The sequence below is a fragment of the Nyctereutes procyonoides genome, unplaced genomic scaffold, assembly GCF_905146905.1.
Source record: "Nyctereutes procyonoides isolate TBG_1078 unplaced genomic scaffold, NYPRO_anot_genome, whole genome shotgun sequence".
NCBI classification, from domain to species: domain Eukaryota; kingdom Metazoa; phylum Chordata; class Mammalia; order Carnivora; family Canidae; genus Nyctereutes; species Nyctereutes procyonoides.
In genome coordinates, this window is record NW_026575046.1 from 31,746,531 (window position 1) to 32,034,888 (window position 288,358).

Consider the following 288,358-nt stretch of genomic DNA (forward strand, 5'->3'; position numbering starts at 1 on the left):
GAATAAGCTCACGAGTTTTTCATCAAGTGTGCTGTAGTATTCCACCCCACTCTGTTTACCCCCAAAGCACAAGGAATATTATAGGGGAAAATTTCAAGTGGAGTCGGTTATTAGGCAAAAAGCATATTTCTCTAAATATTATCTTCCAGTCACTATGAGGGGACCTCATAGTTAGAATAGGTGACATTTTTTTCTTTTTCCAAAGTTTATTTCCTCCATGGGTGAGCTCATGCTATGTTAGCTGCTCATCTTCTGTTATTAAATATTATGTTTATTATGCTGATATTCATCTCACATATCATAGGTGATTGATTATACATACAAAATATGCATCACTAAAACCAAGCAACAAGTATTAGCTGATGACCTCCAACAGGACCACATATGCTCCCTGATAACTTATGTGTATAAGTAACCAATATAGAGTCTATTCTAGACTTGCTGACAATTGACTTTGGGGGAATAGACTATGCACATGAGACAATTGCAAACAGGCCAAAATGGTTCGTGATTAGATATTGTATTGTGTGACTCTGTCTACGAGATAGATCATACTAGAGAAGGATCAATGTGGTTTGAGTTACTAAAAAAATTTTGAGGAAACTGAATTTGTGTTGGCACTTGAATGATGATTAAGAATTGCAGAGGAGGAAATTTTTTTAAATGGCCATTTAATATCTGAAACTTCTCCCCTATTTTAGGAGTTCCCTACCATCTAAGATGGAATTGCCTCCTCTCTCCCCCATATAGAGACAGCAAGTGCCACATGATCTTCTCCAATCAGCTCTTTCAGTGTAGACATGACACATGACCTTGGTTTGCCAAATCAAATGTTCCTACCCCAAACTATTAATCAGAAGCTGGATGTTGAAGGAAGTAGGGGCTGTTTGCCAAGGAGTCAGGTGTAGAATATCTTCAGTGGAGCAGTCTGAGGCATAATTTTGAATATCATTCTTGGCTTCATAGCCTCAAAGCTTAGCTCACTGGCTCCCTGAATCTTGTTAACTACCATATACTCTTTCAATAAATTTTCTATTTAAACTGGAGGTAATTATTATTTTCTACTAACAATACTGAATGAAATAGGAATATTGCACACACAGAGGTACTAGAGATAAGACCAGAGAGAAAATCTGGCACATCATTAAGAGTTTCGAGAGGCAGTAATCTGGTTTTGGGGATGTTAGAAAAGGGATAATCTGTTCTCGGATATACCTTGTATGTCTACATGGTCTGATAAAATTAACCACTGAACTCCAGATCCTTAAAAAAACACAGGATACCTGTTTAGACAAAAGAAAGTTAAACCAATCACCCATTTTTCCTCTTCTCCCAAGCTGATCTTGATCCATCATAGTTTTGTGATATGATCATTCTTTCTAGTTGGATTGGATACCAAGGACATATCAATGACTTCTTCCATTTGGATCTTAATATCCCTTCTTTGGGTTCAATCAGGACAACTGTCTATAGACTCTCTGAGGTGTTAAGTCTGAAAATATTCCACATGGACCACCTGCAAAACAACCACTGGGAATCTTGTTTTAAAATATCAATGTCCAGCAGCCCAGGTGACTCAGTGGTTTAGCGCCGCCTTCAGCCCAGGGCGTGATCCTGGAGATCTGGAATTGAATCCTACATCAAGCTCCTTGCAGGGAGACTGCTTCTCCCTCTGCCTATATCTCTGCTTCATCTCTCATGAATAAATAAATAAAATCTTAAAAAAAAAAAAAAAACTAAAGCCCTGGCTATTCTCCTCAAGGTGGATTCAATAGATGACTCTGGAAAGCCCTGAGATCTGCATTTTTTAAAGATTTTATTTATTTATTCATGAGAGACACACAGAGAGAGGTAGAGACAGGCAAAGGGAGAAGCAGGCTCCCTGCAGGGAGTTTGATTCAGGATTCAATCCCAGGACCCCAAGACGACCCCCTGAGCTAAAGGCAGAGGCTCAACCACTGAGCCACCCAGGAGTCCCTGGGATCTACATCTCTATAAGCTTCCCAGGCTAGGCTTGAACACATGATAGTTAGGGAACCAGTGATCCAAGGGCTCAGACTTAGTTTCAGCACATCTTCCAAAGATAATATTTCATCTCCTGACAAGGTCTTGGTCATATATAGAGTATTTCTTCAAATCCTGTCCAGCAGAAACAGGTTCTATCACTCTCTCTGGTTTGTTGCTCTATTGACCATTCAATCCAAATTAGGATTACTTTATTCTTGTGATCTCTGCCTAGTAGCAGGACCTAACTATTGCTTTACCTTCTTCATTTTAATTATGTATGCCAAAATTTATGTTAAGAACATATCTCTTGGCAAAACTATGTGGACCATTATAAAATATTTCTAGCAACTATCAAAGCAGCCAGTTTATACCAGAAAGCATTTATCATGACTCTCAATGTTCATCCTTTCCCAATGAGGGAAGGACATAATCTTTAAAAAGTTTCCCATTCACATGGACAAAAGATATGGGAAAAATAAATCTGGGTAGATAGAAAAGAATCAGATGTATGGAAAATTTAAACTGAAGATCATGTGTACATACCCTGTGTAGTGAAACTTCTACTGCCCCCTTCTTTGCATATGCTTCTTAATCACAGTAGTGTGGACTCTTAAGAGCCTTGGGTTTACTTTCTCAAGTAGGGGCTTCTATGTATCCTTTAGATGCTATAACAACTTACCACAAACTAGATAATTTAAAACAAAAATATATTATTTCACAGTCTTAGAGACAGAGGTGTATTTGGCATTCTCAAATGGTGTCCCCATCATGCCAATCTCTGCCTTCCTAGTCACATTGCCTCCTCCACTTTTGATGGACAATAACCCTCTGCATCACTCTTTTATGAACACTTGTCATTGGATTTAGGGCCTACATGGATAATCCAGGACAAAATCCTCCTTTCAAATTCCTTAGCTTAATCACATCTTTTGGCATATAAAGTTCATATTCATTGTTATCATATAAAGTAATATTCATAGGCTTCAGAGGTTAGGATATGGACATATCTTTTTGGAAGCTAGCATTTAGCCTGCTACAGAGGTCTTAACATTAGAATGAGGAGGAGGCTATATTCCATTCAACACGAAATTAGCACTCTCCATGTTTTTCTGAGGAAAGGATTCAGTTTTGATTAGATTCCCCCAAATCCTCGATTAAAAAAAAAATGAGCATCTGCCTTTCACTGAGGGTGAGATCCCAGAGATCCTGGGATCGAGTCCTGCATTGGGCTACCGGCATGGAACCTGCTTCTCTCTCTGCTTGTGTTTCTCTGTGTGCCTCTTTCTCTGTGTCTCTCATGAATAAATTTTTTTTTAATTTTAAAAATAAAAAATAAGCTTTAGTAAAAGAAGTCAGATATAACTGGAGAATATCTAGTCCTACTTCCTTAATTGCCAAAAGATTTATGTAAATACTTCCTTACATTTCTCCCCAACTTCTTTCTCTATTCCCATGAGCTCCTGGGAGACTGAGACACCTTGTATGTGTGTATCATCAGCTCCCAAACTGATGAAAAGGGGAATCTGCCTGTTACTGTGTGGCTTAAGTCACTTCCTATCTCTGGGGCTCAGATACTCTCATCTTCAAAGAAGTCAAGCAGTCCCAAATGAAATGATTTTCTAAGTTTTTTCTAGATTTCTCCCAAGAACAGGAAGTCATTAAAAAATGATGCTGGCCCCTCAGTCTACCATGACTGTATCATGACTTTTACTGGATAAAACATCATGCCTTTGGATTTCCTGGAATCCCTCCATTCCCATCTACTTCCCACCCAGAGAGAAAAAAATAAATAAACTTGTTTTTTTCTTGGGGGAGGGAGTCCTAAGAAATGAAAATGGTATTTAACTCAATAAATAGCAGCTATAAAGCTCTTCTAACCTCTGGTAAGAGGGCTTCCTAGATGAGATGGTAAGAGCCAAAGAAAGAAGAGAGAATAGACCTATAGACAAAATGTGGAATGATGAGTATTCTTTAAATTCATAGCATCAGGCATGCATCTTCTTCTCCTGTCAAGGTACCCCTCTTCATTTCAGTGGCCCCCACCTCTACACTCACATTCTATTTCTATTTGTATTGAATTTCACAACTTATAACAAATTCACCTATTTCTGAAGATATGATTTCATCTATAAAGCATGCATATATGCTGTGTTTGTTCAAATCTAATATTTTCTGCAAAGTAACTTTAAAATTTTTACTCTAGTGTACAGCTTTATGTGCTCATTTCTTTCATTCTAATACCAATTAAATATAACTATTAAAGTTCAGAAAATGTCCATGAACCACCCTAACTCATTTACATACGTGTGGTATTTATTCCACCTTTAGGAAATATTGCCTTCATAATTCATTTATTTATTAGGCATGTTCCTGATATGTGCCATAATCCAAGGATTTCACATTCAAATGATATGGCTTCTTGAATATCTCTAAGGGATAAAAAGGTTTGACCCAGGACATCCGCCATCCAAGCAAAGAGGAGAGTAGCCTGTAAGGGTCACTTGAAGCACATCTGCAATTACATAAGTATGTGCAAATCTCCATTCTTGGGAAAACTGTTAAAAAGAAAAGGTTCTGGGAAACCAACTAGCAATGACTCATGAACTGCATGTCAGTTTGTTAGTTTTCACCCTATTTAATGATGCCCTACCTAGCAATCAGTTTTATAACTCAGTCATACTCTCTACTATGAACTGGGCAGCCTTGGAAAGCATAAATGCCTAGCCTAATCACATACTTGCAAAGAAAAAGGTTGTGCCAGGACATCTGGAATACATGTTTTGTTGAAGGAACTAGAGGTGAAAAATAGAGGGCATCTTTGTACTCTAGGATGGAGAATTCAAGCAGGAGACCACATGGATGAGAAGCCCTCAGATTCTTACAGATGACAAGATGAAAATAAAGTCCAAAGCTAGCAGAGGTGTCACAGGGCTATTCTATAACTAGCTATAATGTTACTGCCCTTGGACTCTTCTCTTCTGGACTCATATCTTTATATAACTTATAAATCTCAAATAAATGAGTCTTGATATGTCATGGTTATCATGAATGCAGGCTCTAGGGTCAAATACACCTGGGTTCAAATGCTGGCTTCATCACTTCCTAACTACACGATCTGGAACAAATAATTTTAAGTTCAAAGAATTTTGAAGTGTAGTTTCAAGTACAAAATGTATTTTGGGGAGAATTAAAACAATGCATGAACACATGGCCCAGATCTGCTATGCAAAAAGTGCTCAGGAAATGTAGCCAAGGTCATAGTACTCTATTAATCAGCCCAAGTCAGGAGTCAAACCTGAATAATAGAACCTGTGAGTGGCCTAGAACAGTAAGAAATAGATATGGAGTAGATACTTTCTAGACAAATCTTGACTTAGAGTTGTAAATTAAAGCAGACTCAAAAAACAAGTTTTCCAGAGACCGACTGCCAAACTTACCCAGGTACATCCATCAGTATCGCTACAGGAGCTTTCTTTTTTTTTTATTTTTTTTTTAATTTTTATTTATTTATGATAGTCACACAGAGAGAGAGAGGCAGAGACACAGGCAGAGGGAGAAGCAGGCCCCATGCACCAGGAGCCCGACGTGGGATTCGATCCTGGGTCTCCAGGATCGCGCCCTGGGCCAAAGGCAGGCGCCAAACCGCTGCGCCACCCAGGGATCCCCGCTACAGGAGCTTTCAATAATACAAGCCCCTGGGCCATATTGTAGAAGATAGGAGACCTTCCTTGTACAGTAGTTCTTTTTTTAAAATTTTTATTTATTTATGATAGTCACAGAGAGAGAGAGAGGCAGAGGGAGAAGCAGGCTCCATACACCGAGAGCCCGACGTGGGATTCGATCCCAGGTCTTCAGGATCGCGCCCTGGGCCAAAGGCAGGCGCCAAACCGCTGTGCCACCCAGGGATCCCTGTACAGTAGTTCTAATTGCAGTCACTGAGACCACTTTTATTTTTGACATTTAAGGAGTTAGGGATAAGCACAAAAGCTACTACAAAAATACTTTGTACCTACCACCTGGAGTTGAAGCAATTTTCATATTTGTTTCTAGGATTTGCATTTCTTTGAAAAGGAATTACAACCTCACCGTTAAAGTCCCCCTTGTCCTCCCATTTGCTCAACAGGTCATTCCTTCATTTTTTTTTTTTTTTATTATAGAGATTTGTTTATTTTGGAGAGAAAGAGAGTGAGAGAGAAAGAGAATGTGTGTGCTGGGGAGAGGTTGGAGGAGGAACATAGGGAGAGAATTTCAGCAGACTCCCCACTGAGTGCAGAGCCCCCCACACAGGGCTCAATTCCACCATCCTGAGGTCATGACCTGAGCAGAAACCAAGAGTTTCTTAGCCAACTAAGCCACCCGGTAACCCAACAACAGATCATTCTAATGAGCATTGAAAGTGGAAACCCCTGTTGAAGACAGGTCGTCTTCCCCAGTTACACCAGCTTTCCCAGTTACAGCCCCCTATACCCCAGCACAGAGCCATGACACAGACAAAATTAGCACTTTACCTTCAGTTATTAGCAACTTGGAAAAAGCTACATACTTACCCATCACAGGCTCTCCCTACTTGCTAATTCACCATAAGACTCCATACATTTCAACTCAGTTTTCTCTCCCTGCCTGCTGGGAAGAGGATTCCTAGCAATGGACTCATCAGAGAGGAGCGAGTCCACAGAGCACCACTCTCCTAAAAAGGTCTGAAACATTCAGATTTGCTCTTTAGTAGTTCACCTGCACATCTCCCTCACTCTAATGCAATTTCTCCCCAGAGAACCCCTGACAAAGATGTAAAATCAGAAAAACACATCAATGAATTGGACCAGTGACACCCCAGAAAGTCAGAATAGATCAAATCTCCTTTCTGTCAGTCTCTAGCCTTAATTACAGCACCACCATTGCTCATTATCCATTTTTCTTTGCAGGCTGTATAAGCAGAGAGACCACAGAACACTTAAATGCAGGGGTTACAGGGCTCTGAAAGATATACTCTTGGGACTCTGTGAAGTATGTTTTAAGTAATGGTGAGCATAAATTCAGCCTGTAGAGTTATTTGGATGAAAGGTACCATATAAATGCAGTTCATTATCATTATCATTAAGCAACTGTTCATGATGAACAAAGCTCTGTCTCTGCACCCTCTCCTTCCCATAGTAAAGAAAATGTCTGAATTGGTCCCTGTCCATTGACAGCAAAAAAAATGCAGCTTAGGTGGAAATTTTGACACTTGAGTTTTCAAGTTTAACATCATTGATAGGCAAAGTAGCTTACTCTCTTACAAATGCTTCGAAATTCTCAGGCCACATTCTGATCCAAGTCCTTGTTTCTCTTCATAAATGAGACATACTTCACATATAACAACCAGAAGTTACCTTGGTGTTGGCCCTGAGAGTAGATGCACGTTGTGGAGACCAAGGGAGATGGACAGACAGGCATTAGGGTCCATGAAGATGACTGGCTGGAAGAAGGCAAAAACAGCAGCAGGACTCATCAGTTGGTTCAGTCAAATAGAACGTCAGAACCGCTGATGGACAACACCTGGCTAACATGGAGTCGCTCATGCCATGTAATCAAGGAAACTCCTAACACCTGTAATAAGGGCACATGTTACATTCTGACTGCCATGTGCTGATCCAGCAGTTCTCAAAGAAGCTTTGGGGAGAGCGATGGTTCTCAAATTAGTATGCATTAAGATCACCTGAAGGAGTTATACAGTACGAATCTCTGGGTCTAGCATTACTGATTCAGTAAGTCTAGGTCTGGGACTAAGAAGCTGCTTTTCCTGTAAGACGGCAAATGATGCTAACAACTACTGGTCTAAGGGAGACATAGATGGAGGGTGAAAAGCTGGACCTGACAAGGAGAGAGCAGGACTGGACAGGGACCACTGCTGCCCTTGGTAATCTTCAGTGCTACACATCATCTCTCTGGGCCTCAGCTAAAACAAGTAAATTGGACCAGTGCTTCTCAAAGTATATTTTTTTCCATTTGCAACTCAATCACCTGGGATGCCAGTGAAACGCATATTCTTAAGCCTAAACTCAGCTATCAGAGTCCTGGGGCTGGTGCCTAGGCATCTGTAGCTTAACCCTCAACCCAGCTGATTCTTATCCTTGTTAAAGTTTGAGCAATGCTAAACTATATAACTTCTAGTGCTCCTAGTAGCTCAAAAATGCCATAAACTCTGATATTTAAAAAAGGCATTTTTCTGCTTCCAAGGAGACAATAATCATCATCTCCTTATGTAAATAAACCTTGGAGCTTAAAAATCCAGACAGATTATTTTAAAGAATAAACCAGATACTGGCTGTATATTAAAATTACCTGTATTGTGTATAAAACCACACACACAGATTCTAGTTCAAACCCATAGTTTTGGAATCAGAGGAGAAAGAGGTAAGATTTGAGAGGAAAAGCAATGGACTGACTCTCAATCACTCTTTCCTATTTTCTTATTATTTCTTAAAATTCTTATCACCTGTGTCAGTCCAGGGTCTCTGCAGAAAAGAACCAACCAGTGTGTGTGTGTACATAGAGAGGGATTTTAAGGGATTGGTTCAGACAGTTATGAAGGCTGACAAGACCAAAATGTGCAGGCAGCAAGCAGGAGACCCAGGGAAGAACAGACACAAGCTCAAGTTTAAAGGTGATCTTCTGGAAGAATCCCTTCTTACTCAGGGGAGATCAGTTCTGTTGAGGTCTTCAACTAATTGGATGTAGACAATTCGCACTATGAAGGGCAATCTGCTTGACTCAGAACTCATCCATTTCAATATTAATTTCTTCTAAAAATCACCCTCACAGAAACATCCAGAATAGTATTTGACCAAATATCTCAGCACTGAGGCCTAGCCAAGTTGACATAGAAAATTAACCATCATTTCATCCTCTAACCTGCTATATATTGTACTTCTTTGTCATATTTCTCATCTGCTTCACACGGATGGGATGGAAGCTAGTTCCTCTGGGGCAGTGCCTGTCTGTTTTTTTTCATTAATTTATCCCCAGAGTCAGGACCAATGCCTCATGCATCGTGAGCACAGAATAAATATGTATTGGATAAATCTTTATCATAATCATTATGATCCTCCTCACCTTCATCCAATGTCACATGGTTACTTTTGGAAAAAACAAAACTGAAACTCCAATCTATTACCCTCATATCCAATGCTCTTTCCATTTCTATAATGGAAAATCTATCTTCAAAATTATCTGTAAGCCCCAGGATTCTCCCAAGTAAAGTGAGTGCTTTTTATTCATTGAACAGAGTCTATGTTCTTTAAAATCCACAGATTACCCTTGGGCTGGGCTACAAGTGTCCTCTCTCTTTTTCCAGACAGGGCCTGAGGGCTTTTCTTTAGCATGGTAAAGGGCATCCCCATTCTCCTGTTACTAACAAAGCTACAGCTCAGCTGCCCAGGATGTAGATGATACTGCTAATTGGAAATTATTTACAGCTTTAATATTCCTTTTATATCTTGACTGTCTGAATTACAGGATTCCTATTGCCAAGATTCATAGTGACAGGCTGTGGCTCATTTGGTTTCTTTCCCTCCTCCTTTAGCCATCTCAGATTCATGTCCCTGAACTCAGCAGTTATTTATGAATAATTCCTGGGCATGGCTCTCAGTGGTAAAGAAAGAGTGCTTGATTCAGTGTGCTTTGGATATTCAGAACCTGTGTAAAAAGATGTTTTAATAAATGACTGCTTAATCCCGTCAAAGAGAAACTGAATGAAAACTGATACACTCTTTTGGAAATCAATTGGCAATAACGTATGTCAAGAAACTTAACAGCAATCTTATTCTTTGACCCAGTAATTTCACTTAAGAGAATCTATCCTAAATGTCAAGAAAATTTATGTTCAAAGATGTTCATCATGATATTTGCACTAATAGCAAACATTAGTAACGACTTAAATACCCAACATAGGGTTTCATTTAAATCACAGTCACTAAATGGAATAAAAGCAGTCGTTCTAAATATCGTTTGCAACATAGAAGTAAAACTCTTCATTATGTTTAGTGAAAATTCAGTACACAAGATTATTTTGTTAAATATGACCCAATATAAAACCAAAGAAAAAATAGTGTTAAGACTGAATAGGGGGAAAAAGACAATATTAACATTGTTTTTATTTGGTTAAAGAAATTATGAGTGATTTTAAGGCTTTAAATAGAATCCATATATACAACCTTTTGACTCCCATTCTAAGTAAGGACACAGCTCTAGCTATTAATTTTCAGGGGACATATTTTATTAATTTTTAAATCTCTTTTACACATAGCCAAGGTCAAGATGAACATGTTACCATTTGCCTCTTTTAGCTGCTGTGTACTTTTTCTTTTTCCTTGTTCATCATCTCACTATGTAGCACTTGTGTAGAGTGACAATGCAATGCATTGTTCAAGCCTTCATATTTCTAAGAGGGAAGCAGGTACTATTAGCAATAATGCAGAGACAACAGGACTGTCCTGGGTGAGCACAGTCACCGTCCATTGGGAATCTTCATTTTACCAGTTAAGGATTGAGATGGGGTCTCATTACTAAATATCTATCAGGTGTAGCTGCAAGGCCTCCTCTCTTGCCATTGGTTTGGCTGCTGGAACCCAAGTCTAAGGCTCCCAGTGTGCCCACGGGCAGCTGCTCTGCCAGGCTTAATTATTTGGCTTAAGAGTCTGGATTCCTGCCTTGATTTTGTTTTTGGATCCTGTGTAATTTCCTCGAGGTCTGCAAAGTCTGTGTATTTAAAGAAGTCTTCTTGTATTTTATCAGGATCATTGGTGTTTTGTAGTAGAGGTTCCCCTCATTCTCCCCACCAACCCAACTGTCTAGTCCACAGATTGCCAGAATTCTGCAAAGGTCAATTAATGGTTATTAAATCTCCTGGGGAATTTTTGGAATATATGTTTTCTAAGCTTATCTCCAGAGTCAGTAGGTGATGCATGGACATTGCACAGTCCATGGGCAGGAGTCATTGCTCAAGTCACAAAGCCTGGCACTTTGGCACAAAATACACAATAAGTGTTTATAGTATATGTAAGTATAAAAGAGTAAGTGAATAAATGAATAAACAATCATTTACAAAACCGCATGATGTTCTTTACAACAGTATCGTGCTTTTTTTCTAGCTCAAAAAGTATGTAGCTCTATTATTCAACCCCAAAATAGTGTAATTGCATTAGAATAGTTTACCCACTTATAGTCTTTATTAGAGAATAAGTACTTAAGTGTTTTTTAACTAGTACACTTTACTGAATGTGGATGCTGTAAGAAAGTCAATTTACAAAAGAGCTGATGGAGAGAAAAGATAAAACTGTTTTTGTCTAAACTCTGAATGAAACACACTGTTAGCAAACTAAGTAGATCACTCTCAGAAAATACTAGCTCAACTTTCTGAGAGACGTTTTATTGTGGGGGAAAACGGGAGAACTAAGTGGGTCTGGCAATGAATTCTTTCATAAATGCCACTGAGAGGTAGGGTTAAATCAAGACAAAAACTCAGGTCTCTCGGCTCCCTGAAACTCAGGTCTCTTGGCTCCCTGTAAGATATTGCTCCCACTGCTGAGTCACACCACTTTTCCTTAGCTAATAGTCTGCCCGCTTCTCAAGATCCTTCTCACTTGTATCTTTTCTCCTATTCCTCCCCAATCTGGCCTTTAAACAACAACAACAAAAAAATTTCTTTCCATACCCACAGTTCTCCTTGTTTCTTTCACTTTAATTCTTGATCTTTGTTACAAGATAATTCTATTTCGATCTTTACTGCCTTCAAATGAAACCAAAAGTCAAACTCTGTGCTTTTTATCTACAGTCTCATATAAACACATAAATTAATCTACTAGATGTTTTCAATTGTTCAAAAAAAATTTGCCTAACATTTACAGTGTGTCAGACACTATGGTAGTATCCTAAATATGATATGGTACAAGAAGGATCTTTTGTCTTAGGGAATTTACTGTCTACCTGGGAGGGGATGGAGCAGGAGGGAAGGGAATAGAGACAAGAAAGGAAACCAGGGAATCACAATGTAATTAACAAATGTATCCTTTGGGTCTGACAGAAACAAATGGTGTATGTATTTGAGGGTAGTGAAGAGGCTGTTTCCCAAAGAGTGGAGGACACTAACAGGGGATAGTGCAGTACCCTAGAGCTGGGAAGAGCCAGGAGCTCTTAGGATCAACCCCTAGGTCTGAAGGTGCAAGAAGAAAGAGGATACCTGTGTGGAGAAAACTGCCTGAGAGAAGCTACAGCTTTGGGTATAGAGACATAGACAACCCCCTGCAGCTCACCCTCTTCCTCGCTCTCCTCCCATCCCACTCTTCTCCTGCCAGGCAAAACCAAACTGAAAACTGCAGGGTAAGAAGCCCAAAGATCAGCTCTCTGGGGTACAAAGGAGGATGATAAAGGGTAAAAGTGGGTCTGAAGGAGAAAATTGAAAAGACCCAGCACACTAGTGCAGGGTTCTATTAGACCCCTTGCAATGGCTGTTAAACATAGAGTTGGAGGGCCAGAGGAGGAACTGCTCACTAGAGAAAGCAGTATCTCAGCTGGAATCTGAACACTGGGATCATTTACTCAGAAAGAGCATTATGAGATGTCCACACAGAGGAAATAGCCTATGGTGGAGGACCTCTATGCACGAAAGAGTGTGGGCTACGTAAGGAGCTAAAGGAAGGCCATCATGGGTAGAAGAGAGAAAACGAGCAAGAGAGTGGAAGGAGATGAGGTTGAAGAGGTAAGTCAGTGGGAAGCTGCTGGGAGTTTCACACAGCAAAACAATATGGCTGACTTTATATTAAGGGAAGACTGAAACTCAAATGGAAAAAGTCTGGAAATCACAGACCCAAAATAATCACATTGTGTTGTGGCTTGAGAAATATTCCATCCCCTCATGAGGACTCTTCTAACTTCTGTACTAATCCATTTTGTGTAGATAAGGTATTTAGTTCTAGGAGAACAGTGTACATAGTTAACTTCTGACTTCTTAAAGAGTACATCACTACCATTTGTGCACAGTCTGCATCCTCCCTGGGGCCTTGCAGCTCTCAAGGGCTAGGCTCCTGTAATTGGGTGTTTCCTTAATCTTAAAGTGGGCTTTAGGAAGGAGAGTACCATGAAGTCAAATAAAAGCCCAAAGGGTAAGGAATCCCTGCCCTAGTTTTTGAGTTTGCACTTTGTTCATGAAACAGCTCTGGAGTGTCTCTAATCAGATGAGAAAGTGACTGTTCCTTCATTCTCATGCAAAGTTAGATTTCTCTTGTTCAAAAGCAGTTCTTGTGTAGGAGTAGAATGAAAAACCCAAATTCTAAAAGTCCAACAGCAGGGATTGCCTACTCTAGCTGGAGAACTGAATTTTTCCATCTCTTCTGTCCCTATGCTAATTTGCCAAACTAAAATGCTCTTCTATAATCTTTTAATACACAGCCATCTAATAACAGCAGGACTCCCTTTCTGGACATCTGTCATAGAGTGGTGGTAAGATGTGAACCGAAGCAGGAGTTGGGAGACCTGGGTTCTAATGGATGATAAGATCTTCTCTGTAAGGAAACTTCTCCACTTACCCTGGAAAAATCACTTCATTTCTCTGTACCGTCCATGTATCATATCAACAGTTTATTTTTTCATTTACTTATTCAACAATATACATTGAACGAGGCCATGTGAAATCAGCAATGACCAAAACAGACACAAGTCTCTGTTGTTCTCATGAAGAGTGTATGTTAGTAAGGAGAGCAGGTGATGATCAAAGTAGATCAAAATAGAACAATAATATATAAAATGGTGATAAGTACCACACAGCAAGGAAGTGGTAGGTGAAGTGCAATTTTAAAGAGAAGAGACAGTGGATAGCCAGGGAGATGGAGGAGGAGATGATATTGGAATAAAGCCCTGAAGCAGACAAGAGGGTGAATTGTATGAATATGTAGATGAAGAGAGGTCTAAGCAAAGGCAACAGCTAGTGCAAAGGCCCTGAAACAGGAGTATGTCAGGCATGATTGGGAGACGGTCTGGAGACCAATGCAGCTGGAGCAGAGAGGAGGATATAAGAAACGACATCAAAGAGAGAACAGGGAACACAGCCTCATAGGCCATAGTAAGAATTGAGTTTAACACTAAGAGATAATATGTATTATTCTTAATAGCTAAGAGATAATATCTTTAAATAATTGACTTTTGTATTACTTTTGAGTTCTCCTGAAACGAAGAAGGTAGAAATGAACACTTACCATCTCCTACTCTGCCGTGGGAAGAAGGTAGGACTGATTGTCCCAGGTCTGGTCCCTCACTGTGTACCTAATCAGACCTGGTTAGTATGTCTCCCTCTGGTGTTCAAGCTGACAGTTCTCCCATCGTGTATTCCACACATGCTGCTGGACTCAAGAACTGCTCTGAGGATCCGGTTCTGCCAAAGGTTTGGTGGAAGAGAGAGGTTGGGAAGGGAGAAATGGCCTTAATCAGTATTAAATCTAGGATTTATTCTCCCAATCCATTTTTCTAGACTGCCCTGCTTTGGTAGATTATTGAGTTGCCATTGTGGATGTTCAAAATGTTCTTACTTTTATTAAACTGAACCTCTGACCCTTATGTGTATTCTACATTGGTCTAGAATTATGGGAAAGGATAAATTCCAATATTTGTTCCACCTTTAAATTCTCTGGTCTTCATTACAAAGGATTCACAGTTGACAAATGTTAGAGGAGAGGAATATTGTTTGTAGACTTGAAAAACCTAAAACGAATAGCACATATTAAAGTTCAGCCCTGAATGTGGTTTGGGGATGATATGAAAATAGTTTCAGTTATGAAATCAGGAAACCTGCATTCCAGTCTTAGTTCTGCAACTAATCCACTGTAAATCATTTGGATGGTAGCTGTACTTTATTTCTCTCACCTGTAAAAATGGAGAAAGTTCCTACTTTTTTTAGCCTTCTCACTCTATGAGGATTAATGAAGTAGTATTTTTGAAAATGATTTGGAAGAATAAAACAATTACACAGTGTTCACATATACATTATTACTTTTACTATTATTGCAATTATTAAGAATAACACCTTCCCTTTGTTCTTTGGTATATTGACTGTAGTTTGATTATCAAATCCTCAAAGCCAAAGCCCATCAAAACTCAAACCTCACCTCCCTGAGAGATTCTCCCTAAAGTTGTCACCAATGATGCTAACGAGAGGAATAGTAACCGCACAAAAGTCATGTAGAAGAGGTATACTGAATTTGAGTTTCAGTCCAGTTTGGGGAAGAGACTTATACACCATTAGGGAACGATGCAAGATGCTCTGCAGTCCAGCTGAATTGTGCACTATAAAAATAAATGTGCTGGGAGTTTCAAAGAGAGAAAACAATGTGGATAGGAATTTTGGGGGGCATGCTTCCTGCTCTTATTCCTTCTTGGGAAACAGAGGCAACCTTTCAAATGAAAATGCTTCCCCTTAGTCAACTCAGAGGGCCTCAGTGGGATGTTTCAGCAGCTGAAAGAAGATATGGTTTTAGAGGAGGTGAAGGAACCAATTGTCAATCCATCAACATGGCCATTTTATCAAGGAAACAAGGGTAAGAGAAGGGTCATTCGCCAAGGATGAATGACATCCATTTCAAATCCATGTTTCTTCAATATTGTTAAGTACTATTGGGTGAGATTTGTTCTTTTTCCTTTTATATCTATTGCCTTATTTTTTCTAATGTATTTTTCTTGATATACAAGCAACATATATTCACTGTTGAGAAATCAGAATAAAAACATACAAGCAAAAAGATGAAAATTAAATAACATATTATTCTGTCAACTAGAAATTCTTAGTGTTACCCCTAAATATACAGTTGACCATTGAATGCCACAGGTTTGAACTGCACAGTCCACTTATATGAGGACTTTGTTTGATAGTACAGTACTATAACTGTATTATCTTTCTTATTTTCTTAGCAGCATTTTCTTTTTTCTAGCTTATTTTGTTGTAAGAATACAGTATATAATACATATACAAAATTTGTATTAATCAGTGTTTATGTTATTAGTAAGTCTTCTGGTCAATAGTAGGCTATCAGCACTTAAGTTTTGGGGAAGTCACGAATTATACATGGATTTTCAACTGCCCTGGGGTTGACACCCCTAACCCCTGTGTTGTTCAAGAGTATGCTGTATGTGTTCCAGACTCTTCTGATACATATGTATCCAGCTGGCTCTATTTTATTTTTCAAAAATGTGTGTACTATTTCAAATCTATTTTCCACTTACATTAAGTATTAACTTCCTCTCAGTAGCTAAATGTATTTTTGTAATGCCATGTTTATAGTATATACATGACTTTGTGTACATTAACTAAAATGTACTTAACTGATACTCGATAAACACCTACATCTTTTCATTTTTTCATTGTAATTAGCTGTGTAATAAACATCCCTATAGCTAAATTATTAAACAATTTTGTTTAGTTCATTAGGATAAAATTGTAAAAGTAGAATCATAACAAGAATAAGTTACTTTATGTTCCTCAAATACAAGAGATAATGTATAATCTTTATTTTTTTAGATCAAATCAATCCAGGCCTGAACCCTTACTGGCTTCAATATTCATCAGTCTCCCTGTTGGTCTACCATTCTTTGAGTTATAAAATTTCCTAGGCTTCAAGTATTTCAGAAAAAAAGGTCAAGGCCTCTGTGGTTTTCAATGCCTTAATATTGCCATCATTCCTTTTGGTACTCACAGTTGCAATCAGTAGCTAGTTTCCCACCTGCTTTGGCATACTCACTTTGAGGTCTTCGTGGGTCCCACTCTAGCCTGTAGACAGGGAAGTATGTAGCTGATATTCAGAAATAAATTGACCCATAATGTGGTCAATGGCCTTTTAAAGTGCACTTGTGGCAAAAGGCATGGAATTCATGGTTCCTTTATTCCTCTAACCTGGTTGTGGTTGGGGATCCCTCATTCTGTGTTACCTACATTGACCCTGGAAGCTGCTCCACTCACTTGTGTGTTTCTAGTGTGTTTTCTTTGTATTACACATTTGCTGGTAGTTCTACAGTAAACTAAAGGAAGGCAACTTATTAACTGAGATTGAGCTGTCAGTCTCTCTAATCTTGAAGAACTGCCCAGCTGCCAAAGTCCAGGTGATGAGTGTCCAGCCCCCACAAATATCCATTCAAATATCATCCATTGGAGGTGATATAACCTCAAGGGTAGTACCGTGAAAGACCTCAGGTCTCTGCTCAGAAGCCCATAAAAATCTATCTCCTCTCAGAGTCTCACCAGGTACCACCAACCAATCCCTCTCCCCTAGGAATAGGACCACTCTATTTTGAAATAAAAAGTCTCCATTCCCTGTTTCCAGAGAGTAAAGCTTCAAAGGTCTCCTTGGGTCTTCAAAACCTCCATAATAAGTTATTTCCTTATGGTTGTCTTACTGGGATTAGACATTTTTTTCTCTACTCCAATCCTGTTGTCATTCCCACCCCTGATTTTAAATGATCTATAAAAAGTTGTTTAACTCCACACTTGGAATAAAAGAAGAAAAAAGAAAAACACCAATATCTCCAAAATTTCATCACCCATATATTTTAATAATTCAATGCATACTTATTCTCAGTTTTCTTTTCTATTTATGTACATCTTACCCATCTATAAAGATTCTGTTAAATTGACACCTCTTCAGAGGAACTTTGATCCCTGAATGATCCCTGTTACTACAAATATTTTCAATCTGGGGTGATTTCATTCCCCAAGGGACAGCCTGGTATGCCTGGAAATACTATTGATTGTCACAACTGGGAAAGAGGAACTACTGGTATCTAGTGAGTAGCAGCCAAAAATGTTGCTAAACATTCTATGATGTTCAGGTTGGCTCCCTTCAAAAAAGAATTGTCTGGCACAAAATGCCAGTGATGTCAAGGTTGAGAAACCCTGCTTTAAACTATTATCATGTATTTGATACTTTATTAATGCCTACAGTCCATATTTTGTTTTGTATGGTCCCTGGGGGAAGGGGCTGATCTGAGAAAGTTCTGTTATCATCCCCTACAGCTTCTGTCTCCACATCTTATATGTAGCTGGTTTTCAGTAATTGTCAATTGCCCAGCAAATCCCCCTGCAAAAATACCAGATAGTAAGAAAGATTTGGACTGGAACAAGTTGTGTCCTCCTGAAGCCCACCATTTAGGTTTCAAAATTTTGGCTAAACCATGTAACACTCTGAGAGCTTTCAAAAATACCTTTTAAAAAAGAGTTATTTATTTATTAGAGAGAGAGAGAAAGAGAGCAGGGAGAGGGTTAGAGGGGGAGAAAGAGAAAATCCTCAAGCAGGCTCCCCACTGAGCAAGGAGCCTGATACAAAGATTGATCCCAGGATCCTGAGATCAAACCTGAGCCAAAGCCAAGAGTCAACTGCTTACCTGACTGAGCCACCCAGGCACCCCTCAAAAAATATCCTAATCCAGGCCTCACTCGTAGGCCAATTGAATCAGAAACTTGTAATGGGCCTGGACATGAATATTTTAAAAAATCTTCCAGGTGGCTGTAATATGCCAGAGTTGAGAATCTCTCTTTGCACTGTCTTTCAGGGTCTGCCCCTCTGCCCTCACCTTCCATCTCTCAACCTACATTTAAACTCACTAATGCTAATGTTATTCACAAAGAGATATAAAAGAAAAAGAAAAGAGCTGTAAGCCTTACTCCTCTTAGATGAATTTGCTTTAAAAATAAGGATCAAACTCTTAAAGCTACTGCCTCAGGCTCTAATAGAGTATGGTTAAAGCTTCATCATTGAGTCCAGGAAGCACTGTGGTATTGGAAGCCATTTCTACCACTTTTCAAACTGCATCCTTCCTCCTGATTGATGCTGAAATTGGCTCTCTACTTAGGTGGCACCACATTGTACCTGTCAGTGCTCAGACCTGCTCAACAACGTATTTAACTACTCTGAGTTTTGAAGCTATAAAAGGCTGGATTCAAATCATAGAGTATTTTTCCTCTATTCCCTTGCAGAGCAGTTGTGAAAATTAAGTTACATCACATGAGTAAAGAAGAACACCCAGGTCTATGTCATGTCAATAATGTTAATTTCCCCTACTCTCTCCTACGCCCTTATCTTCTTATCTTTTGTCCCTTAGGTTTTTTTTTCATATTTCATCCATTTATCCAACCCATATTCACTGAGTACCTACTCTGAAACATGCACTATTCTAAGGGCAATGTCAAAGTTCCTGGTCTCACAGCTCTTGCATTTTAGTGGGATAAGGAACGGAAGGCTGACAGTACACATGAAGCAAAGGGTAAGATAATGTCAGGTAATGATTAATGCTATAAAGGAAACAAACCAAAATTAAGGACTAGAGGGTGACATGTTGTAGGGATGTGTGCTTTGGACAGTTGGTCAAGAGTGGCCTGAATGATGAGGCATCATTTGAATTGAGAACTGAATGAGAGTGAGCCTTGTATGTGAAGGTCTAGAGAGATGACATTGCAGACAGTGCCAACAGGAAGATCAAAGGTTCTGAGGGTGGAAACAAGCTTGGAATTTTCAAGGGAGAGAAAAGAAGTTCGAATGATTAGGATGCAGTAAATATGGGATGAGGCTAGAAATTGGGATCACAGAGGACCAGATGGTAAAAGATATTACTGGCCATATGCGAGTTTGTGTTTTATTTTACACATAAGGACGCCATTATAAGCAGGGATAACACTATCTCATTTACATTATAAGAGATCTCTTCAGCTGCACCTGGATAAAGAAGTATTAGGGTGCAGGAGTGGTTCCAGGATGTTCAGGAGACTGCTACAATACTCCTGGCAGGGGATAATGGAAGCTTGGATGTCCAGTTCACTTTCTGAAAGGAAATGAAGGCTCAATGCCTGAATAAAGACAGGAAATTATCTAGATCTGTGGGAAACAGACATCCAGATTCTGAAGTCACCAAATTTGTCAATAAGTCTTGTTGTATAGGAGGAGGGGCAGGTGGAGGTGGTGAGCATGCAAAGGGCGATCCCTGTTAGATAATGGCAGGGCAGGATAACTAAGCTGGGACATGAACATTTATTTAATCATAGACTCAGAGTTATAAGTCACTCGAGAAATTGTGCCCAGCCTTCCCACTGCATAATCAGGAAAACTGAGTCTCAGAGAGGAATTGACTTGCCTAAGGTTATAAGTCAGCTGGTGCTAGAACCCACTTCCCCCAACTACTACTTGAGGACTTTTTTTCTGCAAAGATCACCTTTTGACATTATAGTAACCTATTTCAATATAAAACCTATCATGAGCCAGAGGGAGATGGCACCCTGGATGTTCCCTCATTCACCCTACCCATAATCCTTGGATCAAGCTGCTTAGGCTTCTATTATTCAGGGGAGGGGGACCCCCTGTCTCCTCCAGGGTTGCTGCCTCTATGTTCAGGTGTTCTTTTAGAAAACATAATCCCTGCCTCGTCCAGATGTAGATTGCATCCTTTTCCACCCACCTGCTTTTCCTTTCCTGACTCACTGCTTCTGGCCTGCTGGGAGCTGAGCGGGGGCGAAGGTGCTGCCTTCACTGCGCCTCTGCTGGCTTCCTGCTTTCTGTAGCTTTCAAACAGACCCAGTTTCAGCCAGAGGAGTAAATCTTTCATCAGTGTGATGCTAACAGGCAGCCATGGGATGGGAAGGCACAGAGAAAGCAATCATGGAATGAGATGAAGTAGTCAAGATTACTGATGAAAATAATTCCTCTTCAATACCCACAGCTGTGCCTCCCTTGGACAAAGGAATTCTTGAGTGTCCTCTGAGATGAAGAGACTCCCTTTATGCATATAACATTTGGCAGTTTCCAGCACTTTTCCACATGATGTGTGACTTTCTGACATATATAGCTTTACCTCTATCCGTGAATAAATTACACTTTCTCTGTTTTGTGGCTTCTCTTTTCCTTGTACAAACTTCAACTGTGTTATTTATCACACTGTTTTGAAATTGTATTTGTCTTGCTTCCTGTCTGGAATGTATTTCTAGTGTGGATAGAAACTATGTCTTCTTCATCTTAATATTAACAGTCCTTAGCAGAATGCCCAACACATAACTATACTGGATAAATGTGTGTTGACTTCATTTTTTAAAGTTTTATTCATTTAAGTAATCTCTACACCCAGTGTGAGGCTTGAACTCATGACCTCAAGATCAAGAGTCACATGCTCCTCTTAACTGAGCCAGTCAGGCTCCGCTAAATATATGGTGACTGAATTCTAAGAGCTGAACTCAGGAATCCTCTAAATCTTGACACTCAAAGCATAATTCAGGGATCCAGCTTCAACATTATCCAGTAGCTTGTTGAGATACAGACTCTCAGCCCCTATCCCAGGTCTACTGATTCTAAATCTGCATCATAACAAAATCCCCAAGGCATTCGTATGCATATCAAAATTTGAGAAGTCCTCCATCAAAAACAGCTCCATCTTAAGAAAAGGAAAACTGAGGCCTAGTAAGAGGAAATGGTTATATCCCAGTTCATATGGTCTGTCAGTGTTAAATTTGCAAGCAAGACTTGGTTCTTAAAATCAGCATTTAATGCTATTGTCACTTCCCAGTCTCCAGAATCTGACTCATAGTGATTAGGAATTGGTACAGACTTAAAAATGAGAGCTCAAAGACCACAGAATAATTCTTCGTCATTTAAAAGCCTAGTATCTATTGTCTCCCATAAACAGTCCTACATTGTAAAATCTGAGGAGTCCCTGCTCACCCTTAGCTAAATCTTTTATCTCTATTTCATGCAGTGTTGGAAATTTCACAATTAGAAATCAAATATTTGGTCCTTAAAGGTAAATATTCTTTTTTTTTTAAAGGTAAATATTCTTGAGGGAGGCAATGATTGAAAGCCTTGTCATTTACTAGCTTAGTGGAGATTATCTGATCCCTAGCTAAGAAGCAACAGGTACTCTAAGAGCACATGCTTAGGTAGGAATGGATAGACCCTAGTGCCACCGGGTGACTTTGGACAATATCGTAGGCACTGGTCTGTTCAGTAAGTATTTTAAGTTCTTCTTGGAGTATGAGACTGATAGAGACAGTTCAGTGTGGTTATTTCAAAGGTTCGTTTTACCCCCAAGCCCTTGGTTTAACTGAACTTTTATCAGATTGCCCCAATACAACCTGCTTCTCATTTGGCTGAGATGGCTCTACTTTTTCCATAGCAAGTTAGCCTTAAGGTGATCTCAAAGTCCTAATGCTAGGTTGCCATCCCCATCTTTCAGGAGACCCACTATCAATCCCCAACAGCTTACTAGCAGATGAGGCCTAGAGAAAAAGCAGATCTCTAGACTCCCAACCCAGGACTATTTTCCTAAGTGACTTCTGAAGACCTAGATCTATTCTCAGAGAAATTTTCCTGCTGATTATCCACAGGACACAAAAACAAATCTAACTACAGAAAACAGCTGTTAGCAAATTCTTTCATCAGAGTCTTGATGATAGTTCTATTATGAATGATCATAATGTATTAGCTAGAATCAGATTCTGAGCCTTCCCAAGAACCGTCATCCTCCCCAAATATTGACTGAAACTGGGTTCCTGCTAAGAAATGCAAGTGAAATTTAAGCACATCATTGCTTCCTGGCAGGCAGTAAAGGCCGCAATAAATTAAGATGAGCTCAGTCCCAACAGATGACTTTAGACACCAATATAAATGTAAATAGGCTCCTCACGTCTAAATGTGCTAAATGTTATCTCTTTTGATGGACACTGGCTGGAGTTTGGTAGACACCCAGATGTAGCTTTAGATATGCACTCAGACAAAGGCAACAAAGTATTTGATGCTGGTGAGTTCCATCTGTGGTTTATTTATTCCATATTTAACACTGATTATGTGCAAAACACTGAGCAAGTATTGGGCAGTTACAATAAAAATAAATCAAAGGTCAACCCTGCCCTCAAAAAGCACCAATTCTCTTTAGAAATCAGGTAAAAACATATACAGATAACAAAGAGAGGGTGGTGAAAAGCTCTTTATAAATTTGACTATATTTGTTCTGATTTGGGCACAAGTATGTACATTTGGGCAAAGAAGAGCTCTGAGAAGTAAAGGGAGAGTACTCTGAGGTTCCTTTTATTATTTATTTATTTATTTATTTATTTATTTATTTATTTATTTATTTATGATAGTCACACAGAGAGAGAGGCAGAGACACAGGCAGAGGGAGAAGCAGGCTCCATGCACCAGAAGCCCGACGTGGGATTCGATCCCGGGTCTCCAGGATCGCACCCTGGGCCAAAGGCAAGCGCCAAACCGCTGCGCCACCCAGGGATCCCTACTCTGAGGTTCCTAATAACAATTTCATTTCAGGAGCAAATGCCAACAAAAATATAAGTTATTATTGTTTCTATGGCTCCACTCTAACTATAGGATCTCAAATATGAAATCTAGATACAAAATGTATCATGAGGGGCACCTGGGTGGCTCAACTGGTTAAATGTCAGACTCTTGATTTCAGCTCTTGACTCTTTTGTGCCAAAGTCTCAGCGAGAACTAGGGTATAATTTTGTCTAAAAAGAGAAAGATCTCAGAGTTATAGGATCAAGCTCCATGGCAAGCTCCCTGCTCAGTGGGGAGTCTGCTTGGGATGCTCTCTTTCCCTCTGCCTCTCCCTAATCAATCCTCTATCTATCTATCATCTATCTATCTATCTATCTATCTATCTATCTATCTATCTATCATCTATCTATCTTTAAAAATAAAATGTATCTCTTTGGAATGCAAACTGGTATAACCACTGTGGAAAACATATGGAAGTTCTTCAAACTATTTCTAATAGAACTGCCTTATAATCTAAAATTTCACTATTGGTTATTTACCCAAAGAATGTAAACACTAATTCCGAAAGATACATGCATTCCTGTGTTTATTGCAGTATTATTTACAATAGCTATGAAATGTAAGTAACCTAAGTGTCTATCAATAGATGGATGGATTTTATTTAGCCATTAAAAGAACGAAATCTTGCCATCTGCAACATGTATGGATATAGAAGGTATAATGCCAAATAACATAAGTCAGTCAGAGAAAGACAAATACCGTATCATTTCACTCATAGATAGGTAGACTTCAAGAAATAAAACAAATGAACAAAGAAAAAAGAGAGCAACCAAAAAAAGAAGGCTCCTAACTATGAAGAACAAACTGATAGTTACCAGAGGGGAGGTAGGTGGGGGATGGATTAAATAGGTGATGGGAATTAAGAATATATTCATTATAATGAGCCTTGAGTAATATATAGAATTACTGAGTCACTATTGTGCACCAGAAACTAATGTAATATTGTATGTTAACTATACTGGAATTAAAATTAAAATAAAATAAATTAAAATGAAATAAAATAAAGAGGAAATTAATTAATTAATTAGTTAGTTAAGTAATTAAAATAAAAGTATCCCTTTGGCTGTCAACACAATAAGATCAACCTATCTAAATCTTAAAGCATTCTAGGCTTTCCATTTCAAATTTCAGCCTCTTTTATTTTGGCTCTTTAATCCTGCTTTGTCATACAAGACCTGCCTTTTCCTAATGCAGGGCTTCTGCTCAGGCTGTGCTTCTTGCCTGGAATGCTCCTTACTTTAGTCTCTATATGCTCGAATTTTAACCAACCATTCTCCTAGACCGCACAGGCTGGCATCTCTAAAAGGCTTTCCAGTGATTCCAGAATATGCTAGCAACATGACCTTTGGCAATTTGTGTATCTTGTTTCCCAGTTTCCTCATATATAAAGACAGGTAATATGGCATCTACCTCATACTCTTGTGGTGATGATTAATTGAAATAAAATATGTAAAGTACTCAATGCATTACATGGTACATAATGAGTATTTAAAAGGGATAGCTTAAAGAGCAGCAACCATATTATTGTCATTATTTTTATTGTCGTTTTATTAGTACTGCTACTTTTCTGTTCTCCCATTGAATTTTATACTTCTAATATAGCCTTTGCATACCCAGTGGGCCTTGGATTATATCCACAATTTTTCAGTGAGTTGTGAGAGAGCCAGATGCCATGTCATATTCATTTCTTTCTTCAGCATTGCCCAATGCCAGGCATAGTATTACACTCAGCACAGACTTGATGAATGATTGTTAAATCTTACTGAACATGCATTTATATTTGTCATATAAGCTACAACTTATATTCAAGAAGAGGCTAATGGCAGTATTAGGCTGAAGGAGTAGATAATGTTTCACAGTCTAGATTGAGTCAGACAGAAGAAAATATATTTTCATCAATGCTGAAGAATTTAATTTGCAAGGTTAATCAAGAAAAATGCAACCATGTGGTGTGTGTGTATCTTTGTGTATTTCTTTCTTCTCCCTATTTGAGCTATCTGCTTTCTCTATAATTTTCATTTTGTGCCAAAGTCTCAGCGAGAACTAGGGTATAATTTTATCTAAAAAGAGAAAGAATGCTAATACCTAGGATGCAGAGAATCAAAGAATCCCATACTCTGCTACTGAGGAAATAATTTAGTGTCCCTTACAATCAGTGGTATATATTAGAAGTCTTAAATAAGCATAGTCTTTGACCCAGACATTCTGCCACTAGGAATTTATTCTGGGGAAATCATTAGAAATGTAAATAAGGAAGATTATACAATAATATCAACTAGGTTGGAAATAAACTAAGTCTTCAAAATTATGGGATGAGTTACATAAATTATGGCACATCCACATAGTAGAATATTGTACAGCCATTGTCATCCACATGATGTGGAAAAATAAAATGGAGAAATGTCTGACATGACTGAGAAATTATTAAAATGGGCAATAAAGCTTTGTGTTCCTTATATTGGTAGAGAGACAGATACATAGATAAGTAGATAGAAGCTCCCAGTAATCCACATAAATAATGGAGATGATATTAAAGTCTTAGAGTACAAGGACAAGAAATTAGGCCCTGAAGCTACCTTTACACAAATCTGCAAACAAAGATCTAGAAGAGACAGATAACATAATTATTGATTTTAAAATCATATGCATAAAGTGTGCAATTACATATGTTGATAAGTATAATGCATATCCATAGCTATAAAAGTACTTTTCAGTATATTTCTTTGTATGATACTGCATCGAGTGGGAAAAACATCGAGTGGGAAGTATTTGTTAATTCTGAAAGATGAGTTTAAGAGGGTGTGATCTAAAAATGTTGACTCTGTGGGATTTTGGTAGAGTACCCCCAGGACAAAAAGGAGTCTTCCTTAAGAGAAGCTAAAAAGGAGATTGAGAGATCAACTCTTACTCCCAGGAAATATCCCATACATATTAAGATACTATAGCTAGAGAAAGCAAACCATGTTTTTTTTTTTTTTTCAAACCATGGTTTTAATTAAGAATCCCAAGTCTGGTCATAGGAACAGATGCCCAGATTGCAAACTTTGTCTACCATTGAGTTGCTTTTCATAAAGACAACTCCCCAGGAAGGATGGGTGCAATTCCCTTCTTTGATGATGGTTGAAGATTTCCCAGACAATACTATGGAGATTAGTTGGCATCACTACAATAAATGAAGAGAGATCTCTTGAGTTCCAACTGTCCAACCCCTTGATCCCCTAAATGGAGGCAAAGGCAAAAGATGAAGTGATGGAGACCTAAAGATAAATTTTACCTGCTTTAGGATTTCCCTGTTGCTAACCCGAAGAAATATGGAAGATGTAGCTTGGTGGCAATATACTCCGTGCAGAGAAAAGTCATGCCTTGGTCCCACTGATAAAGGCCACATTCAGCTTATAATTCTCTGAAAAACTGCACTTTTTTTTTCTTCTGTTTTCTCAATGGCTGTGCACCAGAATGGGCTGCTTCATAGTTCACGTGCTTGGTAGATCAAGTAGGCCTTTGCCTTTCATCCATTGGAGGCAGGAGTTCATCCTTCATTGGGAGCTCAGTCTGGGTGACATTCGGTGAGCTCTCTTCACTCAAAAATCAGCCTACAAGAAACTTTGTATCAATGAGTACTTTTTTTTCTAAGTAGTCTCTCTGCACAAGATCTTTATGTGGGTTCCCCTCATTGCTGGGGCAGTGAAAACAGAGTTGCCCCAGCTTTCTTATTAAAGGAACATTGTGCACATAATTAAACTCAACAGATGAGAAATACAAGACCACAGCTAAGAGTGTTGGCCTGGTGCCCGGGCTTCTTAAGAAAGCTGCACTGAGAAGAGATTATTAGGGAAGACTAGGAGTCTCCTAGGAAGAGCCATTTGTAATAGAGACTTTTTTTTTTTTTTTTTTACTTTAGAGCAAATCCCAGTGATTATGATGGTTTCTGTCTTGGCTTCCTCCCCCAATATTCATGTTGATTAAATGGAAGATTCCCAATGAAAGTTAAAATTTTTATTCTTCCAGACATGCTCACAACAAGATGTTAAAATATATTATACTTCTTGAGAAATCACTATGAACGCCTAAGTGTTTAGATAGTGGATAGGACTTGGGTTTTTGGTAAAGCATATGCAGGTACAGATCCTACCTTCACCACTACTTTTCTTTGGAAAATTCCTTTATATATCAACCCATTCAACTATTAAGGTAGGATAATGGTATTTACTCTTCAGGATAATTGCGAAGATTAAGCACATTCAAGGTGGGTTATATTTACGGAAACATCATAGATTGTCACAGATTTTCCCTCACTTGCTCTGCTGCTCTCAGATATTACCATCTACTTTGAAAGACAAATTCTCAGTCACTTGGAAATTTTGACAAAAAGCAAGGACCATTAAGTAGTTACAAGGGAGTGCCACTGACTTCAAGTACCATATGATAGAATTCTTATACACTATCAACATCACAATTAGTTTAGCAGGTGCTGCTTCACCCTTATATCCCTTGAGCCTTAGCATTTCATGTGTACTAGCTTACCTTCCCAACATGACTCTGCATCTCTTTGGCTGTATCTTTTTGCTAGCCCCTGGAGCCCACTCTGATAACCTGCCTGGCAGGCCAGAAGTGCTGGGGATTAATGCCTCCAGGAGCACCTCAACCAAACTGTGAAGAGAATTGGTAGACCCTAGTGGCTCTCAGAGTTTAGTGGGCATCAAAATCACCTGGAGATGTCTTCATTAAGTGACAGATAGCTGAGACTAACCCCAGAGATTCTAATTCAGTAGGTCTGGAGTAAATTGAAAATTTGCATTTGTAATAAATTTCCAAGTGATGCTGATACTATTGGTCCTGGGACTAAGAACCACTGGGGTGCAGGTACCCTCTGTCCTTGTTCCTCAAGGAGGATAATTCTGAAGTACATGGTTCACACTGGCTACATTAGTCTGCTTGGGCTGCTATAACAAAATACCATAGACTGTGTGGTTTAAACAACAGAAGTGTATTTTCTCACACTTCTGGAACCTAGAAGTCTAAGATCAGGGTGTCAACAATGTTGGTACTTCATGAGGTCTCTGTCCTTGTCCTGGTGATAGCTGCTTTCTCACTATGTCCACACATGTCATTTGCTCTGTGCACATGCTTCCCAGGTATCTCTTTCTCTCCTTGTAAAGATCCCAGTCTATTGAATTAGAGACCTGCTCTTATGATCTCATTTAATTTTAATGCCCTTTTAAAGATCCTATCTCCAGGGGCACCTGGGTGGCTCCATCAGTTAAGTGTCTGCCTCCAGCTCAGGTCATGATCCCAAAGTCCTGGGATGGAACCCACTTGGGGCTGCAGGTGGGGAGCCTGCTTCTCCCTCACCCTCTCCCTCTCCCCCTCCCCTGACTCATGCTCACTCCCTCTCTCTCTCTCTGTCAAATAAATAAATAAGTCTTTTTAAAAATGGTATAAATAAATAAATAAACAAATAAATAAATAAATAAATAAATAAATAATAAAAATAAAGACTATCTCTAAATACAACCACATTGCACGTGAGGGCTTCCATATATGACACAAGTTAGTCCACAACACTGGCTTTCAGAACTCTCTAGGCAATTGAGTTCTAGCTATTGAGAGCACACTCTTTGCCTTCTTTTCTTTGTCCCAGCTACTCATTTTCCCACTGATGTTTCCCAGAATTATGTTCCAAATAAACTACTTGTGTTCCAGTCCTTATCTCAGGGCCTGATTCTGTGACAGACCAAATTCAGACAACGTACAGAATTAGAAGTCAAGACACAAATTGTAATTCCAGGTTTGTTGCTAACTCACTAATCTTAGAATGCTGAGTGACTGGATCTAAGTTTTAATTTCATCATATATTAAATATATCTTCCAATCTCAGCTTTGATAACTTTACTGGGTAATGTAAGGCTATGAATCATTTCTGACTCTTTGGCTGTAAGGGAAAAGTATCCTAGCTAGCTTAAGCAATAAAAGAGTCACTCACTAGTAGATTAACAGGTAACTTACATAATCGAAAACTGATAGAAACAAGAAGTTTCCATGTAAGCAGACACTACTTGAACCCCTGCCTGTGGAAGGATGCTCATGTACCAGGGGATCATAAGAAAGAAAATCCAAGATGATAAACCCCACAAGGGAACTTATGCAAAGGTATAAATAAACTATATATGTTCTAGATGTTGCCTGTTGAGTATATATACTGGTGAGGTAGGTACCATCTAATTCAATAAGTAGCCTCATCAACCAAGCTTGGAGGACTACCACTTTGAAGTGTGTACCACTAGTTTCATGGATTCCCATGTCAAGCAAGCTGCTGACATTCTCAATGGAGAAACCAGGGAAAATAGAAATACACCATGCAGATGATAGTTGCTGGATATTATTCAATACCATCTTGGTGTGTCTTTGTACCCACATTCTTCATTCTTTTTTTATCATATAATCAGTATGGAGAGTTTAATCATATTGTTTTTTTAAGCTTGACTATGCAAAAACACTTGTTTCCTAAAGAATAAGCTAAAGGGGGAGTGGGGGGCACTTGGGGATCTCAGACAGTTAACTGTCTGCCTTTGGCTTGGGTCATGATCACAGGTTCTAGGATCCAGCCTTGGGATCAAGCCCTGCCTTGGACTTTCCGCTTGGTAGGGAGCCTGCTTCTCTCTCTTCCTCTGATGCTTCCTGTTGCTCCCCTTGCTTGTGCACTCTCTCCCTGTCAAATAAATAAATAAAGTCTTTTTTTTAAGAATAAGCTAACAGTATTTTTTAGTGCTTACATGATTTCCATCTTTTAAAGTTTTTATTAAAATTCTAGTTACTTACCATACAGTGTAATATTAGTATCAGGTGTACAATATAGTGATTTAACACTTCTATACAAAATTCAGTGCTCATCACAAGTGCATTCCTTAATCCTCCTCATCTATTTAATTCACACACCCCCACCCACCCACCTCCATTCTGGTAACCATTAGTTTGTTCTCTATAGTTAAGTTTCTTGGTTTGCCAATCTCTCCTTTCTCTTTCCCTTTGCACATTTGTTTTGTTTCTTAAATTCCACATATGAGTGAAATTATATGGTATTTTTCTTTCTCTGATTGACTTATTTTGCTTAGCACAATACTCTAGCTCCACCCATGTCATTGCAAATAGTAAGATTTCATTCTTTTTTTTTTATGGTTGAGTAATATTCGAGTATATATATATATATATATATATATATATATAGAGAGAGAGAGAGAGAGAGCACTCTTGCCTTCTTTTCTTTGTCCCAGCTACATATATATATTTACCTCATCTCCTTATCCATTCATCAGTCAGTGGATACTTGGGCTGTTTCTATAATTTGGCTATTGCAGATAATGCTGCTATGCTATAAAGATCGGGGTGCATGTATCCCTTCAAATTAGTATTTTTTGTATTTTGGGGGAAATATCTAGTACTACAATGCTGGATCATAGGGTAATTCTATTTTTAACTTTTTGAGAAATCTCCATACTGTTTTCCAGAATGGCTGCACCAGCTTGAATTCCCACTAATAGTATAAGAGGGTTTCCCTTTCTCTACATCATCAACAACACTGTTTTTTCCTGTGTTGTTGATTTTAGACATTTTGAAATATGTGAGGTGATATGTTGTAGTTTTCATTTGCATTTCCCTGATGATATAGAATTACAACAGATTTCTGCACATTGATTGTATATCCTGCAACTTTGCTGAATCCATGTGTTTGTTCTAGGAATTTTTTGGTGGAGTCTTTCAAGTTTTCTATATAGAATATCATGCCATCCATAAATTGTGAGGGTTTGATTTTTTTCCTTTTCAATTTGGATGCTTTTTGTTTCTTTTTGCTGTCTGATTGCTATGGCTAGGGCATCCAGTTCTATGTTAAGTAAAAGTGGTGAGAGTGGTCATATTCTGACCATAGAGGAAATGCTCTCAGTTTTCCCCATACTAGGATGATATTAGCTGTGGGTTTTTCATATATGGCCTTTATTATGTTGATGTATGTTCCCTCTCAACCTTCTTTGTTTGGGGTTTGTATTAGGAATGGATTTCTATACACCAATAATGAAGCAGCAGAAAGGAAATCAAGGAGTTGATCCCATTTACAATTGCACCGAAAACACTAAGATACCTAGGAATGAACCTAATTGAAGAGGTAAAAGCTCTGCACTCTGAAAACTATAGAACACTTATAAAAGAAATTGAAGAGAACACAAAGAAATAGAAAGATATTCCATGCTCATGGATCGGAAGAACAAACGTTAAAATATCTATACTACCCAAAGCAATCTATGCATTCATGCAATCCCTATCAAAAATACCACCAGCATTTTTCACAAGGCTAGAACAAACAATCCTACAATTTGTACTGAAACACAAAAGACCACTAATAGCCAAAGCAATCCTGACAAAGAAAAGCAAAGCTTGTGGCATCACAATTCCTGATTTCAAGTTATACAACAAAGCTGTAGTCATCAAGACAGTATGATACTGGCACAAAAATATACACACAGATCAGTAGAACAGAAGAGAGAATCTATAAGTTGTCCCACAACTATATGGGCAACTAATCTTTGACAGAGCAGGAAAGGATATCCAAAGGAAAAAAAGATGGTCTTTTCAATAAATGGTGTTGGAAAAACTGGACAGCAACATGCAAAAGAATGAAGCTGGACCACTTTCTTACACCACACACAAAAGTAAATTCAAAACGGAAAAAGCTCCTGCACAGCAAAGGAAACAACCAACAACACTGAAAGGCATCCTAAAGAATGGGAGAAGATATTTGCAAATGATATATTAGATAAAAGGATAATATCCAAAATTCATAAAGAACTTATCAAACTCAACACCCCAAAAACAAATAATCCATTTGAGAAATGGGCAGAAGACATGAATAGACCCTTTTCCAAAGAAGATATCCAGATGGCTAACAGACACATGAAAAGACATTCAATATCACTCACGATCAGAGAAATACAAATCAAAAGCACAATGAGATACCACCTCACACATGTCAGAATGGCTAAAATTAACAACATAAGAAACATTAGGTGTTGTCAAGGATGTGGAGAAAGGGAAACTGTCTTGTGCTGTTGTTGGGATATATAAATATATCTATATATATGAATATTATTCAGCCACCAAAAAAATGAAATCTTTCCAATTGCAACAATATGGGTGGAGCTAGAGTATATTATGCTAAGTGAAATAAATCAGTCAGAGAAAGACAAATACCTTATGATTTCACTCATATGTGGAATTTAAGAAAGAAATCAGATGAACATATGGGAAGGGAAAAAATAAAAAATGGAGAGAGACAAACCAAAGGAGACACTTAACAATAGAGAACAAACTGAGGGTTGATGGAGGAACGTGGCAGCGGGGGGGGGATGAGCTAGATGGGTGATAGATATTAAAGGGCATTTGTGATGAGCCCTGGGTGTTGTATGTAAATGATAAATCACTGAATTCTACTCCAGAAACCAATATTGGACTGTATGTTCATTAACTAAAATTTAAATTAAAAAATATACTCTTGTACTAATATAGAAGATTGTTATTGTCCTCCTATTGTATATAATTATTGATTATAACAACTGAGAGTTTTGATAAAGAAACTCAGGAAGACTGAAAAAGGTTTTGAATTAGGGACTTGATTAAATTCCTTTGTAATGAGGCCTAACAAAGAATTGCTTTCACGTGTCATAATCCTATGAGGAGGCTATGTAGGGGTGCAGATAATATCTATTGTCTCTGATATCTTCTAGAGCGCTTGAATTGGTGACTATGATATTGAAGTTTGCTAGGAACAGGGTGTGCTACGTTCTATCTCTGGTTTAATCAGAATCGTTTTGTATGTCTTGGGCCTATCCTCTTCCTAAACCTCCACTTCCCCATTCCTAAAAAGTGGGTTGAATTATATCCTCACAGCTTGAGTACCATTTTTCACAACTGAAAACCAACTGAATAATAAGCAGTCCTATTGCAGAGTCAGGAAGTCAATATACCACATTGGGTTCCCATGGAGCTAAGGCCTGAGTAGCCCAGGGAACTTGAGAAGGAGAGAGAGAGAGAAAAGGAGAAGGGGAGGGAGAGGGAGAGGGAGAGGGAGAGGGAGAGGGAGAGGGAGAGGGAGAGGGAGAGGAGACAGAGAGAGAGAGAGAGAGAACAGCAGGTGGCCAGCACTGTTAAGAAACACAACAGAATCCCATGGATAATACTCTGGCTTTGAGAATTGAATTCTACCCCCACAGAGGATGCCCATCAATATTTCTGTCAAGTGGTAATTGCCCTAATGGAGGCTGTACCGTAGGTTAGCCTCAATCAATTTAGAATAAAATAGAAAATAGAATGGAAAGGGAAGCACAAGGGGAGGTAAAACTATATTTACCACCTTCTCAACTACAATGATCTCGACAGTGCCTTCCTTTGTCAGGAACCTACAGAAACAATTTTTCTCCATAAAAGTGTGTGTGGGTGAGGGGGTGGTAAATTATCAGATGTAAGCCTTTTTAGACACTCTATTGATGATTTGTCTGAGATTTGTGTTTCTTTTTTTTAAGCTTTTATTTATTTATTTGAAAGAGAGCAGAGTGAGCAACAGAGAAAGCACAGCATGGGGGTGGGGCAGAGGGAGAGGGAGAAGCAGGCTCTCCACTGAGCAGGGATCTGGTTGCAGGGCTCAATCCCAAAACCCTGGGATCAGGACCTGAACCGACAACAGCAGATGCTTAACTGACTGAGCCACCCAGGTGTCCTGAGATTTGTGTTTCTATGACAGTAAATCAGATAGAGGTAATAATGACAATGCCAGTGTGTGAAGACCTGAAGCCTGAAAGGACAGTGACAACATTTAAGAATTCCTTCTCAAGAGCTGTGGTTACAGCCTTGTAACACTCAGGCAGGGCAAATTATAGACCTCAAGATGAAACCCAAGTTTCTGGAAACATTTTCTCAGAACAAGCAGCTTCCAAGCAGCAGGAAACAGGACTCATGGTGATTGGGAGAGAGCAGGTTATTTCATCCATTTACCTGCAATAGGACAGGACCATTCAAAACCATCCCACAAATAGGACTTTCAAAAAATAAACTCCAGACTTCTATAATTGACTAAAATGGAAGAACAGGGACCAAATTTGCCCTCCTACATAAAACTACCACAGCGAGACAATAAATTAACACATTGAACCTTATGATTGTCCCATGTTTTTCTACTGAGGGAAGAGAACACTTTCTAATAACCTCACAAATCTACAGAACCAGAGGGAGCAAATGATTGTGGGAACTCCTCACACCTTCACGTTGTTTAAATACGTTTTCCAAGTGGAAAAATGTTCTCAACAGCAAAAGCCGGGGTAGAGCTTCTGTCCTTGCCTATAGCACATTGAATATTCCAAAGGAATCCACACGAATATCTTTCATCCCACATAGTCTCTTACAATGTGACCTCAACATTTCTTCTTCAAGAGATAGGTTATTCTCTGCCTTTGAATCTGGATGGACTTGTAAGTACCATGGAAATGGTGCTACGTAATTTCTGAGGCTAAGCTATCAAGAGTATTAGAAATTCTGCCTTGCTCACCCTCTTAGGACATGTCCCCTGGAGCAGTGAGACAACAGATATGAAATCAGGCCACCCTGGAACTGTCATTCTGGAGAGATCACATGGTGAGGCCACATAGTGGTAGAGGGAGCTCCATACATTCCAGTCCCCAGCTGCTTTCCCCTTTCCAGCCCAGGTACCAGATAGAAGAGTAAGTAAGCTGGGATGCCTGGGTGACTCGGCAGTTGAACGTCTGCCTTCGGCTCAGGGTGTGATCCTGTGATCCGAGATCAAGTCCCACGTCAGGCTCCCTGTGAGGGGCCTCTTTCTCTCTCTGCCTGTGTCTATGCCTCTGTGTCTCTCATGAATAAATAAATAAATCTTTTTTTTTTTTTTTTTTTTTTTAAGGAAAGAGTAGGCAAACTTTCTGATACTTTCACCTCCCAGATTTTAAGCTGCCTAGCTGATTCCAAGTGAGGCAGAGATGGGCAGTCTCCACTGAGCCCTGCCCACATTGCTGATTCATGAGAAAATGAATGCTATTTTAAGCTATTAAATTATGTGTTGTTTAGGTAGCTGAAACATTATCCCACCTGCCTTTTGTTTAGGAAGGTAGGTGTGGACAAGTTTAGCGATCCTTTGGGGATGAGGGTAATGGTGTCAGGATAATGGGGTGGCCATTATGGCAACTCCTCATCATTGAATCTATGAGATTAATCATGTTATAAGGTAAGAGCATTTCATCATAACTGCTTCTGAGATCTAGTTCAAAGCAGTGATTCCACTCTGGCCTATCAGGCAACAATTAAACAGAGGAGGAAGTAATCCTGGCAGGTAATGGGGGAATAAAGGAATCATTTGATCTGCTCATAGATGCAGTGGTACAGTTTCTAAAGATGTGTGCTATTTTTAAAAATCAATAAATCATTTTAAAGAAGGCAAAGATTAGGATTTCTGTATATACTTAGAGTATTGAGAGCCTGTGCCTTTTCTTCTTGTGGGATATTACCCAGAATGAATTCATTTGCTCTTGTAAGAGGTCATTTACAAAGCAACTCAAAACTTTTAAGCTAAACCTAAAAGTAGTAAAAAGATATGTTATCTGACATATAATTAATTTAAAAATTCTGAAAAATCAAAACTTCTTATATCCCCCAGCTCAGTTTTTCAAGGTAGTAACAAGCACCAATTTTCAGAGTTAATGTGAATAATCAGATGAATTTCTTAGAATTGGAAAACTCCCTAATAAGGAGATGTTATGTATTACCCCTATCAAATTTAGGGGCCAAATAAATTAATCTATGCCTCATGGAGATTAATTATAGGCCTTTTGTTGCAAATCCTAAAATTCACATACACTTAGGATAATCTAGAATGGAAATAACATGGGTTAGCATTTAGTAGACTCTCAACTAAAATTCTGAAATTTATACTCAGAAGAATCATGGATTTCTTAAATTGGAGATAAGCAATGGACCATGAGAACTTTTTACTATCTGAAAAGCTGTTATGTGAAAAAGAAAGCAGAGAATATCTGTGATGCTGTGAGTATGCTGCCAGGAGAAGGATGCTACAGGGAACTTTACTTTGGATTAATAATAATAATACAATAGCAATGATAATAATGAATTCTCTGATGATTGCATCTGTTCAACGAAGAAATGTGTTCCCTGTTGCTAGTGTCTTTAAGCAAAAACTAATCAATGGCATGTCAGAGTCAACCAGAAACTGAATGAAACTGCATTCCCCAATAGAACTTAAGTCCCATAAGGTCAAGGATTACAAGCCATCATTCTGTCTTGTCAAATGTCTTAACTGCAATGCCTGGCACAGTGCCAGGTCCCTATATCACTCAATAAATAACTTTGTACTGATGAATGAACATATGATGCAGAGCAGTTGTGTTAAGTAACCCATACTAAAGAGCAAATACCATTATTCTACTCTTCCCTTTGTAAATTGACTATTTGAGCAACTGATTCAACGTGCCTAGCCACATGCAAACAGCTGATGCGACACACACAAGCTGACAAAGCAGAAGTTATTCTTTGGATTCCAACTTGAGACATTTTTTGCATGTATTTTAAAGCACTAATCTAGCTGTCCAAAATGCCTTTGTTCCAATAGAATAATAATCAAATTTTAGTTCAACAGCTGTGTGCAATGCATATTTAAAAAGAACATTTTTTGAATTACTCCCATTTTCATTTTTCCATACTGCTCAGTTTTTCAGTGTTGATGACATTAAAACCATAGTTGAGGAGAGTAGACACAGAGTACAAAGTGAATACCCACTAATCTCCCAGGATATATTAAATAGATACAAGAGCTTTTTTCCATAGTGTTAAAAGGGACACTTTTTTTTTTTTATCATAACGATCCACATAGTAAATATTTAGGCTTTGTAGACCATGCAGTGTCTATTGAAACTTCTCCCTCTAACACAAAAGTAGCTACGGACAATGCTTAAATGATTAAGTATGGCTGCATAATAAGATTTTATTTACAAAAATAGGCAACAGACAGGATTTGGACTCTGGGCCATAGTTTGATGACCTCTTGTCTAGTCCATGTATTTTGCTTGTATGGTGCTTTATTTTCACAAAGGTCTGCAAGTCATATATTGTTTCATTTGAGCCTCAACTGGCAGTTTGAGAAATAAAGTGTTTTTAACACAATTTTGGAAATCAAAGTTTTAAGGTTCAGAAAGCTGAAATTACTTGAACAGGGTCATAGAGAAGATTATTTATAGGGTTAGAACTAGAACTCTAATCCCTGAACATCTGTTCTGCCAGCTAGTAAGTCACAATATCTTGTTTTCTTCATATCTACTCATAGACAAGTATTTAGTCACATATATAATGTGATTTAAAAGGACTGAAATATAGTTCCCACACTTGTATGACCTTGTGCTCAGATTTTCACCAATAGAAATTTATTTCTCTAAGGACACAGTCTACATTGAGAGAGAAAATTTCTTTTAGGTGATGTATTATTCAGGGCATTGTCAGAACAGGAGACAGAAACTCGACTGAAAATGGCTTAAACAGAAATAAAAAGGCTGGGGATTTATTGGCTAACACAACTGGGGAATGGAGGGAAATATTGGCATCAGACATGGCTGGATCCAGGGTATAGTCTCTTCCCACCTGCTTGTTCCACTGTTCTCCATGTTGGTGTGAGGTTCATGAAGATATTCACCATATAGTACTCCCAATATTTCCAAATTTAGACCCTTGTGGCTCTAAGCTAATGAAAAAAGAAGTGTCTTCCTCAGCAGTGTCAACCAGAGGCTTGGGGTTATCCCTTATTGGCCCAAGTTAGATTGTATGCCTATCCCTGGGAAATCAGTCAATCCAATGAATCTTGGTGAAAGGCATGGGCTGATTGGCGTATGTAGAGATGGGGTCAACCCCATTCCATGCATATGGACTGAGGGTTTGGGTAGTGTAGCTTCTGATATGAAAATCAGGTTTCCTGTTGCCAGAGGAAAAAGGAATGGATTCTGGTAGCAAAAAGTAGCAGGTGTTCACCATGAAGGGGCAAAACATAAAGTTTATATTAATCAGTACTATCTAATGTAAAATAATACCACAGAAATTCATCATTCAGTTGCTTTGCAGACCTTGAGGCAGGTTAATTTTAAGGAGAGAGTTGGCGAAACCAACCTTGCACTTAGGCATGGGCAAAAAAAAATGATGTCAGATTCACATGCCTCAATGGCTCCCTGCATAAAAATTTGTGTCATATTGGTTTTCAAGTTGAGCTTCTCTGGAATGCATTTTCATAATGCATTGGCCTCCCCAAGTTTATCCACACCCCAATTCTCTCTTGCCTTTCTATACTACAAAAGACAGAAAAGCTAAAATTATTGATTTCCTGCTGTCATTTGCATATACAGATGTGCTCACCCTGTTACACCAAGGTGAACAATGAGATTGAAAAAATGTTCCTGGAAAGGCCTTTTCTTTCTACATATAAATACAAAGACTTGCTAGAAATAGATGTTTTATTCCTTCTTCCTGTCTGGAAGATGGATATGAGGCCCAGGCATGCAGCAGCTATCTTGTAACCATGAGGCAACATACATGAGGATCATAGAACTACTATAGAAGCCCTGGATTGCCTACCTTCTGACTTCTTCTAGCATGAGATAATTAAATTCCTATTGTTAAAGACATTGAATTCAGATTTTGTTTTCAGCAGTACATTTCTTGAATGTACTGTCTGGTACTTTCCAAATGAATCTGATATTGCTTAGGAATGCTAAGAAGCTGGAACTGAAGTCACCCAAGCAGCGACCCAAGCAGCGTCTAGACATTAATAGATTACCTATAAACTTGAACATTTTGGCTTACTCCTTTGCAAGGCTATTGCCACCAAATTTTTACTATTTTCTTCTCAAATGTTTAGAGAGACCCTTGAAAACTCTTTTTTAAAAAAAGATTTTATTTATTTATTCATGAGACACAGAGAGAGAGAAAGAGAGAGAGAGAGGTGGAGACACAGGCAGAGGGAGAAGCAGGCTCCATGCAGGGAGCCCAATGTGGGACTCAATCCCAGGACTCCAGGATCACACCCTGGGCCAAAGTCAGATGTCCAACCACTGAGCCACCCAGGCATCCCACCCCTTAAAAACTCATACAGGCATATGGACCAAGACCTGAAAGGAGATAAACCAATTTTCTGTTCATATTTATACGGGGACATGGTATTTACTCAGCCATTGTCCTTGTCAAGTGATGCTGTAAAAATGAAAAACCCTTTCCAAAAGAAATCTGTTGATTTTTTTTTCTCCTGAGATTTTACCTAAATGATACTTGGGAAATGCTAGGAGTCATAGGAGATAAAAATTTTAATCTTATTAAGTTTCCCAAAATATGCAAGGGTTTAAGTCTAGAAAGAGAAAAAGATATAAAAGTTTCAAGACAACATAGGTAAGGATTTGCATCAAGAAAATTTTCTACAATTTCTTCAGTAGGTTTAGAGAACAACAGAAAAGATTTCTCTAAATCGAAAGTGAACAAAACAAAGTATATCCATAAAAGGAGTTTTTACTATAATCATAATCTACCCGTCATCAAGAAGCAAGAAAAACATCACAATGTGCTGTTTCTTCTTGGAGAAACCATTTCAACTCTTTTATGACAGTATAAATCCTCCTTCTCTTTGACCCAAACCAACACTTCTCATAAACTATTCTCTGTTAGAGATCTTGGTTAAAATGATCCAAAATAGGGATACCTGTGTGGCTCAGCAGTTGAGCGTCTGCCTTCAGCTCAGGGTGTGATCCTGCAGTCCCGTGATCGAGTCCCACATCCGGCTCCCTGCATGGAGCCTGCTTCTCCCTCTGCCTATGCCTCTGGCTCTCTCTATGTGTCTCTCATGAATAAATAAATAAAATCATTTTTAAAAATCCAAAATATACTTAATTATTCAAAATAAAAGACTAACAAAAACAAAAAGCTTTGTGTTGATCTTATCTTATTTCACCACTTCACACAACTCTGAAATATTCTCTGTTAATATGATTTGGGGTTTTGGGCTTGTGTTTTCTCTTTTTTTCCCCCCAGTATTGTTAAGTTATATTTTGCATACCTGTCTCAATTCCCTTCCAATACAAAGGAAAAAGCTGTATTCTCTTCAAGACCTTAGGTGCAATGATTTTCTCCCTAACCTCCATTTTCTCCTTTGTTAACAAAGGAACTTGTCTTTAAGTGGATTTCAAATGATTTTTTAGTTAAAAAGGCTTTATTCAAAAAATATTTCCAGGAAGTCCAATATTCAAAAGAAACAACACATAGCCAGCCTGACTGGATGTGATATGCCACATAGATCCCTCCCAAACTATATGAAGTGCCCCTAGAGACCCCCAGCGACCTCTAAGATTCTGTAAAGCACTGTTTAAAAAGCACTGATTTATGGCAGCTTGTATCCTTTCCAGTTTTGCTCACATGATTCCATTCTATTGTTCTGGCATTCTTACTCTTCTTAATTTTGACAAGATGCATAGTCCACAACCTAATTATACATCCCTCAGCTTGTGTTTATCTCTCCTTTTACTCAGGAAGAATTTTCAGATCAGGGATAATATCCTATTTATCTTCCATGTTTATTCAACAAAATTTTGACACCTATCTCTGTCCCTAGCATCATTTGAGGAATAAGCTAGGAATAAGTAAGGTGACAATACTTGGAACAGTGCTGTAAATCCACCATTTTGTGCTCATCTCATCTCACAGTCCCAAAGATCCAAGGCTCTCATCAAATTACTTAGCAAGATTTTGTTGACCTGTAAACTTCCATATGTGAATAATATATTCAAACATGCATTTTCCTCTAGTGGATTCCTGGAAACTTGCCCATAAATTTAAGAAGTGTTCACCTCAGAATAATGGCTGAGCATATATAAGCAGCCCTCCATGAATAAGAATTCAGATATAAGACATAATTTGGTCCTCACAGCAATGCTGGAGGACAGACCAGGAAGATACCATGTTCCACTGGCCAGGAAAGGGAGTCCTAGAGAGATTTACAGTGACTCCGATAAGATGGTGGAATTGAGCCTTGAAGTTGATTTTCTGGGACCTAGACTCCTTGCCTAGCTCTTTCTATTAAACCACACTTACATCTAGGGGGAAAATAAAAGTGTGTATCCCCTTACTCCTTCTGTCTAAATGGGTAGAAGGTCAGGTTGTTTGAGATAAAATCCTAATTAGAGAATATATAAAGATAATTTTATTAATGTTTGCACATTTTCTGGAGAAGTGGTACATTAGTGGATGGTATGTATAGTAGTTAAAGATATAGACTGGAAGCCAGACCACCTGGGGTCTGGTCATGGTTCTCCCATTGACGAGCTGCATGACCTTCACAAGTAGATTGGCCTCTCCCTGCCTTAGTTTCCACACTGGTAATTTGAGGATAATAATAGTACATATATCGGGGTTACTGTGGGAATCACGAGTTTATACATCTGAAATGTTTAGATAAGTGTTTAACCCACAGTAAATGCTAAATAAATCTTAATTAGTATCTCACTCTTCAATGACTACAGAAGCATACAGAGAAAACAAGAAAGCCCTCCTCCTCCACATCTCTAATGCACACCCCTACCCACAGGTAATCTTAGCCAACTCTGTTATTAAGTCCTTTCCATAGATTTTCATACATATACACTTATCTTTTACTTTTGAAACAGTTTCATATCATACATATCTTTCGTAATATGTTTTCCCCCTACATAATGATATGTTTAGGGATATATCTATATTAGCATGTAATGTTTTGATTTTATTCTCTTAAATGATTGCCTTATAACCCATAGTATGAATGAAGCATGACTTATTCAACCAATTACCTACTGATGAAAGTTTAGATTGTTTCCTCTTATATTACCAACAATGTGGTAATAAACTTAACTTGGATATTCAATACTCAAGATAGAGGCTGGAATGGACTGAATTGTGTTTCCTCCCTCCTAATTCATATGGTGAAGTCTTAAGTCCTAGTATCTCAGAATGCAATTGTATTTGGAGACAGGATATTTTAATTAGGCCTTTCCGGTTAGAGACCACAGAGGTAATTTTTATAGATGTAATTCAGTTAAAATGAGGTCATTAGGGTGGTCCCTAATCCAATATGAGTGGTATCCTTATAAGAGAAGACTAAGATGCAAACACACACAGGGGAAAGACCACATGAAAATACAGAGAGAAGACAGCCATTTACTGTGCAAAATAGAAGGAGAGAAGCCTCAGAAGAAAACAACGCTGTCGATCCCTTGGCCTGTGGCTTCTAGCCTCCAGAACTGTGAGAAAATAAATTCCTGCTGCTCAAGCCCCCAACACTATGTACATTGGCACGGAAGCCCTAGAAAACTTAATATTGATTTCTAGAAATGAAGTTCTGGAGTGAACATTCTGCCACCTTGCTTTTCTGATCATTTCATTAAATCTCACTCCTTTCAACAGTGTAAAAGACTGCTCATTCCTCTATATGTATACTCACCAACACTTCAAGGTATCATTATAAAATATTATTTGTAATACTATCAAACACTCTGAGACTTACTTCTAGCACTCAGGATGCAGTTTGTTGAAAACAAATGCTAAAGGGCCAATGACAAAGAATGAATATTATACACACATATACACATGAGTATATATATAATGATAATAAATATTTACTATATATATAAAAGCATTTATTATCATTATTTTTTAGTCGAGAATGTGTTATTAACCACACTCCCACCTCTTCATTTCCCAAAGAAACAATTGTCTCTGTGCAACTCTTTCATGTCCATTGCAGTATTATTCACAATAGCCAAGGTATGGAAACGACCTAAATATATGTCAATAGATGAATGGATAGAGAAAAACACACACACACACACACACACACACACACACACACACACGAGTATTATTCAGCCTTAGAAAAGAAGGAAATCCGGGATCCCTGGGTGGCGCAGCGGTTTAGCGCCTGCCTTTGGCCCAGGGCGTGATCCTGGAGACCCGGGATCGAATCCCACATCGGGCTCCCGGTGCATGGAGCCTGCTTCTCCCTCTGCCTGTGTCTCTGCCTCTCTCTCTCTCTCTCTCTCTCTCTCTCTCTCTGACTATCATAAATAAATAAATAAATAATTTAAAAAAAAAGAAAAGAAGGAAATCCTGCTGTTTACAATGTAGATGAACCTCAAGAACATCATGCTAAGAGAAATAAGACAGACACAGTAAGAAAAATCCTGCATGATACTCACTTATATATGGGATCTAAAATAATCAAAACCATAGAAACAGAGAGTAGAATGGTGGTTGCCAGGTGCTGGGAGGAAGAGTAAACGGGGAAATGTTGGCCAAAGATAGAAAGTTTCAATTACCCAAGATGAATAAGTTCAGGAGATCTAATATGCAGCATGGTGACTATAGTTAACAAGACTATATTGTACACTTGAAATTTGCTAAGGGAATGGATTTTAACTGTTCTTACCACAAAAGAAAGAAAGATGGGGCACCTGAATGGCTCAGTCAGTTAAGCATCAGTCTTCAGCAGGTCATGATCCCAGGATCCTGGGATTGAGCCCCACCTCATGCTCCCTGCTCAGTGGGGAGTCTGCTTTTCCCTCTCCCTCTGCCTGTGCTGTGCTCTGTCTCTCTCACATGTCTCTCTCTCTCTCTCAAATAAAAATCTTAAAGAAAGAAAGAAAGAAAGAGAAAGAAAGAAAGAAAGAAAGAAAGAAAGAAAGAAAGAAAGAAGAAAGGAAGAAAGAAAGAGAAAGAAGAAAGAGTTGCTATAAGAGGTGGTGAATGAGATGTATTCCTGAGGTTTCATCCTAAATCCTTCATTTTATTCTTGCTTTCACCTGAATTCCTATAGCAGTCTCCTAACTGTTCTCACCACCTCTGGTCTCTCTCAATTCCAATTCATCTAGCACATCACCATTAGTGATTTTAATACCTTTGTTATCATAAAAGTAAATGTCGGATAGGTTAAGATTAAATGATCACTAATTCAAATTAGTAGGCTCTGATATAGTCACATCTTCCTAAAACATAACCGCAGGCAGTCCCAACGTTCATCGTGTCTGTCTTTCTTTCTTTCTTTCTTTCTTTCTTTCTTTCTTTCTTTCTTTCTTTCCTTTCTTTCTTCTTTCTTCTTTCTCTTTCTTTCTTCTTTCTTTCTTTCTTCTTTCTCTTTCTTTCTTTCTTTCTTTCTTTCTTTCTTTCTTTCTTCTTTCTCTTTCTTTCTTTCTTCCTTCTTTCTTGCTTTCTTGCTTTTTTTCTTTTTTAAAGATTTTATTTATTTATTCATGAGAGACACAGAGAGAGTAAGAGGCAGAGACGCAGGCAGAGGGAGAAACAGGCTCCATGCAGGGAGCCCAACATGGGACTCCATCCTGGGTCTCCAAGATCACGCCCGGGGCTGAAGGCAACATTAAACCGTTGCTGAGTCACTAGGGCTGCCCCATCATGTGTTTCTTTTTTTTTCTTTTTTTTTTTTCCCATCATGTGTTTCTTAAGTGCGAGCTTCCAATTGGTGAGCCTGGGTCTTGATCCCTCAGCCTTCCGGTAGAACTGTTGCCTTGGGCCAATTAACTTCATCTAATTACCTCCGTGTGTGTATAAATATGTTAATATTTTATGTGTTACAACATGAAATAGGTTAAAAGCACTAGCTTGAGTCACTCCCACTTAGTATTTTATAAAGCAGCTTAATGTAAAATCTTACATTTGTTTTGTATGTCCAGAGTACTTTTAAGGAAATTTATGAGTAGGAAGAATAACTGGTTTGAAAATATCTGATAAGGTTATGTGTGTGCTTCTTTTTTAATTTTTGCAACATAAAGTTCAAAGGAAATGTGCTCCTGCTTCCAATGGCCAGCCATACTTCTTAACCAGCCAGCCCTGGGAATTCCTACTCCCAGTGATAGAATTCCCATGTTTGTTCAAGATTTGGCCATCCCATGGGCACAAATGAAGTGATACTCACCTTGATAAACTGATTTCCATTTTTTCGAAGTAGTTTATACCTGGTCCAAGAGGCCAGATATGGGACGGACAGCTCTTCAAGTTCTGTTACCTCCATATTTCTACAGACAGACATATACACAAACTTGAGCCTAGCCTAGAAGTTATGGACAAAACGTGAAGTTTTGATTGTTGTATAAGACTGAAAGGGATGCCTATATGATGTAAAATGGGTAGCTTAAAAGATTTGTATCACAGATCTCTCCTGCAAATGAATGGTAATGTTTAAATTTGTCATGGGTGGGAAGGACCAACAATAGTATATTTGGGTAGACTTTTTAAAAGGTAAATTTCCATTAATTAGAGTATGGCTTAGTGCACTGATGTCAAACAGGAGAGGTTTCTAGTGTCCTGACACACAGACTTGTCCTCAATCAAGTCCCAGTAAATATTTTTATGTCTGGGTTGGACACGGACATTAATTGCATTTGAATTGAATTTGTGTATTCTACAAAGCTGGAAGGAGCAATAAATATTTTGTATGATCATTTTAGAATTCTAAAAGTTCTCAATGTGTTGCAGTAATGGAAATAACTTTATTATTTTTGTAATGGAAAGAATTTTAAAGCTTGAAATTTATTAGGGATAAATATAGATTTCTAGGGATTGGCTAAATAATTACCTAGGTATCTTTCAAAACCTGAAATACTACTTTTTGAGTCCAAAAGAAGATGGGCCTCCTTATACACAATGGAACCAGGTTCCAGAAGATGCCATTCACGGGCACTACTATAGTGAGGATGCAATTCTCCCTATCCCAAACTATGTAGCACAGCAGTCCTTCGGTGTGCCCAGTTCATGTAAATCTCTGTCTTCACCGTTATCATCTAGTCCAGGTCACCATCATCTCTTTCCTGGAACACTGCAAAATCTCACAAAAGATCTCCTGTCTCCAACTGCCACCCCTTAAAATTTATCCTCCACACGTAAACCAGGATAAACTTTTACAATGTACAAATGTTATATCATTTTTCTTCTTAAATGTCCCCCAATGGTTTTTCAATATTAGAATATGCTTTCTTTTTAAATCCTGGTAATGGCCTTGAAGCCCTGCAAGATCATCACCTCTGTACCCACCTCAATCATTCCCCTCATTACCTCATGTTCACTTTGTTCCCACCACACTGGCTTTCTTTCTTTCCCAAAAAAAATATACTAAGCTGGGCTCTAACTCATGGTCTTTGACTTTTCTTGCCTCTCTGTCTAGAGCAACATTCTCTCAGATCTTTACACAATGGGTTCAAACATCATTTTGTCTTTTTTTTGTATTATTTATAGCAATTATACTGCTTTTATATTTACTTAATTTATCTTGCTATGTCTTTATTTTATCTTTCTTGTTAGAATTTAAACTCTAAAAAAAAAAAAAGAATTTAAACTCTATGAAAACTAGGAATTCGTACTGTGCTCCTGGATTCCCAATGTGAGATAGAATAACATCTGGTCTAGAGTGGGAATTCAACGTATACTTGTAGGAAGGAAGCAAAAAGAAGGGAGGGAAGGAGGGTTTGAAGAAGAAAGAAAAAAAAAGAAAGACGAAAGAAAGAAAGAAAGAAAGAAAGAAAGATGGAAAAGTAAAAATTACCTGTTAAAGCTCTCTTTAGCACTAGCTACATGCCTGATTATATATAAACAATAACTCTATGATATCAATTTTGTAATCATAAAGGTACACCCACTCTTCAAAAACAGAGAATAAAGGATTGAACTATTTTTCTTTTATAGAACAGAACATTAGTTGTCTTTTAACAAGGCATTTTCCAGATTAATTTGTCATTCAGAGCTAAAGTCCAATTAATCAAGTTCCTAATAATGAGACTTGAATTTTCATTCTAACAATAAAATTAAAAATTGTTATAGTTATGGAAAGAAAAAAATCAAACTATAGAGGGCTACCTTTTTGCTCCTCAATAAATAAATAAACAAGCAAATACATAATAAATACATTCCCTACATGCCACTTAGGGGATCTGGTGGGTCAGATATCAGTAAATTTCAGGTAAGCATATTACCAGTTTCTTTTTATTAAATGGTGCCAGGTTTACTCTTGAAGTGGAAATCTCATTCCAAAGAAAGGCTAGGGATTAGTAGCAGTAAAAAAAGAAAAAGAAAATGATACAGATTTGACATTCATAGAGAAAATGTGGGAAATACTTGTTCTCCCATTAAAAATGGTATTTTAGTGGCTTACTGCTCTGAGAAGAATGTTCTGTATCTTGTCTGTGTCTTCTCAGGTTGAGGGGATAGAAGTGATTTTTAGCTTCAGGTACAAACAATTGTATGACATCGTCTGTAATCTGCATGGCTGATATGCTCCTACTCAGCAAATAGTCCTTATTTTAATAAGCTATGGTGGCCATGCTAAGGAGGAAAAAAGAAAGCTTTGATCATTCAGAATATTATAGCCTATATTGTGTTTATATAAAGGGTTTTACCAACAATTATCCAAATCCTGTGTCCACTGGAATTTCTCACTTGTCTAGTATTTCTTTTCCTTGAATTAGAAACATCTGTGGTTACTTTCATTTCTACCCATGCCACACACATTTTGAAATTCAGGATTATGCAAGGGGTGCCCCCCCCCAAGTGTTGTGGATATGACACTGGCCCAGACAGAAATAATCTTCATTTACATGAAAAGTTCATCAGGGAAGAAGATATTAATAAAATAATCAGATGTGCAAGAAGCATTATAAAAGAAGAAATGTAAGGTCATGTGCCATAGCTTATATTAGGAAGTGATGTTCAAGCTAAAATGCAAAGGATGAAGAGGCATTATCCAAATGAAAGAAATGAAGATAGTGGGATAGGATGAGAAATAAGTTTCCAGCAAAGGAATAAATGCAACAAGGCCTAGGGGAAAAGAAGAGGGGCACTTCCAAGGAAATGAAAGAGTAGGAGACAGGAGAGAAAGATGTGAAGGGCCTGTGGCAGGCCCTCTAGCTCCAGCAATGGAAAGCCTTTGGAGAGCTCCATGACTTGCTCAGATTTACCTTTTGTGAGAATGGCCCTGTGGAGAACTTCCCAATGGGAAGTCACAGTTGAAAAAAGCAGGTTTACTCAGGGATTATCACCATACTCCAGGTAAAGGAAAATGGCAGCTTTGTGGAGTGCTGGAGGTGGGTCTGGAGAAGAGGGAGGAAAATGAGAGAGAGATTTAAGGAAACAATGAAAACAGATGATTTTGTGAGGGATGATGAGTCTGCTTTGGAGAAGTAGACAATGAATGATCATCAATGTAAGATGACAAAACTAGAAGTCACAGTTACCTTTTCAGTCCTCTAACAAGGACCCATTGCCTAAAAGAATCCATACTCAATATATCTATGCCAAGTTTTCTCAGCACTATTGCTGTTTGCCACTCGATAGTTCTTTGCTGTGGGGTATGCCCTGTGAACTATAGAATGATTAGCAGCATCCATGGCCTCTACCAACTAGAAGCTGGAAGCAGCCTCCTCACGTCAAGTTTCAATAACCAAAAAGGTCTTCAGATATTTCCAAATCTCCTTAGGGGCAACATGACCCCAGTTGAGGACCATTAACCTATGCTGACTCCCCTTACCTATTCAACCTTCTATCACTCTTTCCCCAACACATCTTTTGCTCCAAACTATCACATTTGTCTCCTATTTATTTCTTACACATGTCAAAAGTCAGTAAGGAGTTTTGTTTAATAATGTTTTTGGCATCTTACAGATCTGGATTATTCTAACCCCATAATTCACTAACCATAGGATCTTAAACAAGTTACTTAATCATTTTTGGTTCTTCACATGTAAAACAAAGATAATATTAGTTCCTCCTCAAGAGGTCATTCTTAAGATTATCACAGTCCATTGATACATACAAAGCAAAAAGCATTTTCAATTCTCAATTCATTTTAGTACTATGAAGATAAGTTTGTTCTGTATGTCATGTCTTCATCCATGGCCTGAAGTGATACCCCTCTTACTTGGGGTATATACAACCATCCAATTCAAATTTGACTTATCTTTCAAGACCCTCATTGCCATTTCCTCCTCATGGAAGACTTATACCAAATTTTAAGTATATACTGATTAGTGCCATTTTCAAACTACAGTGGAACTCATACTACATAATTTAAAGCTTTACTACATATTAGCTAGCATATTTTCCATTTGTTTTGTCTATGCAAGTTTTCAAACCTCCTAACAGCATACAAATTCCATGATATGGAGATGATATATTGTTGTGGCCAATGTTGAGTAGATGCCAATGATTGAAGTCACATGTGTGAAGAAAGTCAACTTCTAATTATAGCTAAGTAGCCACAGGAGCACCCTGTGCAGGAGCAGCTGGATGGATAGGATCAACTTATTCCTTCTGATCTTTTTCATGCACGTGGATGCCAATCTGCATGAAATATAAATGAATTCTCAGCAAGAGTGAGCTCGTCTAGGAGGCTGACATTTTCTCCTGTGTTTGACGAGAGTGAGAGTTCCAGGAATTCAGGGTGAATAAATGGCACTGCCATATACCTTCACAGGAGGTTCTGGCTGTGAGCTAGGATCTTACCTGGCTTTGAACTCAGCACGAACCTAATTCTCAGATCCACTATAGAAATCAGGAGCTTAAAATTAACCATTTATTCTTTGACCTTGACTTTACTAAGTCACATAATAGGCTTAAGGGAAATGGGAATCTTGACTATATAACCCATCCATGAGGCTGAGTTAGAAAATGTGGCTTCTATTTCTACCTATACCAAGAGGCTTGCAGTATCTGCTATTAGCCAAACTCACAGTAGGTGCTCGATAAATGTTTATTGAAATAGATTCCCCATCTCTACATCTGTGTGGCTTTGGATAAGACATTCTAGCTTTATAAAATGAAAAGTTAACTCATCATGATCAAGTTTCAAATTAAGTATCTAGCATTTCATAGAGGCATCCTAAGATCTACTCTGGGAATTGGAGATTGGTCAGGAGGTATTAAATAACCAGAACTCTGCACTTACCATTCCCAATTCAGTCAGAACATCAGCTTATTATTATTATTGCTGTTGCTGTTTTATACTTTTGTTCTCTGCTTAAGGTTTCATTTGGGTAAAGAAGTCAGCTTTTTTTTAAGATTTTATTTATTTATTCATGAGAGGCACACAGAGAGAAAGAAAGGCAGAGGGAGAAGCAGGCTCCATGCAGGGACCCCAACGTGGGACTGATCCCAGGTCTCCAGGATCACACCCCGGATTGAAGGCGGCGCTAAACCACTGAACCACCAGGGCTGCCCAAGAAGTTAGCTTCTTAAAATAAACAAAAATTTTCAAATCACTGACCTAGACAATCTTTAAGGTCCTTCTGACTGTGTTACATAACCTAGGATCTTCATTATGGATAAACAAGAGGAAATGAGGGGGAAAGACAAAATGGATTTGGGTTATAGTTAGGAAAGAGTCTAACTGTTAAGTATTAGGTCTTTCAATGTAATAAATAAATTAGATAATTCCTCTCCCTAAGTAAGTTAAAATTTGGCCAAAAGCTATCATTGTAAATAGACATTCTAGGGGGGCAAGATCAATTTCACTTAACCAACAAACAATACCACACTGAGCATAACCCTGTATTGGATGTTCTAGAGGAAATAGTTGTGACTCAAGAGGTGTTTTCTGTCCTCAGGATGGTCACAATCCAATATGAGAACTGAGGCATCTAAAATAATTAAAGAATAAAATTAGGAAATTATAAATGTCATACAAGATAGATGCAGAAATTACAGAGTAGTGTAAAGGTATAGCCAAGTAAGAAAAAGTAATTTTGATGAGAAATATCAGAAAATATTTCATTGAGAAAGAGCTTTTATAACACACAAGAAACCTGGAAACATGGATATAGAGGAATGATCATTCAGATTGAGAAAATACAATGAACTAATGACCTAAGGAGAGAAATGGATCTATGTAGAACACAGGAAGAAGGTGTTTTGTTGGAGAAGAACTCAGTCCACATTTCTGCTCTACATTAAATATTTCCAATTCTTTGGGCACCAGGTATAAGTGCCCTTCTCGGGCTCCTTAGAGGTAGCCCTGTCACTTTCCTCAACCACAGAGATTTGAGTAAAAAGCAGAGATTTGCTACATTTTATTTGTCCTACCTTGACACTAGTGGAGTGTGGAGTTGGTGCCTTCAGCCAGTCCTTAAAAAGCATAAACCATGGTTGCTTTAAGGCACTAAAATTTAGGAGTTGTTTGCTACCACAATGCATTAGACAAGAGTTCTAATACGGCCTCCAAGATTCCTGCCCCCTGGTATCTACTCCCTGTAATCACTCCCCTTGGGTAGTGACCCAGTTCTAACCAATGGAATATAACAAGAGTGATGAAGGATAAAATCACTCCTGTCATTACATTATATGATGTAAGACTCCATCTTTAACTCTTCTGGCTTTGAATAAGAAAATTTCCATGGTACGAGGCCACATGGCGAGGAACTGTGGGGCCCTTTAGGAGCTAAGAGTGACCTCTAGCTGACAGCCGCAGGAAAGACAGGAACTTCTTTGCCTGCAACTGCAAGGAACTGAATTCTTCCAATAACCATGTAAGCCTAGAAGATGCCCCAAAGCTCCAGAAAGGGTGGCGGTCCAGCCTGTACCTAGACTATTGCCTATTATACCCTGAGCAGAGGATCTAGTTAAAGCTAGGCCCAGATTCCTGACCTACAAAAACTGTGAGATAATAAATATACATCTCTTTCAGCTGTTCTGTTTGTGGTAATTTATTATTCAGCAATAGAAAACTAAGGCACACAGCATAAACTAGCCTCTCCTGATTCATACAAAAATGATGAGAATAAAGTCAAGGAAAATATTTGAGATCTCTCCTTCAGAAGGCCTTAAATGCTTAGCTATTGAATTTGATATTTCCTATGGACACTGAGAGCCTTCGAAAGTGTTTGAACAGAGGGACAGTGTGGTTAGAACAGTGCATTCAGAGCAGTGATTTGCACACATATGGATGGAAAGATGAAATCTGAACAAAGATGGCCATTTATAATTCTTTTAGATATCTAGGAATCGAGTAAATATAGAATATTAGGTTCTCTTATCGAATTAGTCACATGTAGAAAGTAACTTGTTCAAAAGAATAATGTTGGCATTCTTTCCTATATCAAATATGATGCTGTTTCTACCTGCAATTCTACTTTAGCGTGATTAAAATACCTCAAGTCAGTCCCTGGAGTTAAAATGACAAATGTACCCAGTTGCACGCCTCCATCTTGTCACCAGGGGACTGTTCCATTTGTTAATAGGCATTGCTTTTTGCCAGAATCTCATTTTCAGCCCAGAGTAAATTGCCTTTCATCTACACCAAAATTTGAAGCATGTACAAAAGTGGTTTATGTTTTATTTACCACTTGTTCTGGCAAGGAGATGGGTTTAGGAGAGCTTAGATTCACTTTCTCAAGGCATGTGGGCTGCAATATGAAACTGTACTGCAGTCTTTTATTTTCCATGCTATAATGCTCATGGGGACAAAGCTATTTGGTTTATGGGAATCCCAATACAACAAGTACCTCCAAATATGTATCCAAACCAGCACATGAGACTTTCTCTTTTGCTAGTGAAGTTCCCTTTCAAAGAAGTATAACCTGGCTGATCTTGAGTTTCCCAGACTTTAGCCATCACTCTTCCCTTTAAAACATTAAAGTGGACATATGTTGTTCTCCAGGGAACTGTTCATTCCTCCTCCTTCATATTTCTTCTAAAAAAAATACCCAAACCCCATTTCTAGTCTCTATGGTTTGGGTGAGACATTATCACTAACTTGAGAGTGATTCAGGTGTAAGCTGAAAAGTATCTTCTTCCTGATGCCTACTTAAACTGGGCTAAACAGAGGAAATTTCAGCCCCTTTGAAGAAACTACTGAAAAAGAAGCTCCTTCTCCTCACCCTACTTGAATATAAAAGGATGAACCCAGAACTGTTGCTACTATCTTGCCACTATACAGATCTGCAAACTGGTTACTAGAGAGAGGATGGCAGCTTACCAGGTCTTCATGACAGTATTTGAGCCTTCAATGCCAGCACAAGCCTAAAGTCAATGGTACCCCAATGTTCAGCTGTTCTTCCTTATCTGAGCCAATACGTGTTTTTTTTTTTTTTTAGTATAAACAAATGCTAGCTGTGTTTTCTTATACCTTCAACTAAGCCATTATCCCACAGACTTCCAGGAGTCTATTTTTCTACCAGAATCTTACTTCTTACAACCCAAATAATTTCTGCCAAAATCAGAGGAATACACACTGGGCATTTGGCCCCTCTGTCATTGAACTTTAGCTTTGCCCACAGTTGTTTCAGAATTGTGTGTATCAGCTCTTGGCCTCTCAGATACAGGTCCACTCCCATTTGCTTCTGCTGTCCCATAACCCCTTACTCCAAATGTGCACACATCACATCCAATAATTCTCCAAAGAGAACGATCTAGGCAATAAGCTATCATAGTAGTTGATAGTGTTATCTCCCAAGGTCTACTCCAGAATAGTCAACTCATAGACCACATAGAGACAGTATGCTAGGGTAAGACAGACCAAAGACTATTATTCTGTACTCTGCTTTGTTGATCAAAATCACAAGATTACTGCCAGATTAACTTGTGCTCTATCAGCAGAAACTGAAGATTTTTATTTAAAGCAACAATAAAAAAAAATCTTATTAATTGGTACTTCACCAACCAGAGAACCAAGCAATTATACACAAAAAGCTGGTAAGCTACAAGAATAATCTGCCTATAATCTATTATCTATCTATCTATCTATCATCTATCTATGTGTGTGTGTGTGTTAATAATGAGAAGAGATCCTGGAGGAAAGGCTATTAGCTGCTTACCCAAAAACCACTCCCATCCCATCCCTTCCTTTCTGACAGAAATCCTCTACATACACAAACACACACGCATGCATACATACATACACAGTTGAAGATGCCAGGTCCTTAAATTCTTAGCTTCCTCTATCAGAAGCAAATTTTATCTGGCTAATCTAGTCAATGAAGGCAGAGGATAACTGAGAGCTCTGATAAATGTTCTCTGTCTTCTCTTAAAGAGGATGACTGACACGAAACCACCCCTTTTCTGCAAATGGAACCCATTGTGAAACTATGAAGCTTGGAGCTGCAGTAGCCACCTGGCAGTCCTGGCATGACTGAGCTAAAGAGGAAAGCCACCACCCAATGGAAGCAGAGAGAAGAGGAAAGTTTGGTCCTAATGACATTGATGACTCAGCGGGATTAATATGGGACTACTCTAGTTCTGGACTTTTTATGTGAAATAGGAAACATCTCTCTTGTTTAAGCCACGTATAGTTAGTCTATTCTCGATGGCTTAAAAGTGCCTTGGCTGATGGAAATGAAAAAGACCAACCAGAGATATTGAGAGACCAATATGAAATAAAAAGAAAAAAAAAACGTGTTTAGAGGAAAAAAAAGTTAATCTACAAAATTAGACCAACTATGAAAGAGCATAAGTATACAGCAAATGAATTTAATGCAAAGTGCTATGAAGAAAGAAACTCAGGGTGTTCATATAGAAGACTAGGTTTGGAGTGAGATTACCTGGAATTAGGTCCTATACTTTGCAGTTATAGTAGAGTATTGTGCAAGGCATATAACCACTTTGTGATCCTGTATTTAACTTATAAAACAAAGAGAATAATACCAATATTTTCTCCCATTGTTTTGTTGGTGTTTTTGGTGATGGTCATGATGGTGGTGTATATATGGGTGGGACCAGATGAAGAATACAAGTGAGGCTTGAACGTGAGGCTTGAACTTACAACCTTGAGATCACCATCTGAGGTGAGATCAAGAGTCAGACAGTCAATGAACAGAGCCATCCAGGCACCTCCAAAATATTTTTAAACATGAATCTCAAACACATGTGAGAATTGATGAAGAGGCAGGGGCCATTGTCTTCATCATAGGCTCCTCATCACCATGTATTAGTGATTGTTGGTACTCCACCCAGGTCCCCTTACCTAGCATGTGCTTCTGTTCTCTAGCTGCTGAGAGGTTTTGGCTGGTAACAGCTCACAGTTGCCCCCTTCTCTGGGGCATTGCCTGTAGCTGAAGGACCTCACAGAAAAGTCATGCTCCTTTTACAGGTAACCTACCACCAGTAATTACCTGATAAAGGAGGTCCAAAGGGTGACCTTACTCTGTGGTATAATTCAGCCTCCAGAGCTCCCCATGAGAGGAAGCTGAAGCTAAACCCCAGATGAAAATTATATCCTTGCCTGACTTCTTCCCTATTCCTGCCCCACTTCCCTCACTCCTTTATAGGTTCCTGCTGGAAGGACAGCCTCTGTAAATTGCATGCACAAGAATACCCATTTCAGGCTCTGGTTTTAGAAAACTCTCCCTAAGACATCTCACAAATACATCCAGAGATGGCATTTAGAAATTAGGGAGGAAAGGGGTGGGGAACAAATATTTTCAAGTTACAGAGAGAAGTTGGAGAGTTCCTAAAATTGATAGAACCAAACAAATATGTATACCTGTATCATATAAAAGTTAGAAAAAGGAGCAATAGAAGAAATAAAAATATTAATATGATTATCAAACACTGGGCAGAAACAAGAGGGTAGGAGGAAAGAATAATGGAACAAATCTTCAATTCTTACATAATAGAAAAAAGAGATATTGCCTACTCTTGATGAATGAAGAAATGGTGGACATGCATATTACTTTGGTACCCTCAGAAAAAAGGAAAAATAGAAATAGTAAAGAGAGGTTTCCTCCAGAAAATGTGATAAGACATAGAAATAGGCAAGTGAGAGACTGTAACTTTCTGTCATTAACTCTCATATACAATTTGGTATTTTGCCTTGTGCATGTATCTGTGTGTCCAAACACACCCCACCCCCACATACACACACACATACACAAGTACCCATTTATTTCTGGAATTGACTGTAATATACCTCCTAATCAGTCTACATAATAATATTAGCTAAGAGTATAAAAGGTTTAGATCTTAAGTTAAAAGTTTTACACAGTGATTTCATCCTCAGACACACCCCATGAATTAGTTACTATTGTTATCTCCATATTAAAGGCTGGAAGACAGAGGCTCATAGAAATTAAATAACTTTCCTAAGGTCATGAAGCTAGCTTTTCAGGTTAGAAAAGATTCAAAACTGAAAATCCATACCCTTAACTTTTGGGTATCACTACCTCCTGGATCATTTACAATGTCCAAACCAGTCCTAGGGAAAGGCCTACCTTGAAACTACCACTAGTTGGACTCTGCCCAATAATTTTATCTACAATGGTAGTGTTCATTTCTTGAGATGTAATAATGAAAAAATAACAAGTTTTAAAATGGCTCATGCACATCCAAATGTCAGTATGCAAATACTTTTCTGTGTTTGAATTCATACAATAAGAATAACTATTCTAGTTGATGAATTGAGTACTTTGCTACTTTCTATTAGCCACTGAATTCCTAGCTTTTCAGAACTATTACACAGCTTTGGTTAGCTTGCATATAGACTATTGAGTGGTTTCATGCAAGCATCAAATAACGCTCTTAAAATTTTTTAATCATCTATTGATAATACTAGACATATATCTTATTAATTTTTCCAATTAGCTGCCTGTGTACATTTAAAAAAGAAAATTGTGTCCCTAATGAAATCTTACCTAAAAGATTCTTTTTTGTTTTGCTTTAGAAAGAATTACAAGTACCCCCCACTAAATCTTATCTTTCATTTTGTACATTCATTTTTATTTTTCTTTAGCTGAGATGTCATAAAAACCACCCAGCTCAACATTAGAAATTGAAAATGATGTTGGAGCGTGATAATGGCAAAGAATAAGAGGGGAATATCCTGGAATCATAGTCATTTCTTGCAAACAAACTAAAAAAAAAAAAGAAAGAAATAAAAGATAATTTACTGCTCTGTGAAGGCCCACAGCTGCCTTAGTTGATTTTTTTTTTTTTTTACTTTTCTCAGAAAAAAATGAAAAACTGAATGTCCTGAATGTCTGAATATCTTCCAGCCCCTCTCTGTGGAGAATCTGGACCTGGTCTGCTTCACCAGTTATGGAAGAATGACCCTAACTGTGAGTTTTCATGAGGTAAACAAGCACAATGCATTCTACATATGCAACCTCAAGACCAACCCACCCTAGTCAAGCATTCTGAGACCACTCAAAGGCTCCTGATGATCCGACTTTCTCTTCAAGCCTGACCTCATCTCCTACTTCTCTTCTTTTGCTCACTGGGCTCCAGCCATACACATTTTCTTTCTTTCCCTCAAATCCCAAACTGTCTTCTGCTTTTGCTGTTGCTTTCCTCCAGCTTGGAGAGCTCCTAAGTTCTTGGCATATTCTGGGTACATCTTAAATGTCAACTCCTCAGAGAGATTTCCCAGGACTCCTTTCTGAGGTATCCAGGTCGCTCTCAGACACATACTATCACATTCCTAGCTTTTATTTTCTTCCCAAACTTTCAAAAAATATTTTTAAAGTCTAGAGATTAGTTTTATTTATTTGGCCCAGATAATATATTCCTGGTCATGACATGGACTGTAGATGGGGAGTTAGAGACCCAGTTTCCAGTTAAATGTCTGAAGTGGGAGGGCTGTGTGTCTTGGAGCAAGGTGTCATTTATAAATTGGAGGGCTTGGATTATAAAATCCAAAACTACCTATCCCCACACAGTTAACTGTTTATTCTGATATGATTTTACTAGTCCCCTGTCTTCATCAGCACAGATACAGTATTCCAGGAAATTTTGCCTAGAAAGATAAAAGTTGCAAATAATTTACTTTTGCTTTCCAAGAAGTTTCTGAGAGATCCATCAACCCCTCAATAGGAAACACTGGGTAATTGTTTATTCCTCAAGACTTTCAATCCCTTGCCTCAAAATCTTGCCCTCTTGTGTTAACCAGTTCTAAACTATCATATCATGATCCTCATCCAATCCTAACAAGACCTCACCTATTCCCTTGAAGGACCGTCCTTAAACCAGATTTCAAGGTATCAACAAATACCTTGACTGCTCTTGGCCTCTGAGATGTAATCAAGACTGTCTAGGTTGGTGGTGCTTTCTCTTACCACAGTGGTTGACAATCTCGGTTTTGATTGATCAACAGGTTGTTCTGATGATATTTGGGAAAGTCTGAATTGGGCTGTATAGTTTACACTAAATCTTTCCTGCCCTCAAGGTTTCTATAAATTGAAGAGGTTGGACTCCATAATCATTCAGAGATCATTCAGCTTTGATATTTTTAAGACCCTTTTGGAAGATAATCCCTTTCCCTCTTGGTATTCTCTTTCCTAGCTAAGAGCTTCTTAAAGAAAAGGACAATTACCTCCTGTGGTTGTAAGAAAGCAGATTCAGGTCAGGTTCTTGGGGTGGCAGGGAGTTCAATGGCTGAGTTTTCAAAAGCTAGCTTTATACTTTGCTTCTGCTTGTCACCTCCAGGAGAGAGGAAGTAGCCATTGTTTGCTTTTGTCTAGCTACACAAAAAAAGGACCTGAGTGGGAGGGGAGAAAGAAGAGCTGCCTCCTTGGCCAAGAGCCACACTTGATGCCTGAATGGAGCTTCCTCCTGAGGATACCTCTTCTCATCCCCATGGGGGAGGCCCTTGGCTGCAGCCACAGCAGTGAGTAGCTAATTGTCTCCAGCACTCCCTTGGCTGCACAAACAGAATTACAAAGCCTTATGAAGGTGAGAACTGAATTGACCCCATGTCTCTTTGAACAATGCTAAGATGGATGATGAATGGGTGTTTGGGAAACATAACAAATATAATGATTTATATGCATGATGGGCTAATCCCAGAGGGACTTTTAGAATGGGCATATAGCATAGCTCTTTGATCTTTCAGAGTGTGAACTGAGTGAAAATGACTTGAAAAGCCATTCCCTGTGAGGTCCAGAAACAAGAGGGTTTGGGCTCTGAATAAAGATAATTTGCTTTTCAATCAAACCTCAGATTAGAAAGGTTGAAAGAAGGGCAAAGTAAGGACTCAAATGTAATTAAATCAATTGAGGAGGGGGGTGGATACAAAAAAATCACCTTTGAATTTGAAAATGCATGTTTTTTTATTATCATTACTACTATTATTGGTAGCTTGAATCAGGTAACTAAATATATTTTAAGTTGCATAAGAACTTGTATGACTATCTAATACAATCATTACCCAATCTAGTCTGGGAGTATAGGTACTTGATTCTTTGATGCTAATATAAGATAAGCCTGTCTCCATGTCCCAACCACTAACCCCATTCCTCTATTCTATTTTTTCCACATCTCTTAATATGTCTCCTTGGTATATTTCTAGATATGACAGTTGAGTGTTTTAACTATTCTCTCAGTTCCTGTCACAGGAGGAATCAAGTCAAGAGTTCCTTTCATCTGTAAAATGGGAGTACAAATAGCTGTACCCAGGAGCTTTCTAAAGATTCCGTTAAAGAATGGGTGTGGGAGAACCTGACATAATGCCTTACACAGAGTCACACTCATTGAAAGTTTCCTTTATCCCTCACTCCTCTCTTTCTTCTTTGCCTGAATGAAAGATAATCCAGGAATCTGCCACATGGAGGAAGGCTTGACAGAGTTCCCTTTGCCACGATTGTGGTAATCAGCCTTCCTATGGTCTCCTAAGGATCACACACCTTCACCTACTTACAAAGAGTATGTGGGCTTAGAAAGGGGGAAAAGCAGTGCATCAAAATCAAATTACCCTCTGTGATTACCTTTTCTCCCACTCTGAAAAAAATAGAGTTTTCATTTAGCCTGTTTTCAATCAGCCAGCATTTGAGCATTGTTGCAAATTAACACACTTAACAATAGGAAAGAAGTGCAGAGCCAAGGCTCTGAATAATCTCATTACATATCTCTCAACAATTAAGTGCATTAATTAAGCCCTGTATCAGAGGGGATGTTGGTGAAGCGATTCACATTCAGTCTCATCTTTCAGTGCTTCCTGTTCACACAAGGTTTGAAATAACTCTTCATTACACATCAAAAGGTTTGGGATAATTACCAACAACATGGTCCTGGATTGTTCTGCATGAATGACTTTCAACATCCCAGATGTTCTTTTACTTCTCTCTGCAACAAGAAGGACTTCAGTAGTTTGTAGTTTAGTTTCAGGGATCAGAAACACCTGGGCTCATGTCTTGGCTTACCCATTTATCAAATCTCTGACATCACCCTGCCTCAGGTACTTTGTCTGTCATAAGAAAGCAGTAGAAGTATCAACCCCATGAGATTGTCTTGAAAGTTAACTGATTTGATTAGGAGAAGGCACATAGCTCAGTGTCTAATATGTAGTAAGTGCTCAATAAACCCTCGCTTGCAGTAGAAATAGTGGTAGGAACAGTAGTAATAGAGGCCATGTGGTATATCAAGTCAATAGAGCAAGGACCTGGTCAACAGAAAACTTGGACTCTTATCCTGATTCCTATTAGTTTTGACCTCTTTGTCTCAACTCTCCTTTGTTGTGTAAAACTGTTATACAAAATTATCTAAGAATTAACTGTAATAATAGATGCAAATCACTTTGTAAACTATAGAAATATAAATGATTAATGTCATTACAAAGCCATCTGGGAAGATAATTGTTTTTTCCATGTCTGTCAAGATAGTTGCAAAAGCACCTAAAAAGTATAAACTGCTGTTTATCACGATAGTTGCTATAATTAAAGCTTTTTGATCAAGAAACTGAAACCAAATAAGCTGTTTATATAAAAATGAAGTTTGTGGAGAGAATAAACTAAAGCCCATCATAAGTATCCATTCATTTATTAAACATGTATTTATTGAACACTGTTCTAAAAACTATGCTGTATGTTGAATATATTAAAATGAGTTAAGTCCTTGACTAAGGTAGTTAACAGCATATTTGAGAAAAGGAAATGAAAAACAGAATGGGACACAGGCAAATATGTTGTAAACAAAAAAGTTCATGTGTATTCACAAATTCAGAAAAGAAACTGATGCTATATATGCCATGAATAGGGTATAATTACAGACAGGACATGAGAAATGGTGGGATACCATGGAAGGGAAAGCTTTTAAGCCAACACATGAAGGAAGAGCTCAAGGAAAGCTTTGCAGGTAGAGGGAATGCATCTTCCAAGTCTATAAGGCAGGAAAAAGCTTGACAAACCAGAAAAATGAGAGATAACCAGTATGCCAGGGGCTTGGTTCAGGGTGAATGGCTTAGGTCTGGGCAGGAGACAAAAATCCAGCTCATTTGTTCCTTCATCCATTCTTTTATCACATACTTACTTCTACTTTGTGTCAGGCACTGCTCTGAACCAGAAGATAAAGTCTTCCCAAGGAGACTGACCCCCCACCATTCAAATAAGAAATCAAACAATTTTTTAAAAAATGAAAACATAAAAACTTAGGATATATCAGACTATAACTAATGTTGAACTAAGATCATCTAATGAATATGTCTCAGTCCATTCAGGCTGCTAGAACAGAGTACCATAGATTAAGTGGCCTATACACAACAGACATTAATTCTTCACCATACTGGCAGCTAGGAGTCCAAGATCAACATGCCAGCAGATTCAGTGTCTGGTGAGAACCTGCTTTCTGATTCATAGACAGCTGTCTTCTCCATGTGTCCTCACAATGTGAAAGGGATGAGGGAGATCTCAAGGTCTCTTTTGGCCCTAATTGCCACCCAAAGGCCCCAGCTCCAAATACCAATATTGGGGATTAGACTTCAATATATAAATTTGGGGGTGGGTAAGGTAGACTCAAATATTCAATCCAAAACAGAAAATGTGAATAGAAAAGAGAACTTTTAGTGGAGTCCAAGGAACTCCACATTTTGAGATCAAGTGTAGGAAAAGAAGCCAACAAAGGAGACTAAGAAGTGTTCAGAGAAATAAGAAAATTAAAAAAAAGGAGGGGGGTCAAGGAATAAGTGAAGGGAGTTAGCAAAGTATGTATAACCACTCTGCCCAACTCCAGGGATGAGGGTCAGAAATGGATACTTTTGGCTGCATGGTTATGTCCACTGTTTATTTCTACAAGTTTCCTCTATATTCCTGTTTCTATTAGCAGATTGACTTCTTCTGGTGACTCCTGGATACCATATGCTCCTCCAGAACTTCAGTTTTCATGACCTTTGTGTATGTCTCCTGCAACCACCATTCAGCTCCCATTTTGTGTGAGATTTAGTTTCAGTGCTGCCATCATCTCCCACAGACCCAGCTTCTCACTATCGCAGCTCAGTTCTAGGAGACAGAATTGGTTGGTTTGTCTGAGATCAGGTATTGGCTTCTACTCAATCCATCTGTGACCAACCTAAGAGTAGTCTTATAGGGTACCTTGGTGCTACCTAGCTAACTCCCCTCCCTTTTACAGGCCTGGGGGTAGGAAGAGCAAATAATTTTAAAGAATAGAGTATGACCTGGGCAGGTACCCTAATATGGGCTACTCTAACAATGCACCCTGTTACACGATAGTCTCTCAAATTATTAGTGGATGCATCTATGATCATGATCATGATTGCCATTGCCAATCAAATCATACTGAAGCATAATGTTACATTCTTGGCACCATGTCATGGGATGACAGATGCAAGTCCCTACCCAAATAGTGAAGGCATTGCACATGAAGTAAAATAATGTAGGAGTAAGACAGCAGAGAAAAGTGGAGACTGTGGCAAAGTGGTCAGCCCCTAGTCACCTCCAGCTGATGATTATTATGCAGGAATGTGGGCCTGGTATTTGCCACATCTTGTGATATTTAAAAATGTTACAAGAAATTATAATGTGGGTAGCCCGGGTGGCTCAGTGGTTTAGTGCCACCTTCATCCAAGGGCCTGATCCTGGAGACCCAGGATCGAGTCCCATGTCAGGCTCCCTGCATGGAGCCTGCTTCTCCCTCTGCCTGTGTCTCTGTCTGTCCTGTCTGTCTGTCTCTCTCTCTCTCTGTCTCTCATGAATAAATAAATAAAATCTTTTAAAAAATTATAATGCAAAAAATGCTAATTTTAAACTACTGGTAAATAACAACAACCAAAAAGCAACTTGACCACTGCTGTAAAGGTCAGACAAAATAACCCTGCAGGTGGAATCCAGCCCATAAACTATCTGTTTGACCTGCTGCTCTCAATCCTTCACTAGGGGAGTTAAAGAAGCCCCAGAAAAATCCACTTATGAACCATTTCAAATGTTACTGTTATTACTTTATAAAAACTAAGACATTGTTCTGGGAACCATCCCAAGTATTCTAAATGTGAAATCTCATCTTATCATTACAAGAACCGTAAGACAGAGGTAGTTACCCTTTTTACACTAAGGGCAAAGAGGATTAGGAAGGTGAAGTGACTTGTCCAAGGTTGCTCATTTAGTTAAGCAAATTTGATTTATGATGAAGCAGGAATCTAAGCTACAGTTATCCCACTCCAAAGCCCATGCTTGTTACCAAATTACTTAGGTTTCATTAAGTAATTTATAATGCCTTCCCTATAGGACTACAGGAATTTCTTTTTTTTTTTTTTTTAAGGTCTTATTTGAGAGAGTGTGTGCACATGAGTGTGGGGAGGGGCAGAAAAGGAGGGAGAGGAAGAGGTAAAGAATCCCAAGCAGACTCCAATGCTGAGCAGGGAGCCCCAGGAAGGGCATGACCCTGAGATCATGACCTGAGCCAAAACCAAGAATTAGCTGCTTAACCAACTGAGCCACCCAGGTGCCCCTCCAGGATTTTCTTAATCATGATATTGAGGCTCACATGATTTTAAAGTTCTTTTCAGGTTCAGAGTCGTCATGTCAGTTACCTTTCATGGAATAAGCTGTTCTCACTTAACCAGCCTCATTTTTTAAGGATCCCCTAGAATCTTCCTCCTGGGGAAGTCTTCCCAAGTGATTTTGAGCATCCATGGTTTCAAAAAAGAAACATTGCAAATATGATAATCACCACAAAATCCCCAGTTTCTTCATTTGTCCTTTACAAATGGGGGGGGGGCGGATGTCTATGAAAGAAGGGGGTGGGGATTGTGGCATGAAATGGGAAGGAAGTGATTCATATACACGTGTATGTATGATTCAGACAGAAGCTGACAGATGCTTAGAAAATCCTTCAGAAAATGGGCAAAATCATAGAGTCCTAAGAACATTTGTTTAAAAATCTAAAGCCCTGCACATCAGAGACTCGAGAAAACACATCAGCAGGAAAGGTGTTGGGAAGGTTCAGAAGACTTGTCCTCGCTAGAGCTCATCCATTGGCCCTTGGTCCTGATTCTGGGATGCTGGCTCCAATTTTGCCTCTGTTGTAGCCCATCAGTAATTAAATCACTGTCCTGGCTCTCTGTTGCTAAAAAGGACTGGGTTTTAAAATAGAACTCCTGCTGGGAAGAGTCTTGTGGGTCTGAGCTTTTCATCTAGTTCTGATAAGCTTTCTGCCACCTACTGCTCCCTCCCCTCACAGTTTATTAAATGGGGAGTTCGTTCCTCAGAGCTCCTTGTATAGCTCATGGCATTGAGTCATCCAGGGAAGCTAAAATACATTCCTAGGATGTCTGGACCAGGAAGGAATGAGCTCAACCTTTTCACCAGACAGATGTGTAAACTGAGGCCTAGAAAAGGATATGACAGCCACATTTGTGGCTGTAACAAAAAGAACCTACAACACCCTCAATCAGTCCACAGTCTTCTCAATTTTTGTAACTCCTATAAATAAGGAGCAAAGATTCTTACTACAACAGGATCCTTCATGAATGCCCTGCTTTTCTCTAGGCCAACAATAATAATTACAGTAACCACAGAGTACTTACTATGTGTTTGGCTAAGAATGTTACAGTGATATTGTTCTCTCATTCAATCTTCTCAAAAAATGCTCACATTTCCATTTTGCAGATGACAAATCTGAAGCCCAGGGTGGCTCAGTAACACATTTAAAGACTGAGCCAAGATTTGAACCTAAGTCTCTAAGATGTTCAGGCTGTCCTCTTATCCATACACCATGTCAAGGCTGACAAGTAACATTTTCTTGTCTCTCTGCTTGTTCAGAGTGACAGAGAGCCTTCCTATAAAAGTGTGATTCCCCTTGACCAGCAGAATCATTATCTCTTGGGAGCTTGTTAGAAATACAAAAACTTATGGCCCTACATCAGACTCCTGAATCAGAATCTGCATTTTCATAGGATGGCCAAGGAAGGCACAGTTGACACAATGACATTTCAGAAGCTTTGGCCTAAGGGCTTTTACACTTAGAAATGCCTTTCAAAAGCAGTTGGTTCAATACCCTGATTTCCTAGAAAAGAAACTGGGGCTTAAAGAGTGACTCACTGAGCCCACCTTCTAGATCCTTGAATACTCAATTCCAAGCATTTTCTTTGGAAATAATACTGAATGGAGGATAAAGATGGGGTGTTTTCCCTGGATGCTCTCTCTCCACCCCACCACCTCCACCCCATCCCAGATAGGTAAGGGACACAGAGTGCTGTAGTTCCTCACATCTAAACCATCCTTTCAAAAGAGACCAACAGAACTGTATGTAGTTCAGGGTCATTGTCATATTCCATTTCTTATATTCTTATTAAATTCAGGCCGAGCTAAGATTAAAAAAAACTATATTCAGAGAGTTGATATTTTTCCTCTTGTTAAATTGAGCTGTGGGAGGTATCATATGCTGAACTAGTACATTTCAAAAGACAAAAACCCTAATGTTTTAAGGAGTGTTTTTCCCCATTAACATGTTGCTAAGCAACATTTTTACAATATCAGCAGCTCTATAACTACAAGCTGAATGAATGTCTGGAAATGGAGAAAGAATCAGAGGAGCAAAGAAAGAGAATTTATTGCCTCCTTTAGTGTACATATAACTCCTTTGTTGCTAGAGTTGCAGTGATCTCAAATATTTTAAAGCAGAGATAATGGAACATTTTCTTCCAGTTTAGTTAATAATAATCATGTGATATTCATGAGAGTTATGCCCTAATTTTAATAATATATTAATTTTTATATTAAGAAAACTTCCAATACATACAAAAAATAGAAAAGTATAATGAACTCCCATATACCCTTCAACCAGCTTTAACAATTTTCAACTCATGGCCAATCTTTGTTTTATTTATTTCTCCTCCTATTTCTCACTTATTTGAAGCAAATCCTAGACATCATATCATTTCATCTGTAAATATTTCAGTATTGACCTTGGAAAGGCAAGATCTCTCTCTTTTTTAAAGCAAAAGTCCAATATCACTATCACATCTCAATCAGAAGTGAATAATCATTCTTTAAAGTTAATTTAACAAATATCCAATGTTCCAATTTCCAATTATTTCACATTTTCTCTTTTTACCACTTCAGTGAGGATACCAATAAGATTCATATGTTGACTGTTGGTTAATGTGTGCCTTAAAATCATTTTAATCTTTAAGCTCTTTTCCATCTGTCTTTTTCCTTCCACTTAATAAAGAAACCAGATCACTTGCTCTGTAGAGACTCATGACGTCTGTATTTCACTGCTTCTATCTTTGAGTTTCTGGCAAATTGTTTGGATCTAAAGGCTTGATCAGACTGAGGGTTAATTTTTTTTTTGGGGGGGGCAAGACTAATTCACAAGTGATATTATGTTCTTGTATCAGGAGACATATAAGATCTGGTTGCCTTTTTGTAATGTTAGCAGACTTTTGTGATATATAACATAATCCATTAATTTTATTACAGATTGAAAATAATGCTCTTCACTTACTAGCTGTAACATTTCTATGTAGAAAAATTTGCCTTCACCATTCATTTGTGTGTGTACCAAGTGATGTGCTTCATACAGGAAAGGCAGGATAAATGCGTGATTCTTCCCTGCTATTAACCAGTTGCCAAAATGATGGATTGGTTTACTAGCACCTGCCAATGGTGACCAAATAGGATTTGTCATACTAACATCATAGATAAGACATTGGTCAGTCATTTGCAGTTACTTGTCAGTGTTTAAATAGTTACATGTGGCCAGTGAGACCTTCTTCAAGTTGGCCAGTCCTTTTTTATTTAGTGTTACCATGTGGGAAAAACTGGCAAACAAAACCTAAGTATGATGTTTTCTTTGTTATTCTTTTCAATTTTTTTTAAGATTTCATTTATTTGTTTGAGAAAGAGGGAAAAAGAGTGAGCAAGCGCCAGTACAAGCAGGGGGAGGGGCAGAGGCAGAGGTAGGTAGACTCCCTGCTGATCCAGTGGCTGCTGATGGCTGTTGCTGGGGGGATCCCAGGGCCCTGGGATCATGACCTGAGCTGAAGGCAGATGCACAGACTCAGTCACCCAGGCACCCCATGATGTTTTCTTTGCATGAGTTCTTTAACAATCCTTGATAGTTAATAAAGTTAAAAGAACAATGGTCTTTGTCTATTTTTTCTATGGATATCTGATGTTTTTAGACTTGCAGTCTTTATGGTGGTCAATTTTGATCAACTATATTCTTCTTTAAAATTACCCATTTCACTTAGGTTTTCAAACTTAATTGCCTAGAGTTGTGCAAAATAATCTGTGATGACTTTAAAGTTCCTCTGTTTTGAAGATTATTTCCTCTTGTCATTTCTAATTTTATATCTGTGTTCTCTTTTTGTCCTACTGAAGTTAGCTAGTAGTTTGTCTACATTTATTTATTTTTTCTTTTTAAAGAACCAGCTTTTGGAGTTACATATTTATTCTACTTATCCTCTGTTTTCTAGATGAATTTCTTTAATTTTCTTTTTGTTTTGCTTCGTTTTTCTTTTCTAGTTCTTGAGTCTTTAACTCATTTACTTTCTGAATTCAATTTTTAATGTTGTATGTATTTAATGCTGTCAAATTCCCTCTGGTTTTAGCTGTATACCAGAGGTTCTGATTTTGTGTGTTTTCAAGAAATTCTGTGATTCAAGATTTATTTAGTAATAGAGGCTTTTGTTTTCTTTTTAATTTCTAAGAAAAGGGCCTTTCTGATTTCAATTTTTTATAGCTTATTTTAGTGCATGGCAATTGGAGAATGCTCTTCATATTATTCCTATTCTTTGGAATTTATGAAGCTTTTCTTTGTGGCCTATAATATGATCAAGTTTTGTGAACATTACATGTGCTCTTCACAAGAAATATTTTCTTGTATGTGAGTTCACAGTTCAATGTCTATAAGATATATTTTATTATGTTTAAATCTTCTAAATACCTACTCACTTTTAGATCATATCATTGGTGTTAGATTGAGAAAAATTTGTTAAAAATCTCTTAGTGTGTTTGTTGTCAATTTCTCCTTGCATCTTTTTTTGGTTTCTGCTTGATGAAAATATTGCTGTTACTGTGTATAAATGTTAATAACTGACACACCTTCATTATGAATCCTAGCCTCTAGCATTATAAGTAAGGTTTCCTACTTTTTCTATGATGCCTTTTCTTTATATTTTGCCTTATCAGGATAACAATATCATGACCTCCTCTTCCTTTTATTTGCATTTGCTAGGTTCAAATTTTCCCCACCTGAATCTATTTTATATATATATATATATATATATATATATATATATATATTGTATATATATATATATATATATATTGTATATAGCAGCATTTCCCTCTGCTAAACAGTCAGAAAATGTTTTTTCCTTAATAGAGTTGAATTACTTGAGTTGGTAAGTCCATTAATTTTATTATGTTGGCAGATACAAGTATTTTATGTGCATATATTTTTAAAATGTTATTTATTTTGCTTTCTTTTATATATTTTTTGCTTTTATGAAAATGTACATTCTTGGGACACCTGGGCATTTCAGTGTTTAAGTGTCTGCTTTCAGCTCAGGGCATAATCCTGAGTCCAGGGATAGTGTCCTGCATCAGGCTCCCCACAGGGAACCTGCTTCTCCCTCTGCCTGCATCTCTGCCTCTCTCTGTCTCTCATGAAGAAATAAATAAAATATTAAAAAAAGAAAATGTACATTCTTGTTCTGTTGGTTATTTATATGCTTTCACTTTTATACCCTTATGTAATACCCTTAGATGTTTTTATTTCATTTTAGATATTTTCTGTTAATTCTCAACAATGAGCAATATTGAGTTAGATAGTTAACTTTCTCTCCCCTCACCCTCGTCTAGCATCTAAAGAGAAGTACTATTCTTTTACTTCTAAATATTAACAAGAAAACAGCAAGATTATTTTTCATATACTCACATTTCCTCCCCATTTTTTGTTATAATATATTTATAATTTCAAAGTATACAATACTGTCTTCATTATAGCCATCATTTATTATTCTAAAAAATACACAATTAAGGCCCACCATAAGTCTTTATATAATTGTCTTCTTAGGCATTTTGGTTATGTAAAATTTATTTTCCGGTACATTTCTCAGCAAAGTTCCATGGAACAATATTAACTGAGCTTATTGTGTTCATAACAGAATGTTTGTGGCTCCATATAACTGAAAGCCAGTTTGGCTGGTTATAAATTCTACACCTTAAATTTTCTGTCTTTGAGAATCAAAGTCTTTCTGTTGGAAAACCTAAAGCAAATTTGATTTTCTTTCCTTCATGGGTGGCCATGTACCCAAAGGATTGCCTTTCCATTTTGGTTTTGTGTGTGTGTTTGTAAAGTTCAGTAGGTCTAGACAAAAATATCTTATTAGTCAGTCTGTGTTGATTTCCCAAGTACACGAGTGTCTTTTTAATATGTAGTTCCAAGTTTTGCTTTTATTTCAAGAAACTGTTCTTTGTAGTTTTTAGTATTGGTTTGTTTCATTGTTTCAGAGATCTTATAGTTTATTCACGTTAGATACACTTTGCTGTGTTTCAAATCTCCCATTTCTCTCAAACTCCTTTTTTTCTTTACTTCTTTTCAAAATTTTCATAATTTTCTTCCTTTCAACTTTCACTTTCCATTAAGCTATGATGTTTATTTGCTCTTCTGTGCCTTCTGGTTTAGTCCTCATCTCTGAAGTAAATTTTCTCTACTTATAATTCTTTCCTATACTGTATCACTTCATTTTTTACTTTAAAGAGATTTTATTCTGATTTACATTGTTTTTATATTTACTGTATCACTTTATTTCTTTTAGCTCATTGAGTGTAGAATGTTTTTCTGCTCCATTTTTCCCTTTGTTCTTATAATTTTGTATAGGATTTGAACACTATTCTTTTCCCATTGCTCACTCCTATGATTAGTTTTCCTAAACTTCTAGGAAAGCAGACTGAATGAACCAGGATTACCTTACTAGCCCTATTGATATAGAGCTTCTTTTGCTGTTTTGTGTGTGTGTGTGTGTGTGTGTTGCTGTTTTTGAAGCACATGCACACACACACACACACACACACACACACACTCCAGTATAATCTTGTATTTCCCAAATCTTCTGTTGTCCTTCCCCAATTTTATCTGAACCTGTTGGACCCTGGCTCACGGGTGCCATCGTGGCCCGGTGGACGCCCCAGAGACCCAGACCCCAGACAGGCAGATGCAATTAGCAAGAGGGTTTATTGAACGTTTGCGCAAACGGGCTCTCCGCCTCTGAGGAGGAAAAGAGCCCCGATTAGCAATTACAGGGATCTTTTAAAAGGCAAAAGGAAAGAAACTGCCTAAAGACAAAAGAACCGCGGGAGTCGCATGGCATCCAGGTTGATTTTGGGGAGGGTCAACATGAACCTATTCAGGGACATTCCAATCAGGGTGTGTGTGGGGGGAAACGGTTTTCTTATTGTAAACAGAATGCTTTTAGTTGCTAAAATTTCAGGAAGAAGCCTGGATGGGCTGCCTCTGGGTTAGGGCTGGCCCTACTTACAAGGGGGGAGGTTTCTTCATTCCCTCCTCTTGTTTGGGCTGATTTTAACCTTAAAATCTTAGGGAACATTTATTTTTTCAGTTTGGAGGGCCCGACATTGCTGAGTTAATACCAGAGCTTGGGTAATAGACAATCTGTCTCGGATGAACTGGAGCAGCCAGTTGAGGACGCAGGGGCCGAAAGTTAGCAGCAGGAGCAGGATAACTAGAGGGCCCATAATGGTAGAGATTAGGGTGGTCAACCAGGGAGACTGATTAAACCAGCTTTCAAACCAGCCCTGCTGGGCCTCCCGGTCCCTTTGTCTTTTATTTAACCTTTCCCTGAGTTTGGCCATGGAGTCTCTGATGACTCCAGAATGGTCTGCATAGAAGCAGCATTCCTCTCCCAGGGCCGCACACAGTCCTCCCTCTTTCAGGAATAGTCAATCCAAGCCTCCCCTGTTTTGAAGTGCTACTTCTGAAAGTGAGGTGAGGGACTGTTCTAGCTTAGAAACGGACTGCGCTAGTATCCGTAGATCCTCATCTACAGCTGTTTGGAGTTCTATAGAACGTCGTGAGCCCTGGATCAGAGCAGCTGCGCCAGTACCCACCCCAGCAGCGACCCCTAGTCCCAACATAACGGCTAAGGTTAGGGAGACAGGTTCGCGCCGAAAACGGGTGGGATGTTTATCATACTGATTTTCTAGAGTTTCAGCAGGGTGATAGAACACCCTGGGTATGATCTGCACCATGACACAGAAGTCGTTTGAGCTATTTAGAACCTTAGCCGACACACAGGGGGTGAGGCCTTTGTTGCATGCCCACCAAGTTCCCGGCTGGGGCTCCAGGTAAGAATCAGTCCCCAAAATCGGGGTGGTAGTGTTGCAGAGTCTCTGGTAGCCCCGGGGGGTGTTCCTATGCAGGTTCCCTGTCCTGTAACTTCTGTAAGGGTGAATTGTGGTTGGGAGTCGGGTGTGCATCCCTGAGTGCTAGTGATGTTATTATAGGTCTCTGAAGTAGCAATTCCCTCATAATAAGGGGGGGGGGGGGAAGCAAGGCAGAGCCAGCAGGATTTAGTTACATCGGGGCTGGTTCGATTAAGGGCCAGGAATGCCCCTATGATAAGATTAATCAGTCTTATCACCGGTCTCGGGTGACGACCCAGGGGTTGGAGTGACCACGAAGTTAGTGGGTGCGGCACTCCCTGCGGCTAGGGCCGGGGCAGCTCTTTGTTCCCCGAGGACTGCGTTAGGCCCGATCGCCACGGGGTCTGGGGATTCTATTTTTAGTTTAATTCTGAATATAAAACCATCATCTGTTCTTTCTTTGTATAACCTGAGTCCCCACGTATATCCATTGGCCCAGTAAGTAGCCCTTTTTCCGGGCTCCGTGAAGGATATCCGTAGGGGATGACACCACCCTTGGCAGGGCCCATAATTAAGGGTTTTCCATTTGCTAAATGTCGGGTGAGTATAGTTAGCCTTGACAGTGATATAATCCCAGGAGGAGGAGGGCCTCCATTCTGTATCCCCAGTAGTTTCGCACCCCCAATTTTTACAATAGAAATATTCCCCTCCTCCACAGGTGGGATTTAGCCTGCGATCTCTGTGGTGCCCGGGACAGACATAAAAGGGAAGAGTGCTTAGCATGGCCCTTCTGTCAGGCGTGCCACATCCTCCCCATGGGTCTAATCCCAGTCGCCCTGGAGGGCTTTCTTGGTTAGGGGCTCTAGAGGTGTCGAAGTATCCCTCTAGGTCCCATGGGCTAGGGGCCCCTATGGTTAGCTTGCATAGGTCAGGATATAGGTTAGGCCACCAGGTTCCCACGGGGGCGGTCTTAGTTATAGACCAGACCTCGTCACCCCTAGACGTTAGTACCTGCCAGGTTAACCTTTTGAGGGCATGAGGGTCACCTTTGGCGGAGGTGAAGAACGCTAGGAGAGGTAGGAATATAACAACTGTCATTGAACAATTTTTCAAAGTCTTATCTTGAGCGGGTTTTGGGTGCGGTGGAGCTTCCATTGGAGTGGCTCGTCCGGTCCGTCCTGGCTGGCGTCAGCGGTGCTCGTTGATGGGGCGCGCTGGATGTGTGAGGCGTGGACCCAAGCAGCAATGCCGTCTACCTTTAAGGCGGTTGGGGTGGTCAGTAGGACAATATATGGGCCCTTCCAGCGGGGCTCAAGCGTCCTGGACTGATGTCTCCTGACGTAGACGGAGTTCCCGATCTGGAACGGGTGTGGGCCGGTTGTGTCTCCGGGGCGGTAGACAGCCGCAAGGGGTTTCCAGACCTGGTGCTGGATAATCTGGAGCGCCTTTAGCCTGTCCTGTAAACCGGGAGTGTTAGCAAGAGGGTCAAGAGCAGAATCTAGTAAGTCCGTTACTGGTGGGGGACCTCCATAGAGAATCTCGTAAGGAGTTAGCCCATGGTGCGCAGGAGTGTTCCGGACTCGGAACAGAACCATAGGGAGGAGTTGGACCCAGTCTCTAGTGCCAGTCTCCAATGTCAATTTAGTTAGGGTCTCTTTAATTGTTCTATTCATTCTTTCTACCTGACCTGAGCTCTGGGGTCTGTATGCACAATGTAATTTCCAATTTATCCCCAGTAATCTGGCCACCAACTGACTTACCTGGGAGACGAAGGCGGGGCCGTTGTCCGACCCTATTACCTTGGGCAGTCCAAACCGGGGGAAAATTTCTTCCAGGATTTTCTTGACAACCACCTGGGCGGTTTCTCGCTTGGTGGGGAAAGCTTCTGTCCAGCCATTTCGTAGAAAGCTACTGGTGGGGAAAGCTTCTGTCCAGTCATTTCGTAGAAAGCTACTCCCATCGGTGTACCAGGTTGCTTCAGCATCTGGCAAAGGCTGGTCCGTCAAGTCCCCTCTGGTGCCATGGACTTCAGCTAGGATCTTTTACACAATCCTGTTCTGTCCTAGCCGCCAGGAGCAAATCATCCACGTACTGCAGGAGGACGAGGTCCGGATGGCCAACTCGGAAATCTGCCAAATCCCGATGCAAGGCCTCATCGAACAAAGTGGGGGAGTTTTTGAATCCCTGCGGCAGCCTTGTCCAAGTGAGTTGTCCTGAGAATCCCGTCTCAGGATGTTTCCATTCAAAAGCAAAAATAGGCTGGCTTTGAGAGCTTAACCTTAGGCAAAAGAATGCATCTTTTAGATCTAACACCGTATACCAGACATGGCTTGGGGGTAAGGTGCTGAGCAAGTTGTAGGGATTTGGCACCGTGGGATGTATGTCCTCTGTCCTCCAGTTAACCTCTTGTAAATCTTGTACCGGCAGGTAATCTCCTGTGCCGGGTTTTTTTACGGGTAATAGAGGAGTATTCCAGGGCGACTGGCAAGGTATTAAAATGCCCAATTGTAATAGTCTCTGTATATGGGGCCGAATGCCTTCTTTGGCCTCTTTGCTCATTGAATATTGCCGGATTGATATGGGGGTGGCCGAGGGTTTTAAGTTTACAATTATGGGCGGCTGGTTTACAGCTAGTCCCATTCCGGCCGTTTCCACCCAGGCCTGAGGGTAGTTAGTGAGCCATTCAGAATCCAGGGGCTGCACGGACGGTGGAGAGTCCTCGTGCAGCCGGTGTTCATCCTCTAGGCGCAAGGTCAGTACCTGGAGGGGCTGCCCTCCCGCGCCAGTAATAGTGGCCCCTTTTTGCTGAAAATGTATCTGGGCCCCTACTTTTGAAAGAAGGTCTCTGCCTAGGAGAGGGTAAGGGCCGTCTGGGACCAGTAAGAAGGAATGCGTTACTTGCCCAGTGCTCAGGTGGACCTTCCGTTCGGTTGTCCATCGATATAACTTGCCTCCAGTTGCCCCCTGAACCCAAGACGTTTTAGAGCTCAAGGGTCCTTTTGCCTCAGTTAAAACTGAATGTTGAGCTCCCGTATCGACCAGGAAGGTCACCGGCTGTCCCCCCACTTTAAGGGTTACCCGAGGCTCGGGGGGGGGGGTTCCTGGCCCTGACATCCCTAATCTTCATCTTCTAGGGACAAAACAGGAATGGGCTTCTTTTTAGGTCCCTGCGTTTGGCCCTTCCTTGGGCAATCTTTAACCCAATGTCCTTTTTCCTTGCAGTAGGCACACTGGTCTCGTTCAACCCGTGGTCCTCTTTTGTCTCCCAGGTCCCTACTCTGTCCTGACTTACTCTGCCCTGAGCCCTGTACTACGGTGGCCAGTATCCTAGTCAGCTCTTTATTACGTCTTTTATCTCTCTTATCCTCCCGTTCCTCTTGCTCTTTACGGATCCTTTCCTCCCTTTCCTCTAGGGTTTCTCGCTTGTTAAAAACCTTCTCTGCCTCTTTCACTAAGTCCTGTAAGGTGTACCCCTGAAGTCCCTCCAACCGTTGTAACTTATTACGAATATCCGAGGCCGACTGTCCAATGAAGGACATAATTACATCTGGTTGGCGGGCTTCAGCCAAGGGGTCAAAGGGAGTCTACATGCGGTAGCCTTCTATTAACCTCTCCAGAAAACCTGCCGGCGTCTCCTCTTTTCCCTGCACTATAGCACGTGCCTTTGCCAAATTGGTGGGGCGACGCCCTGCCCCTTTGAGACCCGCTAGGAGTACCTGGCGATAGAGACGGAGCCGCTCCCTACCAGCAACAGTGTCGTAGTCCCAGGTCGGGCGAACCAAGGGGAAAACATCCTCAATCTCATTAGGCAGCCGGGTCGGCCTCCCATCCGCCCCCGGGACGCGCTGTCTCCCCTCCGTGGTGAGGAGAGTCTGCAGGAGCTGTTGGCGGTCATCCCGGGTCGGCTGGTGGGTCAACAGAATTGACTCAATTAATCCGGTTAGCGCCTGGGGGTCTCGGGAGAAGGAGGGGTTATGAGTTTTCCAGTTGTAAAGGTCCGAGGCAGAGAACGGCCAATATTGCATCTGGCCGCCTACTGACCGGAGGGGAAATGCCTGGGAGGTCCAGACTCTTCCGACTCTCCCCCGCGCTCTCGCCGAAAGCGGAGGCGACTGGCGAGCGGGGGTGAAGCGAGGGGTTGCCCCTCTGCCCCCGTAGAGTCGGGGGACGGAGCTGAGGGAGCGGAGGGAGAGGTAGGGGCCTCCGAGCGGGGCGTTGGGGGTTGGGCATAAGGGGGAGGGGAGGAGTCCAAGAGAAGGAGACTGTCCTGGTCCCCTGGGAGCACAGGCGGCTCCTTAGGTTTTGATTCAGGAAATTTTAGGGGGCAAAGGGTGGATGGAGAGGAGGGACGGGGAATTGGGGGAGTGTGGCAGGGAGGGAGTGAGGGTCTCGGGCCCGGTCCCCCTTGAGAAGGGATAAAGCATTTTATCCAGGGGGGGATTCTTAGCGAGATCCTCCCATACTATGATGTACGGCACCTGATCGAGGTGTCCATCGGGTCCTGGCTGGAAGACCAGGGCCTTCACCTGCAAGATAATATCAATATTAAAAGTTCCGTTCCTGGGCCACCCGACGTTGAAAGCGGCCACTCTGAGGAGCAGAAGGTGACCCATCTTCGTCTTCTGACTTCGACCGAGAGATTGTTTGCCCGGCCGGCGACTTCTTTCCAGTGATCTAGAGTGAGGCTTAAAGGGGTGGTTACAGTCTGCCCCATGGGTGTAGAGAAGGGGTGAGCGGTGAGGAGGAGGACAGGAAAGGAAGAAAAACACGGAACGAACAGACGCACACGAACGACAGGACTGGCGCGGCAGATTCAGACGGGAGCGGTCGCGAACCACGACCCTCCCCGAAGAGGAGGGAGTGCCAGGGCTCCGTTCCTCTTCCAGACCACTCCGGAGTCCGACTCCGGAGGGGGACCAGGGGTCTCGGGCACGTCTGCCTCCCCCGCTGGTCCAAATACAGAACACAGAGTACAGCGTCCTGCAGGCACAATACAGACCCGGCACAACACAGACCCGGCCAGTCAGACAAACGGACGAGACAGATAGGACATTTAGCGAGCTCGGTCTTACCTCCTACCGGTCTTAGGATTGAGTCTGGGGCGTCTCAGATCCCGGACGAGCCCCCAAATGTTGGACCCTGGCTCACGGGTGCCAACGTGGCCCGGTGGACGCCCCAGAGACCCAGACCCCAGACAGGCAGATGCAATCAGCAAGAGGGTTTATTGAACGTTTGCGCAAACGGGCTCTCCGCCTCCGAAGAGGAAAAGAGCCCCGATTAGCAATTACAGGGATCTTTTAAAAGGCAAAAGGAAAGAAACTGCCTAAAGACAAAAGAACCGCGGGAGTCGCATGGCATCCAGGTTGATTTTGGGGAGGGTCAACATGAACCTATTCAGGGACATTCCAGTCAGGGTGTTGGGGGGGAAATGGTTTTCTTATTGTAAACAGAATGCTTTTAGTTGCTAAAATTTCAGGAAGAAGACTGGATGGGCTGCCTCTGGATTAGGGCTGGCCCTACTTACAAGGGGGGAGGTTTCTTCAAACCTTCTTTTTCTCCCCATTAGACCTATTCTAATCCATTTGGATTCCACCCATAGTAATTTTCCTTAGTTCTGGAAGGGAGCTCCACTTAGGCAGTTTTGAGAATTCTTCAGGTTTATTGTGTTTTGGTCCCTTCTGACATTACCATCAATCCTTTGTGCTCACTCTTGAATTGCAATGTGCAAAGAATCCTTTGATGTCTTCTGTTCTTCTTAATCTACTATGCTTTCTAATGATTTCTTACTTGTGACTTTAGAATTCTACTGTTCTGTTTCATCCAACACTCCATTACTTCCCTCTGCTTCCTCCTGAACAGAGCCTAATACAGCACACACAGGATTTTCGTAGCTATTGGTGGTTTGTCCCCAGCCTTCCATACTTTGTGTTTATTGTAGGTATTATTGGTGAATGTTCAGTTTTGCTACCCTAGTTCTCTGTTCCTGTAGGACTGTTTGGAGATACACTTAAAAGTACACCATCATTATAATTTTCTTCAGGAAAAATTTAAATCATCTAGCAATACAATACTGATCCTTCTTTTCTATGTTGGAAAAGATAGGATATGGATCCTGATATGGACTCAAAAGGTTGTAAGAGTCTTAGGAATCATGTTATCCCTCCACATTTTATCTTTCTACAAATGCTTTTATACCTAATGACTTACCAGGCTTCTGGGAAACTCATTCTATTGGCAATAGTCTGTATTGGTAAAAACATACTTTTTAGGTTGAGATTAAATTTGGGTTATTATTCTACATTCTAGGATAACTCTAGGCATATTTTTCTGGCTGGTTCACTTGAAGGAAGCATATTAAGAATAACAAAACAACAATTAAGAGTGTGTATGTAAGACAAATGAAGGAATCTAATTCTCATGCGCATTAATTAGTGTTAAATTTTCCTGCAATATCTGTATTTTAACTGGTTAGATTCATCTTAAATATAAAATAATATGAGCTAAAAATTATTGAGTATTTACAATGTGTTATTCACTGTCCTAAGCATGTTGTGTTTTAACTAATTTGTTCCACACAATATTCTTTAAGACATTCCATTATTATTCCCATTTTACTCATGTGGAAACTGAAGTGCAGAGAATTTAAATAACATGCTCAAGATCACACAGGTTGTAAGTAGTAGAGCCAACTCAAGTAGTTTAAACTCAAGTAATCTTATTCCAAAACTCACTATATCAATTACTATGTAAATATTTTTTCTAGGGAGTATGTTTTTATAGGCTGGATCAGAATCTTCTGCTTATCCCAACAAATTAGTTATAAACAAACCATGCTTCTCAGACTTCCACATTTGATTATAATTATAAACACTACTCTATTAATTCCCATAAGTCAAGGATCAGAGGGAATGGTTTATGGGAATAAAATAGTATTGTCCCATGCAATGTTTCTAGAGGTTTCTAATCCTTCAGAAGTTCTTGTTAATTACTCTCTAACTCCTTTGTAAATAATCCCTTTTTGCTGCTATAACTGCTACTAACAGGTATCTTTTGAAAGCTTATCATTTTTCTGAAAACATAAGTTCTTTAAATCAATTATGCCATTCAATCTTTATAATAACACACTGAGGCAAGTGGTACTGTTACCCTAATTTTACCAAGATGAATTGCATGAATTCAGTTGAATTAATACAAATTTTAAAAACTGCCCCATATGGGGTGCTTGAGAGTGGTGCAATCAGGTGAGAAGTTGACTCTTGGTTTCCACTCAGGTCATGATCTCAAGGCTGTCAGATAGAGCCTGGCTTAGAACTCACATTGGGCTCCATAGTCAGTGTGGAATCTTCTTAGAGTTTCTTTCTCTCTCTCCTTTTGCCCTTCCCCTACCATGTGTGCTCTTGCTGTCTCTCAAATAAATAAATCTTTCAAAAAATATTGTCCCATATCATGCTCCTAATAAAGCACCTTAAACTGCAATCTGTTTGGTTCCAGAATCAGATCTCTTCACACTTACCTTAAACTGACCTATGTTATATTAGGTGGTGGTATGTTTGTGATGGCACGATATTATTAGCCTTAGTTTTATTTTATTTTTTTTAAAGATTTTATTTATTATTCATGAAAGACACAGAGAGAGGCAGAGACACAGGCAGAAGGAGAAGCAGGCTCCATGCAGGGAGCCCCACGCAGGACTCGATCCGGGGTCTCCAGGATCAGGCCCTGGGCTGAAGGCGGTGCTAAACCACTGAGCCACCCCCGCTGCCCTAGCCTTATTTTTAGATGAAAATACTGGCCCATACAACTGATGCCATTCACCCAAAGTCTCAGAGCACTGAGAGGAAGCAAATACATTCTGATTTTTAGAGGCTTACTATAACTTTGTCTTCCTTAGAATACAACAACAGCTCAGTAAATATGAATTTGAAGAAGATGAAAACATATTTTTAGGTTAATAAAAAATATCCTTCAAACATGATGTTAAAGAGATATATGCAATCCCATATTTCTTATGGTATTATTCACAATAGCCAAGATATGAAAACAATCTAAGTACACATCAATGGATAAATGGATGAAGATGATTTTATATATATTTACAGTGGGATATTATTCAGTCATTAGAAAGAAGGCCATTCTTCCATTCACAACAATATTGATGGATCTTGAGCAAATTATGGTAAGTGAGAGAAGTCAGTCAGAGAAAGACAGGTACTATATGATATCGCTTCTATGTGGAATCTAAAAAAAAGCCATACCCATAAAAACAGTAAATGGTGGTTACCAGGAACTGGGGGGTAGGGGTGTAGTACAGCTGTTATTTAAGTTATACACTTGCAACAAGTAATAAATATGTCCTAGATATAAAATGCACATATAGTCAACATGGACAACAAAATTATATTAAAATCATCAAACTTGCTATGAAACTAGAACCGTAATGATTCCAGCCATTAAAAGGAAAAATGATTATGTTACATGCAGAGGTGCTAATTATTACTACTGTGGCTATTACAATATATAAATGTATCAAATCAACATGTTACACATCTTAAATTTCTAGAATATTATATGTCAAATGTATTTCAATTAAAAAAACTAAGATAAAAAATAGCTTTCTTGATAATGGAATTTTACTACTTTTTGACCCTTCTCCCATCATATCCAACATCAGTTTATTTATTCAACTTAGCCAAAGGGCAGAGATTTTAAAGCAAAAGGTTTCAAAGTTAAATACTTATAAAGTCCAGAGGGGAACACAAATGAGTGCCAACAGGCTGAGTGAGGACTTCAACAAACACTCTAGAAAAGAGGAAACTACCATCTGCCTCCAGCCTAGAATATATATAAGTAAAATATATGTAAGTAGACTTTATGTATGAATTCAGTCTTGTCATATCTTGCGATTTTTTCATAAGAAACCAGAAATATGGATGTAATTATTAAATCCTCAGATTTTTAGATGATTGACAACTAATTCAAAAAAGTTAAATTCTATGCTGTCTAACAAAAAGCCCTGCAATCTCATGTCTTGCTGGTTTTGGCATAGTTCTTGAAGAAACATATCTGGATGTCTTTATAACCATCAAAAGAAAAAAAAAACAGGATGAGAATACAGTGGTATGACCAAAGGTTTTCATTCTTTTATTGTACCTCCTATGTACCAGGACTTGTGCTGGTTGATTAGGATATAATAGGAAATAAACCAGCAACATTCCTTACCTTGGTGAAGTTCAGAGGCTAGGGTGACAAGCAGACAACTAAACTGAGATTACAAAATAGTAAGGCAAGTCTTAGCAGGAGAAAATTCAGGATGCTGTGTAAGTTCCCTCAAGGGGCATAGAACTCAGATTTAGAAAGAATAATATCCTAGCTGAGACTTAGAAGAATAAATGGAATGATTAATATTAAGTACATTGTAGGCATGCTACTCATTTCATTTCCATCACATTCTGTGGGTAAATTTGATGATGATGATGGTGATGACAATGATGATGAGATGAGATGGGGATGCATCTTTTACAGATGACAAAACTTCAGTAGCTTGCTCAGGATTACACAGCTAGTAAGTGGCCAAGCCAGGATTCACATTAGATTCAAGTGGCTGGCTCCCAAAATCTAAGCACTTTCTTAATGATAATAGGGTTCCTATTTATTGAGCACTTATCATGTGCCAGTGACTATTTTAAGTGTTCTACATAGGATGATTCCTCATTTATTTCTCAGGACCATCTTATCAGATACTGTTATTATTTATATTTTCTGGATGAGGGCACTCTGGGTAAGGCTTAGAGATGGTCAACACTTTTCTTATATAGTGTCAGACAACTAGTAAACATAATACCTGGGGTTGGAAGCAAGGGAGGACTGCTCTTAACCACATGGCAAGCAGATGGAATGCAGGATGAGGGTGGTGAGTGTTCTAGGTAGGAGCCTCATATATGCAGACATGGAGGTAGGAGAGAGTATGACTCATTGGAGAGACTTTTTAAAATTTAGCATGGCTGGACCTCACAAGAGAAAGTTATGAAACAGATGGATATTCACCTTGGGTACAAAACTGAGAGCTTAGAGGGCTTGATATGCTTTTTTTCTTGGAGAGCTTCACCGTCAGATGGGAACAGCTGATGGGACACAAGTTTCAGCTTACTTCCATCTGCTGATGTGCCTAAGAAAATTATCTTTCTGTCCCTCATGGGCAGGGTTCTGTAGTACCAAAATGCTTGTAAATTAGAGTCTGGTTTCTAACAGTTCAGGTTAGCAAAGGCATCATTTCCTAACAAAGAGGCTCTTGATTTTTGGTTAATTCCATTTGTTTAGTGCTTCCTCTCTATCACCCCACCTCCTCCAGAGAACATTTAGTCTCCCAAATTGAAAGCACCATTGTAGAAGGCAGAGTTCTCAACCAGGAAATTTGAAACATAATGCTTCAGTTCCAATTGACAACACCAGGAGCTTGTCAGCATGTGGTCCATTTGGGGATTTTTTTTCTTCTTTATGCAGCATTTTAAAAATGTAAGAGAGAACAGCTCAATGGAGAGGGAGGTGGAAGAAAAAAGCTTATTCCTCCTTGCATAGTAAAGGTAAAACTCAAAAAGACTTGTTTAAAAAGGATAAAGCAGATCCCCCCCCCACTATGTGTGTTTTTTATTTTTCAAGAACTACATGTGATCTTTCCATAAAGATAAGAAAACAGACAGGTGGTTGTCAACCAGGGATCGGATACCCAGGAATCCAGTCCTGCCTTTGCTTTTGACCTGCTTGATAATATTTAAAAAGTCAGTTGACCTCTTACAGCCCCTGTTTTCTTATTTTGTTTTCCATGTGTCTGTGCCTTTGAGGGGAGCTGGATTTATTTCTGATGCATCATTGTTGCCCTCCACCCCCATGTGTAACGTTGCTGAGCCAAAGTATCTCTAAGGTCGACCTCAAATATTCAGTGACTCCACAACATCAGCAGAGAATAAACAGTCTATGGCTATTTGGGGAAAAAATTAGAACAAAAGGGAAAAAATTCTATAAAACATTGAATTTCTGACCATAGTGCACACTAAACATTCAATTAATTAACTTCTTATCTAGCTGCTTGGCATGGAGCCTTTATTTATAAACCAATTTCTCCTGAAGGTAGAGTGAATCGAAGGCTCAATGTTAATCAACCTGAGTATTCTTAGTTATAAATTCTCAACTGAGCTTCAAGGAAGGCAGTATGTCTTCCTAAGGAGTAGGGAGCCAAGTAAGGAAATAGTAGGTGACAGAGCTGGGTTGGGTCTGCATAAACCATGCTGATTGTCTATGATTAACCAACTTTCTGGTTGCTGCTTCTTTCCTGAAGATACATGAATGGTGTGTCTCATTATCCAATTTCTATGATACCATGAATGAAGTATCAACACTCAACTAAATGTGCCAGGCACTGTGCTAAGCCCTTTACTTTAACTCATTTAACCTGTATAATAACCTTATCAAGACAGTACTATTATTTTTCACATTTTATAGGCAAAGAAATAAAAACTTTGAGGAGCTTTCTCCAGCTGAATAATTACTGGCAATGCCATTTATTCTCTTATTTGATAAATGTTTATTGAATACCTTCTATAGGCTTGGACACCCTTTCTGGCACTTAGAATACATCAGTGAATAAGATTAACAATGATCCCTATTGTCGAAGAGGGAAATCTATAAACCATAAAGAGCAAAAACAAAACCAAAAGAGCAAAAACAACAAATAAGCAAATTGAATAGCATATTAGAAGGTGATAAATGCTATTTTTAAAAAACTAGACTTTACAGGGTCTAGCAATGCTGAAAGAAGCCAGAGTCTGGGTCAACTGCTGCCACTGTAGAATAACCCTAAAAGAACTCAGGGAAAATAAAACAAAAAACAGCAAAAGGTAGCTTCTTCAAACTTTCCTGTCATCTGAGTCTGAATCACTTTGAAAGTAAAGTATAAGGCCTTGGATGCAGATAGTTTATTTAGGAGATGATCCCAAGAAGCAGGTATGAGGAGTAGGGAAAAATGAGATGGGAAAGGAAAAAAAGCAAAAGCCAAAAATTGATCCATTATAAAGGTTGTTGATTTTAGGCAGTAGGGACTAGATTGTTCCTATGAGAAATGTCAAAAATTTATCCTAGAATTGATTATGTGAAGGCCAGGAGGCTGGAGTATTTAGTCAATTGCATTGGTTGAGGATTTTCTGCAGGAATGTCACCTGAATTTCTGTGCTGCCCCTTCATACAGGCTGAGTCCTCTGGCTTGGAAGAAAACACTGAAGGATAAAAGCTGAAAGGCAATGGCTAACCCTTAAGTTAGAGCACTGTCATCATGCAGGGAACTCACTGTTCACCATATTGTAGTTGAAATAAGATGGGAGTCAAAGGCATATGAAGCAAGGTTTCCACAGGACCTGCTATACCTACATTCCATTCCATCTCAAGACATTATTTGGGAAAATCTAAAGGGATCTGGGGGCAAGAGAATCTCAAAAATGCAGTTTTCAGTGTTACCATGACCATGACTAGCATCAGTGAGCAGAATTTCAGAGTAGATTTTGGGCTGAAAGCCATTAGGTAAATAACCAGCCCAAGATTCAAGTGGAGATGTTGAGTAGACCATTGGATATAAAAATCAGGAGACAGGTCTCAGATGGAGATACACATAAAATATAAATTGTGTGTTTTTTAAGACTTTATTTATTTGAGAGAGAGAGAGAATGTGTGCAAGAGAGCACAAGTAGTAGTAGAGAGAGAGCAGGCTGCCTGCTGAACAGGATCCTGATATGGGGGCTCCATCTCAAGACCCCGGGATCGTGATCTATGTTGAAGGCAGCTGCTTAACTGACCGAGCCACCGAGGCACCCCTAAAAAATGGCTTTTAAAGCCAAGATATGATGATAGCAGCATAGAAACAGGGAGAGATAGAATATGTACAATAAGCATCGCATCATTAAGTGGTTGGGAAGAATAGGAGGAACCAGGAAAGAATATCAAGGAATGATCAGGGGAGTGGAAGAAAAACTGAAAGGGTTGCATTCTGGAGTAGGTAAGAGGTTGGATTTAACCAGTCTGTGTTTTGCCAAGCCATGGAAAGAGAGATGAGAACCAAGGAACTGATTGTAATAACTGATACAGGACAAGAAAAGGAATGAGAGCATCAAGAGGGATAATGGGAATTTTGTAGGACCACAGAATGGAGGATCTAGTAGGGTTTAAAGATGATGAGTCAGTACTGGAGGTAGTGAGTTAGCAAGAGAAGGGGTTTTCAGAGAGAGGGCTGTATGGAATGAACAGGATGGAGGGTTTAAAGCAATTGATCATAAATTGAACTTAGGAAATCTTCCAGAAATCAGTTCATTTAATTTTAATTTGGTTTGCATTTTCCTAATACTTGCCTCCATTCTGGTCTATATCCACTCTGCACATTTAAACTCAATATAAGTCAGCAAAGCTACTAACACACCTATGTAAAGTAATGTTAAATGGGAAGATACAGGAGGGAAATCTCATTTATTTTGTTGTGCAACAAGATTGAGGGGATTTTATGCTGATTTTTTTTTTAACCTAAGTCCTTCTTATTACCTCTAATGACCTTAGAAAAGTACCAGGGGAATTCTGTGGTTCCCAGCTGATGTATGATTTTACAATGGGTTCAAAATGCTTCCTTTGAAAAGAAAGCCAGTTTCAAGGCTCCGAAAGAATGAACATGCTGCTGCTTTTGATAATTCAGGGACATGTAGTTCTGTTGCAAACTGTTGTTAAGTTAAAGATGAAAAAAAAAAAAACAGATTTTGTTGTTTTCCTCCGGGGTGTATTGCAACAGTCTCCTTACTGGTTTCTCCTTCTGCAGTGCCTTCTCCCATTGCAACCCCTCAAGTTCCCAACTCCTTAACAGGCAGTTTTACCATGTGATTTCCTTCCTCTGATGCTTTCAATAGCTATCAGTGATTGAAGGGTAAAATTCAAATGTCTTCATTTGGTTATTTGAAGTGATTCATGACTTAGTTCCAGTCATTTTCTTATTTAATCATTACTTGCTTAATACTTCCTAAATTTCACCCAAACTAAGTACCTGCTATTCTCAATGTATGACCAATATTTTCCTAATTTGGCGACTACTCATTTTTTTCCCATCTACCAAGAAGGCTCTTTTCTCTGTCTCTTCAAATATCTAATTTCAATGTACCTTTTGAAAGCCAGGGATAGTTTTACCTCCTCCCTGTGCTTGTGTGATCATCTCAGCTGGAAGTGACCTCTCTCTCCTCAGATGGCCCTTTGTTATGCACACCATACTGCTTCTGTGACACATGATTTAGGGATAAATTCTTATTTATAGGTCATAGACTTTCTATAAAATCAAGGCCACTTTCCATTTATCCCAAATCTTGAGAAAGAGGAAAGAAATGGGTTGGTGCTGACAAAGGCCAAAAGCCATGAGCAGGGGATATGAGGAATCCAAGTCCCCGCGAGAAAGGATGGGACAAAGATAGGACCCTTGATGATGTTGAACAGCTTGAAGGCTCACTAGGTAAAGATCTCTTCCCTAATAATGGAAGCAATTTATTTAGTCAATCATACTATGGAATAGATAGCACATTCTAGATAGAAAACAAGCAGAGAAACAAATATGATTCCTAACATCAAAATTAAACTATGAACAGGTAGAGGGTTGGGTGGGGTGCCAGAGATCAACAAGACCACACCTTCAGTTTTAGCGCTCTAGTGAATCCTCAGAGAAGGCTAATCATCAGGTAAATTGTCATATTCACAATATTAGTATATCACAGCAAAACAATACAGATTAAATTAGTAAATGTAAAAGGCACGTAGGACAGAATCAAGAAGGAAACAGGTACAAGCTTCCAGCTGTCTTCTCCCAATGGAGGCACAAGAAAAGTGAGTAATTCTCCCAGCAACAATATGTGACAACATGCATGAAGCATAGCCAACCAGAGAAGCTCACCTGAGCCTTGGTGCACAGAGTGGAGGTACTTACACAAGCATGGAACACTTGTGTGAATGACCCTAACTACTCATTCTTTACCACCCTTCTGAAGGACAAACTGATACATCATGGCCCAGAGTCCCAGGTGAATAAAAACGGGCATTTATCATAAATTACATTGTTAGCATAAACTGTCATGACCCAAGTTCCCATGTATATAAGAACACTCTTATCAGGCAGGATAATCCCAGGGTTTAGAGTCTATATTCCAGGGACTAATCAAGGATTAACTTCCAGGAGCAGCCCCCCTGCCAAATTAACCCATTACTGCACAGGTAGGATTCATTTCCTTAGTCATAAAACAAAGAGATTAGATGACATTGTTTGTTCCTAAGATTTGTGGTCATAGGTATAGATAGCGTGGGAGTTATATAGCAGAATTCCCAGTGCACTAGGTCTACAGTGAAATTTGGGCCAATGTAACTTTTATGAATTCCTTGTCTTGATTCTGACATTTACTCCTTGGTCTAGGAACACTGGACAGAGTGAGGTAGTTAGAAGCCAAACTTCTGGAATCAGATTACCTCATTTTGAATTTTAACTCTACTACTTACTAGCTATTTAACTTGAGGCAAGTCATTTACACACTCTGTCTCAGATTCCTCACCTGTAAAGTGAGGATAATAATAGTACATACCTTTTAATATTTTCTTTTTATTTAAAGGAGTAATACATATTTAGAGCAGTGCTGGCCTATGGTATGAACTATATACATATTATTATTATCACAAAGAACATTCCTACCCTAATATTCTAGCATTCTAGAAACCATAAATACAGCAAAAATGGACTTCAGAAATTCCTTCCCCTCATACAATTAATGTTTTCCATTTTTCTCTTGTCTGCCAATTATGCTTAGAATTGGAGAGCTAAATAATAAGAGGTGACGGTCAGCACCCTTATGGTTGAGCACTTGCTTAGCAACCATTGATCATAACTAGTGCCTTAGAGGACTGCTCATCTTTTGCAATTGATGCCTCAGTATAATTTAACATGTGACAATAAACTTTTACAAGATCACTGGTTCATGAGTTGAAAGCCAGCTAATAACTCTGGTTCAAAGAAATCCCCTGTTGTCTAAAAACCAGTCCAATATTTTAGGACTTAGTAGCTATTCAAATGCAAGTTAACCTATTGACAACATATAGAGATGGGTTAACATTAACTAATGAATGCTAGGGCTGACATGTTCCCTGGTACACTTTAGATGGATTGTTCCATACCCACAAAAGGGATATAAATCTCAAATAGCATGCCCATGACATTTTGGACTTCTTAAAGAAGTGGTTTCCAAACCTTTTTATTGAATATCATATCAGTGAAAATGCTCTGTATGTGTATAATAAATTACATATGAGCACTTATATTTTAATATTTAATACACCATGTGCTGTAAAATATTGTTTTTGGTGATAAAGTAAACAATTAAAAGAGGTTATAAAATAATTTAAAATAAGATTTAAATATATTTATTGTTGATACAAAATGTGTTAGAATAATTCTTTGTTATTTCTTTAAAACAATTTGTCTAACATTTTGTGGTAAACCAGTTTGAAGCTTTGGTTCTAAGATTCAGGTCCTGTTTCTGATTATGTCTAGACTTAAGTTTAAGAGCTGAAAATGACCCTCACAAACATATGATTCTTCACAACTTTATTGACTGAGGGAATAGTTCAAATAATACCACCTGAATTTATTCTGGGTATCTATACAGAGGCAGAGGCTCTACCCATAATTGGCATTTTTATAATATGAGATTCCTTCCTTTCTTTCCTTTCTTCTTTTCTTTCTAGAAACAGTTTGTAATAAGGGATATAAAAAAATCTCCCTTAATATCCATCCCTGATGTCAAATACCTAAGAGACATTTCACATTTTCCCTGTTGCCTTTGATTCCCCAATGAACACAAATCTAGGTTCTTAAAACTCAATTTTGACCATATCACTTGCCTTCACTGTATATGGTAGACAAGTCTGGGCAACAAATTTTAATCTCAGATTCACTGCACTCTAGAGTGGTAAAGAAGAAAATAAACTTCTAGGAGTGCATAGCACTTGACAAAGGACAGTGTGTTCTCATATACACAGATACATGCACCAACCTGAGAAGTAGACAGGACTATCTGGCTGAAAACTCTGTAGATCGTATATTTTCATATTCTACATAGTGATTCCCAAAGTGTGCTCCTGGGACCAGCAGAAGCAGCATCACCTAGAAACCTGATAAAAGTGCAAATTCTCAGGCCCCACCCTAGAACTACTAAATGGGAAACTCTGAAGTACAACCAGGCCATCTGTGTTTCGAGAAGCCCTTCTGGTCATTCTAAGGCATGCTAAAGCTTCAGAACCATTGTATCAGTATGTCTTCATGTACTATATGCTTATTTTTAAAATTTCTGCTATTAGTGATGGCTCCCCACTATCACTGGCTATTCTCTCAAGGCACCATTCACACATACATAGGGCAGAGTTCATAGCTCAAGATGAAAGACAATTGTTTTTAAGGCTCACCAGGTATTCTTTTTTTTTTAAGATTTTATTTATTTATTCATGAGAGACCCCGAGAGAGACAGACAGACAGAGAAGCAGGCTCTATGCAGGAAGCCAGATGTTGGACTCAATCCTGGGACTCAGGGATCAAGCCCTGAATCAAAGGCAGACCCTCAATCGCTGAGCCACCCAGGAGTCCTACACCAGGTAATTCTTAATATGCATCCAAAGTAAAAGAAGAAGTTCACATAAAATCATCTTCCCACTCTTTATGGGCAGGGCCAACATGAAAATACATGGGAAAGTGGTGAATACACTGGCAAGGAATAACAAAAATTTAATTTAGGCATCATTTCAAGGTACTCCATTTTGGCTATTATCCTGTCAAATAGTAAAGTTTAACACTAGAATGATATTAGCAAATTGAAGCATTCTTGAAAGTTTCAGAACATAATTTCAAGACCATTTATATAGTGTTTTCTTTACAATAGTAATTCTGTGGAATATATTATCAAGATTCGATAATCATGTAAGCTTGGGAAACACCTTAGAGCCTTTCATATTGTTAATCTCTTAGGGAAAGATCCTAACATACACTATTTCCCAAACTTTTTTTTATCTAGAAACACCTATCAGTAGCTTCAGGGATACTACTACTTCATGTGAAACACTGGAAAATGCTGCCTTGTGAATGTCAAGAATTTATTGTATAGGTAGCAGAACAGATTTTTTTTGGGGGGGGGGGTGGGACTGTTCAGCTTCTACTTCTAACAGTAACCTGATTCCTTTTAAGAAATTTTATCTCCCCTCTTGAGGGAAGTCTCAGTGGGCTAGTAAGCTAAGATGCCTATTTTACAAAATGGAGCTACCTAGGTTCCAGGAAAGAATCAAGCCTTGATGCCTAAGGCATTCATTGTGCATAATTATTTCTCTCTTATGCATGTAAAATGGTACTAGTTATGCAACATTCTTGAAAAACTTGAGAAACTGGCCACATAAATTACACTCTCTGTTCCAGGATTTCAAATGAACAAATCTACTTGAGATATGTTGCCATGGTTAAGGAACTTCCTCGGGATTACTACTGCTAAAGCCATGGTCTTTTCACCCAGGTAAAGTTTGGTGGTGGGCATATGCCCCAAATTCAAGTAATTATTTCCTCTCTCCCAACACTTTGAAACTTGAAAAATAGGCAGAATATGAATTGATTACTGCATATGGCCACTACCTTCCTTTGGTCCTTTGTATTGCCAATGTTTCATAAATAAATGTCCATACTTAAATTAGCCGAATTAAGTTTCTCTTGCTTCTATTCCATGAGATAACCCTAATACCAATAGCTTTCCTTATGATCAATAATCTGGGGGCTTTTATAAAGGACAGGAAAGAAAAAGGGAAAAGAAAGACTCAAGTACAATAGGTAGAAAAGTCAATTTTGATATGTGGTTCGAATTTAAATCCAACTTGATATGCTGAATTCTAAGCCCCAGTTTTCCTTTCAACAAACAAACTTCTTAGCTTCTCTGCTTGTACTTGGCTGATGGAAACAGGCAAACACAACAAATTACTAAATTCACGATTGGGACCTTGGATAAAAGAATTGTGTAAAGGAAAACACGGAATGCCATATACTTCAGATGTAGCAGGCTTTAGGGAAGGGACAAAATCAATTTCAACAAGTGGAAAAAAAAGAAAAATTAAGGTGAAAACATCTATAGAAAACAGATGTCAGTGTATTCATCATGCTGATTCTTTTAAGAGTGGCCACTTGATCTAGGAGAGAATGAGGAAAGCTTGTAGCAAAGGATGTCTAAAAATACCTAGAACATTTATTTGGATTTTTTAAGCAGACCACCTGCTGTTTTATAAGTAATTATTTGTGCTTTAGCAATGAAAGGCAGTTATGCTGACAGCAGGGAAGGTCTCAATTATACTTCTATCTTGGTATTGAATGTGAGGTTCTACTTGGAAGCCAAAAAAGGAAGGAAGGAAGGAAGGAAGGAAGGAAGGAAGGAAGGAAGGAAGGAAGGAAGGAAGAAAGAAAGAAAGAAAGAAAGAAAGAAAGAAAGAAAGAAGAGAAAAAATTACAAATGTTCCCAACCAGATGTTCACTATCAAATCTAAGGGAGATCTTCCAATTATCCTTCTTTCATTAATGAAGCTGTAGAGTGCTAGCATGTGGTTTCACAAGCAGGAGGCCGTGCAGAAAATACCAAAGTGCTAGGAACATTTCCACAATGAGTGCAACATCAAAACTTGAGAGGGGGAGGTTGGGGAGGTTGACCCCCTAGACTCATCCATGATTTCTTTGGATTTTATCACTATACCAATCCAAGAGTTTCTATACTGGCCCAACTAAATTAGAAATCAGCCCTCCAAAATCACACCTGATTTACTCTGGCATTTTCTACACCATAATAAAAAGTATATTTATTGTTTTTTTAAAAAACTAGAGTGTGTGCTTTCCTTAAAGAATAAGTCTGTGAAGAGGAATATGGAAAAATTCCCCTTGAGATTCTGATTACACACATACAAAGCAACACCTCATATGGCTGGGGAAGAAAAGAGTAACACATTTCAAAAAAAAATTATTTTAGAGAGAAAGAGAGTGGGGAGAGGCAGAGAAAGAAGGAATGTGAATCTCAAGCAGACTCCACACTGAGTGCAGAGCCCATCGCAGGGTTCCATCTCACAACCCATGAGATCATGACCTGAACCAAAATCAAGAGGTGGGCACTTAAACAACTGAACCACCCAGGCACCCCAGGAGTAGCACATTTCAAATTAATGTTCTCAGAATCGGTTTTCATTAAGATTTCAAAAAGTGGTTTTCTCAAGTTACATATGAATTGATTTTTAAAAGTATATTAAGTATATATAAAAAGTATACATACTTTAAAAAAGTATATTAGCTGAGGACTTATAGATCTGGCATATGATGCTTAATCTACAGTATGTTTCTGTTATCAATTATATTTGAAAATATCAAAAATAAAATTGCCTGTGAATTAGAAAATGACATAGATTTTTAGATCTGATAGAGGAGATTCTGGTGACTTGCTAGAAGAATGTTTCAGAAATTTGTCAGCACCTAAACTTTTGGTAAAATGGGATATTGGCTTTACCCAAAGCTTTAAAAATATTTGAGAAGTGCTTTTGTTGTTTATGCACCTTTTATTTTATTTTGCTTTGTTCTTTTCTTTTGGGGTGTGTATGTGTGTGGGGGGGTATAGATCTTGAGGGGGATAAAGGAGACATAACTGAATACTAAACATTAAAGAAATGAGAGTAAGTTTCACTTATATGCATTTACACCATATTTGGACAAACATACATTGATTTTTAAATCCATATTCCGTTTTTCAGACATGACCAAGGAAATCATTTTATTAAAGCTAGCATTAGGGAAACAAAACAAAACAAAACAAAACAAAAACAAAAACAAAAACAAAAAAACCCCTAAGCTTTAGAAAGATCCTGGCAGTGCTTAAGAGGAAGATCAGGGTCAAGAGAAAATGGAGTGATCAGTTAGGGAGCTATCATCTTAGTCCCAAGAGAAGATATTAGCAAGTATAGGATGAATGGCAGTGAAATTTGGTGGGGGGGGACTACTATGGTATCACGAGGCATTCACTCCAAAAGCAGGAGTTCCCAGACATTTCCAGAACAAGGTGTTCTTTATAATGGTAAAAATGTTGTTCACTCAACATGATAGTATTATCTGCATAGCATTTATTAATAAAGAAAATATATCCACCTAGTTCATGGCTATATGACCAATATATAGTGGAATGTCTCAAATATAGTAGGCACTTAATGTAAATATAAATACTAATATAATTCAATATATAAATATGCATTCATCTCAACAATATGCACTTAGATTTGAAAACAGTAATATGAACACATCTGGGACAATTATCTGATTTATAGACAATGACTCTTGTGCCTATGGATTTGATTACTCCTTGAAAGTCTTCTGCAGCTCATTTTGTACCTCCCTTCCCCCAGTATCCACAGCTCATAAATTGGAAGTCACTGTCTTAAAGGAATGATTGATAGAGTAGTCATGCTTAGGATTTCCAGGTCTTGACTTTGATAGACTTTTACCATTGCCATTTTAAAAACTCTAATCCCAGGTGCCTGGGTGGCTCAGTTGATTAAGCCTCTTCCTTCAGCTCAGGTCATGATCCCAGGGTCCTGGGATTGAATCCCACATTGTGCTTCCTACTCCATGGGGAGCCTGCTTCTCCCTCTTCATCTGTCTGCCACTCCCCCTGAGTGTGTTCTTTCTCTGTATCAAATAAATAAATAAAATCTTTTTTTAAAAAAAGGAAAAAAAAGAATTAAAAAAATAAAAATTAAAAAAAATAAAACTCTAATTCCTCAAGTAAGTTGCAGGCCTCAGTTTCCTCATCTACAACATTGGCTTCCTCATTTACAACATGGCAATGTATGTAAAGTCTTTAGCACAGCAGCTGGCATAAGGTAAAGGCTTTTTTAAATATTAGCTGTTATTATAGGTCTTTTTCCTCCTTAGAGAATGAGGCCTTTAGAAGAGAGTGACTGAGGGACAAATCTGGATGGCCCATAGGGTTCATTACCCACCCATCCTTTCTGGGTAGCTTTGCAGAAATGACCTCAGCAGGTCAGAGTTAACTCCTAAGATTTTATCTTTCTAACAGGTGCACTTCTCTAACCAGAAAGCTTCCATTATTACACAGTTGCAGTGATATGCCAGTAAGATACCGTTCCAAAAAAAACTATATATATATATATATATATATATATATATATATATATATATAATTTGTCAATTTTTGATTTGTAAATACTCTCACCACGACTAATACCAAGCTAACAAAGTGAAGTCATGAAAGCACTGCTGGGAAGAAGTGAGTAGAATCAGCTTTTATGAGGAAGTATAAGCCTGCTCCAGTATACTACTAAAACAGTCATGTATATGTTCCCTGTCCCTCTGACTCTTTAATTATGTAGAGTATTATACCACAGCCCCTCTATTAGAATGCTGACTATGATGCCTTCAGAACAGTTATGGCTGGCCTAAGACATCGAAAATGAGATTTCAAGATTATATATACTACTTCTCCTTTAAGTTTTCCCCCCAAAAATCCTATATTCTATTTGCACCACTTGGTGCCAGTGGCATGTTACTGTGAACCCTTTGCATGGCTAAAGTAAAGCTTGGCTCAAAGAATATTAGAATTTCAAATATCAAAGTTATATATTTGGAGGTGGTAGAGATGAAGCATCTCAATCATAAGCAGATCAACAAGTACTTTATTTTCCCAAGCTTAAGACCTATAATCTGGAAGCTTATAAAACATTTCTATAGAAGAATCTGGTTTTCTCCTATATATCACCTTGGTAACTTGGTTTCCCATAAAATGACCTCTAACGGGATCCCTAAGGACACTTTCAGACCTGACATTCCTCAGTGCTGACCCATATTCAAAGCATTGCTCAAGCCTATTAAACCCTTTCCCCAATGAGCAACTTTATTTCAAACATAGTAAAAGCATACAGAGAACTATAAACAGTGAGGCATAGAATGAAATCTTTTTGTTGTTCTTATCACTGATTAAATGCATTTAGGAAGAATAGCCTTTAAGAAAAATTGTTAACTTTTGTACAAACTTGAAATGCAGAGTAGCAAAAAAACTGTCAAATGCAGAATTTTGTTGTGCATCAATCTATGCCTTGGCTGCTATTCATTAAATGGGTCTCTCACTGTTTGCAAGTATGTTCCACCTCGGCACACATAACTTTTAATTCATTCAACTCAATGTTTTCTTTTGCTCCAAGTGATTGCCTTTGGCTATGGGCTTATTTGAAAAGGGCTTAGGGGCATGTTTCTCCTCTGATTTAACTCTAAACATATTCCAAGTTTCCTAACAGGTTAAATTTCCTCTCATCGCCTTTGGACTCTCTACCTTTCAAGGCCATTCCCTTCCACTGTGTTCTCAAATGTCCCTCAGGGGATGAAGGCGATAGAGGACTGTGAGGAACAGGTTATAGAGAACTAGGCTCCAAACAGAACAAAGCTAATTGGAGTATCAGAAACCCTTCTGAGAAAAGATGGTTTGAATCCAAATAACCTCTAATGCCCTGGCCAGTTCTTATAGTCTGTGTATCTCCTAGTTTAAGCAGGTGTAATAGATACAGGGCAGCCCCAGTGGCCCAGCAGTTTAGCGCCGCCTGCAGTCCAGGGCGTGATCCTGGAGACCTGGGATGGAGTCCCACGTCGGGGTTCCTGCGTGGAGCCTGCTTCTCCCTCTGCCTGTGTCTCTGCCTCTCTCTCTCTCTCTCTCTCTTTCTGAATAAATAAATAAATCTCTTAAAAAAGATATAATAGATACAGAAAGGATTATGTACAATCTACCTCCCTAGATAACTGTATTGTAAGGTACAAAAGTACCCAAGGCAAGAGGGTAAGGAAAACAAATAACTAGACTAGATGTTTAATAAGTACTGGGCATTGCCTTTAAAAGAAGTAGTATCTTATTTAATCCTCATTATAGGCCACACTGCTAATATTCCCACCATACTGGTTAGACCATTATTATTATTATTATTATTATTATTATTAGACCATTAGACTGGGTAAGGGGACTACATATCTGTCCACGTTTTTGCAGCTTACAAGTGTCAGGCTTGCAAATAACACCTGGTCTGAAACCAGTCTGTGTTCTCAACCACTCTATGTACACCTCCATTCAGTATTCCCAAAGTTAGCAATTTGATTAACATTGGCAAATCAAATGCTATTTTCTACAACTTGAATAGAGTATATTGTTGTTAGAACCATTATCTGTGAGCAGCCCGGGTGGCTTGCGTTTTAGCGCTGCCTTCAGCCCGGGGTGTGATCCTGGAGGGTCCTGGAGACCCAGCATCGAGTCCCACATGGAATGGAGCCTGCTTTTCCCTCTGCCTGTGTCTGTGCTTCTCTCTCTCTCTCTGTTTCTCATGAATAAATAAATAAAATCTTGAGGAAAAAAAAGAACCATTATCTGTGATTGACCCTCAATAAACAATAAAATTCAGTCTTATATTTCTTCAAAACCCTTTTCTTTTATAGAATTAAAAAACAATTGTATACCAAGGAAGCTTATGTATTTTCAATGTAAATACACAGAAGAGATTTTTTAAAAATGACTTGGAAGCATATTGTAGTGCAAATAATTGGTCCTAATTTTTTGTGCCCTTAATGTTATGCTTCTGTGAAGTGAGCATATTGTTTTATGTTCCCTCCAAATAATAGGCTAGAACAATGCTGAAATATCACATTTTCTGGTTGGTTATAACATTGTCCTTCACTTCTAATGACAATAGTGAATATTTACTGGATGGATTCCCCTACATTATCTCATTTTACCCTCACCACAATCCTATGGGGTAGCTGCTATTATTGTACCCACTTTCAGATGAGAAAATTCAAGGTATCACACACAACAAACTAAAGATACAGCCAGGATTGAATCTTGGTCCTCTCATTCCAGGTCCTACTCTTGTTCTACTCCGTCACTCATATCTCCAAATTCAAAATATTCACACACTGTGGTGCCTGGGTGGCTCAGTCAGTTATGTGCCTGCCTTCAGTTTGGGCCATGATCCCAGGGTCCAGGGATGAACCCAGTATTGGGCTCCCTGCTCCATGGAGAGTCTGCATCTTTCTCTCCTTCCTCCCTTCCCCCTGCTTCTGCTCTCTCTCAAATAAATAAAATCTTTAAAATAATAAATAAATAAATAAATAAATAAATAAATAAATAAATAAATTCACACACTTGTAAACATGTAATAAGTTTTGTTTCTACTTGTTTATTTTTCTCATTCCCTTCTCTCAAGCTTTCATTATACTTTTCCTGGTCTACAAAAACAGTGAAGCTAAGATATGCTAAAATTGACCATGTTCTTCCACCCTTATCCCCAATACTAAATTAGAATATTTTCTTTCTGGAGGGAGGTCATACAAAACAGGAACAGAGCTTTCCAGATTAGAACACAGTGAGCCTAGGGTTGAATCCTATTATAACCCAACAATTTGGAATAGAATGTCTTCCACAGTCAAGCAAGCTGTTCTGTCTTTCAGTGGCTGGCTGAACTACTTGAGAGTCATCAAGAGAAAAAGTTGTTCTTATTTCAGATAAACTAGGGGCAAAATGATAGTTGCTGAACTGAAGACAACTTGGCTAAAGACTTCAGTTACATAGTTATGTGATAGATGGCCACAATATATTCTAATTTATTTCATGTACTCATCTGCATATAATAACATATATAATCTTTATTGAGCATTTATGCTATCTACAGTGCCACAGAATTTCTTTAACTCAATTAATTCTCATTAAAAAGATATGAGGTAGATACTATTATTAATATTCCCGTTTAATAGACAAGAAAACTTAGATAAGGCAATATAGCCAAAAAATTCTTGGGCAAAGAGTAGAAATACTAAAAAAACTCACTTCATTCTCTTACTCTCAGTTTCCATATTTGAAACTTGGAATTAATAACACAATCTCAATAGAATCTTGGGTATTATGAAAGCTACAAAATAAATCTATTATATCTATAGTTTCAAGAAGCTTAGAGTCTCACTTTAGAGAAATATAAAGAAAGATAAATTTCACTATAAAATAGAAAGTGAAGTAAAATGTGATCAGAAATCAAAATACATGGAAAAAACAAGTGCACTCACTAGTATTTTACCTTCCTTGAGACAAAAGGGCTGAGTCCTGTAGTAAAGGAAACTGATGATTTTTGCTCAGTTTTAGACTTTTTCCTGAAGTATTTGATGGATAGGGTTGAGATGAGGAGCTTCTGAACCACATCTAGAATAATGGCCTCCTAGATAAGAGACAGGAAAGAGCTTGCAATAATTAAGCATCTATTCTTTTCAAAATTTATTCTGAAAAAGAAAAATTAAAAAAATTATTCTGAAGCTCATTAAGTAAACTAAATAAACCAAAAGAGAATTTAAGAAGGAAGAAAGGAAGGAAGGAAGGAAGGAAGGAAGGAAGGAAGGAAGGAAGGAAGGAAGGAAGAGCAAGAGAGAGAACAAGAGAGAAAAAGAAAAATGATAGAAAATGTCTTTCTGATAAAGTTTAAGATTGTCACTTAAAGGTCAGGAACAGCAAGTTGCCACGGGAGAAGAAATTTGATCTTGACTATGAAGGGTTTGTCGTTGGGGACCAGTGATGCAGAAAGGGGTGGTGAGAGCATTTCGGTTATAAAAAACCACAGCTTTCCATTTCTATTTATTCCTTTGGAACATGGTTTGCTCCTACTAGTTGTGCCTCTTTAATGAGGCCATACTGCACGTGTCTTAATTAACAAGCATAGAGAATAACCCCATGTCTGCCTCCTGATGAGAGTCTAGAAAATAAGCTGAGGAGATCCAAGAGAGTAAAAGACATAAACTGCCAGCTCCTAAAATGATGTTGTCGGCATGTGGCTGAGGTTGACAAAAAGTCATTATTCTCCTATTACTGGGCGTCTCTGGGATCAATTAATTCAATATTTCACAGGCCCCCTAGACAAGAAATAGGAGGGAACCTGCAATTAATTAAGCATCTATTCTTTTCAAAGATTACTTCTGAAGCTCAGTAACTGAAATAAAAATAAACTAAAAGGGAATTGTAATAAAAGAATGGAAAGTTGTTTCTGATAAAGCTTATGATTGTAGTTAATTGGAAACTGAATCCACACTAGAATACTGAGGAAGAGGGCAAAACCTACTCATAAAAATCAGCCCTGTTCCCTCAGCTTGGAATTAGGTATACAAGGCCAGGATTTCAACTTGGTTCTTTTTTTTTTTTTTATGATAGTCAATGAGAGAGAGAGAGAGAGGGGCAGAGACACAGGCAGAGGGAGAAGCAGGCTCCATGCACCGGGAGCCCGACGTGGGATTCGATCCCGGGTCTCCAGGATCGCGCCCTGGGCCAAAGGCAGGCGCCAAACCGCTGCGCCACCCAGGGATCCCTCAACTTGGTTCTAACAGTAATTCACTCTGAAATTTTTGAAGGTATCAGACAGTATCAATTGGCTTATTTGTGAAGTGAATTCTGTATTTGGTTCCAAGCCCTCATAGACTGTTCTGAGGATAAAATGAGACAATGTATACTGACTTTGAAAGCTCTGATGTGTTGGTTATACTATTGCAAGAGATAAAAGAATAGTCTGGATATTTCAGGATACAGTCTAGAAATGTGCCTTTTAACTAATAATTATTCTTTCAATGACTCTCACATCATTTGGTTAGTGATTGTCTAATTTCTCTCCTTATTTTGGCTACATATGCACAAGCAAAATTAAATGGAGATACAAAGACACTTGCTACTCAGAGATTGTAAGTAGGTTCTTGGTTGACTGGTGCAGGTGGGCATTCAATCTACGGAGAATGTGGAAGCCACACATGGGTAAGGCATTCAATTGTACTGTTTGTGGGCACAAAATTGAGGTAGTGAAGGCCTACATGCCAGCTCTATGCCCCATCTGCTACACTTCCATTAATTAAGTCCTACTATTCAGACCAGTATATATTTCAAATTAAGACCACATAAGGCATTTTCTGTCTTCTATGAGTTAAATCTCCCTCTACTTTCCACCTAAATTTGCAATATTCCCCTTCATGTCTTATTTTACAAACCGCACAAATCTTCTATAACCTACCTGTACTCTGTACTCTAACTGCCAGTGCTAGAGTTCTTCCTTCATTAAATATTAACAATTAACATTTACTGAGTGGTTATTGTGTGCCAGGTTTTCTCATAATTGCTTTCCATATACCATCTCATTCAATTCTTATATAGTAAAAAAGAAAAAAAACAACCCAAGGACCTCAATTTTACACAAGAAAGAACAGAGGCTTACACATATTATACAACTTGCCACCGGAAACATCGTAGTAAGTTTCAGTCTAGAATCCCCTTCCTGCCATGTCTAGTTGTCCAATCCTATTTAACTACCACTTATGTGATGAAGCCTTTCTTGATGTTCCCAGTCCCAAGAAACCTTTCCTTCTGATGATCAATACAGCTATCCCTCTGTTCTTACTTCCATGACACGTCTCTTATTTAACTCTAAATTATGCAGATTGTTCAAGAATATTTACAAGCACCAGGTATTCAAAGGTGAATAAGACAGTGTTTGCCACTGAGTAACTTAGAATCAAGTAGAATAGATATGTCAAAAGATATAGGAATATGGTATAATATATAATATTTCATACACACACACATACACTCAATGTAACTAAAATCCTTGGAAGGAGCAGTTGGGAGAATAGGTCATCTGAGCTGACTATTGACTAGAAGGAAAATAGGGAACTCCTAGGTTTCTGTTGTGAATAGCTGAGTCAAAAATGGTATCATTCATAGATACATGGCATCTAGTAGGACAGGATAGGGCTGGGTTATAAGTTTATTTGGGGATGTGTTAGGTGTTTGGTATTTATGGGACATTTAAATGTGACCATCTTTTTGATATTTGGACATGCTCAGTTAAGAGTTCTGAGGAGGGGATCCCTGGGTGGCGCAGCGGTTTGGCGCCTGCCTTTGGCCCAGGGCTCGATCCTGGGGACCCGGGATCGAATCCCACGTCGGGCTCCCGGTGCATGGAGCCTGCTTCTCCCTCTGCCTATGTCTCTGCTTCTCTCTCTCTCTCTCTGTGTGACTATCATAAATAAAAAAAAAGAGTTCTGAGGAAGTTCTAGAGATTTAAGAGTTAGCATTTGAGGAACAGAAGCAGGTGGCTTCATTCAAACACGAACAGGAGGCAAAAAAGCAATATTACTGATTTTTGTTTAATACATTTCTCCTTTTGATAAAGATTTAAGTTCCATAACCTACCTCCTTCCACCAGGAGATTCTTTCCTGCCACCTCAAAAGGGCTTGCCTGCTCCTCTGCCTGACTGGGACATTAGCACTACAAGATGAAATCAGTGAAAGATAGCAGTGAAACATTAACTTTTAAGGATCAAAGGGAAGTAAGCCTCCATGACAGAGAAGGTAGGGTCAGTATAGAATGAAGTAAGCCAGAAGAGAGTTGTCATGGAAACAAAGGTACAGAGCAACTCAAGAAAAAGAAAGAAGCCCATGAACTACTATAAAATGGCAAGACTGGTCAATTGTAATACTAGATGTAAGCATAGGAATGCAGTAAGTGATGAAAATAGGAAGTAACAGTAACAATAAAAATAATAAATGAAAAAATATTAACAATAATGTATTGTGGAGTTCACACTATAATAGTTAAAATATATTTCCCCTTTTTCTAATAATGTAAATTGCATTAATTGATTTTAAATTATTAACCAATTTCACCGAAGTTTTGTGTGTGTATGGGGTGTGTGTGACAGAAGATAGAGAATTTATAGACTCATTCTAAAATGTTATAGAATTCAAAGATCCAAGAAGAACCAGTAATATTAAAAGTATTATAAAATAAGAACAAAGTTGGAAGCTTTACAAGAATCACAATTCATTAAAAGTAGCAGTAACAATGACAATGCTATATTAGCACAAGGATAGAAATAAAGACAAATAGAATGAAATGGAAGAAATAAAATGGAATAAAAAGAGTTCAGAAACAGACTTTTGTACATATGGTCACATGATAGATGGGACAGATCCTACAGCGAAGTAGGGAAACCACAGTCTTTTCAATAAATTATGCTAAATAAATTGGATATCCGTTTGGAAAAAAATATATCCAAAGCCCCATTGTACACAAAAATTAATCTAGATAGAATGTTCATCTAAACAAAATCCTAAGTTTTTAGAAGAGATCATAGAAAATTATCTTTATGACTTTGGGGGGAGGGAATTTCTTATACAAGACTGTTTTGAAATTTAAGAACTCTTATCAGAAAACAAAACAAAACACCATAGAAAGAGAAAATCAACCAATAGAGTTGGAGGATATGTTTGCAATACTTTTATATAACAACCAGGACTCACAAACAGAATATACAAACCCCTAAAGATCAACAAAAAAATGTCCAACAAGTACTTCACCAAAGAGGATATCCAAATGATATGAAAAGGTCTTCAATTTCATTATTAAAGAAATGTAAATTAATACGACAATGAGATATCATAAAGGCTAAAATGAAAAAAACAAAAAAATAGCAAGTATTGGCAGGGATGTGGAGCAGCAGGAACACTCATACAGTGTTTATCCAACACAACCACCTTGATAATATATACATGTATTCAAAGTACAAAGTGCATATCCTATTACCCTCATAAATACATGCTCTACAAAATCCTTAATGATGTGCACCAAAGTATTGCAAGATTATTCACGGCAGCATTAATCCTAGTAGCCAAAACTGAAAACAACTCAAATGCCAAATATCCATCAATAGTAGAATGTATAAATAAAATGTGCTATATTCATACAATGGACAATATCCAGAAATAAACACGAAGTAACTGTTACTATACCCAGAGATCAATCTCAAATATAGTATCAAGCAAAATAAGCCAGATATGAAAGAGTACTTTCTGTGTGTTTCCATTTTTTATGAAGTTCAAAAACAGAATGAAAATCTTATGAAAACTAAAATTGAAATATAGGGATAATGGCTCAGATTGGGCTTGAAGGGGACTTTTGGGCTGCTAATATTCCATATCCTGATCTAGTTGCTGGTTCCATGAGTGTATTCATCTTGTACAAATCATGATGCTCTCCATTTATGATCTATGCACTTTTTTGTATGTATATTTCCAATTAATTTAAAGGAAAAAATTCTTGAGTTTGATGAACTTGCTTAGGTAAACAATAGCGGAAACCTTGACAACTAGCAATATTTACATCCCAAGTGGAGGAGGAAACATCCAGTGAAAGACATCAGAAAGAGACAAAGATCTACAATCTATGTCTAATTCATTTTGGCTTTCAGCTACAGAACCCATATTAATGCTTCCATTAAATTATTTATGCAACAATTCAACAAACACTTTTGAGCACTGACCCTGTGCCAACCACTGTGCCAAATTCTGGGCATAGACCATGTGCCTTGTAAATTGTACATGCAATTATTTGGGGTGAACAAATTAGTGAATTAATAAATATAAAGCAATGTCTAAGGCTTGGAAGTCCTGTTAATTGGTAGACTTTTTCTTTTTCTTTATAATCTATGGACATAACCACAGGCCCCTTGTAGCCAGATGTCAATGCTTAGATTCCTGCACTGGTACTGGATTTTGTGATTCCTGATTCCCTTATAGGGCTATTAGATGCATGGTTACCCAATTCTGGTTTTGTTCTTTATGGCATCTTAAAAATATAAAATATTGGACTTATCTCTGGAAGAACATGGAAAAAAACAGAATTCAAACTAAATATTATATAGTTGCTCTCTCTATTCCTCTCTCTGTAGAAATCTTTATTTTGAGATGAAAGAGTGTGAGGTTGTGCTACATGAATACAAATATAGATAATTACAATAAAGTCCAAGACACCAGTTACCAGTTACCAGTTATATTTTTACCCATTCATTTGATGAGAAATACATTTTCCTATATTTTCAAGCTTTTGACTACTCAGGAACTCTTTCAAAATATTTTCTCAGAGTATTCAAGAGAGAAATGTGTTAGCATTTCCAAATATGTTTAACTACAGAAATGGTAATCTACAGAGATCTTACTCAGAGGTTAAAGAAATACACAATGAAAAAAAAAAGAAATACACAATGAGGGTCCAGTAATTATCATCATCATTATGCTGTGTGGCTTGCAAATTATTGTACCTTTAGAGCACTTTCACCACTATTCTCTATTTCTTTTATTTTTTAATGGTTGTTATTATTTATTTATTTATTTATTTATTTATTTATTTATTTATTATTCATGAGAGACATAGAGAGAGAAGCAGAGACATAGGCAGAGGGAGAAGCAGGTTCCATGTGGGGAGTCCAATGTGGGACTGGATCCCAGGATCCTCAGATCACACCATGAGCTGAAGGCAGACACTCAACCACTGAGCCATGGAGGGGTCCCCCTATTTCTTACATGATGCCACAAGAAAGGTATTTTTACATGTATTTTATACAGACACGCACACACAAACACAGCACACAAGGGCCTGCCACCAAGAGCTGTGATACCTGGCCCCAGGTTGCAAAAGTGGCACAGACAGCACTAGAATCCTTTGTTTTCAGTCTCTAAATCCAGAGTTTTCCCTAGTTACCCCATGTAGTAGAAATCCATCACAGGCTGGGTTTTCTGGAAAGCAGACTCTGAAACAATTAAATGTGCAGGATATTTATTGGGGGAGCACTCTTGCAATTAACATGTAGAAAGGGGGAGGAAACTGGATTCCACAGAGAGAAAAAATGAGCTCCACCAGTCCACAGGGAACTTGAGGAAATACAAAGGCCCATGTTCTTCCAAAATGGCCAGACTTATGTCCCAACCTCAATCAGCCATTGGATGTGGGCCAACTAGGCAGGTGGGCTACCTGGGCAGACTGTGAGGTAGGTTGGGGTAATTGTCTACAGCTGTTGCAATCGTTGAAGGTGTTACCAGCTGAAGGCTGTTTACTGACAGAATTCCCAGTTGCCTGGGCCACATGTGTTCTTGAAGGGGAAACTGAATAGCACATTTTTCTTTTATCACCAACCTTACCAATGGTCGGTCACCTAAGTCAATCAACATTTTTCTGCTCTTCCTAACTTTCCAACGGGGATGGTCTGTTGCTTCCTAAATACAAAACCTGTCTCTAGGAACATGTCTCTGAAGCACAAATTAACATTTACATCTAAGGAAATATGGACCTAAGTTATCATTTTTGCTCTTCCTTTTAAGTCAAAAGTTGTCCAAAATAATAGAAAACCTCTCATTTCAGTGTACATCTATGGGACAAGCTGCCTGACTTGTTTACATTTTGTTAGACAGCTTTTGTCCCAAAGAGTAATAAACACTTAATAGTGAAGGCATTTTGAAGGACTTAAATCCAGATCACATGACTGAGTAACCTTCCGTAAATTAATTGTGGTAACTTTAATAGTTAGTCTCAATTAATTTCATCTCCCCAAAACCTTATTATAGTTTTAATCTGTGGTACCTCTTTATCCAGCAGCCTTTATACCTTTCCCCATGGAGAGGAATAATCTTATTTGTCTTACACTTGTCTGCAACTTCTGTTAGAAAACACTGGCTCCCATCATTATCATCAGCCTCAGCATTAAAACAACTATTATTAAAAGTTTTCTATATTTTAGAATCCACATGTGTTACTTCATCCAGCTCTCACAATATTACCACTGAATAAATATGGTAGAAAGACAATATGTATTAGAATGGTTTGGAACCTTTGAAAGCATGATAGGGGCAACTGGAAGACCTTGATAGACATTAGTCACATCCTTAACCCAACCCAACCATTTAACTCACTGTAATTGGGTAAAAACAGCTTAATGCATGTTATCTAACATCACACTATGGGTCGGTTGATAACATAGAAAATATCAACTCTAATAAGTATGTGTAATAAGAATTTTGATCATGTCACCAGAAAGAAACTGAAATACAAGAAACATCATATCACCTGCTTTTAGGGAAAGAGAAAGATCTTGAGTGATGAAATAGAAAGTGAAACCATAACACACTGATGAAATAAAACCATTGCACCAGAAGTGATCACATAGAAGGGTTTCCCCAATAGCCCTGTGAATACTGGTTACTGTTCTTGAAAATAGAGATTTATTTATTAGCAGATTCCTTTCCTGCTAATTGGGATACTAACTTCTCAAAAGTACCTGCTAATTCTAATGGTTTGCCTTGTCTTTTCTCCAAGCATCTAGGTAACTGAATTTTCAGAGGTATTGATATTACTGATAATAAAACTGCTCTGCACCAGAACTCTTTATTATCCCTTATTTTCTGGTTCTGCTTGGCAGAAAACCATTGTTACCTTAATAGGGAAATAAGAAGCTCTACACAAAAGTCAGAAATGATTTTCATAATTAATATAGGGGAAAGAAAGGGAAAGGGGTTGACATTAATGGAACACCTCAAATATCCCAGACACTAGGGCAGTTCTTTGCATATGTTCTCAGTTACCATAAAAACTCTGTGAAGAATGTGTTGTCATTCCTAGTTTCAGATAAGGGTGCTGGGCTTCCAAGAAGCTGAATGATACAATTAATCACAGAATGGATAGAAGTAGTCACTTCCCTAATTCTCCCTCAAAACACATATCTAATGGTTCTACCCCATATCCTTCTGGTCCCAAAACCATGATCTTTTTGTTGTTCCATATATCTGAAGAAGCAAGACTTTGAATACAAATTTCCTCATCTTTTCCCCATGTTTCTCATTCACTCAAATGAATTCCACATCATGAAAGGTCCTTTCTGTTCTTAAAGTAGAATGTCCATAAATCTCATTTTTTTCCAACTATTATTTCAGAGCTGCTTGAAATTTCCATTACCTGAAAAGTCTCTTTTAGCTAGAAAGTGAAGAACAATAACTCCCAGACTCTAAATTTTTATTAGCAATTTGGTGTCAAAATAGAAAAAAATATATACACAAAATTTTTTCTTTTGGAAAATTCTAAGCTATTGTTTCTTTTTTTTTAATTATTTATTCATGAGAGACAGAGAGAGGCAGAGACATAGGCAGAGGGAGAAAGCCTGATGCAGGACTCCATCCCAGGTCTCGGGATCACAACCTGAGCCAAAGGCAGATGCTTAACCACTGTGCCACCCAGATGCCTCTAAGCTATTGTTTCTTAAAGTATTGCTTCGGCTCATTCTTTCCGTCCTCTCCTTCTGGGGTCCCAATTCTACCTATGTTAACTCTTTTCCTAGTCTCCATGTCCCTTATGATCTTTCTCACACTAGCATCCTTTTGTCTATTTCAGAGATATTTTCTTCTTCCTTTCACTTCTCTATCTGCCAAATATACCCTTAAACTTATCTATTGTGCTATTAACTTCGGATACTCTTATTTCTATTTATTCCTTTTTATAGATATTTATTCTTTTTGTAGATACTAGTTTCCTATGGAAATTTTCCATCTTGTCTATTAATATCTTGAGCATATTAGACATAGTTATTTTAAATTCATAATTTTTAATATCTGAATTTCTTCTGATCCTGTTATGTTCTCAGAGTCCTTGGCCAATACTTATATTTTTGACACCCAGTGATCTTTTTAATTTGATTCCCCACTTCTTAGTATCTCTCCAATATCTTTAACAGATTTTGGATGTATAACTTTTCCAGTATTCTCTGTGGAATACAATTTCAAACAAGAACACTGCTGGAAGTAGGAATCTTTACATATAAATATGAATCTATTTAATACTGGAGGAATAAATCAGGGTAACACAGTGGGTAAAAGCACACACATTCACAGAGTCTGATTGCCCCAAGTTTGCATCTGAGTGGCACAATTTATTAACTGTGTCAATGAGCAAGTAATTTGAAGTTTTTAGTCATATTCTCTAACTATGAAATGGGAAGATTGAGGCACCTTTCTCAAGTGATTGTTATGGGAATGAAATGAGACAGCACCCATATAATGTTCAAATTAGTGAATAGCATACAGTTAGTGCTCAATAAACCCGAGGTGGTATCTCAATTACTTGAATACTACTACTTGCTGTCACCATTTCTACCATGTAAAAATTCAAGTATATTTACAAGCTTCATTTGTATTTACAGGAATTCTGTAAGATGTAATATGATATGGACTTATACCCACTTTCAGTCACAGAGACACTGAGCCTTAGATCATCTAAGTGACTTAGTAAAGAGATGACACACAAGAAGTAGCAGATCGGATATTCAAACACTGGCTCCTCTGAACCCAAAGTGTGAGATGTTTTTATAAAATTATTTATAGAATAGTAATGATGTTTAGGGTCTATCTAGCTAAATGTCCCAGTTTATGTGACACAGATCATATTTAAATTCAATACTTAAAGTGTATCTAATCTTATATCATAATTTGTAAATGGGGAAACCAAGGCTCAGAAGGGAAAGGTTTTGGTCTGGTTTGCACAGCTAGAAATGGGCAGAGCTGGACATAGAACAAAGCCCCAGGTTTTTCTCTACTTCAGCTAGATCCTTCTAGGTCAAAAATATTTGCCTAGCAAGAGCTATGCTTTTGACCCTGAAACATCATTAGTAATAGCAATACATTCTCCCTCTCCATAAAACAGCCAAATAGCAGAGAGATGATCTTATCCCTAATGCTAATGCCCTATTATTATATTATACCAGCATAAGCATTTTATCATGAAATTTAAAAATTTAAGGTAGCGTCATCTGCTCAGCCAGGAGGTAGAGTCAAGATGGATGTTTATGATGTGTTCAATTTAATTGTTGGATTATTGTGTGTGGCTTGAACTATTATAAATCAATTCAAGTAATACCAGTTTCTCATTAGTCTTAGATTTTTTTCCAAGTCCATGGAGTATGCAGTCCATGGATCAAATAACAACATCAACCTTTATTAGAAATATCTACTGATTTGCAACAATATGGATGGACCTAGAGGGTATTATGCTAGGTAAAATAAGTCAGACCAGGAAAGACAAATATCATATGATCTCATTTATAGATGGGATCTAAAAAAACCCAAACAAAATAGAAACAGATTCATAGATATAGAGAACAAACTAGTGGTTGCTGGGCAGGAGGGTGGGAGTAGGGAATGAGTGAAATAGGTTAAGGGGATTAAAGGGTACACATTTCCAGTTATACACAAGTCAAGAGATGTAATGTACAGCATAGGGAATATAATCAATAATATTATAATAACTTTGTATGATGACAGATGGTAACTAGACTTATTGTGATCATTTCATAATGTATAAAAACATCAAATCACTATATTGTACAGCTGAAACAAATATAATACTGTATGTCAATTAAAATTCAACAAAATGAAAGAAATGCCAATCAAAAATATTTTCTTCAGAGCTCCCTTTGAGTACATAGATGTTAAAATAATATTATTGCATGTATCATTTATTGAGAAAGCAGTTATTGGGCGTCAGAAGCCCCTGAGGAAGGGACTCTTCTATATAGGTCAGCTACACGTTCATTCCTAGACAACAATTCTGAACAGCTCAGAGGGATCATGTGGAAGTATGCCTGCTTCTACAGGATCTTAGGAATGGAGTTCATGAAGAGGACTTTTCCCCCCAAAATCTCTTGTGTTAGGAGAGGCAGGTAGAGGGGTACAAAAGCAAAAGATCTCCCATGCCACTAGTCTCTGCATCTCATCCAAGTTGTTCAGGAGAGAGAATTATGTAGCTTCAGGTTCATGGAATCCAGGACGAAAGGAACGTATTTGGTCTTTAATGATTTTTGTCTTGACTCTGCTGCCATCTTCCCCTTTTTAAAACAATTTCCTTTTCTTCCTCTCCTAATCAAAAATTTTTCCAAGTGTACAGATCTGTGGAGTGAATCATGTTTATGGAATTCCAATTAAATACTCTCTTTTCTTCTCAATAGTATTCTTTCTCCAATTTCAACTTGCATCTAGTCAAGGCCACCCTGACCTTTGATTTTTCACTTCTTCTACCGTCAACATTTCTACAGCTTTAATTCATAGACTATAAATTTAGTAAAGACTATTTTTGGTCTCATATCTTCTCTCTGTTCTCCTCCACTTCCAATCCTTATTTTACTTTTCAATACTTTCTCCAAGAATTTCAACACTATTGTAATCACCACATCCGTTGTCACACAGGAAACAGACTAGATCAACCAATTCACCCTAAATTGAAGATTTAAAGTATTTGTTCAAAGTAAAATTTAGATTTGCAAAGAGAGCCAGAGACAGAAAAACTTATCTGCAAAGACAGTAACTGACTTTTTGGGTAGAAGTGGGTATTTGGGATGGATGGTCCTTAGTTTCTCTCAATCACATTTAATTTGTTTCCAGAAAAGTGTGGCTAATGTCATATCAAAGAGGAAAGTGTAGTTTTCTATCCTAACAGTTGTAAAAACAGTAAGCCTATTGCATACCCTAAGTATTCTGTGGAAAGAATATGTTGTCATTATTTGGGGAGAAGTACACCTCGTCCCAAATGCACAAATTTCTTGAGGTAAAAACTGACAAAAGGATGAGCTAAGAGTTGAAAAAAAAAGGCTAAGTTATGAACTATAAAAACAATAAAATTAAAAGCTTTATTGAGATAAAATTCACATACCATGCAATTTACCCATTTAAGATATATGTGCCAATGGCTTTTAGATATTTAAAAAGTTATGCAATCATCACCATAATCTTATTAGAACATTTTCATCAACCCATAAAGAAACATTGTACCCATTAGCTGTCAGTCCCCAGTTCACAATCCATGAAAATTAGTCTCTTGTCACAGTTCTAGAGGTGATCCGTATATGTGTTATATTCGTCCACTTATTTTAAAGGTCCAAAAGCAATAGTGACAGGGGATAAAGAGGAAAGGAGAGAAAATGAGAGGGAAATATCAGTGAGGGTGACAGAACATGAGAGACTCCTAACTCTGGGAAATGAACAGGGGTAGTGGATGGGGAGGCGGGCGGGGGGGTTGGAGTGACTGGGTGACAGGCCCTGAGGGTGGCACTTGATAGGATGAACACTGAGTGTTATGCTATATGCTGGCAAATCGAACTCCAATAAAATATACATATATAAAAAATAAAGGTCCAAAAGCCTGAGAAAGGACTCTTGTGGGGATTTCACAATGGCGGTCTTTGCCTACCACAGAGCTGTATTGAACACTAGTAATTGAAACCATAGCCACACTGCATTATCTACTGGGTGGTATGTGGTCGCTCATTGTGGCTGTCCAAGTCCAGGGAGGAGCTCAGTGTCAAAGCTCAGCCTAGAAGCCAGGTTTCCCTGACACCCAGATTGAGGCTTTTTCCCCCATAACAGTGACTTCTTTGGGATAAACTTCCAAAGGTGCTGGAAATAGTTTCTACCCCTAGTCCAACATCAAATTCCTCTCAAACATGCTAAACAATGCCTAATAGTTCTTTTCCTAAAAATGGGACCTTTGCTTGTGGAAAAGAGACAGAAATGCACAACAGAGTACAGTTACATCCTGGCCTCCATAGAAAAGTGGAAGACTTATGTCCAAGAAGGATAAAGGGACAACTAGAAATCCTGGGGAGGCCATAGACTTATTTCTGACTTCCCATGTTGAGTGAGACCTGCCTCTGAGGCAGGTGTGGGCTGAATTATTTCCAGGATTAATTGCTCTGGGCTTCAGTGACTTCAACCAGGTAGAAAAAAAAACAATCCCCCCCCCAAAAAAAAACAATCCTTGTTGGCCTTTTTTTCTTAAAATTTCTGAGTAGGCTCTCAAATTCTGTGGGTCTGAGACCAATATGCTTAATTGAAAAGAAGAGTATATAAGTAAACGTTTAGGTCCTAGGGCACTATTATGGAAAAGTGATGGACTACAAAGGAAGTAGGACAGATATGTTTTTTCTATTATAATAATAGGAAGCTCCATGGTTACCTTTGCATTAAAAACAAACAAACAACAACTCAGTTTTGTCCAATTCGTTGAAAATATCTCACTGAGGCAGAGAGTATAACAGAAAAGGCATAATCATAAGCAATGACACAACAAACAAAAATCTGTTTCAACCACCATGATCTTGGAAAAATGATTTCTTCTATATAAGCTAATTTCCTCTTCTGATTACATTATGCATCATATAACTGTTTTTGAAAAATAGATGGTAAGAGGTAGGTAGAGTTGTATAACAGTGTGTGGAATATAACAACTAGCTATTATTATGAATATTATTCAACCCCCTCCTACAATTTATCCTCATGTTCTCTCCTCATGATCCTAATGACAAAGGGACTGAAAACTTAGTTTATATTAATGGCATAGTGACTAGAAGGGAGTCACTATTTATTCCTCCCAATGATATTCACAAATAGCTAGGGACAGTGAAAGACATAATGAAGTTTTTATCCAATGGTGGAATTTTGGCAATAAGTCAACCATGAGAGGGGCTATTTAGGGAACCCCCGAAATTACTATACCAAATAGAATACTTCTTTATTTGATGTTTAAGAAGTACAACAAAGACACATGGTAAATATGTTTGTTCTAAAACATCAGCTCTCACGTGGAATCGTGTATAATAGGCCTTCATAACAGCAAAGTTCCAACTATATCCACACTATATCAGTTTTTTGGCAGGCTCTGGGTAAGTTGTTCAACTATGTGAGCTTCAGTTTCTCTGCCTGTCAAATGGGCTTAACTGACTTTTTCCCCAAATAAAGAGGGATGTGTAATTGTCTGTCAAGTTTAGTCACTAGATATAAGGGCTGAGCTAGAAGACAGGACTTACAGAATGCAGGAGATGGAGAAAATGGAGGACAGAAAGATATCCAAGGTTGAAGTCAAGCAAGAAAAGTAAACAGTGCTATTAAAGAAAGACTAGAGAAACTCTCAAAGGCTGGAAGTGCATTTAATGGGCTAAGGAGGCCTTTCCTATATATAACAAATAAACTGCTATGAACACTAAATGAGAACTCCATCTTGCCTGTTCATCTTGGAAAGTTGTTCTGCAATTCAAATAAAATAATCTGTGTGATGACAATTTGAATATCAGCAGTATTATCATTGCAACTTTATGAAAAAAATTTCCTTTTTTATACCAGAGGAAAAATATGTCCTTACCATTAAAGGATAAATCAGATTTCTCAGCTGTTTGATGCATTCAGAATTTAAAGTTAACATAAAGGCAAACAAATTAGTTATTATATGGTTACTGGTCAGCAAATACGAGCATAGGGAAATAACACCATGGTTATAGATAAAAGTCAGATATTGGAGACCTGGTTGCTGTGCCACTTAGCAACTATGTGTTCTCAGGCTATTAATGTAACTTTAGTCGCATCATTTGAAGAAAAAAAAAAAACAGGAATAAGTATGCCTGCCCTAGTAGCATCAGTGAACTTTTGTTAAGATATAAAGCAGATTGTAATGTGAAAGCACTTTATAAATGGAAATATGATGTAAAAATGTAATAATAGGTAAAACTTAACCTTTTCTAAATTTCTCCAGCCTTAAACTCACCAGAAGTGTTTGCCCTGGTGTTGTACATCCTTCTGATAAATATATCCTGTGGCCATCCCTAAAGACTTACACACACACGCACACACACACACACACAGACTTCAATCTGTCTATAAAGTCAGATGAGTCCTCAGAGAACAAGTAGATGAAATACATAAGTGGGCTGGACCTAACCCATTTGATCTACTATATGGAATGTATACAAGAACATTTGTCATTCTCCTAGAAATTAATAGGTTCCTGTGAGCAGTCCTGGGATGGGGTACTTTGCCCCCCAGATGGCAACAGCCTAACTGGATGACTTCACCTCCTAAGGCTATAATTGCACTGAGAGCAACTCGCATCAAGCCAATTTCAGAAGAATTGCTTCCTTCTCTATTATCTCTTTTCTTCTTATTAAGAACAGGCTCTCCTCAGCTGACATTCTGCAGTAGGAGGAAGACAAGTGACATCCAAAGGCTCATAGCCAAGTGTTTGATTGGAACATTGATACGGAATGTGTCTTCTCAGAGCTGCCGTGCCTATATTACCCACGCCCCCACCCTTTTGGCATATGGGCATCTTGCAGTGAAAACCAACTTGGTATCCTGGCTCATCCTTAATGATCTATCTTATGGCAACATTTAGGGCTGTACTTAAATGTCCCAGATGTAATAATAATAATAATAATAATAATAATAATAATAATAATTGCCCTAAAATTTCCCCCAAATTTAATCAGGCTTTTTTTTTAAAGAGTTTTATTTATTTATTCATGAGAGATACAGAGAGAAAGAGAGAGAGGCAGAAACACAGGCGGAGGGAGAAGCAGGCTCCATGCAGGGAGCCTGAGCAGGACTGAATCCCAGGACTCCAGGATCACGCTCTGGGCTGCAGGCAGGCGCTAAACTGCTGAGCCACCCAGGGATCCCCTTAATCAGGTTTAATTAATTTTGTTTTAATTGTTTTTATGAATATGGACAAATTTAGAGTCAGACAGAGAATATAGGCACTTGGTGCTTTCCTGGATTAGTGCTTAATTTAATTTTTATTTTTATTGTGTCTTTTCTAAGTTGCACAATTAATGCACGCAATAATATAAACTCAGGTAATTTAAAAAGCAAAGGAAAAAATGAATCTTTCCTTACTACCCCACTGTTTGAGATATAAGAAAAAAAATTTTTTACAAGAAACAAGAACAAAGTTATATAAGAAATTACATCTGAAGTTAGAAACAAAAATAAAACAAACAGGGAAAGAACAATCCTTAGTAGATCAGGTCAATTTGAGTAAAGTGTAAAGGGAGTTTTCAACAAGATTACTAATTAGATATTTATGCATAACTAATAATAAGTAAAGTAGAAAGGTACAAAATGTATAACCACACAGTTAAAGAGAGGTCTATTATTTTTTGCCAGGCATCTACAGAGAATGCTTAGACAAAAGTAAACTATGATTTTCCTACTAGATCTATCCAATGTTCATTGCATCATTAGTAAAGTTCATTTAATTTAGGTATGTATATCTACATGTTTTATCTTTGATTTAAAAATTAGAAATGTGTTATTTTCATGCAATATTGAGAGTGTTCCTTTTTATCCTTTTTCTGTTTTTGAGGGTTACTTGGGCAGGGGATATCAATCACCTTTGCAAACCTAGTCCCAAAATCCATGTTCAGGTAAGAATGCTCTATGTGTTCACTCACTTTTATGAATTGACTGATCTGTTATAAATCAATTTCTTTCCCTACACAGGACTGATCAGATAACTGATTTTTATTTGGTTTATGTGTCAGGTTTAGGCTTATTTTTCTTTTTTTTTTATAAATTAATTTTTATTGGTGTTCAATTTACCAACATACAGAATAACACCCAGTGCTCATCCCGTCAAGTGTCCCCCTCCGTGCCCGTCACCTATTCACCCCCACCCCCCGCCCTCCTCCCCTTCCACCACCCCTAGTTCATTTCCCAGAGTTAGAAGTCTTTATATTTTTCCTTATCTTCATTTATACTTTGAAATGAGGTTGATAATTAATAGAATCTTGCTTTTGTTTTTAATTATTGAATAAATTTGATATAAAGCATTGTGTAATTTTTTATAAACGTAGGCAAAAGGACATAGGCAGAGGGAGAAGCAGACTCCTCACAGGGAGCCCGATGCCAGATCTGATCCCAGGATCCCAGGATGACCACCTAAGCCAGCCACCCAGGTGTCCCAGCATTGTATAAATTTAAGGTGTATAGTGTGTTATTTTGATACATTTATATACTGTAATGTTATTGCCATTGTAGCAATATTTATCACATTACATAATTATAGTACAATATTGTCTATATGCACTATACTGTACATTAGATCTCTATGGCTTATTTACTACAAACTGCAGGTTGTACTCTTAAATAACATCAATCTTTTCCTCTCACCTGCATCCCTTTGTAACCATAGTTTTACTCTCTATTTTTTGCAAGTTTGACCTTTTAAAATTGTACACATAAATGATAGCATACACTATTTGTCTTTCTCTATCTGAATTATCTCACTTAGCACAATGTATTCAAGGTATATCTGTGTTGTAAATGGCAAGGTATTTTCCTTTCTCGTGGCTAAATAATATTCTAATATATATATATATATATATATATATCACATATTTTTTGTTCATTCATCCACTGATGAACATTTTAGTTGTTTCCATATCTTGGCTATTGTGACTATTCTGCAATAAATATGGGAGTGTCTATATCTCTTTAAAATCCTGTTTTCATTTCCTTTGGGTATATACCCAGAAAAAAAACTGCTAGGTCATATAGCAAATCAATTTGTATCTTTTTGAGGAAATGCCATATTGTTTTCCATAGTGGTTGGACCAGTTTCATTACCACCAGCAGTGTATAAGGGCTGCCTTTTCTCTACAGCCTCACCAGCATCTGCTGTCTCTTGTCTTCTTTTTTTAAAAATTTTTATTAATTTATTCATGAGAGACCCAGAGAGAGAGAGGCACAGACACAGGAAGAGAGAGAAGGAGAAGCAGCCTCCATGCAGGGAGCCCGACGTGGGATTCGATTCTGGGTCTCCAGGATCATGCCTTGAGCTGAAGGCAGCGCTAAACCACTGAGCCACTGGGGCTGCCCTGTCTCTTGTCTTCTTGATGATAGCCATTCTAACAGGTGTGAGGTGATATCTCAGATTGGTCTTAATTTGCATTGCTTTGATGACTAGTAATGCTAAACTTATTTTCATGTGCTTGTGGCTGTCTGGTTTCAGAGCCATAGTAATACTGCAAAGCTATAGTAATAAAAATAGTGTGGTACAGGAACAAAAATAGATGCACAGACCAATGAAGCAGAATAGAGAGCCCAGAATTAAAACCTGGCAGATACAGTCAACTAATATTTAACAAGAAAGCCAAGAATACACAATGGGGAAAGGATAGTCTCTTTAACAAATTGTGCTGGAAAAATTGGAGAAATACACGCATAACAATGAAACTAGACTTCCATCTTAACATCACTCACAAAATTTTACTCAAAATGCACCAAAAACTTAAACATAAGAACTGATACTGTAAAACTCCTAGAAGAAAATACAGAAAAGAAGTTGTCCAATATTGGTTTTGGTAATGTTTTTTTGAATATAATACTAAAAATACAAACAAGAAAATCAAAAATCAACAATGGGACTACATCAAACTCAAAAGCTTCTGCACAGCAAAAGAAACAATTAGCAAAATGAAAAGACAACCTACAGAATGGGAGAATTTTGTAAACCTTATATAGGGGTAACATCCAAAATAAAGATTTCCTTGATTTTATCCAAACCCACTTAGCTTAATGTTGAAGAAAGTTCAGTGTCATAGATAGCATCCCAAACGAGGGGTGTTGTTAGCCCTACAAAACAAAAATATAACATGATCACATTCTCAAGGAGCTTACAATATTCTTTAAGAGACCGCAATGATTCATGAAAAAACAAGAAAGAGGAAAGAGAAAGAAAGAAAATAAAAAGAATCAACCTATAATTGCAATTCTATAAAATAAAAAGGAACACAGGAGAACTGGTAATAATCCATTTACTGGGGTTTTATTCAAGTTATTTCCTCTCCCTGAGCATCAGTTCTCCCACTTTTATATAAACTAGATTACAGCAATGATTTCCAGGTTATTATATTCTCAATCTAGTGAAATTTCAAAAGTCAAATTTCAATTACCAAGATAGGATTCTTTTCCTTTAGTTTTGTCAAGTAAAAGAATTGAAAGTAACTTCTATTAGCATTATGCCCTTTAATAAAAAATATATCTTAACACATCAATATATAATCACAGAATAAAGAACAGCTCTTCCCAAAATAAGAGACTGCATTCACTTACTCAAAAGACATGTCCTGAAGGCTCATTGTGTGCTATGCTACTCTTGATGGGAAGGAAATACTGTGGTGAGGAAGGAGACAAGTCTTAATGGAGATCCCATGAAGGAAATTAGGGAGTGGGAAATTTTGCAATCTACCCATTGCACTCATTTATTTATTCATTTCACAATGAACTAGTGGAAACATCACAGAAACAGCCACTCTTGAATCAGAATTTGGAAAGCTTGCTCCAGATTATCACTAGTTCCCAGATCCTATGGTTAATAACATCCAGAGTCTTTATTATAAATAATAAATCAGAACAAGGTCATTGCCAATGTTGGTCAGAAAATTTTAAACTCAATGGAAGAATCTAAGAAAACATGGAAAGCATTATATTTTTATTTTAGGCCAGTGGGAAATGAGGTAAATAAATGTCTACTTTCCTTGGAATTTTTTTCCCACTCACTTTCCAAAACAGTAATACATTCAAGATATTATTGGTTATCACCATTATGCTCATAGTATTGCCTTTCTGGTAATGCAGAACAGGGGATTGCATCCAGACTTTCACAGGACACTGATAGAAAGGGATGACATAGTGTTTCCAGGAGATAATAGAAAAGCAATTTCTCTTAATTTGGGTAGTTTCTTTGTCTTGGAAGATGTGATTATTATTATATATATATATATATATATAGTTTTGTTTTGATTTGTTTTGTTTATTTTTATTGAAGTTTGATTTGCCAACATACAGTATAACACCCAGTGCTCATCCCTTCAAGTGCCCTCCTCAGTGCGTCACCCAGTTACCTCATCCCTCCCCCCCCACCCTTTCCACTACCCTTTGTTTGTTTGCCACAGTTAGGAGTCTCATTTTTTGTCACCCTCTCTAATTTTTCCCGTTCATTTTCCCTCCTTTGTTTTAGAGAGAGTACGTGAGTGGTGGAGGGTTCGGGGGAGGAAGAGGCAGAGGGAGAGGAAAAGAGAGAATCCCATGCAAACTTTACTCCCAGAACAGAGCCCAATGAGGGACTCAATCTTATTACCCTGATGAAAGATGTGATTATAAAGCCACTGGAGCTAAGTTGTCCAAGTTTTCTCCAGGTCCGAACGTGAGTGAATATACAGATTGTATATTCATTGGCTAGCTCATGTTGCTATTTGCCCATGAAGGCCTAAGGAGTCCATTTCTGGGTTTCTTGATAATTATTTACAATGAATAAGAGTGAACAAATGATTTTCCATGGTTTATATAGTATCATTCCCTTAGCAATGAGATAGACAAGATGGAGTTCTTATCTCTTACCATAAAGTTTTGGCTAAATCAGACCTAACATCCAGGATAAACTGTGTAAGGTTAATTAAAATGAGTATAAATGAAAAAGACACTCAAACCTCCTGAGCTGACAAGGATAGGGATGGGAGGGAATGGAAGTGGACTTGTAGCATAAATAAGTATAGGTGGAGCACAAATCATGTCAGCATTGAGTCATGAGAGGGATGACTAAAAGACACCCAGTTGCAAATCGAACTCCAATAAAAAAATTTAAAAAAAAAGAAGATACCCAGTTGTCATGGAGAAGAACAAAGAGAAAGGCAGGGTAATAATGATGCTTAAGTTCAAGAACATAGTAACTAGGAAAGCCATTGATACTGACTCAGGGAACATGGAGATCTTTGTTCTAGTTCTGATTCTATTGCTAATTCACTGTATGACATTGGAAAAATCACCTGCCTTGTTTCTAATTCTGTTATCTCTGCTATATGCATTGAGTGAGTAAAGTTATCCTGTTCTGTGGGATATATCCGTATGGACTCAGGAACCAATATAGTTGATGGTTAAGAGTAAAGATTCTATAGTCAAATAGACAAGGGTTCAAATCAAAGACCTACCCATTCACCAGCCACATAGCTAAGCCATGCTATTTAGTCTCTGCCTAATTATCTTAACTGGGAAAAAGGGAATAAGAATAATACAAATAGGGGTACCTGGGTGACTCAGTGGTTGAGCATCTGCCTTCATTTCAGGTTGTGATCCCAGAGTCTTGGGATCGAGTCCCACATTAGGCTCCTTGCAGGGAGCCTGCTTCTCCCTCTGCCTATGTCTCTGCCTCTCTGTGTGTCTCTCATGAATAAATAAATAAAATCTTTAAAAAAAAAAGAATACAAACATCATATGGTTTTGTGGGGATTGAAAAAAATATATGAAGAGCTTTATAAAGCTCTGCGTTTAATATCAGACACACAATAACTATTATTACTTGTAGCCACTACAGACTGGACTTTTCAGGTCTCATCCTCACCTGGCAGCTGCAGGAAAGGTTAAGTATCACTATGTCATTTTGCTTATAGTGTGCCTAGACAAAATAACAAACCCACGAGCCTGATTGAAGGAAATGAGTTCTCAGGGCTATCATCAGATATGAAGAATATCAGACAGCACATTTTCTATTGTGCTTATTGTTTCATAGTAGTTGATATATATATGAAATATATAATATATTGTATATACATACTATACACACACACACACACATGCACCCACACACAAGTATCCACAACCTAGAAATCACAGTGTTTGCAACCTTGTTCCTGTTCCCTTGTGGTCTCTGCCTTCAGGAATACACACACACACACACACACACACACACACACACACAAATGTGCATTTAGAGGACTGAAAAGCATAAAATATGAAGCAGCTATTCGTGTCCCCTCCACTCCAACAGCAGTATCTGTATCACCTGGGAATCTTTTAGAAATGCAAATATTCAGGCCCTACTCCTGATCTTTAGAATCAGAAACTATGGGGGTAGTTTCCAGAAATCACTGTTTTAACAAGCCCTCTAGGGGATTCAGATGCACATTCAAGTTTGAGAAAACTTCTCAAGCAGAACTTTACAGTGAGTGCCTCTTGTAAGATAGGCAAGTCATCAAATCACAAGGGAAGAGAGCAAGAGAAGAAAAGAATAGATAAAAACTACAAGAACAATTAAAGAACAATTAACAAAATGGCAATAAATACATACCCATCAATAATTACTTTAAATATAAATGGACTAAATGTTCCAATCAAAAGACATAGGGTGGCTAAATGGATAAATATATAAGATCCAACTATATGCCCCTTACTAGAGACTTACTTCAGATCTAAAGACTTATTTCAGATCTTAAGACAAACACAGACTAAAAGTAAAGGAATGGGACTAAAAGTAAAGGAATGGAAAAAGTTTTCATCCAAATATTTACAAGCATGATACCTTCTTGTTGGACCAATTCTGGTCCATTTATCATTATGTAATGTGCTTTGTCTCTTGCTACAACTTTTGTTTCATTTATTTTGTCTGATATAAGTATTGCTACCCCAGCTCTCTTTGTTTATATTTTATATGTTTTTGTGTATTCTTAACTAATTATTGTAGATATTGTCAATTTTGCTATTTTTATCTTTTAACCTTCATACTACCTTTATAAGTGGTTGATCCCTTATATTTATATACATTTGCCTTTACCAGTGAGATATTTCCATATATATATATATTCATATATATATATGAATATATATACATATACATATACATATATATAGTTAAGCCTTCTCTTTTATATTTAAACAAGTAGCTTTAATACTCTAAAGTCAGCTGAGTGGTGATGAACTTCTTCAGCTTTTGCTTGTGTGGGAAACTTTATTTCTCCTTCAATTCTGAATGATAATCTTATCAGGTTACTATTGTTTGTAAGTCTGTTTTTTTTTTCTTTCCCTTTCAGCATTTTTAATATATTGTGCCACTCTCTTCTGGCCTACAAAGTTCTGCTGAAAAATCAGCTGATATATGTATGCCTTTATACATAACTGATTACTTTTTTTCTTGTTGCTTTTATTTTTTATTTTTCATATTTTAATTATAAAGTGGCTTGATATAGATCTCTTTGGGTTCATGTTTGGGACTTCCTGTGCTTCAGATCTGGATGTCTCTTTCCTTCCCAGGTTAGGAAAGTTTTCAGGTATTATTTCTTCAAGTAAATTTTCTGCCACTGTATTTCTCTCTTTACCTTCAGAAACCCCTATAATGTGAAAGTTAGTATAGCTGATGTTGTCCCACACGTCCTCTAAAAAATTATTCTCATTTTTAAAAATTATTTTCTTTTTGCTGTTCAATTTGAGTGATTTCCACTATCTTGTCTTCCAGATCACTGATCAATTCTTCTCTATCATCCAATTTGTTATTTATTCCCCCTAGTTTATTTTGCATTTCTGTTATTGTATTCTCCAGCTCTCGTTGGTACTTTCCTATATTTTTTTATGTCTTTGTTACCTCTTTTCTGTCCTATGTTTTTTATCTCTCTTGTATTCTTCCATTCTTCTCTTGAGTTCAGTAAACATCTTTATTACTTTGAATTCTTCATTGGGTAGATTTCTTATCTTCGTTTTGCTTAATTCTTTTTCTGGGGACTTATCTTATTCTTTCCTTTAGAACATATTCTCTTGTCTCCTCATTTTGCCTAACTCTCTGTGTTTGTTTCTATGTATTAGGTATTTCAGTTACATATTCATGTCTTGAAGGAGTGGACTGTTGGAGCCTAGAAGCAAATTCTCCCTGGCCACCAGATCTAGGTGCTCCAGAGGTGTCCCTTGTATGGGCTGTATGCACCACCCAGTTGTGGCGGGGCTGTGACTACTGCAGGCACACCAGTGTGCAGGGTTATCATCCTCTTATCTGTGAGGACCAACAAAGGCACATGGGGTACAGAGTTCTCAGCAGGACAAACCCCTGTTTTTAGCAGTCTAGAAGGAAGATTCAAAATGGATCCCGCCAGTGTCTGGATCAGCAGAACAAAAAGAGACAGCAAAAATGGCTGCTCCCATGCCTCAGTCCCCAAGGACAGTCCTAGCTGCTTCCTGACTTACTAGTGGGTACTTTGAGATTAGTAAGTGGGTTTCCTTCAACAGTGGTCTCTGTGATCTTTGATCTTGTTTTTGTACTCTTCTCAGTTGGGTGAGTCTGTGTGCTGGCCTTTTAAGAGCAGATTTTCTTTTCCTTACAGTTCTATAGTTTTCCTGGACCTACTCTCTGTTGGTTTTCAAAGTCAGGTTTTTGAGAGACTCACCACTCCCATGCAGGTTCTAAGGATTGGTGTGTCTGATGTGAAGCTTAAATCTTTTACCTCCTCAGGGAAAAATCCATACCTTTGAGATCCCTCTATACCATAGAATGCCATGCCTGAGGTGTGGGTTTTTTTTTTCTTTAATAAGATTATCTTTCCCTCCTCTACCTGTCTCATTACTGTCCCTTGGTGTGGCAGCTCTGTTCATCCAGTTGCTAGGTCTTCTTCAGAGGGATCATTTCATATGTAGGTGTAGATTTGCTGTGCCCATGGGAGAAGGTAAGCTCAGGATCTTCATATGTTACCATCTTGAACCCTCTCCTCCTACTTCTTCCACTCTTGACATGTCCTTCTATGTAGACAGAATTTTAATATGTATGTTATTCCTAGATATTTCTACTCGTTTACTGGCTGCACCAAGAGTAAATGGAATGACTTCCATGATAGGTAATTTTGGGAAAAGAAATTATGCCTGCTCCTCTCAGCTGCTCCTTTTTTTCTCTTCTGAATGCATTGCCCACAGGAAGCAGGTATTCAATCTCCCCTACTCTTGCATACTGTAAGTCTGACCATAGGATTTAGTTAGGAAGCCCATGGGCTCTTAGGCTAAGATATGTCTTCTACTCCAATCTTAACAATTTTGTGACATTTTTTACTTCCATTTACCTTAGTTTTTGTCTTCTCACTCTTCAGAATCCATGCTGGAAAAAGGAGTCCTATTTATTAGTCTCTTTTGAAGACTCCAAAGGCAAAATATGTCAAAACAAACAAACAAACAAAACAAAACAAAACAGATTTGCCCTTTCCCCAGATATTCTGAGTCTAGGAACTCATGTTAAGAAAACAATCAATAATGCGGTCAGATTTTGATTAACAATGTCCATCACTATTTAAAAATATAAATATTATTTTTAAATTAAATATCCAATAAGTGAAGATTATGCTATTGTCAATTTGGTAAAATGGGATGCAACTCTGCAAAATCATTTTTTCAAAGAAAATTGGTGGCATTAGAAAACTCTTAGGCAACAGTGCTTAGTGAAAGAAGGCATGACTCAAATACTGTAAATACATACACAGACCCCCACCCACACTTAGGTTAAAAAGACATCTTAAGTGTAAATGTTAATCTTTAAGGAAAAAAATAGCTTTGTTTGCCTTTCCCAATAGGGAAATTTTAGAAGAGATGAGTAGTGTGGCCATGTGGACAGTATCTCAATTTAAGTGATGGGAAAATGGCTCTATATTGAGGCAAGGGAGTCAGAAATGGTTGAATTAATCTCCCAATTCTACTACCTGCCTACTGTGCTTTCTGTGTCCTTTCTTCAGCTTCAGCATCCACATCTATAAAGAGAAGGATCTGGAATTAGTGACCTTTAAGACCTCTTCTCACTCCAACATGTTAGTATTCCATTATCTCAACACTACAAATTTTATGCTGAGTTGCTGAGTTATTCTAACCAATTAAGCTAGAAGGCTGACAATCTTCAATGAATAGAAGCTCTGTTGATTAATCTAGTTAAGTCACCGTAACACGTAAACATATTTAATGTTACAGTAATACTTCTAAACATTTTCCAAGTTACTAAGATGATCTACAGAAATCATCTATACTGCCATACTTGTAATTTGCTTGTTTTGTTGCCCTCATCTTTTTTTTTTTTTTTGTCTTCCTTTGAAAATGGAGAAAGAAAAATATGTTGGTCTTTAAAAAAATTGTCATTTAAAAGCCTCAATGACTTTAAAAAAAAAAAAAACCTCACCAGTTTTTTTTTTTTTTTTTTTTCTGCAGATACAAAGGCACTTAAAAAAACATGGGGATAAAAGCACATAAAGAAAGAAAATTGGTATCATTTAATATTTGTTTTTAAAACAGGGAGAAATAATTATTCCTATTCAGTTGCTCATTGAAATGCCATCATCCTTAATTTTTTATTGTTCCATCTTCTGACATAACTCAACAAAATGATTTAGGTTTGTAGTTTTTTTTTCCCCTCTTTCTCTGCCAGTTAATTTCAAAAGCTCTAGTTGTTTCAGAAGGATAATGATTCACCTTAGATTTGGTACTTGCTGGATCCTTTCTCCCTGAGATTAGACATTAGTCTAATGATAAACTCAACCCATATCTTCCAGATAGAAGAGGGACCTTAATATAACAGAAATAGGGCAGCCTGGGTAGCTCAGCGGTTTAACACTACCTTTCAGCCCAGGGTGTGATCCTGGAGATCCAGGATCAAGTCCCATGTCAGGCTCCCTGTATGGAGCCTGCTTCTCCCTCTGCCTGTGTCTCTGCCTCTCTCTATCTCTCTACAGAGAGATATCTCTCATGAATGAATAAATAAAATCTTAAAAAAAAACAAATAAGCATGACTCTGTTTTTCTAGAAGTGAAGTCTCCTATTTCACCATGTTTTAATTAAGCAATAAGTTAGATGTCAAGAACAATTACAGCCTTGAAGGTCAAGGCTTGCTTAATTAAAAAATAAAAAGAGCCTCTCCTTGTTCAACTATTATGAAAGCACTAGAGACCTTTCACATCCACCTGGGGAGTGAAAGGGAATGAAGTCATGGCCAAATGGGCTAATACTTTGCCTTGGAATTCAGACTAATGTTCTCTTGCTGGGCTGCATTGGCCTCTACAAAGCCTATAAATTTGATACATAAATTGAATTATGGCATTATGACCCAAATCAGCAAATAGGTAATGTTCTAAAAGTGCTATTGAGTGGCAGATAATTTTAGCACTTATTCGGTTTTAGCAGGTGGGGAAGCAAATGTTCCAAATATTAGATCTTCAGTGGATCCTTTTTCCTCAGTATATTTTCATTTCTTTTGGTGCAAAACACAACTATTAGAAGCCTCTTTGGCATTTGATACAATGTAGACTCTATGGTCCTACCTCAAATCAATGAATGAGAATCACTGGGAATTCCCCCTGGAATCTATATTTTATTTATATTTATTTATATTTTATTAGGTCCCCTAGGTAATTATTATGCACACTAAAATTTGAGAAACTACAAACCTAGTCTTTCCCTAATTTTATCAGAGAGAAACTAGGATTCGGAGAAATGCATCAACTCTGCTAACCACTTTAAAGTCAGAATTACAACCCATGTCTTCTCATTTCAGTTTTAGATTCTTTTCCATCAACCAACCAGACTACCTAGGTAAACTCATACAACCAGGCTTTCCTACATTTAAGTTAATAGAAATGCTTTGAGGAGCACACTTGCCCCAAAGGATTCTTCATTGTGTTTGTCACAATGACAAAAATATTACTATATTCAGTTTAAAAGGTCTTAGCCATTTTATATCATAATCCTGAGAATCATTCTTTCCAACTCATTATTTCTTTTGTTTCTTGTTGCAATTACATTTCTATCAATAACATTTGATGATGCCTTGGATTTTAGCCAATCTGAGACATTTTTTAATTTAGAGGGCATTCTCTAAACATGCCTACAATTATCCTGTTTTGTAATTCAATCCCTACTTTCTGAATAATATAAGCAGCAAGATGTAATGGATCTTATAATATAAATTCCTGTAACATAGAACTGCAGAAAGAGTATAGGCTTAAGAGTCAGAATATCTGGTTTCTAATCCTTTCTCAGTAACAAATTCAGTTCAGGCAGGTCATTTCCCTTCTAAGCCTTTATTTCCTTATTTGTGAAAAGAAGAAACATTTCTGTAAAATAGGACCTTTTCAGTTCTTTCATTCTGTGGAAGAAAGCAGGAAAACTAGGAACCTGTGCTGTCATTAGCTCACATTGTTCTTGAGGAGTGTGAACAATCAGGAGATGCAAATATCTCTAATTATATCAAGATGCCAAAGAAACAACTGTCAATATATTTTATTATTTCTCTAGTGAGGAGCTCCAAGAACTGCTGAGTTCCCTGTGGTTAAAGGGGAAGAAATGAATGAGCTCCTGCGGAAGGTGTTGATGAGGTCCCAGCATTTGTGTGGGAGGGCAGAACAGAAAAAAATATCTCTAGAGGATTTAGTCCCCCTATGCTTTTGCTACAAAGGCTAAGGAGGCTAGGAAGGAATAGTCTTCTCAAAGAAGCTGAGTAGTAAATTGATTTGAAGTGCAGGAAGTTCAGCTTCAAACAAGCTGCAGCTAAACAATTCAAGCTAATTAAAGCATTCTCAAATGAATCAGGAAGAAATGCATGTGTGAGTTTGGTTTCTCTTCAATACTTTCACAGTTTTTTTTTAAAAAAAAGCTAATAGAAATGTGCCCAGAGCATCTAATTACCAACAAGACCTTCTGAAATGTCAAGAACATGTGTATACCTGCAGATAAGAAAGCTGGGCTTGAATTTTACCTGTCATCTCTTAGTTGTGTGCTTATACCTAAGCAGTATGTAAGCTGCTGGAAGCTTCTATGGCTTCCTTTCTTTCCCATAGACTGAGATTAATAATGCCTTCCCTACCTCTCTCAAGTGGTGGCAAAGAGACAAAAGTAAGAGATGGTACAATATAGTCATATTAAACTTTTTTTATTCAAATGTAAGGATAAATAAGATGGCATTACTGAGATAAACCTAACATGGTCGTGATTGTATTATTTCTGTATATAACATATATAGAAATATATATACTTATATATTGGTTTCCCTTGTTAATAGTATTTAATTTAGAGGTTTTTTTTAATTTAGAGTTTTTATATGTATGTTCTTTAGTGAGACTGATGTACAACTTTTATTCTTCATAAATTCCTTGCTTGCCTAATAAAATATGTCGAGGTGTATATCCTTTTTCCTATTCATTGAAAGATTTTATGTAAGATTAAAGTTACTTTTCTCCTAGAATGTTTGGGGAAATTCTTCAGTAAAGCCATTTGGCCTTGGAGTTTACTTGCAAAAATATTTTTAATTAAATATTTTATTACTTTAACTTATATAAGATTTTTCAGTTTTCTTTTTCTCTTCTGGGTCAATTTTGAAATATTTTTTTATTTTTAATTTTTTTAAAGGTTTTATTTATTCATGAGACACACACAGAGAGAGAGAGAGAGAGAGAGAGAGAGAGAGAAACAGGCAGAGGGAGAAGCAGGCTCCTTAAAGGGAGCCCTATGTGGGACTTGATCCATAGACCATAGACCTGGGATCATGCCCTGAACTGAAGGCAGATGCTCAACCCCTGAGCCCCTGGGTGTACCTTGAAAGATTTTTTAAAACTTAATGGTATAAAATGGTATGTCATAACTTATTACTCTTTTAATATTGACAGGGTTAAAAGTGATGTTATATTTTCATAATTATTAATTATTTGTGTCATTTCTTTTTGATCAGTCTCAGCAGTGGTTAATCAACTTAAGTGTTTCAAAGAAGCAGCGTTTGGCTTTGTTGGTTCTCTCTATTGCATATTTATAATCTTTTTAATTAATTTCTACTGTTATCCTGTTTCCTTTTCTTGTATTTGTTTTGCTATTCTTTTTTTCTAACTTCATTATGTAGATGTTTGGCTTATTCCTTTTTTAACTTTTTCTATATAAACTTACAACTATGAATTTCCCTCTAATCACTGTTTTAGCTGTATCTGTGATTTTTGGTGTGCATTATTTTTCTTCTTAGTTAAAATCTATTCCAGTATTCATTATGATATTTTATTTAACCAAAACTTACTTAAGGTATATTTCTTAATATTCAAATATATGAGTTATTATTAGAATAATTGTACTGGGCTCACAGAAAATGCTCTATATGATTTCAAACATTTGGAATTTATTCAAACTTGCTTTATACCTCAATATATGATGCATTTTTATAAATATTCTACATGTGCTTGAAAAATAATATATGTTCTGTGCTTATTTGACTTAATGTTTTATTTATATCCCCTAGGTCAACTTAAGTTTCCATGCAATGTATTTTCTTTTCCTTTTATTTTTAACCTTTCTATACCTTTATGTGTAGAATGTGTCTATTCAGCTTTATTTTTTTATTTTTTATTTTTTTAAAGATTTTTATTTATTTATTCATGAGAGACACAGAGAGAGAGACAGAGAGGCAGAGACACAGGCAGAGGGAGAAGCAGGCTCATGCAGGGAATGTGACGTGGAACTCGATTCCAGGACTCCAGGATCATGCCCTGGGCCAAAGGCAGGCGCTAAACCACCGAGCCACCCAGGGATCCCCTCTATCCAGCTTTAGAAGAAATCCCAAATGAGTTTTTGCTTTATTTTGTTTGTTTATTCAATCATTACTTTTAAATGGAACATTTAGTTCCATTAAATTCAGTGTATATTTCTACATGTTTTACATTTTTATTACTTGTTCTGTTTCTTTTACTTTTCTCTTTTGCTTTGTTTTGGATTTCTTAAGGATATTTTTTAATATTTCATTTTTACTCTATTAGCTTGAAATTTACACACATTTTCTATTCTTTATGTGATTACCGTAAGAAATTACCCTTGCTTTTTATTCTTCTGGTCTTTGAACAAAAAGAACTTAGCACTAACTTAGTTTCATTTATCTCCTTCATTACTGATATGACATGGCTGTTGGATACTTTGTCTCTATATTTTTATAGATATGAGTTATTATCATTGTTTATGCAGTCAATATTCATATTAGATTTACCTACAGTTCCACAAGTTTTCACCCCAAACCCTCGTGTTTCAGAATTCCAATTATTTTGGATTTTGACAGGTAATGTGCTACATAAACCTTGTATTACTTATCATCTCCAGTGGGATCTCATCCATACTTCATAATTGTGCACATTAATATCTTTGCAGATAACTGTTAACTATTTAAGTGGAATAAAGACTTTAAAGAGCTTCAAGTCATTTTAGGTCAGGTTTATCACCAGATTACGTGCAGATCAGGCCTTGCTGATTTCAGAGATTTCTGGATTGGGAATTATAAATGAGATTGGAGACAGACCTTATGCAGTGTCTGTTTTCAGGAGTTCAGTAAATGCCATTGCTGACCTGAATTGTCAACAATGAGATTTTTATATAACAGTTTTGGCCAGATGGTGTGATTTTGGGGTACTGTGACTTTAATATCACAATTCTACATGTCTATCTGACAGACATTCCTGCACCCAATATATTTATGTTGGAAAAATTAGAACAATGAGATTGTGGAGTTGGTTAACATCACAAACAGTAGGTTCAGAATAGGAAGGGTATCTGAACTCAAAGTCTCAGGTTTCATGTACTCTTACTTTAAACATATTTTGACTCCTAGAGAGAAAGGAAATCACCATAGCTGGATAAAGCCAAGATATTCACACCAAACAATGAAGGGCAAATGGCAGTCAACGAGCAAAAGTAAAGCTTCTTCACAGATGAGCGATATGGGTGGAGATCTTGAAAAGGCCATTTGAGAGGGGGGAATCAACGTCTACCTCTCCTCAATGGAGATGTAAATAATCTGTTTCAGTTGGAAGGTTTCACAGCCTCATAGATTTTATGCAGAAATAAATTATTTTCAACATGGACCCAACATTTATTACACTAATTATATCATTATTCACATCCCTCTCCTAGAATGATCCAACATGCGTGCATTTTAAAATATGGATTTACAGAACTTCTTCTAATAAATCTCTCTTTTTAAGAAACCATTCATATATCAGTGAGAAAGGCCTTATTCTCTTTGTGATTTCAAGTTCCCAAGCACTAAAAAGAAAGGGGCTAAAGAGTTAAATCTGTCCTTGATAAACCACTTCCACTCACAACACCAAACAATCCCAGACGTTAAAAGTGAATACAGTTTTTAAGACGATTTCAAAGAGACTTAGATAAATTGTTTGCTGCCTTATATAGGAGTTCATTAACTGTATAGTGAATTACTTAAGCTACTAGGAGCCATTAGAAGCAGAGAGACTGAAAAATGAGTCAGTCAATGCTGAAGCAAAACATCAAAGAATAAAGTCACAAGGCTTTAACTGAAGCAGGGAAATGACTGCTTTCATACATTGTCGCTAGAAGAATGGATTGCTAGATCCTTTTAGAAAATTAATCTGGCAATATCAGTACAATTAAAAATATAACTTGACACAGCAATATCACTTTTGGGAAATCTATCCTATAAAAACAAAACAGCCACTATGCGAGGATATGTATACGTACATAGTGCTTATTCTTTCAATATTTATTGAGTACCTACTGTCTGCCAACCATGAAAGACAGACAAGTGCCATGGTCTTACAAAGCTTACATTCTAAGGGACAGAGATAGATGACAAATGGAAAATAGATAGAAAAATCTCAGGCATACATATCAATGTTATGTAGAGACTCTAAATGGAGCAATGTGTTTACTTGTCACTTTAAAATGGTTGAAAGGGCCCTCTGAGCAGGCGACACTTAAGCTGGGAAATGGCCAACAAGAATCTGACCTTGGAAAAATCGCAGTGATGTTTATACTTGCAAAAGTGTGATAACAATTTGAATTTCAGCAACAAAGGAATAGTTAGATGAATTACATTATGACGTGTTACAGAGCTATTAAAATAACGTCCAATTGGCATCTCAAACTTAACCATGCCTTAAAACTTAACTTTTGGCCTCTCTCTCTTGAAAATACCTGTTCATTTGGCAATCTGTCTCATGTGAATTTACGGCAACTCTTCTTCCAGTCTTTAGCATAAAAGCCTTGATATCATCATTGGCTCTATATTTTGGCTAATACCCCGTATCTTGTCCCTCAGCAAATCAACCTTGAAAATATATCCAGAATCCCATCTCTTCATGCACAACCACTTCCTCCATCTTGTGCCATCATTGTTGTCCTAGGTTATTGCAATGGCCTTCCAACTGGGTTCCCTGCTTGTATTTCAGTCTATTCTTAGCATGGCATCCAAAGTGGTCCTGTTAAATGTAAATCACGGTGTTATTCCCTGGATCAAAACCAGTTTCTGAGAGAATAAAACCTTTAAGGCCCTATAGGAACTGACCTCTATCATCACCACCTTCTGCTCTGTCCCTCAGTCACTTTAGTCCAGCAGAGGGCGGGGGCAAAGTGGGGGGAGCAGCTATTCTATTCCTGGAAGGTACAAGGACACTCCTCCCCCAGGAATTTGTATTTAATCATTCTTTGGCCCCCAATATAAGTAATTGTTCAATTAAAGTTCTGACTGATTACAGTGAGTAAAACAACCACTTACAACTTCTAATCTTTTTTTCCTACTTTACTTTTTTTATACTTTTATTATATGTGTGCCACTAATAATACCATGGACTTTATCCAGCTATATTGTGCATTATCTCTATCATTAGAATATAAGCTCCATGAAGGTCAGGATTTTGTTTTGTTCACTCTGTAACCTCAATGCTTAGACCAGTGCTTGATACATGACAAATACTCCATAAGCATTTGTTCAGTCCACAAAAGTTTTTAAGTAAATTGACATGCGTGTATGCATTTATAAGTATATAAAATGGTGTAGGAGCATACAAACCAGACGGTTCACGTTGATTCCCTGAAAGAAGTAGAAGTAGAAGCAATGAGGCAGTTTATTAAGTTTTTTTCCTTAAGCATTTCTGAATTGACTTCTTATTACAGAGGTTACATTTGTGAATTTTTTAAAAAACATAATTTAATTTTACATAAAGCGTATTGATGTTACCAAGAAAATGTACTTAAAACCCTCAAATCCAAAGATTAATCCATGTCTCCCCTTCATCACTAGTATTATTATTTTAATGGGAAACATAAATATTCAGTCATGGTAGCTGTTTACAGAATAAAAGATCGAGAATTTCTGTGGATTCCAAGCTTCCCAGCAATAGAAGCCATTGTAGGCTTCCTCACTAAAAGCATAATCCCTGCATCATGACCAAGAATAACCTAAATGAACTTTGAGCAAATCAATCCTAGTCCAGAGAGGTGTGGGTTTTTTTTTTGTTTTTTCATATTCTGATTACTTCTGGCATTAGAGAATAGTTTAAAAAGGCTGAAAACCAACAAGTGCAATGACTACTCAATCTTGTTTTTCAAATGAAGCAGTTTGCCAAAATATAAGCAAAACACAGCTAAAAGAAATGTGGAGATGAACAACAGCCTCTGTGACCTCCCCGGGTAGCTTCTGAGATAGCTGAATGAAGTTTTAAGGGTCCTTGCACTGAGTGTATTTACGAACTCTGATGTGGCAGGGTGAAGAGCAGAGCAGTCTGTTAACTTCCAAGTAAAGTTGAAGGAATGTTTGAAAGAAATGAGACAAGATAACTGTCTTTAATTATTTTAAGAAGTAATTTGATTTTTCTGTGAAGCTCTAGAGAACGTCAATAAGATTGGTGAAGAGAAGGTTTAAGAAGGCAACTTGTTTGATACTAGGAAGAATAAACTGTCTGGAAATTATAGTTGTTCTACAGTGAAATGAACTACGTGTGATAGCAAACCTCCTGTCACTAGAGGAATTCATGTGGAGAGAATACCTGGGTAAACAACGAAGTGTGATATATGGCATTACTTACCAAGTGGGAGATTTGTTCATTAAAATTCCTACTAATTCCCAGGTCCTAGGAGTTCATATATTAGGACTTTTGGTTATAAGTGACAGAAAATTTCCTTTTGCTTAAAGCTTGCACAACTGAAATGCCAAATTAGATCCTAGCTTCAGATGTGACTCAATTCAAGGGTCTAAGGTTTTGTATCTCTTCTCTCTTTTCCCTGAATCTATTTTTGTTTTCCTTTTTGGTTTAATTTTCAGGCAGAATCATTTCACATACCAACAAAGGCTCTCAGCAATCCCAGGCTTATACTATCCGTATATCTAGAAACCTTCAAGAGAGGAAAGATCTTCTCAATGGATCATGCACGAGTTTAGGGAAAAAGTCTGACTGCCACACCTTTGGTCACATGCTTATCCCTGAAACAATCTTAGTATCCAAGCAGGTGAGACACACTGATTGGCCAGCCTGGGTCATAAGCCTGCTGAGGAGTAAGAATTTCCACTCCCCTTCAAAGTCCTCCTAACCAGACTCAGAATCAAATTAACATAAGACAGATTATCAGGTGAAAATCAAATTTAATTTTGTACTTATGGGGAATCCACATAGACATGAAATTCCAAAGACAGCCAGGCAAAATAAGGTATATATGGCATCTAGAACTAAGGAGAAGGGGGTAGGAACCTAGGACTTCAAATGAAAAGAATGCAATTCACAGGAGGATACTGAAGAGTAAATATTTGGTAAAAAAAAAAAAAAAAAAAAAAATGTTCCCTGAGACACTCAGAAACAATGGGACAAAGAGGACTTTGATCAAACAGGTCTTGCTAGATTTCTCCACGTCTACCTTACCTAGTTCATACCATAACCTAGTTATCTATGGTAATAGTGCTCTTCCTAGAGCAGGTCTTCTATTTAAATATTTTCTAGGCAGTTGAGGGGAAAGGTAAAGAGCTTTTCCTGAATCTGCTGAGTTTTGATTGCTCTTTTTTAAGATTTATTTATTTTATTTTTAATAGATTTTATTTATTTATTTGAGAGAGCACAAGTAGGGAGAATGGCAGAGGGAAAGGGAAAAGCAGGCTCCCCCAATGAGCAGAGAGTCTGATGTGCAGCTCAATCCTAGGACCCTGGGATCATGACGCGAACCAAAGGCAGACGCTTAACTGACTGAGTCACCCAGATGCCCCAAGATTTATTTATTTTAGAGAGACAGAGAGAGAAAGTGAGAGAGAACAAGTGGGGGGGGGGAAGGGCAAAGGGAAAGAATCTTCAAGCAGACTTCCCACTGAGTACCCCAGTCCCAGGACCCATGAGGTGATAACCTGAGCAGAAACCAAGAGTCAGAATACTTAACAGACTGAGCCACTCTGGCACCCCAAGTTACTTTTTAAATCTAAAATAATCTTTGTGCCAAAGTGGTCCATCTTAGGGTGGCCTGCCCGTGATCTCTATGAGCCTCTCCCTGACACAGGCAAAGCAGGACCATGTAAATGACAATTCTGCCAGGTGGGAGTGAACTATTTCCCTAAAGGAAAAATTTGCTCAGCAGAAAAATAACAGATGTCTATTATATTCTGAGAAAAGCACATAAAACCAAAGGATTCAATCCTTACATACATCTAACCATTTGGGTGAATTCAAAAGGAGAGACAAAGGTTAATAGTCATGCCTTTGCAGATTACAACCAAGAAGGCACTGAGTCCCTTCACATGTGTTGGCTTACATAGAGCTTTCCAGAATTAACAAAGAAAATCATGCTGTTTTCACCATTGCATTGCGATGGGCTGGTACTAGGATAAGGAGATGTGTGCTGTCACCAAATATGTTTCTATAACAGATGGGAATTGCTTTTTCTTGAAATAGCTACTGATGTAGGGATGTTAAGATTAGCTAGGGCAATGGCTTTCCATTTGTAGGAATTTGTATTATGATAATCAACCAACCAGAAGGAACTGTTAGTCATCCTTTCCCTGTTTAGAGGCAGAGCTTTGCAAATGCAAGAGAACAATATACATGTAGGATATACGTATGTGTATCTGTGTGTATATTTCTCCTCTTCTATATATATGTAGACATTTATAGACTATACACAAAATAAGTCCACGTATTTCTGACAAAAGGCAGAATAGCATAATGTGTACGAGCAAGGTTTGGGAGCCATTCTGCCCAATTTCATATCCTGATTCCATCACTTACTAGCTTGGGAAACTTAGGCAAACTATTGAATCTTTCCACATTTCACTTTTCCTCATTTATTACTGATAATAGCAGAAATCCCAAAGAATGAAAAAATTAAATGAGTAGACAATGGAAAAGCATTTAAAAGACTGACTGGAGCATCATGAGTACCCAATAAAGTTTGTAATCATCATTATTACTGTCACCAACCTTGTGTGCGGTATTTTGCAAATGGTTTACAATCTTAGGACCTCAGTTCCACTCCTTAACAGCCATATGGGGATTCCCACAGAGGTCTAGCATGCTATGTTACACTCTATACAGGGCATTTTTAATCTTGTGATTTTACTTACAAATAATGTCAAACAGTAGCCAAAACAATATTTCTGGTTTTCAGAACCAAGAAAAATCCAAATAAGATAAGGTAACAAAGAAATTGATCAACTAGTGGATCATTTATGTTAAAAATCCCACATATTCAATAGTTTGGAACCAGAGCAATTCTGTAAATATGATTTTTTTTAAAAGAGGGAAAGGGGTAAAATCAGAAATTAGGCATTTGATTTCTTGAATTATGCACTTATTAAATAGTGCTTGTGACATGAATGATATAAACATTCAAAGAGGGGGATAGGAAAAAATTGAAAAGCAATTTTGTAAAACTGCTTATTAAGGTAAATTCCTCATCACTCACTAATGGTTAATATGAATGTCTGAAAGTAGGCACAAACTTATTCTGGGCCCAATGACTTTATAGAGAAATAATTTAAAAATGGAAGATGACAGTTTCCAGAAGTTGAATTTCTCTGTATGTCGCCAAGTTCACTCCTAACTTTCCTCCCGTAAAGATGTTTTGCTGGATATGAATGGAAACTTTCCGTTTTGGAATCCCCCATCTGTCACTGTATAAATTGAATCCAGAGAAAGTAATTTGGTTCCTGCAGATAGGATTTTAGTAGCACAGGTAGGCTGGGCAGTAGAACAAGGCAATTCTCAGAAACTGAGACCCAGCTTTAGGAAACTAGCCCTTTAAGGGAAGACAGGGGAGAGAAACCTAGCAAATACTTTAACTCAAAACCAAGTTATCCTCAAATAAAACAATGCACTTCATGGATTCCCAAGAAGTGTCAGTTACTCTTCAGTGGTTGCTGATGCTTTTAAGATGTTATGATGTCACATAATAGAGTGTAACAGCTATGGTCGAGAAAGGAGGACTAGGTAGGAAAAAGAAAAATAGCTAATGATGAATACATACAATGCAGAATAGCTTCACCTGCTGACAGCCTGAGCAAACGATAGAAATTTATTCCGATGAGATTTCTTGCCTGCATCTGGATTTAGAACTGGAGGGAAGATAAAGCTGAAAAGAATTTTAGAGGACATCTTGTTCAATCCTTCATCTCTTGCGTGAGTCCCCATTACGATCTTCCTCAAAAGTAGACTTTTATCTTGACTAGAATACACCTAGTCAATGGTATTTTCCAGAAAAAAAAAATCCACTAAACATTATGCAGTGTGGACACTGAGAAAGTTCTTTTTTAAACTGAATATTAAATTGATCTCCTGGGAATTTCCATGCATTGATCTTAGATTGATTTCTTTAGACTTTCTCCATAATTACTAAAATACATTTATTCAATAATTCTACAAGTATTTGTTGAGCCTCTCTGTCACATGTGAGACACTCATTTAAAACCTGAATAGAGGGGCAGTCCCGGTGGCCCAGCGGTTTAATGTTGCCTTCATCCCGGGGTGTGATCCTGGAGACCCAGGATTGAGTCCCACGTTGGGCTCCCTGCATAGAGCCTGCTTCTCCCTCTGCCTCTCTCTCTCTCTCTCTCTCTCTCTCTCTCTCTTTCTCTCTCTCTCTTTCTGTGTATGTCTCTGTGTCATGAATAAATAAATAAAATCTTAAAAAAAAACGAATAGAGGATAAAACATTAAAAAATAGTTCTTACCCACAAGTTGCTTACAGGGACAAAAGAAAAGGATGCAATTAGTTTCAGCACAGATCAGTTTTAGGGTACAAGGTACAAGGTACAAGGAGATGTGAGCAAGATTTCATTATTTCAGTGGAGAGAGGAATCACTTCTCTGTAGGGTCTACAGAGAAGGGTTCTTGGAGACAAGAGAGTGGGGAAGTGATATCACAGGGGCTCATAACAGCATGAGCTAGGGCAAACATGAGAAGTTTTAGGGTTTGATGCCTCCTGATGTCTGTGTTGTACATTAAGAAGGAGATCCCTGAAAATGTCCTGTCACTGCCTATGTGTGGTGTTTGGCATTTGGACATGTGATAAGTTGTCCTATTATAAACCTGAACTGGATGGACTTTTTAACTTGGCCACCTCCCTGCATGTGAGGAGCAAGAGATACTCACCCAAAAAAACAAAACCAAAAACAAACGATGAGTCTTTTCGTTCTCTACAGGTATACAGTGTGTGTGTGGTATGTGAGGGCCTCTCACTTTGTCAGTCACCTCTGGATGAACTGTAATGTCTCCTGGAGGAGAACCAAGTGGGAGAGCCTCAGATGGAAAGAGCAAGGGATGTTTTATTCTTGACTAATATGGAGACTATTTGACCCAAGACCTGTTCCAGGTGGCAGAAACATAATGGTGCCCACTTCAGGGGTATTAGGCAAGGGTCTGGCAGGGGGGCAGGTTTGCTTTGGATTCCACCAAGAACCAGGCTTCAGAGGACTAGAAGCTTGTGTTTTAAACATGACAACTGTTATGTCTTTTGTATTTTCTATAATTATTGCCTTTTTGTTCTCTGAGTATTAAAGTTCTTTTTGAAAATGTCAGCCTGTCTCAAATGAGCAAAGGAAAACATGAAAAGTTGTTTTGATTCATGCTTTTGCAGTTTTTAAGCAGGGATGGGCTCCCTGGGGCCAGATGTAGAGGAGGCCACAATTCTCTAATGGAGAAGAAGACCAAGAGGAAAGAGACATTTAGGAGAAAAAAGCTGGTAGGGCCCTTAACCAGCCATCCGTCTTTACAAAGACACGGTTCTGGGCTTTTTTTCTTATTCTTATATTATGAGAGATTATTTTATGTTTTTTAAAATGTTTTCAAAATTCAACTTTGTATTGAGGAAAAATCCTTTGCATTGTAGAAAAGAATAGAAAATGCAGGCAAGCATGAAGCAGAAAATCAAAATGATCCAGAATTCTATCATCAGAACATTGGTAATGTTCTGGTGTTTCCTTCTACATTAATTTATAAATATATATATATACATTTTTGGCACATAAATGGATTTAGGATTTTGATTTTTTTACATGTATTATGTTATAACCCTTTTCCTGCTGTTTATAAATTGTACTTCTATGGCAGCATTTTTAGTGGTGGCACAGCATTCCACAATGCATGTAAACTACACCTCAATTGTTAGGCATTTGACTTGGTTCTATTTTATACGTTAAATCTGACATTACAATAACTATATTTTATTTTTGTCTGAAAAGAAGGGAGGGGTGGGAGGAAGGTATTTTTATCACCTAATCCTTTTCTATTCATTTAAATTTTTTACTGCAGCTTCTGAATCTATTCCAAGCATACCTTAGGGCATGAGTGGGCAAACTTTTTTTATAAAGGACCACATAGCAAATATTTTTGCTTTTGTGAGCCATATGGTCTCTGTTGCAACTTCTCCCCTCTGCTGTTGTAACACGACACAAAAGTAACCATAGATAAAACATGTAAAAATGAATGGGTTTAATGGTGTTTCAATAAATCTTTATTTATACAACCTGGCAGTAGGCTGGATTTGGTTTGTGAGCCATGCTCTGCTGACCTCTGCCTTAATATTCAAAATCTTAGGGCTAAGCCTTATATCATCTGTCCTACCATATTACGGGCTTAATATATACCAATGTTCTTCTAGGCTTGGGAAATACAAAGGTGAAGTTCACACAGATTTCATCCTTGTGGAACTTAATACACTGTAAATTTGATCTACGATCAAAATTTGAAAAGGAATGTTACAATCAGGTGTCTGGGACACATTTAGGATTATATCCATTGCTAAGATAAGAGAAACATGGTGGTCATGTGCTGTAACACTTCTGTTACCTCAGTGGCACAAACCATACCTGGGAACCCTAAAATGCAAAAAAACAGAGTAAATGAGCAGAATACAGAAGTCGTAAAATGCTAGCATGTTTCTGACAACACACTAACTGTGTGACTTTAAACAATATCCTTAACTTCTCTATGCCTGTAAAATAAGGATAATAATGGGGCTGTGAAGATTGAGGTCACATGTGTGAGGTGTTTTGTCCAGTAAATGGAATAAGTGTGTAATAAATGACATCTATTTTTGAGAGAGAGGAAAAAAAACCATCTTTGAGCCCTTTTCTAGAGAGTTGCCTATAAAATTAGGAAATATTCTTCATTGATTTGTTCATTAAACATTTTTATTACAATACATAGAAAGAACATACATGTCCAGTTCAAGTGACAACAAAGGAAAGAAAGAAAAATACAAAAATTAGGCACCAGAGTTGGAATATGGAGATCTGAAGTCATTTATAATAATGGCTTGCTTTACTCTTTACACATTTAAAGATATTTTGTACATACTGCGCCTGACCCAGTTTATGCACCTCCACAGACCTTGGTCTCTCCTGGCCGCCAGGACTCTGCTCTTTGCTCTGTTTCAGGAGCAGGTGCAGTGGCAGCATGTCTTATTCCCATCATCGTGAAGCCCTGGCCACATCCAACATTGCCTCATTGTGTACAGCCTTCCTGGAGGTGGGAATCATGGGGCTCCTGTGCCAGGATTATTATATGTCCTCCAACCCTGACAAATGATTACTCTACTTCAGGAGCTGCCAGGAGGGGCATATGACACAACTCAACAATATAGGGGAATTAATATCCTAAGGGGCAACTTTTTACCAGTGAAAAATAGGGGACCGATGGGGATCCAGCAGACACACTGCTCTCTTCTTCCATCTTAGACTGCTATGAGTTTTAACCCCATGCCCAATAATGTGTTAACACCTAAGTATGTGTTAGCACATAAACTGTGACTCAGACTATTGCCCAGAGAGCCAGGCTGACACACATAGTATCTCATTTAATTATCATGACAATCTAAAGAGCAACCCTGTGACATGGATAATATTTCTCTTTTATAAACAAGGAAATGGAGTTCTGCTTCTGGAGGTGGCATGGTTTGTACAAGCCAGTCACAACTAAATCTAGCCACTGGACTCAATGAATTTCCATGACACTGAGCTACTTTCAACCTCATGTGCTTCCAGTTAGGCTTTATAAGCCTTCAGAGTAAAAAAGGAAGTCACTCATTTTCTTCTGTCATCGTCCTTCCAAGTCTACAAGGGGCTCAGAACCTGAGTTTATTAGAAAAACTCAGTCTTGGGGCACCTGGGTGACTCATTTGGTTAAGCATCTGCCTTCAGCTCAGGTCATGATCCCAGAGTCCTGGAATTGAGCCCCATGTCAGGCCCCCCTGCTTGGTGAGGAGCCTGCTTCTCCCTCTCCCCCTCCCCTGCTTATGCTCTCTCTCTCTCTCTCTCTTTCTCGCTCTCACTCTCGCTCTTACTCTCTCTCCTGCTCACTCTCTCTCTCAAATAAATAAATAAAATCTTTAAAAACATGCAAATAAATAAATATTTTTTTAAAAGGGGGAAAAAGAAAGAAAAATTCAAATATTCCACACGTTGTAGATAAAAATTTTGGTTCAGTCTATCTCTTGTGGGTTTGCTTTACTATTCACATTAGCCACTTCCCTTCTGGCACTTCTGGTCACCAAATGTATGGGGAGGTTTCCCGAAGACAACGGGCAAGTCTCTTACACCGATGAGTGTCCTACAGTTTAATTCTGACACCATTACCTGGAATTAATATCAGATCACAAGTTAAGAGCTCAGTCCCTAAGACTGCCCTCACCACAGACCCACACCCCTTCAGACATCAGTCACGAGGCCAGACTATCACCCGTGCTATCACCTGTGTTATCAACTTTGCTACAGTGACTCACAGAGTTCAGGGAAATACATTTATGAGTTTATTAAAGGATTGATAAATGATATAGATGAACAGTCAGATGAAGAAATACATAGGGTACAGTCTAGAAGGTTCCTAGCACAGAACTTCTGTCTCTGTGCAGTTGGGTTACACCATCTTCCAGGTGTGGAAGTGTTCACCAACCCTCTGAACCCTGTCCTTTTGGGTTTTTGCGAAGATTTCGTTACATAAGCATTGATTAAATCATTAGCCATTGGCCATGGAACTCCATCTTCAGCCCCTCTCCCCTCCCCAGAGGTATATGGGGATGTATGGGGTACAGGTCTGAAAGTTCCGACCCCATATATGATCACTTGATTGGTTCCCCTGACAATAACTTTCTAAAAGTTCCCCTAACTTTCTAAAAGTCATCTCATTAACATAGTCAAGATACCTTTATCCAGGAAATCCCTAGCTATTAACCAGTAACTAGAAAAAGATCAAATGCACAATGGAAATATATATTTTGGTCATCTAAGTGACCAAATATGTATTTCTTATAAATCACAATATTGCACTGGGGCTGCTCACTCAGAAACACTAAAAAAGGACTTGGTCTGTAAGCCCATGTGGTCCCATCTGATGTCAGCTGGCCTCTGGCCCAGGAACCTAACCCATCCTTCCACAGATACTGCTTCATTGTCATCCAGAGGCTTACACCAAGCCTTTCCATGTGGGTCTGGTGGATAGCTGTGCACATTGTTTGAAGACCAGGGAGCAGTAAAAGAGTGCTGGGTTTTGTATGAACTCTAATACCTACCAGATGGGGGACCACTCAAGCCTCAGTTTCTTTTTCCATAAAATGAGGATAATGATGTGGTTGACAGTGTCAGTGCCCCATCTAGCCCAGGGACTCCCAGCTCTCCCAGACAGTTCCTGGACACTCCCATGGGTCCCGGCTTCTCTGCATGGTGGGGTCCCGTGGGCAGCAGCAAGCTAGGTACAAGGCACACTGAAGTGGCCAGAGTTAATGACTGGAGGGGTCTCAACCAATGAGGGACAGGAGTTAGTGGATGCACACCACAGCTTCTTTGTACCCTGTGTAGGTCAATCCTGAGATGTGTGCTACACAGTCTCTCAGAGAATCCCCAGCAAGACTGAACACCACTCACCCGCATGGGGTAACTTACATATTTTCAAATGCCCTGCTAGCCTCCCTTCCTTCCTTGTCTCCCTTCCCCAACCCCTCACTGTGCTACGTGGGAAGTACTCACAAATACACCCATTTGCATCAAAACCTTTGCCTGAGGTCCAGTTTAGCAAGAACTCTATCTTGCCTATCTCAGAGAATAGTTAGAAATAATAAAAATGAAAGTCATAGAGTTCCCTTGCTAAACTCCAGGAGAATCAGGACTGTTTGGGTCACTACTGAATACTTACTACTCAGTACAGTAATCTGGCATGGAGCAGATTTTGAATGCATGTTTACTGAATTAATTGGTTGATTGATTAATCTGAACTCACCAATTGGTGTTTCTGAATAATTTACACTGACAAACGTAACATGCTCAATAGATTTCTTTTCTTCTATCCACTTTTTCACTTCTGGATCTGTTTCTGGAGGTTTTGGAGAAGCTGAAAAGGACCGAGGGTCCCTGGGATGTTGCCTGCTGTATACCTCCCTTCCCATATCACACAATCCCAACCTCTAAAAAATCTTTTAGACATTCATAACTGCCTGTTACTTTTCTGCTTTGAGTTGCTCTGCTGTCTGTACCCACTTTATAATGTAATATAATCAATTAACAGTTACAGAAAAAAAAAACAGTTACATTTGGTGCCAATCAATGCCTTATGGGTTCTCCATGACTTTTTTTAATTTTTTTTAATTTTTATTTATTTATGATAGTCACACACACAGAGAGAGAGAGGCAGAGACACAGGCAGAGGGAGAAGCAGGCTCCATGCACCAGGAGCCCGACGTGGGATTCAATCCCGGGTCTCCGGGGTCGCGCCCCAGGCCAAAGGCAGGCGCTAAACCACTGTGCCACCCAGGGATCCCTCCATGACTTTTTTTAAATGCATAATGGACTCCTGACTTTCCGCCCCCACCCCCCAATTTCTCCCAAAATGTGCAGTCAAGTAGGTGACTTCTTAGGGAAAGTAAGGGAAAAAAAGAATGAGAGAAAGAACTTGTATCAAGTATTTGGAAGAAATGTGAAGTTTAATGCATTATTTCCTTAGACTTGGCTTTCTGGTAAAGTATGAACATAGTCATAATATAGCTGGAATAAGAGTTCCATGGTTTGCCAAAGGATGAGACTATCTTGCAGAGTTCATACCTGCATCCCCCGGTCTTAGGCAGTGCTTCCAAAAATAATAATAAACTAACCAATGAAACAAACAAAGCCCTTCCCAGAAAGCTGGAGTTCTTCTAGATTATTGTGTCAGAAAGCATCTTCCATCTGAGAAATTCAGAGGAAGGAACCTTTGTATCTGGCCTTCTCAGTTTACAGATGAGTCACTTGAGACAGAGAGAGATTGCCACCTGTTCAAGACCATTTCAGCAGCAGAACAAAGGCCAGCTCCTCAATCTTCTGATTCGTCCTGATGCTTCTCCACCACATGCTACCTCCTTAGCTCTTGACAACAAGGCAAAAATAGTTATATGGGAAATATGTGTGTGGGTATGTATGTAAGTGAATGTTCATGGTTTATTTTTCAGGGTTTATGTCAATTTATGCCAGGTTTCCAAGGATATTATGTTCGTAAGAGATCAGCTGCACATTTTCCCTGAACTAAAAGCTTTCTTAATCATGTATGCCTCATCCTATTTTCCTTGTTTTACATTTTAGGAATCATGAATATATTGAATATAGAGCTTTTACTGGTTATGTCTTTTTCTGGGTCTGTTTTTCTTATTAATAAGATGAGGAAATTGAACAAATGTTGTCACTAGTATCTCTTTTAAATGGAAAATTCTGTGATCCTATTGGCTTTGGCAGTAGTTACTTAGCAGCATGGGCTTTTCTTGTCCACCCTTGTTTCCTGGTGTCCAACAGATTTCACTGTATCATTTCTCCTTAACCTAAGATATACAGGAAAGTCAATAGGTGCTTGTTGGGGGAAATGAAAGAATAATGAGAGAATGGAGGATTGAAAGAACCCACCTTCAGAAGTGGACTTCTTATACTGAAATTATTTGTTATTATAAATATTACTGGCCTAGTCCAACAGAGAATCTCAATAATTTACACATATGAAATCTGGAATATAAACCTATAAGTCTTAAGTTACTCATTATATTAATCTATACATTAATTCACTCATTTACAAATTTGTATTCCACATATTTCAGTTACACTACCTTCCATTCACTCTTTCATTATTGATTTAATCAGTGTACTCAGTTAATGTTTATTGAGCACTATTTCTTCACCAAATAAGTGTACTTCTTAAATTTTTTACATTCTAATTAGACCAAAAGAAGAACAATGAAAACCTAAATTCACTTGAAAAGATAAATAAACCTGATTTCATGGTCTTTATATCAGTCCTTTGTATATTAGTAAACCAACATGTATCAATCAAGCTACACTAATCAATGTCTATCATCATTGTTTATAATAAAACATTATAATTTATATAGGAATGATCTAACAAACACAGATATTCTGGGCCAGAACTAAGCATACAAAAGACAATTTCAGGTCAAGTTTAGCAAAGGCTTTTTAATAGTGAGAAGCACTGAATGCTGAATGAACTCTTTCTGGAGATATTCAAGCTCAGACTAGGTGAACACCCACAAAGAGATCTAGATTAATTGTTCTGAGGAGTGTTAAAGCCAGTAATGGTTTTCAAAGGTAATAGAATAAGTTGATCCTTTTCTAAGAAAAATCTACACACACACACACACACACAAAACAATTCTACCTATAATTTCAGAGCCCATCCATTCCCTGAATTTTATTCATCAACTTTAGATTAAACTCACCTGCTCTGGAAAGATTCCAGCATTTGATAAGAGGCTGGAATAGTTGGCCTTTGAGGTCCTCAGAGCTCTGAGAGTTCATATTTCACTATGCCATACATCTTCTATCTAAAATAAGCTCCCTTATTTTCTTCACCCCCATATTAATGCTTTTAAAATTGAGATGAGCTTACTAATCAATATGTACATTTAATGCAGTGGGATTTTTGTTTGTTTTCTAAAGAGCTTTTACTAAATCAATGGTACAATCTCCTAATCGATAGCAACTTTGAAGTAAGAAAATAGTACATTATTTATTGGATGATATGTTTGGCATTGCTAAAAATAAAAGTAAAAACAAGGTCTCTGCCTTCAAAGAGTTTGCAATCAAAACCCTAGACTAAGGTTTGTGAAATAGACAAATAAGCAAGTAATCAATCATTTGTGAGGTGGGCATGTTTCAGAAATGGATGTCAGTACAAGGCAGAGAAAATAATTAAAAGGGCTTGAGATGAAGCAAGTAGTTATGAATTGAATCTATGGAAAGGCTTGGGGGCAAAAGGAGGACCTAACACATTCTAAACCAATGGTATGGTTGCACAATGGAAACAAAATAGTATTTCAATCTGCCAGCAATTTATTCTAGCTGTTGGAAATGAGTTATTAAAATCATCATTGAAGTTATAAAAATGATCAAATAGGAAACGATGTAAAAAATCTGTTCTCCTGAGTGAAGCTAGAAATCGTTCTTCATGTAGATATGCCCTTTATTTTGAGAGAAAACTTTGATAAGTTGTTTATTTACAGAAATTTCAGGCTAATATCTATTCATTTTTCTTAGAAAATCCTGAAACAGTAACATATTCTAAATGCTTCAGGCCAACCATTTTGTTTTTGAATATATAAATTTATCATTATTGGGGGTCACAGTTGACTCCTTGCAAAGTTTATTATATTTTTCCTGAGTGCCACATTCTTCAATCTCCATTACAGAGAAGGACATAGGACTCTAGAATCAGAGTGGAGAAAATGGGGTTGGGGTCCACAATCTTTAGAGGGATTAACTGGCCCCTTCATGGTTGCAGACCAGGCTCACAGGAAAGAGAGAAACACAGGGGTTGACCTTATGTGGGGCTCACAGTAATTAGATTTTATAGCAGTTATTCCCAATATTCAGTTTCACTTCTCCTTTATCTCTGTACTATATTTCCCCATAATCCCCAGATTCTCATAAAGTTTAATCAGTGCTAGAATCTGATATTAGTTCTTGCTAACTAAGTGGGGGGCCTACATCTTTGTCTGGGTCAAAGTAGATCACAGAGTGTGGTGTGGTATGCAGAAATGTTTTCAAGCTGTAAGAGGGGACTGATGAAGAAGTCCAGAGCAGTAGCTGATAAGCAGCAACCAATTCAAGTATGCAAATTCACAAAAGAGACACAGAAAGGAAGAGGGAGGACTTCCTTACCCAAAGATAGGGTTGACATCGTTTTAGTCAACTGCTAGAGAGAAACATGATTCCTTGAAGACCTCTGGGCTTGGAGGATATAAATGTGTTTTTGTTTTTTGTTGTTGTTGTTTTTTATTTATTATTATTTATTTATTTATTTATTTATTTATTGCAGCCAAAGTCTTTAGGTTCTCCTCAATGGCACTCAAAATATTATGAAACATTAAACTACATGTTGAAGGGCCACAAGAATTGGATAGGCAAAAGAAGAGATTTTACAGTGAGATAAGATTTTCTCTAAAAGCATTTTTAAAATATACTAAGAAAAACATTTTGGAATTCTGGCTATGTGTTTGGAAATAGATGAAATGTAATTAGACCTTAAGATACTGTATTATGCTCCTTAGATATCATTGGCTTTTGGTCCAATGCTCTCCCAGCAAGTCAACAGATAATGCGGCTGCCCTGGGGAGTCTATTCTTTGAGGAAGGTTGCAAAGCCCTGGGTCCCTCACTAATTAAGAGCCATTTATCATTTTAGACTTCTACAGCATTAAAATATGCAGAGCATTAAAAGTGGAATACATCCCATGAAGGTAATCAGAGATAAATACACAAACGTGAATGAACAAAGATGTTCATCTCAGGTAATTATAGTAAAAACCTAAAAACAACCGAATTGTCTAATGTATTGGATTTTTTCACTAAATTACAGTATCCATTTGATGAAATATAATACAATCATAAAAAATATGTTGCATTAAAATGTTAATAGGGACTATCATTAATAATACATGCTGATGATAGTTGTGGATGGTTTGGTTTCTTTTTTCTGTGTTTTTTGTTTGTTTTTATTGTTCTTTGCTTATCTGTTTCTGCACTTTCTGTAATCATCATGATGTTTAATTTCTGCAGTAAGCAAAATGATAAAAGTTGTTAAAACTGAGGTAGAGAAGAACATTTGTAATCATGGTAATCCCATTCTATATTGCTAAATAAAAAAGGAAGCTAGCTATAAAAGCATATGTGTAGGACAATACCATCTACAATGTAGTTATATACAGAAAAATATTTAAAGATCATGCAGTAAAACATTGATAGGTAATTATAATTATTATATTCTTATACATTTGTTAAAATTTTCAAGTTTTCTCCACTGAGCATAAATTAAATTTTTTAAGTGATTAAAAATTAAGGGGTGCTAAATTTCACCCTCAAGACACTTCTACCTTAGCAAGCAGTCCTGTATAAGGTTGCATATCCATATTTGGTTGTCCTATTTAACCCTTTGCAATGTTTCAGAAATCATTAACCATCATTTAGAGAAAAAGCACTCTCTTTGCCCCACTAAAAGGCATAATTCGGCTTCTGTGAAATGGCTTCTTTGGTGGTGATGTCTCATCTGGTAATGTGTGTGTACATGTATATACATATAATATGCATACATATGTAATACACACAAGGACAAATGCTACCTTGATTCTCCTAATAAACCTCTAGGTGTTTAGTGATTTAGCACAGAGAAGTTTCCAAATCTGTTGGCGGTTATTGTCTCCAAGAGCAGCACAAGGTAAGAATAAGAGATAAGACTACACAGACTATGGGCAAAAACAACAGTTGATCAAATTTGGAAAGTGGTGGCTATCAGTGTGAAGTTTTTACAATTATCAGCTTTAGTTTATAGAGCCAATCTCCTCCAGAGGCGCAATACTGCTCCAGCCCAGCTCAGGGTCCTTCCTATTCCCCTTAGCTCTTGCAACTCTATTACCCAGAGAAGCCCCCTCTCTCCTTCTCTTTACTATAAGCACCAAACCATTTTGTAAGGTGACTCAAGACAACACAGAGGGGATCACTTACTATGTAGGGAAAAGATGGCACATTCCACTGGGCAGGTTGAGGGGAATTTAATAAAGTACCTTCTAACATGTCGTAGAAGGTTTAGGAAAACCAACAGGACATAGTGCTTGTAGTAGTCAAGACTAATAACCAGCAGGGAAGCTTACAGGGAGATCTAGAGTTTGTATTCTTTTAAAGAATGACAACCATGATGGGAATGAATGTTTTCAAATGAGGAAAAAAACCACATACACAATAACTTATAAGTTGAAACAAAGCTGATAACTACTACAAAACTGCAAAAGCCAGGAAAGCAGCACAGCTATATCAATTAACTGCCTGATGAAATGCAACAATAATTTTTCCCTACATTTTTGACTACATATTCTTTTTTTTAAAGATGTCTTTATTTATTTGAGAGAGAGAGAGAGAGAACTGCCAGAGGGAAAGGGAAAGAATCTCAAACAGACTGCCTGCTGAGTAGAAGCCCACCCAGGGCTTGACACAGGGCTAGATCTCATGGCCCTGCGGTCAAGACCTGAGCCTAAGTCAAGAGCCAGATGCTTAACTGACTGAGCCCCCAAGTGCCCTGCCCACATGTTTTTTGATTACCTTCCCAAGTGACAATGGTTTGCTTCATAAGTTGTTATTGGTAATGACATGTAAATTGTCATGATTTCAATCAAAATTGAAAAGTTGGTCAGTTCCTTTTTCTTATTTACTTCAGTTTCAAACCTTGTTTTAGGTAATATCATGTGAATGTTTAGAATTATTTTGAAATTATTATGGGAAAATGTTTACCAAGTTTCTTTTACATGTACCCTCTACAATGTGAAAAATTTTTTCACAGACTAACTTTGGTTCTCTATATTTCAAGTTTCCCTCCAGGAATAGTCACTTCTGCATCAGGCTCTACAGGACATGTCACAATTCAAACTCTGGCCATGTGTTTCTTTATGGTGATGCCAGATGAACCAGTGCAGTAGATTATAGGAATGTTTCTGGAAGCCATTCCTTTACCAAATTAACAATCCATAACTATTCAGAGAAGTGACTCTGAGCCATGTAAAAATGATATCCCACTAAATTCAAACTAAATGTAACCCTCAGCTCCCCTTGGTCAGACCCTGCATATTCCCAGGGCTACTGCACATCATCTGATACAAAAAAAATTTCAAACAGAGGGAAGGTAGAGTAGGAAGAGGAGGCAGGATGATTCAACATGAGTTGAAATAACTATCCCTTTTCTATTGCTGCAAAGTAAGTGATCACAAACTTAGCTTAAAACAACACCCATTGAGTAGCTCACAGTTCTGTAAGCCAAAAGTTCTTTGAATTCTCTGCTCAGAATATCACGAGGCTGAAATCAAAATGCTGGGCTGAGTCCTAACCTGGAGGCTCTGGGGAGAAATCTGCTTCCAGGTTTATAATGGTTGTTAGAAGAATTTAGTACCTTGCAGCAAGAGAACCGAGGTTCTTATTTTCCTTGATGACTGTCATCAACTGGGGGCCTTCATCACTTCCTAAAAGTTGCTTCTGTGCCTTGTCATGGGACACCCTCCATCTTCAAGCCAGCAGTGGGCGCATCAAATCTGGCTCCTGCATTAAATCTTCCAGGCTTATTTTTTGCTACCCTTTGGAGAAAGCTCAGTACCTCTAAGGGCTCCAATGATTAGATCATGGCCACCCAGCAAATTTCCATATCTTAACATCAACAGTACCATATAATAGCAATAACAGGAGTTGTTTCTCATCATCGTCACAGGTTCCAGGGATTAGGACATACAATCTTGTATGTATACAAGAATCTTGTTTGTATACAACAAAGTTTTAGAATTCTGACTACTAAAGACCTTATTTTATCAAGGTGTCCAAAAAACACACAACCATATTAACACATTATTAGGGTTCCTCCTCAAGTATGGAAAAGCAAGTGAAGTCCCCTGAAGCTCTATGCTGAGTCTTTCTACCCATTCAGGGAGAAGGAGAAGGAGGAGAAGGAGAAGAAGGAGTAGTCACTGGAACTCAGCACGCCTATAAGAAGTGGTGCTTAGAAGAGGAATACAGCCAACCTACAGTGCCTTGGCATGAAGGCGGGGTGGGGGGGTGGCTGAGGAATAATGCCCCAATATCACTCTGCAAGGATCTACTGTTGGTTCCTTCCATTTGCCAAATCCACTGAATATCAGAAAACAAAAGAGCCCATTTAGGCAGTCCAGGCTCCCTGGGCACACAGGAAAGTGGAAAAATCAGAAAACGGATCTGGAGGGCAAAATGAAGACATTTATCCCATTGATGGATCTCTTTCTCTAGTACTCTAGTGCATATTGACTAATGCTATGGTGTGGGCATGCACTTGTCCCCTGCCTGCTAGTATCTCAATTACTGTGTAGGTGGATAGTGATATCCCCGGCTCTAGATGGTAAATTGCATAAGAGAAGAGGCATAACTTTTCCTTTACTTTGATAATGTACAACACAAAGAACAATATTTAGTTGAGCTCCTTAACAGAAAAGTCTGTGAGCTTATCATTAAATTATTGATTATCAGCACTGTTTGTGGCACATAATTAAGGATTTGATTTATCATCCAAACTGGGACACTTTTGAGAGTAGAAATGGATGCTATTTATGCTTATACTGGGTCAAAAAATATTAGTTGAGGGTATTCCAGACAAGGTAGGATGTATGGTTGCATAATACGCAGTAGATATTTGTTAGACATATGGATTAGTGAGTGAAAGGCTGAATGGAAAGTTTTACTAGAATATCCTGTCACCTCCCTTGTGTCTCCTTGCTCTATGCAGTCTATTTATAGTCTATCTTCTACTCTCTTGACTTTATTACCACATATTTATCTATATCACTGACCTCCCTTTGGAGCTCTAGACATCTGGAATTTCTTAATATCTTCAAATCTAACATGTCTACAACTGAGACTATACTAAGTCCTGCTTGTTTATACTGTTCCTTGTCTTTCTCATATTTGCAATAACATCATCAATTCTGTCTCCAAAGTGATATTGCACAACCCAGTACCTTACCCCAGAAACTTCCATTCAGTCATTTGTCAAATTTTCTGAATATTTTCTCTTCCATGCCATTTCTATTTTATTTTCTCCCACATCACTGTTACTACCCTGCCCAGGTCTCTACGAGATTTCTATTGTGCTACTTACTACTATTATTGTACTACTTACTACTGATCTCCCACTTCCAATCTCTCACTTTTTTCAGTCTAATTGTGACCCCATCCCTAGAATTATTTGCCCACAATACAAATGGAATCATATCACAAAGGTTGTTTTTTTTTTAATGGAAGGAATATTTGTGAAATATAGCCAAGCCTCTTGTATTGACATTCAAGGACTACCATAATCTGGCTCAATCCTACCTTGCCAGCTTCATCCAACACCACTCTCCTCCAGATATCCAATGTCACCAGACTTTGCCTAATGTGCATTCACACTTTGGGGCATCTACAAGCACAAGGGATTCCTAACTTTCTTTTTAATGGTGTGTTGATACTGATTTGGAGTGTTTGCCAATTACCATTGTATAAGTACTCTCACTATGGCCAAGTTACCAGTTAAATGTCACTAAATATAAAGCTGGGAAGGGATGTGCACATTCTGCTCCCATGAGCCAGCTTCAACATATCACTACTCCTTTTAGAAATCCTACACATCCTTCAAGAGCCAGGTCAAGTGACTGCATCTTCTAGAAGATCCCTAGGACTTTATGCTCGATTCCCAACACTGGCTTCTTGACTCAACCAGGACCCATTGATAATACATTTTTCATTCTACCTTAACTTCTGGAAAGCAAGTTGGCTGACAATAAATCTCATCTAGAATGCATTAGTGAATGCCTCACTAATACATTGTATTTTGCATTTCTAAAGTCAATATTCTTCATAAATCAGCAGCTGTGCTTTAGATTCAGGACTATTTAGCTATTTAGTATGGCTGTACTTTTATTACTCCATGAAGAAATCCTTAAGACATAATATAAACAGCATTTGTTTCTTTCATTTGGTGTAGAAGAGTCAAGGGGCCATGAGATACCATGAGGACAAAGAACTTGGCTTTCAGAATCATGGGATCCTATTGACTCAGTAACTTAGAATCACGGGATTAAGCAAAATGATATTGAACCCAGCTCATAAAAATAGCTTTTCCCTTTTGCCATACCTTTCTTGGCATCAAGGGGCATGTATGAAGCAGACATGTGTATTACTTTTGCTCCCATGATTCTTGAGCATAATTAGGTAATATTTATAGTTAAGGTGAAACAGGAAAACTGAAGGACTCCATAAAAATCTCCTTTTGGGGGTCCCTGGGTGGCACAGCGGTTTGGCGCTTGCCTTTGGCCCAGGGCGTGATCCTGGAGACCCGGGATCGAATCCCACGTCGGGCTCCCGGTGCATGGAGCCTGCTTCTCCCTCTGCCTATGTCTCTGCCTCTCTCTCTCTCACTGTGTGACTATCATAAATAAATAAAAATTTTAAAAAACCTCCTTTTGTTCCTTTTCCTGCTTCTATTTTTGCTAAAACCTGCATCCCCATCCACCTTTACACATGCCTTGTAATGCAAATAGCATATGTCCTCCTTGTAAAGGACAAGGAATTAATGACTCCTCTAAAATAGATAACAAGGGATGGATCAGGTGGGAATGACTGGAGGAAGCTATCATATGCATATCACAGACCGCTGGTGCTAGACAGATCTGCACCAAGACCCCTGGCTTCAGGGAATAAGTGACTTATGATGGATACCTAGACCCTGTCCTTGTTCTGACCAGTTCCTGGATGCCTGAGAAGACCCTCGCACTGGGTGATGGGCATTGAGGGGGGCATTTGATGGGATAAGCACTGGGTGTTATACTATATGTTGGTAAATCGAACGCCAATAAAAAAATATACAAACAAACAAACAAACAAAAAAGAAGATCTTCACACTAGACTACAATCACTAATAAAAACCCAAGACCCAGGGGCACCTGGTGGCTCATTCGCTTAAGGGTCTGACTCTTACTTTTGCCTCAGGTCATAATCTCAGGATTGTGAGATGGAGCCCCACGTTGGGCTCTGCTTTGGGCATGGAGCTGGCTTAAGATTTTCTTTCCCCCTCTCCTTCTGCACCCTCCTCTAAAAACAATTAAAAAGAAACAACCTAAACCCCAAGAAAAGATGAGACTCAGGCTCCTACTCCTTTCAGAGTCTCCCAGATGCTCTATCTGTATCCCTTTCTCTATGTCTTCAATAGACTCTGCTTTCACCTCCTGCTGGCTCACATTTGAGTTCCATCCTGCATGAAGCCAAGGACCCTCTTGCCTGGTCCTGCAGGACCCCCTCTGGGTCCTCTAACTCAACCTGCCTGCATCAAAGGTATGGTGGTATCTGCAGTTTTTAAAATTAGTTTTTCTTTAATCCCCTTTTTATCATTCTGGTTGTCTTTAGCTATGTGTTAGATAACTTTGTTTTGCCCACATAACTATTCTTTTTTCTCCATTTAGTGGCTCCTCTAAAATCAACCTTCAAAAACTGACCTGAGCTATCAGAACTCATCATAAAACCTCCTTCTTCATTCAGAAAGTTATATGTATATAGGATGGTCATCTTAATCCCACTGAGAGAAGCAGGACACACAGGGAGAAAAATCTCTTATTGGATCAAATAATGATTCAAGTGGGGATAAAATAGAAATCTGTTATTTTTATCAGTATTTTTCTGCCCTCACACCACTCTAAGCTAGTTGCAGGATAAGCTAGTTGCATGTTCTTCTGAAGAGACCAAAGGGCAACTTCCTATAATATTCTTAATGAAGGTTTATGTTCAGGAGTAACCTCAATATACCGCTCACCCTGTTATTGAACTGTTGTCAAAAATAAATGGCTCCAAATCACAACTGCTTTGAAATAAAAATCATTCTGGGACCCCGGGTGGCGCAGCGGTTTGGCGCCTGCCTTTGGCCCAGGGCGCGATCCTGGAGACCCAGGACCGAATCCCACGTCGGGCTCCTGGTGCATGGAGCCTGCTTCTCCCTCTGCCTATGTCTCTGCCTCTCTCTCTCTCTCTCTCTGACTATCAGAAATAAATAAAAATTTAAAAAAAATTTTAAAAATCAGGTAATTAAAAAAAAAAGAAATAAAAATCATTTTTGGCAGACATTCTCCAACACCTTACAACATTGAGCTGGCTCCATGCTAACAACTCCAAAAGCAGATCAATTCATTTGATTATTACTATATTTCACTGCTTTATCTCTGAGAGTTCACCATGGTATCAAAGTTTCAAAGTTTGGTGTTATTAAAATGTGCTGTGGAGATATTTTCAAATGATCATACTGAGTAATGGGAAATATCTCTTGGAAAATATTTTTGGCAAGTGAAAGGAAGAAAGGAAAGGAAAAAAGGAAATAAAGGCAAGGCAAAGGAAGGGAAGAAGGAAGGAAGGAAGGAAGGAAGGAAGGAAGGAAGGAAGGAAGGAAGGAAGGAAGGAAGGAAGGAGAAACAAGAAAGGGAAGGAAGAAGGAAGGAGGGAGGGAGAAAAAATCAAAATAGTAATAAAAAATGAAAGAATAAAAAACACCATATACCTTTATCCTTATTAGATTCGGAGATTGTGTCTCATTCATTATAAGGCTGGGCACACAGTAGATGCTTAATAGTACTGTTAATATATTCCTTCAACCACTCTTTCCTCTGGGTCTTTTCTCCCAAGGTTTGCTCCTGACAGAAGGACTAGCTCTTAGATTTACATACTCAACCATAAATCCCCAGGGCTTTAACACTGACCCAACCATTGTTGCTTGATTCTATTAAAGCAAAAAAGCAATTTGCATTTGTTAAGTGTTTCCCATGTCCCAGGAATGTCTCTGTATCTCTTATGTGGCACATCATTTAATCTCCATGACCACCTTTTAAAGTATCATTATTTCTATCTCACACATGAGAAAATATCAAAGCAGTTCAAAAAGTTCCGACTCCAAAAAAAGAAAGTTTCCAAAGATCATACCACTAAGTAGTGGAATCAGAATTTCAACTCAGAGGGCCCCTGGGTGGCTCAGTTGGTTGAGCATTGGCCTTTGGCTCAGGTCTTGATTTCAGGGTCCTGAGAGTGAGCCCCACGTTGGGCTCCCTGTTCAGAGAGGAGTCTGCTTCACCCTCTCCCTCTGCCCCTTCCCCCCACCCCTGCTTTTGTGTGCTCTCTTTCTCTCTCAAATAAATAAGTAAAATCTTTAAAAAATTTTTCAACTCAGAACTATGTAAGCCCCCACATGCTATTTTGCATGTAATACTTCAATATCTTACAATGTGCAGTATTTGATATTTACTGAAAAGAAAATTCTAAAGCATTAACTTGCTAGAACAAGTGCCTTAGAGCCCCTCTCTGAGTCTGGAAGAGTGAAGAAGACCAAACTGAAGTTAGGATAGAGTGACTCATGTTAAGTTTAGTTCGGTTCATATTGGATCAGGGCATTATCTGAGACAGGACAATGAGTGCTTAGAAATGTAGGATTTAATTTTAAACATATCTGGCTTGAGGCCCTTCACCACCAATTTATTCATTCAGTAAGTATTTATTGAGCAGCTCTTATGTGCTGGTCCTGGTCTGAATGCTGGAAATTGTGAACAAGGCTGAGAAGACCCTGCTTTAGTGGAGGCTATACTCTATTTGGGGAAGATAAACGATAGGTAGATGGATAGATAAGAGAGAAAATAGATTAGATCATTTCAAACAGTGAGAGAAATGATGAAAGAATAAAGGGAAATCATGTGATAGCGTGAAAGGGGAGATGACCTTGAAAAATGTGATCAAGGATGGCCTCCATAAGGAGGTGACAGCTGAGCTGATTCTTGCATGATGGAAGCAGTCAGACACATAAAGGTAGAGGAGATCAAACAGAGGGAATAGTACATGCAAAGGCTTTGAAGAGGGAATGAACTTGAATGTCTGAGCAATAGCCCCTTCCTGGTTGATTTCCTTTGGCCAAGTTATTACATTTCTCTGAGCCTTATTTTCCTCACTCCTGGAAATAGCATTAACGCTTCCTTTACAGGGCCTGGCAAATGGTAAGCACTCAGTAAAGGCTGAATAAATGACATTGATTCCGCCCTTTGTTCTTTGTGCCCATTGCTCAGCATCACGTCTAAACAGGCCATCTGGGTAATTCTCCATTCCCAGAGTTATCTCTCCCTTCTACAAATTAAAAAAATAAATAAATAAAATAAAACAAAAACAAAAGCGAAAGCAAACAAAAAAAAAAAAATCCAGGTTGCATCTACTTAAGGGCCTTCTTCAAAGCAGTTGTCCAGGTGCAAAGTCAAGCTCAGCCAGGGCATCTGGGTTTGCCTCTCTGTCCTTGATCTGACAGTCTGGATTTGCTCCCTGAATATTTGCTGTCTTAACATGCCTCTCTCCAGATGCAGGGCATTAATTCTGAATCAGCTCCCCCCACTTTTCTGTCAGAGGTTGTCATTTGCAGAGCGGGTGATAGAAGGACTGAGTGATAGATGGCAGTCCCTTCAGAGCCCATCAGTTTCATTCTCAAAGCAGGCACTGAAAAATGCGAGGCTGGTGCCAAGCCACAGGCTCCGGGAGGAAGAATGAGCACCTCTCCCGAAGGCTGAGATAATGAGAATCCCCTGGTCAGTATCACACTGCAGTCTAAGTGGGACACAGAATCCTGATTACAATGTTAATAACAATGGGCTATACCCATTGAGCACTTACTCAGCAGCCCTGGCACTGGCACGTCAATAAAACTTTTTTCTCTCCATCCATTCAGGAGATATTTACTAAGCACCAGGTGTGTGTGCCAACAATGCTACCTGGTTCCCAGATGGGAGAAATGAAAGAGACAAAGGCTTTACTTTGATGAGACTTACATTTAAAAAAGAGGGACACCGACAATAAACAATTTGAATATTCTCTGGTGCCAGGTGGTAAAGGCTTCGGGGGGGGGGAAGAAGGCAGGGAAGGTGATTTGGGGGTACAGAAACAGAAAAAGCAAGTTTAATTTGGGTGGGTGGTCAGGGAAAGCCTCCAAGAAGGGGACCCCCTGCGCAGATACTTGAGCACAGTGAGAGTTCAGCCATGAAGTGTCTGCAGGAGAGTTCCAGAGAGGCCTGGGAGGAACCAAGAGCCCTGGCAGGGCAAAGGAGGGGTGTGCTGTTCAAAATAGTAGAGCCTCAGTCACCTCCTACCTGGGTCTACTACCTGGAGGGCATTTCTGCTGTTAACCTTACACTACCGACACTTGGAGCGGGATAAGTCTTTGTGGGGTGGGTTTTCTTGTGTGTTGTAAGGTGCTTGGCAGCATCTTGCATCTCCACCCATTAGATGCCAGCAGCACCTGCCCACAGGTAACAACCAAGGTCTCCTTTCCCAGCATCTTGCCTGCCCTGTGCATCGTTTCTCTGATTCTATGCAGATGCTCTAGCTGTAGATCAGGTATTTCAGATCAATCTTGCAGTTATATATAGAGTCCTTGATATTAGGGACTCCAATTGTAAATATATTTCAGGATGTGCATGGAGGAGGATGTGCAAGAATTTAGCAGAGCTAATTAAGGTTTCAAGGCCCCTCTCTTATATAATCCCATTTCACAGTTCCATAATATTGTATCTATTTTCTTAAAGTGAATCCCCCAAATATATAAGCTGAAGACTCCACAAAACATGGCTTCATCTCTGGATGTTCATCTGAGCATGATTCAGTGTACAAATGAGACCATAAATGTGGTGGATGTTGGCATTTCACTTGCCTTTACCATCACTCAGCTCTTACTGCCTTGCTCTAAGTTCCTAGAATGTGCCATTTTTTTTTTAAGTGGTGGTGGTAGGGAGATTTGTCTTCCCCATTAGAGTGGGTTTTATAAGGGAAGAGACATCTATCCTATTTTTCTTCATATCAAGCACATTGCCTGCAACAGGGAGGGTGTTTAACAATTTTTATTGAACACATGACACAAGGGAATCTAACATGTATTGAGAGTTTGCCAATCAGTGGTTTACAAAGTGTGGTCTCAGCAGTAGCAGCATCTGGGAACTAACTAGAAAAATGCAAAATCTCAGGTCCTGCCCCAAACCTACCATGTCAAATACCCTGGGAATGGGGCCCACAAGTTGGTTTTCACAAGCCCTCTGGGCGAGTCTGATGCCACTAAAGTCTTAGCAGTAATTTGATGGATAATGGCAGAAACCTCTAAATGTTACCTGATATAATTCTCTAAGAGAAGTTCCTGAGATTGAGTATGATTACCATCCCCATTTTATAGATTTGGAGAGTGAGACTCAGAAACATTATTTCACAGTAAGCAAGTAGTAGAAAGGTGGAGATTTCAATGCTAGAATGTCTGACTTCAAAATCCACCTTCTTTCCCCTAGAGCATATTTATTCTGATAGAAGCTCCAAAATAATTGATGTCAAATCCCTCTGAGAACAAATGAAAACCCTCTATGACTATAAAACAGTGTCATTACCAGCAAACGTAATAACCATCATCACGAGGAATACTTCTTGGCATATTTCTGTCGTGTCCAGTCCTGAGGACAGTGACATCCTGCTATATGGCTTTTCAGAGCCCCCAAAGGGTTAATCCACCTCCCAGAAACCCTGACTTCCTCCCAGTGAGTCACTGGGCACAGAGGAGATCAGATACGTGGGTGTAATAACACACACACAGCACAGCAGGCTTGCTTGCACGTGCGCCTCCCTATTGGGAGTGAAATGAAAATAGAAATGGAAAGCAAAACCCCTTCCCTTGCTGCCTGTCTCTCCCTGTCACCTGTCATAAATCTTCGAGACCAGAGTTCTGTGGGCAAATGAGACTCTCCCAATCCATCGCATGTGGCTTTTGGAACACTGGTCTAATGTCTAGCAGCGCACTTTCTGTGAATGCTTTGTGTCGTGTATGGATATTAGCATCAGCCACCGGAGTCTGTGTTGGAGAAAGAAAAATACAAAGAAAAGCAGAAAAAGTAAGATAACTGGCTATTTATATCTTCTCTGTCGGAAGTGGTGACAGGTATAATTACTGAGTAGAAATTACAGGGCTGATTCCAGTGGCGCTCCTCCCGCTGGTTTCGGGAAGATAAAAGATTGAAAGTGTTCCTGACATCTCTTCAAAGAGAGGATGCTCTGGTATTCACTTCCATTTATTTTGAGATTGATTAAAAGCAATTTCCTGTTGTTCATGGTTGAACCAAGGGGCTTTCCTGGTCCCCTAGATTCAGTGAAACCTCTGTGAGGGGACAGCCCCTCTTTGAACACTACCATCTTCCCATCAGCTTCCTGCCGCAGGTCCAGGTCCTGTGCTCCAGGGTCTTTCACGTGGAGAGAAAAACAAGCTACTGAGTTAATGCACATAAAGTTGTTACCAGAATCCCAGGCATATTTGCGGTAAAAGATCGTAAGGTAAAATCCTATGATATTAGAACAGGAAGGGGTCTAAAAATCCTCTAACTCAGTGGTTTCCAAACAAAATCCATGATCGGGGTCCCTTTAGATACATAACTTTCCCCAAAACCCACTCAGGCCTAACAAGCAAGGCTCTCTAGGGGGTCAGACACGGGAATTTATAATTTTATAAAGCTCCTATATCATTTTGGTTTAGATAGGCTTAAGAAACACTGATCTGCCCCAAACACCTTAATTTATAGGGATAGGAATGAATAGAAAAGAGGTTACCAGGGTGTGCCAGAGTGAGGCTCTTGGCTAAAAGTTTTAAAACCTCAGCAATCAAGACAAATAATATTTTAATGCAAATTTTTAAAAATCAAAAGTAATGCCAATAATCCATGCTAAACAAAACATTAGTTTTCAATGAAGACAGGATCAATACTACTGATTTATCCTTTGTGCTCAGGCTTTCATGTGGCTTAGCATGAGCCACTTTTGAAAATATTACTTTAAAATATCATTTATTTTGATTGCTGAATTTTTTGATGCCACTTTAAATTTTACACCCAAGGAGAATGCCTTGCTCACCTCGCCCTATATTTTGGCCCATACTAAAACTTGATGGCTGTGAGTACATATACAATCTGAATAAGTCCACTTTTTTTGGCCAGTGTTGATTTCTGTGCATACATTTTGTGTTGTTTCTTTTCTTCTACTTCTTTTTTTTTTAAAATCAAATTATCTACAGCATTTTAAAGTAAGGATATTTAACATTTTAAAAAATTACATTTTATTGTGAAAAATCAGAGTTGATTTTTTTTAATAGACCAATACTTCCTCATGATATCAATTGGCAAGAAGTGGTTGCCTCACCCTTTCAGACAAGACAAGGATCATTTGCTACAGCCAACACCACCTGATAGATACTACTTCATTTCTTTATATGTCCTGACTGACCTTTGTGGACATTTGACTTTTGTGATCCTCAATATAGCAGAAGACCACATAAAAAATAGTGGAAAAGTGTGGTGTAACTCATTTTATTCATTTATTCAGCAGATACTGATAGTTACACTGTGCTTCAACATGGCTGACGCTACCCAGGCAAGATCTCTCTGATAGGGGACCAGAACCCCTGCCTGGTTCCTTAGCCCCATTTGCAGGTTCAATCTTGCCCCAGGCTCTGGGACCAATATTTTCAAGTTGGAAAATTAAAGACATATAAGTACGGCAGATATGTGGCCAATTTTGCTTCAGATTGGTTTCTTTCCTTAAGTGGCTTCTACCTAAGACTTCCCCACTAAGCTCTTTCCTTTTTTGGCCAAGAAGATCCAGCTTTGACACTTGTCCTGGGCTTGAATCCTTGCCCTTCTTCCTGTATGGGAGACCTCACTATGCAGGCACTAGGTATTCTCGTCATTGTGGAGATAGCAGATTGGACCCCGCCCTACAGGCTGTTGATAAGCATTTATGGAGTGTTTTTGGTGTGCAAGACTCTGGTGCCACAATAATTTACAAAAAAGAGAATCGCTACCTTCACAGGACTCCTAATCTAGTAGAGTCTACAACGAATGCACAAGTCCTTCACCATAGTGCCATTCACTGATTTTCCAACAATCTCTCTTACTGATTTCCTTAAGGTTACAAACTCAAATGCTTACAGGAGTGTGGCATTGCAAAAATGAAGGAGACTCTGTAAAAATGAATTGAGGTATTAGGCACTGTGGACAAATAGAGAATACTTTCCCTATTTGACGGTTTTCAAATACATATTTAAAAAAATATATGTAGAGGCCAAGCAAAACACATTTGCTGACAATTTTGCTTCTGAATCACCTATGCACAACTCCTGGCTAGAGGCTTACCAGACTCCTTCTTGCAACTTTGCTGGGCTTCTTTGACCCTTATCTGCTGGTTCCACTAATCTCCTCCCAAAGCCCACAGGCAGCCCTAGACATGGCCATAGACCAGGTCTCTAAACTAACCAACACCAACCCCATTTACCTGTCAGTGTCCTTAAACTGTTTTTGCGCATGGATCCCTGTGGCAGGATAGTCTATGGGCCCTTTCCTAGAATAATGTTTTTAATACTTAAATTATAATACATATGATTACACTGTACAATGCATATGAAGTACAGATTTAAAAATATTAAAAATGGGGATCCCTGGGTGGCGCAGCGGTTTAGCGCCTGCCTTTGGCCCAGGGCACGATCATGGAGACCTGCGATCGAATCCCACATCGGGCTCCTGGTGCATGGAGCCTGCTTCTCCCTCTGCCTATGTCTCTGCCTCTGTCTCTCTCTCTCTCTCTCTCTCTGTGTGTGTATGTGTGTGACTATCATAAAAATTAAAAAATATATATTAAAAATGATACCTTTGAAAAGAGTATATATGCTCCTACACTGATGCATTAAATGACAAGCTCTGGCAGGATGTCCATAACTACCATAATTCAAAAGGAAAAGAAAAAATATTAATATATCTATAACTACAATAAGATATGAAAAATATCTGTGATTTCTATTGGTGACAAGGCACAGGTACTTCCAATCCTATTGTGGTCTGTTGTGTTTATTTACGATGAAGGAAATCTTAATTATAATTAGGGATTAGTGAAAATAGAGCTGTAATATTTTTGCCATCCAAGTTCATGGCCTAGAGTCCTATAGAACTCTTTTGGGATCCATGGAAAAGAAACTTTGACCCAGAACAACACATCCCAAAGTGCAGTGCAAGGCTCTGTAGGTCTTCAGGGTAAATCCAGAGTCAGGAACACTGAAAATGCTAACTTCATTTTGCATTGAATGATACTAGAAGTGCCCAACAGGATGCTACATCAGGTGGCCGCAGCATTCTTAAACATTGTTGGTGGGAGTGTAAATTAGTATGACTTGGTCATTAGGCTGTTTCAAAGACCTTGTAAAAGTGCAAATGCCTTTGATCCAGCAATTCTGCTTCTCAAATGTATCCTCTAAGGAAGGAATGAGAGACATGTTTGCAAAGCTTTAAGCACAAAGATCTCTATGCCCAGCTGTGCAAGAAATAATATACATCCAATAGAAAATGATGCAGATCCACGATTACTGACATAAAAAGATGACAAATACAAAGCAAAAGCAGTATGGGCATATAAAAATAATTGCATTTGCATGTATTTACACAGAAAAGAGCTTGGAAGGATATACAATAATTCTCTCAGTGGTGATTTCTGGTGATTTAATATTGATTTTGCATACTCATATGCTTCTTTTTTCCCTCTACAATGTATTGTAGGATAATGTATTATTTGTGTAAATAAACAGAAATAAAGGAAGGGGACAAAAATGTTGCCACACAGAAAACTTATTTATTCTGTTTGGGAAGATATTTCCTGGTGAGAATTTCTGTGTTTACATATTCATACTCATTCAAAAACCAGGTGACAATCATTATTGTAGATATGAAGAATGCAGAACTGAACAAGACAAACAAGGTGCCTTATCTTATGGAACTTACTTTCTAGTGCAGAAAGCAGAAAATTATCCAACCAACAAATGCATAAACAACAATGTACTGGGCAGAGATAAATGCTTTGGAAAAAAAACAATAGAACAGTTGGAGGAACTAAGGAATAGATGGGGCGAGGGAGATTTCCTAGGTTGAGGGTAGGGCCTTTCCATGGCAGTAACATTCAAACATTAAGAAAGACATTAAGAACCAGCCTGCTTTGGATCTGGACTAGGGAAGAGCATTGCATCTATGCACAGGGAAAAGTGAATTTGAGGCTTTAGGGCTTGTCATATTTGACAACAAGAAAGATGAGTGTCTGGAATATGGTGAGAGAGGCTAAAAGTGGCACTGGACAACACTGGGCCAAATCATTTAGTGTCTTGAGGCCCTAGTAAAGTGTTTAAATGTTATTCTAAGTGCATGGTAGATAGAATTATTAGTCACAATTCTTTGTTCCATATACAAGTATTGTACATTCGCACTCTTGACACAACCTCATGGTGAAAGGAGTTTACATTCCACCCCTTCATTTGGCTGTATGACTTGCTTTGGCCAGTGGCCTACTGGCAGACATAACACAAGCAGGACCTTGAAATGTGCTTGTGCATTTAGATTTGCCCTTGGGCTTCTGCCATTGTCATAAGAAGAATACATGTGGTGTAAGTCTGCTGGCCCCCGAAAGAATAGAAGACAAGAGGAGCAAGCCTGAACCAAACCTACAGCTTGGAGCCAAGTCCAGCTTAATCAAATTGAGATCTGAGGAGCTATCCATCCAACTCAAAGACATAAGAACAAGAAAAAATGGCTGCTCTAGGTCATTGACCTTCAGTGGTTTAGTGGTTTGTTATGAAACATTATTGTGGCAATACTAATATAAGGAGCAAAGGGAAGGCACTAAAGGCTATTTAGCAGAGGATTGGCAAGACTGATTTATATTGTAAAAATTCTTTTGGCTGCTGTGTGGAGAGTGGGTTGAAGAGGCAAGGATAGAAATAAGTAGACCAACTGGGAGCCTGATTTATTTGTTTTGGTGAGAGATAATGATGGTATCATTTATTGCAATGGCAAAGAGCAGGGGTGGAGAAAGTCCTGAATAAGGATAGCAGGAAAGAGTTTAAATCAACACATGTGAAGTTTCAAACCCCTAAATAGCATCTAGATGGAGGGGGCCAGTGGTAAGTGAGTGACTAGGGGAGAAGTCAGGGTACACATAGAAGTCTGAGAGTAACTCACTCAAAGTGGAGATTTAAGGTGGGTGATTTGCGCTGGGAAGTGGTGTTCCACATATAGGGAGATCATCCCTCTAGAGCTTTGTTTTAACCTTATTGTTTGCTTCCACTTAAAATATGATTTCTCAGAGAGTTAAGACATTTTTTCACAGCTTCCTAGTCCCTTATCCCTAATATCCCCCTTCTGAGCACAGGTTCCCAGCAACTTTGTTAGAAAGAAGTGGATCTGAGGGAAGAGGATGTCATTACTGTGGTCCAAGAAGTGAGAAGGCACAGGCACCTTGGGACTCTTTTTTTTCTTAAAAATATGTTTATTTTTGACAGAGAAATGGGGGAAGGGGCAGAGAGACAGAATCCCAAGCCAACTCCCTGCTGGGCCCAATCCCAGGACCCTGAGATCATGACTTGAGCTGAAGGCAGACACTTAACCGACTGAGCCACCCAGGTGCCCCACACTTTGGAACTCTTAGAGTTATTACTCTAACTTCCCATATAACAAAGCAACTTCTTCCCAAAATTCTATCCACAGAACTCAGTTTCTGCAAAACATGAAGAATATTATTTATAAATAACAAGGCTCTCTTCCTTTTGTCAAAATGCATCTTGCAATCCTAGCATCCCATACACTGTACTTTGGGAAATGGAAACCACAAGACTTTTCCTCATTACCCACCACATTCAATGAAATTGAATTACTCAATTAGATCAGCTCTTGTTGACAGGCAGTCACTGTTAGGTTGAAGACCTAAACTTACTAAAGACCCTGCTCTCAGAAATCTCTAGTTGCAAGTCCCTTCCTCTGGAACTGAGATAATCATGAGAGTGGTGCTTTCCATGGAGACAAACAGAGCTAAGCTCCTTCATTATCCATGGGAGATGCCTCTACATTTGAATGGAGTCTTAGGTCCACTCTCCTTCCAAAGCCTCCTCTGCTGAGTTGAACTTTGGCATTCCCTTCAATCATTTCTGACATATCCAACCTCTGACAGGTCTGCATCAGATAGCCCATATCTCTTGCACTGTCTTGTCTTTCATTGTTTACATGCCCCAGGTCCCAAATATCACAGGAACAGGTATTATTAGTTACACTTTGGTCTGCACTCTACCATGTCTAGAACAATGCCCTCCACATAGAAGAATGTGGATGAACATTGATGAATTAACACATTTGAAGACAGCTATTATGTTGTTTCTAAGTCTGCTCATTTCCAGTTCACTCAACCTAGGTTATTTGGAGAAAATTCACACTATAGAACTGAAACTAAGCTGATATTTCACTTTGAATGAGATGTGAGAACTCGAATGGAAATCCTAAAAGCTTAGCACACTGCATAAGTCCCTGAAAAAGGGAGTGGGGGTGGAGATCCAGGAAATTTTCTGTTCTTTCAATTTCTCTCCTCTCTTTGGTTCTACTGGGAATCATATTGGTTTGTTACCTAGCAACACAGTGCTTATCACCAGGCAATTTACAACCATTTCTCATTTGTCATCATTTGTCTAATCAGATCTGATCATAAATAAAATCTGCACACAATCAACTGACTTCTGTTTGTAATTAGAATCTATCTCCATCAGGGGAAGGACACTAATAGTCTTGCACCTTGCATGCGTTGATTTATTTGCGCCTTTTTGTCATTTTCTAACATGCTACCCCTCACCATCTTACATGATTCAATCTGTCTTGATTCCCTTCAGCAAAATTCCATCTTTTGTTGTGAGTTGCTATCAATCCAGGTGTCTTTGGATGAAATTTGTAGGTCATCTCTGCTCATTTATTCTGAGCATATCATCTATGCGAGGTGACTTAATTTTGCGATATACAGCTTATGTTTAACACAGCTTCTTGCTTCCTATCATACCAACTAGCTTTGCCTACTTAAGTCAATGCCACAAACATTTCTTATTATGAATTGTAGTGAGCATGAATTGTTCTCTATGTCTGGTATTACTCTCTTTATCAGTTAATAGCAATCCCATTCCTTTGGAGATTCTAGCCATAAAGTTATGGTTTGGGCTACAGAGCTGAATATTCTATAACTTTGGTCATAGAAAAAGATGCTAAAAAAGAAAAAAAAATTAATACCTCTTACACCCCCATTCCCTGGTCACAATGCTTGGTCCAGGATTGGTCCATGACATAAGCCAGACCAAATTGGGGGGAATTTTCCAAGTGAAGCTGATAGAAAGAGTCCTTTTCCCTCTTACTTCTCTAAAATAAAATATTAGCCCAGTATTTCCTGTGGACATATGCCTTCCATGTAGGGAAGGCCCATCTGCAGAGAATATGGAAGAACAAAGAGAAGAACCTGAAGGTTATGGAGGCAGACAATTGAAACAGAAATGGAGAGAAAGAGAAACAGAGCACAGGAGGGAGGGAAAAAGAGAAAGAAGATGAGAAAATGTTGATAGCATTTGAGTCCCTGGTTCCAGTTCCTAAGGCTGCAGGCTCACTGATGTCTTTGATCATGTGAGCTATCCCAGGACCAGTAACCTTCCCATAAGGCCATATTCCAGTTGGTTTCTCTCAACTGCAACCCATATAATTGACATACACAACGATATGATTCATAATCCTGCAAAATTGTAATGTACTTAGTTTAAAATGTTTTTTGCACACTCTTCACCTGTTGTATCCTAACAACAGTGCTTGAGTCCTTGGAAACAATTAATGGAGAATGCATTATACTCATTTACAGATGAGAGAGCAGGGTTGCCCCAAAGATGACTTGTTACTTGGTTATACAGCTAGGTAAGGACAGCACATCTGACTTTCAGTCCCATGCTCTGCACAACATGCAGCAGTTACCTCCCCATACCACATCACATCTGGCAACCATAAAGCAAAGTCAGAGAAGCCATGGAACTACAGAGAAACATGTGGTGCGGTAACTGTCTTGGTACTCCAGAAACTTATCTAAATGGACAGACAAGCAAGATTCAGATACAATGGCAACTGAAAACACAAAAGATCAGCTTCATATAGACAGAACCAAAGTAACTACTATAGCAGTCCTGGGTTGGGTCATTAGGAAAGAAGGGGTTCAGATAAGGAGAATAAGAGGACACTCCAGGTGGCAGAAACAATGTGAGCAAAGGTAAAGAAGCAGGAGTAGAGAATGGTGTGTTTTAAGGAACACAGGGAACATATCTGGCTGGAAGGGAAGGTGGTTGCTGATTTTACCTTCTAAATACAGCTTGGACCTTTCTAGTTCTTCCCTCCTTCACTTCCCATTCTGATCTTTTCCTCTGTCACCTGGATCACTGAACTAGCCCCTAACTCTTCTCCCCATATTCTTTTTTTTTTTTTTTTGCACAGCAATCCATTCTCTACATTGCAGCATGAGTGATCCCTAAAAACAATGTGTCTGATCAAGTCTCTCTCCCATCTAAAACTAAACAACAGCCTCACACCATTCTCAAGATGCAGACCTCATCGTTCACAAGGGCCACTGGATGTCATAGCCTTTCCAGCCTCAGAGGATACCTTGCTGTGCCTCCTTTCCACACACTCCAGCCACAGTGAATGTCTCATCAATACAACCCATCCCTCTTCTTTCTGGCAGCAGGACAATTGTACTTGCTGGTTTCTCTGCCCAGAATGTTGTTCTCTCTCATTCTCTCTCTTTCTGCCTCTCCCTCTGTCTCTTTCTCCTTCTTCCTTCCTTCCTTCATTTATTCAAAGAATACTAATTGAGTATATCTTGTGCAGCAGAGAAGCAGGTTTAGGATAGCCATTAAGAATAAAGATTATGGAACCAGACTTCTATGTTGAAACTTAGTTCTGATACTTATCACCTGTGTGACCTTCAGCAAGTTATTCAAATTCCCTCTGTCTCCATTTTGTCATGATTGTAACTACCTTGTGTGGTTGAGGATTAAATGAGCATATCACGAGGCATAGATCAACATCTAACATAGGAAGGGCTATATGGGTATTTGCACTAATAATGATTGTGGCCTGACTTGACTAACTTTCAGGGTGTTAGAGTAGATGTTAGGACTACAAGGTTTTTCTAAGCCCAAGGACTGAGCTGCTCTCTGAACTTGCTCTGCTTTTCACTTCATTGTATTCATCTACTTTAATCTATTTTGTTTGTTGGATTATAAATCCTAAGAAGGCAAGGATCACATCAATTTTGTTTATAATCTTGTGTAAAGGTTCTAGTACAATGGCTGGTTCAGAGTAGGAGTTAAATAATTATTTATTTTTAAGAAAATCAAGGTCACAATGGTGATTGTTGTGAAAGCCAAAAAAAAAAAAATGAAGTGAGACTTCAACTGTATGCAGCAGGGGAAAGATCTGTGCTTTTCTGAGGTTGGAAAAGATACAGGGACTACTTCCCTTTAGGGAGTATTATATCCATAGCACCTGCATCTTAAGTGATCTTGCAAGCCCTTGTTATCACCTGAATCAGCAATGACCTGAACAGCTTCTGAGATGTTTGCCTCCCCCGTCGGGGACATCTTAGGTCAACCTGTGACTCATGATAATAGAAGGGATATGACAGTGCCTCCACTGACACCAAGACCTTAAAAGGTATTACAAAAGAGATATGAAAACCAGGCCAAAGCATGAGGGCCTGTGCTCACAGGAAGGGCCAGGCAGGTTTTTAAATGTCAGAACAAAGGATTATCACTGCTTCCAGACAAAAGGTGCAGCAGCCTAAAAGATGAGAAAAAAAAAAAAAAGAAAGCTTTCAAATGGGACTTGGGGAGCATAGATCACCTGGGAGAGAACATACAGGAAGATTCACGTGGCTCCTGCTCCCATGGCCTACAGTCAGGATGGAACCCATTAAACCTCCAACTCCATTATAACCATTTTATGCATGAAATGTGGCCCAGACCAAAAGATCTTAGTGATAGGAGAGTATATCTCTCTGCATAAACTAGTGAAATGCCATGATTAGAAGCAAATACATCTGCCTTCCCTTATCAGCTGCATGGCATCATTAATTAGACAGTAATTTGTTAGGTGCCTATTATGCCATGAGGGGATGCTAGAGATGGAAAGGTGAGGTCACTTCCCTTGAGAAGGTCGCAGTATCACTGGGATATGTGAAATGACAGAAGCCCAGCTTGGTTCTAAGATGCGGCTGTGACTAGCTTCAAAGTAACTTTGGACAATTAGTAACTTAAAATCGCCAGCTTAATATAAAGTACTGAGAAGTCTCAGAGAGATTGAGGTAGACATATAATAAAGCTTTGGCCAGTAGAGGGAATAGGCAATTCTTTTTTATTTTCTTAAAGATTCATTTATTTATTTGGGGTGGGGGAGAGAATCTCTAGTAGACTCCCTGCTGAGCAAAGAGCCCAACTTGGGTCTCTGTCCCACCACCTTGACATCAGGACCTGAATCTAAATCAAAAGCCAGAGGCTTAGCCTGCTGAACCACCCAGGTGCTCCTAGGGATGGGCAATTCTGAATACAGTGTGCATCTTCTTCCAATGCCCTTTTCTCACTCAGCTCACCATGGCTTCATGCCTCAGTCCTTAAGGGGAGAAGGAGTAATACTGTGAATCATAACTGAAGCAAAGTTTCACTAAAACTCTGCAAGCAATTGAACCACAAGGCAATATTGCCCTTTAACCCCCATCACTAAAGGACAATAGAGGCCACCTCTGTCTCAACTTTGGCTTGGTTTAGCATATTGAGAGCATCAGTGATCACAGCCCATTGGCACCTCTAGAGAGCTAGAGCAACTCAGGTAAGACACTCAGTGGAGACTGCAGCAGTAAACTGCGGTATTGGTACCAGGTGAAGGGGCTGTTGTGGGGAGTGCTGTGCTGGTAAATCTTTAACAACTGGCTGTCTAGGAAAAAAGAATGTGATACGTGTGTGGATGCGGCTGTGGGTTGTGTGTGTGTGTACCTAAGTTTCATAAAAATTTTACTGATATTTAGAATATGTAACATACAATTTGCAATTAGTAATAAAATATACAATATTCTTTATTGTAAACTCCATATAACAAATCAATTTTCACAGGATTCTTTCATTTGATTTTTGTGGAACTCTTGTACCCATAACCAACCTGTGGTCGTAATTAACAAATGAGCATAGTTCTGACCTGAATGCTAGTTGATGTTTTCCTTATGCTAAAGAGTAGGGTGAAAGTGAATCAAGCAAGACTTATGTCAAAACTTCACTGATTCATCAATAATGACTTCAACGAATTAGGTAACAGTTTTTAATCACCAGAGGGACATTTCCTCAAAGTTTTTTGTTCTATTCACAATGTAATGGCTGCACACACATACACACACCCTCTAAATATTGTCTGCATTATTGACATCTTCTCTATCACTTTTTTAAGTCTAGGCATGCAACAAAACAGTAAGTTAAGCCCTGATCTGTCAAGTCTGCCAGTTTCCATGGTGTAAATACTCCCAATGTGGCCAATATCTAGCTACCAAACATGGTGTCACTGAGATGGAAAAGAAGTAGGCTGCATGCCTTTATATCATATAATGTAACTATTCAATCGACATATAGAGCCTCAGGAGCATTAATGTCAAAAATAAGTAGTAGTCAAGGATGAGTTTTGACTACTTATTAACTCTGTCTTTAATATTTTTTGTGAATTTATATGATTTTATTTTCAATAATGGCTGTTTCACAATCAGCTTGCAAAATTCCTGGAAAGTTAACAATCTGCTCCAGTGCAAGCCAGCTCCAGCACACAGCATACATGTGTCAGACATGGCAGACATGCCCCACTCAGATTTCCTTTGAGAAAAGACTCACTCCAGGTTTTGAAGAGTGTACCTTGTGAAGAGCTTAGAGGTCTGCCTCGGTTTTCAAGCCAATGGCGTGCTATTCTTGGGGTTGATCCCCCCAAATGACTGAACAATAATGGTATAAGCCCAGCCATTTCTGTACAATGTGAGGCTCCCCTGCTAGCCAACCATTGCTCCTGAGCTGCCCCTTAGACAATGGAAACTTTGTCTGACTGGCTTCACAGCCTGATATCTGCCCCCTGCCCTCTCCTATATCCACCCTTTCCTTTCACAAGTGCTATACCCGCTGAACCTCTCATACTCTCAACTCTGTCTCACTGTCTGCTTCCCAGGAAACTCAACCCAACAAGACACTGAAGTAAGAGGGAAAGTAGCTTCATGTATTATCATAGCGTGGGCTATGATAACAAGCAGAACTGACCAAAGAGGAGAGTCATGGAAGAACCGATGGCACCTGTCTAGGTGAAACCTGACTAGACTCATTCATGAGTACAAGAGAAATAATGCTCACAACAAGGTCTCTAAACAAAAAGTAAAATTTGGCAGAGGGTTGGGAAACCAGGGAAAACAAGGCTCAGAAATGAGTTAATATCTTTTTCACCTAACAGATATTCTATCAGTCTGTTTTTCAATGAAATAGCCAGCCTGGGAAAGTGCAGATAATTATAATGCAATGCGGTAAGTGCTCTACTGGAGGTATGAATCAGTTTCCCTCAAAACAGAAAAGACAAGCCATTGAGTTAATAGAAGAGCGAGGGAAGACTTCACAAGAAGAGGTGCCATTTGAGCTAGATCCTGAATACTGAGTAGGAATTGGACAAGCAAATGATTTACTGGGAGAACTTGATGGGCAGGAGGTAGATTGGAGCAGACTAAGATATGATTACTGACCCACTTACCAATATTTGAATTATTTCCAAGAGCAAATACTCACTTCGATGAAACATCAACACATTTTCTGACCCTCCCTTAGCATCAAGAATATCTTGGTGAAACAGCTCTGGGTGGGCGTGGGGCATGCCTGGGCAGCATGAAACAAAGGACAATGAAGCTGGTTCTTTTTCTTTTTTTTTTTAATAAATTTATTTTTTATTGGTGTTCAATTTGCCAACATACAGAATAACACCCAGTGCTCATCCTGTCAAGTGCCCCCCTCAGTGTCCGCCACCCAGTCACCCCCATCCCCCGCCCTCCTCCCCTTCCACCACCCCTAGTTAGTTTCCCAGAGTTAGGAGTCTTCCATGTTCTGTCCCCCTTTCTGATATTTCCTACCCATTTCTTCTCCCTTCCCCTCTATTCCCTTTCACTATTATTTATATGCCCCAAATGAATGAGACCATATAATGTTTGTCCTTCTCCAATTGACTTACTTCACTCAGCATAATACCCTCCAGTTCCATCCATGTCGAAGCAAATGGTGGGTATTTGTCATTTCTAATGGCTGAGTAATATTCCATTGTATACATAGACCACATCTTCTTTATCCATTCATCTTTCGATGCACACCGAGGAATGAAGCTGGTTCTTAAGGAGATCAACCCCATAGCTGGTCAGAGAGTCTCATGAGACCTGTTTTCTGACTTTGCTAAAGTGAAAAACACTCTGGGCAGAAATTTGACGAACTGCGTTCCAGTCCTTGGCTTTTGTCTGTCTCCCTCACCTATAAAATCGAGTTGATAATCCAGGCCTCCCTTAACTCAATAAGCTTTTGTGAGGACCAGTGAGGTAAAAGATGGGAAAGTGCTTTGAAAAGCATTAGAGCACTCTGAGGTGCTTACCCTGACACCTCCTCAGCAAAGCCTTAATTGAATCACTCCTCATTCTTCATCCCAAGTCTAGAGCAAGTTTCTCTGTTACAGAGAGTCTCAGCTCTCTATAGTTTTCCATCATAACACCAATAACTGCTGGGAATTAAACAGCTGTGTGATTACTTCATTAATGGTGGGTTCTTCCAATAGATGCATTGGGGGGATATCACAGCAAGCACATATATTTTGTCTCCAGTGCTTAACAAACACCTGGAGCAGCATAAGTGCTCACAGTAAGTGTTTGTTGAATGAATGGATTATCTATTGTGCCTTTCAGTTAAGTTTTATTTTATCTCTTTATCAATGAGAAACTGACCCCAACTGTGAATTACTTAAAAGCAAGCATCCTGTGTTTTCCTATCAGCATCCTCAATCTGTAGCCCATTTCCCGGCACATACTAGGAATGAATAAATATTTAATTGATAGATAGCTTACATATAACTTCCTGGTACAGCCTTTTGAATGTAGCAGAAACTCAATAATTCATTGCACATTAAATAAATATGAAAATACCTGTCTTTGCTTATACACCTGCTATAAATATTTATCCCTATGTTGTAACTACTAAACTTTTTTTGAAAAAAACTATTCTACTTTCTTTGAAACATTAAAATAGTAGCACTAGGTAGTTGAAATGTCTGAGGCTTGAAAGTCTAAACAGACTTCCTTGCATTTGAATCTAGATGCTAGCACTCTGGGCCTCAGTTCTCATCTGCCCCCTGCCCTCTTCTGTATCCACCCTTTCCTTTCACAAGTGCTTACCCACTGAACCTCTCATACTCTCAACTCTGTCTCACTGTCTGCTTCCCAGGAAACCCAACCCAACAGACTAATTGAATTATTATTTTGAATTGAAATATTATTTTGTAAAGATTAAATGAGATGAAGTACATGAAGGACATTGCGCAGCTTTTGCTGATGGTAGCTTGTCAACAAATGCCAGCTCCCATTTCTCCCAGAGTCTCTATTCTCCCTTCACTTATATGTCAGGTTTCCAAACTTCTCTCCAAAGGCTAAAACAGGAATTGAGTAGTATTCTTCTCTACAGTTCAGTCTTTGGCTTTATCTCAAATGGTGCTGTGCCAGGTCACCTCTCTGACCTCCATCTTTAGCATAAAAAGAATGCTGGACTGGGTATCTCCTGAGGCTCTAGTTCAGATCCTGGCACTGACTAGCTGTTTGTCCATCCGTTCATCCATCCACTGTTGTTAGATACTCTGACACTATTCTCAGCAATTTGAAATATATTAGAGGCAAAAATGAATAAAATCCCTGCCTTCAGGGAGAACTTACAAATGTACTGTCAGTAGGAAACACTGACCCCCAAAAATGAACATAACAAAGTAAAGCATGTAGTACGTTAGGGGATAATGAGTCCTATGAAACAAAAAGTTGAGTGGAATGAAGGGGAACAAAGAGTGCTGGGGCAGGGCAGGCCGTGTTACAGCACTGAATAGGATCATTAAGGAAGTGAGATTTGAGCAGACTTTTAAAGAAATAGAAAACCACCCAGTGGATATTGGGGTCAGGAGCATGGGACCAAGAGAACACCTAGATTCTGAGGGGATGTGTCTCTGAAAGTCTAGGAAGCCAAGGTAGCTAGTTTGGAATGAGCAGAGAGAAAAGGAAGAGGTAAGAAGGGGGCAATGAGTATTAAAGACCCTCAAGAGTGATGCCTGTGTGGCTGAGTAGTTGAGCGTCTGCCTTCAGCTCAGGGTGTGATCCTGGAGTCCTAAAATTCAGTTCCACATTGGTCTCCCCACACGGAGCCTGCTTCTCCCTCTGCCTATGTCTCTGCCTCTCTTTCTGTGTCTCTCATGAAAACATAAATGACAAATCTTTAAAAAAAAATCTACTGGAGTTTCATGTACAAGATAAAGAGATAACATCCAAGATTAGTTAAGAGATAATTTCTTTTAAAAACATAAAAAAATAAAGACCTCAAGAGTTTGAGCTTTAATCTGAATTAAATGGCTTTGTTGGCCTTACCTCTACATGTGGAAATGGAATTCAGACTAGATTCTTCCTGAAATCCCTCCCAGCTCTTGAATTCAAGGATTTTCTTTCTTTCTTTCTTTCTTTCTTTCTTTCTTTCTTTCTTTCTTTCTTTCTTTCTTTCTTCTTTCTTTCTTTCTTTCTCTTTCTTTCTTTCTTTCTTTCTTTCTTTTCTTTCTTTCTTTCTTCTTTCTTTCTCTCTCTCTCTTTCTTCTTTCTTTCTTTCTTTCTTTCTTTTCTTTCTTTCTTCTTCTTTTTTAATCATTTTGGTAATGAGAGCTACACCAGGTAGAGGCAAATCAAGGTGAACTAGACAAGTATATATATATAAACTGTATTTTAACAGACTGGCACAGACAAGATTTATAATTTTACCTCTTGACTAAAACAGAGATATCATAGGACAATGATGCAGGAGGACTCTGGCATTGTCTGTATTTGGACAGGCCAGTTGTCAAATACCACACCTGCCACTTGTGCTGGCTAGGTGCTTAATTGCCTGGCCTCAGTCTCCTCATCTTGAAAGTGGACATAATTAAAATTTCTATCTCATTGACTTATTCTGAGGATTAAATAAAATGATGTGCCAAGTTTTTAGCACAGTGTTGGACATGAAATAAACTCTCAATCAATTTCACTTTTTAAAAAATTTCATATTAGTAGATATTAACAGATGTTTGAATTTTTAAGCTTCTCTATTTGGGATTTTAGTGCTAATTTTACCTCTTGTATATCATCAAATATGTCTCTCAGAATTTCATTTCAAGAAATACCTGTTAGTGTTTATTATGTGCAGGCCACAGATGTGTGGGTAAGCAAGATAGAGTCCAGTTTGACAGGAACATAAGTGGAGGAGACAGATATCCATAAAAGTAACTGTAATTCAAGTCAGACTATTAAAACTGATAAAATAGAAAGGCCACACATAATAACACAATGGATAAGAAGAGATTAACTCCAACTGTATGGGATACTATATGGGATTGTTTCATGGAGAAGTTGAGAATTTGAGCAGGCTGGGAAGTATGTCTCATATCTCCCTATGGACCAATGACAGTATAGTCTTCCTTCCCTTCCAGATGGCACTAGTAAATTATGAACTTAATGACTTGTAAAACTGTTACAAGTTTATGGACACCTTGACTCTATTGTTCCTGGCAAAAGGGACATGCCATAAGCAACTCTGGGTTCTAATGACCACAGTGGTAAAGCTATATTGAGGAGCTAAATTCAATTCACATTGTTGCCTCCAGGGGAACAGCAGAGGAAAGTTCTGTTGGAAGGGAGGAAGAAAGGAAGGAAGGATGAAAAGTAGGAATAAAGGCAGGCAGGCAGGCAGGCATGACTACTAATGCCATTTAATGCCGTTTAAATGGGCATTAGAATGGAAGAAAGATATGTGATCATTATCAACTCCATGGTCAATAGGGTATGATTACTCAAGAAAGTTATTTCCAAATGGATCTTTGCCTCCTCACTCTTTCCTATCCAGATCCACTAATTCAGCTGTTGGATAGCCTGAGGCAAATTGCTCTTCTTCGTAAGTAACTACACATTTCTGTTCCTGCTGGGAAAATATGAGATGCTTGGGAAAGATTTCACAAAAAGCTATCAGTTCACACGTACATTTACCAGGAGTTAGTCTAAGGAGAGCTTGGTTATCTCTAAGGCTATAACACACTTCACTAATAGAACATACTGGGTGTTCCCAAAGAACAAATGAAACTTTTAAATATCTTTCCCTTGCCACTCCTTCTTGCCTTCTTCAGCTCTCAAGCTGCATGGATAAATGGCCAAGACAGTACATTTTTAAAGAGCTATAAATTTCTAGATTTTTTTATTCATATTCTTCTGTTGAACTACTGTAAAGTCTCTTATTTTGTCTAGCAAGACTGTGGTCAAAGGAATATCCTCCATAGCATATCCTACTCACAGAAGTCTGGTTAGACATGAGAAAAGTGACCCAGGATGTTTAATGATGTGTGAAGTTACTATGAACTTTTTAGGGGTGGTGCTGTAATCTTGTTTTTAAATATTCCTTATTATTTATAAATATATTCATAAGTACTTAAGCATAAAATAACATGGTATCTACATTTTGCTTCAAAATAATACAGAAGAGAGTATATAAAGGTAAGATGAAACAAAATTTACTCTGAGTACATGTGACAGATAAAGCTCATTATACTATCTTGTACAGTGTTTTAAATGTTTCATAATTCTTTATAAATAAAGAGGTGCAAGCCCAATGATCTTACAGAATTTGAACAGGGACTCGGTGATCTCGAAGAATGCAATGTTTGAAGGGGAGAGCAGGCATTTGGCACTTGAGATATCAGAGGTGGAAGAAGGACAGATACCATGGCAGTGTGATGCTGAACTGGAGGGGAAATAAAACTTGATGGAAGGAGACAAAGGAGCTATGAGGCTGGGGTTTTCAATGGTTAAGAAATGTCCAATAGGATTATTCATATGGTGTTGGACACATAGTCTTGTCTCAGCTATCTTGGTTTTTAACTCTATTGCTCATCAGAGTGTAGACAGGGAACCAAGGACACAAAAGGTTGGATTGGAAGGAAAGATGAAGATACAAATCATAAAAACAAACTTCTTGGACCAGCTCCTGCCCCAAACAGCATACTCATTAATTCTTTGGATGATGCTATAGGAGGCGTGCTTATTGTACTTTAGAATGCCAGGCAGAAAAAGATAGAGAATTCACAGAATGATAAAAGCAATATTCTCATATCTTAATATGTCAGAATTGTGAGCTGAATATAGCTAGATGAAATGAAACAAATAAACGTAAAGTCCTATCCTGGAGTCCAAACACTGATGGCATAAATACAAGGTGGGAGATATAGAGCTTCGAACCCATGTGAATAGACTACGTGAATATAATTAGGGAGATTTAATAGGCAATAAATGCCATATAAACAACGTGATGAGACTGACAAACAGAAAAGTTAATTCTTTTAAATGGGCATTAGAAGAAATGGAATATTTAAATTGAAGGACTAGTAGACCTATCTGTATTCACCAGGCCTGCCTTGGAATGTCAGAATCATTTGTGCCCAGGAGACAAAGTACATTCAGAGCAAAGTATAGAATGAAGAAGGTGTCCAAAGCCCTGTCCTTGAAAAATGGTTGAAGGAACTAAGGGTGTTGAAGTAAAATGATTAACTTGGACTGTGCACACCCTGGACCACAGAAGAGAAACAAGCATTGTTCAACATAGCTCCAAGACATGGAATTGAGTAACACATGTGCATGTTATAGGGGATCAGATTGCACATCAATAATAAGAAGAAACTTCTATTAAAGACAAGAACTTTCTATAGATTGAAAGCCTTGTCATAAAAAAAAAAAAAGAAAGCTTTGTCATTGGCTAATGGAGTTAGAGCCATGCTGTGCAGTTGAGTTGCCTGGTCACATAGCTACTGAGCACTTAAAATGTGGGCAGTCCAAATTGAGATGTGCTATCATTATAAAACATGTACCATATTCAGATGACTTACCATGGAAAAAGAAATATAAAATATCAAATTAATCTCAATAATTTGTATTGATATATTGATAATATTGGGAGTATAGTGAGCTAAATAAAATACATATCAAAATAAATTTCACCTATTACTTTTTACTTTTTAAAATTACCTACGTGACTCACATCTGTGGATTGTTCTCTTACTGGACAATAAACACTGTGTTAGAGAAACAGTGGGGAGAGGGAATAAAGGTTGAGCTAGACTTTAAAGGACCCTGATAACCTATAGTTTAGGAGAAGCCTTTCTGTAAGTTTAGAAATCTGAGCTATTAGTTGAGCATAAAGTTCAGGGTCCACTTCTGGGTTCTCTGTTCTGTTCCATTGATCTATGTGTCTGTTTTTGTGCCAGTACCACACTGTCTTGATGAACACAGCTTTGTAGTACAACCTGAAATCTGGCATTGTGATGCCCCCAGATATGGTTTTCTTTTTTTAAAATTCCCCTGGCTGTTTGGGGTCTTTTCTGATTCCACACAAATCTTAAAATAATTTGTTCTAAGTCTCTGAAGAAAGTCCATGGTATTTTGATAGGGATTGCATTATACGTGTAAATTGCCCTGGGTAACATTGACATTTTCACAATATTAATTCTGCCAATCCATGAGCATGGAATATTTTTCCATCTCTTTGTGTCTTCCTCAATTTCTTTCAGAAGTGTTCTGTAGTTTTTAGGGTATATTTTGAGAACCATTTGAATGGTAAATGGTTCTCCAACCTTTTATTTTCAGGTTGTAGGTGTCCTTCTGTCTAAAATGAGTCTCTTGTAGACAGCAAATAGATGGGTCCTGTTTTTTTATCCAGTCTGAAACCCTGCGCCTTTTGATGGGGTCATTAAGTCCATTCATGTTCAGAGTTACTTGAACTTCTTCTTAAAGGGGAGTTTTAAGAGTCCCCCTTAAAATTTCTTGCAGAGCTGGTTTGGAGGTCACATATTCTTTCAGTTCCTGCCTGTCTTGGAAGCTCTTTATCTCTCCTTCCATTTTGAATGAGAGCCTTGCTGGATAAAGTATTCTTGGTTGCATGTTCTTCTCATTTAGGACCCTGAATATATCCTGCCAGCCCTTTCTGGCCTGCCAGGTCTCTGTGGAGAGGTCTGCTGTTACCCTAATATTCCTCCCCATGAAAGTCAGGGACTTCTTGTCTCTTGCTGCTTTAAGGATCTTCTCTTTATCTTTGGAATTTGCAAGCTTCACTATTAGATGTCGAGGTGTTGAACGGTTTTTATTGATTTTAGGGGGGGATCTCTCTATTTCCTGGATCTGAATGCCTGTTTCCCTTCCCAGATTGGGAAAGTTTTCAGCTAGGATTTGTTCAAATACATATTCTGGCCCTCTGTCCCTTTCGGCGCCCTCGGGAACCCCAATTAAACGTAGGTTTTTCTTCCTCAGAGTGTCGTTCATTTGCCTTAATCTGTCTTCATGGTTCTTTAATTGTTTATCTCTTTTTTCCTCAGTTTCCCTCTTTGCCATTAACTTGTCTTCTATGTCACTCACTCGTTCTTCCACCTCGTTAACCCTCGTCGTTAGGACTTCTAGTTTGGATTGCATCTCATTCAATTGATTTTTAATTTCTGCCTGATTGGATCTAAATTCTGCAGTCAATAAAGGAGGAAAGACGATCCACTGGAAGAAAGATAGTCTCTTCAATAAATGGTGCTGGGAAAATTGGACATCCACATGCAGAAGAATGAAACTAGACCACTCTCTTGCACCATACACAAAGATAAACTCAAAATAGATGAAAGATCTAAATGTGAGACAAGATTCCATCAAAATCCCAGAGGAGAACTCAGGCAACACCCTTTTTGAACTTGGCCACAGTAACCGGAGAAGGACAAACAGTGTATGTTCTCATTCATTTGGGGAATATGAATAATAGCGAAAGGGAATATAAGGGAAGGGAGAAGAAATGTGTGAGAAATATCAGAAAGGGACACAGAACATAAAGACTTCTAACTCTGGGAAATGAACTAGGGGTGGTGGAGGGGGAGGAGTGTGGGGGGTGGGGGTGAATGGGTGACGGGCACTGAGGGGTACACTTGACGGGATGAGCACTGGGTGTTATTCTGTATGTTGGTAAATTGAACACCAATAAAAATTAATTTATAAAAAAAAAAAAAAGAAATCTGAGCTATGGTGTTCAGCAAGATCTGCTTCTCAGTAGCTGTTTTACCTTAGGAGAGTGATTTAACCACTCTGAATCTAACATTCCTATCTGAAAATTATAAAGTCGGACAATCCCTGAGGTATTGCCTGTCAACGACATTTTGGAATCTCTGTCCAGACCAGATCTAGACATCCTTGTAATAAGAAGTATTCCCTCCACCAATTTACGTGGGCACCCCATCAACCAGTTGCTTCATAGTTTTGTCCATTTTCAAAAGCCGTGGAAAGAACCTAGTGTTCAAAGTCAGACAAAACTGAATTACATTTGTGACCTGACCACATTATCAGCTTCATAATTATCATTAATGTCTTCATTCCCAAAACAATTTTCTAGCTACTATGTATGTGCTTACACTGTGTGAGGGCCTCTGATATATTACCTCATTTAATCATCACAGGCTTTTTCAAGCTAAAGGGTATTACTATCTTTATATAATCAAGGAGGTAACTAGGTTTTAAACCTATTCGTGTAATCTTGGGTATGGCATTTCACCTCTCTAGGCTGTAGCAAGATGGCTAACATCAATCACTACAGTATACCCAGCCATGGTATAAATTATAGGGATGATTAAGTAAAATAATATACATGAAATTCTACTAAAGTAGCAGATTTACAATAGGTAGTCAATACATGCTAGAGGCCTGCCCCTGCTAACTCTTCCACTATGAACCCTACATACCCTCCAAATACAACTCCAGTCACATGCTTTCCACAGAGCCTTATCCTTTCCCCATAGCAGGAAGTGAGGTTGACCCCTTACGAACAAACACAGCTCCACATTTGATAATGTCTTATCAATCTCATCATTTCCAACCTTACTCTAAAATCATGTGCATACACATCTTATCTCCCCTATCAAACTATCAAGCCCTTAAGTAGTAGCTTTCTAACAGGTTTATATAAATATTCAGTCTAGTGTGTGGCAGAGAGTAGCTTATTAATAAATATCATCTGAATTAAAGCTACTATTTATTGAAAGTTTATTTATGCCAACCACTGCACAGAGTCTAAGCTTTAATCTGATTTATTTCACACAACCTAAAAGGACATTAATTTTATTCATTTTACAGATGAGGACAGAGAGTCTTCAAGTAGCTGCCCAATAGCACACTGATCTTAAATGGCAGAACCAGGTTTTGAATTCTGGCTGGCTGACTGGCTCCGAAGCCCAGGATCTCAACCATTACAAAGAAAAGATGGATGGATGGATGGATGGATGGATGGATGGATGGATGGATGGATGGAATAAATGATGGATAGAAGCACGGCATCTGCATCATCTGATTCAAACTTCAAGATTTCTTTTCAATCCTAGATTTTCCTTATGGATATTAAACCTCCTACTTCCAACCCCATCATCCCAACATAAACCGGGGGGAGTTCAGCAGAGAAGGAAAAGGAGCACATTTCACCATTTTAAAGATTCATAATGAGCTAAAAGGCCAAGTCAAAATCAATTTATTATTCACCAAAGTCTCAGGTCCCTGCCTGTTTTATTCTCCTGAATAAAACATACCTTCTCAAGTGTACAAGCTGCCAGCAGCCCAGAAGAAAAAAGGGAGCAAGTAATACATATTTACATAATTAGGAAGAAGAAAAACATTCAAGCAGGTTTCCTTTTTAACGTTTATGTTTATCTGAGTCTCCAGCTCAGGAAAGTGTTTACCTAGTGTAGAGAGCATGTGTATTTTTCACCTGATAGCAGGATTTTTATGATCGGGATTTTTTTTTTTTGGAGCTACAAAACCAGAATGTAGCAGCTGCCCTGCAGCAGCCTGGGCCCACCAACAGAAGGAACTTTCAGTCCCTTGTAACACCTGGGGGTTCTCTAGCCAGCCAATGGTCGGCCCCAACACAGCAACACACAGTTCAGCTGCATCCCTGGCATATGTTGGGATCAAGCCTTGTAGCTTTGAAAGTGACAGTGATTGTAATTTATTACCTGCATTGATTCACAGAACGTGGCTTCTTGTACAAACAAGCAGACATTTTTCAATTGTGCAGTGCAATGGATAAATTGTTTTGCATAGAAATTGTACTTTTAAAACTAATTGAGGTGAGCTCTGCGGATGTATGAATTATGCATGTACAAATAATACATCCTTGGGAAAAAAAGTCCCAGATGGGTTCTATTTAACTTTAAAACTGTGTTTTATTAATGCATTTTCAGAGAAATAGCTTAAGTCAATGACCTACTCCCACTAAACCCAGGGCATTCAAGCAAAACAATCCAGGCTGCTTACTTTATGTCCCACCCTCTCTCTGAAAGCAAGAGCATTTAATTTTCCAACAGAACCCCCCCTTTTTTATTATTCATAATGTCATATTTTAATCCAATCAATGCACATTAGCTACAACTAATGTAAATGTCATTGCTACTCTTTTCTCCAACCATTTTTCTTTATTTGCTAAAGCTCTGCATAGCACAATCTCTCCCCCTTAGATTAATAAATATTGGACAGCTTTTCTATATTTCCTTTTTCTTCTCAGCAGAGTATTGTTGACAAAAGCTCTAAGACATTTTAGGGCAACAAATGATAAAGATTATCCTTGAATATTAGAGAGTGTTTGGAGGAGCCAAGCTTTTTCACCCAAGGCTCTACCACTTTCTTTCAATATTCCTGCTAGAGCTGGAAGTGGTCCTTCATGGTCCCCACTCTTCAGGTTCTCTGCTTTTGTTTCTTCTACTCAGGATGACCCTTTCTTCATATCCAAAGTCTGGATATATTCAAGGTTTCTTTTTTTAAAAAGATTTTATTCATGAGAGATAAGAGAGAGAGAGAGAAACAGAGACATAGGCCAAGGGAGAAGCAGATTCCCTGCAGGACCCCAGTGCGGGACTTGATCTCAGGACCCTGGGATCATGAGCTGAGCCATAGGCAGATGCTCAACCTCGGAGCCACCCAGGTGCCCATATTTAAGGTTTCTGTTAAGTGGCCCTCTTTTAGAAAGCCTTCTCTGATTCTACACTTATATTTGTCTCATTTGGCAGATGGTATTATTTTATTCTGTAAGTGCTAGAGGTGCTCATACACATTTTCCTTGGGGCTCTGGAAATAGTTCACATTGATCCTATTTGTTGATGTCTTAGTATTACCTCCCTGTGTAGGTTGTAAGTTCCTAGAAGATAAGAATCAATAAATGATATATTTTATCTCTCATATTAGTTAACATAATGCCTGCACATAGTGAATGCTAATAAATATCTAGAGAAATAAAAAGGCGGAAAAAAGAAAAAAAGTAGGGAAGCAGTAAGGAATAGTATGGACAAAAGAAAGAAGAGGAAAGGAGGGAGGAAGAATGGGAGAGAGAGATTGGGAGGGAGGGAGGCAGGGAGGGAAGGAGGGAAGAAGGAAACAGAAGGATGGAGTAGGGAGGGAAGAATGGTAAAAGACAACAAAGCATGTGAGGTTACTGATCACCATAGTATGTAGTACTGAGACATCTAAGTCAATTATACTTTTGTAGGGGAGTAGCTGGAGCCCCAAAAGAAACTTTTCACTTCATGGATATGCATAGGGCATATTCTCTGCTCCCAGGATATGCCTAGGGCAATGGTTCTCAAAATTCAGTGTGCAAGAGAACTACTTGGAGAACTTAATAAACTATTGATTCTCTGCAAGTGGATTCCTGAACCTGTGTAACTTCCAAGAGATTCTGATTTAGCAGAATTGGTAAGGATGCCATTTCTTACATGATCCCAGATAATCCCAAAGTACATGCTGGAGATCATGTTTTGTGCAACCCTAGCCTAGAAACATTGCCAGATTCTGTCCTTCTGGAGCTCTCTGTTCATTGGCTATCATTGTTCACCACCTTAACCAGGTAATAAATTACCCGATTACATAGCTAAACTATGCTGGGATTTGTTCCTGATCCTCAGAACCCATAAAACATCTCTTGATTCACATTCCTTGTCTTTTTGTTTGCTAAGATATGATGATGATGATTGATGATGATGATGATGATGATGATGATGATGATGATGATTTCAGAGTTTTGTCCTTGGTCTTCCCTAGGGCCTTTGTCTCTTCTGATATCCATTTGCATGACCAGTATTATGCTGATTGCTGGTTTCCTTAGATCAGCTTACTTGTTCTTGTTGCCCCCTTCACCCTATGTTATCAGTTATATTCAGGCATTGGAATCCTCACCTTCATATCCAGTCCTTGTCCATATTCATCTCATCTATAGATATCCATACCCCTGTGCTGCCTGGTGAGTGGAAACAAGAGCACTCTTATCCTTGATCATCCCAAATGGTAGGACAGAATGATTAAATATGGTATAAGGGCCACTGGGCCCCTTACCAAGAGCTTGGGTTCTAATCACAATTCTGTGCATTGTCCCTGAGATGATCATAAAGTTTTGCCCTCAGAGTATTTATTCATTACAAAAGAATAATCATTTTCTGCAAAAATTTTAACAATATTGGGCCTTGGAGTATATAGAAATGGATTCAAAACGCAGTTCTATCACTTACTGGCCATGTGACATGAGCAAGTTATTTATCTTCTAAGTCTCAGTTTTGTTGACTATGAAATGAGGCTAATAATGCTAATGCCTACATCCAGGAGTGGTTGTAAATGAGCCAGTGACTGAATGAGCCAGTGACTGCCAAGAGAAGAGTTCAGTGCCTGGCACGTGGTAAAACCTCTACAGTGGTGGGGAGAGTGATTAATGATGTAAGGATGTTGCTCCTGCCACATTCATCGCTACCATCATCAGTTTCAGGTATTCCATTTGTCCAGTTAACATTGAGGTACGTACTCTGCATAGTTGTTTATTTGGTCTCAGCTAGAATGTCAGTTTCTGGGAATCCAGAGGGAGACAAGCATGGTGTAAGGCCTAACATTAGGGTTCAAAATTATTCACTTCCTTGACATCTGGTGAAACCTCAGGTGACCTAAACACAAGTCCCCCTCCCTATTGGGCCCCTATAGATAAGGTACCCTAGGTAAGCACCCTCCGTATCAAGGGGCCCAGGAATCATTCCTGATGATCCCTGATAATCAGCAAATTTTAGTCTCCTGATAGTCCATAGAATTATTCAAACAGCCAATTACATCCTCTCCCAGAAGCCAGTGGGCACCTCACCCTCTTATACTAGAAAATCTGCCTCCCACACTCCCTGGTTGTTCACTCTGCTACTGAGCACAACCCCTGCATGGCCCTGCATGGCATGCCACATCCTTCACCAGACTGTGAATGCATGTCACTAATAAACTGCTGGTCCTAACTGTCTAGTGTCAGATATCATGTGTTCCATCATCCCCACAACCCTCAGGAGGGAATCCTTCCCTCACCAATGTGGTGAAGAGGAGGTAAATAAAACAAGCAGGATGCTGATTCAGATTCTGTTATTCACAGTCTAAAGGAGATGATGTTTGTGTAAATAGACCTTTAAATCCACTGGGATGAGTGGTCAATGGGGAGGTATAAAATTTTATGTGAGCAGAGAGAGGAAAGCAAGAAACTCTGGGTGGAGGGGTGCAAGATTTCACAGATAAAGTAGTATCTGGCTCAACTCAGAAGTCTCACATGAAACCCCAAACAGATGATTATGCTATGACATCATGCTAAGACCCCACCATCACCATTTTTACCCAGGATCCTACTGGTAAGAGGGCATCTGCTGGCTCATATTTAAATGTAATGTCCTCCATGCTTGAGGTAGAGCTCTGTGCAATAGGATTGTCTATGCCCAGTATTGTTTTAATTCTGTGTTTATTTTTTAAGGGTTCCTTTTAAGCTACTCTAGTTGTGCACTATATGTTTGAGTGTTTCTTTAGTATAACAGAGTAGTGGCCAACACCTGTTTTTCTCTTGCGCTTGTCCGTGCTCTACAAACAATATGTTTAGCCTCTATCTAGAGCAAATGAGCCTCTAAACCATTCATCTAGGGCCAGATCTTTTCCAAAATGGAAATAAGCACTTTACTACATCTTCTTGGGAACTTTATTTATTGTATTAAAAAATATATATGTATATTTGTATGTATACATAGATATATTAACATTAAATCACGGCATATTTTAAAATAAAGACAACATTTACTATTTGAATGTTTACTATGCTTCAGGCACTAGTAAGCATGTTACATACATTATCTGGTTTAATATTTCTACAACCTAGCAAGGTAGAAGATAATAAAAATAATTTTAAAGATTTTTAAAGATTTTATTTATTCATGAGAGACAGAGAGAGAGGCAGAGACACAGACAGAGGGAGAAACAGGCTCCTCACAGGGAGCCTGATGTGGGACCCGACCCCGGAATCCTGGGATCATTCCCTGAGCCAAAGACAGACACTCAACCGCTGAGCCACCCAGGTATCCCTAAAAAATTTTTTTAAGGTTCCCAGATAAGAAAACAGACTCATTGATGTTAGGTGATTCATCCAAGGTAATATAGCTGGTATCTATAAATTGAGTTTTTAGCTTCAGGTTTACTTGTCTCTAAATTCATGTATAGAACCTTTATGCTCTTCTGATCTTATGTTTATCATCCCCAGTTAAAGCAGGTAGGCCAATGGGATGCCTTTAAGAAAAATACCAGCTGTTGTTGTGGATTTGAGAGATACTCCTGTTTGTGTCTTTCTTCAATGACTGACTCCCATTTCCAGGGATGCTACACTATCTGAGAGAACAAGCATTCATTTCCAATAGATTGGATATTGACTCTACTGTCAGGTTTAATAAAGTAGCTAAATTTTAGCTGGAAGATTGCTTTATTGAGAAATTTCTGTCTAGAATAAATCATTATTCCTTTAATCAAATACCTAGTGAATCCTAAAGTGTTTAAAGGTATAGGGAATTAAAGAGCATCTAGACCATGAGATTATAACTGGGGAGCCAGAGGGCTCTACCTAGAGGCCATGGATAGGCCTCAGTGGCCTCATTAATAACTAGAGATTATGCACAGATTCACTTATGTTCATGTGCAAATATTGGTTGCAATAGTTTTTGTCCAGAGAAGAGGGTATAAAACTTGTACTAGTGTTTTTAAAGGGCTCAAGATATTTAAGGACCACTGATTTAGATCAACAGTTAATTAAATGTGAGCAAACAGATACCCAGGGAGGTCAACTGACTTACAGATCACATGACTAGAAAAAAACAGAACTGCTAGACACTGGGTCTTCAGATTTCTAATCCAGAGCCAGCATGCTGCTTCTGAGTTATCAACAATACTGGGATTCCTTCTCCAGTCTATATTTGAGTTGGAGCATATAAGTGAGGTGTGAGGAAACAAAATACATAAAATATGTTGCTCAAGAGTAGGAGGTTTATATGTTGAATGCATATATATATCAAAACAACCAGAACTATGCAAGAGTACTTGGTTTTAAGATTTTTGAATAGAGAGGTGTCTTAGTTTAAGTTCCCCTAAAAAGATCCTTGGAGAAGAATTTGGACATGAATATCTGTAATGTGTTGGTGATTCCAGGAAGCACTATGAGGATTTGGAGAGTAAGTTAGAGAAGGAATATAAGTCAGTAATTGATTTGTTCAGTAAAGAGATATCACTTTGAGAATTGAGCATCTATAGCTTAGAATTATCCCACCAGAGAGCAGGGAAGCTGGGTTCTTATCTTATAACTCCTGTCCTTCATCAGTTGAGGGTTTTTCTTGGCTAGAAAACAACCTCAGGTAGAGACATACAGGAATTTTATATAAACATTGCCTACCAGTCACGTCCAGAGTATGGGTTGGGGCTGGGTTTCACAACATCTGCTAAATGTATTACAGCAGTTAAATGAAGAAAGGTATATATATGGACTATTGTCATATCATAACATCTTAGGAATAAAAGAAATCCCAGAAGTCATTCACTGTTGCAGTCTCTTTTATAACCCATACAAAGTTAAGATTCTTTCTTTAATATTGCATTAAATAGCAATCTCTGTTATTCCTTTCAATGTTAGGAAGCACATTACATGCCAGTGTAGTTTTGTTTTTTTTATTTTGTTTTTGTTTTGCTTCAGGGTCATCCCCGTATATTACTGACTTCATTTATATGGAGTCAAAACCTGCTGGAGTCTCTCCTGGTGACAAAATTCTCCAGAAAATCTATGCAAAATATTTGAACATCTCTTTCAAGCGATAGTCTATGGGATGTAGCCTCCAAGATGACCCCCAATGATCCTTCCTCTTTTATGCACTTGAATTATGCCTATATATTTATATCCTTGTATAACCATCTCCCACACTGAACAGGAGAAACTTATGTATCTGATAGAATATTATATAAATGACAGAATGCGACTTCCATGACTAGCTCATAAAAGTCATTGCAGTTTCCATCTTTTTCTCTTGGACTACTCACTCTGGGGAAAACTAGCTGCCATGTTGTGAGGATACTCAAGAAGCCCTAAAGAGAGGTCTACATGGTGGAGAACTGAGTCCTCCTGCCAAAAGCCATGTGAACGAGCTATTTTGGAAGTAGATTCTCCATTGCCAGCCAAGCCTTCAGATGACTGTAGTCACAGCCAACATTTTATGTGAAACTTCATGAAAAATCCTGAGCCAGAAAAACCTAGCTATACTGCTCCCAGATTCCTGACCCTTAGAAACTATGTAAGATGATACATGTTGATTATTTTAAACCATTGGATTTTGGGGTAATTTGTTACACAGCACAGATATCTAATATGTAGCCTTTCTTGGTATTGAAAAATAGCTACTCCTAATCTTCCACTCTGATTAAACATCCCCTTTCCTTTTAAGCTTCCTTTGTGTGATATGGTTTTCTGCTTTTCTGCTCCATGAGACTATTCCTATATATCAATATCATTTTTACTATCAATCTTTCTTACATCTTGTTTTTAAAAATGAAAAAAACCCAAATTCAACCAGTTTATGCAGTAGGGGGATATGTTGTCTCCTATAATCAAATTCCCAGACAGGAAAAAGAGGATATAGCCTAAAAACAAAGACTTCAATCACACATGGGTTCTTTCTCTTTCTTTTCTACTTTTTATCCTAGGTTTTGGCTTCATTCTCAAATCTGATGTCCCCAGAAATGCATAATCATTTTTATGTAGCCTTCATACTCAGAGCTGTATAGCCAGAAATCAAAGAAAGTTCTTCCCTGCTAGACAATGTCAGTTAAAAAAAAAAAATCTCAGGGAAGAATTGCAACTGGTCTGACTTAGTATAAGTTCCTAACCCTAGAACGTTGTGATGGAGAACACTTTATGACACCCAGGTGAATCATATATGCACCTCTGTGGCTGGGAGCACATTGGGAGGAGTCTTATGAGAGGGAGAGAGCAACAGGTGAGTCTAAAATGAAGGTGACTTATTGACAGAGGTTAAAAATAAATAACCTCTGCTTCTTATCTGGGTGTTATGTCCCTGTTGTGTTTGGACTACTGTGGAATAGACAGAGATTATTTTCTAGTAGTCAGACAAGTAAATATTATATAATAAATATGATAAATTGATCAGAGACAAGATCAGGAACAATAGAAAATAGTCTACAGCTTGGTGGGTAACAGTAAGAATTCCATTCTTATTTAGATTAGAGGGCTCACTAATACAAGAGACAGTATGGGGGGTAGAGAAATTGATACAAAAGAAAGGTTGGTTAGATAGAAGAGTAGTAGACTTCTAGGACAGAGATTATAGGAGTAGAGACTTAAAACCATGCCTTCTGAACAGCAATATGGTGACGTAGTGGGATCACAGTTCTCTGTAAGGTAATTTGCAAGGTCCATCTCAAATATTCATTGCTGTCAGTATGTAAGCTACCATAGTTTATTTCCTTTTTTTATGCACCAGCTAGATTTATAGTTATCCTTATGATAACAGCCCTCTCATTAGCATTCAAGAGGCAGTACAGTCTAATGACTAGAAAGATGGTCACCTGAGCAGATAGCCTGGATTTTAATCTTATATCTGCTACTTATTAGAGGTATGATATTGGGCAAGTTCTTTAACTTCTGTGTCTCAGTTGTGCCTCATCACAGAATTCAGGATAATTATAATAATATCTCATGTGGATCGGAAAGACGATCCACTAGAAGAAAGACAGTCTCTTCAATAAATGGTGCTGGGAAAATTGGACATCCACATGCAGAAGAATGAAACTGGACCACTCTCATGCACCATACACAAAGATAAACTCAAAATGGATGAAAGATCTAAATGTGAGACAAGATTCCATCAAAATCCCAGAGAAGAACTCAGGCAACACCCTTTTTGAACTTGGCCACAGTAACCGGAGAAGGACAAACAGTGTATGTTCTCATTCATTTGGGGAATATGAATAATAGCGAAAGGGAATATAAGGGAAGGGAGAAGAAATGTTTGAGAAATATCAGAAAGGGAGACAGAACATAAAGACTTCTAACTCTGGGAAATGAACTAGGGGTGGTGGAGAGGGAGGAGGGTGTGGGGTGGGGGTGAATGGGTGACGGGCACTGAGGGGTACACTTGACGGGATGAGCACTGGGTGTTATTCTGTATGTTGGTAAATTGAACACCAATAAAAATTAATTTATAAAAAAAATTACTGGAAAATACATTTGGCACTTTGCCAAATTCTTTCTTTATTCCATATTCCTTTTTTGTTTCCCCTTTTCCCACTTCAATAAAACCTCTGAAATAAAAAAAAAATATCTCATGTGGTTATTTTGAATTAAATGAGTTAATATATACAAAGTTCTTACAATAGTGCCTGGCACATAGTAAGTGAAATATTAGTAATTGTCATTACTATTTTCATCATTATTCTTGAATTAAAGAGAGAAGCATATATTTAAATCTCTCCCCACAAAAATTTGTATATACCCTGATGGGAATGTGTTACCCATTTGAATATCATCTGCTCTATATATTGAGGAAGAGGAAAGCTTGCAAGCTGTCATTCTAAGCAATCAGTGGGCTGGAGGATTGTCTCTAGTAAGAAAGTGGCAAGGCCAAGTGAGTTGGAATGATTTGTGGGACATTCTGGCTAGAAATAGAGACCCCAGCATCCATCTTGTCATGTGTTAAAGTTTGTACTGATTGCATATGTCTTCAAATAATACAAGAGCAAATATATCCCAGTGCACTTCCACAAGAAATGAGCATTCATCTGTGGGTTGTTGGTTTTCCAATTGCAGTAGCAAAGATTTAAGCCATATTTAGGACCCAACATATCCATCATAAAAGCTAATCTTTTCTAATGCCCATTTTTATCCAAGTACAGTGCATAATTAAATGCTAGCACTGAGAATCACTGTATTTAGAAAAGAACAAGGCAAGATCATCGACCACAGCTATTTATATACTCCTCCAGCTCAAATATTTCAGACTGTGCATGCTTGCTACTGACATTGCTTATTTTTTAAATCCTTTTTTTAACTGTATAAATCATATCTTTGAAAGATGTGGCAATTGGATTATTATATCATATAATCACAAAGCTTTAAAAAGTTAGCAATGCCTAAAGATCACTCAGTACACCTTTCTGAAAATCTGTCTACCATATATTTTGAAGATATCTGTCCTGAATCACAGAATGACTTAGGGAAACCATAACATTGTGACATGTGTGCCACCACTATCCTATGATAATTATCACCAATTCCCTGTAAAGTCTAGACTGAGTCTCAGAATCCTTTTCAACACATTGATCCAGGTAGTCATTTCTAATCAATTACAATTAGCATGAACTTTTAAATCTGTTTACCATCACCTAATGATGGCTGAGCTACATAGAACCCAGGTTGCCCCATTTCCATATCAATCTGCTTATACTATTCAAATATTTCAGCTATAAACTATTCAAATCAGATTTGTCCACCTCCACACACCATTTGTTGTTTCATGAAGAATCAGTCTATCTCAGTATACAGTAGTGAAACCCTTTTCAGGACCTGTTAAGTAATATACTCTCATACTGCAAATTACTTTTTTTTAATGAGGCATACATTCATATACCATACAATTCACTGTTTTAAAGCACACAATTCAGTGGGTGTTAGTATATTCACAAAGTTGTACAATATCACCATCTAATTCCAGAACATTTTCATAAACCCAGAAAGATGCCTCATACTCATTAGTAGTCACTCCCCATTCTTCCCTCCCCTATTCCCACTAGCCCCTGGGAACCATTAACCTATTTTCGGTCTCCATGATTCGCCTATTCTGGACATTTCATGCAAATGGAATCATATAATATGTAGTCATTTGTGTCTAGCTTCTTTCACTTAGCATTATGATTTCAAAGCCTATCCATGTTGTTGTAGGTATTAGCACTTTACGTCTTTTTTATAGATAAATAATAGTCCATTGCTTGATAAGCAACATTTTGTTTATCCATTCAACCATTGGTTGTTGAGTTGTTCCCATTTTGTACTATTATGACTAACTTTGTCATCAACATTCATGTACAAATTTTTATGTGGTAAATATTTTTAATTATTTTGGGTATATACCTAGAAATGCAGTTTACTGGGTCATATGGTAACTCTATGTTTAGCTTTTGAGGAACTGCCAAACAGTTTTCCAAAGTAGCTATAAAACTCTACATTCATAAAGTAATGTATAATTGTTCCAATTTTTCCACGTCCTCATTAACACTTTTATTGTCTGTCTTTGGGTCATATCCATCCTAATCAATGTGAATGGTATCTTGTGGTTTTGATTTGATTTTTAATTCCTTAATAACCAATGATGTTGAGCATCTTTTCACATGCCTATTGACCATTTGTACATCTTCTTTGGAGAACTATCTATTCAGATCCTTTGCCCATTTTTTCATTGGGTGATCTTTTTATTATTGATTTGCAAGAGTTCTTATATTTGTGATTACATAATCCTTATCAGATATATAAATGGCAAATATTTTCTCTCACTTACTGAGTTACTTTTCCACTTTTTTATAGTATTCTTGAGGCATAAAAAGCTTTAATTTTTATGATGTCTAATACATCTATTTTTCCTTTGGTTGCTTCTAATAATCATATTATATCTAAGAAGCCATTGTCTAATCCAAGGCCATCAAAATTTATGACTATGTTCTCTTTTAAGATTTATAGTTTTAGCTTTTACATCTGTGTCTTTGATATACCAAATGAATTTCAACAATACACAAAAATTTTGTCTCTATGGACATCTATTCCCTCTCCCCACTTGTGTAATTGTCATATAAATTACATCTTCATACACTGGCTGACCATCAACACAGATTTGCCTTATGCAGCTATCTTTTGATTTTAAATTATTGAGGAAAAATGTTACAACTAATGCATTTATGCTGTCTTATACTTATCTATGTAATTACATGTGGATTCAAGTTACTGTCTAATGTCCTTTCATTTCAGTTTGAAGGACTTTTTAAAAAGTATTTCTTGCAGACCAGTTACTGGTAATGAATTCTCTGCATTTGTTTATCTGGGAGTATTTTAATTTCTTCTTTATTTTTGGAGTACAGTTTTACTGGATGTAAGAATTCTTGGTTGATAGACTCTCAGCACTCTATGTCATCTCAAAAATGAATTTCTTGGGACACTTGAATGGCTCAGTGGCTGAGTGCCTGCCTTTGGCTCAGGGAGTGATCCCAGGGTCCTGGGATCCAGTTCCTCATTGCGCTTCCTTCAGGGAGCCTGCTTCTCCTTCTGCCTATGTCTCTGCCTCTCTGTCTGTGTTTCTCATGGTAAATAAATAAAAAATCTAAAAAAAAAAAGAAATTAATTTCTTCCCCCTCCTAATAGTTTGTTTTGCTGATGTTTTGTTGTTGCTGATGAAATTTTTGTCTGATTTTAAGTTTCTTTAGTGATTTTTCTGATCTAGTTTTCTGAAGTCTATATTTTTTTGTGTGGTCACTGAAATCTCTGCTCAGTGATCTTAGTGTTAAGTTGATGATTAGACCAAAATTTCCTTCAATGCATCAAACCAGCAAGTCTCCCAGCCTTTGCTGAGGAGCTCTGTGACATGTACACTGCAACATACCCTCAACACTCAGCCAGGAAACTCAAAACCCTGTTTTACCTTCATTTCTGCTTACACATAGCCACAAGTGCAGCCAGAGATGGAATTGGGGCTCTTCTCAGATCATCCCTGAACAGCTATGTATGTAGGCCCAGGCATGCACACAACCCCATGTGTGGCCTTCTAGGTTCCTAGTAATATATCAGAGATTTTTAAAGCCCTCTATGACCTTCTCAATCCTTAGCTTTTTGTTTTAAAGATTTTGGTTTAGCTTATTGTTTGCCCCAACTATTACTCACCACGTTATGCTTGGTGCTGTGATTAAAAAAAAAAAAATTGCCGCTAACTTAGGCTATTCACACTGGGTAAGCTCCAAGTCAGGTCTAACAAAGTCAGACTTGCAAGTCTGTTCTCCCAAGAAACCACTAGAGAGGGAAAATTATAATTATTTTTAGAATGGGGCTTTGAAAGAGTTCAACTGTGTTTTGTCCCCTCTAGTGTCTATCAGTTGCTGGTTTTCATTGTCATAGCATTGTGCTCCTTTTCAAGGCTAATGCAGAGCTAGGGGTGAGATGAGAATAGGGCAAATTAAAGTGCCACAAAGCTTACTGTTCTTACCAGTATTCAGCCACTTTGTGAAAAAATGATTCAGATTTCTACAGATCCTTGATTAATTTCCAGAATTCTGGAAAAGTTCATGCTGGTAATTCCCCCCCCCCCCCCATATTCTTGTTGCTTTTATGGACAAGAGGATTTTCAGAAGTCCTTACTCTTCTGTTTTCTTTGATGTCACAAATTATTTTTATGTTTGTTCTATATACATCATAGTTTGTATAGATTATAAAGATTTAAAGAGTCAGAAGTGCTTATCATAGCTTGTATGGCCCTATATTATTTGATCCTCTGCTTTTTACCTAAAAATTATCTCTTACCCAAATTTCCCTCACCTGCTATGAATTCACCTGGCTCTCATTCTGTTCTTCAAACACCCTAAGCCATTCCCTCATCACTGTCTTTGCATTTGGTATTCTCTCTGCCTGAAGTTTTCTTCCCCTGGAAGAAACTGCATCCTTCTGGCCTCTCTCCTCGGATATCACCTGACAAGAAAGCCTATCTCTGACCACCTTTTCTAAAAGAACTCTGCCACCACCACCCTCCACAGCCCTCTCACCTGTAGCTAATCTCTATCTCATCAGAATCTATTTATTTCACAACCTTTACTGATCTTCACAATGGTTATGTTTATTTTACTTATTTTGTTTCTTGTAGTTGAATATTAACTTCATGAGGACAGGGATCTTGTTGGTCCTATGCATTCCTATATCCATTTGGCTTGCACAATTACTTACATAGTAGGTGCACAAGAGTAGATATTTAAACAAATAGTAGTTGAATAATGAGCTACTTGGAATTATACTTTTCATCAACAATATTCCTAGGTTTAGGGTTCCACAGGTATGCTTTATCTTCAGTTTAATTCCAACCAAAATGTGATGAGGAGTCAACGACACTAGGAGGATAACTAGAAGCACTTTGAATTTCTTCTGCTAGAGAATGCTTGATAGGCAGAAAATATCCTTGTCTAAGGATTAGGATACATTCCTCATCTTGACTGTGGCCCAGAACAAAACTGCATATTTATCTCAGCCTTCATTTTCCTCACCTGTAAGACCATAATGTCAAATCAGGTGATCTCCAACCTCTACCCTCATCCAACCTCTACCCTCCTGCTCCTAGCATCTTACAATGTATACTATTACCAATCAGAGAGAAAACTGCTTACATTTAGAAAGCAAAATTGATTTCAAATGCTATGCAATGAGAGAATAAATATGAAACATCAGGGTACCACTTTAACAGAATCTTTTTTATATCCATAATGATACTTTAATGTTTTTTTTACTAGGGACATTTTGAGGTTTATAGCACTAGAATAAAACATATAATCTTTCATCTGGTTAACCAACTTATGGCCACTGTATTCTAAAGTACTCTAAAATGCCACTGGGATTAAATTTGCTGAGATTTGGTTTTTGTTTTGTTTTTGTTTTCTTTTTTTTCTATTTTAAGTGAAATAAGTTGTGAATTGAATCCACCAAATTACAATTACCAAATAATAAAAGAAATTTGAAATTGGTCTTCATATGGGCTGCATAGTAAACTGGAATATTTCTCTGGCTTTCAGCAGCTCTGGCTCTTATTTCAAAAGACTACTTTGAAGTTCGGAACTTTATAGGGCTCTTAAGTTAGGAATATACAGTAAAAGGGGAAATCAACAGACAGCAAGGAAATTTCCATCTCCAAAGTAGAAGAAAGAATACTTACAAACTGCTGGTTTATCTAGATCTGAATAACAAAATTTGGGTACTTAAGATAGAGGCCAGATGGGTGAATCAAGTGAATAATGTATGTATATTTTTGGAAGTTATAATTTCTCAGCCATCCCTCCCATGGATTGAAATTTCCCCGTGTGCATAGCACAGTGCTTTTTATAAAATAGGCAACATGGTTATAAGTTAAATGAAGATTTAGTCATCATGTAGTCTAATCCAAAACAAGAAAAACCCACCTCCTGCAGATTTTTGCCAGAGAGCTGGTGAGTGCTGCCTCACCCAGGTTTATTCTCTTCTTTCTGGACCACTTGGAATCTGTCACATGGTTACTACAATTCTCTGCACTGGAAGTAGTGAGGTGTGGGCCCTAGCCAGGTTTAGGTTTAGGGATGCAAGGAGAGCATGGAAACATTGTACACAGGATGACTTGTTTTTGTAACATCTGATCTATCCAACCTGATTAATGACTCTTCAGGGAACTTTTGCATTAGTCTAGAAAGATTTCTCATCCTTGGTACTACTGACATTTGGGAACAGATAATTCTGTGCTGTGGAGGGGTGTCTGGTGCCCCCCCGCTTAGCAGCATCCCTTGCTTCTATATACAAGAGTCCAGTAGCAAATCTCACCCCCACAACACACACACACACACACCAGTTTTGACAACCAAAAATGTCTCCAGATATTGCAAAATGTCTTACAGGGGAACAAAACTGCCTCTGTGGAGAGCTACTATGAGAGAAACTAAACAAAAGCACTATCAAATATGCCAATAACCAGCTTATAAAGGAAACACCAGTTTGAGGGAAGTCTTTTTGGACCAATATGGTATTTTATCCATTTAACAATTATTCTTAGATCTACATTACAAGAACAGTTCTAGAATAATAATGGCTTTTTTGAACAAATTATCTGTACTGAGTAGTTTATGTTCTTTGGCTCATTTAAAATTCACAAGAACCCCACAAGATATATGAAGGTTAAGAGTAGTGGAATCTGGATTGGAATTCAGATCTTTTTCTTCTTCTCCAAGGTCTTTAGTCCCCCACTCATTGCTGGCAGATGTCATGACTTTAGAAAGTTTTTAGACAACAGCACATTAGTGGTTAAGAGTACAGGTTCTGGGAACAAACTGCCCAGACTAGAATCGTATTTCAACTAATTCCTAGTACACAAGTTTAAGCAAGTTACTTAAACTCTCTGAGCTCAGATTTTACTTTATAAAATGCACCTTTCTCAGGGGATTTCTGTGAAGATTAAGTGAAATAATGTATACAAATGCTTGCAAATGCCTGACACATCGAAAGTACTCAACTACGGTAAGTTCAGGTTTCAAATTCCTATGCTTAGCAGAACTAGAAAATAATATGCAAAAGTAAAGTGGGCCTAGGCGTGGCATTAGGGAGTGGTGAGGACTGTGGTGTACTACACAGTGTCACATCATGCCTATAGATTTTCCAGCCAATTTTTAAAGAAATAGGTATAAGCTAAATAATTGATATTGGCAGAATGCCTTGGGATCACGAGCCCCCAGTTTGCTGATGAGGTGATTTCCAGGATTGTATTGCTTCCAGGATTGTATTGCTTCTTGGTGGTGGGGTTTGACATGGAATCTATGCCCCATTTTAGTTTTGGTCAGGTCTCATTCTGCTGTCCTGGGTCTATCTCCTCCCACTCCCTGAAAAACATCTTTTGCTTTTATTTCTGTAAATGAGTTCTGGTTTCCTCACAAAAAATATATATATATATTCCTATAAAGACTCTGAGCAGTGCTTATGGGCATGGGATTGCTCTATCAGGGCACTCAAGCATTTAAATTGCTCCCCACTGAGTGTCAGAACCCCCCAGAGACAGATTGCAGAGTGCTCCAGCATGAGGATTATAGTTTTCTTCAGGGATGAAAAGGGCCAAGACTTGCGAATAAATGTAACCACCAATTAGACTCCCTCGAAACTATATTTAATTTAGAGTCCTTAAAACAAACAAGGATTGTTGTATTTTAAATATCTGATTTTTTTTAAGGCTACCATCCTTTAAACTAGTTTTGGCTTCTGAGCCTTAGACAAATGGTTGGTAGGAGAGAAGGAAAAACTTTGTATTTGAGCCTCATGCATCTTTGAAATATGAAGGCACCTTAACAGTATAGAAAAATCTCTGATACTGTGTCTAAATGTTTTTTTACTAGTCTAGTATGTTCCATCTCTTTCTATCACACAAACACAGACACACACACACACACAATCAGTAGATATTCCATAGGTACTCAATAAATATATATATATATATATAAACTTTTTAATTTACAGAATAATGTTTGAAAACTCTAATGATGAGAAGTATGTACTCTTTTACAAATAGCCAGTTCTACTTTGTTTGAACTCATAAAGATAATCTCTCTCTGTTTTCTTCATTTTCTCCTTGTAACATCTAGCTATTGATCCTAGGACTGACCTCACAGGTTATGTAAAGAAGAGCTTCCATCTCTTTTCCAGGCACTTAAAAGCTGTTTCATGATTCCCCAATTTCTTTTATTTTATAATACAAATATCCTTTTCTTCCCTCTATGACATAGCTACAAGTCCCTGTAACATACTGATCTCCTTTCTTGAGCTATTCAAAAACTTGTTTCGTGTTTTTGTTTGTTTTGTTTTGTTTTTTTGTATGTATTCTGGGGCAGAGACTTCTAGTTGGCCCTCAATGTCCAGATACCTTTTTTGATATCAGTGAACTCTCATTTAAAGACTACATTTCCCAGGCTCCTTTGTAGCAGACATGACTATTTGGCTGCTGTAGCCAATGGAGATGTGGGTGTAAGTGATAGGTACCCCTTACATGGAGTCATGACCTTAAAGGGATCTCTTCTCCCTCCCCATTCGCATCCTGCTGCCTGGGGACAAGCCATCTTGGATTACCCAGAAGAGAGGCCACATATTAGGGATGGTAGGACAACAAATTAAGAACATGAACAGATATACAGTACAACTGTGGTATTAAAATTTTACAGATAAGGTGGAATAAGGCTCACAGGTAAGAAACTGGGGTTTCTGGATGATCTGAAAGAGCCAAACTCGTATGACATACCCTTGATTGCCCACTTTTAGACAGTTACATGATAGAGAAATATACTACCTTATTTAAGTAACTGTTGAATTGAGACTTTTCCATGCATCTATGTCTACAGTTTACTCATAGTACAAGTTCCCTGTGCTTTGGTACTAGAGGTAAAGTTCAAAAGATCAAATACATCAAGACTGTATGACATTGATTTAGCATTGGAGTAGTAAATGGAGAAAATTTAAATGTTATAACCTAAAGCTGGTTGCTCTTATTATACCACATGATATCTTGGGAGGCAGATAGGTGTTCTTTGAGACTGAAGGTTGATATTCAAACCTCACTGTATTTCTCTAAATGAACCCTCTCCCCATTTCTGTCTGTGATCCCTAATCTGCTAATTAATGTAGTTTTTCTCCTTCCTCACACACCCAGGCTTTCACTATGTAGTAAGTATGTCTCATGAATTTATTATTTTTTTTAATGGAAAGGCCAGCCATACTACTTCATGGCATATTATCAGGGGTTTCTTTTCAAGTTTGATGTCTATCCATTCATCAAATTTTGGAAGACAGTTATGTAATTGCATCCGAAGAGAAAATCTCCTTAAGTACTCATTCATATAACAGAATCTTTTTTTTTTTAACATCTATCTGAGAGAGAAAGAGAGCACAAGAATGGGAGAGGCAGAGGGAGAGGGAGAGAGAGAATCTCAAGCAGACTCCAGGTTAATTTAATTTCTGCACGGGAAATGTTAATCACGGAGCCCAACTCAGCGTTTGATCTGACAACCCAAGATCACGACCTGAGCCAAAAACCAAAAATTAGACACTTAATCAACTGCACCATCCAGGGGCCCCATCATATAACAGAATCTTTCTTAATGTTCATATATACACACTAACATTGATAATTATCATTAATGTACCTGAATATTAATATGGTTTGTATCTTGTATTTTTATTTTTTCCCTGATGTTCTAAACCAGAATTCAGCAAACTATGGCCCATGGGCCAAACGTGGACCTTCTCTTGTTTTTTTTATAGAAAGTTTTATTAGAACATAGCCATCCCCCTTTATTTGTGTATCGTCTGGCTGCTTCTGTGCTACAATGTAAGTGTTGAACAGTTGTCACAGACTGTGACCACAAATGCAAAAATATTTACTATCTAGCCCTATGCAGAAAATGTTTACTGATCCCTGCTTGATACCAGTGTTTCCCAACTGTTTTCATTGTATTCCCCCAAGAAGCCCTTTGAGACTTTTTCCCCTGATCTAGCCCCTTGAAATTTTATTACCATAGATATACTGTATATTATTCATGTACTGTGTGTGTATTTGTGCTTTATACATAAACATTTTAAGGTTTTTTCACTCCCTAAAAACAATTTTCTTCCCCTTGGGGGCAATATTGCCCCTGTTGAGACTATGCATGCTCTAGACTGAGTTTCTCAGTCTTAGTATTGAGCCAAATAATTTTGGTTGCAGGAAGTTGTCTTATGTTTAGTCGGGCGTTTGGCAGCATTCCTGACCTCTACCCACTAAATACAAGTAGCTCCTCTACACATCTGTGGTAAGCAAAAATGTCTACAGACAATGCCAAATGTCTCATGGTGGGGGAGAGTGGGTATAAATTTTGTCTACAATTGAGAACTACTCGCTCTGAACTAATAATATCAAAAAGGGATAAAGGGGCTAATTTATATTACTATGTCCTAAACTTACTATATTTTTCCTTGCAATATTTACCATTAACAGAAAGTTTTTACTCTTTGTCTATCTTACCCACTAGTTATAGGCACCATGTAAAGCAGAAACTTTAGTCATTAACAATGTATCCAAATGAACATCCAGAAAAAAATATTGCTTTCCATTTACATTTTTGGATTAATCAATAATTCTGAGTAAAACAATGCTGGTTCTCACTAAATACAAATTCTTGAAAGGAGTTACAAAACAAATCTTCAAACACTTTATTCTAAATTTTCCTCAAAATTGACATTATACTTATTGGTCAGACATTGCTTAAATCTTTTGACCTATCTCTAATTACCTATGACAGTTTCTATTTTAACAGGGTTCTTCAAAAATTAGTCAGTGTTTCAGTAATCTTTTTTTAAACAATTCTCTCAGTAAGTTTTCTTCCAAGCCAAGAAAATTGACTTTTTGAGAGTAATTCTTGCCAGTCCTTCTCATATACTGAGTTTCCATTCTCCACTAAAGATGGTCATTCTATCATTTGATTTTTAAGGATTACTCTCATTGTCAGGAAATCAAAGAAAAAAATGTGGATGGATATGGAGTTTTTCTGTCCCCAAACACACACAATCACCTCCTAGATTTTCCTGCTCCAAAGAAAACTACAAATGTTTTGTTGCCATTCAACCTCATAATGTGCAGGATTGTCTGGGAAACAAAATGGCAGACAAGACACAGATGTGTTCCTAAGAGTGATAAGGACACAAATGAGGCATGGTAGTCTGTTCCTTCTGGATTTCTGGAGGAAAGACTGAGGTTAGACAAGTTCATTAAAAGGAAGATGTGCTTGACTATGGGTTTCTCCACAGAACCATGTGTTTATAACAAGGAACCATTTTTAGTACATCCCTAATTATTTTATTTTAAAGATTTTATTTATTTGTTTATCTAAGAGAAAGAGAGAGAGACAGAGAGACAGAGAGAGAGAATGAGCAGTGGGGAGGGCAGAGGGAGAAGCAGACTCCCTACCAATCAGGGAGCCTGATGCTTGATCCCAGGACTCCAGGATCATGACCTGAGCTGAAGGCAGATGCTTAACCAATTGAGCCACCCAGGTGCCCCAATACATCCCTAATACTATCACATTGCTATGTAATTTGCAGGAACTTGGCTTTTACAAGGTAATAATCCAAAGGAAAAATATACTGACCTTTTAGAACTTACTGAAGTCTTAAAAACAAGGACAACATAAATGGGAACTGTTTAATATCAAGTTTCACCTTCTCCCAGGTGCTCCTACTTTACCATGTAGTTCCATCACTGAATGTCTTCCGTAAGTATGGAGAGCATCATCTCCACACCAAGAAAAATTTTACCTTTTAGCTTATTTCTAGGGCATCTTTAACTGTGTGTGTCATGGTCCCACAGGAAGCCCCAGTGGGACTTTGGCCATGATGCATATCCCCCAGACCTCAGCTCCCTCTTCTGAAAGGAAGATCATATGAAAACATAGATGTACTTTCCCCTTTATGCCCTGTTATAAAAAAAATTAAATGAGTTATATATGTGAGCTACAGAGCATCAGTGTTATGTTTGAAAAGTTTTTAAGGTCAGGAGATGTATGAGCATTATCCCGTAGATTTCTAGAGATAGAAACAATCCCTGATAATGTCATTCCATAGTCAAATGGCACAAAATATAAAAGGGCCATTTTGGTCATGTTTCAAATCATGTTGTGTGAGCTACCATAAAGTTTGCTTGACCTTCTACTCAGCCTGTTCCCTGTTTCCAAGCCCAGAGCTAGTCCCCTTCGTGTCTCAGCATGGGTACCATCTTCCTCTCCTGCACCACTTAATCAGATATTTCACCCCAGGGTGTGGGCCCAGGAGGGATGTGTAGACAAGTTCCTTGTGTTCTGGATCACCAGAAGGCGGGGCAGGACCATCTGCTCATCACAAGGACAGTTGTGTTCCCCATTGTGAGGCATAGGATGAGTCACTGTTTAAAAAGCAAATTTTATCTCACTAGATGAAAAATGCACAGAAACTTCATGGTACCATGGAGTTGTTGGGAGCACAACTGTAATAAGTAATGAAGTTTAGATGTTTTTATTAGGGTTTTGAACTGATAATACATTTACGTGCTTGGAAATAAATTTTATGGTATACACAGGCAGTTCTCATTTTGCAATTTGAATATGAATTTTAGTTGCCATAATTATATAACACCAGTCCCTGAACATGGTTCATAATTCAATTATCCCAGTATATTAATTGTGAACAATTAAATAGAGTGCACACTATACTGCTAGTTCTTCATTCTGATCACTACATAAATAACAGGTGCATGTCATGATGAGTGATCAGTCACACTGCTTCCTTCAAAGTCTGTCAATAATTGGTCAATGTGTAGCTGGCACTCAGTTCATACACAGACAGTAAAGTGTGTAGCTGTGTTGCCTTCTTATCTTCCAGTGATAAGTTTGTGTGACATTTTATAGAAATGGGTAATCAAAAAAGGGAATTGGTCTACAATGATGAATGTGCAACAAAGCAAAAGTGACAATGCTGGAAGTGAAATTTGAATCAGATATATTGGAGTTAGTAGAAGAAATCACTGACCTGATTGTGGGAATGTTGACATTGCTGCTGTTCAACAGACTCTAAATACACAAGTTTATCAACATTAATTGGGAAAGTGTTCTTGAAAAATAGGATGAAGATATCCCATAAAAAATAATGCCAGCAAAACGCTTCATACTAAAGCAACTCTTGGAGATAATTCATTACACTGAAAAAGGAGAAAATGTTAAAATCAAACCCAAACTTAGAAAAGAGTTTGACAACTTTTCAAGGCAGAGAAAATATATCCGCTCTTGACAGTAAACTACACTACAGAAAGAAGGCAAGGGCACTGCTCAAACTTCTCTAGATATTTTTTTTAAGTTTTTATTTAAGTTTGCATTCGTTAACAAACAATGTAATATCAGTTTCAGGTATACAATATTCTATAGATTAAGTTTTTTATGAAGAAATAAAATACCTTAATACAATTTCTAATACTTTAATTATGTCATAATTAGATTTACTAGTTAGTAAATAGATTTACTATTAATAATATTAGATTTACTATTGTTTATTTCCTTATATATGAATAATCAAATAACCAACAGTAAGAGTTTTAATATTTTGACAAAAGCTTTGAAACTCCTTGCTGGCTCTTTGAAAGAATTAACAAGATTGATAAGCCCCTAGCCAGATTTATCAAAAAGAAGAGAAAGGACCCAAACAAACAAATAAATCATGAATGGAAGAGGAGAGATCACAACCAACACAGAAAAAATACAATTATAAAAAATATTATGAGCAGTTACACATGCCAACAAATTAGGCAATCTGGAAGAAATGGATAAATTCCTAGAAATATATAAACTACCAAAACTGAAACAGGAAAAAATAGAAAACCTGAGCAGATCCATAACCAGCAAAGAAATTTAAATGTAATCAAAAATCTCCCAACAAACTGGAGTCCAGGGCTGGATAGCTTCCCAAGGGAATTCTACCAAACATTTAAAGAATTAATATCTATTTTTCTGAAACTATTCCCAAAAGATATAAATGGAAGAAAAAATTTCAAACTCATTCTATGAGGCCAGCATTACCTTGATCCCCAAACCAGACAAAGACCCCACTGAAAAGGAGATTTATTTACAAACTAATATCCCTGATGAAGATGGATGCAAAAATTCTCAACAAGATGTGAGCTAATAGATCCAACAGTACATTAAAAGGATTATTCACCATGACCAAGTAGGATTTATTCCTGGGCTGCAGAGGTGGTTCAACATCCACAAATCAATCAACGTGGTACACCATATTAATAAAAGAAAAGATAAGAACCATGTGATCCTCTCAACAGATACAAAGAAAGCATTTGAAAAAAAAATATATTGTTTCTTAATAAAAACTCTCCATCATGTAGGGGTAGAGGGAACATACCTCAACATCATAAAAGCCATATACAAGAGACCCACAGTGAATATCATCATCAATGGGGAAAAACTGAGAGCTTCTCCCCTAAGGTCAGGAACACAACAGGGATGTCTACTCTAACCACTGTTGTTCAACATAGTACTGGAAGTCCTAGCCTCAGCAATCAGACAAAAAGAAATAAAAGGCATCCAAGTCAGCAAAAAAGTCAAACTCACTCTTCACAGACCACATGATACTCTATATAGAAAACCTGGGGATCCCTGGGTGGCGCAGAGGTTTGGCGCCTGCCTTTGGCCCAGGGCGCGATCCTGGAGACCCGGGATCGAATCCCACATCGGGCTTCCGGTGCATGGAGCCTGCTTCTCCCTTTGCCTGTGTCTCTGCCTCTCTCTCTCTCTCTCTCTCTCTCTCTGACTATCATAAATAAATAAAAAAAAAAGAAAGAAAACCTGAAAGACTCTACCACAAAATTGCTAGAACTGATACAGCAATTCAGCAAATTCACAGGTCATAAAATCAATGCAAAGAAGTCTATTGCATTTCTATACACTAACAATGAAGCAGCAGAAAGAGAAATCAAGGAATTGGTCCCATTTACAATTGAACTGAAACCCATAAGATAATTGGGAATAAGCCTAACCAAAGAGGTAAAAGATCTATACTCTAAAAACCATAGAACACTAATGAAAGAAATTGAGGAAGACACAAAGAAATGGAAAAACATCCCATTCTCATAAATTGGAAAAACAAATATTATTAAAATGTCTGTACTATCCAAAGCAATTTACACATCGAATTCAATCCCTGATCAAAATATTATCAGCATTTTTCACAGAGCTGGAACAAACAATTCTAAAATTTGTATGGGACCAGAAACAACCCCGACTACCCAAGTGATGTTGAAAAAGAAAATCTTAGCTAAAGGGATCACCATTCTGCACTTCAAGCTGTATTAAAAAACTGTAATCATCAAGACAAAACAGACATATGGATCAATGGAACAGAATAGAGAACTCAGAAATGGACCCATAACTCTATGGTCAACTAATCTTCAACAAAGCAGGAAAAAATATCCAATGGAAAAAGAAGACAGTCTCTTCAACAAATGATGTTGGGAAAATTGGACAGCCACATGCAACACAATTAAACTAGACCACTGTCTTATACTATACACACAAAAAAAAAATTCAAAATGGATGAAAAGACCTGAATGTGAGATGGGAATCCATCAAAATCCTAGAGAACACAGACAGAAACCTCTTCAACTACAGCTGCAGCAACTTCTTCCTAGATGCATATCAGAGGCAAGGGAAACAAAAGGAAAATGAACTATTGGGACTTCATCAGGATAAAAAGCCTTTGTGTAGAAAAAAAAATCAATTAAACTAAAAGATAATCTATGGAATGGGAGAAGATATTCACAAATAACATATCAGATAATGGGCTAGTATCCAAAATCTATAAAGAACTCATCAAACTCAACTCCCTAAAAACAAAAAATGCAGTCAAGAAATGGGCAAAGACAAGAACAGACATTTCTCCAAAGAAGACATATAAAGGGCCAACAGACATGTGAAAAAACGTTCAGCATCACTCCACACCAGGGAAATACAAATTCCAACCACAATGAGATACTACCTCACACCAGTCAAAATGATGAAAAGTAACAACTGAGGAAACAACAGATGTTGGCGAGGATATGGAGAAAGCAGAACCCTTGCACACTCTTGGTGGGACTGCAAACTGATGTAGCCATTCTGGAAAACAGTATGAAGTTTCCTCAAAATGTTAAAAATAGAACTACCCTATTACCCAGCAATTAAACTAGTAGATATCTATCCAAAGGATACAAAAATAGTGATTCAAAGGCGCACATGTACCCCAATATTTATAGCAGCAATATTCACAATAGCAAAAATATGAAAAGAGCCTAGATGTCCACTGACAGATGAATGGATAAAGATGAGGTAAATATATTCAATGGAATATTACTCAGCTATCAAAAAGAAAAATCTTTTTTAAAAAAAGAAAAATCTTGCTATTTGTGATGTTATGAGTGGAACTAGAGGGTATTATGCTAAGCAAAATAAGTCAGTCAGAGAAAGACAAATACCATATGATTTCACTCATATGTGGAATTTAAGAAATGAAACAGATGAACATAGGGGAAGAGAAGGAAAAATAAATAAGATAAAAACAGAGGGAGAGGCAAACCATAAAAGACTCCTTACTATAGGAAAAAAAAACTTAGGGTTGCTAGAAGGGTGGTGGGTGGGGAATGGGGTAACTGGGTGATGGGCTTTAAGGAAGGTAATTGAAGTAATGAGCACTGGGTGTTGTATGCAACTGATGAATCACTAAATTCTACCCGCTGAAACTAATAATACATCATATGTTAACTAAACTGAATTTAAATTAGAAAATGTTAAAGCTCCTAGAATAATCACAATTATTACATTGGTCATTAAGATTGCTTTGCATGGCTACAATGCACACAGTCATTTTTATGATCCTGCACTATCATCTAACATGAAGACTGCATATATGTTTATTTTTTTAAGGGGAGAAATTAGGCGAAGTGAGTCACAAAAGAAGTACATACCCATTTAGTGTCTACTGGCTATAAAATATTCTAGGAGCTGTGGAAAGAAGAATGAATTAGATATGGTTACTACCATCTAGGACTTCAAGGTCTCTTTGAAAAAGATGAGAATTTCATATAAAAGAAGCATCTATTATGTAAAGATAATGCACATTTAAAATGTCCCTTCAAAGTAAACACTCCTAAAATTGGGACCAAATTTTTATCATAAATAATCATGGAAAAAATTTTAGCCAAGAACTGATCTTGAAAAAAATTAAATTAAAATATAAAAAGACAGGTAAGTATTTTCAATTAGCACTTAATTAAAAATTACAACAATGTCCTAACTTATATAATGCATAAAATATGAACCACCGTATCTATTGGCATAATTTTTCTTTAGTTTTGTGGTAGCAAAATATACTACCCTTTGCTTTATGTTGGATTCTTAAATCATAATCATAAAATGAGTAATTTTTGAAAAATATTTGATGGTTCATCAATTTTCTCAAGGACCTTTCTATATCTTTCAATATTCAAGTTCTTTAAGCTCCCATGCAGTTGTGATAATTAATGTTCTTTCTGTCTCTCGCTGGCTTACTTCTGCCAGATTCTCATTAGTCCATGGCGAACACGTAACTCAGGCAATTACCCCACGTCGCTGTCATAGAAATGATGTAGTCTTCAGTTTGCCAATTGACTTTATACCTGCACTGTGTTGTAAGTCTAAACTCTTGACAATCAACAGAAAATTGTCAAATAAAAAGGACATGATGGTCTTCATTGTAGTCAACAAACTTCAATCCAAGAACAAATCTAACCCACTGCCTGTTTTCAGAAATACAGTATTATAGACAGACAGGCACGCCCATTCATGTATATATTGTCTATGGTTGCTTTCATGGTACAATAGTAGAGTTGAATAGTTTTGACAGAGACTATATGTCTCACAAAGCCTAAAATATTTACTGTCTGGCTCTTTACAGGAAAACTTTGCCAACCCTTGGTGTGGTTTGCTACTAACATTGAGCGGATAGAGAAGGTTGCATGGATGCTGATTTGATTAGGGGCCAATTAATTAGTAAGGGTTTAGGTTCATGATTTTTGCTTTTATACCAACTCCAAAGAGTGGGGAAAAAATGCAGTAAGCATCCAGCTAAGGAGAAAACTTAATTATTGTAAATGAATTCAACTTTCACTAGATTTCTAGGAGTGATGCAAAGTACTATAGTATTTTTTATTTATTTATTTTTTGTATTTTGGAGGAGAAAGAGCTCCCTGTGGCTGATGAAGGGAAGGAAAGGTTCCCAGGGAAAGGTGACATGGCTACAGAACTTCAACGGATGTACAGGGCTAAAGGTCAGAACATGCTCTGAAAAGAACAATACGGATGGCCATTCTCTGTAGTTATGAGCAAATGATAAACCACCTTGCTGAGATGAGAGTATAGCCAGCAGAATAGATGAATAGAGGTTGTGTCTGACCAAAATCTTCCTGATTTCTACTGAGTTAAGGAAGTTGACAGTAGTTCCAGTAACAAGGACACAAGGATGGTTATGGAAAAGCGTAATCAAGGCACCTGCCACATTTTAATGTTTTGGGTTTTTTTCAAGATTTTATTTATTTATTCATGAGACACACACACACAGAGAGAGAGAGAGAGAGAGGCAGAGACACAGGCAGAGGGGGAAGCAGGCTCCATGCAGGGAGCCCCACATGGGACTCGAACCCAGGTCTCCAGGATCATGACCCGGGCTGAAGGTGGTGCTAAACCGCTGAGCCACCCAGGCTGCCCACATTTTAATGTTTTTAATGTGACCCACAAACTCTAGTGGTGTTCAGTATGGCTAGTTCCTTACTAACTATTGGTCAGATTTAGGGAGAGAGCCTAAGTGAAATTCCTTTTTATGATATTAGGTGATAATTGAAACTTGCCTCAAGAGCTATCCTTTCCAGGAAACCTTTGGAACCAAAAAGAGCAAAGTCTATCTCTGCCCTTAGTGGTAGAATTTCAGGGAAGGTAGCAGACCATAGAGGGCTGGAGATTTCTCTCTTATCAACAAAAATTCTCATTTTCATGAAGTTACTTGGCTTTTCCCTTTTGAGTTACACATTTAGCCTATGCGCCTGTCACTTTCAAATTAAGGATCTCTTGAAAAGTACAATCAGATTGCCAACTCCTGGAACCAGGGCAAACGTGTTCATCTCTGAAAGCCTCTTCTCAGCAAGCTCTCATTTTAATGACCAGTCCTTCTCACCTACCCTGCTCTCCCACGAGGCCATAGTAGTGATTAGCAATGTGGGTGGCCCACAAGGCTCTGGAGAGGGATTCCAGCCTTCAGATCTGTCTTAGAGTTTGTCAGCTGAGAAAAGAGCCCTAACTGAAGCCCAGCAGTAGCCTGTCAGGGGAAGGAGTGGTGCTACTAAGGCCTGTGGTGCTTCTGGGTTCCAGACTGTGCTTCAAAGGCAGCTGCCAGCATCCTTGTGAGGCCACCCCTGCAGGGGTGGAGGCAGCTTTTCTGTCTCTACTCTCTACTTCAAGGCCACTTTGGGATTTTAAGCTGTTTGGGGAATGACAGCTGTCACTGCATGTGCCCCAGGGGAATTGTGTGTGGGGAAGTTGGGGATAGTATTCGGGACTAACTACAGGATCTGTTCCCTGCTGCTCCGGTTTTTACTTTTTTTTTTCTTTTCAAACAAATACAATTATAGACAGTAGTTTTAGGAGACTGTGGCTGCTCCAAAGTTGCTTTCTTTCCAAACTGGACTACATGCAACTGAAAAAGCATTCTAAGTTATTTCTGATATAATTTTGGAATATAGGGGAGGTTTGGTGGGGTGAGATCTGGAGCTGATGACCAAAAAAGAATTCTTGAGATGTCTTTGGTGCAAAAATTTTTTGCACCAATAAAACCAAGGGTTTATTAAAGCACCGGTACAGGACCCATGGGCAGAAAGAGCTGCTGCACCTGACTTGTAAGGGGTGGCTGATTATATACTTGGGAGTTGGGGGTGATAAGGAAAAGGGAAATTTTCAAAAGAACTTTCACATGCTAAAGAGAACCTATAAAATACTGGAGGCCTTGCCATTGTCAAGTTAAGGTTGTTTTTCCTTCAGCAAGGCATTAACATTAAGACAGTTCAGAGCTTCCTGGAGGAATGTCACATCCCACCCAGGAGTGGGGAGCGGGTGTGGTTTGCAGGGTTTCCCTGTGTGCTTTGTCCTCAGTTAGCTTTCTGTTCCCTTATCATTTCCAGTATGCATCAGACTTGACCTGTAGCCCTTCTTCATCTGCTTATTGGTCAGAGGACCCAAATTTTAAGGCACAGATGCAACTATCTTTTTCTGTCTATTCCAGACCCTATGACTTCTTCCTGTTCAGACCTGCTTGCCACACTTGCCATCTTCCCTCTGGTCTGAAAGCTCTCTATGGTCAGGAATTGTCTTGCTTACCTTTATATCTCATTTATTACCCAGTGCTGGGACATGCTCATACTCCATGCTGTGTGTCATTGGCCACGTCAATTTACCACTCTAACCCTCAGGTTTCTTTACCGTAAAATGAAGGACTTGAAATAAAAGCTCTCTGAAGTCCCATGTAATGTTATGTAGAGCGAAATATTGTCTAATGCTGTTCTTACTGGCTGTGTTACAATACACAAGTTATTACCTTCTGAAGTTATTTTCATTTTTGGAAGGGAAGACAATACCCACTTCTTACAAACTATATGATTATTAAGTATTATTATGTAATTATTAAGAGCTGATTTCTTTGATATATCTATATATCTATATTTACATATATATATATGCATTAAATGAAAAATCCATTATTTTTGCCATAATCTAGATCAGAAAATAAGGTTAAAGAAGTAGAATAACTGGTTCAAAGTCACATGGTTCAGAAATAGACAAGTTGACATTGGAACCTAAGCAGTCTCCAGAGCAGCTTCTGTTGCCTTTCCTGAGTTTGTGTGAGATAAGTATTTATTTGTTGTTTTGTTTTTTTGTTGTTGTCTTGTTTTGTTTTTAATATTTTATTTATTTATTTGAGAGAGACAGAGAGAGAAAGCATGAGCGGAGAGAGGGAGAAGCAGGCTCCCTGCCCAGCAGGGATGCCAATACAAGGCTCTATCCCAGAACCCTGAGATCATGACCTGAGCCAAAGGAAGATGCTTAACCCACTAAAGCCACCCAAGCACCCTGAGATGAGCACTTTCTTTGTAAGCCAGCATGACAATAGCCCCAGAATCATCAACCATTCTCTTAGCCAGGAACAAATGTTTTGAAGGGCATTTCATGTCCTTTCTGTGACCTGACCTTGGCCTACCCTTCACCTTCCATGTTCATTAAGCATGATTCAGACTCAGACCACTTTTTTTTTAATGTACACAGAGCCTATATTTGCTTGTGCTGGATTTTCCACCTACAATGCCTCTTCTATGTATGAACTCTCCTGGTGAAAACCTTTTCCTTTGTAGTCTCAACTCAAATGATTGTATTTCCAGGAAAACGTATCACATTGCCACTCCTTTCACTTTCCCCAAGATTTGATTCAGTAATTCTTAGACAGTGAAAGTTCAGCAGAGGGAGACACTGCTATAGGCTATTAATGACTGGAAGTACATTATGGATAGGTAGAGACTGAGGCTAGGTTGGAAGAATAATTTTGGACATTGGCAAAACTCCTACAGAAAAGAATTCTGCATTTTTTTTATTCCTGCTTGTTGCCAAACTAATTGAGATATAGGAGAAATAACATAAGGAAAAAAATCACTGGGGCTAGATTTTTCAAAGCTTTGGATGCCAGGATAAAGAACCTGACTACATCCTGTGGTTCAGCTTTGTTTTCAGTGGCTCTAAGCCACCTGTCTCACCTGGAATATTTGTTAATAGTGAAGGTACTGATTCCATTCCAGTCATACTGAATTCTAGCAATTCATAATTTAATAAGCTCTAAGTGACTATGATATACCCTAAGTTTTGAGAAACTATGCTATAGGATTTGGAAGAATATGTGAGTGAATCTTCAGGGTGGAATGGCATTGGAGAACAAGGGAGTAGAGGAAACAGGACCAACTGAAGGCTTCAGCAATTGTCCTCAAAAATCATGATTCCAGATTGCCCTTGATGGTTGACTCTGACTATACTTTGATTGTTAAAGTCCTGTCATATCCAGTAAAAGCACTTCCTCAGCTTTCATTTATCATCCCATAAGCTGTAAGGCTATTAAGATACTATAAACATGCATGGTCTTAAGGGCTTAGCTTTTTTTTTTTTAAGGGCTGACTTTTGACTAGAACTGAGGTCTCTTGATACCGGTCAGGATATTTTTGAAGAGTGGCAACCAGGGGATTAAGGTTATATTCTTTTGATTTAATATAATTAAACACCAGGTGTTCAGGTGTCCCAGGTCACACTGCAGCTATGGCAAAACCTTTGGTTATAATGAAAATATCCAAGTCATGCCTTGCATTTGACTAAATGTACATAAATGGGGCAAGGGGGGAGTTTGAAATACACATTTTCTGAATTATACTGTGGGGACCCTAGCATAGGCTGAAGGAATCCTTGGCTTTGCTGGTACCATAAAATGCATGTGGATAAAGCCAGTTCTGAATATTTCTACAAACACTACTCACTGAGTGGAAAGAAAAGAATCCTGATGGAAAGCGTGTATGACTCAGCATCATCAGTGTTTCCATGGGTTTGGTACAGTCTGAATCTTTAGAGGATCAGAGGGGTGGGATAAGTAATGAGAGATTGAGGGAACAAAGGGCTAGATAACAGTGTGTCTTTTCAGCTTTTCCTTTCCTTCCATTAGATTACTTTGTCCCATCTCAGAGAAGACCTGTGACCAAATAGCAAATCATCTACCACCTACTTCCTTTCTTGTTACACATTGCATTTGAATCCCTCTAAAATCATATTTATCTTGCAGTTATTGACCCACACTTAAAATTGACTAATAATATCCACAGAATGAAGATTTACATAAGCTTTAAGGGCTAGAGTTTTTAGAAAGAAAGCTTGGTGAGGAGTTGCTAGTTTAGTCCCACCATATTTCATTTTGCTTACCAGTAACAGTATTTTTGGTCTAACCATTTCACTGGGAATAAAGAGAGATGGACAGTGAGAGATTACTGGAAAACAACCATCTCTGTATCCTCAGCACCTTAATGTCCAGTGTCAATGCCTGATACATGCTAATTACTTAAGTGGTAGGAGTGAAAGGTAAACATCAAGGCACTGCAAGGAAGACTCATTTAAAAGTCATAAATTCTGATCTAAGGCTAAGACAGGGAAAATACAACAGAATTAAGTTCCTCTTTATCAGTAATTATTTTAAATGTAAATTAATCACTTTCCAATCAAAAGACAGAGATTGTCCAGCTATAGAGTCAGACAACCACTTCCAGCTCTGTGGCCCAGGAACATCACTCACCCTCTTTGCACCTCCTTTCCTCATCCTAAAATCAGGATGATTAGAGTCTTCCCTCTTAAGTCTATTGTGAGGGTGACATGAGTTAATACACGGAAAGTTTAGGAAAACATCCTGTCACATAGCAAATACTCACTGAAGATAATGATATTGTTATGCTGACTGAAAACAATGCTGGTGTGCCCTGAACTGTGCTTGTAAGAAACAGAAAGGAGGGAAGAGTGTTTCTTTCAACAGACCATGGTGCGTGATCAATAAAAGACTTTCAAGAATAAAAATATATGTCTGTACATAAAAGAGAAAGAAATATCATTCTGATCCTCCCCTAAAAAAGACAGTGTACAATAAATTAGTGTTATATAAGAGAAAAAAGAGAATGGAAAAAAAAGAGCATGATCCAACTATACGTTGTCTATAAGAAACTCACTTTAAATCCAGACACAAAAAAGTTGATAGTTAAGAATAGAAAAAGATATACCAGGCAATTAATAACCACAACAGAATAGGGGTGGCTAATATCAGATAAAATAGACTTTAAATCAAAAAAAGTTTACAAGGGACAGAGAGGGATTTTATATATTAATAAAAGTTTCAAAATAAGATACTGTAATAATGATAAATATTACACACCTAATAACAAACAATTAAAATATATGGGGTAAAAATAGAATTGAAGATATAAGTAAATAGTTCTATAATATAGCTAGAGACTTCAATACCCTACTCTCCATAATAGATAGAATGACCAGATAGAAGATAAGTAAGAAAATAGAGGATTTGAACAATATAATAAACCAACCACATCTAACAGATATATATAGAACAACAAAATACACATTCGTCTCAAGTGCATGTGGGATAATTTGCAGAATAGACCATATGTTAGGCCACAGGTTAAGTCTCAAGATATTTAAAAAGATAAATATCATACAAATTATATTCCCCAACCACATGAGATGAAGTTAGAAATATTAGAAGGAAAACTGGAAATTTCATGAATTAGTGAAAATTAAATGACATACTCATTTTTTTAAGATGTATTTATTTTAAAGAGAGAGAGAGACAGAGCATGAGTTGGGAAAGGGGCACAGGGAGAGAGAATCCTTAAGCGGATTCCCTGCTAAGTGTGGAACCTGATGCAGGGTTAGATCCCAGGACCCTGAAATCATGACCTGAGCCAAAATCAAGTCAGCCACTTAACTGACTGAGCCACCCAGGTGCCTCTAAATGACATACTCTTAAACAACCAATGGATTAAAGAAGAAATCACAAGGGAAATTATAAACTATTTAGAGATGGGGCAGCCCGGGCGGCTCAGCAGTTTAGTGCTGCCTTCAGCCCAGGGCATGATTCTGGAGACCGAGGATTGAGTCCCACGTCTGGCTCCCTGCATGGAGCCTCCTTCTCCCTCTGCCTGTGTCTCTGCCTCTCTCTCTGTCTCTCATGAGTAATTAAATAAAAAGCTTAAAAAATATATAGAGATGAGTGAAAATGAGAATACAACATACCAAAAATTAGGAGATGCAGCAAAAGCAGTATCGGGAGAAATTTATAGCTATCAATGCTGACATTAAAAAACAAGAAAGATCTCAAATCATAAACCTATACTTATAAGTCAAGAATTAGAAAAAGAAGAATAAGCTAAACCAAAAGCTAGCAGAAGAGAGGAAACAATAAAGATTAGAGCAAAGATAGGTGAAATGGAGAATAGAAAAATAATAATGAAAACCAATAAAGTCAAAGTTAGTTCTTTGAAATCATCAATGAAATTGACAAAATTTTAACTAGGTGAACTAGTACAAGACAGAAGTCTTAAATTACTAAAAATGGAAGTGAAAATGAGGTCTTACTACTTATTTTATAGAAATAAAAGGGGTTGTAAAAGAGTATCACAAACAATTGTATACCAACGAATTAAATAACCTAGATGAAATTTTTTTAAAAAATTCTTAGAAACAGAAAACCTACCAAGACTAGATCACAAAAAAAAAGGTCTGATTAGACTTAAAACTAGTAAGGATAATGTCATATTCAAAAATCTCCTGACAAAGAAAAGCCCTGGACCCACTGGTTTCACTGGTGAATTCTACCAAATTTTTATAAAAGAACTAATACCAACCTCCTCAAATTAAATGTGCGGAAGATCTGAATAGATGTTTTCCCAAAGAACACATACAGATGGCCAATAGGTACATGAAAAGATGTTCAAGATCTATATCACCAATCATGAAGGAAATGCAGATGAAAACTACAATGAAATATCACCTCATACCTGTCAGAATGGCTATTATAAAAAAGACAATAAATAACAATTGTTGGTGAGTATTCAAAGGAACCCTCATGTACTATTGGTGGAAATTTAAGTTGGTGCAACTACTCTGGAAAACAGTATGGAAGTTCCTCAAAAATTAAAAATAGAACTACCGTAAGATCCAGCAATTCCACTCCTGGGTATTTACCCAAAGGAAATGAAAACACTAATTTGAAAAGATATATGTATCCACATGTTCACTGAAGCATTATTTACATAGCCAAGATATGGAAACAACCTAAGTGTCCATCAAAGGATAAATGGATAAAGAAAACACACGATGACATATTACTAGCCATAAGAAAAAACAAAATCTTGCCATTTGCAACAACATGGACATTGAAGGTAATATGCTAAGTAAAATAAGTCAGATAGAGAAAAACAACATATTTTATCATTTTACTTAAATGTGGAATCTAAAAAAAAGAGCCAAATGAACAAACAAAATAAAATTTATAAATCCAGATTGGTGGTTGCCAGAGGGAAGGGAAGTTGAAGAAGGGAGAAAAATGGGTGAGAGGGGTCAAGAGGTACAAATTTCTGCTTATAAAATAGTGATGGGGATGTATTGTACATCATAGTGACTATAGTCAATAATATTGTATTACAGATTTGAAAGTTTCTAAGAGAATAAATCTTAAAAGTTCTTACCACAAGAAAAAATAATTTTGCAATGCTATGTGGTTACATATGGTAACTAGGCTTATTTTGGTGATCATTTCACAGTATATACAAATATCAAATCATTGTGTTGTATACCTAAAATTAATATAATGACATATGTGAATTATCTCAATAAAAAAAATCTTTCTAAGAAAATTGAAGAGGAAGAAATATGTTCTCATTCTTTGAGGTCCGCCTTACCCTGTTACCAAAGCCAGACAAAGAAATTTCAAGAACAATAAAAACTACAGACCATTATCCCTTATGAACATTGATATAAAAATCCTCCACAAGATAGTAGCAAACTCAATTCAACAGCATATTAAAAGAATTACACACCACAACCAAATAGGATTTATTCCTGGAATAGGAGAATCCTTCAATAGATGAAAACCAGTCAATGTAATATACCTCATTAACAGAATGAAAGAAAAAGAAACGTGATTATCTCAGTTGATGCAGGTAAGGCATTTGACAAAATCCCATATGCTTTCATGATAAAAATACTCAACTAGGAATGGATGGAAACTACCTCAAAATAATAAAAGCCACATATGAAAAAAAAAAGCAAACATCATACTGAACAGTGGAAGACTGAAAGCTTTTTCTGTAAGATCAGGAACAAGGTAAAGACGTTCACTTTTTCCACTTCTACTGCACATAGTACTGGAAGTCCTAGCCAGAGCACTTAGGCAAGAAAAGGGGGGGGAGCATACCAATTAGAAAATAAAAACTAAAATTATGTCTGTTTATAGATCATATGAACTTATATGTAGAAAAATCCTAAAGATTACACCATACATATACACATATACAAACACAAATTGTTGGAACTAATGAGTGAATTTGTTAAAGTAATAAGATATAAAGTCAACACACATAAAACAGGGGCATTTCTGTACCCTAACAATGAACAATCTGGAAAAAAAATTTAAAAAATTATTTTATTTCTGTTAGTGCATGCACACATACACATACAAATAAAAATTTAATCAAGGGAATGGAGGCTTTACACAATGAAAACTATAAAACATTGCTGAAAGAAATTATAATTTTTAAAAATATTTTATTTATTTATTCATGAGAGACACACAGAGAGAGAAGCAGAGATACAGGCAGAGGGAGAAGCAGGCTGCGTTCAAAGAGACCAATGAGGGACTTGATCCCGGATCCTGGGATCACGCCTGAGCCAAAGGCAGACGCTCAACCACTGAGCCACCCAGGCATCCCAAGAAATTAAAGAACAAATAAATAAATGGAAACATATCCCATGGGCAACCCAGGTGGCTCAGCGGTTTAGCACCGCCTTCAAGCCAGGGCGTGATCCTGGAGACCCGGTATCGAGTCCCACTTTGGGCTCCCTGCATTGAGACTGCTTCTAACCTCTGTCTCTGCCTCTGTGTGTGTGTGTGTGTGTGTCTCATGAATAAATAAATAAAATCTTAAAAAAAAGAAAGTCACTTAAAAAATAAAAAAGAAACATATCCCATGCTTATGGATTGTTGTCAATACTAACTAAAACCATCTACAGATTCAGGGCAATCATCATCAAAATCTCAGTGATATTTTTTGCAGAAATAAAAAAACTCATACTAAAATTCATGTAGAATACTAAGGGACCTCGAATAGCCAGAACAATCTTGAAAAAAACCAAAGCTGGAGGCTTCATACTTCTTTATTTCAAAACTTAATACAAGCTACAGTAATCAGAACAGAGTGCTACTGGCATAAAGACAGACATAGAGTCTTATAGAATAGGATAGAGAATCCAGAAATAAACCCTCACAAAAGTAGACCAATGATTTTTGACATTGATCTAGACTATTCAATGGGGAAAAATAGTCTGTTCAAAGAAATGGCATTTGGAAAACTGGATATCCACATGCAAAGAAAAGAGGTTTGACCCTTACCTAATACCATATACAAAAACTGACTCAAAATGGATCAAAGACTTGAATGTAAGACCTAAAACTATAAAGTTCTTAGAGTAAAACATAGGGCAAAGCTTTATGACATTGGATTTGACACTGATATCTTGGATATGATGCCAAAGGCATAGGCAACAAAGCAAAAAATAAACAAATTGGACTTCATGATAGTTTTTAAAAATTGTACATCAAAAGGCAATGTCAACAGAATAATAAGGCAACACACAGAATGGAAAGCAATGTTTGCAAATCATATCTCTGGTAGGGGATTAACATCCAAAATTTATAGACAACTCCTTGAACTCTGCAACAAAATAACAAGCCGTCTGATTTTTAAAAGGGCAACAAACTTAAGTAGACATTGCTCCAAAGAAGACATATATGTGGATAATAAACACACGAAAATATGCCCAACACTGCTAATTATTAGGGAAATGGATATCAAACCACAATGAGATATCACCTCTTACCCTTTAGTATTATCAAAAATATTAGAAAACATATATTGGTAAAAATGTGAGAAAATTGAAACCCTTGTGCACTATTGGTGGGAATATAAAATGGTGAACAACAGTATGGAGGCTCCTCCAGAAGTTAAAAATAGAATTACCATATGATCCAACAATGCCCCTCCTTGAGATATGGCCAAAAGAATTGAAAGTAGTGTCCCGTGTTCATAGCAATATTATTCACAAAAGCTAAAACATGGACGCAACCCAAGTGTCCACTGATTGATGAGTGGAAATGCCAAATGTGGTATACATAAACAATGAAATATTATGTCTTATTTTTTTATTATTATTCTGTCTTAAAAAGAAAGAAAATTATGACATGTTACAACATCTATGAACTTTGAGGACACTATGCTAAGTGATAACCCAGTTACAAAATGACAAATTCTGAATGGTTCCACTTAGATGTGGAATTTAGGGTAGTCAAAATCATAGAGATAGGTAGTAGAATGATAGTTGCCAGTGGAAAGAAAGAAGGTAGGAATGGAAAGGTATTGCTTAGGGGTACAGAGTTTCAGTTTTACAAGATAAAAAGAGTTCTGAAGGTAGTAATGGTAGCACATTATTCATATATTTAATACCACTGAAGTGTATACTTGAAAATGATTAATATAGCAAATTTTATGTTTGTGTATTTTACCAAGAAGAGAATTTTAAAAAAGACACAGGGGTCAATCTGAAATGGCTCTTAATAACCAAATCTTCCATAACATAAGCAACAAAGTCATTTGAATGTTATAATAGTACATTATATAAAAGTATAAAATAAAATGAGGGAGCCTGGTTGGCTCAGTGAGTGAAGCATCGGATTCTTGATCTTGGGGTTGTGGATTTGAGCCCCATATTGGGTATAGAGATGACTTTAAAATATTTTTTTAAAAAGTATAAAATAGGGGATGCCTGAGTGGCCCATCGATTTAGTGCCTGCCTTCAGCCCAGGGCATGATCCTGGAATCCCAGGATCAAGTCCCACATCTGGCTCCCTGCATGAAGCCTGCTTCTTCCTCTGCCTATGTCTCTGCCTCTCTCTCTCTCTCTCTCTCTCTTTCTCTCTCTCTGTGTCTCTCATGAATAAATAAATAAAATATTTTTAAAGTATAAAATAGGTAAGTTCATACTGATTCAAATAAGTTATTGAATAAATAAATGGAGAAGAGATACATTTTCCTGTATCAAAAAGAACTACAAATAATATATGTAGATACTCCCTCCTACAGGAGATGAGCACAGTGTCTGCTTCCCCCTAGAATGTGGATTGTATTTAGTGACTCAGTTCCATGGAACAGAGTAGAGAAAGAGAAAACTGGTAACTTTGAAGTAGAGAAATCTGAAGGGAAAAAAAAAAGCAAAAACCTATCTCAACCACGTGAAGATTAACATTGCCCATCATATTATGTCTATACCACAGACCCTATGATGCTTGTTAACAGAACACTCTGCCTTCTGTGTATTCTTTCCAGAAACCCATAACCCCAGTCTAATCATGAGAAAAATAGAGACAAACTTGGATTGAGAAATATTTTATAGGATGCCTGTCCCAAATTCCTCAATGCTGTCAAAGTCATGAAAATCAAGAGAAGACTTAGAAACTCACAGACCAAAGGGGACAGAGGAGGCGTCAATTGAATGTAATGTGGTGCCTACCCTGGATTGGATCCTTAGATCAGAAAGGTGACAGTACAAGAACAGTTAAATCCACATAAAATCTGGAGTTTAGTTAATAGTTAATGTCAGCTTCACACTTTTGACAAATGTACTCTGGTAATGTAAGATATTAACAATGAAAGACAGTGAGTGAGGGATATATGAGATTTTTCTGTCGTGCTTTGCAATGTTTCTGTAAATTGAAAAATATTCCAAATAAAATGTTTAGTTTAAAAAGATTAGGGGCACCTGAGTGGCTCAGTGGATCAGGTCATGGTCCCATGATCAGGTCAAGTCCTGCATGGGGCTCCCCATAGGGAGCCTGCTTCTTCCTCTGCTTATGTCTCTGCCTCTCTCTGTGTGTCTCTCATGAATACACAAATAAAATATTTTTTAAATAAAAAATAAATAAAAATAAAAAGATTAAAACAGTTCAGCTATTTTCCAATGGGTATGCAGTGGTATTTTGTTTCACAGTTTAAACTGTTTAATACACAAAAAACAATTTTTTTGAAATTTATCTATCTATTGAGAGAGATAGAGAAAGTGGGAATAAGGGCAGAGGGAGAAGGAGAATCCCAAGCAGATTCCCCCCCAGAGCAAGAAGCCACTTGCAGGGCTCCATCCCAGGACCCTGAGATCATGACCTGAGCTGAAATCCAGATTCTGCTATTTAACTGACTGTGCCACTCAGTACCCCCCAAAACAAATTATTTTTTTAAAAAGCCATAAATTAGGGGCACTTGGGTGCCACAGTCAGCTGGGCATCTTACTTTTTGTTTCAGCTCAGGTCATGATCTTGAATCGTGAGACTGATCCTGCAGCAGGCTCCTCGCTCAGTACAATCTGCTTAAGACACTCTCTCCCTCTCCCTTTGCCCTTCTCCCACTATGCATGTGCTCTTTCTCTCTAAAATACATAAATAAATCTTTTTAAAAGGACCAAAAATTAAACCATTGAGGATTACTAACTATGAATTTCATACCTCTTGCAATCAGCTCTTAAAGAAAATATATTGTGTGAACACGAAACAGTTGATAGTTAGATAGCCCAATTTCTAACATAACAAAACCAGGATTCAGCAATGTTTTTTAAAGATGGAAGTGCTATGTTACCTTTATAACAGTAATATCTAAGAATATCTCATTTTTAGTCAATTTTTAGTGGCTTAGTCTTATCTGTTGTCAAGAGCTTAGATATGCCACACAGCCCAGTAAACCTATTAGTTATAATTAGTCCTAGCCATTAACTTGTTTTGTTTCGGTTTTGCTTTACAATTTTTGCAGGAAGGGAAACTTTGTTCAAGTAAAGACTCATTTGTGAGAACAAAAGTAGTTCAGAATAGAGGAAACCATGTTACCAAGAGATGAGAAAGAGGGAGAAAGAGGGTAGAAGGAAGAAAAGGGCAGGGGGGTGCCTTTCCTTATCTGGTAATCATTATCGCTCTGATAGTCCCAAGATACATTTAAACACATCAATAAACAAAGTAGACCCAACTTTCTCAGCTTCTTAGGGCTATAAAGAAGAGAAAAGCAAACTGAGAATCTAAAATAATGCAGCAACAGCTTTCTCAGAGTGTGTAGGCTGACAATGAGGTAAATGACTAGTTCCTAAAGCCCAGACATTTATTGATTAGTGCACTGTCATCATTGCATATGAAGCCACAAGGGTCAGTGAGGTGGAATTAGGCTCTGAGCATGCAGTTGATAAGTAATGGACCTAGGATTAGAATTATCTGTGTCTTTTCAGAATTCACATGGTCCACTTTCAAACCATAATATCTCCAAATACAATAATTTTACTATCATACATGTTGTTTCTATTAAAATTAGGATTTTTAAAAATTTTTTTTTTATTTATGATAGTCACAGAGAGAGAGAGAGAGAGAGAGAGAGAGAGGCAGAGACACAGGCAGAGGGAGAAGCAGGCTCCATGCACCGGGAGCCTGACGTGGGATTTGATCCCGGGTCTCCAGGATCGCGCCCTGGGCCAAAGGCAGGCGCTAAACTGCTGCGCCACCCAGGGATCCCTAAAATTAGGGTTAATAGACATCTTCAGTCACACAACAGGCTACATCTGATTTTTTTCTTTAGAAGTGCAATTGCTTGGTTAAAGGATGTGAATATTTGAATGAGTACTTCATTAAATTGCTTTATCAATTGGTAACCAGCTATGTTCTACATACTTATTACAATGTCTCTAAAGTGAAGCCTTGTTATTTGAACCCTTATTTTTCAGCCACATTAAATATATGGTTTTCTTTTTTTAAGATTTATTTATTTGCAGTGGGCACAGGGAGAGGGGGAGAAAGAATCTTAAGCAGACTCCCCATGGAGCACAGAGCCCTATTACACAGGACTTGGTCCCATGACCCTGAGATCATGACCTAAGCTGAAATCAGGAGTTGGACACTTAACCAACTGAGCCACCCAGGTGCTCCTTAAATATATGTTTTCCATTTGCATGTCTTGATTACATGTGTGGCTGGTCCAGACTTTTTATTCTTGGGTATTGGCTGTTTGTAACCATGCTTTTGTTTTCATTTTTGTTTTGTTTGTTTATTTGTTTGTATAATTTTTTATTGGAGTTCGATTTGCCAACATATAGTAAGTGATTTTGTTTTACAGCCCTCACTCAAGGGCTCATTTATTTTCAAACAGTTATTGAATGTCTACCCCATGTCAGATATTTTGCCAAATGCCAGGATTATATTGGTGCACAAAATAGTTTCAATTCATGCCTTATGGAATTTACAATCCAGTGGAGATAACAGATATTGCACAAATAATGAGGAGTGAAATGAGAAAAGCAGATTGCTATATCAGGAGGACCTATTATAATTTGGAGGCTCAGGAAAGGCTTCCCTGAAAAAACACTAAGATAAAAAGTATGAATAAAAGCAGCTAGGTTGAAGGAAGAAGGATGCTAACAACATGTATTCCCTAAAATAAGGGAAATACTTTCTACTGGCTTTAATGGGTTTGGGGGGAGGGGATTTATTTTTCTTGATAGACAGTTTAAATCTCTCTATATTAAGGGTATTAATCTTTAATGTCATTTGTTATAAACAAAATTTTTCCCTTTCCTTACATTCTGATTTGTGGTGTTTTCACTCAGAAAATTCGTTTTCACACAGATTATAATAAATGGCTCTTGATTTCTTTTTGTGTATACTTTAACATACTTGATAACTGATCTTTGCTTTCTCCTACAAACCTTAATATTCTCCAGCTAATAGATGTGTGGCATGCATTTTACTCAGCATACTTTACTGTGGCTGAAACAATTTTCCCATTTCTTTTCCTCCACTACCACCACCAACACAGTATCGGTTAGCTATTGCTTGCTGTGTAACAAACTGACCCAATACCTAGTGCCTTAAAACAATAATCATTTGTTATTGCTCAGGCGTCTAAGGGTTTCCTAGGTGTCTTTGCTGATCTGAGCTGAACAGAAGGGCTCACTCACACATCTGAGTTCAGCTAAAACCAGTTAGGGGGTTCTAGATTGACCCTTCAGATAACTGAGACCTCAGCTTGGACAGGTTGGCTGATTTAGTTTTGTTGCACATGACTCCTATCTTGCAGTAGGCCAACTGGACTTCCTTGTTCTTCTAGTGGAGGCTGAGTTCCAAAAGAATGAACAAAAATGTGCAAGACTTAGTCATGAAACTGGCATAAAACTATTTCTGTGACATACAGTTTGCTAAAGTAAATTATAAAATTACCTGTATACTCAAGTGGTGAGGAAATAGGTTCCATCTCCTCATGGGAGGAGCTATAAAATGATATTACAAAAGGTATAAATAGAAAAAGTGATGAAGAATCAAGACTATTTCTGTAATCAACTATAACTGCCAAATGGAATTTTTGTTTCTAGTTTAAGTCTTGCCCCTCCTTCAAAGCCCAGTTCAAACTCACTGAGTTGCTTTTCATGCTATGCATCCTGATCTAATACATACATAGCACATACTTTACCAAACATGGGCCAAATGCTTTAGGTCCATACTTAATTTGATCCCCACAATAAATATATGAGGCAGATACTATTATTAGTCCCATTTTGTAGTTGAGGAAACGGATTCTGAAACAGCTTTTTTCAAGGACTTAGCCAGAAAGTCAGAGCCTAAGCCCAAACTCAAGTAAACATAGAAATTTATGGTTTAACCTGAGCTTTTGCCTACTTAAAAGTCTAAACTATTTATGGAAGGCCATAAAATACATATATTAAATCAAAATAGCCATACATCACTTTCTGCTAAGTCAAATAACATTTTAAATTAGATAATTTAGTATAAACAGAGGTATAGATCTATTCTAGGAATCCTCAACACTGAGAATGCTGTCCCTTAATTTACTTTTTTTTCTAGAAATTAGAAGTAAAATTACATTATTCAGTTTTTAAGAGGGGGTTCAGTCTGGTTCACAGCAGTATAGTTAGAAAAATCCTTGCTTGAAGGAGATAAGGCAAGGTGAGATTTTACAGTACACTTGGATTCACGGAGCTCAGACATCAGGTCTTCTATATATGCCTAAATCCCCAGTGCCTAGCACAGTGTGAAGGATAAGCATAATTGTAGAACTAGAAACTCTTAGAGATCATCTTAGTACAAATTTGTATTTTATAAGAAACAGGCCCATAAAAGGAGGTTAGTTGACTTCCAGCTACTTGGACAATGGATGACACATTCTGGACTTAACACCACAATGCCTACTCTCAATTCCGAGCTTCCTGTCTTGTCTTTGCTTGATGTACTTGAATGCTAAAGAAGAGTATTTCCTTTCCTTTAGGTTTTTGTTTTGTTTTGTTTTCTCCAACTCATAAACTTGCCGGACTCAGTGCTCCAGGGAGTGTTAAAGCAGAATGCGCTTATTTACTTCTATTTTTTGTACCATTTTCCTTCTTTTTTATGATCCTGGCTTCCGACTGTGTGGTAGAAAGACATAAAAATTGGCATAAAAGTAGGAAAATGTGCCCCAGATGCTGTATTAACTGTGAAATAAGTTTAAATGCTTCCAAACCGGGTCTGGTCTCCTATCCTTCAGCTTCTAAAGCAAGTCATTCTTTAGGTTTTTTTGTTTTATTTTGGTTTTTGGTGTTTTTTGTTTTTTGCCTACATTTTAGGGGGCCTGGTATGGGATAAAGACACCTCCAGCTTGCCAATAGCTTCATAGCAAATCGTTGTGTAGGCTCCAGCAGCTTTTCCATTGATGGGCAGAGAGGGAGCAAGAAAGAGTGGAGCTCCAGGTCTGTCTCAGAAAATAGGTGGAAACCACCCAAATACAGAACTATCATCACCGGGGCCCTAATAGGGACAGAAGGACTTTTGGGCACAAGTTATGAAATAAGAAGGCCATGCCTGGTACTTGCACTTTCAAAACCCCTTTTTGGCGAATTTGAAGAAGGGCAGCAAACCCTGCAACATTCCTGGCCTCTCTGTATGCTCTCCTCCATTCCCTTAGTGTCATTGCCGTGGTGAGTAATGTTGCATCACTGCCTAGCCCAAACTCTCCCATCTTTTCCTCCTGCCCTCAGCATGATGAATGAGCTCTGAGCCAGGGCTCACAAGATCATGTTCCCTAGGGTTTCCTCTTTTCTCACCCTCTCATCTCTCCATACTGTCTTCCATGGGTTCACAAATAAGATATGCCCCTTCTCCTCCCCAGATCAGCACATATGTTCTTCCTTCAGCCTAAGACATCTTTTTCTTCCATTCCTACTCCCAGCCTCATTTCTAGGCCATGACCTAGCCAGACCTCAGAAGGCTACATGTTAAGGCTTTCACTCCCTTTCCTGGGTTCTCCCTATAATCCCATAGCACCCTGGTACCCCTTGATTATAGCACTGCTTTTGTTGTGTTGTGGCTGAGTCTGACATAAGAATGGTTTGTGAAATATGCCGATTATGTTATAATATGCTTCTCTACCACCTAGCATGCTGGTAGAGATTCAGTTAGTTAGTGGTTAAGGCAGTAAACCATCTGCACTGAATTCCTGGCTCTATCACTTATTAGTTGTGTAAAGTTGAGAAAGCCACTTAGCTTCTGTGAAAGGATAATCCTATGACTTAACTCGTTAGGTTATGCTGAGAATTACATATGAGCTCATGTAAAGTTTCTAGTAGAGTGCCAAATTCCCAAACATTAGCTATTATTATTATGGTACTCACTGAACAATATGCTGAGTAAAAAACTAAGTTATCTGCTCCAGGTCTTCATGAACTTGCTGTTTAACATTGGATAAATCATCTTGCCTCCCTAGGTTTTAGTTTCTTCCTCAGAAATCTTAGAAGACTCAGCAAAATGATCTCTAGGCAGAAGACATTGGCAGTTTTGTTGTTTATCTCCCCCAGAAACCTTTCATGTAAGTGAGTACTTTGACAAATGAGAATAATAAAGCCCAGAGAGGTAAGGTGACTTGCCTAAAATCTTGTAGACAAATGGAAGAACCAAATATAAAATTTTAGCACTAATAGCCCAAGGTTAATATCTTGTTTTATGGTTATGATATCAGGCTGTATCTTGAGCAGAAGGAATCTTACTTCATCTTTATCCCATCATGTTGTATGTAGGCAAGATAAGGATGTTCTTAAGATCAGAGACTTTTAGAGCTACAGTGAACTTTAAATTTATTGTAATTCTATAGATGTAGCGATGAGGACTCAAAAAGTGGAGTTCACTCAAGGTTATATGGCATCATTGTGGGCTGCCTTTCATGGGCAACAAGCCCTTGATGTGCCTTTCTTGGCTCGAGGCCTTGGTTTGCCAGAATATAAATTCTTTCTTATGATAGGTCTTCCAATTAAGGGTCATTTAAGTATAACCAACTAAGCAGAAAAAATATTTAAACTAGGACTATTTATAAATTACCTTTGCTGCTACTAAGCATGAATTTAATAAAGAACAAACTGGTGGTTGCCAGAGGAAAGGTAGATGGGGGTATGGGTGAAATCGGTGATGGGAATTACAAGTATATTTGTCATGATAAGCACTGAGTAACATATAGAATTGCTGAATCACTATACTATACACCTGAACAATATAATCTTGTAGGTCAATTATACTTGAATTAAAAATAAATCAATTTAGGGCAGCCCCGGTGGCGCAGCGGTTTAACGCTGCCTGCAGCCCGGGGTGTGATCCTGGAGATCCAGGATCGAGTCCCACATCGGGCTTCCTGCATGGAGCCTGCTTCTCCCTCTGCCTGTGTCTCTGCCTCTCTCTTTGCTCTCTATGAATAAATAAATAAATCTTTAAAAAAATCAATTTAAAAGTATATGAGCAATAAATGATTTCAAATAGAAAAATTAAAAGACTATAGAATATTTGGAAAAAAATTTTTAAGTATGAATTTAAAGACTTCCATTACATGGATAATGGGCAGAACTCAATGATATTTCCACTAAATAGTAATTATTTGTTTTATTCAGTGATATATTTGAGTACTTACTATGTGCTAGGGCCTGTTCTAGATACTCTGAATATTGAAGTGAATAAACCAAAAGGTATCTTATTTATAATAACCGATTCAAATATATATCATCATTCATTATCTACCTTAAGATTTGGACTACTCTGATTAATTATTTATATTTTTTATTTTTTGAGTACATTTGACACACATTACTTTAGTTTCAAGTGCACAACATAGCAATTCAATTTCTCTATAGTCATGCTATGCCCAGTACAAAGGTAGCTATCATCTATCACCATACAGCGCTATTACAATTCCACTGACTATATTCCCTATGCGGTGCCTTTCATTCCTGTGACTAGAAGTCTGAATCTCCCATTCCCCTTCCCCCATTTTGCCCATTCGCCTCCCCAGCTGTCATCGGTTTGTCCTCTGTATTATATGTATCATTCTGCTTTTTGTTTATTCATTTGTTTCATTTTTTAGATTCCACATATGAGTGAAATCATATGGTATTCATCATTCTCAGTCTGACTTATTTCCCTTGGCAAAATACCCTCTAGATCTATCCATGTTATCACAAATGACATGATCCCATCCTCTTTTATAGCTGCATTATATTCCATTGTATATGTATATAAGCTACATCTTCTCTATCAGCAGGCACTTAAGGTGCTTCTATATCAGGTTAATTTTACATTTGTGTTACCCAAATGGTTCAGCCAGTGATTTTAAAAGATTGGTATTTATAACATCAAGTTGTATGTAGATTCTTAGTGAATAATGGATTGGCTGATTATTCCATGGTACCAGGCTAAAATTATCAGTGCAATCATGTTTGCTTTGGGCATTTGGCTTTGTTCTGACCCAGGCCCACAGATGCTATCCATAGCCCTGGCCAGTTATAAGATGCTTATCCCAAGGTTAGGTAGATCTGCCTCTTATGGAGGCACACTTAGTACATTCCATCCCACATAATCTTAATTATGGCAATGCTTTCTTTCAGCTTACCAGACTCTATGTTGATGGTGTTTTTATCAATATCTTATTTAAAATTTGTGTCAAAAGGATTCGTAGGGTATTTCACAACATCTTTGAAATGGGGAAAGAATTGTTCAACAGCACACTGTAAGTGAGATGGGTCAGACCTAGGAACATGGTATCCCAACTCCCTGTGATAACTTTACTATATAGTCTTCCAAATGAACCTGAAAAATAGGCAAGAGATGAATATGCCTTTATTTTATAAATAGAGACAAGCAGGCCTGGGAAGGGAAGTGGCTTGTTCAGGGCCACATGGCTGGAAAGCAACTGAGGTGGGTCCAGAACTCAATATCATAACTCCAGTGATGCATTGCCGTGCTGAAGATGACCTGGGGAGTGTACGCAAACCTGTAAATCAGTGCCTAGGAGGCCTAATTTTAAAGTAATGTGATAAATTGCATGTATATAGGATGGGTTTCTGGATTTACCCACTCAGGTTTAAGTTCGGCTCCTCTACCTAATAGTCTCATGATTTCATACCAGAGGGACTATGAGGAAGGTTCTGAGGCTACATAGAGAAACTGAGAAGTCTCCCTGATCATAGCCTTCCAGCAGCCCCTACCAAGGCTCCAGAAATGTGAGCAAAACCATCTTGGACCTTCCAGAATAACTTATCTGTCAAGTGAATACCAGAAGAATTGCCCAGCCAAGCCCTGCCTAGATTCCTAATGCACAAAATCATGAGATATAATAAAATGTGGCTATCAGCCTTAGGACTAGTTTGTTACACATGAACAGATAACCAGAAGGCCCTTCCATTCTTAACACCTAGCATAATATTTGACATATGGTAGACATTTAATAAATATTTTTTGAATATTGACTGGGTAAAGGCCATAGGGACAACCTAGAGAGATAAGAATAGCTAACATTCTGTATTAAATGCTTACCCCTGTGCCAGGTGGTTAACTCTTCACAACAACTTTGTGAGGGATGTTTTTCCATTATCCTCATTTTGCAAATGTTGAAGCTCAAGCACAAAAATTTGAAATAATACCTAGGGAGGTCACAGAGCTAGGAATAGAGAAAACAGGAACAGATTCTCAGTCATACTCTTATGCCATGCTGTCTTTAGATAGTAAATTTCAACAGGTAAGAAAGTATTTGGAAGCTCCTACAGTCAGGTGTGAAATGTGTGTATCATATCCTGGCCATATAAAATAAAAAGAGCCAAACATGCTGTAGATACACAGATATTGAGCCTGGCTTGAGTCAAGGTAATTACACTCCTTGTTCCTAAATCCTGACCTTGGCCCTTAAGTCAGATCATGCAGCCATTTGGGATGAGGGCTTTGCGGTTACCCCTGGCTTCCAATAATGATTGTGCTGCATATTACTTTCTCAGTTTTCAGTGTCATTTTGCCTGAGTTTCAGTTTGCTAAATTTGAATGGAGATAATGATCCTGCCATCTAATTAGGTCATGGTGGTTGTATGAGATCTATGTAAGAGGAGAGTGATCTGAGAGGCATGTACTAACTGTTTAATAAATGTTAACTAAAAACTGAAAATTAACAGAATGAGAATCCAAGGAGTAAGGCTTCTTCCTCTGGAGCTTTTTCTCTCTCCAGGGATTATCTGAAAATCATTTCCCCTGGGTAGACTAATCTTATGACATTCTATTGTATACGTCCAAAAATATGCAAAAGGAAGGAAGGCCTCAAAGACCCACAGAGGGTTCCAACTCTCACTTCCCCAATCATTAAATAAATAACTTCAGGGCAGTTGTCTACTGATGTTGTTTCTCAATATGTAGAGTAAATATTGTTCAGGCTGCATCAAGTGAGATGGCGATCATGCTTTCAATGCCCCTCCAGAGACCAGCACCAGGTTCATGTCTCCTGTGAAACTTCACCAAGGAGCAGTGATATCCTGCTCTGAATCCTTCTTTTGGCCATGCCATTCCTTTACTGAATAGATGTTTGCTGTGCACCCACTCTGGGTCAGCTGCTGGAAATATAGTAGTTCTTCCCTAAGGGGGATTAGAACTGAGATAAAAGGATGATCTGCAGATGTTGGCTTACCAGTGTTAGGCACCTTATGCCCTCTTTCCATGAGTCTGCCTCCCTAATCGGCTTAGCAAACTCACTGGGGCAAACACCTCCTAAATCTTTCTACTTCTATTTCCAACACCACCTTTCTGGTCTATACAACCATACTCTTGTCTGGTTGATAAGAACCTCCTAATTGTCTCATTGCATGTTCCTAGGTTACTCCCAAATTCATTCACAGTGCTCCAGAGTGGTATTTTTACAAGGCAAATTAGATAGGATCACCCCCCCCCTTTTTAAAGCCCCTACCTACCCAGTGATGCTTCTTTGCCTTTTGGAAATAGAACAAAATCTGTAACATGGTCCAAAACACCTTTGTGGTTCAGCTCTCACTATCCCCTCTATTCCTTCTAGCCTCGTTCCATATTACTCTACCTTTGCAATAGTTCTGTTCCTCATGCACTCTACATTCCCTGCTTCCGTGGAGCTGCTCTGCCTGGAATAATAGTTTGCTTTCTCTAAGTCACTGTCAGCAACTATGAAAGCCCAATTGGACTGACTTGGTAATTTTGCTGTAGGCTGATTCTTGGCAAAAATTGGTGGTCATTTGATCAATGTTTTTTAGAACCTAAAAATTTGAGAGCAAAACAGACCAGATTTGTCACCTTCCCCAGGCTTTTAATTGTATAAAGGAGGAAACAAAATGGGAATTGAGAAGGCATATGCCAAAGGTTACAAATTGACAGAATGGTAGAAGAATAAGCATGCCAATGGAATTGATACTCTTCCTCTTCCTGGCAGGTTTAAAATAAACCCAGCATTTTCCCAGGTATGCATGCTGCTCTTGGCTGTGGTATAAATATCACAGGAAGGTGTTGGAGTCTGAGCCTTGGGCTGCAAGGCCTTGATTTGCAGCTCAGACACTGCCTGACAATTCCTTGTCACTACTTTTCATTGCTGAGCCCACTTAAAACGTATCCCATTCACACAGGAAGAAAAAAAATAAATGACCATTAAATGTATAAGGAGATGCTCAAGCTCATCACTAACCAGGGAAATGCAAACACAAGCAACAACCAGAGTGCATTTTTCAGAATGGCAAATATTAAAAAGATGAATCACACCCAGGGTATAATCTTAAGGGTGCCGAGAAAGGGTGCTTTCATAGACTGTTAATGGGAATGTACATCAGAAAAACCTGTTGGAGAGCAATTTAGCAAACTCTACTATCTTAAACATGCAACCTTTGATGAAGCAATCCCACTTGTAAAGCTCTGTTCTGTTGAAGCATTTCTGTGCAGTGCAGAGATACTCATAAGACCACACTGCGGATTGTCTGTACTTGTTCTGGAGAATTAGAAGCAACTCACAAGTCCATCAGTAGAGAAATAAATAAACTAGGGTACAGTGATTTCATGGATAGGATGTAATCAGTTTTTACAAGAAGATCTCTATGTACCAACAAGTTATAGAAAAAAAACATAGCAGGATGTGTAAGATGAGCAGTGTGAAAAGCAAAATTGGTGAGGAAGTATAAAAGTGAGTGTTTCAAGTTTTATTGTATGTATTAACATTGTTTAAAACTTTTGTAGTTTTATAGTTATTTAAACCTTAAAGCCATAAAGGGAACAAAAGGAAGAGGAGTAAAGAGGATCTCAATCGCTTTCCTAATTTTGATTAAATCAGATTTCTGCCCTTAGAGATGGTTGGAACTATTGGAATCCCAAGAGAAAGCCTTGATGAGAAACTCATGCTTATGAGACCCTGCAGTGTACAAAGGGAACCTGCTGACTTCAGCAGTCAGGACATCGGGAGAACAGCTTATTGGCAGATCAGAGCTAGCTGGTGCTGTGCAAGTTGGCAGAAATGCAGGCACACAGGTATCTAGCCGTCTTGTTGCATCTTTCTTACCTAAGGATAGTGGCATTGCAGTTCATTAATACTGCTCAAGTTAAACCAGATTTCTCTACCCCTCTGAGTGCTGGTTTTGCCTTCCCTGTGCTCATCTGCCTTTTCTTATAGACCCAAACTGTGTAGTCATAGACCACTGAATTCATTTTTTGCTGCTTTTATAAGGAATTACCACAAATTTAGTGGCTAAAAATAACAACACAAATTTATTCAGTTACAGTTCTGGAGGTCAGAATCTGAGGCGGGACTAAATCAAGATGTTGGCAAAGCTACGTTCCTTGGGGAGGCACCAGGAGAGAATCTGTTCCTTGCGTTTTCCAGAAGGTAGAAGCTCCCCGCAGGACTTGGTTCCAGGCTGCATCTCTCTGAATTCTGCTTACTTTGATACACCTCTTTCTGTCACTCTAACCCTTCTGCCTCCCTCCTAGAAGGACCCTGTGATTACCTTGGGCCCACTTGAACAATCCAAGATAAGCCCTCCATTTTAAGAGCCAGCTATATAGTCCAGGTCCCAGAGATCAAGACCTGGATATCATTCTGTGTACCATATCTCCTGATCTGTCAAAAGAACCCCAATGACTACCAGTGTGACCTCCCATAAGCTACCCTGGTTTTCTCTTTCAGCAATTTCCACACTGGGAATCTGTAACTAATGCTGCTTGCCCTACACCACCCCGTGGGAGAGGCCAAGATAATTCAGGGGATGTCAGACTCGAAGTTCTTTGTATTGTGTTAGAGAAAGGGTGTCAGAAACAATCACAGGTGATGGCATGAATTATTTTACTGGTGATGTTATCAATTTTTATTCTGCTCCATTTCTAAGCAGGCATGGATTTAGTTCTGCTGTCATCAGCTCCTCAGGGAAGGAACTACTGCTGTAGCCTCTTGCCCAGACTTTGTCCACACAAATCACCTTGATTTTTGCCCCCTTATAGTACATGAGATAAAGTTATACATGGGGTATTTTAGAAGGAATTAGATCAGCAGTCGTATAGTAACAAAAGACATCTCACCCACACCCCTGCCAGTCCAAGAAAGTTCCCTTCTTACACAAAAGCAACGATGCTGATTGCCCTCTCCAATTACCAGTGCAGTTTCAAATGTCCCGGAAAAGAGTGTAAAAAATATCTTGGAATAGTCTGACATAAATATATAGTAATGGGGAGAGAGGAGCTTGGCAAATCTATTGCTACAAATGTTGATGGAATGCTGCTGGTGGGCAGGGTTTTTACTGCATCTAACATGAGCTTGTGAGACTACACCCTGAATACCCCCAAGTAATAACCCCGGCTATGTACATGGTAATTTATTTAATATATAGAAGCAGATTTATTATTCTATGTGATCTTTGTGCCAACCCTAAATGCTGGCTGGGACTCTAACCTCCATCATATAGAGCAAGGAGTTGAGGCTCTGAGTCATTGTTCAAGGTTTCACTCTCCCCGAGAGGTGAATTATGACTTGAACTTGTGACTCCTATACCCATATCTCCTTGTCTGAGAAGGAGGGATTTTTAAAAATAGGATTTTTCTTTTTTTGAGAAGTAAATGTTAATACTTGTAAGGTACTTAGAATATTTATTGGCATACAAGAAGGGCTTAATGAATGTTATATTCTCTAAATGCAAAATTGAGTTCTTTTCTATAATCATGTCATAACTGAATATTTCTTAAACAATACAATCAGGATTAGGAAGGAGGTAGTAGTTGAGTTGTATGGGGAAGGGGTTAATAACCACATATATGCAATCTTCACCCCATTTTAACACTGTGGTCTTCCCATACACTCAGAACTCCTGATTAAAATTAGGTCTCCTTTTTTTTTCCTTTTGGCATAGTATTCATTTCAGTTTCTAATGATTGTTTGTGATAATTTAATCAGTACTGTGCCCTCCTTTTTGACTCTAAGCTCTATGAGAGCAAAGTCTCATTCCCTTTTATTCACCATTATATTTCCCTAGCGCCTGGTAGGGATGCCCAAATATTTGAGTGAATGGACCAGAAAGTGAATCTAATTAGGTTGTCTTGTGCCCTGCTCCCAGATGCTACATTTTCATTTCCTGACAAAATTGTGAGATGGCAATCAGCCTCAAATGTTGGGAAAATATTCCAATTCATAACTTTCTAATGTGTAACCTGAGTCACTGGGCTGATTGCCAGTTTCTAGCTGAGGTCATAGAATGCTTTTGCAGCCATTTATCCCTTTTCTTGGAAGCTCATCAGAGCTTTTGGAATTAGCTATGACAGATTTTTTTTTTAAAGATTTACTTACTTATTTTTTGAGAGAGAGAGCACAAGTAGGAGGGGCAGATGGAAAGGGGGAGAGAGAATCTTGCAAGCAGACTGTGCACTAAACTCAAAGCCCAATGGGGGGCTCAATCTCATGATTCTGAGATCATGACCTAAGCTGAAACCAAAAGTTGGACACTCAACTGACTGTGCCACCCAGGCATCTCACATTGGCAATTTTGTTCCCTTTTCTAGAGATAATATGACAAAAATGCCCAAAGAGAAAAGGTCTTTCCTAAGGTCCTAAAACAAATCCATGTCACAAATAGAACTAGACAATAGGTCATTTTCATCTCTAATAATAATAATAATAATAATAATAATAAATTTATTTATTTTGATGACTTCAATATTCCAATGAGTTAGGTGGTATTATCACCATTTTATAAACAAAGAAAACAGGATGGTTGGTTCGAAAGCCAGGGATTTAAACCACCATACTGTATTGCCTTCATTTGCAGTGTAATTTTATTTCTACGACAGAATGCTGACTCCCCTGTGCCCTTCCTTGACAGTTAATGAGTTTATTGCCTTATTCCCTATTGTATGAAGTCCTGTGTATTTTCACTATTCCTATTTTTACCTCTTTCTGACCTCAGGGAATAAGATTTAGCAAGGTTGGGACACCCTACCTTCCCCAACTGACAGAAAATAAAGGAAGACGCCTTCCAATTACCATCACCTTAACTGGGGAAAGCCATGCTCTTTGAAAGGAGTTCATAATGAGTTTTTACAGGACAGAGGAAATTATCCAAAGCATAACATGTCTTGACAGTGAAACCTGCTTACGGAAACTTTTAGCCCTTAGCAGTTGTCAGTACAGAGGATTTAGAGATCCCCACGGTATGGATGTTCAGTGGAGGGCTCTTAGCATTTGCTCCTGGGAGAGTGTGACACTATTTCCATTTTCAAACCAGTTTAGGACTTGGGGGTGAGAGGCATGGCAGGATAGTATAGCATCAAAGAAGGTTAGAACCAGAAGGAAACCTAAGGCAGACCCAGTAGAAGACAACTCCCACATCACAACTGTATCCCTCACACTTAACGCAATATCCAACACATAGACGGTACTCTAAATATTTGAAATCTGTTGAATGATAAAATGAGGGCTATTTTGCAGATGGAGAGATGAGGCTTGTACAAGGAAAGTAACTTGTCTAAATGTCACTCAGAAAATCAGACATAAAAGTCAAAACTGATAAGTTTTTTATGGCTCCCTTTTTCAATCCATTATTTAGGGGTTGTATATTTGGTTAAATACTGAATACACAAAAGATTAACTTGTGGTTCCTGATTTTTACATCCATTGAGGGAAATGAGAAAGGATGGGAAGTTCAAGGTAAAGAGTAATCAGTGATCATCCTAAAGAGTCCTCATACAGGCAGACTTTCTGTGTAAGATTTGTTGAAATCCTTTATGATATTGAAAAAGTATCAACATCTATTGCTTGTCAACAGGATGAATAGAAGGTGAATGGATATATTTTACATATACATTTTATATATCCGTGTCAGGGAATATTATACAACCATTAAAATTTATGACATGATCTATAGCAGCTGACATAGAAAGAGAACTACAAAAAAATATAGAATCAGAGAAAACAAATCACAAAAACTATGCATAAAGTATGCCCCCATTTATATACATCTGTTAATAAATCAGAAATTGTAAACCTGTGGGCTGCATCCTGCTTACACATATCTCATTTGCCCTATATAGTATTTCTAAAAATTTAGAATTCATTGCCCACATCTTAACGTCAAAAATTTTCACCTCAAAAAATCTGAATTTGGATCCAGTCCTAAATTGAAGCATCTGACAATGCTGGAGTTCCCCAATCTCACATAGCAGCAATGGCTGGAACAAGTTCATGGATGGCCCCTACATACATATAGGCCAAGCACTCTGAAATATAGCCTGCTTATCAGATTTGGATTATCTATGTGCCCCTTCTGGGCATTTTGGCTATGTATATCCCTTACTTCCTAAGAAGAGGCAAGGAGAAAAGCCTGAAGTTTGTACACTGAAGGAAAGGTAAGTTGTAAGAGTGGTAGGATAAGATTGGGGTACTCGTGAGCAGGGTTTCATGGTTCATTCCAAGAACATACATGTTGCTTATCTTTCATGGAGGGCAATATACTTTACATAAAGGTAAGGAGACAAATCTTTAAAACTTGGGGAGGAAAAATACAGCCTTTGGACAATATTTGTTCTGCATCTGGAAAGATGGCTATCACTTGAATATTTCAGTATGGAGGTGGGGTGTCCCAGGCAGTGGAGATGCTGTTGGTAAAGGCTTTCACTTTAACTTTTTTACTATTTTCTTTTCCTGAGAACTTGCTCAACAACCCAGTCACCAGACCACAGGCCCTCAGGAGCACAAATTAAATGCTCTGCCCCAGGGAATGTGCAGAGAATATGGCTGTTTCTACCAGCCCCAGTAAAAACTTTTCTTTTCCCCAAAGCAAGTGACCACAGGCCTTACTTCTCTTAGGCTGCCAGGGGCCTCTTACTAGCTACAGAAGAGCTTCAGTTTCAGTTTTAGGAACTTAGAGATTATATAGAGTAGAGAAAAACCTCTGAAAGACAGCCTAGCTCAAGAGTTGATGGAGAGAGAAAGAGAGAAATGGAAACGTGACTTGCCTTATGGTTTCGACCTTGACTGAAGTTGCTATAGGCCTCAGTTTCCTCACTGCAAAATGAGAGATGAACTAGATGGCTATTTAACAGCTTTAAAGCTCTAAAACTGGGCTTCTGGATGTCTGGAAGTGTCTGGATGGAACCATCTAAGAAATTAGAAATGCAGTTCAAATGGCTCAATGATGCCTGACTTTCACAAATTTCGTAAGAATTCTTAGCTGAGGAGGTGAACACAGCTCTCGGAGCCTTCTTTCCAAAGACTGTCTGCAGCTGTTATCACAGAAATTATTGCAATTGAGATGCACTCTCCTGGTCTGTTTGATTTCTGCCACCTAGTAAAGTAATAAGACCCTCCATCTGTATAGCAATTTTTATATTTCTAAAGTGCTATCCATCTCAGTCCCAAATTTTATACTTATATCAATACCATAATGGAGGCAAGGCAGGATTTCTTAAAACCACATTTGAATGGGGACAGTTGGACTTGAGTTTGCTCTCAGAGAAGCAGCAACAATGCCCAAAAGGATGCTCTAGGGCTGGGTCTATGTCTTAACGTGACTGTTAGTGTCTGGCTGTGTGACTTGGGGCATGTTCCTTCAGCTCCCACACCTCAATACCCTTATCTACTGGCTGGGGATAAATGCCCACCCCTAGGATTAAATGAGGCCATGTACGTGTTAGGCCGTAGAAACCAGACTTGCCTGCCAGCACTTACCTTATATGAAATGGAGACAAGTGATTGGTTTTAGAGAGTATATAGGACTAGGTGAGGATCTGGAGAGGAGGACGAAAGAGAAGCCGTCACAGATAGCTGTGACAGTGCCACCCGCAGAGAGAGAATACTACAAGAAGTCTAGGGCCAGTGTGATGCAGAAGGGGAGGATTTGAGTCTGGGTCTGCACCGGCCTATTTTAAATGCATTTGAAACATTCAAAAGGAGATATCTAAAGGGTATAATGCTAGCTATACATGCTAGATGTGCTTGTCTCTTTGCTTGCTTGTTTTTAACACTTGATCTAATAAGTGTAAAAATGTTGTCTCACTGATATTATAGCACTAACTTGGGAGGTTGCCCTGAGCGACTCTTGTAGATGGAGAGTCACCTAAGACACTATTTTGGGTCCAGTATTTCCGAAAGTAGTCAAAGAATACTACTTGTCAAGATGTTAACAACAACAACAACAACAAAATCCACAATAAAATAATTTAAGGAAATAAGACTCCTATGTCTTTCATCTCCTCTTCCCCCACAAGATTTGACAGGAACTTATTAAAAGCTTTCAGAAGTGTGGTCCTAAGGCAAAGTCGTTTAATTTTAAACCCAAACTCTGTCTATTCTATTGGACCAAAGAATCTCCTTCATTTTTCCCATGTCATTCTAACTGTTGGCTGATAAATCTGATTTCAGGGAATAGATTTGAAAGTGTTTTTATTATCCAAGTTGGAAAAGGAGACCCCAGGAAGGTCCGTGCTTCACCCACAGTTCCTCAGTTAGTAGCACGTCAGACTGGAACGCTGTTTTCCTCACTATTATTACTGGTTTCTACCTGCCTTACCCACAGCCTGCACTGTTCCCTCTGTGGAAGGAATCAGATGAACGACTGCCAAGTTCAACATCCGTTCTTCACCAGGCATCGAAAAGCACCTTCTGAAATTGCCTTCACCCTGTTGCCACTTGAGCCATCCAGAAAACAATCCAATTCATGTTTTAATAATCTAAGTTAACACTTCTGTCACACCTATTAGGTAAGGTTATCAAATCATCCTACCAACCTTAATGAATTCTTATGATACTCCTGCAAAATAGACTAAAGGAACATCTTCCTACTGTGACTCTCCGATGCCATGCGAATGAGGACATTGATAACCTCTTGCCTCACGAGCCTTCACAAGCCTCCTTGTGTGAGACAAGATCTCGCTTGGCTCTGCAGTTGTTCTATCTACCCACCTATCCAAAACGTGCTATCCAGCCCAACCAAAAAGCCCTTTTATTTCTATAAAGCCCTGTAATTTTTACCATCTAAAAAGCCCCTACATGTCCACCACTAATTCTTTCCTGCCAAAACCCCAGAGATAGGCAGAGGAGGCTGATGACCCCCCAGGTTACAAAGAAGGGAATTGGCACTTAGCAAAACTAAAGTGGCCTTCCCAAAGACTTAGCAGGCATCAGGACTCATATATATATATTTAAAATTTTTTTAAAAAATTTATTTATTTATGATAGTCAGAGAGAGAGAGAGAGAGAGAGAGAGAGAGAGGCAGAGACACAGGCAGAGGGAGAAGCAGGCTCCATGCACTGGGAGCCCGATATGGGATTCGATCCCAGGTCTCCAGGATCACGCCCTGGGCCAAAGGCAGGCGCCAAACCGCTGCGCCACCCAGGGATCCCAGGACTCATATTTAGATGCAGTCATTTCTTCCATCAGTGGGTATCTGTGAATGCTCTTTACTAGGAAACTCTAGACTGGGTGCTGGAATGTGCAGCAGTGAACTAATATATAAATGGTCTCTGCGCTCATGTATTTACAGCTCAGCGAATGGGATGGAAACAAGAAAATAAAACAAATTTTGACTTTCTGAAATACCCTGAAGGAAACAAAGGGGAAATTTTCTCTCCCATACATTTGCATGTCTTGCTCCCTGACTTCATTTCAAGGGTCTGATGGAATCGCTACTGAGCCAGGAAGATGAAGCTAAGAGAGCTCTAGGAGGGATTGATGGAGATTTCTTTGGAATGAAGAGGCATCCAAAATAGGAGGATGGAGGCCTAAGGGCATTATAAATTATAAGGCCTTGATGTTCTCCCATAGGCTAATCTCTCCAGATCCTCATCCAAGTCACAAGACAATAAATGATTTGAAACAGAGATAGACAGACAGACCAACTGACACTAAGAGCCCTTGCCTGTGGCTTTTTTTCCAAGGAGGAAAGACATATTTTCACATGTCAGTACAGAGTCCAAGCATCACAGCAGCAGTGGGAACACAGCATTTCTAGGGGGCTCTAAAGAAAAATCAATTGTGTCATCCTCCCAATGTGTAACCCTCCCAGATTCAGTCCCTGGAAATTCACTGGGCTCCAACCCTAGTCCCAACACCATTCTCATTAGTCACGTCACCATAGCAACTTTTAGGGGCTGAATCCTCAGCCACATGGCAAACTAATTGAACTGTACAACTTATTTTGCAGCTGGGAATGTAAAAGTGAATCTTACATTTAATCATCCTCACAGCATTGACATTCAAATCAAAAGGCTTTGTTAGGGCTCCTAGAAAATGGAGTGTCATTTTGCCAGCACAATGTTTCACTCAGAGGCACATCCTTCCCGCTTTGAAGTGCTAAATGAATGGTAAAGAAGAAAAAAAAAAAAAAAGCTTTTTGGTTTAGGGGTGGGATTGGGTGGGAGGGGGGAAGGAAGGAACAAAATCTGGATGAATAACCTGAAAATGAAAATGCTTCTAAATCAAATTCGAGTTCAGTGTAAATGCGGTTGAAAATCTTTGTCTTGTGATTTGTATTTTTATTTTTTTCTTTTAAAGAGGAAGCAACACTTATGGAAAGATCTTTGGGATCACAAACCTACTCTGCACTCCCTAGTTCTGAGATCTTCAGGCAAGTCACTTAACTCCTAGTAATCCAAATTTCTTTGCATGTAAACTAACAAATACCCACCTGACAGTCCTGTTCTGAGGGTAAATAAAATATATATAAGCATATAAAAAGCTTACGGAATCATATCTGGCACAGAGTAGACATTCTATTATCATTTTTCCTTCCAAAATTTGGACCTTAATGTTTAGCCCTTTGCCAACACTTAACACAGCAGACAATGTGGTTGGTACCCTATGTATCTTGTCTCATTTAAACATAAAACTACTTACAAGACATAGGTATTGTTATCCTCATTTTACAAATACAGAAACTGAGTCTTAGAGAGGTTAATAATGATTGAAAATTATCCAAAACTTGGAAATGAGAGAAATGGTTGACCTTGGGTCCTTTCAATACTGGAACACTATCTGATTCTTTTTTTTTAAAGATTGTATTTGTTGATTCATGAGAGATACAGAGAGAGAGGCAGAGACATAGGCAGAGGGAGAAGCAGGCTCCGGGTGAGGAGTCCCATATGGGACTCAATCTCAATCCCTGGATCATGCATGACCTGAGCCAAAGGCAGACACGCTCAACCATGAGCCACCCACATGCCCCTATCTGATTCTTAAGATAAATCTTCCTTTGCTCGACTGACCATTAATTAGACCCAGAGTCTTTCATGTTAGATATTAATTTGTGAAAGATAATGATCCAGAGTTACAAACGCCTTTTGGCTGGTAAAGAGCCATTTGTCTAGTAGAAAAGATAACCCCAGAAGCAAGGCTTTACTGCCATGTGGGGGCATCTACTACCCTTGCATGTAACTTAGCTACCCTACTTCAGTGTTTTTATTTTCAGTTACTGTATACCAGTTCTCAGATCCTTTGTTGACTGAGCTATAGTCATGCTGCTGATTCCTTATTTAATAAGATAAAAATCTCTGATGTGTGTTCACTGTACATTTTTTTAAATTATATTTCAAGAGCAATTTAAACAAGGGCCACAAAACTGGGAAGGAGTACAGTCTAGTTTATCTGACTCTAAGGTCTAAATCAATTGAAAAGTCAGGCCCTATCCTCAAGGAGCACTGAGAAAGGCACTATCTGTGACATGATTTCACACAGAATGTAATATGGTGGTCGTATGAGTAAAGTGTTTTCTAAGTTCAGGGGAGGGCTACTTCTGCTTCTTATTTGCAAGGGTGAGAGCCAGGAAGACCTCATGAGAGAAGAGGCATTTAAGTTAGGATTGAACAGTGTGCAGATTTCCTCTTGATTTTCATCACAGATGGAAGAATAATTCCCAAAATTCTTTGAGTATTAGGAAAAAATAGTGATGAAGCACCTGGTAGCTCAGTCATTAAGCATCTGCCTTTGCCTCGGGTCATGATCCCAGAGGTCCTAGGATCCAATCCCATGTCAGGGGGAGCCAGCTTCTCCCTGTCCCTCTGCTGCTCACCCTGCTTTCTCTCTCTTCCTCTCTCTCTCTCCCTCTCTCCAATAAATAAACAAAATCTTTTAAAAAAGAAAAAGAAAAAATAGTAATGATAACAGTGGTGGTAACCGTGGCTAATAGCTTTATCATTCTCACCTAAGTAAGGCAAACAAGAACCCAAGAGGTAGAGTTGCCTATGTTATCTCCATTTTCAGTTGAGGAAACAGAGGCACAAAAGTACAGGTGGCTTGCACAAGAAGAAGGGACTGGTGAGTGCAGAGCAGGGTTTGAGCCATGGGTTCTGGCTCCAGAGCTTATGCTTCTCTTGCTCCTCTATTGCTTCTGTTTCAATATGTTCACTAAGCCCCTAGCTCTCATCCAGGGGGCAGGGAGCAGCAGCTTTTAACTTGACCCCTAGCTGCAGGTGGGCTTGGAATTCTTTTTTTTTTTTCCTTTTAATATTTTTTTTTTTCTCAGAGATAGAGTGTTGGGGGAGGAGAAGAGGGAGAGGGACAAACACGGTGTGCTGAGCGATGCAGGGCTTGTTTCCACCACCCATGAGATCATGACCTGAGCCAAAATCAAGAGTCAGACGTTTAATCAACTGAACCACTCAGATGCCCCCAAGCTTGGAATTATTATTTATACCTGACCTATGAGGAGCTCTTGGAAGCCTGAAAACAGTATCAGTGACTTGCGAGCTGGGAAGAGCGGAAAAGGGAAGTCCTGCCTTTTAAGACATGACACTGTTTCTTTTGCGGCTAGGCTGTCACCAACTTAACTTCCAATCCATGTTAGTGATCCATCTGTACCTGGTCCTGGGGCTGACTGGAGAGAAGGATAAATGACTTTTTTTTTCAGGCCATCCCTCACACAGAGAGATGGTGCAACATGAGGCCATGTGTCACCAATGCAAAATGACAAAAGGTAACTGAAAGAAAAGAAGGATGTTGAGAAAAACTATAGGACTTATCCTCACTTTAGACAGTCAATAATTCACTGTTCAGGCTCTATGAAGATGATTTTGCTTCCACTTTATCCACTTGCTGCCCTCATCGCATCATTCCTTCAGTTCTCTCTGGGCCTAGTCATCAATTCTGCAACAAAATGGGGCGATGGAATGTGCCCTGGATTAGGAATCAAGGAACTTGAGGATGATTTCTAGCTCTGCCTCCGATTTGGGCAAGTCCCTGGCCCCATGCCTCAGTTTCCTTATTTGTACATTGAGTGGGTTGGACTAGTATTCTAGGATTCGAGGCAGTGTATGTGGGCAATCAGTGATGGAAGAAAGCATCACTGATAAGGCAGCTCGTTGATAAGGAACACCACACAAACTCTTATATGCAGAGCCTGGGAGGAGGCAAGCACATGGTGTGGAAGGAGCCATCCAACTTCTCCCAGCTTGGGACAGAGGTGGTAGCTTGGTATAAAGAGAAAGTACATACAAAATCCACATGGGAAGGCCCACATGAGAAGCTCCTGAGCTGTGTTATCTGATGTGTTATCTTCAGGTAGTTCCAGTGAAAAGGCACTGGAATGAGTGGTTACTTCATGATGTACTCTTGTTGCCTGACTTCCCACACTGTACCCTTGAAGAGGGGGCAGGGACAAAAGGACCCAATTCAAGATGCAAAAGCTCTCTTAGCCCTATCTAATTTCCCCTTCCCTTATGGTCCTCTCCATCCTTGCCTTCCTGCATCCATCCCACTCCCCATCCGAGGCCCACATCATCTATTCATCTTAGCACTCTCATTCCAAATGACTGCAGAGAGACTGCAGTTTATCAGCCTCTCACCTTACTCCTGCTATTGTCCATTCCCGCCACAGAAGCTAAAGTGATCTTTGCAGAGTAAATCAGATCAGGCCACTTCCCAGATCAAGCCCTTGAATTGCTTTCCAATACACTCATTTATATATGTAAGCTCTTCCTATGATCCTCAAAGCTCTGCAAGGCCTGGCTCCTGGCCATCCTTCCAACTTCATTTCCTGCTTTTTCTATCTTTTGTTCATTCTACCTCAGCCACTCTGCCATTTTTGCTTTGCCAGAACACCAAACAGGGCTTGCACCGGCCTCAAGGTTCTTCCACCTGCTATTTTTTTCTTCCTGGAAAGCTTTCCTCCCAGACATTTACCTGATGCCTTGTTTCATTCAGACCTTGTTCAAATGATCTCTCCTCAAAGAGGTTGTTGCTGATCACCTCTACAAAATGACACCTTTCTCCCTTCCTACTGGTCTACTTTGACTAATTTTCTTTATTAACATTTATTACTGGCATATTGGGATGCCATGCTCTGGATAATTGGTAGTAGTGCTCCGGGTCTTGAGTTTATGTCACTGGTTGAGGAGAGAATATTAAGCTCTATCACTTCAATGTCCTCTGGCTCACCCACACAACCCTTCAGAGTGATGGCTTTGTTTCCCCAGATCTGCTGCTATCCAGGGTTATTGTGTAGTTTATATATATTGCCAGGACTCAACTACCCACATTGCTGGAGGTATAAGAACTTGATTAAATTGGCTATTTTGGTTAAAAAAAACATACAAACCTGCAACCCTTTAGCTTATTAAGAACTCTGAAACACCAAGCATGCAACATCCTGTGAAATGAGTATAATACATCTTTCTCACATGACCCTGGACACATCCTTGTGGGCCCCAGGTCCTTATGTTTGAGATTAGGAGCCCTAATCTTTGGGAATCCTCCAAAGTTGGTCCATCTGGAAGAACGAATGAGTATATAATAACTTCCTAGAAATGGATGTGGGACTGAAGAAAGTGAGAGGGTAGACTGCCTTCCAGTCCTCTTGTAAAATGTGTACAAAACTAAACCAAATCCATGTTGTAATCTCGATTTCTTTGTTTTTCTGCCTCCTGCCTGAATAACTCGGCGACTGGCTCTAATGAGGAGTACTAGTTCATTCCCTGCACAGCATAAGGAATAGATGCACTCCTATGACTAAAGTTTATGAGAATCTATCAGCTGTCAAAATCATGCTCTCTTCTCATGGCACTTCGTAACGTGACTGCAGAGGGCATGTGTCATACTCTGTGCATGTATCTGTGCCTGGAATAAACTTCCTGAGGACAGGGACACTATCTTGCTCACATCTCCGCTGTTCTTAATACTAGACCTGGCAGAGAGTAAGTGCTAAGTCAATATTTATTAACGAATGAATAAAAAGCTAAAGGAGTTGAGTAGTCAAGTTCAGCTGTTCTTCTCTTTCTACTAGATGGATGCTATGTTTTCCTAACATGATACTTCCTCACCCCCATACTGGCACTAGTCATTCAAAACCTTAAGGGATGTTACCAAGTGGTGACAAGGTCTTTCTTGACTTAGTTCTCCCTAACAGAAAGAGCAACTAAAAACTATTCATGGACAAGACACCACTGAGAAAATCTAGGACAGGGGGGTGATGCTGAAGAACCCTCCCATCTTCCAGTACCACAAATATGAAGGCAGGCCATATTAGAAGGGTAAGAGGAGCAGCTACTGGCCCTCTCCCAGAACTGTGTAGCCCCACATCAAGAGGTCTTCCCTGAATCTCTGATTCCTCCAGTGGAAAAAGGGAGCCCAGGGTGGACATCCAGCTCCCCCAGTATTATGGATTGCTTCTTGGGAGCCCCCATTCCAGTCCTGTCCCACAAAGATTGTAGGATGGAGAGGTGGAATCTGCAGGATTTGACCATGGGGGATCCAACTGTGATGAAGAAGACAGGGGGGTGGGGAGGCTTGCAACAGTCAGCATTCAGATGTTGGCAAACCAGAGTTCCTACCTGCAGTACCCAAGTAGTTGTCCCAACCAGTGGTTTTGCTCACCAGCAGACCCAAGATGGTGACACAGAATGACCAGGAAATGCAGCGAGGTGCAGTCTGCCTGATTTCGATCCCTGAGAAAAGAGATTTGATGGCCCTGGAGCCTAGTCTGACCTCATCCAGGCAGGAGAACTGAGTTATAGCCCAGTCTATCACTTAGTGTAATGGATCAGGAACGCTGAACACTTGGGAGGCTGAACAAGCAACCAGATTTGAGGTTACCAGAGTCAGGGGGGAGGTGGAATTGGGTGAAGGGGGTCAAAAGGTGCAAACTTTCATTTATTAAGAAAAAAAAAATGTATGGGCAGCCCAGGTGGCTCAGGGATTTAGCGCCACCTTGAGCCCAGGGCGTGATCCTGGACACCTGGGATAGAGTCCCACTTCCGGTTCCCAGCATGGAGCCTCCTTCTCCCTCTGCCTGTGTCTCTGCCTCTCTCTTTCTCCCTCTGTGTGTGAGTGTGTCTCTCATGAATAAAATCTTAAAAAAAAAGAAAAAATGTACTAGCGATATAATGTATAACATGATGACTATACTTAACACTCTGTATGATAAACTTGAATGCTGTTAATAGTAAATGCTAGGAGTTCTCATCACAAGAAAAAAAATTTTGGATCTATATGAGAAAATGGATGTGAATTATATGTATCACAGTAATCATTTCATAATATATATAAGTCAAATCACTATGCTTTATAACATAAACTTATACTGTGATGTATGTCAATTACATTGCAATAAAACAAATGAATAAATAATCAAACAGAAACATAACTTTACCATGAGAGAAAGGAGAGAAGATTTTCCCATCTTTGCAGGCAGAACTATGGAAGTTCACGATAGTCTCATGATTTTCCTAAATTGCCAAGCCAAAGCACATCAGAGTAGCACCTGGCATGCAAGCCTGCTGGCTGCTCAGCCCAGCTGGACCAAGCCTTCTGGGCTTTGAGTCCAGTCCCACGGATGGGTATGATCGCAGGCTGGACAAGCAGGCAGAAATGTGTGAGTGTGAACCTGAGAGTACTCACTACCACACAGGACTCAGCGCAATTCCAGAGAAGCAACAGGCCTGTCCTGTCCTTGCCCATTTGCCTCTCTTCTTTCTCACTTTGTCTTCCTTGTGCCACCAGGATTTTCAGCTTCTGGGAGCCTTCTGACACTAAGAAAAGGCATCTTATAAAATTGTGCACACTGACAATACCAAACGCCTATTTGTTGAGCCCTAATGATGTGCCAAAATGTACAACATGGGGCTCAGACTCTGGAGTCAGACAGTCTGGGTTTAAATCTCACCTATGCTATGTATCTGGGGACCTCTGTTGCCTCACTAGTAAAGTGGGAACACTGACAGGCCTTGCCTCATAGGGTAGTGGTGAGGATTAGATGAAGCAATGCATGTAAAGACATATAGAATGTGCCTAGCACATGCCCACACCTCTCATTTCATCCTCACAGCAAGCCTAGAAGGTAGATTATAATTATCCCGTTTTATTGATGAGGAAACTGAAGCAGCTATTTAATAGGCTTCACTCTACTGAACACTGGCTGTTCAGTGTCCTACATATGCTGTTTTTTAAAGGGCACTAGCATCTTTTTTTTTACTTTTAATTTTTTTTATAATAAATTTATTTTTATTGGTGTTCAATTTACCAACATACAGAATAACACCCAGTGCTCATCCCGTCAAGTGCCCCCCTCAGTGCCCGTCACCCATTCACCCCCACCCCCCGCCCTCCTCCCCTTCCACCACCCCTAGTTCGTTTCCCAGAGTTAGGAGTCTTCATGTTCTGTCTCCCTTTCTGATATTTCCCACACATTTCTTCTCCCTTACCTTCTATTCCCTTTCACTATTACTTATATCCCCCAAATGAATGAGAACATATAATGTTTGTCCTTCTCCAATTGACTCATTTCACTCAGCATGATACCCTCCAGTTCCATCCACGTTGAAGCAAATGGTGGGTATTTGTCATTTCTAATGGCTGAGTAATATTCCATTGTATACATAAACCACATCTTCTTTATCCATTCATCTTTCGATGGACACCGAGGCTCCTTCCACAGTTTGGCTATTGTGGACATTGCTGCTATAAACATCGGGGTGCAGGTGTCCTGGTGCTTCATTGTATCTGTATCTTTGGGGTAAATCCCCAACAGGCACTAGCATCTTAAAGAGGATGTCTGAGCATGTTTCTGGAGTAGAGCATGCAGAAACCAAACCAGTTAAATTCTCAAGGAGAATTCATGGATACAGCAGACATTTTTAGGAGCAAGGAGGGAGTGTCCTTTCCAGTTTATCCGAGGCTCAGAGCTGCCTACTGACACCCCCATGTGCTCCCCAGGACACACGAGCATTTGGCAACACCTGCTTTCCCCAGGGCTTCGTCCCCCTCCATCCACAGTTCTTTCCAATCAGATTAACTAAAGGGCTTGCTCCATTGCTGAGAAGGGAAGGTGCCATGCAAACACCTCTCTACCAAAGGCAATTTCCTGAGATTGTTAGCATGTGCTCCTCAGCACCAACTCCCTGTTAGCCTGAAAAATGGGGCCTCCAATGATCCCCAACGGAACTCTATCCCCATAGCCCTCAGTTCTTCACTACCTTACTGAATGTTCTCTTTCCTAGAGAAAGATTGGTCACTCCCTTTGGAAACACTGAGCAGCCTTCCATTCTCCTATCTGCTTGGTTGAGTTAGTTAAGGAAGCACTTTTCTGAGGAAAGTGATGAGAAAGCCTATAGAGCGTGCACCAGGAGCCTTATAAAGTCAATGAACTCAATTTTGTTCGCTTTAAAGTGAAATAAACTTACCTTAACACACTGAAGCAGCCAATTCTGTCCTTCTTAGTGGAAAAGGGAACATGAGTGAAATTGCAACCAGGAGAAAAGGATGGTGGATTTGTGGCAGGGAATTTCTTCTTTCTTTGCGCTTAAGAAAGCAGAGCTTTGGGGCCACAGCTAGGGTGGCAGGCAAAGTGTCAGGTGAGCATCCTCAGCCCTCTTAGCTCCTCCCAGCCTTGGTCAGAGCTTCCTCAGCTGAATCACCCACTCCTTCCTCAGGGTCCTCCTCTGATCCATCCATCCATAATTCTGCCTCCCAACCTGTCTCCACACTCCTCCCCTCCAAGCGTTCTAGCGCCCTCTCTGAATCCTAAGTCACTGTCATACTCTTGCCACTTCAAGTCCCTTCTCTGATCTCTCAAATATCACCACTCCCTGAATTCTTATTTCACATGCTTTTCTTTAAAAACCCTCTGCCCTCCTCCAAACTAGAAAGGATCCTTTTCTCATCCTCTGGACTCAGGAAAGCAATTTATCTTTACTGTTCTTGCTGTGCGTGTTGCTATCTGTCTTACAGGTAAGGGGACCGCCCCAAGGGCATGAAGTGATTTGAGGCCAGGTGTTTTGACTTTCTGTCTGTGATCTTTATAATGCATCAAATTTTCAAAGTCTGGAAATTATGAATCCAGATTAGAAGCAAAAGGAACAGAATAAAAGTTTTTCTTATACTAGTTGCCCTAGAGGTGGCCAAGAGGCAGTGACCTAAGTCCCAGAAGCTTGTTTCAGCAGTGACACCTACCAGGAGAGCTTCAGAATGGTTTATTTGTCCACCATGTCTACCTCTGACAAGAAACGTACCCTTTCTGGGGCCCCTAGGAACATCTATGAAGATGTTCACAAATCATTGGAAATAGAAGATGGAGAAATACTTATTCACTAAAAATCCCCCTAGGAATAGTAGAAAGGATTGGAAAGAATATTTTGATAAAGTGCTTGGGGTTGAGTTACATGCCCAAGGATCATGCTTGGCCAATAAGAGATAGTTTCTAAACAGCCTCAAGGGACACAGCTGTTTGCCTTCTCATCATCCATTTTCCTTTTCTTCCTCCCCAAAGAACACTTGATTTTTTCAAGTATGAACTTTCCTTCATTTGACCTTGGAGAGGGATACCCCTTCCCTGCCTCCAGAAGGGCATCCTCATTATCCTAAACCAGAGGTCAGCAAATTAAGGCTCATGGACCAAATATAATTGGCTATTGCTGCTCAGAAGCAAAGAATGGTTTTTACATTTACTTATATTTGGGGGGGGGGAATCAAAGAGTAGCATTTCTTGACTTGTGAAAATTATATGAAATTCAAATTTCAGTGTTGTTAAAAAAAAAAAAAAAGAAAAGGCCCCAAATGGAGTCACTTATGCTAAGCTTCATGTTAGAAAACCAAGATGTAATACCTAATGTAATTGCAGTTTCAACCCTTTCTAGGAATGTAATCCCATCCGGTCAGCGTGGAATTTCCTGGTCAGCACTAGTGAGGTAATCCTCCTGACAGACTTATTTTTCCCCTAAAGGAAGGTGACCTTGCCTGAAACAATCCACTCCTTTCCTCCAGAAGGACATCCCTAAAATCCTTCCATTTTGTGTAGCTCCTCAGCAGTCCTTTCTGCTTGCTAGATGGGATAGGGCCCGATCCATGAATTTTGAACAAAGTCAATTAGGTCTTCAAATTTACTCAGTTGAATTGTTTTATAACAGTGTCCATAAAGGTTTTTTAAATAGCTTTGTTGATCTGTAATTCACATAACACACAATTCATCCATTTTAGTGTATAATCCAATGGCTTTTATTATATTCACAGGGTTGTGCAATCATTACCACAATCAATTTTCCCCATGCAGTGCTCTTCCTCTGTAAGCAGCTCTTCAATGTTTGGAAGGTATCATTTTCAGGGAATAGCAACTCATTGACCCACCTACTTGTCTACCTGTCCTTGGACTTTCTTTTCTTTTTTTGTTAAGATATATTAATTTGAGAGAGAGAAAGAGTACAAGCAAGAGAACAGCAGGAAGGAGGGGGCAGGGAAGGGGAAGAGGGAGAAAAGAATCTTAAGCAGACTCCACACTGAACACAGACCCCGAAGTGGGGACCCTGAGATCCTGACCTGATCCAAAACCAAGAGTTGGATGCTTAATTGCACCACCCTGGCGTCTCTGTACTGGCATTTCATCTAGCCTTCCCAAATGTGAGATTGCCCTTGAGTTCATTTATAAACAAATAAAATAGATAAAAGTGGAATTGCTCTGCTTGGAGTAGAAGTGTTATGTTGTGGGGTGGTAGGTAGAGTCTGACCTATCTGCTTGAGGATATTCCATAGAGCATGACTATGACTATAATAAAGCAGATAATAGGAGATGTGAAGATATGTTCATCTTCCCTCTCTCCCTTCCTTTCTGTAGTGGGCATACATTGAAGTAGTATTTTAGGAGATTTTGTTATTTTTAACCAAGTGAGGTTGGAATTTCAGGCATTTCTTTCTTCCTTAGGCTTTTCTGAATTATTGCCCTATTTATGTCCTTTTTTTATGTTCTTTTGTGTAGTTGACACAAAATGTTACATTAGTTTCAGGTGTACAACATGGTGATTCCACAACTCTATAATACATTGTTATCCTCACAAGTGTAGCTCCCATCTGTCAACATACAATGCTATTACTATACCCTTGACTATATGCCCTATGCTATACCTTTCATCCCTGTGATTTACTCATTCCATAACTGGAAGCCTGTATCCCTCACCCCTTCTCACTCATTTTGCCCATTCCCCTGACCTCCTCCCCTCTGGCAACCACCAGTTTGTTCTCTGTATTTATGGGTCTGTTTCTGCCTTTTTGTTGATTTGTTTTGTGTTTTAGATTCCACATATAAGTCAAATCATATGGTATTTTTCTTTTTGTTTCTGACATATTTCAATTTGCATAATACCCTCTAGGTCCATCCATGTGGTTGCAAATGGCAAGATCTCGTTCTTTTTTAAGTCTGGGTAATACTCCATTATATACATACACCACTTCTTTTTTATCCATTCATCTACGGGGACACTTGAATTATTTCCATATCTTGGCTATTTTAAATAATACTGCAATATACATATATTTCCTAATTAGTGTTTTCATTTTCTTTGGGCAAGTAGACAGTAATGAAATTATTTTAACAGAGCACAAGGGTTCCTTTTTCTCCACACCCTCGCTAACACCTGCTTTTTCTTATTTTTGGACACTGGCCATTCTGACAGGTGTAAGGTGATATCTCATTTTGGTTTTGATTTGCATTTACTCAATTATTAATGATGTTGAGCATCTAAATTATTGCCCATTTGTAATGAAAATGCACAGTTTTTAAAATAGAAATGTAGGTGATTTTTTCATTTTAAAAATTTGTTCATTAATATTTTCCCCAAGTTGTTCTGAAGCCTCAGTTGCTCACCGATGTGATTATTCACCATCAAAATGGGAAATCATCTCATAGTCCATAAAATGGATAAAACCAAGATATTTCTAAAGAAAAATATTTTCAGTAATTGATAGAGTAACAAGAACAAAGTAGTAGGATTTAAGACCCTAGAGTTGAAGTCTTGACCTTGCCACTAGCTTGACTAGGATTAGCCAGTAAATTTCCTTTTATTTAACTTTTTACTCCCGCTTGGAGCCTTGAACCCTGGGTTCATTTTTTAAAGCATTTCTTGAGGACACCCAACACTTCCAGAATTGAATCAGATATATTCCTAAAGTGCTCTAGTATATTCTTCCCTTATAACTCCTATCTGGTTGACTTTTTAAAGTTATTTTACTGAATTCCTCAGCTATATGACAGATTCTTTGTAGGAAAGGACTGTCTCTCTACTTTAGATTCTCTGAACTTGCACTTTCCTACCTACTTGATAATTTTTTTTAAGATTTATGTATTTATTTTTAAAAGAGAGAGAGAGCATGCGAGTAATAGGAAGGGACAGAGGGAGAGAGAAAGAATCTCAAGCAGACTTTCCCCTGAGTGAGGATCCAAAAATGGAACTCAATCTCACAACCCCGAGATCATAACCTGAGCTGAAACCAAGAGTGGACACTTAACCAACTGAGCCACCCAGTCACCCCAATAAATTATTTTAATGAATTAATGACTGGCTTTCATTCTTTCAATCTAAAGAATAAGGCAATTGGAACAAACTAGAGTATCTTCCAACTCCACGATTGAATTATTTTTCTATAATTGCTCAATGAGCTATGATAGAAGTGTTTATGAAAACCAGTGTATCATTTAGGAATCCTAATAGTGATAGATAATCCAAATAACAGTGTCTTAAATAAGGCATGAGTTCACGTTTCTGTCATGTAAAAGAGAGAGATGGGCAGCCAGTTATCAAGGACTCAAGATCCCATTTTTCCCTGTTCTACAACCCTTCTTGAATGGCTACTTTCCTCTAGGTTGTTTTATGGTCCTTAATGGCTGCTGAAGCTCCTGTGACTGAGTAAATATTCTAAACAGCTGGAAGGAAGAAAGAATGAAATGAACAAAAAAACAAAAGGACATTGCTCTTGGGAAAATCAGCTTCCTTTCATGTCCCAACCATTGACTTGCACATGTAACTCACACCTATGAGGGAGGCTGAGAAATACAGACCTACTACTGGGCAAATTGCCAAACTCCCAAATACAAGGGTGTCCTACTGAGGAGGAAGAGAGTGGGTTTGGGTGGTCAGAGGGAAATTTCTACCAGGATTAGCTCTTAGAAGCAGCCTCTCTTTGAAATTTGATTCTTTATGTTGTGGGCTGTGTGTCAGCATGTAAGTAACTGCTTCAGACATCAGTGTGTGTGTGTGTGTGTGTGTGTGTGTGTGTGCATGTGTGTGTGTATGCACACAGACACAAATGACAGCCGATGCAGTAAGTCTAATCTTATATGGGCTAAGTATCTAATCACTGTGTTAAAAGCAAATCTTGAACTATTAAAATTATCCCTAAAAATCTTTTAATTTAGTCATCAAAATTGAGCATTTTCTCACCTGCTTTTTCCTGTGCTGAACAAAAATATATGTGTTTTCACCCATGAGAATTCCAGTGTGTCAAGATGTTCCCAACATGAAAGTAGAGGAAAGCCCAAGACCCACTCTGGCAGTGCCACATGGACTTCTTTCAGCTCCACTCTGAACCTGGGACACACAGAGGGTGAAACAAAGCATGACATTTAAAGGGAAGCATTTGAATCCCTAGTTGCTCTCAATCTTTGTAGTTTACCACAGAAAGTTTGATTTAGCAAGTTAAAATTCTATATATGATTCCATCACACTTATTCTTACTGTCTACTTTCAAAGTCTAATAAGATACTCCAATGTTTACAGAATGTTGCCCAGCACAGGATAGGTATGTAAGTGATACCGAACAAACGTCTAGACACACTAGATATTCCTCTGTTTCTGTAAGTCTGTTCTATCCCTTGGCTGTCAGTCTCCACCAAATTGTTGGCTGTGATTTGTCCTTCTGATAGGGATCTCATGACTTCCTAATAGTGAGACTTTGGACATTATCAGGCAGTGGAAGAGAGATTATTTTTAAGGACAGGCATACTCATTGCCCTACACAAAATCAATCTGCTTGATTCTATAGAGCTCTTGGACTTTAAGAGAGGTTGATATTCTGGGTAGTTTTTCATTTCAGTTGCTTTTATATTTTTAAGAGAATATTGAAGTGTTTCCACGGTGACATTTCATAATCACAGCGTCTGGAGCAGAAAACGCCATAATAGCGAAGCTGGAGGAACAACGGGTTTCTACATAAATCACCAAGGAGTTTGGATGGTGCTGCCCAGCTTGCATGCACCACCCACTCTGAGGCCCATGGACAGTAACCAGGACCTAAAATACAGGCGCCAAAAACCCCAGGGAGCTTTTATGTTCTGGAAAGTTCAGGCAATAATAGCAAATTATTTATGTCTTTGAATAATCTTAAAACCATACCTCTTTCTTCCCTTTATTTTTTTAAATCTGGAAGAACTATTATTTATGGACTTTTACCATCTTCTTTTCTGATCCTAGAACAGAAGAGAAAAAGTAGTAATGATGAAAAGGAAGCCTGAATTTAACCATGATACATTTTTATCCCCCAAACACACACAAAAATACAGTTTATCAGTTTGAGTAAGGACACGTGGAAGGATCAAGGGCAATGCCTAAAATCCCTTCTGAGTTCTCAGATTCTGGTCCTAGCTGTGCCAAAAATTGGCAATAATCTTGGGTAAGAGAAGAGCTACTCTCTCTGCCTATATACCCGTGCATGAAACAAGTAGCTTGGAATAAACTCTGTTACAGAAATTGTGTTCCAGGAAAGAATATTATGTTCCATTTCATCACTAAATAATTTCAGGAAAATCTGTGTATTCTTTCTCCCCTGTTGTAGGGTCACATTTTCAGTACTACACTATAGGCTATGAGAAGACTCATGATGGTTTTAAGGAAAGGAAGTGTTTCTTGAACTTATTTGACCAAATATATGTTTTTCCTCTGGTTTACACCTTAACTTCTTATAGAACCAAGTTTCTTGTGGAACACAGCTTCACAAACCCTTAAGTTGATTAAAATGATAATTAAAGACCTTGGTGGGTTTAAAATATTGGCATTTTATGACTTGGTAACACCACATTAAGTAGCACATTAGGGCAGTTACCCTACTGTGATAACCAATGTTCATTATGATGACCTGAACATTTTTAAGATCCTGAAGGGCAGTCCAAGCCAACAAAGAAAGATTAAATTTATATTCCTTATGGTTTAGGACTGTGTGCCTTTTAGTAGCTGGATCCTTTAAACATGAGGAGTGTGTGTGTGTGTGTGTGTGTATGTGTGTGTACTCTTTGTGTACTCTACTAAAAGCTGAAAATTTTAAACTATGTATTTATGATTGCACACGCAATCTATAGTTGAGGTCTAAATAGAACTCTGCTAAAGGGGAAAAAGTGGGCTGGCACCCCAAGTCTTCCCAGTGAGTTTCACATAGGGTTCTGATTAGAGGCATTGAGTTATATGAAAAGTTCATGGCTTGGCAATCCACAGAGATGTAATTTCCAGGTTCAGATTTAGGACCTTGTAATTTATCTGACTGAATCTCAGTTTCTCCATCTGTAAGATGGGAGTAAAGGAGCTATCTCTTGGTGGTAAACAACAAATGGAAAGCATCTGACACAGAGGAATTCAATAAAATCCTTTGGTAGGTTTCTGCCTTTCAATACTTCTTCACGACAGGATCTATAAGTTCTAAACTTGGATTCTGTACAGCATCTAGCACATAGTGGTCTGTACTGGTGGGTGTTAACTGCTATATGGATTAATTCATTAATTATAAAACTTAATATTGAAGTAAGTAGGCATTTACTCTTGCAATGCCCCTTCCTGCTGAAGTCCATTGGCAGAAAAACTGGAAGGTTCTCTTCCTCTGTCGCATCCTGGTCTTTTCTTACAAACTTCAGATTGGCACTTCATCAAGAGGCCTCCTCTAATCACCATGACTAGTTCATATTCCTTTGACAGCACTGGGTACTTCTCTTCTGGAGCTCACACCACAGTCTCTCTTTGTTGCTCTCTCTCTCTCTCTCTCTCTCTCTCTCTCATTTTATAAGTCATGGTTTTGTTTTGCTTATTTGAGTGTAGTTGACACATGATGTTACATTGGTTTCAAGTGTACAACATAGTGATTGGACAAGCCTGTATTACTATGCTATGCTCACCACAAATGTAGCCACCATATGTCACCATACAACCCTATTACAATATCCTTGACTATATTCCCTAGGCTGTACCTTTCATCCTTGTGACTTACTCTTTTCATAACTGGAAGGTTGTATCTCCCACTCCCCTCATTTTGTTAATCTTTTATTAATATCTATTCTCTCCAATTAATCTACATGCTGCCTGAGGGCAGAGGTTATGGCTGCTTTTGTCTGTCAGTTTGATCTCCAAATCTTTTTTTTTTAAGATTTTATTTATTTGAGAGAGAGAGCATGAGCAAGGCAGAGGAGTAGAGGGAGAGGAAGGAGCAGACTCCCTGCTGAGCACAATCCCAGGACCCCAGGATCATGACTTGAACCAAAGGCAGTCACTTAACCGACTAAGCCACCCAGGCAACCCTGATCTCCAGTTCTTAGAGTAGTGTTTGGCACATAGAAAGTGCTGAATAAATGTTAGAGTGAATGAACAAATGTCCCCTTTCCACTTCTTACAAAGACCTCACTCCTTGCAGATTTTGCATTGAGGCTGAGCATCATAAATACGCCACAGCGAGTTCTGTATGTTCCCTGCTCCTGCATGGGAACATAAATAAATGATGGCTAAAAGGTAACATCCCAGGGGCTTTTGGTCAGGCTTGCTTACAACTGGCTCTCACTGGGAGGAAAAGAAATGGAGGGAAGGTGAGCCTGGGTCAGAAACAGTTTCCATGCTGTGGTCCTTTGCTCGCCGCTGGCACAGTGTAGCTGTTTGCATGGCTTGGCTCAGTTTCCAGGTTCTTTACCTCACTGTTGAGCCACTGAACTTCACAGACTTCATTTCAGGTGGTTTCATATATGCACAAGCTCTGGCTCCCCTTGGTTATCTACCATGAAACACTTATGACTTGATTGCCTGGCTTCTGACCCCATCACTCCCCTGACACCCCAGTCTCCGTTGTGCTGTATTTTCCAGTCCTGGCTCTGTTCCCAGTCCTCTCAACCTGCTGCCACCCACAGTACAGCATGATGAAATGACTCGCTCAATAATATTTGCCTTTGGAAACATAGCCCACAGGCAAGATATGCCTGGATTTAAATATCCCAACTGTGTTTCTCTGCTGCAGGAATTGAGGAATTGTGGTCTCGAGGGTTTTTCCAAACCCAAGCTACAGTGCGCTCAGTAGGCTCTGTGCTTTTGTCAGAGACTGTGCATGTCTTTGATCTTATTTGTCAGCTGTTCCCCACTTAACTATGGCTCACTGCCCTGTGTCCTGTCCCCTTTCCCTCTACACCCAAGCATGGAGATCTTGGGAAGGGTGTTTGCTAAATAAAGACCAGTGGTGGCATTTACTTAGAACAGATGGTGACAGAACCCCAAGCTTTCTCTCCCTGAGCATTACTCCAGGAGAATTTTCTAGGTTTGATACTGCTGAGAAAGGATGAATTCAGCCACATTCGCTCTCTAGGCCTGTCTACAAAGAGCGTGTTAAAAACTCATTATTCATTTTTAAAAATAGAGACCTATGCAATGAATTCCACTGCTATGCTCGTAGTGTGTGCAACAGCATCGTATTGGAGAGAAACCAGACTAGGTGTCTGGAGATTTGCATTCTACTTCCAGCTTGAAAAAGTTACTTAATTTCTCTGGTCTCATTTTCCTCATCAGTTCAGCTGCCTCTAGGTTTACTATTCCCTATTACTATGTGCCTAAGACTATGCCTGGCTAAAAATAACATGGATAACAGCAATTTATCGAGGGCTTAAACTCGATACTCTCTCTTCTAAGCATTTTGAGGTAGTCAACAGTTTTCTGCACGAATAAATAATTCTGGAATGGAAAATGAATCCAAGCCCTTTGATAAACTTTTTTAAAAAAAATATAGACATTTTCCCTCTTATTGCTCTTTGTTATCCTGTCTTCCATCTGCCTCCAATACACCTCCTGCCACTTAATAATATGGTTACCTGCTTGAGTCCTAGGTATCACTAGATGGTAGGATCTATGTACTTACTAATTTTTGTTTTCCCTGCACCTGGCATAAATTTTAGCAGATAGATGTTTAATCGGTGCAAGACTTGCCCAAGACTTGCCCATCAGTGACTTGTCCAAGTCCACTAACACAAAGCTCCATGAGGACACTGGGACAGTGACTTTGTTTCTTCTGTTATTCTGTGTTCCTGTGTGCTTAGAATTGTGCCCGGCAAAGGTAGATGCTCAGCAGCTATATGAATGATTGAATGAATGAATGAATGAATGAACAGTACAGAATCTGTTGACAAAACCAAGTTTATTTTGTTTGAGGGTACAAGACTACTTGAGGACGTGGAGCAAGAGCAAACCTCGAGGCAAGGTAGGTTGTGAATTTCAACACCCAGTAGGTGCCAGGAGCGGGGAGGGCTTTCTCACACTGTGCAATGCAGCAGTTTGCGTTTAGCTGGATGGCTTGTTCATTCCCTTTAAGTACAGCAACGATAAAGGAGAATTGGATCTCAAGCTGCTGCGAGGAATAAAAATTGATTTCTTCTCCTTGAATAAGCAAGTCTCACTCAAAACTTTGATTCTTTGACTATTAGGAAGCCCGTGATCAGTCAGTCTGGCGAGGCCCACGTGCCTGCTTATCTGGGGGGTTTGCAAGGGAATCTGGGAAAGGCTGCTGCCACCACGCAGACGGTATCTCTCTGCCAGCCAGTTTGAATTGTGGCAATTGTTACTGCTCCAGGCAACTCCTGTCCCGGCCCCCTCTTTTAATCTACATCCTTTTATCTTTCTCATTTCACGTTTGTTTTCTGCTCTGCTTGGTTCTGTTGCTACAAATTAAAAACAAGCACCAAATCGTATTTTAGATCTGCACAGCCCAATCTCCAACCTGTCATTGACTTTCCCGATAGAATTCCTGGGGAGAAAATTCCCCCAAGAGAACATTTTGGGTTCAGACAACTGATGGGACCATAGATATCAGGAGCTGTTGATTGGAGTCCAAGCTGCTGGAGCCTTTGGTTATATAACAAAAAGAAAGAAGTAACAAAACCAGCAATTCCTAAAGCTGTGTTGCATATTTGGAGACTAGATCATTGTATCTTAGGCTATTTTGCCAACTTCTGAAAATTTGTTTTTGATTGGGATATCATCTTGAAATGAAGAAGTATAACAATATGTGTGCATTGTAATAATTTTTAAAAAGCCTTAAATAGGGGAGTTAGTGGAAAGGCTTTGTGCTCAGCCACTACTTCCCTAGTGACCTTGAGAAATTCACCTCACTTGGCTCTTTAAAATAGACACTATCATATTGAGCATATTGAGACTTAACAATGTGATGCCCAATTAACTATGGCAGGAGAGGGAAATAGGCTAGCGCTGAGAAACTTCTGATCAATGTCTCTACCTCCTTCAGGTGTCAGTGCAAATGCCTCTTACATAGAAGATGAGAAGAATGATCAGAATCACAGCTACTGCTAACACTTGAGAATGATCTCTGTGTCATGCACTGTGCTTAGTGCTTTATAATCATGCTATCATTTAATCCTTACAACACCAGCATGAGGTGAGAATGGATATACCCCAAATATCAGTAAAGGGATGTGGTTAAAGAGGGACACAAAAATCTACTCCCCAGACTAGGCCAGTTTCTGCTGTTTTACCCTGTACTTTTCCTTTGTATCAGTATCACAACTCATGACTATATATCGGTGTAATTTTTTCCAGTGCCTGCCTTCTCATTAGATTATAAGATCCATTAGGGCATGAGCTATAACTGTTTGCTCACTGTTTCTTGTATGCTATAATACCTAGCAGATGGTTCGGACTCCATATACTCACTGAATGAGTAAACTAGGGCAGCCTTGGTGGCGCCGTGGTTTAGCACTGCCTGCAGCCCGGGGTGTGATCCTGGAGACCCGGGATCAAGTCCCACATCAGGCTCCCTGCATGGAGCCTGCTTCTCCCTCTGTCTGTGTCTCTGCCTCTCTCTCTCTCTCTCTCTGTCTCTATGAATAAATAAATAAAATCTTAAAAAAATGAATGAGTAATCTACATTTACTCACTGGCATAGCATCTGAGAAGACAGGTCTAGATCTATTTGTAGGAATTGAGTATCTGAGGTCATGGGACAGATACCAGATCCTAGCTCAGACCATGGGTCAACTCTGGGAGCTTCCTGATGGGCTAGAAGGCAGTCAGTGGTAATGAGATCTCCAGAAACAGGTGAACCTCTAAAGTGTAGACATATGTCATCCAAGAAATAACAGGTAAGTGATAGGGTCCCAGTTCCAAGACCACAATCCAAAGAAATAAGATTTCAATTCCTTGAAGGCAGGATAGTTTAGTATATGAATGTACTGTAGAAAAATTGCATGGTAGAAAAAAACCACAGACTTTGGAAGCAGAAAAGATCTAGCTTTGAACCTTAGCTTGACAATTCAGAGCTGTGTGGTGTTGTATCTCTCTTGGAACTCTTTTTTAACATCTTAAAATTATCTAAAACATGGGAATAAATTGCCTTTTGGAAAGCTGTTGTGACACTTGATAACTACCGTCTATTTGGCACCGTTATAAGGCAGATGTGTGCTAACATTTTACACACATTAGCTCACTTACACCTCACAATTGTTCTATAACATGGATACAATTATCCCCATTTTGCAGAGGAGGAAACTGGAAGTCAAACAGCCTTGGCTGTATGGAGATACAGGCAGAAGGAGAAGAAACTAGGTGGGTACAGACTATGTAGATATACTTTGGGAAAGAGATCGTGTATGTGCTTCCATTCCCTACTTCTATTAATAGACCTCATCATGATTTCCTCAGTAATAGGACCTTAAATCCGCCTCCACCCTGTGGGTCAGGCTGTCAGTATCACTTTGGGAGGTGACATGCCGGATGAAATGTAGTTACCTTCCTGATTCTAGATGGTCCTTCGGTTTGCTTCTGATATTCTGATGCTATGATACAATTGTTTAGTTCAACTCTTTTATTGTGGCTTAAAGAAATCTCAGAAAAGTAGAGGAAATGATAGGAAGCTTCTGGGGGCAGAGCTTAACTGAGTCAGTTGAAAGGTCTGAAGCAGTTGTCAACTTCATAGCATTTTCTCCTTTAGGTATACTCCCTGATTTCCCTCATGCACCAAGGGGCCATTCACCTCTCTTTCCCTTCCAAGAAAGCCTATATTCAGTAATGCTTCCTGTCCTTTCAGCCTGAGGTATCAATGACTGAGAATGACAAAGTGTGACTCACCCACTGGGATGGTAATTGTGTCAGAGACCACATGTTTGAAACAGAATGTTGTGAGAATCAAATGGATATTAAAAATATATTTTTAAAATAGAGGATGGGAGAGATGATGGAATCCTCAAATACCTCTAAAATTACATAATTTTGGTAAACTACTTAATCTCTATGCAAGACTAGCCCTGTCCCAGAACAACGCCGAGTTCAAAACTTAATTCTGGATCTTGAACATCTTGGTTGCAGCCTTATGATTTATAAAGCTTAAGGGTTGCAATTGACTTTTTTTTCTCTTGTTCCCAAATGAAAACAATCACAACAGCAACACATTTTTCTGTCCATTTAGGCAAAAAGAGATCTGACCTTCATAACACGTAATTTAGCACCTGGTAATTTGAAAAGCATAATCTAAGAGATGTTTTCATCACACAACTGTATTTTTATCTTATTCTGTCCCTTTAAACAGGGAGTGTAGCTCCTCCCTGCCCAGGGTGGTCTCATGGATTTTCCAAGGATTATATGCACAGTCTCCAGAGAATAAAAGATCCAGTTCCATGTAATAGTCAAAATTTCAAATTTAAAAGAGAAACTTCTCCCCATATGCAATCTACACCCTTTATAGGTAGAAAATTGCAAATGGTGGATGGGGGCACAGATTGCAGATGGCTTCCAATCTTGTCTCCACCTTGTGCTTCAACTCTTCCTCCATTTTGCTAACCCAATATTTTTGACTCTTCAGGATTGAGTGTATAGAGTGTAGTGGAGTAGGGAAGTTCTGGTTTGATTGATACAGTTGTGAGCTGATACTGTACTCCCTGGGAGATGTTCATTGCTGACTTTCTTCTTTGCTGAGGGGAAAGGATTAGGGGTTCAGAGGTCTTTTATTTTATTTTTTGAAGTTTTTATTTAAATTCTAGTTAGTTAACATATAGTGCTATATTAGTTTTGGAGGTACAACATAGTGATTCAACACTTCCACACAACACCTAGTGTTCATCCCAAGTGCCCTCCTTAATCCCCATTACCTATCTCACTGGTCCCCCTGCTCACCTTCCCTCTGGTAACCAGCAGTTTGTTCTCTATAGTTAAGAGTCTCTTTCTTGGTTTGCCTTTCTCCTTTTTTCCCCTTTGCAATGACATGGATGGAGCTAGAGAGTATTGTGCTAAGTGAAATAAATTAGAGAAAGACAGATATCATTTCACTCATATAATTTAAGAAACAAAACAAATGATCACAGAGAGCTTTTATTAATGGATATCTTGCATCTCTAGCTCCCTTGAAGAAGGTTAATGCATCTCTATTTTGCCTCATTAGTTATAGCTCCTTGCTCACTCCCTGGGAATTGGGCACTATATTCCAAGCCTCTTTGGGGTAAAATCTTTTCAATTTTTCAGGCAGCCTTCCTGGAAATGTCTAAGGTCATTCCATTCTAATGTCTATCCCACTTAGCCCACATTTGCTCCACTAAAATGGTTCAGAGATCTGTGCCCCTGAGAATCTCCCTATGGGACTACTGTCTGATCTCCACCTCTGTAACCTCTTATTTGCTCTAATATTTAAGGAGTTGGCCAACCAGTTTCTCAGGAATTATAAGCAAGTGATCTACTGCAATATCCCCTACCCCCACATCTTCATCCTTCAGAGCCCAAGAAAGACAAAGAAACTTTCTACATACCTCCTTAAAGCCCCTCTTCCTAGGCTTCAGGTGCGAGCCAGGCTCCTGGCAGGGCCTCCCTCTCGGCAGGCAGGCTCAGAACACATAACCGTTTCTCCCTAAAAACCATCTCTTGATCTCTGCTCTGTTTCTCAGCCTCTCCAACCTCACAGGCTGAAGTAGGGGGTTGATTGTGAGTAGGGGAAGTAAAACTAATTATTTGCAATCTCCCTTTTGCAAACCCTTTGCAAGTCTGACTTTAAAATGTAGTGCCTATTTTCTTCGTGCTTCAAACAAAACTTACAGGACATTTGGATGTCCTGTTAAATCTGGAATCTTCCCCATCTATCCTTCAGGATCATTTTTCAATCCTGTCATTTGTTTTAGGTTTGTCTTTGGAAGGCATAGCTCAATGTGATATTTGCAAAGATGTGCTAATTTCCCAAAGCATTTTAATATCAATGGCTTATTTGATATCTTCTCTCAAATAAGAACTCCCCCAGATGGGCCTCTTCCTCTGATTAGGACTTGCATTTAGGGGATAGTGCGTTCAAGGTTAAAACCCAGGCCCCTTCATCCTCAGTGACCAGTTGCTTTCCACCACTGTTGATGATAATACAAATAATATCAGTAATTTTGAACATTCATTGTAGGTAGACACTGCTTTCAAGTGTAAATAGGTATATTAACCCAACAACTTATACAAAGATAATGTTATGTTGCCCATTTTATATATGAGGAAATCACCTCACAGAAAAGGTTAAGTCACTTCCTCAAGATCACATGGTTAGTAAGAGGCAGAGCAACTGGAGGCAGAGCCTACACCCTTAACCCTTCATTAAAGAGTACACCTCACATTCAGAGCCCTTTGATATACACTATCTTGTTGTTTATCTCTATATGATAAGAGGGGACATGGATTACTTCCTTTCTGGACAGATAAGAAGTACAAGCCATACAAGCTGAGTAGGGGACTTGAGGTCCCAATGCTAACAAGGGACAGAACTCAAATGGGAACACAGGTCTCTCAAGTCCTCATCCTGGTTCCCATGCCATATTATGTGGCCTGATGTGACCCTCTGCGGCTGACAATCCTCTCACAGGAAAGAAAGTACTGCAAGGGATTTTTCCAATTATCTAGCCCAGTACTTTTCAAATTAATTTAGAGAGCCTCGAGGGGCACAGGAGGAGCAGGGAATAAGAGAGCTTTGAACTAGAGGGAAGCCCTGTTCCAAGCTTAACTAGAGTCTCTACTTCTATATTTTGCATATCAGTTTCCACTTAAGATTTTTTTTGAATAAAGAGATGTACTGCCTTTATTGATGTAAACCGCCAGTGAAGACCAACCCCCAATTTAATAAATGGAGAAATTGAGCCCCAGACTAACTGAAGTCACCCAGAAGGTTAGTATAGAGCTGAATCTAGAAACCTACTTTTCTGGACCAGCACTTTGCTCCTGGTCCCTTCTGGTTCCCTGCATGATCAGTGTCACATACCCCGGAGGCAGGCTGGCAGCTGATATATAGGCAGCATGACTTGTACCAATACCCTGGTAGTAAAACAAAATGATTGTGTTTTAATTAATGATACATGCATATGTATGCCAGAAAGAAACACTCTGCCATGCATATGCATATATTATTAATTATGTGACATGCTTTTTACTTTTATATTTTCATAGCTTTTTATAGCATTAATTACTTCATTAACTTGAAGAAAAATGTAAGGGATGGCATAAACAGGCTTGACTGTCAGTAGGTAATCAAGTGCCAAGTGACATGGCTCTATGTGTCAGTGTAACACTTCTTCCAGCCCTGTGTCTTTGACAGTTGATACATCCACTCACCTTGATTTCTACTGTGATGTCAGAGTCTGCTATGGTGTCAGGGGCTCCAAAGACCTGGGTAACTGATATTCTGTTCTGTCCTCTGAGTGTGCAAAGGTATTGGACTCAGAATTTGGAGAACTGAGTTATGACCTCACCTTGATCCCAGCTAGCTATGTGACTCTGGGTACTGCAATTCCCTGTCTAGGGAGGAAATGTCCTAGCAAATCAAATGAAAGAAGACAAGAAACTATAGGAAAGGTTGGCTGAGGGTCAGAAGTAAGGAGGAAAGAGAATCTATTAATGAGGAACAATGGTGACTTGCTCTCCTCTCCTATAGTCCTCCCCTGAGAGTCTCTAGGCCATACTGCCCTTCTTTCTGTTCCTTGAATACACCATGTTTTCTCCTTCCTCTGAACCTCCTCACACTCTGTTCCCTCTGTCTGTACCACTCTCCCACGCTGACCTTAATTGGTCTTAACTCCTATTAGACCTTCAGGTCTCTCCTAAACTCCTAAGTCAAATCCTCCTGGTATAAACCTCCTTCACAGCTTCTCCTATGAAAACATACAAGAAGACTTATTATAATTATTCAATATCTGCCCTTCCTGGTAGACTGAATCTCTCCAATGGCAAGAACCATATCCAGTTCTTGGTCATGTCCCTAGAGCCCAAGTACTCAAATATTTTTAAAAGACTGGTTTCTAAAAAGAGCAAATACTATATGAATCTGTTTTTATGAAATTCTAAGAAATGCAGACTAATCTATAATGTAAGAGCAGGGGACCTGGGACAGGGGGAAGAGAGAAAGAGAGAATACAAACAGGTACCAAGAGACTTAGAAGTAATGGTTATGTCCATTGCCTGGATTTTGTGATGGTTTCACAGGTGTATACATGTGTCAAAATCATCAAATTGCTTACTTTAAGTATGTGCCACCTATTGTCTATAACTCAGTAAAGCTGTAAAAACATTAAAGCACACAAAAAGTAAAAATGCCACTATAGGAAAAAAAAAAAAAAAGACTGGTCAAGACATTGAATGTTGCAGAGAACCAAAAGAGGTCAGAGTGAAAAATATCCACTAGATTAAAATGTTTTGAGGTAGTTGGGGCAAAATCTGTAGACGGAAACCCAATAGTGGTGAACAGGCTTTCTAGTTGGCTATTTTTTTTGCCTAATCCCTCCCCGAGGACAGCCTTAGTGGCTCCCTCCACTGTGTATTAATCGGATAAGGACATTTTGCTTGCAAGGAATAGAAATCGCCCTGTGCTAGCTTAGGCAGAAAGAGGCAAATTATTATAAGAATTCACTGGTATGTGGAATATAAGAAACAGTGCAGAGGATCATAGGGGAAGGGAAGGAAAAGTGAATGAGAAGTCATCAGAGAAGGAGACAAACCCTGAGAGACTCAACTATAGGAAACAAACTGAAGATTGCTGAAAGGGAGGTGCAGGGCGATGGGGTATCTGAATGATGGGCTTTAAGGAGGGTACATGATGTGATGAGCACTGGGTGTTACATGCAATTGATGAATTATTGAACTCTACATCTGAAATTAATGATGTACTATATGTTGGCTAATTGAATTTAAATTTAAAAAAAGAACATGGGGGGGGGCACCTGGGTGGCTCAGTTTGTTAAGTGCCTTCGGCTCAGGTCATGATCCTGGGGTCATGGAATCAAGCCCCATATTGGTCTCCGTGCCCAGCAGGGAGTCTGATTCTCTCCCTCCCTTTGCCCTACCCCTGCTCATCCTTGCTCTGTCTATCTCTCTCTCTCTCTAAAAAAAAGAAAAAGAAAGAAAGAAAGAAAGAAAGAAAGAAAGAAAGAAAGAAAGAAAGAAAGAAAGAAAGAAAGAATACAGGAATGTCTGAGAAAACTCCCAGGAATATCACTCCTAGACATTAGGAAAAGCCTGGAATAAAGATCTGAAATGCTCACAGAAACCAAGGCACATCTTAGTCTGTAGTTCTTACTCTTTCTTACAACCTCTGCTTCATCCTCTCTCTCTCTCTCTCTCTCTCTCTCTCTCTCTCTGCAAATTAGATTTTTAGGACTCCTTACTTGACTCCAAAAGCATAGGGACATTCCATGGCTCATAGGTGGCTACAGCCCACCAGGACAGATGAGCAGTCAGTCACCTTTAGATCACAATCTGAATGTTCTAAGAGTGAATGTGATTGGTTCAGCTGAGGTATGGGGTCTACCTTGTGTGCTTAACTTGGTCTGATGAGGAGAATCCCTAATCATTCACTTCCTGGCTGGGGGGAAATGGGAGGATATTTCTTAGAGAAAGGGAAAAGTGGTGACTTTGACAGACATTCTAAATCTCTCTTTTAAAGGTTGTTATTGGGATCACTGCCAGACGTTCAAGTAAGAATCTTGAATTCTCAGAGAACACACTTGAGCCCAGAAAAGTTCATTCATCTCTCCAAAGCCACATAGTAGAGGCAAAGTACAAGGCCCGCAAACCTTTGACTCTGAGCCCCACCATCTTTACTAGAACACCAGATGGTTTTCCTAAAGCAATCCTGCTCGCATGAGATTCTAAATCTTATCTGAACTCGTATGTAAATCAATGCAAATAGCTTAAAGCATATCCCAGCACTTTTGAGAGAATATGGGGGGAGGGGAGGGGAGATGGATTTATCTTTTAGGAACCAAAGCCCTAAACTGAAGAATACTGTACTAACGGCAATATTTAAGTCATCCCTTAGTGCATATGTATTTTTAAAGGACATCAGAACCTTCTGAAGCCCATGAACTACATTGCACACATAACAATAGATGTACTAATTTTGAACTAGCTGCTTCTATCTTCAAGGTCTTAAAGGAGACAAAGAGTGTATTTGGGAAAGCATTATCAGAAAGAGTTCTGACTCCATATACTTGCAGCTTTTTGAAACAGAGTATATCAGAAGCCTACTAAGTATACAAACTTTTTTTTTTTAGTGCCTGTTTTCAGGCTAATCCATCAGATCAAAGAAACACAAATACTTCAGATGGTTGAGAAACAAACAACCATTTCCTGTGTTCTTACCTCAGGTGAACCAAATCTGGAAGCCAGAGTGTGGTAAGAGCCAGGAAACCAACAATAGATCCTGGAGTGGAAACAAGTTGAACAGCTTCTCCCAACCTGGGCTCAAAGAAGATTTGTCCATTTTGCTCATTGGATCTGAGTGTCCTTGTGTTAGCTTGATACACAGCTCAGTCCTGTGTGCTTGGTGGTAGAAATTGGTGTGGGAGATGAATCAGATAAGGCTTTTGCTCTCAGAGCTTTAACAATCAAACAGAAGGAACAGACGTGAATGCAGACACAAAGTACAGAGAAGTGTATTATCCCTAAGAGAGATGTGTGCACTCAAATATTTCAGATTTTTTTATGCCTCAAATTGGATCCCCTCTCCTACACCCACTTAGAATTGCCTTCCTTTATCAGCAATGGCACTACCGTCCCTTTAGTTGTTCAGATAACTGGGATTATCTTTGAATTTCCCTCTCCCTCACCTCTCATATCAACAGCAATCATGAGTTAAATTGAATTTTGCTTTCAAAATGTATTTTGTAGCTGCCCACTTCTATTCAGCCCCCTTCCAAGTTATCCTTTCATGTTATACCTTCCCTTTATCTGCAGGCAATGGAGGTTTCCTCCTATTTCTACCTACATTCACATGTACTCCTTTCAAACTCATTCTAAACTCTCCTGCCAAAGTGATCTTTAAAATGAAAATTTGAGAGCATTACCAAGAATCTGACTTTGGATTGCTTCCCCTTGTCTTTAGGCTCAAGGTCAAAATCCCTGAGGCTGCAAGGCATTCACTGATTGGCCCTTGCCCTTGCTTACCTCTAGAGCCTCACCACCTGACAGTCATTTCCTTGGTCTCCTCCTTTGGGTGTACAGATCACCTCCAGTGTCCTGAACAAGCCCTATTCTCTCTCACACGAGGGCATCTGTATAAGTCGTATCCAATAACTGAAATGCATCCTGTCCACATCTGCTGCTCCACTCATTTCCCAGGTGAATTTAGGTTAGGTTCCCCGATGTACATTGCTCCTTCATAACACTCACTCCAGTTGTAAATTCATTATTTAACATCCTTTTCCACGGAACTGTTAATCCCATGAGGGTAGGGATTGTCTGTTTCATTTACTGCTGCATTTAATTTTTGGCACAGTAACTGACAATACATATTTGTTGAGTGGAGCCCAAGAACTGAAATGAGGAGTCTGAAAAGTAAGAGTAGTGGTACCTGCTGGCTCAGTCAAAAGAGCTTGTGACTCTTGACCTTGAGGTCGTCAGTTTGAGCCCCTTGCTGGATATAGAGGTTACAAAAAAAAAAAAAACTAAGAGGAAAGAGAAAAAGAAAAGTGAGAATAAGGTCTAATTGTGGAGGGCTCCAAATGCCAAGCAAAAGTGAGAAAACTTGTAACCCAAATCCTGTTTGCAAAGGCTTCCCTTCACTCCTTTGGCAGCTGTTCTTTTTTATTGTTGCCCCTGGTGTGAGACCTTCTTTTTTCCACCTTGTCCTTCATCCTGCCACCTTGGGGACACTGAAGGTACTTTCTTTATCCCTGTAGCCTCAACAGTTGGCACAAGGCCAGCTACAGAGAGATGTCAGCCAGCTTAGGGTAGGTTACACTGTATTGGAAAGTGACACCTAAGTCTCAACAATGGCTTATTTCTTGCTCACACAAGTTCACTGCAGGTGTAGCTGGGTCTCCAAGGCAGCTGGCTTCCACGTCATGGTCAGGTACAAATCAACTACTGTTATGTTAACACGTTTCCAAGCTCAATACGGCAGGGTTCAAGTGAGATCGGCAGATCAAACTTGACAAATAAATGTTCGCTTCTAGTGACCCATGTCACTACTGCCCATACCTCATTAGCCAAAGCAATTCACATAGCCATGCCTAACATCAAGGAGGAGCCATATATATGTGTGCATGTGTATGTTTGTGTGTATACATATAAATGTCATTCTTTCTCCATTTTTCTAGAAATAGAAGTGAAATGGGTATCAGTAAACAGTAATAACACTTGCCCAGTACTGAATAAATAAACAATTCAATTCAAAATAAATATGTAGGGTGCCTGAGTGGCTCAGTCGGTTAAGCTTCTGTCTTCAGCTCATGTCATGATCCCGGGGGTACTGGAACTGAGTCCCGTGTTGGGCTCCCTGTTCACCAGGGAGTCTGCTTCTCCATTTACCCCTCCCCACCTGCTCATGATCTCTCTCATAAATGAATGAATGAATGAGTGAATGAATAAATAAATAAGGTCTTTTAAAAATATGAAAATAATAAAAAGTAAAGATAAATAGGTAGAAATGAGCAGTCTTTGCTCTGGAGGAGATGCAGAGCACCTGGTAAGGAGTGCCACTCTAATTCCAGTGTCCCAGGACCTCTGGTTCTGAATAATGCCCCATCACTTCAGGCACTTCAGGCATCCAAAATTCTAGCCCACAGTTCCTTAACATCCTCCACTCTGATGGTCCTGTCCTTTCTCATCTACTCACCATCATGGTCATAACCTAGACCTCATCAGTTCCTCTTATTTCAAATTCCCCCCAAATCTCAGTTTCAAGCCTATCTACTACCTCTATATTTCCAGCATATTCCCTAGATTCCCTGTCTCCAGCAACCCTTCGAGTACACATCATTCTCTTTTATTTAAGATTTATTTATTTATTTATTTATTTATTTATTTATTTATTTATTTATTTATGATAGACAGAGAAAGAGAGAGAGAGGCAGAGACACAGGAGGAGGGAGAAGCAGGCTCCATGCCAGGAGCCCGACGTGAGACTCGATCCCGGGACTCCAGGATCGCGCCCTGGGCCAAAGGCAGATGCTAAACCGCTGAGCCACCCAGGGATCCCCTACACCTGCATTCTCAATCTATTGGTCCTCTTATTACAGGATTGGTTGTATCTAAGATGCAAAACAGGATGCTAGTGCGGGTTTGTCTCAGCTGTCCTGGCTTCCTGTTTTCTTTTTGAGGACTCTGGCCCTAACTACCTAAGTGCCCAACTAACTCCTAACACTCTTGCATTTGTACTATTCTTAGTCCCTTGCCTTATGGCCTCACTTGCTTCTTTACTTAGCTTAAATCATACAATCCATATTATACTCATTCTCTTTGACACCTCTTTGTTCCCCTTCCATATGCACGTTCTTTCACCATACTCACCTGCTTAAGCTACAATCCTGGTTAAATGGACCTCTTCACCTACCCAGGGGCAGAACTTGTACAAGGCCACAAAATAAACCCGACCACAGTTACTGACTTTTCTTTAAACTTGTGATCATTAAGTTTCTAATGCTGCCTAGAAATCCTGCTACGTTTTCCCTGTCCATTCTCCTTCCCACTCTCCCTGATAATTATTTCATACCTCCTCATTTCTTCTCAACCCCCCCAACACCTTCTCCATCTTCACTCACAGCTCCTGACCTCACTTACCACTTGAAAAAAAATGAAGTCTTTAGAAAAGAACATCATGAACCTGTCACCTATGCAGGGACTTTATTCTAGTAGAGCTTGCATCTCTGTCCTTTGCCACTTCTCCCTGGTGGAGCTCTGAGCATGTGGACATGCTGTTATTACTCCTGTCTTCCCCATCCTCAATATCAACCCTTTATCTACCTCTCCTAAATCAGTATTCCCTGAAAGATATATCCAACCTGTCCATCTTCAAGTGTTCTCCTTATATTCAACCCACACGAATCAGATTTTTTTCTTCTCAAATATTTTGAAAAAACTCTTCTCACTAAGGTTAACAGTGACCCCCACATGAAACCCAGTGGCCACTTCTCTGTCCTAACACTGCATTTTTCCACCAGCAGCATATGACACGGGGCTTTTTTCCTTCTCTACCTGCAGGACTTTCTTCACTTGGTTTCCAGGATGCCACACTCACCTGGTTTTCTCCCACACTTTTGGGTGCTTTCTTTGCCTCTTGTGCTACATCGTCTCCATCTCCCTGACATCTGAATGTTGAAGTGCTCCAGGGCTCAGTCCATGAATGGCTTCTCTTTTATATCTATGCTCACTCCCTAGTTGATTTCATAGACTCTCCCTGCTTTAAATATCATTCTTATGCAGCCAAGTACATATCTCTAGCCTAGATTTCTCCTATAGACTCCAGAGTCACATACTTAACTTCCTACTTGACATCTCCACCTGAATGTTTATTAGGCATTTTAAATTAGACTTACATCTAAAAATGAGTTCATGAAAAAAAATTATAAAAATAAAAATGAGCTCATGAAATTGCCCGCTCCATCCCCCCCCCCCAAAAAAAAGCATGTTCATTATTGGCAATTCCCTCCCTCTAGTTGCCTTGGTGTAATTCTTAACTCCTCTCTCTCATTCTTCACTTCTAGGCTTTTTGCAAACTTTATCTGTTCTGCCTTTAGAATATATCCAGAACTCAATTACTTATCATCAAATTCTCTGTTACTACCCTGATCCACCATCAGCTTTTATTTTGATTCTGTCGCAATAGAATCTCAACCAATCGCTGAGCTTCTGCTCTTGTCCCCGACTTTAACCTATTTTCAACACATCAGACTGACCAAAGTCACCTGGCCAATGTCACCTGGCACTGCCCCTTTACCATCACTTCTTATTTAATCAAAATAAAAATCAAAAAAAATAAATAAATAAAAAATAAAAATAAAAAAAATAAAAATCCAGATCCTTACTTTGATCATAAAGCTCTACATGGGCTGGATCCTCCAACTTCATATCTTAACCCTTTCCTCTTCATCCTCTTCAGGTCAGCCACACTAGCTTCCCTGCAGTTCTCCCACACCCCAGGCATGCCCCATCTCTAAGTCCCTCTGTTCATCTCCCTTCTGCCTGGAATGCCGCCTCATGGACATGTGCATGCCTAGTTCCTTCACCTCCTTTGGGCTTTTTTTTTTTTTTTACAAAGATTTTATCTATTTATTCATGAGAGACACACATACACACACACAGAGAGAGAGAGAGAGAGAGAGGGAGAGAGAGAGAGAGAGAGGGGCAAAGTCATAGGCAGAGGGAGAAGCAGGCTCCGTGCAGGGAGCCTGATGTGGGCCTCAATCCTGGGACTCCAGGATCACGCCCTGAGCTGAAGGCAGGTGCTAAACTGCTGAGCCACCCAGAGATCCCCACCTCCTTTGGGGTTTTATTCAAAAGACATCTTTACAGTAAAACCTTCCTCAGCCACTCTACCTAAAATTTCACCCTACACGTGATGCCCTTTACTTGCAATAATTTTGATCTGTAAAATGCATCACTATTTAACATACTCTAGACTATACCTATTTATCTTGGTTATTGCCCTTCTACTAGATTAAAAGTTCCGTGAAGGCAGGAATATTTGTCTACTGTGTTCATTGTTGTTTTTCCAGCTGCTAAAACAGAGTCTGGCATAAATGAGCCTCTCAATATGTATTTGTTGCATGAATCAATTATTTTCAGGAAGATTACTTTGGGTGCACTAGGCAGATTCTATTCTAGAAAGGATAGGCTGGCCCAGCAGAAAGAACACTGCCCTGAGTCTAGGAGACAAGGAATTTAGTTCCTGTTCTCTTACTAATTTGTTGTGTTCTTGGAAAAATCTACAGAACTCTATTTTCCTGTGTTGTAACATGAGTGAATTGGGCTGAATCATTTTCTATGTTCCATTCAGTTCATGAAGTAGCAGAATGTGAAGGTTGAAATAATAGGAGAGTCATTTGTTGCATGGATTTAATGAGATGATTTATGTTCTAGGACTTTTCTTTTTGTCTTGTGGGTCATAGTAGGTACATCAAAAATTCATTTGGATGTCAATCCCTGGTTTCCTTCTTCAGCTGGCTATATGCACAGACCAACTTGGAAATTTCAGGCCAACCCACTTGAGTCTTGGATCTTGGTTAGCTTTGTTACCTCTCTAAATCTTTGATTCCTCTTCACACCTTGTGTCTGATCTTAGCATATAAGGTGAATGGGAGAAGAGTCAGAATTCAAATGAGGGCTCTTAAACTTCAACTACATGGCCATCCAGGCTGCCTCTTCCATGTAGGAGGAAGTGATTGCTTTCAGCATGACTGTCATTTGTGGGCTGTAGCCCTTCCTATCAGGGAACAGTGAGTGAGTGCTGTCCATTCACCATAGCATGTTGTCATTTCTGAGTTTTACATCAATCACCTAGTGGACCTTGGCTGTTATTATGACCCTGAATTAAAAAGGGATCATGAGAACACTGTGGAATGCTATTTTTATAGGCACTCATTAGTATTCACTAAGGATAGGTAATGGAAACTGAGTTGAGTCTGGGCTTCAGAATCTCCTCTCCTACTGGCTAGCTACCTGCATGAACTTCAACATGGAGCACAACTCCTCTCAACCTCTGTGTCTTATGCCAGACTTGAAAGTCATTCCTGACACCCTCTCTCTTTCCCTTATGCCCTAAATTTGTCAGTCACCAAGTTCCGTTGGTTAAATTTGCATCCTGAATATCTTTAGACTCCACCCACTCTGTCCTTTCTCTCTTGGACTTCTGTTCACTCTAAGCGTGATGTTCCTTTCTTCCTTAGCTTTCCCTGGCCCTTAGGCTGAAGTCCCACAACATAAAGAATTACTATGGAGGCATCTGAGCCGGGCCCATACACTCGTCAGTCTTACCTGATGAAGAGCAATGTTCTTCTCTCCAGGCTCTTCACTGGTTACTGCTGTTCATGCTTCAGGTCTCTATTTCAATATTATTTTCTCACAGAAACCTCTGAAAAAGTTAAATCTTCTTGTTGTAAACTCTCACAGCACTTTCTATTTTACTTTTGTGTACTTATCACCAATATAATTAAACACACACTTTCCTGTTATTAATTCTTTAGTTTGTCACTCCCATTAGATGGCAAGCTCTATGAAAGCAGGAACCTATCAGTCTTTTTGACCATTGTCCACCCAACATAGACAATGCCTGACATACATTACTGTCCTGAATGTATTCTTAAATAACTAAAGAGATAAAATGAAGGTGATATACCTCTCTTATTCAGTTGTGAAGATTCAGTGAATTAATGCCAATACTCTTAGTACAAAGCCTGGCACATATTTACATATTCAGTGAATTATAACTATTTCTTGAATAGTAATGTAGACACTAGTCATAGAACGCATGGTTAAGACCAGATTCTGGGGACACTGAGCAAAGGAAAAACGCCATCAGGATAAAAAGAGTGAGGAAAATCTGCTGTTTTCTCCATTCTCCTTTGCTGACTTTAGGGCTTGGTGCTAAAGTCCTAACCTTGCTGCCCCGATCTAACTATAGTCCATGCTCTTTTCTCTCAGCAGGGACCGTTAGTGCTCTTCTACAATCCTTTATTTCCAGTCCCAATTGACAGTCTATTGCCATCCTGAAAGAGGATCCTCTGAGCCTGCTTTGCTTAATCTCCCAGATGGAACTGCTTCCCATATACCAGCTGATGATTGTGCTATCTGCCTGAGTCCATGAGAAACCACATCCCTCCACTTGTTCCCCGTTTTCTGTTCTGAGGATATTTTATTCCCTTTCACTAAAGCAGAATTAATGTGCAAGGAAACCATCAAAATCCTAGAAGAGAACACAGGCAGAAACCTCTTTGACCTCAGCCATAGCAACTTCTTACTAGACATGTCACCACAGGCAAAGGAAACAAAAGCAAAAATGAACTATTGGGACCTCATCAAGATAAAAAGCTCCTGCACAGCAAAGGAGAAACCAACAAAACTAAAAGGCATCCTAAAGAATGGAAGAAGATATTTGCAGATGACGTATCTGATAAAGCATTAGTATACAAAATCTACAAAGAACCTATCAAACACAACACCTGAAAAACAAATGACCCAGTTAAGAAATGGGCAGAAGACATGAATAGACAGTTTTCCAAAAAAAACATCCAGATGGCTGAGAGATACATGAAAAGATGTTTAACATCACTCATCATCAGGGAAATACAAATCAAAACCACAATGAGATACCATCTCACTCCTGTCAGAATGACTAAAATTAACAACAAAAGAAATAACAGGTGTTGGTGAGGATGCAGAGAAAAGGGAACCCTCTTGCACTGTTGGTGGGAATGCAAACTGGTGTGTGCACTCCGGAGGACAGTATGAAAGTTCCATGAAGCAAATGGTGGGTATTTGTCATTTCTAATGGCTGAGTAATATTCCATTGTATACATAGACCACAGCTTCTTTATCCATTCATCTTTCTATGGACACCGAGGCTCCTTCCACAGTTTGGCTATTGTGGACATTGCTGCTATAAACATTGGGGTGCAGGTGTCCCGGCGTTTCATTGCATTTGTATCTTTGGGGTAAATCCCAAACAGTGCAATTGCTGGGTCCTAGGGCAGGTCTATTTTTAACTCTTTGAGGAACCTCCACACAGTTTTCCAGAGTGGCTGCACCAGTTCACATTCCCACCAACAGTGTAAGAGGGTTCCCTTTTCTCCACATACTCTCCAACATTCATTTGGGGAATATAAATAATAGTGAAAGGGAATATAAGGGGAGGGAGAAGAAATGTGTGGGAAATATCAGAAAGGGAGACAGAACATAAAGACTCCTAACTCTGGGAAATGAACTAGGGGTGGTGGAAGGGGAGGAGGGCGGGGGGGGGGGTGAATGAGTGATGGGCACTGAGGGGGGCACTTGACGGGATGAGCACTGGGTGTTATTCTGTATATTGGTAAATTGAACACCAATAAAAAAATAAATAAATAAAAATAAAATAAAAAAAGAAAGTTCCATGAAATATGAAAAATAGAACTACTCTACTATCCAGCAACTGCACTACTAAGTATTTAACCAAAGGACGCAAAAATGCAGATTCGAAGGGATGCATGGAACTCAATGCTTATAGCAGCATTATCAACAATAACCAAACTATGGAGAGAGTTCAAATGTCCAACGACTGATAATGGATAAAGAAGATATGGTATATATGTACAATGGACTATTACTCAGCCATCAAAAAGAATGAAATCTTGTCATTTGCAATGACGTGGATGGACATAGAGTGTATTATGCTAAATGAAATAAGTCAGTCAGAGAAATACCATGTGATTTGACTCATATGTGGGATTTAAGAAAGAAAACAGATGAACATATGGGAATGGGGGAAAGAAACAAAAGGAGGAGAGAGAGAAACAAACCATAAGAGACTCTTACTGATAGAAAACAAACTGAAGGTTGATGGAGGGAGGTGATTGGGAGATGGGCTAGATGGGTAATGGGTATTAAGGAGGGCACTTACTATGATGAGAACTGGGTGTTGTTTGTAAGTGATGAATCACTGGATTCTACCACAGAAACCAATATTGCACTATATGTTAATGACCTAAAATTTAAACTAAAATATAAGAAGAGGAAAGAAAGAAAGAAAGAAAGAAAGAAAGAAAGAAAGAAAGAAAGAAAGAAGAAAAAGAAAGAAGAAATAAAGGAAGAAAGAAAGAAAGAAAAGAAAGAAAGAAAGAGAAAGAAAGAGAAAGAAAGAAAGAAAGAAAGAAAGAAAGAAAGAAAGAAAGAAAGAAAGAAAGAATTGGACCAGAAATAAAATAATCTAATGTTTCCTTTCAGGAATGCATTTCTGATGTAGAATGGGATATTGAAAAATGAAGGATTTGGTCTTCAAAGTTAGTGAGTTGAATTTACCTGAAGAAAAAGTGAGGAAAAAATGTACATATATTTTTTCTTCCTCATTTCAAATCTTTTTTTTTAAAGATTTTATTTATTTATTCTATTTATTCATGAAAGACAGGGAGAGAGAGAGAGAGAGAGAGAGGCAGAGACATAGGCAGAGGGAGAAGCAGCCTCCCTGCAAGGATCCCGACATGGGACTCGATCCCAGGACCCCAGGATTATTCCCTGAGCCAAAGGCAGATGCTCAACCACTGAGCCACACAGGGGTCTCTCATTTTTTTTATTTTTTTTATTTTTTTAAAGATTTTATTTATTTATTTATTAGAGACAGAGAGAGAGAGAGAGAGAGAGAGAGAGAGGCAGAGACACAGGCAGAGGGAGAAGCTGGCTCCATGTAGGGAGCCCGATGTGGAACTCCATCCGGGGACTCCAGGATCACACCCTGGGCCAAAGGCAAACACTTAACCACTAAGTCACCCAGGAGTCCCAGGGCCCCTCATTTCAGCTCTTGATGTAAATAAGAAATAGAAGTTTATCCTGCTGCAGAATTAGCGAACTCTTGCAAAACTCACCTGATCAAAGTATTTAAATCTCATGGAATTTCAGATCTTCAGAAGGCTTTAGGAGTTTAGAAAAGGGTAAAGCCTTGGGTCAATGGGCTGAATATCTTACTTGCTATTAGACTGAACAATAGATTATTTAAATAAGATCTTTCTATTATCTGGCAAAATAAAAGCATCCCTCTGAGAACTGGCTGTGCCTCCTTCCTGGGAAGAGTGTACTCCACCCTTAAAAAATAAAAATAAAAACAACAACAATATCATTATCACATGTTAAAAAAATCAACAATAGTTTTAAAAAATATAAAATATCCTATCAGGGTTCAAATATCTCACATGATTCTAAAATTATTTTTGCTTATTCAAATCATTATCCAAACAAGGTCTGAACATTGCATTTGGTTAACACGTCTATTGAATCTTCTGTGAGCTATAAGCTTTTGTTTTCATTTATTTTTGCTTCTTTTGCAATGTATTTGTTGAAGAAACTGATAATTTGTTCTGGAGAGATTTCCATATTCTGGATTTTACTGATTGCAACTCCATGTCCTCTTGAATCTTGCATTTGTCTTCCTCCATTTGACACTTAATTATGGTAGATAAATGTGTTCAGTATTTCCCTACTCCACCCCCAATAAAAGGAATACAAAGTATATCCATGATAAAACACATAAGCTATGATCTCATTCACATAAATGTAGATATGTGAATGTCTATATATCGTTCACCTTAAAAATAAAACTGTCAGTTATTTCAACAACAAAAAAGATGAGTTTATTCAGGAATATGAGAGAACAGCAATCTGGGACAAATAAGTTACAGCAAAACCATAGGCAAGCCCAACAAGCAAAAGAGAGGAACTTTATTTTACAGAAAAGAAGGAAGAAGTTGGGAGGAATTGTTTTGAAAAGTCCATTGGAAAGAAGTGAAAAAGTCTGGTTGGTGACAGTTTCTCATTGGCTGATTTGCAGGGATGGTTGATTTCCTATAGGAGATGCAATGTACACCTTTCCCTGTTGGGGCCCTTACCAGATGATTCTTTCCTCAACAGGAGGAAACAGTATGTATAAAGAGACGTGGAAACAAGTGGTCACAAAAGTGTTGAAAGTGGTTGTCTCAGTGGGTAAGGTTGTTAGGGGACTTGAACTTTTTACACTTTTATATGTTGACATTTGCTGTAATGAGTAGTCATCATCTTAACATGTGGCTATTTTTTGAAATGAGGAAATAGATAAAAAAAAATCCTAACTATTCTACTTCCTCTCTGTTCCTAATCTATTTCACAAGTTCTAGTTCATTGAGTTCTATTGCTCTCTCATAAATTCACTTTCTTGAATAAATGATTGAGATTCATTGATTTTACATTTTTTTCATTAATTCAACAAATGTTTTTGAATATTTGCTAAATCCAGAGACAAAGATTTAAAACTCTGGGCTGCCCTAAATAAGTGTGTTAAAAAATAAACTTGAAAAAGTTGAGGCAGTCCTTCAGTCCTGGTGGCTCCAGTCACCCCTAATTAATTTGAAAATAAAGTCCAAATGCTATATTATAACATACAAAGGTGATCCTGGTCTGACTCCTGCACACCTCACCACAGCTACAGCTCATCCTTTTCCGCTCCAACTGTTCTGAACTACTCTAGCTCTTTTTTCTTTTTTTGAAAGATGTATTTATTTATTTGGGGGGCAGAGGGAGAGGGAGAATCTCAAGCAGACTCCATGCTGAGCATGGAGCCCATGCAAAGATTGATCTCACGACCCTGAGTTAATGACCTGAGCCAAAATTAGGAGCCCGATGCTCAAATGACTGAACCACCCAAGTGCCCCTAAACTACTCTAGTTCTTTGAAGACTCGCCATGATTTCTCTTGGCTCTAAGACTGCTCACACAGATCTTTCTGTCGAGAAGTGTTTCCTTTTGTACCAACTCACGTCCCCAGTTCACATGGCTAATTCCAATTCATCCTTCATCCTTTAAAATTCATCTTGGATGTGGTCACCTCCTGTAGGAAGCCTGCCCTGAGGTGATCCCATCATATCCCATGCATGCTTCTATCACAGGTATCATGAATTGCCACATTACATGCTATTGTTTTGTACATTTAAGCACCAGACTGTGAGCTGCAGGAGGGCAAGGAACGCTGTTCTCGCTCATTTCCTCATATCCTCACACTGCACCATGACATATATGTACTCCATAAATAGATTTGAATGCATGAATGAAATGTCTCTTGCTTAGTGAGAATTGCTTTCTTGAGAACTCCCACTGCACCATATATCATCAAATCCAGCAGCTCCTTCTCAGCCCATCCCTCCTCTTCTTCCATAGCCTTTAACACTGATGTCCACCTTTTCCTTCTCAGAAATCTTCTCTTCCTTGGTTTCCATGGCAATATATTTTTGTACTCTTCCAGCTTCTGGGGTCTCTCCTTTAATATATCTTTTTCTTCCTTAGACCCTAAAATATTGATAGTTTCCAAGGTCTAGTCTTTAGACTTTGTCTCTCTTTACATCCTCCCTCAGAAAATCTGGTCAAGTAGATGCTACCCAAGACTCAGAGGCTCACCTTGCCTTTTTATCCTGTGTCCCTGACCCGGCTTTCTCAGGTCAAATTTCCACAAAGAAGTACTGTAGGATACTGAGCTTAGCACATCTACAACATATACTCCTCTTTCTTGGCAATCCCTCCCCCATTCCCAGCATGTGCACACACATACATACACTTTTTTCATTTTATCATTCCTGTATTTCTACTGTATTAGGCCTGAAACACTAGCATGCAATTTTTCACTCTTCTTTTTCTAACTTCAGTAAATTGAAAATGTTTGCCAATTCTACCCTGTCAAAGTCTAATAACACAACTCCTTTCCTTGAATGAAAAAAAATTAACATGAACATTTCAACCACATAAAATTCAGAAAATATTGCAACAAACATTTCTGCTATACAAGAGTCAGAGTCATTTTTTTTCTCCAAAAAATGAAATGTAATTGCTGCCAAAACAACCCTTATGCTGTCCAATTCCCTTACCCTTTCCTAATGTACCTGTCCACCTGAAGTTGGTTTGTCTTTTTCTGTACAATGTAATTAAATAAATCTAAAAGCAAGGAACTTATTGAGCTTGAAAAATAAAAAGCTGCACATGAAAGAAACTGTATTCATAATAGACGACTTAGTTTAGAAATCATGATATTTCTATAACCATAATACAGATAGTGCATGTGGGGGGATAGGAGGTGATGAGTGGTAGAGAAGTTGTATAAAAACCAAATTCTAACTTAACAATTCCTTTTTACTCCCTCTTCCAGTGCCCTGATTCTGGAACTCACCTAGTTCATTCTAATTGCAATGACTTTCTAACTGGCTCCTGCCTAGGTCTCCTGGAATCTCTCTCAAAAGCACAGCATGGAATTGTATCACTTCTCCTATTCAAAAGTCTTCAATGACTCCCTTTAGGCTTGTCCTCAATAATCTATCCTCCATCTATCTTTCCAGGTATCTCCCTCTAAACCAGAGGTGCTCAACCTGGGCCCTATTGACATTTTGGGCTGGGTAATTCTTTGTTATTGGAGGCTTTTCTGTGCATTAAAGGATGTTAAACATTATCCTTGCTCCTGTCCTTAGGTGCCAGTAGCAAACCTTTCCACCAAGTTATGAGAATAAAAAATGTCTCCAACATTGCCAAATATCCCCCAGGGTACAAAACCACCCACCTCAACTATTTCTGGTCCCAGTAAACTATATTGCTTTAAACCCTAACTTTCACCCACATGTTTAATTCACACACACACACACACACACACACACACACACACACACACCCTGCCCCCCTACACACATATCTTAGACTCAAGCCATAAGGAACTGCTTGTTTTTCTTTGACTCTCCACCTGGTGATCCTGACCAGGTCTGGGACTGAATCTGGGGAGGCCGACTTTTGCCCTGACTGAAAGCTATGTTTGAGGGGCACCTAGGTGGCTCAGAGGGTGAGCATCTGCCTAGGCTCAGGTTGTAGTCCCAAGGTCCTGGGATCAAGTCCTGCATTGCACTCCCTACAGGGAGCCTGCTTTTCCCTCTGCCTATGTCTTTGCCTCTCTCTGCATCTCTCATGAGTAAGTAAATAAAATCTTTTTTTAAAAAAAGGCTACGTTTGAGCAGAAGCTAGACTTAAAGTTCAGAAAAACAAAGCTATTTACTGCAAGAGAAGAGGGTACAGAGAGAACAGCTTAAATATTTTCTTCTCAGAAACTCCCCTGGAAGTGGGTGGTGCAACGCAGTAAGAAGCAAGCATAGGGAATGTAAGGCTGGGAGAAGGGAAGAGCTATAAGGGTTGGACGCATGGTGATAACAGGGAACATCTGAGTATTTACTCTGTGTCAGACACTCTGTTACAGTCACTAGACTCAAAACAGATTTCTGATGTTCTCATTATCACTGCCACACTACAGGTGAAAAAAAGGACTGAAATGATCACATGATTTTCCCAAGGCCCCATAGTTAGTGATGATCAGAGCTGGGATTCAAACACAGGGACTTTGGCTCTCCAGCCTGAGGTCTCACCCACAACCTCATACTCTGTCTTAGGAAGAAGTGCTTTCCAGAGCTCAGCTTTCTCTGCCTAAAGTTAAAGGAAACCTGGCCTGGATGGGCCTCCCTGCAAGGGATGAGAGCATTTAGAACCAGTTATCCCACATCTTCCAAAGCCTGTGGGGTTAAGTGTGATACAGATTCATTTTGATGCTAAGCTCTAGAAGGTTTGGGTTAGCAGCTCTGTCAAGGATGTCCTCAGGCAGCCTTGAATGTCTAGTCTCTCTACCACCCTCCTGCTTTGGGTGAAAGGGTCCTCTTTATAAGGCTCTAAAGATTCCTCTTTGAACATTGTCTTCCTGCACTGCCTTGCACCTTCCTGTTCGCTCACTGGTGTTTATCTCCCAAGCTGCACAGACATCTCCATGTCCTCCTCAGATTTGTTTTATTTTCCTCAGTAAAGAAAACAGGCTAGAAGCTGCCTTTCTCATCCCAAGTAGACTGTTAAGTGCTGGCCCAAATAAAATACCAATAAATTTTAGCTAACATAACCATGTAGTGCATGTCAACTGTTTATGAGGCATTGTGCCCAATACTACATGCAGCTTCTCCTATAGTCCTCATAACACCCCTCTGAGGTATTTTTATCCCCATTTTATGGATAGACAAAAGGAGTCTCAGAGAGCTAAAGTACCTTGCCCAGGGTCACATGCTAATAAGCCTCCAGCTAGTCTTCAAATCCAGGCATTATGACTCCAGAGTTCATGTTCTAAATATTAGCAGGGTGAAAAGTTAGTAATCATGTGGGTTACATTTGGCAACCTTGGCCTGACACCTACTGTTGTAGGCTAACTTCTGGGCCATCTCCATAATGGTCAAAGTGTCCTTGAGAAATAATGCCAGTCACTTGTTGCTACTGCTCACTCCAGAGGTGAAAGCCACAAGGCCCCTCCTCATTCTTCCCGGCAAGCTGTCCCTTTCTTGTTTCAAAACTCCCACCCCTGATGTAGCTGGTTCTGGTGCTGTGTCTAGGACTTGCCTCAGGCCCTCCCTGAAAAGAACACACAGGAGCTCGATCTGGGGGAAAAGGCAATGAAATATTAGAATTGACCAGGTCCCAGGGTGAAGAAGAGTGGCCCACCCTACCCATGCTGCTCATGCCCATCCCCAGAGGTCAGTGAGGTGCCTGACCAGAGGCAGAGGCAGGATGCTGGCAGACACCTGGGAGGCTAGGTCTAGGCTGCAGATTCGGTTTGCCTACTGCTCCTTCCTCTGTAGCTCATTTATGCTCATCCCTGTGGGAATTGGAGTAGGTGGGCCCTTCCCCTGAAGCCAAGCTCTCCTACTGGCTTTTTTTTTTTAAGATTTTATTTATTTATTCATGAGAGACACAGAGAGAGAGAGAGGCAGAGACACAACACAGGCAGAGGGAGAAGCAGGATCCATCCAGGGAGCCCTATGTGGGACTCAATCCTGGGACTCTAGGATCATGCCCTGGGCCGAAGGCAGGTGCTAAACTGCTGAGCCACCTGGGCTGCCTGGCTTTTTTTTTTTTTTTTTTTTAAGTAGGCTCCACACTTGGTGTGGAGTCATGACCCTGAGATCAAGACCTGAGCTGAGGGCAAGAGTTCAACACTTAACTGACTGAGCCACCCAGGTGCTCAGGTGCTCTGAACTGGCTTTTTGAAGAGAAAATAGTTCAGGCTATTTTACCTGATACCTTGGCTCTGCCCCATAAGCCCAGATGTGGCAAGCCCCCTGAACAACCTGCTTGCCTTATTCTCCCTGTTATCATGGTCTCCGAAATCAGAATGGATGCAGCGCTTCTCTTGTGCCCTGGCCACTCAGCACATGTGATCCCACCACATTGGAGAGCAAGCAGCTTCGCTTCCCAGTCAGCCAGCCCCTTGAAGCCCTCACTTTCAGGGCTCTAAGCCTGGGCCAAGTCATTCTGCTTCCTGTGGTGAGGTCACTGCACCTAGCAATAGGCCAACTGCCACTTGGACTTTCTCCCAGGAGGGATGGCTTCAGAACTTTGAAAGGCTGAAGTTAAGTCTGAGAGTTGCCTTTGGGAGACCCATGCAGAGATGACAATGCAGGAGGGGCTAGTTAGTTTTAGAGGGTGCAAAAGGAGGTTAGCTATTCCTACTGGGGGGTCAGGAGCTGGGGGTCCACAGAGAAAAGGAAGTGCTCTGTAGCAGAAGGACCTTCTGTTACCGTAAAGTGAAAGGGGTTCATAGAGAAAGTCTGTTGACATTCTATGTCCCCCCCTTTCCCCCAGAGTTTTCCAGCCTGGAATTGCTTGACCATCACAGACACACAAATAGCCACAGCTCTCCAAGTGTGTGGGAGAGGAGCACAGCTGTGGTGAAATAGCGGGCTCCCTGAGCCACGCTGTGGAGAACTTTGAAGCAAAGGGCTGGGTGTCTAATGTCTAGGAGAACCTACACCCTAGGCCATAGATCTTAACTGTCTCTGCTTCTTAAGATGCCGGCCCTGCCAAAAGCTACTGCAGGAACCCAGAGTAGCTGTGCATATCCGTATCAGAGCAAACACAGAAATCTCCATGGCTGCCCTTTAGACTCTGCCTGCCTTCTCAGCTCTGCCTCTGTTCTGACTTGTCACTTCTGCCCTTCATTAGGACATCCTGATAACCCAGAACAGAGCTACCGCATGGTGGTGACAGGCTGTCCTGTGGCCCATCCATTCTGGGAGTACACTGGCCATGGAAACCCATCTTGGCTGAGTAGACTAAGTGGTACTGCTGGTAGAGGTTATGTCATCCTGGTGTGTCTTGGTCTGGCCCTAGAGAGTTGAGTTTGCTCATACTTAACTTCCAAGGCAAAGCCAGGCAGCAGTGGTTAGCACTGAGTGAGGGCAGTCATTGTAGGGTGTGTCCAGGTATCATTTGCTCTAATGAAGCATTTTCCTGCCTATTCCATTCCTTTGGAATCAGGCTAACACATTACTC